The sequence below is a fragment of the Etheostoma spectabile genome, chromosome 12, assembly GCF_008692095.1.
Source record: "Etheostoma spectabile isolate EspeVRDwgs_2016 chromosome 12, UIUC_Espe_1.0, whole genome shotgun sequence".
NCBI lineage: Eukaryota > Metazoa > Chordata > Actinopteri > Perciformes > Percidae > Etheostoma > Etheostoma spectabile.
Window position 1 is genome coordinate 9,180,050 of NC_045744.1, and position 230,412 is coordinate 9,410,461.

Sequence of the window (230,412 nt, forward strand, 5' to 3'; positions counted from 1 at the left end):
TGGAACCTTAGTGAAAATCAAGAAAGGAATGAGAGGGGCAAACACTTTTTCACACCACTGTAAGGCCTTAAAACAAAACAAAGAATCTTAGAATTGATTCTAAAACGCATGGGAACCAATTTAGGGTGTAAAGAGAGGGACAGTGCAAATGAATAAAATGCATGAACACGTGTTTAAAATACTAGAATTAGTCAAATAGCTATTTTTAATCTGTAGTCCCCTGGCTTTGATGGTAAAATACAACTAAACAAAGACAAAACATGGCACACAACAGAACCAAAAAGATTACTAACAAAATATAGTAGGAGTACCAAGATAAAAAAGACTAGAGCAATAAAAGCAGTAGTGAAATAAGAGGAAAATAATAAATAAAATACATATATCTACGATATAGACTATAATAAACTAACAGAATAAACACACAATACATAGTTTGAGTGCTGGCATGTATATTTATTAACCATCCATTGATTAAGCTGCTTACTGAATGTATGTGCTTCATTTTCTGAGATGGTCTGCTTGAGTTCCAGTCTATTGACCCTCTGCAAGGACCAGGCCGACTAACTAAAAGAACTAGTATAAGTATGTAAATATTGTAACATAGCATGAGTTTTGTTCAGATGTTTATGAAGATATTTGATGGGATTTTGACCAATCAACCAACGGCTTCTCGATGCGCTAATATTATGAAACCGGAGACAAGCTAGTTAGGGAGCTATGATGAAAAGCAATGTTATTGTATTGGCTCATTGACATTTAAATTGCACGCAGTTCATAATTGCACAAAAAAAAAACAATTAGATGATCTAGCTAAAGAGAATGGTGATTTAGGCTGTCACAGATTGTTTAAGAGGCTAGCAACATCCTTTGCATAGGAGAAGACATAATAGAAAAGTGGCACAGCGTTATTCATCTATCCTCATCACACACTTAATACAGAGAGAGAACAGATAGCTTGCTTCAAAGAAAGTAAGTACGAAAGGAATTGGCCTTGATTAGGACTAATGTATGGCAGGAAAAAAAGTGGTGACACGCTGAGGCAAAGTTTAGCCAGGCTGGGATGCTGGGGTCTTAAGTGAGGGAGGTGGAGCAGGGTGGGTATAGTGATGCTTTGGGGCTTTGACGTAAACAAGATGAATATCTGGCATGTTTATGCTTAAATTTGGTGCCCAATTGTAAAAAGATTGGTTACAAATTGAAAAATGAGGATCAGGTGCAGTGTCTGGGAGTAATACTCACCTCTCTTGGTTGAAACTGCATACTCAAATGGTTGCAGTGCATACACACATATGCCCACAGGCACAGAAACTCCCTATTTTTGTTAAGTCCCCTTCAACAAGCCCCTTCTGTCCATCAGAGTATCCAGGATCCATCTGCGGTCCACAAAGCTTGGCTATAACTTCACCGTCTCTGCCAGGCTGGTGGAAGTTTGCGTTACACAACTGCTTTTTATTTTCACCAGCCAAACGTGTGTCCATAAACTCTCTGTAAATGTATTTCTGTCACATATTTAAGAAAGTCGTAAGAGTATTTATAGAGCGTCTGCAGTGAGGAGGGGAGATGGAGTTCTAAGTTGAGCTGCACTGCGGCTACTCTCTGTCCTGGGAGAATAAAAACATCTTGGTTTTATTACTGGGGGGGTCAGGGGTTTGGGAGGGCAGAGGAAGAGGGAGGAGGAGGAGTAGAGGTAGCAATTTAATTTGTATGTTTGTCTAAATGTTTCTTTGTACATGTGTGTACAGTAAATGTGTGGCGTATGTAATTGTCAACAGAGCAACTACCATGAGCCCTGTGGGGAGATGTTCAGAGTCTGTGTGGACAAAGACAGAAGAAAGAGCTGATAACAGCCACATTAAAGTCATCCCCCTTTCACGCAGAGCTATCGTGGCCAGCAAATTGTGGTTAGCTGACATTAAGAAGCATTCAATGTAGTGTCTACTTGTGACAACTTTTCTTTCAGACATCTGCGAAGCATGTTGCTCTGCAAATGTGGTAATGTGATCAACAAGTTTGTAACCTGTCTCTTAACCTCAACAGAATGCACAAATACAAAGCAATGAGAAAACGTCTGTATGCTGGTTGCCTGACCTGGCCACCTTCCTGCTGTCAGTCATGAGCGGCTGATCGTTCTCCAGGCCCTGTTTCTGAAGAGCGGGCTTTCTCAGTCTTCTCAGGCCATGTACAGTACATTACATACTGTATGCACACACAAGGACACATTTGAATCATGACCAACATTGGCCAACAATTTGAGCTTAATTTGTGAAATGTTAACGCTCATACTTACTTTGACCTAGAATCCTACTGTACTTCTGGCTTGGTTGGTGGGAAATTGGTAGTGACTCCTCCTGGTGGGTCAAGGGGTTTGTACATTTGAAACAGACGTGAGGTAGCAACAAAAAAAAACAACTCTGCATGCATTATGTTACGTTCGTGAAAGAAACCCAATTTGGTAGAAAAAGAAATAGTGTAGTATTAAAATTGATTGATTTTGAAATGCAAAAAACAAAGTGATAAAGCATAGTTTGAATGGACCCAACAAAGCATATGTAGTTTAATGGGGTTACCCTTTTTATTAAGCTAGCTACGTTTGTTTTCCTTGTTGAATGATGTGACTGAAACCTTTGGGAGTAAAGTCATTAGACTAATTGATGAGTAGCAAAGGTGTTTTTCAGTTTAGAGGAACTTTAAAAGTATCAGATCCTGTAAAAACAAACACAAACACATGCACAGAAACAATCACATCCTACCTGAAACACCCTGCCGTTACCAACAACATGGGAGATACCACTGTTTCCTCTGCTTCCTATGGGCTTGGTTTTATCACTTCACATGTGTGTTTATAAATGATATCATCTAGCCATAGAGCAGGAGCTGTAAGACACAAAATCCTACCTTCTTCCTGAAAATGTTTTCCCTCTGTCCTTATCACACATGGCGTATCCCCTGTCACAACCACAATATTGACCGTCCATCTCCACCACATCAATGTCATCATAATACTGTACTGTATGCAACGTTCAAATGTCTGTTTTTCAAGTGCACGTCTCTTCCATTATCTGGTAGATGTTTGCTGCTGTTTGCTTTTATCAGATGAATGATTGCATTTCCAGACCACACTGTCATTATCAACAAAGTCAACAGCTAAATATCACTGCTGCAGAAATTAGCACCAACTCCAAAGTTGACAGTTAATTAAAAAGCTCATATGAACAGTAGTTCCAAAGGCAGCACGACCGGTGTCTCCTTCCTGTGAAGGCTCTTTGAACACAGCGGCAAACATGTGTAGTGGAAGTGTCGGAAACAGGTGCTTTGTGGCTCAGGCAGCTCTCTCTGTTTGATATTCTTTATAAGAAACAGACGGTAAGTGCCGGGCGTGTCCATAAACACAGCAAGCACAAGCCTGTGGAGACCGCTGCATGTCAGTTCCCCTGTGCTATTAGATGGTGAAGGATAGCGTATTGCAACACATTTAATATGATGGAGTTTTAAGGAAAAAGCATGGATTAAAAAGAGTGAAGGTTGGTGTGATTCGCAGCTGCACGAGCTAATTTAAATAAATCTTACAACATTTCTGTTGCATCCACTAGAATAAAAAATAACAACTGTGAGTTATTGATAAAATGTTTTCTTTTAGTCTTTAGTTTTGTACTGCTTTTTAACGTTCCCCATTCAACAGGTCTGACTCAGTTTTTATTCAAAATGCAAACTGCCGTTAAATTTTGGTATGTGTGTGAAATTTAAAAGTCATGTTCACGAGCGGGAGATATTCCTAAAATGTTCTGCCTGCCCTCAGTAAATTTTCCTATTCTGTGTTGAATGTTGAGCAACTTTTTTTAAACACATCTTGAACACTCAACTGTTCCCAGAAGCAACCATACATCCCAGATCTAGTGTCAAGAGGTTCTTTTTTCGTAGAAAGACATCAAGGCTGAACGTGTCACTCCACTGCTTCCCCAGGGAGAAGCAGAGGCCCAGAACTACTGACATGCTCCACCTCCACCCAAATGATGCTGGCACAATAAAAATAAATCGCTTCTGATGATGTGTTAATCCGCTCTGACAAAGTCTCTCGCCTCAGAATTAAGATGTCATTTTTTATCACCAAAGTGACACCTGTTTATAATAGGAGGCCTGGAATGACTTATGTGCCTGTTATTTTGCCTGTGAGCAGAAAAAGTGAGGGTAACTGGGCTGATACGTGTGGCCTTGTATTTCATTAGAGCACGGTTAAAATGTGCTCAGAAGAAGGTGCTATGAAATTTTACTATGGAAATGAATTCATTTGAACAGCAAGATTGGGATTGCAATTAAATGTACAGAAACCTCGGTTCCCGAACGTTCCCTAAGTTCCTTTCATCCCATCTGTCATAATAAAACCTCATGTAAACTCTAAACCCAAAATCTAAAATATGTGAGAAATCCCTCCAAAGATTGTTTACACCATCCGTCATTTGGCTTGGTTGACTCTAACACAACAGTACAGCACATACACTTTCTGACTTCTTTCTAATTGCACGCCCACACGGCACACAAAGTCTGCTGCCACCAACGTCACTGAATGATCAGAAGCAGCTTCCTTTGTAGCTAAATGCTTCAGCTCTGTTGCTGTCAGACTAAACTTTGGGGAGTCGGAGCATGCAGTCCAGATGTGAGCTGAGTTGTCCGCCCTCTTGGGCTAATCAGATTGATTATGGGCAGTAATCTGGCGGGCTGGCACTGGACTCTGCAGTTCATGAGGCTGAGCAGTGAGAACTCACAAGATGGCTGGATGTTACACAGTCCAGAGCAGCATAGGCCTGCATGCTCCTCCAGTGCACTGACATGTGAACGGTAAGGTAGAGTGTGGTTCTGACTATAGTATTGTTTGCCTGTTTAAAATCAAAACCGTAGACTAAAAAAGACCCAGCCTCATTGGGCATTCTCAGACCAGTCCTAAAGCATATTTTTATCCTGTTTTTTAATGTAATATTGAAATAATTTGCGTCTTTTCAAGTCCACTTCCTTCCATCGGATGAAACTGCCCAAAACTTCAAATCAAAGTAGTCAGCACATAAGAGTGGAGCGGAGCTTATAAACAGGCGCAGCAACAGGAGGTCTTATTCAGCTCCGGCATGAATTTCAGACTTTGAATCCAACCCATTGAAATGATTTCAGAGGGATGTGGGAACTGAGATAGCAGTGCTGACAAGCTCACCCAATGATCAGAAAAGGAAATGCTGCTCTCAATGACCTTACTGTTACCCTCAACAACGGCACATAAGTCTCCTCTTTCTGATACCGGTCTGGGTCTGAAACATCCAATACAGTCCCATCCCAGGAACTTGCCTTCCTCTCATTTCCTGTCTGCACAACAGCCGTCGCCTGTTTAAATTACGCCCCAGTGCCTCCCGAGTTCCCCTGCACATAGCTACACTCTCTCATGCTCTCTCTCTCCCCCTCTCTCTCCATCCCTATTGGCTCCAGCTGTCTCCCAAGCCATGTTTTTCTAGAATAACGACAAGACGCTATAGAACCTGCAATGCAGATTGCAGGTTGATGCCTTGCAAGCTCCAGAGAACAACTGATAAAAACAAATGGATTGTTTCTTACTTAAAAATGGCAAAAAGTTTTAAAGGAGTGATTTGAGTACTTGCAACTCTCATGTGTATACAGTAAATAGAAAGCTATAGCTAGATGCAGGTTAAGTTAGCTTAGTTTAGCACGGAGACTGAAAACAGCTAGCCTGGATCTGTCCGAAGAGAACAAATCAACATACCAGGCCAATTTAAAGGTCTCTTATTAACCAACACCTTTGTTACATCTGGTTGCTATGATAACGCAGTAAGTAAAAAGGCCAGTCTCTGGTCCATGCTATGGATGAAGGGAAGGTTGAAGCAGAATAGATGCTCAGCGCCTCATCACGCTGCTGCCGTTTATAGCATAGTGTAAATATGTGGCACTCCGATAGCAAATTAACAAAAAATTATGCTGGCCTCAGGAAAAAAACGCTATGGTAGACACAAAACTAGGTAGAGTGCACTCAGTGCTTTGTATTGTTTTCAATCTAGTTAATGTTGAGATAAAGTGCAGATTTTCTTTCCCCCATCAACCAATGGATTGGTTGAAGAGTAAGTAGTAAGTAGTTCTTTGGTTGACTGCAGCCCAAGCACAGATGTGAGATTGGCCTCCATTTTCTCATCTAACAATTAGCAAGAATGCAAATAAACATATGTCAAACTATTCCTTAAGCACCACTGGTTTCATAAGATTAATGAAAAATAAATTGTAACTTGATCAATGTAAAGATCCATGATTAATATGCATACTGCCTACTGGCTGTGGCTCACTCACTGGTCAGGCATGGGAGGTGACCAGTTGCCAACAATATCAGCTTTGCACATTTGAAGCTTTGAATGGCAACAAGGCGTAACTGTGTGAACTTGAATTTGAACCCAAGATCCCAGAACATGTGACATACATCCAACATGCCCAAATGAGTGCTTGTTCCTGTGACAAACTACAAGCAGTTAGTTAGTAAGTCACAGTTAATTCATACATCCATAACTGAAATCCTCTCCTCTGTCTGACCTGGTCCAGCCAACCTCCCCTGAGAACCATATTAAAATGTCATTACTGAAAGCTTTTTGTGCAGCCATTGTCTCAGTGAGTTGACCCTCAGCAGAAACACTAGATAAACAAGGTGAACCATATGAAAACTAATCAACAATGTGGCTATAAAAAGGTCAATTTTGTAAAGTGTGAAGAGATACTGGTGAAAACCCAACGCACTCATTACCTCCATTTTTTAACCGCAAAGGTCCCTGAGCACAGATGTTGTCACACAATTTCACTACACACATGCTGCAGCCTCTATGAGATGGACATTGTTACTTTAACAAGGAATGATGTGGCTTTTAATGAAAGTACGAGAGTTCCTTAAGCCCAGACTATGTGGCTAATTCCCAGGAAGGCAGTTAAAAGTGAATTTATTGTACTCGTTTACATTTCAATGCTTGTTCCAGAGAAATCAGGGAATTATAAACCACGGGTCTATTTTTCCCCTCTCTGAGTATGCATAAATGTGGAGAAAAACGCAGCTAGTGTTTTACGTTTCCCCCATTGCTCTGACTGCACTCTGTGGACACTGAGGTAGGGGGGTTCTACATCTCTGCTTCTCTCTACACATCTAGCCTCTGTAGTAATCCCACACACACATACACGTTTGAGACATATTTTGCTGGGTAACAATCATTTTAGACTCAACAATACAGTGCCTCCTCTGCTGCCTTGTTAAACCATTTAAAATTATAATTTGCAGAACAAACTATGTAAAGTTTATGTCTGAATGTCATGATATTTTGTGTAACCAGTATATTCAATGTGGATTTATGTGCACATGTGTATATATATATGCCTCCACAAATTGTTATACGTGCATACACGCTCAAGTAAAACACGGGTGGAGGTGGACTTTTAGATGGATGGTGTTGTGTGGGATATTCCAGTTTAGTCTCCAAATAGAACCAGCACATTAGTCAGACAGCAGATAGGCAGCTTTCCCCACACAACACTTGCCAGAGACCCACCTTGGTCAAGACAAGTTTGTGGGTCCTCTTGGTCAAACCACCCACTGGCTGTGGCTCACTCACTGGTCAGGCAGGGTCAAGTTGCAGTTGCCAACAATATCAGCTTTGCACATTCGAAGCCTCGGATGGCAGCAAGGGGGAATTTGTGCAAACTTTTATTTGAACCCTAGATCTCAGGAATTGAGTAACATTTAAAAGGAGTTCCTTTTTTAATTTTCCAAAGTTAAAAGGAAGGAGATGTGTACAAAACAAGAAGCATGTAAAGACAACTTAGTCGGATCTCAATAACGGTAATCGGGCATCTAATGAAGTTTAATTTCACAATGTAACAAAGTAAGATGGATATTAAAATATTACCTTTCTTACCTTTAACACATCTCAAAATATGTCCATGTACCTTTGCTAAAGTAGTTCTGGAAGAAAATGAATTGCTGCACTTGCATGTAGTACTTTTGTAGTAGTTTGGGGCATGCATTTTTGGCAGTCAAGGACGTGTAATATTTCTATATTGTAAAGTGCTTGTATGGAGGCGTTTAGGGTGAATGGTTAGCTTCGCAAAGCACAGATGTTTGGTCAGAGAGGCTGGGCTTTATGTCCTGCATCCCAAATGTTGTAAGGTTCAGTCTACTAATATGGTTAAGGTTAGGAGAAAAATAAGAGTTTGGTAAAATATTTAATTAATGCACCCGGTCTCATGCCTCAAATTATACATCCAACATCCACCTTGACCAAAAATATAGCACTTCCTTCACTCAAAAATCTTAATAGAAGCAACTATTATGTTTTTCATCACAACAGAAGTGGGAGAACTAATTATTATTAGTATTATTAAACATAATTTCTAAGAGATGCAGGCTTGAATAATAAAAGCTGTTGTGCAAATGTAACCAAGGCAGCATTATGTTTCCTCAACAATATTTCCGAAACTGCAAACTACGTGTTTATGAACGGGATTTTTAGGTGAGGATTGCTTTAAAATCCTTTTACTGCGCCACAATCAGTAGAGTGTAAAACTAAATAGGAATTGTCTGCGGCCCACAACTTAAAAGCAGAGGAAAAACTCTTTCATCATCATAAGTTAGATTTACCCAGGGTATAATATTCTATATAATTGTGGTGAGATGACTGTCATATGGGAATTGCTCTGTATATTGTTGTCCCTACAAAGACAACAATAATTCAATTACCAAAACCCTAACATAGTATTACTGTTGTTCAGCAGTGTCTCTATGAAGACTTATACTAGCAATGCAGGTATTTTTTTTACCACAGAGAACAGACAGCCTGACATGGTGGCCAGTAAAATCAAAAGTACAACCCCTGTTGGGTTTCATGGTCACATTTGACATCAATCACTGATGTCCAGGGTCAGCAGTGCAATTTTGTCCACAGGACTCCTCTGATCACTCCTTCACACTCCTCAGCCAAACAGGCCTGTATATCAATACTTCACTGGGAGGGCACTTACTGGACATGAGGTCGTTATTGCCGGAAGAAAAAATAACATCTTTGTGCAGTAATACCGCTGGAGGTCTCTTTAACAGCAGCCCTCAGTCTGTGAGCAGCAAAAGGGCAAAACCTGCAAATGGGCTTTTCTCTTTTTGGAGAAAGAAAGAAAATTGTGTTGACTTTGGAGTCTCTCTTGTTTCTCTTCATCACAGGAGTGATGGGTCCAGTGATTTTTATTGGGCATACGGCTGACATTTTGATTTCGGCAGTGTACTTTTGACTTTGATGTCAAACACTGCAATTTTGCTTGCATAAAAGGTTGTGACACGTCACGGTGGTATGTGCAATATTTACTGTATTTCCTTCACTTTACCGTACTCTCTGTCCCGAGAGATCACTTAGGTGTGAGAGATTAGAATGGAAATTCTCCATCACTGAAGCTCCTAAATCCACACACACACGTTGTGCAGTACTGTGTTCACACCCCATCTTGTCTTCCACCCTCCTTGACCTCCTTGGTTATGTGGTCCATGAACTTCTCTCTGAATTCTTTCAGTGGTTTAGGACACATTGCCTGCAGTTAAGCTCTGAAATGCCAAAAAACTACATGGGGAATTCCCAGCATGCATTGTGAGAGTGTATGTCCTGTATCTAGATCACCAAACTTGAACTTGAAATTGTAAGTCAGACTGTGAAATGCACACTGTCACACAGGATAGTATCATAAAAATCACTACAGTTACTGATTTATATGCAGGATTAATTCTGATTTGACACATCATCCTCTGGTGCCAAAATTCTGAAGCCAAACCATGCCCATGTGTTTTTGTTTTTCCCTTCTTGCGCGTGTGAAAGACCATTTGGAAGCAATTTTTCTTTGTTAATATGAGTATTATTTTAATTGTAGTAATTATAGGTTAAACTGTTCGACCACTCGCAAGGTGCTCACCAGCTTTAAACAAGAGGACAACTTGACTCCTTCCAGTCCATTTCTCCTCTCCTTTACTACTTATTTTCCCCTGGAAATCAAAGTAATTTTCCATATTTAAGTAACTTTATTATTGTGCTATTTTAAAAAATAAAATCAACTTTTGCACTTGTAATGATCCTGTGAATTTTTTTGTCTTTTACTTGAATGAGCTATCACTGTCATAAATGACACTAAAGTTTTACATTTACTGTCTCACATTTGGACTTGTTTTGTTGAAACATAGCTTTAACACATATTGCGCTGTGATAAATCAGCATTTGATGGGGAGAGGAGACGTTTTTGGAGTTCCACTGCCTAACCTTTTCACTGTTTTCTCTTTCTGTGACCCCTAAATCACAACAAAGCTTTAGTAGTTCAGCATAGCAAGTCTGGTCAAATTTAACATTCAGTCGACCTTAGTGGTGGGTGGTACATGTTTCACTTACATGAATTCATGTTAAAACTCAATTAAGTAAAAGACTTGCCTGTTTAAAGTGAGCTTGAAAAATAAAATCTTTTTGCATGAAAAATAGTCTCCTTTTTTTGTTTGTCCTTGCTACCAGATAGCTGTATGAAATTAGAAGCAAATACTTTCTCTGCTTAAACCAACCCTGGATGCTCATGAAGCCCTTTAAAGTAGAATTTTCAAGAAAATAGTTTATGTAAACTATGTATTAGGTTTTTTGTGAGAAAGTGAAAGTGGTAATTGTCCACATTCCAACTGTTTCAACACATAAACTCTGGGACCATCAAGCCGTGAACAACCCAGCTGCTAGCAATTTGTGTAGCAGATAATAATCAGGCTACATGCAAAGCAGCGTTTCTCTGTCAGGCATTAAGGCTGTGGCCCATGCTATAAGGGATTTGAGACATTTAAAGGAATGGTTGGTTTAGTTTAAATAACCTTGGACAAGAGGAAAAACTAGACCTCCTCTGGCCACATTAACAACCTCACTCCGAGAGCAATCCGATCATTTATTAAGATGAACCAGAGCATGAGTACACTCATACAGCAGTCTACACAAAGAAGACATGTGGCATATCATATATTATACAGTCAATTTTAAGAGTCCAGCAGTAAACATTAATCATACATTCCAGTTTTAGAAATGATCTGCAACCAATAAACAAGCTTGTTAGAGGCTTTTCATAGAACTGCTTGTTTGTCAGCTCTTATTTAATAGACATTGTGGTGGATTACTTTTAAGAAACAGAAGCATTTACACATAGGCAGCACACGATTTATCACTGAGAGACACATTTACAAAAGCCATGTGTAAACAGGACAATAACACAAACACGTCTAATGACAGGTTCTCAAAAGAAGCTATGGTAAAAATCTATCTTTACCACGTCTTCACCACGCGCAGACACAGGCAGCAACTGCAGTGTCCTCCTCTGTGATTTATGTCCATGCGCACAGGGCCCTCCTCAGCACAGGGTCACCTCACGAACAGCTGGGCAAGATATTTGATTGGTTGTCAAGCAGGACCCGTAGACTGTATTGTATGTCTTTTCATTGGTGCTCTATTCTTACACAAATTATCTAGTTTCATTTGGGTCAGTTGGCTTCTCCAGAAATGCCCTCAGCCATCAGACTGGTCAAATGTGTCCACAAATTATTTATATTTCTTCAGTAAGAAAAGCTTCTCAAAATAAAGCTGATGGAGTCACTACCTGTGGAGTAAGGGTAGATAAAGTAAGGTAGCAAATGCTAAAAATGATAGACTACAACTCATTAGAACCTACTTATTATTGTTTGTATTATTATTGTTAAACAATAAAACTTTTTCAAATTACAAGTATGACTACATTAATAGGTCTATATGAAGCTTTCCATCGTTCATCTTGTTTTAGCAAGTTGAGGTTCTTGAGTAGCAGCCAGCACCATCTGATACAGAGGGAGATGTATCGGGTCATCAGAGCTGCCAACGATCTGGATTTTCTCCCCCTCCGCTCTGGCGCTGCCCAAACAGGTGCTGCTTCAGTCGGAGAGATTAGGTGATCAGTGTCCTCAGATTCTGTCCCACTTGGAATGTGGAACATGCCGAGGACAGGCCTTTCTCGGCTTCCTGAGGGGAGGTTAAGGTAAGGTGGGCAGCTGGATAAAAGCTTGAGGGTAATACACCTTAATGCCATATTTTGAGACTAGGAGTGAGACATATAGTTATTTAATTGACCGAGAAGTAAAAATGAAAACCAAATTGGCTACTATTTAGATAATTTATTCATTGTTTCAAACCATTGATTGACCATTGATCAGACAAAAAAGGGTCGCATGCAAACGATAATCAAGCAGATGTGAGTAGGTTACATAATTAAGCAGCACTTACTCTGATTCAACATGACATTGGACAGCTGCTTTCCAACTTGGATGTTAGATGTCCAAGAGGAGATTTTGTCTTTTGTTTTTTTTCCAATTAAGGATTTTGTCTGTTGACAATCCTCCCAAAAAAGACAACAACATTGTAGCAATTTAGCCAGATCTGGCCTGGCAATGCAAGGATATTATGACTGTGACCATGACAATAAAAGTCTCCTAACCTTAACAAAATAGTCATTTTAACCCAAATAATGCCTCATTCATAGTTTATGAATTAGTGTAACCATACCACAGTTGCTATGCACACGTATTGTAGAAAGTAATAATTTAAGAAAAGTTAGCACTGGATGTGCATGAGTATTTGGAGAATTGTTCTAGATTGCCCTCAGTGAAGGCAATTAAGTAAAAAAAAAATAAAGGCAGCAGTGTTGTCCACAACCGCAAGGTCCCAGTTTGAGTCCAGACGGGAGCCCTTGCTGCATGTCCCCGTTCTATCACAACAGTTACCAATGATAACAGCAAAATGGCCATAAGAAGTTGAAGCAACAAGTCCTCCAAATAAAATTACAAAATGTGTTATTATTCTCTGTTAGGACGACCCAGAAAGCATTTTTTTTATCTAATGCCTCATTTGGCAGGATGACGTATAGGTTAAGGAAAGATCATGGTTTGATTTAGAATAATAGCTTTGTCAATGTGCGATAAAGATTGTGGTTATTAAATTGCAGGTTTATATCAGGATACAATATCTGGTGTACTGCATGAAGTTCTGATGTGGTACACACACACACACACCACCCCATCCTCCCAGGTGTACCTGCTGGTCGATTGAGCAGATCAATATGGAAATTTAAAGTATGGGGCATTCTGGTTTTTAGTAAAGAGTTAAAGTTTGACAGCGACCATACAGTGAGGGTACTGACGGGTCCTGTGGAGATGAGGTTGCGTAAAGGAAGGTCACACATGCTTTGTGTCCCCCAGGGAGTCATGCGGGACGAGACAAGAGTGATGCCTGCGTTTGAGGTGCAGCTCCTGGGCGCCACACAGATGAGCTCATGAAACGCTATGCTGTCCGCATAGCTGGGGGTGGGGCGTGGAGGGTGAGAGGAGAGGGCATCCCTGCCATCAATCACCCAGGGTGGAGCTGGGACCCACTGCTCCCAGATCAGCCAGACGGGCAGGAGGAACATGGGGCCAAGGCCACATTAAAGGCATTGAGTGTCCCCCTCTCAACATGAGAGGGTGGGGATGGAGTCAAAGGACAGAGGCTGAGGGGATAACAACCAGGAGGTGTGGTGCCAAGTAACTGGAGAGGTGTAGCTAAGCGTGGAGACAATGTGAGGAGTCAAGACAGGGGCAGGGGAGGGACACTTCTGAGGGAGATTGGCCTGTGAAACTTGAAGACAGAGGCAGAGATAGAAAAAGACAGACATTGTCAGAAGCCCAGCTTATGACTTAAAGCTTAGTCCATGGACTCATCCCCTTTGGTCACATGTTGCGTAGCTTGGACACGAATGCTTTCTATTTCTTAAATATGTCCATGCTTGCTCAGAGCCAGCAGTCAGTCAAGAACTATTTCAGGACCCCGATACATGTTGGCAGGAGTGGGATCCACCCCTACGTGTTGGCAGGAGTTACAGACTCCGGGTGAAATGGTGTTGACAGACAGGCAGCAGACACACCAGGTACCAGTCAAAGTCCATCAAGACGCAGCTCTGGAAATTCATTCAAATACAGACAATCTTTACAATGTGGAGAGTGAACGCTCACATTACTGTGAGCATGAACATTCACTATTGTAGTATTCTCAAAAACTTATTTCACAAAGAATGATTTGATATGCAATTTGTTCCAGGAAATGAATGCGATGATATAGAGTTTGAAAATACAAACAAATAAGACCGTATATTATTATGTTTCTTTCATAAAATGTGTGGAGCTACGTTAAACTTATCACTAATCACCTGTAAACAATCAAACAATTCTATTAAAAAAAATGACATGCATGATTGACTCAACCATGCAGCGCTATTAACTGAGTGGAATACTTAATTTGGTAATGAAATCAGTCCAGCGACTGAAACAACAAGGAATGGTTATAAATAAACAATAAATTAAACAATATATTTTAAATTTTAACACTTTTAATGAACATGAAGGAGCAGGGAAAAACGAAAATCCTTCTATACAATCAATACTGTCTATCACAAAATAATAAAAACATTCACAGGCACCGTCTTTACTTGTCACAAAATACTCATGACCTGGTACTTTTTTAAATTATGACTTCAGAGAAGTTTTGGCTGTGAAAAAATCACAACTCTGTAAAGTTAAGTGCCCATTTCTTACTAATCTTGAGTCAAATTTCAGTATGCATACTTTTATTTACAAGCAAGCATTTTATAAAGTACAGTGTTAGTCACTCCCCTTATTACATGTAGATTTGTTGTCTTGGCAAAAATGGTATGGTAACCCTTGCACGCTTTTTTAGAGGGAGCACCTGTGACGCATAAATCTGTAACAAACTCCCAGACTAGTATGTTACATTTCTAATAAGCGTCACCAAACAGGGAGGGGGGTAAGTGAAAAAGAATGGCTACTGTATGGGTTTGTAATAAGAGCCAGCTGTGGCTGGCCATGTGGGCTCTGTGCCGGGAGCATGTTGTTGAAAGAATTGGGCCAGGGAGAAGCTGGCAGGCACATCATAAATTCTGCTTGTTGTGTATGGTTGCTTTTTTGCGGAGGCTTGAAACAAGCAAATTGTCTTTTCATTAGTGAGAGATCCTTCCTGAGCAGGCAGCACATGATTTGACAAATGGATTTCTTTAAGCACACACGCTGGGTACAGAAGAGAACAAAAGCTCACATTACCTCAAAGCTACATGTATTATGCAGCTTTGTCCACCTGATCTTTTTTCTTTTGACAGTGACAACCATTGACTGGGAACACTTACTGGTATGGTATTGAACAACAAAAAAGTGCATTGGAATTATAACGGAATAATAATACCACAGAATTAAACTGGTTGAAGTATAATAACATCTGAGTCCTGTTGCCTTTGTGTTCTGATCCAACAAGTTGCTATATACACACTCCGGAAAGCAACAGGACGATAATTCTGGGAAATGGGGTGGCATTTTACAGTAATGCCTTAACCTTCCCCAAAAGAATTTGTCTGTGTCCTCTGCTTAAATAATTAAAGCAGCAAGAGTCTGAAATAAACCATGCAGTCCCACATTTTCTTCTTCTCTCTCTCAGCGTCACATGAAAACATGTGAAACTGAGTGTAGGTATGAAAAAGAGAAGCAAAAAAACATTCTTGTCTGAGCAATCACTGTAAGCACTACATCATGTTTATTAACGGTACTAAATCAGAGTCTGTGCCATAGAGGGGAGCTACAGTACTCCTGAGGAGCCTCCAAAATGACTCCGCCTGGGTGAGCACAACATTGTACATTTGGAGTATGTAATAGGAGAGGTGGGAGTTTTAAAGACCGCAATCTTTTCGGTTTCCCTCCTTTCACCTTTTATTCATCCTCTGTGTCTAGCTAAGTCAAAACCACGCTCATTTTAGGTGAAAAGGTGAAAAGATATAAATAGCCATAGCATGTTTGTTGTTCAATCTGTCTTACTTCTGTCCACTTTCCCTCAGGATAGTACATTTTTGTACGCTTTATTATGAAAGATCAGAGCCAGTGAGGAAAATGGGTACATAGGTCCCCACAATAAGCAAAATCCAGAGGTTTAAAACTGTACCTCCTCTAAACCGGCTACATCCACAGCAAGTGTCTTGTTGCCTTCCTCTACTCTCTCATCCACAGCTGTAGCCTTCCAGGACCCCCACTCTCCATGTGGGCCCGGGGCTGCGCCCAGGACCCAGGAAGCCACGAAGGAGCCGGTGAAAACACAAGTGAGGAAGATATTATGATGGTAATATTTGAAATAAAAAATAGCTTTTCTTGCCCAGGCTAAGAAAGTGCCAGTGACATTCACTACTGTGTATCAGTCATTGATTTTAATCCGATCTGAAAGTAAATTCTGTTCAGTAAATCTTTCATAAATGTTCACGAACATTTACGCCATTAATTGTTTTTTACCATTGACTCGTTTGAACTGAATTGAAAACAATCCCCCAAAATCCCTGTTGTTACCATGACATTCCTAAACTGAAGCCTTCAGTTTATAGACATGTTGCCATTTGTGACTCATAAACAGAACTCTTAAAAAGTTACAAAATCTATTTTCGCAAACAGGCCTTTTCAGCACAGGTCTTTCTCTTCACTATCAAAACATCCTGTCATTTCTTTTGGCAGGCAACAGGGTAGATATTTCCTGGTATAACCTTCTGGCATTGAGTCCCTCCATCCAGCAAGAGGTTCCTGGATCCTTTCATCCGCAACCAGGACAAGAAACGACTGCACCACATCAACTAACAACGGCGTGGTTTAGCATGCTGCCATTTATTTAAAATTTCAATCAAGTAAATAAAAAGAAATGTGGTCGCTGCATGGACTTAACTCCGCCTTCTTGTATCGACTCAGCTCGCATGGAACCTTGACCGAGGTGGTACCAAAGAATGTACCAGATACACTCCACAACTTTTCTCAATGGAGAACCAATAAAGAGAGACTTGAACCTTGCAATGCATGTGGAAAAGCAACATAAGGTTGCTCAGTTATTGGATCATGTACTGTTGTTAACAACATTTACAAGATAAAATAGCATTGATTTAATAGCAGAGCTAAATGAATGAACACAATACTTTTTGGGTTAAAAAATATGAATCATAAATTACAGTAAAACCTGTTTTAAATATGTGTATTTAGCAATGAGTAGGCAAAGGCTAATTTAAGGGCAACAGGCTTATTTGGCTTTGGTTGTATTGTAACAGCTAGTGGGGAAATGTGGAGAGGTTTGTATCTCAAATATCTGCCTTCCGGTTATCTTTGTGATATCCAGGTACACCTGCTATTTCCTCTCTGGATGAAGAATTGGCAAAAGGCAGTAATCGTTTTTATTCAAGGTTTAGTGACAATGTTGTTGGAGTTTGTTTTGAATAGCCTCATGGCACTGGATCTTACAATGTACTTTTCCAATTATCAGAATGTCTAAGATTTGGTTGTTTTGTGTCAAATACCCACATTCTGAGATTTGTGTGGTGAACGGTACCTTGGTGTGAAAATGGGCAGTTTTTTAAGTGTCTATAGATCCAGTTCAGTGTCTTCTTTACACTTATAACACTTGTCAACTGCTTACAGAAAACAACTTCAGTGAAAAATTCCTCAGGTCGCTAAAGGTACGAATCACGCACAAACTGTCCAACGTGATCACACAAAACATACAAACTACATCATTTGAAGCAAGCCTCGGCTTTTACAACAGAGGTGCAGGGAGGTGAAAGGTGCAAGGGAGATAGGGCAAGGGCCTTCTAGTAAGGCCTCCAGGCCGAGGGATGCTGAGTACTCTTCACCCGGGCAAAGGTTCACTCCGATCATCTGGGCCAATCTGTTCCAGACGTGGTAAATGACACATTATTGGATCCAGACCTGACAACGGCTTTGTGTATATTACATTACCAGACACCAGGCTCACTTAAGCTTCATTACCTACATCCCTCCTCCCCACCAAGAAAGGGAAAAGGAGGGTGAGAGAAGAAGAGAAAGGGCAACGTAGATCTTGCACCAATCTGTGCACAGAGGGTGTTTTTTTCCTCCGGCCAATGCTCCGCACTCAGTTCGTCATCACACAGCTTTCTTTCTCCTTCTCTTCTCCTCCTCTTTTAGTCTCCCTGCTTTCTGCGCTGGGAACCCGTTAAATATAACAACACCAGAATCCACCCTGGAACACCCAAGACGATTCTGCCTGCAGGGATTTTTGGGGAGATATTAGAAACACACCATAGAGGTCACCCCACCCTCCTCTCTTCCCACACTGATGGAACTAACGTGGGTTGATTTGAGAGTTACAACGTTGTATGGATGCAGAAGATGTTTTTAGTCAGGCTTGCTGGTGATACTGAGTCAACGCATTCACAGTTATGAGAAACTACAAGTAATTACTTATTTGAAGAAGGTATGTTTATGACTAATTGGTGGACAAAACCCTGACATCTGCCCTCTAATAAAAAAGATTGACTTAAAGCACTCCAGACTGTGAAGCTACTGCAGCAGCAACACTCAGAATAACATCTTTACTACAGCATGTTATGGTGGGAGGTTTACTGTGGCTTGGACGCCTCACCTTGGGATATGTGCCATAAGCAGTTGGTGGATTTGGCAAAACCTTTCTTTATTTGGATGACATACACACGAACACCCATACCACAAATTTCTGGCAGGGATCACTTGCTGAAGTTTCCATGCTTTGCTTTTAAAACTGCAGACAGGTGTGTGTCTTCAAAGTGAGCATCTGTAGGAGTGTATGTATATGCTTGTAGGCTATATGTCTGCAGGCTCAGATTACTTATTTAACATGTGGGTATTGAGATGAAATCTAAACATGTGCACATAAAAATTACTTTGTGGTATAGGGCGACACCTATTACCTTAGCACTTCTACCATCAAATAGATTACCCATGATGCTCCACAGCCTACAGAATAGCTCTCTTTAACACAGAGACCACTAGCCCCTCATGTCTTCCACCTACAGAGACTGTAATCACTTAAATGGATCTATTTTCCCAACAGCAAGAATTTAAATGACAATCACCTTCCTCGGTTTCTCTGTCACATCACCTGCCAGGGTCCAAGGACAGGGGACGCTGCAACAGAAGTCAGACTAAAGATATGCCTCCAGGAATGATAACTGAAATGTGCACTCACAAGCGTCAGTAAAGATATATGTGCCTCAAGGATTACTGTTACAGTAAGAGGCCCACAGCTGTAGCTTCCTCAGTAGCCATAGAGAGGTCGAGAAACCACATTATATACGGTTTGCCATATGTAACATGAAATGATAACAGCTGCACCATGTAGGACCTCAAAAAGGATGATGTTTTTATTATTTTTTTGTGCTTATGTCACTTTGGTTCACATAGTTTTTTATGTGATAACTGGGTATTAAGCAGAATACATAAAGCAAAGAATAATCTTACTGTAAATAGTTTAGTATGGAGACATTCACTTCTTATCCACAAACATAAGGGAGTCACATATACATTTTAGTATGGGATGCCTTTCAGCGCTAAAAAATACTTGGAGTATGTTGATGTATCGATATCCACTATGTCATTCGTCACTTTCTATGTGACATCACTTATTTCTGTTTTCGTCCTCCTGTCATTCATCGCTCTGCTTTCTTGTTTGTTTAAACTCTGTCCATTACAACCCACTGGTTACAGGGGTCACTTTGATGCCAACAACTGTGAATACTTAAGTTTGCAACTTTGTTAACATTACCGAAGAAAGAAATTTGGCAGACGTTTTTTTCCCCCTTACTACAAAATAGGCTCTTTTTTTTTTAGTTAAATCCTAATATTACTTACACTACAAGCCTTGTAATTTAATAATGGGATAATGTTGCTTCACATTGAATAACACATAAAAAACTAATATTTTGATAATGTTAATGATGCCAAACCTGCAGTAAAAGATATGTGTTTCTAACAATGACCATATTTAAATGTGTTGGCAGACATGAGAAATATGTTTGTTAGTCTGCCCTTCACACGTATGTCGGTGTCTGACATTATATGGGAGCGTGTGTGTGTGTGTGTGTGTGTGTGTGCGTGTGCATGCGTGCATGCGTGTGTGCCTGCGTGTGTGTGTGTGTGTGTGTTTGTGAGGTTAGATGGTCATGGAAGGCAGCTCAAGCTACACTGTTCCAGCTCATTAGCTGTGATTAATCGGCATGCGAGCTTTCCCATGGTCCCCTTCGCCTGGTGGAGACAGAGCTCACCTTAGAGGGCACGGGGAGTCCAGGCACCTACACCCCCCTTGTTAACACTCTGAGAAGAGTAAAATGTAATGTATACAAGTCATTCTTACATGTGGCAGACATTTTTTTGTATTTGCTTACATTTGCAATGCTTCAGTGGATGTGTAGAGATTTTAAAAGTTGAGTAGTCTACTTAGGAACATAGGAATTATATTATAATTATATTATATTATTATATAATTTGTCTTATAGATTACAGTGTCAATGTATTTTGGTAAAAAGAAAAACTGCAATTAAAGTTTATCATTGTTTTAATCTTTAATTTGAGCATATACTGTAAACATGCAATTCTAATAAACTGTGCATATTTTAATTAGAGTTGATTTAATTTTTTAAGGCACATCGACCTTAAAAGGCATTAATACAAGATATAAAAAAACACAAGGCGATATAAAAAGACACATTACATTTATATTTCATATTCTTTCCCTAAAACCCTGTCATTGCTGTTTCCAACCAAAACTATATTTAAAAAAAAAAATTAAACAAAAACGTTACAGGTAACAACAAATACAATGTAACTTTAGATGTGAAGGGAACCTACCTGAGGAATTTTCTTTCTAAATATCTGACACCGCATAAGCTCCACTGATAAGAAAAAAAGAAAAAGATTCTGGTTCGTTCACACACAAATATACATTGATGTAGGTCTACTCAATTAAGACATAATAAAAGACTTTGTTTTTTCACTTATTGAGGAAATATGCTCACTAATCCACTGATACAAGAACCATCTGTGTAAATTAATGCCCGCAGAGGATGGACACTCGCTAGCTGCTGTGTACTGTATCCGCTGTGCATGGCAGTGAGAAGACTGTGATAAGCGTGCAGTGATTGGTTCAAGACTTTCAAAGGGGATATGTCTCATTTTCATTCTGCCCCTTGCACATCTCCCTAAAATAAATAAGTCTTGTTTCTGTTGGGTCTCTTGCCGCCCACACACACACACTTACTGATGTAACTGGGTTTATTCTCACATGTGTAAGTGGGGGAGTCACATGTTTCCTCCTGATTCTCTAAATATAAAGCTCTTACATTGTTATCTGTCACACATACTCACAGAAGCCAATGACACTTTAAAGCTAAGGCAAAAGTCAATTTATTGGTAATAATGTTAACTTCAGGATCATAAGCTATGTCAGGAAGCAAGGTTTTCTACATAGTTTTTATTTTTCTAAACCTGTTGCTCTGGAGTTATAAAATAAGTTAATCAATAAAATAAACCTATAAATACTATGAAATATTCATTTATCATATTAGGATTTGATCGACATGTTAAAACAGGTTAAGTTCAAACAGACCCATGCATCTAAATACATAACAAAATTAATCAAAAACATAAAATCTTTGGGAACATTTTTCTTTTTCAAATTCATTGATTTGTGAACTTTAAACCTCGGACAACTCTTCTAAATAAGATCTACATTTTAACTGAAAGTTGTTACTGACCACACATGCCCAGAAGGAGGACATGCTGAACCTTGTTTCACTTTTGTTTAAATCCACTGTTCCAAGATAATTCAGACACAAATATGCTTAAAGCTGCAGAGGTTTCTTAATTTCCTGTGTGGGCCACACACAACTACACAGATCTTTTGGCTTCAGACTGCACTCTGAAACTAAGACGCAGAATCCGTTGTCATTATTTCACTGTAAAAATAGTTTTCAGTGAAGGGCTTTGTCTCCCACTTATGAAAAGTTAATAAAATAATTAATGGAACAATTTAATGCTTGTTCCCCCGTGCCCAGCAATTTTCTGATTAACATGATTTTTCCCACAATCACGAAGCAATACAATGCCAAAAGCCTATTTTTTTCATGTATGAATAACACATAAGTATTATAGTATATATTAAAACTATATTAGAATAAAACAATTTCAGCATCCAATAATTAAATACTGTATTTATAGACATTTTAATGTCTAATGTTTCAATGTTGACTTATTAAAAAGTAATTGATGACAAATCCTCTGCAATTTTTCCAAATTATACTAGAAAGACATGGGATGGCAACCTTCTCGCATACACTGCCCATATTTTTTGTGGTTTTATTCTATGGATGAGTGAATGACCAGCATAGTTTATTCTTTCTAAACACCTGGTTGTGTGACGAGGTCCACATTTTCTGATTTGAGAAAATTAGTCAGCAATCAATCAGGGCACAGTCCCGGTCAACGTGCTGAAACCCATCTCACAGGACGGACCCGGTTGCCCAATAAATGCAAAGAACGTGCTGAGAAGAGAAAAGCAGAGCAGCAGGAGAGAGGCCAAGAACCTGGAATTAAACGGGGGCCACCTGATCCACGCCAGCAGAATCACAGCCAGCCAAACAGAGTGCTCATTGTCTGTGGCAGACACCACTGAGCTCTGCTCTTTGTCGCCCCCCTCCCACCTCCATACACACACTGTCCTTCACTACTGCTGGCTGCGCGGAAGAATTATACAGCGTATTGTAGTTAAAGTGTGTTGCAAGTTCTGGGACCTTCTATCTTCCATTACTTTTAGAATTTAAGAACAGCATTTTTAAGGTTTATAATAGCTTGAAAATGTTGTTTCATCAGTTTGGTAGAAAATAAAAATAAGGGACATGATCATTCTACTGAAGTTAAAAATGAAAACCCTAAATTTCAAAGGCTTACCTTTAACTGTGACAGTAGGCTCTTCTGGTTTAAAAAGTATAGGTCATCATTAAATCCCCTCACACAATAACATCAACACACATTCACAAAGACTAGATAAATACATGATGACACACACATACCCCGACGGACTAGCACCCACCCACACACACACACACACCACACACACACGGGGAACGGGAGTCAGCAGGCAGCAGTGACTGCTGAATAATTCAGAAGTGGAAATGCATGATTGATGTGGGGCGTTTCATTTCCACACCTTAAAAAGGTCCCTTTCAGCTCTGGCACCAAACAGGCCAAGTTGTCTTTGCAGTTCAAAGCCTGGCATGGATCTGGCCTTCCTAGTCAGGCTCTCTGGGACAAGACTGTCTTTATTCTGTGGCAGGGGCACCAGTCGTTGTGGTTGGGATTCCACACCTGTGTTTGCTCCTTACCCAATAATTGAGAACTGCATGCTATTTTGAGCCCAGAGCACAAAGTACTTCACTCATGCAGAATTTGGGGTGAAGAATCTTGGCTCCCAGTTTGATGTGGCTGGGAAAAAAAATGTGGATAAGCCCGGAAGAGTGCAGAAATACTCAAGAACATACCAGTTTAAAAGACAAATGATGTACAAGATCTACATATAGCGCAATTGTTACTGACATCTTTCACAATATTATAAAAGTGTTGTCTTTATAATTGTATATATATATTACATATAGTACATAGCACATATATTGAGATCTTTCTTGAAGTAAAATACTTTCATACATGTAAAGCAAAAATAAATACTCCATGTCTGATAGTGTAGGTTAACGTTATGTTCCATAGCAACTGCCTTGTTATGTGCAGGCACGCAGCCAGCCCAGGAGGGCCTATTTCATTGTGAAGATTTTTATTTATAATTAAAAATCTCTTGTGGTGAGCTATTGTTTAAACAACCAATCAAATGTTATGAGCTGAACATTAGTTTTATAAATGCAAACACTAATTAGTATCTATGGCTATAACAAAATTGTAGTGGCATACAAAGTATAATATTTTAAACATAGTGGACTAGAAGATGCAACAAAAGAGAATATAAACTGATTCAGTGCAGAATTACAGAATGTGATTTGCCAATGCAATAAAAATGGGGGAATATGTAAATGCATAGACAGTCTTAGGAAGCTGACTAAGTAAGGAAAAAGGTCTGCGAGTGTGAGCCAACGCACTGTTACTGAGCTAAGACAGTTTAGTAGAGGGTCAGTCCAAGTGCAAAGAGAACTCCAAGTCAAAACAAACACTCACTTTGGCTTCTGGTGGGACGGCACGCTCACTTTTTCCCACAATTCTCCAGAACAGCTTAATTCATAGTCACTGAAACTATAGGTGGTCATGAAACTCATCACAACAAAATGTTCCAGATGTAATTTAATTTTCACAAAAATGTCCACTTTTCTTGCCGTGCATGTTATTTATTCATTTTAAAGAGTGACAAAGATAGATTAAGACTTGTGTTTCGTGCTCTGCACTGCTCGTTCATAATGATATTGATGGGAAGGGTTGAAAATGTCAAAAACATTCCTCAGTTGTCAAGGAACCTTGCCCTAGTTAAACCTGAAGATACATTGTTACCAACCAACAGAATCCAAACGTGACCCATTTTTATTTAAAATGTTAACTGGCTGTCCAAGCTAGCTGGGTAATTTATTACCAAGAGACAGGAATTTTGACAAATCATTCAGCTCAGTAAACTCAACTGTGGCAAAGTTCAGCAATTAGGCTCCTATGTAAAGACAGTGTACTCCTCAGCATAGGGTGTGTTGGATTTATGTGCAATCTCGAGCTAGCGGGCAGGTTCAAAGCCCTGCTTAGGGGAGCTGGAGGTTGACACATGGGGAATTTCACAAATATGGTGGAACACACACATCTCGCAGTAAATCTGACCAGAGAATAGTGGTCTTCTGGGGAAAGGAGGTGGTCAGTGAGGGGAGAGAGGTGGAGTGTTGAGTGAAGGCATAGCTAAATAATCAACCCGGGATGGGGGTCAACTGTTTTCAAGTCATCTGTGATATTAAAGAGACAGAAGAAAGGAGAAGAAAGCAGGATGACAGTGATTTTTCAAAGCCTGATTGCAAAATGATATAATTCCCAATAGCTTCTTAAGCTTTAAAAGCTACTTTAAAATAATATAGCTCATACATGTTACATTTCTACATCCAGTCAGCCAAGCCTAAACCCTCTGTCAATAGTTAGCTTTCTTTTAATGAGGTGATTTCATGCTACTGTCTGACCATGATGGCCAATGAGTAGCCTCTTGGTCAGTGTCATAGTGAGTGTACCTGAGATTAGCTCCGGGTAAATCTTTACACATTGATTCAAGACTGTTTGGCATAATATATATCTGAAAAGAAACACACTCAAATGTTTCTACATGTTACACAAAAGAAAGGTGCTTTTGGTTTCCACTTCAGCAAAGCCATTTATCTCATGATGAACTCAGAATCACATGGTTACATAGCCCATTTTGCTTATGAATAAATATGCCAAATAAATATGCCATAGCCTTAGATCCTCAAAACATTTTTAGTAAATAAACACAATTTAAACCGCTGTCATTCTCATACATATATTCATTCTGGTTTCTAGGCTTTCGATGTTATGGGTTGTCATGGCTGATTACAGTCAAAATAGTTAAACAGCCAGTAATTTCTTTGCAAAGATATTATTAGTCAGTGATTAATACAAAAATTTAAAGTCCAACATAATGTCAAGGCTTAACTGTTTAATAAATTGTGATTTAAAGGTGCAATGAGTGAGGTTTTTACTGTCCCATTGCACTAAATAACGACAACAAAGAGTACCTGCAGATGTTTTATAAGGCTGTAAGATCAGTACAGTGAGCCATCGAGCACTTTGCCAAGTGTTGATATTTTTGGCTTTAAAAGCTCACTTTTTGTTCTGTCTTGTATTAAAAACTCACACTCACACCTGCTCATATTTCAACTGAGGCAATCCTGATGAAGAGCAGAGTTATTTGAATATCTGCAGAGTCTCAATCCAATATTTAGATTTCCCTAATACTACTTAAGTGTACTGTGCAGACGCCAATTGTAGAATGAGTCAAACTGGTCAAATGTAGCTAAGATACCATGTTTGATCATTTTAATTCATTTTTAATACAACTTAATAATATCACAGATAATTATTAAGATATTAATAAGAGACATCCCACAGAATAAAAGCCATTGTCAATCATTTCTTCAGTGCAGACTTTATTTCTGTGACCTGTTGAACTTATTTTTATTTCTGCAAGGGCGTATTTTAAGATGACAGCTGTCAAAAAAGGAGCACACTACACTGTGATCATTGCAAGGGATCAACATTTAATTGGACCTAATTTGGATCATTTGAAACATGCTTTGATCAGCTCTGGTTCTCATCCAGCAAGTCTGCTTAAGGAATCCTAAGTTTTGACAGCACAGAAATGGAAAATGGGACTGTTGACAAGCATCAAGCATTGCAGGACATTTTATTCTCATGCCAACAAGCAAATATAGATACAGTATTGTGCAGTATTTCATAAGGAACTTCCAGTGTTGCAACTTCGTGACAGAATTAGTCGAATTACAGTAATAAGAGTCATGTTAAACCTATTGTTCTTTTGAATGAATCAGAAACGAATGTGAATGTGAAGCAGTTCGTGGGCTCAGGAAGTAGCTCCTTCCCCAAATTCATTCATTCACACCATGTTTGACTATCTGCACCCTAGTGGTTACGAACAGTGGCACAGTCTACAGGTGATGAACTGAACCTGGATCAATCACTCAACAACCCTATGCAACAACATTGCACTGTTAAAGTGAACCCCTTTTGATAACATTTGATTAGTAGATGTATGTGTTTCTGTATGTTGGCATTGCAGTCTCAGTTCAGCCTTGGGTTTTGTCCTAAAAGCTTAACAGCCAGTGAAGTCAGAGCACAAACAGGCAGGTGAAACATGGGTTCACTCTCTGGTTCCTGGCTCTACAACCATGCAGGGTTTTCATGTTATGGACTGGAGTATTTTCAGAGAGTGACCTCTTGTTATCCCTCCTCCACTAATGAAGACCAGACTCTCACTAGTGGGGTGTGTGTGTGTGTGTGTGTGTGTGTGTGTGTGTGTGTGTGTGGTGTGTGTGTGTGTGTGTGTGTGTGTGGGGTGTGTGTGTGTAACATGTCACACACAAAACACACACTGCCAAACACACACACTCTTTAAATTGTCTCACAATACTTACTTTTCTCTTTAATGTGAATTTAAATTTGGTTTGTGGTTTATTATGATTTCCATCTTATGGTATATTATGTTTAAAGATTGTGTCTGGTACATAGAAGCATTTTAAAATGTTTGTATGACTAGCTAAGAAAATGATAGCACTTACAAAAATGTCATCAACAGAAAATCCTGGTGAAGCCACTACATCATGGGGAAATACTACAAATAACTGCTCGGTAACAGATAAAAAACAACATTAATGGATTTCTACTTTTACTACTAAAACTTTAAAGAAAAACGTAATTGCATTCCCAGAAAGTGGGTTTGAGGTATCTTTTTTAAAGGTTTGAAATATTACTAAGGACATTAAAATGTATACCCTTTTTTTTTAATGCCGACCAAGTTTGCCTGTTTCCACATCAGTGTATTTTTGTGTTTGCATTTGTTTGCATATGATAGTAGCAGCCACATGGAAGATTTCATGTATTGACTCTTATCACCTTTTAGTAGCAGGTAGTTGTTAAAGGCAGTTGACAAGCATTAAAGCCTTCACACATTAAATGTTTATTCCAGCTAAGTACCCAGAGGGGTGGTGGGCGCTTGATGGTAATCATGTTCCGGCTGCTGTTGATGAACAGCATCTGTCAGCAGACTTTAAGGCTGGAGATACTGCCAAAAGTCTCTGAAAAAGGAAGGAGGGAAGGTGAATATAGAGGGGAGAAAAATAACGCAGTCCCCTCCGATTTGATTGAAAACAATCCTAGTTTCCCATCAATGTGTTCTACAAGAGTAGACAAATGTTTATATCTGAATGCTAAGTGTATAAAAATGACCTCCCATGTGAAACTGCAACTCGAGCAGTTACAACACAACAATTAACTGCTATTTTCACTATTACAACTACTTACTGTATCTGCGTGATTGGCCTTAGTATTTAATAGATTGGTAATTGATGTAAAAGCTTCTGGTTACACAATCAGTGGAAAACAAGCATCTGTTTTCATACTCTCACCTAGGAACATCTTAAGATGCCTAACATTACGTGTGTGTGGGAACATGCCACACACAAAACACATATTGCCAAAAATAAACACGGTTTAAATTTGTCTCACAATACTTAATTTTGTCTTTAATGTAAATTTAATGCAAATCTTTTTTTGGTGGTGGGGCTGTCCTCCAATTTCAAAGAGATGCAGAAGCGCCGCATCATATCCTCTGAGCTTTATATACTTACTTCTATTCACCGTGTTCTCTTTGATACATAACAACTGTCAGCAGTGTGTCGTTCACAGAAACTGTGGCTTTGTGTCCATAGGGTGCAACAGGGGCTTTGCCTGCACTGCACTGCAACTTCATCATCAGTTAAAGCCAGTGCTGCAGGGCTGCAAGGTTTTGACGTTGATTTGCTAATAGCCACTTGATTGTGCCTGTAATTGCACTTTTCTTTGGAAAATGTGTGGGACTTTGACCCATAACACCAACCATACTGCCAATGCTCCAAGTAGAAAGATAATCTAATTTCAGATAGGATGGCATTCACATGACATGTGGAAAAAAGTTCATGGGAACTTGATAAAAAACAGGAGATATGCCACTGCAAATCTCCTAATCATTTACATCTATAAAAATGTGGACTCAGTCACACACACAAATCACAGTATGGTCAGTGCTGTAGTCCGTGGCTTTAGAATGATGTCACATGTGTTTGTCCTACTTCTTTATCCCCTTCAGGACATGAACAGAGGGGTAAGGACACACACTCATGTCTGCTACAACTTTACAGCCAATGTGCAAATCATGGGAGTCGACGTCAGCCATCATTTAGTTGTCAGGGGTGGAAACAAAATAGATGAGAAATGAAGTGCTGAGACTGGCCTGACCTTCGGATGATTGCCGCCTAAATAGCTGGGACTGAAATTGGGCATTTTACACCTTGGCAGCTGCCCAAGACACAATTTGTCCCAGTGTGGAGGACAAGATGGCCTGGGTAGCACACCATATTTAATACCAGTTTCCTGGGAACTCTCATATCCCCATCTGTATAGAACCGTGAGTAGAATAAAAATACAGTGTTCATCAGAAAATTGCATCAAATCAGCGATGATTAATCATTCTGGCCCATGCCCTCATAGTGCAGTATTTATATTGACAGATGGTGTAGAATATCCATTATTTATTTATTCTTTCTATCAGTGTTAACATGTCTTCCAGTATAGAAACATTATTGACTAAAGACCTATTCCCAAATTTCTAATTTTTATGGTCCTGTTATATATATATATATATATATATATATATATATATATATATATATATATATATATATATAATATATATATATGCATGCAACTTCTCTCCAGTATACTGTTGTAAAAACAGACATGCGATATAGTGTACATTTAGTTGTAATGCATAACCTTTAGGTTGGAATTTTTAGAACCTATCACATTTCAAATTTTAAGACATGTTTTGTTGTTTTCATGAAATTGTGTTCTCCTCCCAAAAGGTTGCAGTATGTTTTTTTTATAGAAAGAGTTAGGGAGTTTCAGAGTATGATTTCTGGTGGCACAATAATAGTAGCAGTCCTAATTGCCCTTACAGTACATGATTCTGGCAAAGACGAGACAAAGTTAAGGGAGTTAGGTGCAGCTTTCCTGTCCGTGGCCAATGTATGGTAACTTGTCTGTGTACCAGCTCATTTGTAATGTGTTTTATGAATACTAACAGCACATGGACAAGGTGCCCAGAAACAGGAAGAAACACCACATTTTACTGGAAAAACTAAAGTTTGTGTGGCAGTGCTGCCAAGCGTACATTAAATAGGAATCTACTGCCAACCGCTGGTTAGCTTAGCACAAAGACTGAAAACAGAGGGAAACAGCTAGCCCGCCTCTGCCGAAAATGAACAAAATCCTCCTATACTACCAGGCCCTCTAAAGCTCACGAATTAACACATTATATACTGTTTGTTTAATTTGCAAAGAAAAAGTAGACAGGGCCAGCCGATTCCCCTCACTATGCTGAAGTAAGGTCACCAGCAACCTCATGATCCCACACATGAGAGTGTTATTGATCTCCTTATTTCAGCATAGAAGTGAATAATCTTATTTCTGAAAGTGTTGAACTATTTCTTTAAACTGAAGCTTGTTAGAAAACAAAATCAGCTGTTCACATGTACCCCAGCAGTAATTTTACTTCTGGTTCCAACAATCTGTACCAGTCCAGAAATTGTCCGCAGGTATTTGGGTCTGCTACTGTAAAGCAAACTGTATCTGGCCCTTCCCTCAGTTATTTTGTTAGTTAAGGAGCTTAATCCAGAGGTACACCTCAGCAGCATCTGCCTGGGTCTGGTGGGCTTAAGACTCTGAGCAGGGATAACTTATAATGGAATCCAATCCCTAGCTGTCTGTTTCAGAGGGCTGGAACTAATCGATCAGAGGGGAGCATCTGTGAAAGAGATGTTCAGAAAGACAGCTTTGACTGCGCTGGAGCCAGCAGGGCTACTGTCTGATGCCCCATTCTGGCATTACGACTTGATACGCCAGTCAAGCTGGCTTTGATGCAAAATATGGTGAGATGTAGAATGGTAAAGCTGGCGCATTTCTGTCCCGACTTCTAATTTTGTCATCTCTGCAGTCTTAGGAGTCATCATTTCATCCCTTCTATCTTTAATCCTCTGTCCATGTCCCTCTCCTTTTCACTCTCTTGCATATTTTATATCAGTTTCTGCGTTAAGTCCTTCCCCTCTGAACTCAATCCCCAGTCTGGCCCTCTGCTTGAGCCCCTCAGCTGCTGGTCTGCTCTCACACTAACCCCCTTGTTTATATCGGGGATGCAATTAAGTTGAAGCCAAGTAGAGGAGTCCCAGAGAGAGAGGCAAGAGTGCAAGCTTGTGAGTCAGATTTCAACTTCTACACTCACACACTCCTCCCTTCCCTATTTCACTCATTTTCTCCTTCCCTCCATCCCTCTCACTCCATGTCCTCTCTTAGGTTTTTTTTTTTTTTCTCATTTTAAACATGCAAAGAGATATGTTCCTCTTAAAAACAAAGGAAATAAAAAAATAAAGCTGATACTTGTTGGATTTATTTAATATAACTTCAAAAAGGTTCACTGGGAGAAAAATATGTAGCTTGAGATAGCCTGATGTACCTCTAAAAATGGCTATCAAGCAAGACATTACCTCATCTCTGTGTGATGTAACTTGAAATGTATTTATTTCTTCTAACAACTTTGCAACAAAATATCAATTTGATGCTGTGACAAATGCATAATTCCATGCGCATTTGTGTTTAAGTTGAAAAAAAAAATAGTTTTAAGTATTTGTTTCATTGTCTACAGTTTTTTCCTCTTTTTTTGTCATGGAGGAACTGGTTCGAGTGCTGAGTTCACGTTCTCCACATGTGTGGTCTGCCGGCCCAGGGGACCTATCCCAGAATCCCAGACACACGTGTGCAGGCAGAAGCAGTAGTGCAATGCAGAGTAGATAAACAGTGCTCTAACTGGTCACTGGGCACACTTCACATCTAAACAATGCCAAGTTAAGTACTTTGCAGGAGTATATAGGGAAAGCAAACACAAATACATGCATGTTCATTTCATCTATGTCATTTTGCTTGTAACTCTTTTTTTACAACTAACCCAACACTGTGTCAAGACATGTATTTTTTTAAGATTGTGCTTGAGTCATAATTTGCAGTTTATACACACGTTTCACATGTATGCATTAAATGTTTTGTTACATAATTTCTACCTCATTGAATTCAGTGTCAAGCATCTTGATTGCCCTAATTCAGCATTCCAGCCCAGCAGTGCAAGTGTGCTTCCCTTTCTCGGGGGAGATGCAGGAAAAACTCCAGGGATGTGTGGCGCGTTGACGGACAGGGGGATAAACAGAGGGATTGTCCCTGACCTCCCAACACCAGTCTGGAGGAAGACGAATAGCCCCCCAATGGGCCCTGAGCAGATAAAATGCACCCTACCGTCTTCAACACCAGGTGTGACAGCCATCAGGGGTGGCCTATCAGCAGGGGGTACAGAGAAGGGGAGGTAAGGGTGAGGGGGCACATTAGGAACATATCAGCAATTACTCCTTGGGTTTATTTTTCTTCCTGCTTTAACGCCTAGATACCAAGTCACATTCATCCTGGGTGTTGATTGTATCTTAAGGTCTAGTGAGAACACTTTGCAGAGTCATTTGTCGATTATCTGATAATAGACTCAAACTTGTTAATGTTATGGTATAGCAACGGTTTTAAAGCCCTGTAGTTTGTTTATTCATCAGAGTTTTTCTTCAGTGAATTCTGCGGCCTTGACTTTTCAAGCTTTAGGGCTTATCTGGGAAGTTCAGTTCCATCTTTGCTGTTAGTGTACCCAGAGTTGCAAATCAACTTCTTTATGTAATGGATTTCACAGGGTCGAGGACATGTTTACCTCTTTTTCCAGGCCCATTAGGCACAAAGCGGCTATATCATATCTGACACGAGAGAATGGCCTCAATCTGTTTAAGCCATGATCTCTGACTGCACGGGCCCCACATCTTCAGACTGGCCTCTGCAAGCAGAGATATGAAGTGGGATGATAGTCATTTATATGTCTTGAACTTTAAACAATAAATGTGTTATGGGTGCAGACATCCCACAGACTAGACAAATAAATGGGCTCCGCTGTGTGTAGTTTAAGCCGTGGAACAGGACAAAGGTTTTGCAGATGCTCATGTGACCCCAAAAAATTGCTGGACAAAGCTCCACAAAGGTGAAATTTTAGTCGATAAATTGACATATTTTTTCTCACGTAACAGCATATGCTAATTCTGTCAAAAAGGTCTTCTGTGCATTGTCAAGTGTCAAACGTATCTGCAAAAATAAAAGAAAGGGGCTGTGTGCAAGAGGAGCTCGTGTGAAAAGGGAAGCCCAGACAACTAATTTCCTGTGTGAACGTTTGCCGTAGAACGGGAAGGCCAGACCGCTCTGCGGCTATCAGAAATCAGCCCAATAGTCCCCCGAGCCACCCCTGCCCTCGCGATACCCTCTCTCGTCCCCCTTTTCCTCTCAGCCCAGGCCTCAGGGCCGCTGTGAGTTAACCTCGCTCAGCCGTGACCAGAAAACAGAGTGATATCTTACTCATCTAATCCCCCTTTCAGTCATCATGCAATAAAGAATGCCTTGCAACCCTTGACCCCACAAGTCAGAACAACCCCTCCACCTCCTGCAACACCACTCTGCCAGCCACCACGAGGGACCTATAAAGAAGCGAAAAGTCAGAAAGGTTGGAACCACAGTTAACAGTTTCAAAAGCATTATCATTGCCATGGTAGAATGAGTTTGAAACTCAGCCTTTAACGTTTTCAGTACATGTATATTTAAGTATATAAGTAAAAACACTTCTTTTTGCTATGATAAAATGATACGAGTCATAAAGAGAAGTTATTTTACAACTATAAATTCACATTTTAGAATTTTCTGAAACCACTTTGGATACTTTTGTGATTATATGAGTATTGATTTTAAAGCTTCACGTCACAGCCAAAAGTATATATATGTATGTGTATATGTAAGTGTTTTTAATTCTATTTTTTTTCAGTTGTTATTTAATTTTTATTAAAGAACCATTTTGAACTGATGATTCAACCAAGAGACTTCCATTTAAGCCTTATGAGCGCTCAAACTGCAGATCACTAAATGTCTCTATGAAAAATGAATGGGATTTTTACTTTCATAAGTCTTCCCACTTCACTTTTTTTTATCTCCAATTAACTAATTCTCCAGCGGCTCCTTTAAAGTGCGTTAAACTACATCAATAATCTCCTCATTCTCCAACATTAAGATGCTTTGGACAGATGCAGACTTAAGTAGGCAACAGCATGCAGCAAATACATCTGCTGTGGCCCCACCTCTATCCCCGCCTCTACTCACTTGATGTAGGACTGTCACAGAGGGAGACTCTCTGACAGTGTGGACATGAGGAGTACTGACGGCATGATGAGCGCAATATGACCACATAACAATTACAAGAAAGACATGGACACATGGGGAGAACTTTGTTGCCCCATGTCTGTGTGTGTAACTTGCAGTGTGTCTTGGGAGGTGCATGCATGCTCCCTTTGGTTACCTTGTACAGTACGTGCACATACACAGAGCATGCATGTGTAGTGTGGATGGGAAGAGAGAGGAGAGAGGAGAGAGTAGAGAGGAGAGAGGAGAGAGAGAGAGAGAGAGGAGAGAGAGGAGAGAGAGAGAGAGAACTACAGCTGCCCAAAGGGGCTCAGGGCTCCCTTGCTCCAGCACATCTGGGCTTTATATCAGGCCTTTAATTAATCCTGAGTGAAGGCCAGGCAGTGACAGGCTGACTGGGCAGGCTCCAGTCCAGGACAGGGCCTGATTTATTACAACTGAGCTCCAACCAGCATTGATTTATTTCAGATGCAGGAAAGGGGAGAGTAGAGGGGTGTGTTTAAGGGGACTGGGGGGGTGGACACAGAAACAGCACTGTTACACTGAGAAGGGGGACACTGAAGTTGAGAGTGACTCAGGAAGGCGAGTAATAGACTGATAGGCCATGACTGAAGACCGGAGAGGTTTTGCCTTTGTGATGTTTTGTTTTAAAAGCAGGCTTTGAATATTGCTGGAGGCTATTTTTACTGTTGGTAAGCAGTCAAGCCATCGAGAAAGAGAGAGCAAGGCATGATGTATGTGGTGGAGGAAAGGGAGAGATTATGAAAGTTGAAAATCTCTCTCCATCAGGTGGGTTATGTTCCCTCCCAGGGCATGTGCTGTCAGTCAGAGTGACTCCTCTCGCCTTATCCTCCTCTGCTCATTTGACTTAATCATGATAGTCACTCAGGACAACACAGGAAAGCATATCGCGTCCCCCTTCTCACCTCCCCCAGGTCTATAGGACAGCAAGAGGAGTATGTAAAAAATGATGTTCTTTTTATTATCCAACACATGCATCAAGTAGTCACAAATGGTCCACAGTGTGGTGGAATGTGATAGCTGTGTGTGTCTGTGTTTTTGTGCATGAGGTTATATTACCGACTCAGTAATTCTTGTTGCATCCTCATGTGTTGAAGAAAAAATGCCAAGTGGGGCTCAGTTTTTATGAGCCTCGGCCACTGTGTGCCCCCAACATGCTTCCCTCTGATGAGGACTTTTGTGTCATTCAACTTTTTCACCAATGCTTCTTGCCTAAAAAATAAACAGTATGAGAAAAATTCACCTGAGCAAACAAATGCTCATTCACTCATTCAATGCAATCCCACTAAAATCTTTCCTCAAGCATTGTTAAGTTTTTTTGGGGGGGAACTTTGTAAAAAATATCATAAATCAGTGGGATGTAAAAACCATTACACTCAAATTTTATTTTATTTTTGTTATTATTAATACAGTCTGCTGTGGAGATTGATTCTATTGCTTAATTTGTCTTTGCTAAGAAATGTCAACAGGTGGCTGGCACCACCTTTCAGAAAAGGATTGGGATATTAAAATGTTCATTGCCGTGCTTGTAAAGCATAATGTTCTTGAATCACTGAATACACTCTTTGCCATATGTGTATCTCTGCCTTTGAATGATGAATAGCTCTGAATCCAGCAGTTGGCTGTGATTAATGGGCCTTTTTAGCACTATCGTCTAGACGTCAAATCCCAAATACCTTGGGGCAAGATGACACATCATTGTTGTTACAGGGCTGCCACCCTCACCCTCCCCTAGCTCATTTCATACGATTGCTCAATATGCAGTCTGGGTCAGTAGAAACATCTTCAATTGATACAGTATAATTTGTTTTATTGTATTCATGTATTGCATACTTCTAATTTACTGAATAAACAGGTCAGAAATGTATTATTTTTTTCTATGTAATTCATTTCAGGGTTTGCCAAGGATTTTTTCAAAAGTATACAAACTTAAAAAAAACAAAAAACTTTAATTTTGTTTTGAAAGGTGCTGTAGATGTGTTTAGTACAAATGTACAAATTCATCTTTAACACAAACTCCTTCAAAATGAACTGCCTGTACTGAAACATCAGATTCATTGTATAAAACAGCAGTAGCTTTTAGCAGTTGAGCTCCCCTCACTGGTGTCCGAGAGCATTGTGTCAGCTCAGCCGTGATACACAGTACCGTACATTACTTCCTCATTAAAAGCCAAAGTAACAATCATGATGTGAGCTGCAGGCTGAACGGAAGACCCAGAAACAGCCAAGCACGACGCATGATGATACATTCACCTGCTTGTGTTCGTACTGAAGTGCATCTGAACAGGCAAGTGAAAAAACATGAACGAACTTTCAAAGTCAGTGACTACAAATCTTTGAACTGAGCTGGACAAAACAATTTTTTATTGCCTTGAAGGCCTCTAAAGGGTTTAAAGAGCAGACCAGAGCCTGGTTGGAGAGTGAGCTGAGGATTCATGGGAAACAGGAAATACCCTCACTAGAGAGCCCAGACATGTTACTGACCAACATCTTTCAGTTTCTTTGTCTCACTTGTTAAAGATAAAGCCTTCAGTGTCAGAATATGAGGAGGTCACAAATGAGAGGAGAAACTACAACCCAGTGGCCACAATGTGACTTGTTGCATTATAAATTTGGTCTAAAAGCCAGCAGGGTTCATGTTGTCCTGAATCTTCCCGCCAGCACTTCACGGTTGCCAGAGGGGAAACAGAATAACAGAGTTTAAGCTCTTGCCAAGAGTGGAATGAGCCTGGGCTGTTTGTGAGGTCGAGGCTGGGACTTTTGAGTACCGCAGACTCAAATCTCCCTCCCTAACCCCTTCCCTCACATCGGCCAGAGACGGCCACTTTCAGTGCACCCATGGGAAATGGGGAATTCAGCCTGCCACCCCCTAAGAACATATTTTTGACCAAGACCTCTTTTCATAGACATATAATAGCTAATATTGCAAGGAATGTGCTTTTATAAATAGAAATCGTCAAAAAAAAGAGGGAGGTTTTTTTAAATATTTTTCTCAAATAGCCTTGTTAAGATTGACAGAGTTTGTGGCATTAAAGACAGGAGCAGCTCTGAGGTCCAGCAGCAAACTGAAAGTTAAAAGACCCCTAAGGGAAATGTTAAGGACAATGAAATGAGTCATGACACCCTAGCAGCGTTGGACCAAACATTGTGAGACTGCTTGGACTCACAAACCTACATTCATTAGTCCATTAATCATGAAATTGACCATTCCCTAAACCCCTCCCCACAAACGGGGATTGTCCAATCATAGCTTAATTTTGGATTTTTCCACAAACTGTATTTAAGCAGTGTGCATGGGGCTGTATTAATATATGAAGAGTTTGGAAGGTGGTTTGTTTTGTAACTTACTCTCTAGCCTAAGAGTAGTCTAGTTACCTCACCCAGCATTACTTTCAAGGCTTAAGATTTCATATTACATTATTTAGTGGTGCAAAGGGGGATTCAAAGAAAAGCCATGTTTATAACCAGCATGTCCACTGTATTGTATTCCCTGAATGTGGCAAAGCCAGTGCTGGAAACTTTCAGAGTTTATGTTACCGGCTCTGTCCTGTTCAGTATATAGTGTTACGTTGGCTAAATACACTGGTTAGCTCTCATCATTTTCTCTTTAAGTAAAAGTGAAAACACACATTTAAAAAAAAAAATTAACATTAAAAGGATAAATCTGGTATCTGCCTTGCTTGTCCAAGTGTGTTTTTTATAGTAAGCATCCAAAACAGTCAAAGATTATATTAGAATGTATGTGATTTCAGTTGCATTTTTATTAACAATAATACTAGAGCTAATTAGCTACCTTGCAACACAGACACAGTGCTCCTTTATTTGCATGTCTAACTAACAGATCCCGTTGTTCTGGACGGAGACCAGTGAAGATTATTAGAAGCACTTTGCTGAGCACCAGACGTTGTTCACGTCACATAAATGTGACGTGAACAACCTGTCTGAAAGTTGTAAGTCTTCTGGTAGCTGTGCCAAGACAAATCTCAATCTTTCCCAATCAGCAGAGAGATATATTATGTTAGAGATAACATAGGCACAGGCAATTATTGCAAATAAAATGCTAGTGAACATTAGTAATTAAACTTTATTAAACTTAATTAAACAGCTAACGTAAGTTCAAACTGTCTACGAGCTTACCCTGTACTATATAGAGATTCCTCTACTGTGTGACAGTAAGTTGTGTGGTTATGATACTATTGTTAGCCTATTTTTGAAAAAAAAAAACTCTGCTATGGAGCCATAATGTGAGCTACAAGATAATGGAACCTTTTATAAATTGTCGTGTTTCATCAGAAATAAACGGACAAATGGAGTCTTTAAATGCTTCAAACTTAAAGTTATTTGCTGTCAAAGTGGCGCCAAAATGAATGGCAGTCAATGGAATGCTAACGGCATGTGATGGCTTGGTAGCGTCAAAATGGCGTCATAGGAGCTACGCGTAGAGAGAAAAGGCCTACCCTCTTGTTTACTACAAATGAGAAGGCTGCCATTTTTTCAAAAAAGAATAGTAGCAAGTAGAGTAGCAAATCTGACATTGTTATTGTAAACTTCATATGAACAGTCAATTGGGGACGATCTTTTTTTTTCACTAGAGGGCTAAGAAAAGTACAATTTTATTAACACACATCATTATCTTTATTATTATTGTCATCACCACTATTTTTATCATCATCTACACTTCAAGTATCATCATAATCCTTACCATCATCACAATTATCCGCGCAGTCATCACTATTGTCATTAGCACACTCACAGTCTCTGGTGCTCATTTGGAACAGGCTACACAAATAGCTGGTCTGTTCCCCTTCAAATTACTGAGATCATGTTTCTGTTTAGGTCATTTTTACATGCTTGAGGAATCGTGTAAATCACATTTAAAAAGCATATACAAGTCATTATACCACTGAAACTCTAATTCAGCAGAGTGCACTGGAGAATATTCAGACCTCATTTGTGGTGTAAACATGTCTTTACTTATCCAGATTAACTCTGCAGATCAGATTACTCTTTCTTCCCCGACGTCCCTCAACAGCGCAGTTAAGGAAACCAACCCCAGTATCCCAAAGCAACTGGTGGCCCCACAATATTTTCTCTTAATTAGATATGTTTTAAGTCATTACGATCTATTTCATTCTGTGCTCATGTTACAGCAGTTAAGCATTTTCTTGTGTATGTTACAGTGAAGTGCACTTGGCCTGCTTGCTCGATGTCTTGTGAAGCCCAAGGCCACAAGCAGAGAGACCCGTCCATCAGTGGCAGTTATTAGGGGAGACCACCGGTGAACCAGGGCCATTTGGTGGACCTAATAACAACGTGAATGGGAGAGCTGAGGGACAGGAAGCGCAGCCAGACAGGCCGGTGCTGAGAAAAGCACTTTTCAGTGAGGGAGGCCTCCTTAGAAAAAAACAATGACAAGGCCTATTTCAGCCTGAAACACTCCAATGGCTTACTTCCAGATGACAACCCAATGCTATCACTTGATACTTTTACTCAGGGACTAAAACAGCCTAAACAATAATGGTGGAAAAGGCGTGGAAAAATATCGCAAATCCCATATAATTTTAAAATGTTGAACAGAAGCAATCATGAAAACAATTACAACAAATGGATTTGATCTGTCCTCCTCTCCTGTAATCCGGGTGCCAGGTTTGAACCAAAGCCAGTTTGACAGTAAAGATTCGGGACCCCACGTGTTTTAACTGCCTATCAACATGGGAGGCTTTCACTTTACAGCCCGGGGTTTATTGCACGACAGCTTAAACATAGCTCAGGTTTCACGCAGGACTGATTCACTGTTCAGTCTCTCCTCTCTTCTGACCGGAGGATAAGAGGCATCTTGGCTCGCAGAGCCAATATGAATTTAGTGCAAAGACAGAAAATAACAATGACACTTCAACTGAAAACTTAAAACTACAATAAACTGTGACAAACCAGATGATTTAACAGTTAAGAAGCCATAAGAGATGTATAACTTGGAGAATCTGATGAAAATACCTCACTTTGTCTTTTTTTAATGCAAGACCTGACCCACTGTAATGCAAGACCTGACCTACTGTATGATACCATACAGAAAAATACACTTTCTAGGGGTCATTCTAAGGGAAGTCTAAATACCATGAAGGGATCCAGGAAAAAGTCATTCTCATATTCAAAGATATATGATTTGAGCGGTTTTGCACCTTGCGCTAAATTGAGGTTCACATGTGTCCAAGCTATATAAATACAATATTATCAGCCTATACCAGACTATAAATATGAGTGCTTTGTGGGCTAATTTAACAGTTTATTTCCTGTGATATGTCTATGTAAAAACACCAAAAGCCAGTATAGTCATTAGTGGCTCTGACATCAGACTTGTGTGATGCCTGGAATAACTCCTTATCTGGTTAAATGGACCAATGGCTGAGACAGATTTATTGTTCAGTATAAAGGCAGCTCTGAAACAGGAGACGTTACACCAGTGTTTTTCAATCACTTCGAGCACTGGAATTGCACAGAAGGGAACAAGCGGCAAAAACGATACTCTAAACTACTGATGGAGTCACAGTTTAAGAATTCCCAAGCTGTCATTCTGAACAAAGGTGCATTCATTCTTTGTATATGTAACACGGCATCATACTGGGCATTTTGATTGTTGTTATCAAACATTGGTGTGGAATATCCATTACAGAAACACAAATCTGCATTGTTTTTATACTTGGTCACTAGGAAACAGGTGTGGTTTGTAGGTATTGCTCCGATGATTTGTTATATCTGGGGAGCTCATTGGGTCGATGCCAAGTCTGCTATGAGACACTGAGGAAAGATGAAATGAAATGATGCTTGGCCAGACAAAGATCCAAACCAGCAGCCATAAGGATGACCACTACGACCATCCACCATAAAAACAGACACAGTTTTTTATTTACCATGAAACCTATGAGACAGAGATGCTAAAACTCACAAAAACAAATGTTTTGATGGGATTTTCAGTAATAACTACAATACTATGGCAATTTTTAATATTAGGTTTCAACATTATTAGTCACTGAAAAAGTTATAAATAACAGTGTTACTAAGGGCGTTACTTTTTTCAGTAACAAGTAATCTAATTGATTACTCTTACCACCCTAATGACACCGTTACCGTTACTGCCAAGAAATGCGGCGCGTTATTATAAATGAAGTTGTTTTTTTCATCAGACCAACTAGATCTCTGAGCCAAGACGCAAAGACTTTTTGTCTTCCTTGGTTAGTGGGCTGTGCACAAGACAAGCGCCTAAATGCTGGAGATTGGCAGAGGTTGAGTAACCTTTCATGGTAAGCCAACCAGAGGTAGAGTTGGGCGGGTGTTCGAAAGCACGCATAGTCGGACACAATGAGTAGAGTGGCTACTCGCTCCAAAGCTAATCGCTGTCACTCTCTCACTTCTCCCTTGCTCTGTCACACACAAACACACACACACACACACACACACACACATCTATACACACACTCCGGCTCGACGCAGCACACAAGTATAAACATCAGGCCACTTATGTTATTTTAACTACAAAGAGTATATGTATTTTCTATGTTTGTATTAAATGCCCATTACATTATAATAGTCAGATTTACCATAAATAATTGAACATGCACATGTATTTTAAGTTACATTAAAGAGGGGTGGAGGTGGGGTCACATTTGAGCATTTAAAAATGTACTTGAATGTAACTTTCTGAAGTAACTAGTCACTCTTATTAGTTGTAACTGAGTATCTAATTTAGTTACTTTTTGGAAGAAGTAACTAGGAACTGTAACTAATTACTTATTAACACTGTTAATTTGCCTGTCTTTGGTTATTTCATGGCATGAATATATACCTAATTTATATATATACATTTACACATATATATATATATACACACACACACACACATTGTGTTTTAGTGGTGCACCTGTGAGCTTTTAGTACAGCATTGGCAGTGTATACATAGGCTCAATATAAAACACATTACATTGGCCATGTTCATCCTAATAAAGAAATATGTCACCCAGTGCAACATTGTGGCTAAATAGTTTCTGGACAACAAAAGAGGTCTAAGGCAGCGGAATAAACTTAACAAATCTGAGTAAATTCTAAGACCAATGAAAACAATAAATGTTGACCTCTTAAAGATAATGGCTTTACTCTCACACTCTGTGATGTAAACCATCTATTTGTTTGACCACTTTTTGTTTCCTGTGCAGCGTTACTATCTGGAACAAAAGTAGGTGTTTTTGGCCCTACTGAATTCTGGGAAGTTTAGAGTTGTTGTCTGAGGGCCTCAGCAGTTCTGCATTCCCTCTTGGCAGAACATCATAAGAGGACTCATGCAGCTCAAATATTTCGGCTTCAAATGATCTAGAAAAACACATTCCCACTGGGTGGTTAAAAGTGGCCGTGTACTATGTGTGCACTTGTGAAAGATGGAATTGTGTGTGTGTGTGTGTGTGTGTGTGTGTCTGTGTCTGTGTGTATATGAGCTGTTCTGTGAAGACTTTATTTGTCTATAACTTGTGACTGTAGTGACTCATCGCTTCATATCCTGTTGATTTCACATTCTCTTCCAAATGACTTATCTGTTACACTGTGATTGTTTTTTTTTGTTAAACGAAGAAAGCCAAACAAGCTCTTTTTTAGCAGACGGAAATTTTAAAATATTTGAAGGAATAAGGTCATAGACAAGATTAAAAAGACCTAACGGCCACACATCAACTATTCCTGGGACCTATCGTGAGAGAAAGTCCAGAAACCTCATAATGAAAAGTCAAAGCTGTGCATTCTCACTTCCATGATCCCCATCCAACCACAAAACACATTTGTATAAGGTCAGTATCAGACGGTGGGCTCGTGGCCAAAGAAAATCTGACGGAATTTGAGTTTATCAACGGAAAATGTACAAAGTAACACAAATGGCTTTGTGAGGCGGGTGCTGGGTGGTGAGTAAATCAGAGGCTATATTGCTAGGCCTGTGAGACCACCCTGGCTTTCCAGCTCCTAAAGCCTGCCCACAGGCCAAAAAACAACCAAGCAGCCTGACCACTGAACTGCCCTATTCCTTACTAGAACAAAAATCAAATGGGCAGCCCGGAACCAGAAAAGCAAGCAGTCAGATCTGTTCACTAAGGCCGCTGAAAACCAACAGAAGCTCTTTTCTACCAACAAATGCGTAGGAAGACTAAAAAGGTGACTGTGTCTGACTTCAGTTTATTCTATGTTATTTATACCATCATATTTTGTAGAGGGAAACGAATAATGAGACAGGTAAGTCAGTTGTCATTTATTGTAATAAAGACCATATAGCGCTTAAATTTGAAATTTTAAAAATGTTACTACCTCCAAAAGCTGTGATGCTGTGAGTAATTGTGTTTATCGTTGATTATTTCCAAGGTTTTTTTATTGCCATGTTCTTCTTATGACAAACTAAATTTAGTTTGCATGTAACAGGCTCTCACTAAATAAAACTAATCAGGGTTTTCTCATTGTTGTATGTTGCAGAAATAAATACATGTTGCAGGGATAACTTATCATAAAACTCCATTATAGAATTAGATGATTATATATTGATGTATACATATAACTGATATTAAATTCATGATTTAGTTTTCTTCCATCTGATAATCTTTATTTTAAATTATTTTGTCAAAATATTTATTGCAAAATCAACACAGAAACATTTGAGAAATTGTTTCATTCTAATTATGTGGATTCCACATCAGTCCAGGACCATGAAATCTATAGCATTTTTTGGGGGGGCATTTCCGCCTTTAATGGATGGACAGCCATATAAATAAGGGGGGGGGGGGACATTAAATTGTCCGAGGTTGGACTCAAACCCTGGACTTTCCACGTTGAGTAGCATAAACCTGTGTTTTATATCTTTTTAATTATCCAGATACAGAAACAGAAGCATGGGTTCTCACTGCTTTATATAATGAGCATTATTCATCTTCATAAAGCAGGGGATATTATATTAAAAGACCATTATTTGCAGTTGACGTGGAGCCCGAAAATAATTAGGCTTCAGTTGAGGAGTTAGCTATTAGTTGCAATGTGTGTACATTTGTCCGAGTGGACCTAAGAGTAATTTACAGTGTATATGACTCCTGCTGGAATAAAATAGAATTACTGACAATATTATGATTGGTGATTTGGAGGTAAGACATTAGAGAAAAGACACAGATCATTTGCTGTTTTCAATCTGCCAAAACCAACACTACTAAACTTCAGGCAGTCACACAGTAAATAACTTTGATTTCAATCTCAGTCACATTTTAATCACCCACAATTCCAATATGAATGTAAATACTGGTAGCAAGATAAGAATGTTAAAAATGAAAAGAGCTTACGTGTTCAAAAGAATGCTATTTTGCATCAACAATTCTATACAACATGAAACTTAAGCAAATAACCTTCATGTGTTTGGATAACGAACATACACTACAGTAGGCCTGTGTGTACTATATAACTGACATAACGCTTTGTCACCAGTGTTTTTTTAAAAGCCTTATTATAGATCTGGGCAATTAGCCTAGGCAAAACCTTTTAGATCTTTTCTCTACTGGCTGGTGGTGCTTCTTTGCTTCTTCTCAGCTAGTGTTCATATTGAAATACGCCTATAATAAAAATAATTTGCATTGATCATTAGAAGTGTTGATTTTGTTTTTTTGAGTACTGTTTTTTTTAAAGGGACAGTGCAGTAGAGTGACACAGTCACTTTATGCAAAATAAAACTGTTTTGTGTATGTACTGTATAAATCCCTGTTTATACAAAGAATTTCCCTAATGTACAGCACATTTGCAGTTCCTATAGCAACCAGTTGTTGTAATAAAAATGCAGGTGTAGAGACCTGGGAGAGCTCACAAAATCCCTAAGAGGTGTCCTTTACTTTATTAAATTAAATTAAATTTATTAAAAGTCTTAAATGTGCCAGCCCCATGCTGACCACCTCCCATGGGTTAACTGGTAAACAAGCATCGTGCGAAAACTGAGAGGATGAAGTAATTTCTTACTCATGTCAAGTCTGGCAACTGTGTGGCACCATGCCTCCCCAGCATTTCTGGAGACAATGATGTCATAGCTTTTACCTCAGCCCTACACTAAGACTAAGTGCTGTAAAGTACCACTGAGGCCACAGGCAGGTGACTCTAGCATCACAAGTGGCCCCAGCTGGGCTGTAATAATATCCTAACTTTTCATAAAATACTCTCCCTCCAGACTTGTATTTCTTAGATTGAGATAATTATGTGCTTAAAGGTAAATTGGTGCTGTATTAAGTCTCTTAATCTTCATCCTGTGACTCATTCTGTTTGTATGCGCTAATTGCAGTTTATAAAACCGCATTTAAAATAAAAAATATAGAAAATTGAATGTGTACATCCAGATTAATAATGTGGATACATTTGAAATCAAAATTTACCCCAGAAAAAATGTTTCCACCCACACTTGCATTTTCAAAACGCTTACAAAAATGATTGATGAAAACACAGAAACATTGAAATAATAGAACAACTTGTTCTTTCTCTTCTTAGCAGATTGCAAATATACTGCCACTTAATATGGGTTATGCTGGATTAATAGACTGACATCAACAAACTGACAGTCATGTGATTGGATGGTCTTAAGGGTAAAGATCCACTGTGTTTCCTCATACATATATATAATATATATATATATATATATATATATATATATATATATATACACACACACACATGTATATATATCTGAACTTTCAGCACATCAGTAGTGTCAGTAGTCAGCCACATGTAATGCGCTCTGACAACAACAGACAGTAGGGCCTCACAGTAAAATGCCCCTTTTGCTTTGAGTAACAGAAAACAATTAAGGAGACCTAAAAGGAAAAACATACTTAAAGAAAAATTCAGCATTGGTTTGTTTTTTCAACTTTGGTTGAACCTTGTTTTTATAGTTTTGGCCAACATTGCACTCACAGAGTTAACCGGTGAGATCGCCACAACAAAGTCCAATAAGGCGAATAACACAAGCATGAGAGAAAATAATGTCACAGTTATTACTGAAACATCCATCATTTTACAGACCTATTTCCTGGTTTAACAATGACTTACATTACTCATTGTGTGTGTTCCCTTGTCCTTTAACCTCCAAATATAATCTGGATAAACCGTTTTTTTGCCCCTTCATTGTTGTTGCAATATTGTAATGTTCTTAACAATTATATTAGTGAGTATGAAGCTAAGAAGCCCAAATTGTAAGAAATGATCCTCAAATTACCAATGTCTTTCCTTTACAGCAACCAAGTTTTAAGAAGAACAAAGTGTTGCCAGAAATGTCATTAACTGGTCATCCGTGGGTTTCATTACTTTGACCAAACTTCATATTTAGGTGTTGAGGTTAGTAATCATCTACTCTGCAATGCATGCACAGGCGTGACTCCTCTCAAAATCCCACAACGAGTTGACTTATCAGGCTTGCCTGATCCAGCCTGGTCAGCTATTGTCATAATTTACAGTGGCTCCACTCTGCTTGAAGGGTGCAAAGTGCTTCTAATAAACGGTTTAGGGTTTCCTCATCTGCTCGCTGCTTGCCAGCTGTTTTACAAAAGACTTTCAGAGTTTACTGAAAGTAAGTGGGGGAGCTGGATCCTTCCCCAAGCAATAGTTGTTCATTGGTTGGAGGTGGAGCTGCAAGTGGGTAACAGATGCATACACATGAAGACAGAGAGACAGTCAGACAGTCAGACAGACAGACACAGAGTATAAATAACAGGCAAGCCATGGCATCCATGAGTGAAACAAGAGAACTATTAGGCCTTGTTGAAAGAGCCCTTGTGTGGAGACAAGCCCGGCGATAATATTTCACAGGTAAAGAGATGTCCACATGACGATAACACCCACTAGCAGAGAGGATGAGTGGGGGATGAGTGAGAGGTCCCAGGTCCTCAGTGGACCGCCCTCCCTCCACCCCCACCACCACTCACGGCTGAGAGGAGATACCACAGGAGCAGGGAGGCTGTTATTCTCATGGCTATCCTGGTTCATCAGCAGATTCTTATCATGCCTACAGACTCAATCTCAACTCCAGGTCAATGATGCACTTGGCCAAAAAAATCCTAAATAAATGCTTTTACTGAGACCAGCAATGTCACTCCAGGTCATCTTTAATTAGTTAGAGGTTGTTATGGATGAGACTGAAGTGAGGGAAGGTGGTGTATGATCTTTACTGCCTGAAGAGTGGAAATGTAATCCCCCGCAGGCTCTTCACTGTACTGTAGTCTGATGCATCTCACATCACCGCCGTCATGCACTGGTGTTAGGGGTGCATTTAGCCAACAAAGAATATGAAACCTAATCACCTCCTTGGTATTATCTCCTTAAAGCATCAGTTGGTTATGGAATTAGAGGTTTACTATTAGATAGCGCTGGCGTCATCTCCTTTCATAAGAACTCTAAACTCTTACCTTTTTATATTTACAGAGACTCTGGCCAGAATTTCCACAATTTGTACCTCCCCATGCCACCACCCTGGTTGACCTCTACCCAGAGTGCTTATGATTTAGTTGTTTAAAATAGCACTCTCGTCTTTAAGGGGGTAGTTTGACATCTTGGGAGAATTAGTGTAATAAATATAAAAGGTACCGTCAGCAGCCATCTAGCTTAACTTAGCAATAACTGGAAGCAGGGAAAAATGGCTACTAGCTTTGTCCATTCTTTAAAAAAAAAAACTGAACATAATAATTAGTCAGCTTTTTGGATTGGTAGAAAAGATGGTTTACCTTTGGACAGAGATAGGCTAGCTGTCTCTCTGTGTTTACAATCTTTATGCTATTCTAAGCTAAGCTAAGCAGCCACTAGCATCATAGCTTCATATTTACCGTAAGAAAAACAGTATCCTCACATCCAACCACAACAAGAAAGCAAACAATAGCAGACATTTCCAAAAGTTTAACTGTTTCTTTAAGATGATAAACTGTCATCTCAAACAGTTGACTCTTGGTATTTTAACTATTTATTTGATTTAAATGTTTCTGTCTTGTCTAACGGTATACTTGCCGGTCATGTACACATTTAAAAACTCTCCTTGCAAGTGATGCCTGAATAGGCCTGCAACTCAACAGAAAAAAACATGTTTTATTTGATCTAAATAAACATGATTGTGCTGTACAGTTTTAGTTTGGTGATTTAGTGCTGTGTTTAGTGTGAGATGGGGAGGTAACGTGTGGGCCGAGGGTTCAGTTTAATTGAGTGAGACAGGATGAGATGTCCAGCCATCCCCCCCTCAGAGAAATGGAGAGGGACAGAGCCGCCTATCTGGCTCTGAATTAATCAGCCGCATCTCACTGGTCAGTGAACTGTAGTTCATTAGACTGGTGGGAGAAGAGATGAGTGAGCAGACATGAAGAGGGAGAGGGGAGCTGGGAATGCAAAATAATCAGGGAATTCATGTAATTATGTTTAGTGCGTCAGTATGATCATTATTGGGTTTCACTGTCACTAGTTGTAACTCCAGGGGGTTGGAAAGGGAAGGCACAATTTGGCTTAAACACCAGAAAATAAAGTCATCCAATTTTACTGAGTTAAAGTTTATTAAACTACATTGATTGGCCCTATATGCCTGCCCTTCATGACCATTCTGGCAAAACTAATCTCATCAACATAGTATTAAAATATTAAATCTGCAACAAAATGAATCCAACTTTGCATAGTCTAGCTACCTAAATCAAATGTTTTTATAATGTTGTTGTAAGGATGTTTCTAACTGGATTGAAAGGAAAGGAAACCTCAAAAAACGTTGCAACTACTGAAACAAAAAGTGAAAATCACTTTTGCTCTCAACTGTGACTACAACGGAAGTATATGAGCCAGCATTTGGTCTACGAAGGTTACTGCCCCAGGCATGTTAGCCTTTTCTCAATTCAGCAAGAAAGTGATGCTAATAAAATAGCTACTGAGCAATGGGAAAATATAGAAAACTGATAATTACTGGAAAGCCTAAGAAGTAACTTAATCACTATATTTAGTAAATAATGCCTCTTTTGCTGTTTTTCACTGGTTTTGTTCAAAATCACTACCTAAATCAATAAAATAAAATTAGTTGACTTTGCTGAAAATTTGCATGTAAACTCGTTGTCTTAAACCGTATTTACTCAAGATGAAACTTCACAAGTCAAGTTGTATTAACACAGAGCGATAAGTTTATTCAGTAGACAAATAAAGTGTACATTTACTCAAAATCATTAGTAAACACATTGTCTGAAGTAAGCATGTTAAGTCAAAGCCTTAGTGCGTAACTTTTTTGTTAATGAACGTGGGGCGGGATAAACGCTTGTCTTTCAAATTCCCTCTGCACGCAAGAGGATAGCGCTAAAACCAATCAGAGCAATGCAAGTGGATAGATTAAACTATTGCCTTCTTTATTTTCAGGTAGCAGGGAAATCACGCGGCACCGTCGCACCTCTACCTGTTGTCGTTATGTTAAGCCCGCCCACCGACTCTATACACGATGTGACTGGCCTGACTAGAGTTTGGTTTTCCTTGCTCGTAAGCTAACATTGAGTTGCTACACGACCCTGGCTGCAAATTACATTCGCTGCCACTAGGGTGGGTCTAGATTTCTAGGCTACCAATTAAGACATCATCTCCAAAAAACCTTCTCTTTATCTCTCAGTATGGCTATATTCAGAAACTAGTGTCCCCTGGCAACTTTTGCACGCAGAAAATTGAGTGAAGATAACTACCTTGTCTGAAGAATCCATGTTTTTTTAATCCTCCGTATCCATCTTGGCTACTTGCCATCATTAATTAGAATTCCTCATGTGAATGAAAACTACGCACTATGCAAAGAAACATAATAAATATTCAACATTAGGATGCTTCAAACTACATTAGAAGTAATTCCCTCATATAACTATTGTTATTTTCTTTATTACAAAATGATTCTAAGAATAAATCACCCAATATGTTCCTTCCCAAACTAATGGATTATATCAGATACACACTTTCTGTCCAATTTATTATACAGCAAGAATTGTTCCACTCAAGAACCTGAATATTAATGTTTTAATCCAGGTACCAGTATGTGCAATTGGAAAACATTTCACTACCTATAATCCATCAGTACCTACCCTGGTCTTGGTCATGGTGCAACAACAAATGCACATTAGCATGAAAACTAAATCAACTAAACAAAACTAAAACCCAGGTAACATCAATGCACAGCACACCCAAAATATTAACAGAACATTTATAAAACACATTTCAACTAGGACAGAAACCCTTCAGAACATCTATTTTCCCATGAGCCACTTCAGTGCAGAACAATTCAAATGACCTTGCCCCTCCAATGCAGAAACTTATCATCTTAAATTATGCTCTGCTCAGTATGATCTGTGCAATGCATACCTAAACTGATTATTACAAAAAACTAATGTGATTTGGGTAATGAATATGGTTTTACATCAAATAAACTTATTATTATTATTATTATTATTATTATTATATTATTATTATTATTATTATTATTATTATCATTGTGTTTATTATTATCAACAAAACATGAAAGAATAAGTAGTGACCATTAACTTTTTTTAAGACAACTACATTTGGATTTACAGTTGATCTTTGATTGGTCTGATAGATATCTGAAGAGCATTATTACATAAAACTTTGAACGTCACCACAAAAGAGGAAAAGATAAGACCAAAACACGTCATTTGAGCTAAAGAAATTTAAATATAAACCACTAAAAAGATATGCATCAATCCACTGTCCTTCATGTTGGTAGCACACTCTCTACTCAACTCTTTTGCCCAGTTCATCCCTCCATCCTGCATCCCTCCATCCTGCACCCCTCCATCCTTGCAGGAATGTGTAGATACGAATGATAAAGGAGGCGGGGAGCTGAGCGAGGGGAGGAGGGAGAACTTAAGCTGCTCCTTGTAATAAGCAGAGGCGTAAAACTGTGTCAGAAAAATGTTGCCCCCTCGTTCTTCTTCTCTCCCCTCCCTTTATTCTTTATGGGTCTGTAACCGCATTTGTTACTCGTTTGATGGGCTGGGGGAGCCGTCCGGGCCCTGGAGTACAAGATATTATTCTTCACTCACCCCCTCGGCCCTCAGCCCTCCCAAAATAACAGCCTCCAGCCTACTGTTTAAAGTCTCTCACCGGAGGGAGTAAGGGGGAGGAGAGCAGAAGGGAGGGGGAGCGAGGAGACAAGCGGAGAAAGGCTGAAAGATGTCTCCATAGCTCTCCTCTGAAGAGATCAAAGTGGACTCTTCCTTCAACCCTGTGGCACCATAATGGTTTGGTGGAGTCAGAGTGAGAGCCCTCGCTGCTCAAGATGTTGTAACATGGATGATTAGTGACAGTGTAATACTTTGAACATTCTCCGTACAAAGGGAGAACCCAGCTGAGCAAGAGGCTTTAAACTTTTGGGGGGGAGAGAAGGGGTGGAAATATGGGGGTGCCTCGGCCACAGGAGAGAATTAAGCACTGAGATGTAAAAAGTTATCATATTATTTTTTTCCCTTTTTATATGCGTCACGGGAATAAAGAACAACAAAACGAGTGTGGGAGGCCGCATGCATGCCTGTCATACTTGTAGTTATTATAACAGATTAGGGAAGTCTTGGACATGTTTTCAGTCTCTCAATAACACATCTGTACAGGGAAGCCATGCACACCATGCATCCATTTTGCATTATGTTCAAGAAGATATTTCTTTTTGCACATTTTAATTTTGATCTGTAAATATAAAGAGGATGAGTCTGATCATCAAAAGTTTGAGAGGCTCTGTAATGTTTGTATGGAGTGATTACTTCCACACATTTTAAGCTTTGTGTTGTCAGCAAAGGTGGGAAAGTATAACACTGGGTTCAAGTGAAAGTAGTTACTTTATAATACCAAGTGAAAGTCAGAGTGGGCATCAAAATATTTATTTTGCTTCTGGGGATGTATGTGTGGTGGCTTGGGAAGTGAGTTATTTCAGCATTATACAGGATTATAAGGGGTACATGTGCCATTATAGCTTACATAATCATTACATACTTTTTAAAATATATGCGGTATAGCATTAGCACAACGGATTAAACGTGTGTCTTATTATTTAGAAGCTTATGGTAATAATAATGACATTATGTCATTGTCATGTTATTATATCATCTTTTTATCATTATTATTACTGTTACTTCATATATTTATTGTTAACATTGATACAATACAACGTAACAAAGAAAAGATATGGATTTATCTCAAAGAAATGGGCTTGAGTAATAAACGGTAAGTACAGAACATTACTTAAGTGCATGTTACCGAGTACATGTACATAAGTCCTCACAACCCACCTCTGATTATCCTTTGAGATTTCTAAATACTGAATTTAAGTGGCTATCCAGGAACAGAGCAAAACAAACCGAGAATAGCATTATAAAGGACAACCATGGTTCTGTCTCTGATTGCTCAGGCCAACCATGTCTCAGTCTGACTGGTGCCTGCCCTGTGACTTTGTACAGAGTCTTGTCAAAATCTCCAAATTCCCAGGTTGTGACTAAAGGCGCATGCTTTTTCAATGATCACTCACTGAGAGCCTTATATAGCAAAAACAACACACACTGGTCTTACTAATTTATGAAGCCAGGGCCACTGCATGGCTGTGTATTGTGCAGACAGCGCTAGACAACAGTCATCAAGTTCACTTTGGCTTTAGAGTTCGAATTCTTTTCTTTCAGTGGAGAAAACTGGAAGTCAGTAGATGGAATGGGAAAATGACTTGAATAAAATATCGGTGTAAATTGAGCTCCATTTGCTCTGTCAGATTTGAAGTGGAAGTGATTGTTTGCCTCTTTTACCTCTGTACTGTAAGTACATTTTTCAATCAACAAACTTCTTCCTTTCCTCACTTTATCATTTTTGCAGCGAGGCATAAGGGGACACTGACAGGATAAATCAAATAGTAGTTAGAAAAGCCAAAGCATTCCTAACAAATATGTAGCTTTTCTAGTGGCAGTGAAAGTAATTATTCTGGAGAGAAATTTTGAATCTATGAATGTCACTTACACTTTCCCAAAACAAACTTCACTACTTTCCCTACATTCTGCTGTCTCCCTTGTTCACTCTGGCACTAAAAAACTCACTTAAATTCTGAGTTTTATAGTAAGCTTGTAATGGTATGTCCATTCATTCTGCTGTAACCAATAATTTTACAACAACAATGGATCAAATGACAAAATGTGAGAAATGGGTCAATTGTATGTTGAACCAACATGAATCCTCATCTGACTCCGCAGTCCCCTTCAGCTGTACGGATCGTTTGACTGTCTCCAGAGGTGTCAAAAGTATTCACATTCATCACTGAGGTAGAAGCATAGATACTAGGGTTTAAAAAGACTTCTGTAGAAGTTGAAGTATCAATTCAAGCTCAAGTAAAAGTGTAAAAGTGCTGGTTTCAAAACTACTTAAAGTATAAAAGTAATGTAATGGGAAAAAAATATCAATAGGTTTTTCAAAAATTAGACGGTGAGTTTAGGAAACAATTAGCTTGTGAGACTTGGGTGCGCAGAGTTTGCAGCACATTTGAAAAGAGTTCTTTTTGCATCCAACCATTTCAAAACATTCTTCCAGGAACGGCCAGGGATGTAGAAGGCTGGTCTTCCTGGCTACCAACCTCCTCACTGGTGCTTGGTTGGGACATTTCGCTCAAGTTCTCCTGACTCTCTGCTCTGATTCATTACATTATTAAATAAGTATTCAACATGGTAACCAAATCAACAGAATGAGGAAAACAACAATAGCAGCCAGACTGAATTAAATCTTAAATTGCACTGTTGATAATTTGTAAAAATGCTCCAATGCTGTTGGACCTTATACAATCACCTCCACTGCCTAAGTATTATAAGTACAAAAAAACGCCCCAGTGTGTCTGTACGGCAGACTGATACGGTCACTGCAAGGCTTAAGATACAGGCTATGTAATCCACTTATCTTAAGTGGGCTTTTCTTGCCTCACCTGCCTGACTTTTAAGAAGAACAGGAAAGCGTGAGGGAAGGAAGCTTTTACCTGGCCTCAGGCAGCCATGACAGAATGAACCACTGCACTCTTCTCCACAGCATATGAAGGGCACGTGTTATCGCATGTTGGATCATTTCACAGGTGGGGGTGTTTTGGTGGTAGCTTTATGGTTCCAAAGTACAAAGCCGGATGTTGTGATATCGTCTTTTTAGTTGTAATGTCTGATGCCGTGTGTGTGTGTGTGTGTGTGTGTGTGTGTGTGTGTGGTGTGTGTGTGTGTGTGTGTGTGTGTGTTATAACATCTGCGCCTAGTAAATTTACCCTTTTCAAGCCCCTGACACTTTGCATTTAGTCTAAAAATATTCTAAATATTCCTTTTAGAAATAAACAGTTTTAAAATTAAACAATAAATGAGCCTTTTATGGCTCAGAATAGACTTTCTGTGTGGCTTTCATGTTAGAGGAAGTGCAAAACAATCATATTGTTACATTGTTACATTTCCTTCTCTTGCTGTGAAAGCCTCACATTGATCTTCATGAGGTCACAGACACTCATTTGGGCTCCCTGTAGATTCTATTTACACCATATTCATAAATAAGCATAACTTGTGTTGTAAGGATATTTTTATAATTTAGTGAGATACACAAGTAAACAGAGTACAGGAACAACCCCACTATTAGGCTTTTAAAAACAACAGGGGAATGAGTTATTGCTACAGTATCCATTTATTTAAAAAATAATTCCAATTAATTCTACATTATTGCAAGATGACGTTTTTTGTAATAAAAATGTTGTATATCTGTCAATAAACTTAAGTATGTGTATGTATGTTATATGCCTTTAATGGAGACTTTTAGTTAGTTTAATATAACTTGCAGTTCCCATTGGAGCATTTTAGGGCCCAAACTGACATGAGAAAGTTAAAAAAAAATAATGACAATAATACAATTCTCCCTTTTAACATTTTAACTAAACATTTCCAGTATTAAAAGTGTGCATGCAAAATTCAAGTTTTAGCATTTGAAGTATGACATTTTATGTGTGAAATATCCACAAACTAGACTCACCTATATGAATCCATTACTGTTGACAATGTTAATTCGCATGTGCCTTTGTTTTGTATGAGATAACATAAAACACATATTAAGGATCACATAGCAAGATATTTTACACTCAAAAAAATCTACTTTTCAGTCTTTCAAAATGACCTCAAACATGCCTGCACATTTGGCATTTATGTAATGTAATGTCTTGTATCTTATCATCACACATACTATTCTTCATTACTAACAGAAGTTAAAATTGGCAGATAGTTTTGGCATGCTAATGTGAAAAGAGCAAATTTATAAAAGCTACACTTTTCAATATTTGAAATTGGTCTATGAAGGTTACTTCAATTTACACATTTCAATTTTGAAAAAAAATAAAATGTAGCTCATATTAACAAACCCACAGCTCTAGTTTTAGCATTTTCCAGCTCATTGTTTTGGTTTCAAAGCCCAGAACTGGAACTTAGGGTACAACTTGTTAACTTGCAATGCCCCAAACGGATCAAAAAATAATGTAGGTTTTAGGTTAGTCATGGTTTAAAGAAACCAACATTGACTGGTTGGTAGTTAGTGAGATGCAAGAGGGAGAGACCGCTTTTCATAAAAACTTCAACATGGCTGATGGCTGGAGTAAAACTGACAAGAGCAAGAGAGACATAAGATGAGAGTGAGACACAGAGAGCGATACATAACTCATCAGAGATGTCACAATGTTGAATCATGTACTTAAACTTGGCAGGGAGATGTAAGTGATGTGCTGTACGCAAATGAAAAAAAAGAATCCTTGATTATCTGTTAACAGTCATTTATCCAGGGGGAGAAAAACCGCATTCTTCTTCTGCAGCTGGGATAAATGAACTGACACACTCTGTTACACAAGATGGGGTACCTGCGAGGGGCAACCACCAGTGACGTGCAGTCAGGGTAGGCAGGGTAGGCAGTGCCTACCTTGCCAAAATTCAAGCATAAAAATGTTTATTAAATAAATGTATTATAAACTTGTATTTGTATTTTTACTGTTTATTCTTGTGATTTATATGTGTGTTGTTCCAATTATTTAGACGGTACGATGACAAATGAAGCAGTTACGCATGATCAAATAGAAAAAATGGCAGAATAAGCAGTGCCTTTACTGCCCATTCAAGCGATTAGCCAATGTTGCGCATGCGCACTTCGATCCTGTATTCTTTAACATGTACGTCAAAAGGCACAACTCTGCCGTGCCTTTGTACGTAAATGTGTTATGCCAGTAATCGTCTCCGTTAGATATCAAACATGAACCAATTAAAATCGAGATATTACTGTCCCTTTGCGTAGCTGACGTCATTCAACCAGCTACGTTGTAAGCGCAATCCCCGCGAAATTCAAAGTCAAAATGACAGCAGCGGTGTCCGCCGACATCACAGCGGTGAGGAATTTCTCTAAACTCGATTTTAATTCAAAAAAAGAACTAATAGCAAGATGGAGGTCTACGCCAGCCTTAAATGGACTACCGCAGCAAACGGGACAAATACTAGTCGCATCGTTTCAAACTGACTGGTTTGGAAGAAGAGATGTGGCTATGTGGCCGTGCTAACAGTGAGCGGCGGGACCTCTACGAGGTCCTGGATCTGAACAGCCTGCCCGCAGCTTTAACCAATCAGGAAAAACCGTCAGCTCATATAATACCGGCAGCTACAGCTTCGCACATTTTCCACCCTGAAACGGATCAAAACATCCTGTCGGAACCGGACCGGGCCAGCACGTCTTCCAGCCCTCGCCATTCTGTCTATTGAGAGTCAGAGACGATGCGAACTAAAGCGCCGTAAAGACGAGTTTTACAGCTGTGATCGACGCCTTCACGAGAAAGCGTCGGATGGATTTTTTGTACAAATCTACCGATTGGTGAGTCAAACTATTTTGGGTTTAGTGTGATTGAACTAATGCTGCCAGCCATTTGCCTTCATATTCAGTTGAGCAGTGTGTGTTTTCATTGTTGCTGACTGTGACTGACAAACATAATTGGCCGCTGTACAATAATTAGAACAAAGATGTTTTCATGACTTGCATTCTGATGCTGGACATTAACGTGTGTGTGTGTGTGTGTGTGTGTGAGAATGAGAGAGAGAGAGAGAGAGAGAGAGAGAATTTGTCACCCAGAGTATTTGTCTGAAATCTTAACTTTGCGGGAACACACTGTCATTGTGGTCTTCAAATCAGCTGGTTTTAGAAGTCCTAAGGTCCAGGTATAAACGGTGGGGGGGGGTCAGGCTTTTGCGGTTGTTCCCCCGAGACTCTGGAACAAGTTACCCCCCCAGATATTCACACTGTTACAGATGTGGCTCTTTTTAGGTCCAAACTCAAGACATATCTGTTGAATCAGGCTTTTAATACGTAGCTGTGGTGGGACAGTTTCGTTCTTTTATTTCTTTGAGACCTTTTCTGATTTTACTGTTCGCTATGTTCACTCTTTCTATTGGATGATGTTATTATACTCATTCTGTTAAGCACCGTAGCCTGCTGGTTGCAGTAAAGTGTTATATAATTAAATTAGATTGATTTTGATTGATAGATTAATTGGAAATGTCTTACTATCGACCGCGCGTGGGTGCCGCGCTTGTGCGTAACGTTTTGATTATTAGCCTAAACAATCAATTAGGTAATCTGCATTTCATAACTCAGTGCCTACCCTCTTACTGACATCGCCGCACGTCACTGGTAACCACAGATAATGGCACAAGAAGAATACAAGGAGGAACCCGAGAGACTCGCCCACGAGCAAAAACAGCACCTCTGGTTCATAGTTTAATCATTTAATAACCACAAAAGACAGAAACTCACCGAAAGTTGTACCTAAAAGCTAACGAGTTAGCAGTGACGGAGGTCTGTTCCGGGTCTTTCAAGCCTCTACAGGTGATTTTCTATCCAGCCTGGAACTTCAAGCCTTTTTCTGGGGCGTTAAGCATTACATCCAAACCGTTACATCCAAGATTTATCCACTTTATGTCCATAATTCATTGAGTTTTTGCTCAATTCTGCCGCTAGCTCACCGCTCCGTCGGTCCTGTCTCTGTTTACGGAAGTACAGGCACCAGCATGCCCATATATGGGAGACAACGTCACCCAAAGAGTATGGAGTCCTAAAGAGGTCAATCTTCCCAATCACACTATGGTCATACTAGTCTAGTATGCAATCAAAGATGCTATAGCGGAAAAAAGATAAATATCTACCATTTTATTGAGGAAAATGGCCCCACTGGTTTGAGATTTGGCATATATTTGGGCCTTTTTTGAAGAAATGTAAATAGTATGTGCTTTAAATGAGTTATAATGTTTATTGTGTTTATTTTTGCATACAGGAGAACTGTTTTAGACAAACAAATGCTTGTGTAGCATTGCTGTGGGTGTAATATCAATAACTATGTCATTATTATGTTGATTATTGGCATAAGTAAATGTCATGAGGGCAAAAGCGTCTGGACTTTCTTTGAAAAAATGTATGTATTTTGTCATCTGTATAAGTTATAATGATTATTTCTTCACACTGTGACTCCCAAGACATATGAGAAGTGTTTTAGAGAGTAAAACGGCTTAGGTTTTACTGCTGTCTGTGATATCAATACATATCTGAAAGATTCATGTTCCGTTTTATTTATTTATTTGTCTTTAAGGTCCTACAACCATTTTTAACATTCAAGTGACCTCACTGCAACCCAAATATTCTAATAACCCAGTTTGTCCTGATGTTCATATTTTGACTGTAGACAACCGGGTTGATGTTTTACAAACTTTTTTATAAAATAAATCCAGACGGACAACGAACTGTAAAAATGACCTTAGGATTCAGAGGGTTGAACAGTCAGCTATTCCCATCACCACAGTTAGCAATCAACCCTTTTTTTTTGTCTTGAACACATAATACGTCATAGAGATGCTGAAGAAACAGACTTAATTTTTCTGGTCAGTCTCAACTAGTAAACTATGAAGCTGTTTCTGAAATATCGTGGAAAGTCCCTACATGTAATTAATCTTTTTGTCCCTTATGCCTCTCCGTGGTGTCTTACCCTCCACCTCCTCCACCTCCACCTCCACCTCCTTCCACCCTCACACTGCTGCAGGCCCCAGCTGTTGCTGCTGCTGCTGCTGCTGGCCCATTTGGTGGTAATCAGGTACAGGCCAGAAGGCCCACATCCTCTCCCTGATTAACACTTCTCAAATTCTAACACAACTCTCGGCACAACTCCTCCTCTTCTTGAATATTCGACCACAGACTCCGGATTTGCTCACCTTCTGAGAGATGAATAGCCCTGTTGTTGACATGGAAAACAGCTCCATCTTTGCTACCCCGTGGTAGACTCTTTCTCTCACTCTTTTTTTGCCTTTGAAGAGAGAAAATAATGTGCCCTCTAAGGTCTAGCCCACAACTCTATTGCTACTGATGGGTTTCAATGCCATATTTGTTTATTTTACCAAGCCAGCGGTGGAAGTGTTCTCCTTTTTTGTAATCAGCTGAGTTTCTGAAAAGTTCCTGGCCTTGGGGTTTTCTACCTGTAGTGGAATCTGGACCATTCATACGCTCCATTACCAGGGCTGTCAGGCTCAACGAAGTCAAGGCACAACACCGCAGATTAATCCATGTTACAGGAAATTTGGCGCAGACAACTTTGTCTGGCCAGAAAAGTCTGAAGAGAAGGGGAAAAAGCTTCATTGAAGCTACATTGTCCAATTAAGTTTTCCTCTCTGATCTCCCAGTAAATGAGGTGTAATGTGATCAACCAATATTTACACTATATGAATTCCCTGCTCACGGTTTGCCGCTATTCCACTGATTGACAGTTGGTGGCAGTAACAAGTCCACAAAACAAAGCAATGTGCCATGCTAATGTATACAGAGAGGTAAACAATGCAGGTTTAGAAATTTTTTCTAAAAATCTGGCTTTGCAAATGTTTTATGAGGAAGGAAATGCATTCAACATGTTCTCAGGTCTACAGGATACACACCAGGATGGTGGTAAGAACAATGAATACAGTGTTTCTTTTCAAGAAAACGTTTGTAGCCACTCAGGTACAGCACTCGTGAAAATTCATGGAAAAATACACGTATATTGTGAATATCTTAGCTAATTTCATTGCAATATTAAACTGTTACCCCATTTTTTTCTGCATTGTTATCCAGTAATAATATTACTGTAATTATTAAATGGGCACTCAATAATTAAAAAGAAAATACTTGCACTGTAATCTGTTTCAAAGTCCCCTTTAAACACAAAGTTGTTACAGCCTTATTCCTTAATCTAGTGTCTTCTTCCTCTCTACACATGTTTCTCTGTACAATTGCACTGTGAAAGCTAACGTATTTTACAGAATTTAGTTTACAACAACCAAATAGATCCAACACCATCATGATCACAGGCAATCTAATTTTGAGCTGCACCTTTGAACTCTCACATTGTTTGAGTCCGATGTGATTCAGTTTTTAGACACAAGGTTGTCTCTGTGTGTATGAGTGTGTGTTTGTGTGATTTTCTTATTAGGATGCAGCCTGTTACAGAAACTGGAGTAGGCTTTGTTGTTAAATAATCAAAGACTGCAGGGGTCTCTTCCCTCTTCGGCACAGGCTGGAAAGTTTACAACCTTTCCGTCCTCCTTGTATTTATCAGTTCTTTTCTTTTGATACATTGAACATGTCTGACCACATTTCCCTCCGGTGACATGTTTCTTTTCATTCAATCCCAAACATGGTCTTTTGTGGCAGGGCACCCCACTGCCAAAACTACTCAGAAGTTTCTTTGAAGCGTTTTTTTTTCTGTCTTTCCTTTATTAACCCTAGAACCAGGGTGACAACATCTTTAACTCCACAGTAGTCACACAAACTCCCAATGCTACTGATATCGTCCTCATAGGTGATACCAAACACAGTGAAAATGTTTCCTTCTTACACATTTGTCCTGACAGGGTGGCACACAAAATATGAATAACCTTTTCTGAAATCCCAGTATTTGATTACAAGGGGATTGTTTGGCCAAAGTTCTATTTCTAGTTTGGCATGGCATTAAAAGGAAGTGGCTGATTGGCAGATGCATCTGCTTCAACACCATTCATTACAGACTGAGTGAGGTCCTCTACTGTAACCCTAAGAACTGTATGCCTCTACACTGCAGAGGGAGGCCATTGTATTGTACAGTAAAAGCAGGTTTTCTCTTACTGTAAATGATTTAATTGTGTTTGGATGAGGAAGTATGCATAGATTACAATTCATTATACACTATGAGGAAAATGGTTCTGTGAAGACATATAATCAAATTAATTTCTCAGGGGAAAGTATTTTAGTTTGTTGCACTGGTCCGGATTTTGCCTGGGTCTCTTTTTCTTAACCCGTTGGACACTAGGGAAGCTTCCCTAATGAAACCGCATCGTAACTTCATATACAGGTGACAGCATGTGGTAAGGGTTACAGTAGGTACCAACTCCCAAAACGTGACCACCTGGCACAAATGAGCTCCCCTGAGTAGATTTACAAACCCCTCATCTGAAACCTCAGTCTCTGTACATAACTCTCTCCCCCCCTCTCTCTCTCTCTCTCTCTCTCTCTCTTTCTCTCTCTCTCTCCCCCACCCCCCTTCACCCATTTTGGCTCTTAAATCTCCACTCTGCTGCAACAAACACATTCAGAAATACACACATGGCCTGTGCATGAACACAAATGCATGCAGACTCCCCCAGCCACCCTTGAAACAAAAATGTAGGAGTGTGAAAGTGACAAAGTGGGTGTGCCAGATGAGCTTTGCCATTATTTGTCTAATGGGGGTAGAGGATGAAATCTGCCAAGATCTTAAAAAGCTGCTTAAGTTTCCTTTTCCTATTTGTTCTCTACATTCTTGCCGAAGCCTGGGATTATAAAGAAAACCAACATCATTTTCTACAAGTTAGCAGAAGGTCTTAGTCTCGCTGCATTTGCATTGTATTACATTTAAAATTCTGATCATGCATTAACACCCGTGCAGAGAATGTTAATTGCATATCATCTTGTTAGAGACGTCAAGGAGGACAGACACTTAGCAGTCTTGATGCACTTTTACACTGAGTAACTCTGAATAATTCAAAATATGACTGATTTGTTGTTTTAGAAGAACAAACATGGCCATAAACAATTTAATGAATAGAACGTGTGCAGGAATTACAGTATATGTTGTTTTTCTCTGTTGTTTATTGCCATAACTTGCCCCCTGAGAGATACATATAAGTAATTAGAAGTAAACTAAAAACAAGGAGTCGTTCTTTGTGTGAAGTGAGCCGCAGAGAGAGGCAGAGAAAGAGGAGAGACTGATTTTTTACACTTTCTGCACAATTTCCTCTCTATTTCCTCCCTGAAGACCCCTGTCTGCAGAATGTGCAGAGTATGCTTTCTGTAGACAAGAGGCTATGGAACCTGCCAGAACAAAAAAATATGAAAAAGGAGAGAGAGAGAGAGAGAGAGAAACGCTCCTCCTCCCTCTTGCACTGCAATACAGAAAGATGGAGTTATTACCCAGAAAACCTCACCGCCTTGTTTTTTTTTCACTTTTTATCCCAGAGTTCCCGGAACACTGAGCTACTATTACGACTAGAATACTTGGACCGCACACCAGTTACCCGCTCTGACGTTGAGAAGAGAAGAAAAAACAAATGCTCCTCGTGGCGGCCTTTATTTCTGTCCTGCATCACGCCTAATTGGTGTTCATGTGAGACAGCCAATGGTAGACTGGGGCTGAGGTTTAACTGTGGGTAGAAATATTAGAACAGTGGGATAAAGTTCCCAGCCTGCCCCTCTCTTAACCGTCTCAAACATTCGTCTTGGTTTTGGCTAATGACAGTGAGGAGGCTGTTATTAGATAAGCTATTTGACTGTACACTGCAAAAATTGCTACATGAATTTAAGCCAGTCCTAATATTCATCAGTCATTTCTGGACCATATACTGCATATATCCTGTATATATCAGGTATAATCACATACATTTTTACATACACGTTTAAAGAGCTGGAATTGTTAAAAATGTAGGATGTAAAAAAAATTTGTAGACCAAATTGTTTTAATGCACAAACTTCATAAATACAGACCATGTGTTAAGGCCACATTTTATTCACTGAAATACTATTAAAAGTTCATCTTTTTCTCCTGCCCATCAAGTACCACAAACGTCCTTACTTTTTGCCACATTTGTTGCTAAACATCTATGTACAGTATTAAATATGTGACATACTCCCACACACAAAGTTGTTTTTGCTAGCATGAGTTTTCCCAATACCTGTAACAACATGTTTGACCTTGTTACAATCATTGAAATAATATTTGCGTTCACAAAAAAACAGTCTTGGTCCTCTATCAGTCAGTCATCATCGTTTTTGGTCCATTTAGAGGAGAGAAAAAAGACTAAACATCAACAAACCATCCCAACGAGGACACAAGTTTTCACTGACTGATGAATGTGAGATTTGTCCTTTAAAGCCACGGTCAATGTCGGCCCTCGGCCTGATGTGTCTCGGGACAAGTGTTGACAACGGCTGCAGTTAGTGGCCATTTGTCCTGTACAAATTAAAGCCCAAGCCAAAAGGCTACTTGAAACACCTTTTAATACGAACTGGGAGAACCTGTGAAGCAAAGCTTTGCACAATGGGTGTTATAGAGCAGAGGAAGTTGGAGTCAAAGAAGGAAGGATGCCCTCTTAAAAACCAGGAAATGAGACTCCAGGATGCCAACTGCTCACCACCAAGGATCAGGTCACACAGCAAGATACTTACTCACTCTGCAGTGTCTATTTAACCTTCTGTGGTGGCACACATCTAATTTCAACACACGTAAGACATAGCAACAAAACACAGGAATGCCACCTTTAGACATCAAGGAAAAAAAGGTGCTAAAGGTAATTAATATTCTTAAAATAGACGACAGCGTTTAATGCGTCTGTTTCCATCATGTTGCACTTCAAGTCATGACAGGTGTGTCTTTATTTGTATCATATTTGTTTCTTGGACAACGTGGCATAGACCATATTTTCCTCCTCTCTTGTAATGAGTCATCAACCACTGCTGACATGGTCTGTCAATAAAAGATCACTTCTTGTGCTCTTAAATCACGCTTGACTGCAAATTGTAAGGTGGCTCAGTAATAGCCTACTCCCATCTAGTACAAAAACACACACACACACATAATGACAAAAATCAGCTCTTGATATTTTAACAGTGGGAGGATGCAGGAACAAGGCCAAGGGCTGGGAAAAGGGAGGAAGGAGAGGTGAGATGGGCCGATAGACACAGTCATTAAGATAGCTTTGGTGTCAATGTGATTCATCAAGCCTGCTAAGGCCATGGCCCGCTGCCAAGGATCAAGGTGTGGCACTTTCCCTCACCAATCACTGTCAATGGTAGCGTCCCTCGCAGCCGGTTTGCTGTTCTTGCTCGTGCCATTAACATCAAGATTGATGAAATAGAAATAAGAGGAAACGATTGGCACATAAGATCATGTTTGATTCAATTTATGTCCCATACATTTAATCTGATTTCCATAGAAAATGTAAGTCTTCATCACACTGTACCACAATAACTCTCTCTCTCTCTCTCTCTCTCTCTCTCTCTCTCTCTCTCTTCACTGGTGCTCTCTCTCCTTATCCCACATGCATGGTTTCCTTTTTATTCCCCATAAACTCATTTGTAAGTCAGACTTATCTTTTTGTCAATTCAACATAACATAAAGCTGTCAGGAACCCAAACAGAAAAATTACACAGGTTCCCTTTAAATATGGACATATCTTTATCATAGTAAAGTACTGTTAGTTCAATTGTTTTTCTTCAATTAGTTCAAGGTTTAAAAAACATATTGTGTCACTATTTGTAAGCCAGATTAGACAGAAAATCTTTAGAAATAAAACTTTAACACAACATATTATTTATAGTAGTATGATTGTAGTTATGTAGTAAATTATTTCATCCCAACTCCTTTCTGTGCATTTTTCAATCAAAGACTGTATACCAAAACATATTAATAATTTATAGTTAAATATTAAAAAATAAAATGCTTATGCTCCCATCAGAACTGGTTCTCTCAGCTTGTCTCTATATAATATATAGATAAAGTTATGTTGCTATGAATATGACTTGCACAGTGTATTCACCAATGAATAGAAAGACTCCAGAAGCTTTTAAATGAAACTCAAACATGCACCAGTAAATGTAGTAATTAAAAATACCATTTAGGGAGTGTTTGGCAATAAGCGCATCAATATTAGGACAGACATTTTTGTCTTTCCACTCCCTCCATCTCTTATGTAATGCTACACAACCAATGCAACGCAGGAACTGTGCCTCTGCACGTTAACTCTTCACCCATGACTGGGATTTCTGGAAAACAACATGGCGTCATTGCACCTGAAGCTAATGTTGCACAATCTGTCAAGCATAACACACACATGCCCACAACGTCAAACCCACCTTAAAACAGTCCAACTCTTACTGCAACTTAAAGGACGTAGCTAAACTGAGAAAAGTGTGTTTTTCCTTTTTAAATTACCCAGAAAATGATGTGTGTTCCATCGCTGTGAGTACTGTCTCTCCAGGCGATGATGGATGGATCCATTGGATGTCTTCCGATTAAGTGACTGTATCTAAACACAAGCTCCAATCTACCAATTTGTCTCAGTAGCATGCCAAAGCTGATTGATTCCTTGTACAGTAGTTTCTCTCTCCCTTCATTCATCCATTTCCCCCTCTTCTCTTTCGTCAGTTTGTTCCACCTATTCCCTGTCAAGCATCACGTGACCAAGGTGCACTGCTCCCCGAGTGGCCTGGCCTTACAACAAGCTCTGTACAGTGAAAAGCTGCACAACTGGCCATTCATATCAATCACTAAACACCATCAAACAGGCCTTCTGTTCCCCAAGGCATTGAGGCAAACACAGCCAGTCCTGTTCTGAAATGAAAAGTTGCGTGTGACCAAAATTCAAGGTGCTAAAATGGTGTTAAAACTCAAAAGCGGCATTCTCTCTGCAGGTTTTTATCAACGTGATGGAAGTGAAACTCAAAATTGTTTAAATTTTCAACACCTTTTTGATAAAGTTTGCAAAAATATTTCATATGGTTTGTGATGTGTTGATGAAAGAGAGCATTATGCTGATCTCCAGGGGTGTGCTGAAGAGGGAAAATTAAGTGGAAGAGAAAGCTATAGCTTAGGAGGTGTGAAGGGCTGTCCAGGTTCCAGTGTTCAGCATCTGTCCCCTGAGCAACAAGACAATCTGTGTGGGGACCAACATACCTCGCTGCACAAAGGATGTCCTGTATTTTTCAAGCACACACACTGAACTACACACTGACCCCCTGAAGCTTTTCTCTTTGTCACAAGGCACACGTTTCTGAGGCCAAGCTTACAAATACTTGTTTGCTGACAGCCTGTTGGTTTTCTGAGCTGCAGAGCAGAAGAGTGAAGAGCTTAAACCCACATCTCTTTTCCTCAGGCTGATAAAGTGCTCTGATAAGCTGCGAGGTGCTGGTGAAAAGTGGCTGGCCCTCAGCCCCCAGGGCTACAATATGAAAGAGTGGCTTGTCTGGAGCAAAGCAGAACAGAAGAGATAATGAGGCTAGAAAAAAAAAGCACGGAAAAAAGTCCAGAAGAAAGGAATTGGATTAATGATGAAGTGGTCTGGGTGCAGTGTGCATGTCTGTATATGCGTTAGCTCAGGTATGCATCTATGTGTGTGTGCATACATTTGTGAGAACTTACTTTTGCCACCAGCTGTGGGCGGCCAGAGGGGGGTAGGGTGTGTAGAAATGGGGGAGCCCTGCCATGTGTTTATGTTGACTAATGAGCTAATTACCCAACCCCTAATCTACCTCAACTTGTGTCATTTCACAGGAATGCTGCAGCAGTCAAACGCTTGCAGATTATGGGTCATTTCCTGACAGTTAAAGGCAAACTACTACAACAGTAATTCCTCCACACACCAGGCGTTAAACCACAAGTTCTGCTGCCTCTCCATTTGCCTCTTTGGTGATTTGGTTCTTGATGTATTTGTTTGAGCACACATTCTCCTTTGTCATCCCTATTATAGTAAGCGTCAGCCCAGACTCCAATCATTTGTACAGTTTAAATATGTCATCAGTTTTTCATTATTTTATCAAAAATGGTTCAAATCTGTGCAAGTCAGATTTGGATTGGTGTTTCAGATGCAAGCACCAGCATTAGGCACGGATTTCACTGTTTACATGTTAAACTCACATCGCACTTGTTTTGAAAAGTATTTTTGAGCCTGATCTTTTTACATTTTGTTGTGTCCATCATGTAATTGTTTATTTTTGGCACCACACATACTTATTTAGAAAGTAAGATGTGTTTAAATGCATGTCATTGTTTCCAGGGAAAATAACATATTTCCAACTGTGCTGATTTCAATTTTTCTTCAGTAAATCTGAAAGGTAAGTGTTCCTTTCTTCTTTCTTCTACTTCTATGTACAAAGCTGAAAATGAGCCTGTTTTCAAAGGATAGCAACAATAGCTTGAAAGGGAATTTTACAGATTTTAAACACCAAAATCTGTTTACAGATCTAAGGGGTAGTAGCCTTCTGAACATGTGAAAGAAGTTGTATAAAGTCTTTTTGTGGTTCCAGAGGGAGTGGCACAAAATTTGATAAAAGTGATGTCACTTGAGTCAGCGTTGGTTCCGGCTGAACATTAAACTTTTGAAATTGAGAAAAAGAACTGGGGGTGTGGAGTAGAGCTCTTAAAATCTGCCTGAACCAGATTGGGCCCAGCCCACAGGGTTCTCAAAATGCCCCCAGCCTTGAATCGGGTTGGGTTCGCACAGACTTTATATTAGGTCTATTGTCAGGAATAACGTATGGTGTGCCTTGTGATCGCCATCTTCTGAATTTATATTAAAAACAAAAAAATCTGTGGAAATTCAGGTTTGTCCCAAAACTGCTGCCATGTTTTGGCTTGGACAGAAACATTGCGGGTCCATGTAGGGTCGAGCCAGATTATTTTGGCTTAATCATGTGGAGTTAGAAAGACGTGATCTCATCAGATCTCTGAAGCCCTCATCCCTGCTTAAGGGTAATGGCTAATGGCTAATGGCTGCTCTGGCCACTACTGGTATAACACACTGAGTTTCACTGTGGGTAGATAAGTCACCAAGTTTTGACAAAGATAAAGATGCGTGCATATCTCTGGTCATGCTGTATTGTTTTAGTCCATGATAAATCCGACAGCTTTGTAGGAGTGCAATGATGATTTTGGCCAGTACTCCTTTAACCCAGGGAGATGTCATCAGAGTAAAGTATAGCCAATAGCTTTATATAGCCACAAAAAGCTCTTCATGACTTGGCTGAAAAACTGCCTCTGTCAGGATGTGTCAAGTCTTTGAGAAATATGAAATAGCCTGACATTCAGCAAAAACACTTCAATGCACCTGAAAAGGCTACATGTTGGGATATAAGTTTGGGAATTGCTTTTAATGGGTCAGGTGAGTGCTGACTAAGCCGCTCAGCATTACATCTCTTGAAGTCTTGCTTGCTTTCATCTATGTATTTAGAAAAAACATAACTGAAATAGCTAGCGCTCTACACTGGAATTGTCAGAAGTAAAGTAACTCTTTTTTACACATTAACTACCTCTTGAAGGTGCATATTTTTCAACTGAAACATTGTAGATGAAAGTAAAAGATGTGAGGAAAAACAAGCAAAAGTTTAAAGTCCTTTGGAGGATTGAATTAATCAAATTTCTAAGTCAGAAAGCATGGGAGGTCTCCATCCCCTTCATCCACAGCAAGAGGTGTGAGTGGGGATTTAGTGAACTCCCCCCCACCCCCCCCCCACCCCGTCCTCTTTGTTCATCATCCACCTTCCCTGGGGTGCGTGCTACTCGGCTCCCCGTCAACAAGCTCTCATCCATCACTCCTAAGATTTCACTTTAATAGGTGGTCCTCTTCCTCCGTTCACACACCCTTCACACACATGGGGAAATTGTGGCTAAGGAGAACAACACAGCAGTGGGGGGAGAGTAGAACTTGGTATTATTTAAAATGTTTTGATATCAATAATTTTTGGTGCCTGTAGTATCCATGACTTTTGGTACTGAAACTGAAACAATGGCTGCTAATAGTACCACTAGCTGCACTGCTGCCATATTTATATCTTCTCTTATATCTCTCTTCATATCTCATTATTTATGTACATATTTATCCATCATACATTCTGTTGTTTTTTATTAAAATGAGACACATTCCTTATACAGTATGTGTTGACGGCACTTATCATTTATTGCAATTTATTCAACAAGGAGTACTTCAGGCTACTGCACTACACTGTCTTTTTACATCTTTGATTGATAGTGGCGTTTGTTGTTTCCGTAGCGTTGAACATAGTGTATACTGAGTAATGTCTTTGGCGAGAATGACAAGAAGTTGTATCTTGAACCTTGAGCAATACTTTTTTGATGCATTACATCAAGAAATATAAAGATTTTTGTCTTCTAAACCCTTTTTTCTATTTGACAAAGGAAGACAAACTCTTTAAATGTCTTGCTGTTAAATTTTGTCTGTACAAAGGTTTTTGATACTTGTATTTAATTTAACATTACAGCTGCAGAAATTAACACCCCAATGATTTGTTTTTGCTCTTGTTCCCCAGCTTGGTTCAAATCCATGGCTCGGAAGGCTAAGCACGTATACACCAGCATGCTGGACGAGCCCGGGCCGAGCTGCGCGGTAGCTCCTCCATTCAAACAGGAGGCAGGTTGGTTGATATTTAAATGGCCTCTGTTTGTTTTTCTTCTGGTCCCATGTGTGCATGTGAGCCCAGTATAAAGGACCATGTCCTTTTGAAGAGGATAGCACCAGGAAAGTGAGGGGGAAGGAAACTTTGCTTTGGTGTTTTATATATCAACGGAATGACTTCCCTCAAATAAAGACGTGCTCCATTCTGCCGGTCGGGCTGGAACAAGCTGCTTGTTTCCTGTCCTGAAAACTCGCAGTGTGTTCGAACAATGCACCCAGCCAGACTAGAGGAGATGTCACCTCTTGAAGATTTGGCGCGGTGCTTTTGTTTGACCGCAGGTTCAGGCTAAATCATATGTTTACAGTATTTGTGACATTTGAATGAACCGACACAATTGTGCCATTTGAATTACTATAAATGCTGAAACAATACATAGCCGCTTTGAAGCTGTCATCTGGAACAAAAGGCAGAGATGAAAGTATTTCCTTTGAGGCTATAAACATCTATTCAAACTCACTTTTTAGCCATGAACAGTAGCCACACAATAAATCTGATGAATAATAATGGAGATAAAAACACTTTTGCTAATGAATGAATCCCAGTTGAGGTAATCTTCCTCAACCTCTAGTCTCACATTGCCAGACCTTCCTCCACAGCGCTGCGGAGGAAGGTCTGCCTAGTCCACACAACATGCTGGGATAGGAGAAAAACCTGCTCTGTTTTATTGGCCTTTCTTTAAACCAAACACATTAAAACAAATTCCTTCCCGAGGCTTTTTCGCAGAGGCACCGTTGCTCAGTCTTGGGGCAGTGCTAAGCCTCTGCAAAACAGCCTTGGGAAGGAACTTGTTTTGGTTGAACATGTGTACGTTCAATTGCTTCAACTTTTTTTAGTATTGCAAGACAAAACTCATACTGGATAGATAGTCTAGCTAGCTGTCTGATTTACTCTGCAAAGATATGAGGTGCAGTAAACCCTAGTCCTCATAAATCCACCGGAGTTTAGAATGCCAACACAAAGAAAGAGGAAGGTGACGGGATGAGGGACATCCGGCGTAATTTTCCGTCAGCAACGGAGCAATCCTGGAAATGAAACCTCATCGATTTTAGCCCAACAGCCATGACCACGCTACGAACAAAGGCTTCTCTTTGCCTTTCTCCGCTGGGAGCTGGCCATGGAGAGTTTCTCACTCGCGCTGCCCCCTCATCAAATTACAGCCCTGCTCCCTCCTGTCATGTTGGCAAACAAAGGTCTTAAAGCGCACTTAATGTGTAATTGTGCACTTATTGCGTGTAATTGCCTCTAATCTCAGACATAATGTGGCCTTTCATATCAACTGGTTGGAGAAAAGGCAGCTTTGAGAAGCACACGGTCCTGGTGCTCTGCTTTGTTTTCCATTTTGGGGAGTAAGGGGACTTTTATTGTTACACAGTGTAAACATTTTGACATAAAAAGGTTTGCTCCGGAAATTAATAAAAATGCCTTACATTACTGAACCTCAACAGATGAGCAAATGCTCGGTAATGTGGTTAAAATAAACAACATGAAATTCAGAGAAATGTCCATGGTAGTGAAGTAGTTCTCGGTGAGCTCCTCCACCTTTGGCCTGGATTCTCTCCGTGGTGAACATCAGGCAGTCTGCAGCTGGAAGTGTTTCTGCGGTTTGGCCAGGTGTCTCTCTGCCCTGCCTGGGACAAGGCCTCAGCAGGACCTGGGACTGGAGTCTGGGAGCAGGCTTGAGGCGCTGAGCGAGCTGGCTGCCCCTCCGTGATCTGAAATGTCCCGCAGACCCACCTGACTGGTGGTCAGCTGTAATTGATACAACACGAAAGAAGCGCTGGAGGGGACAAAGAGAAAATTAAGCTGTGTGAGCATGCGGGGAAGAGAAACATAGAGCTGTGCAGAAAAAAGAGGGAAGGAGAGAGGGGATAATGGAAATTTTGGACAAATTCTTCAACTGAGGAGGCCTTTTGGTTAAATAATGGAATGCAGACGTTAATATGGTTTCCAGGGGCTTTGGCAAGCAAATATGAACATATCAAGTAAAAACACAGTATCTGATATCTTTGCTGTGCTAGATTTTAGTGTGAGTGAGTAGAGACTGCAAGGTAAGAGGAGATGCAGTGTTTCTAAAACCATTCAGCTGGGCTTTTTTAAGGGACCCAGCTGTGCGCCCTGGAGGTCCTGTGAGCTCTGTGGCAAAATCAGCGCATTGAGGCCAGACTGCAGCTTTAGAGCCTGGTTAGCCATGACCTGATGTTCCAGGAGCCTCTGTGAATTGACGGGCCCCAGGAGAGTCGTCACAAGGGCCCTCGAACAATCACCCATTCATTAGTGCAGCTACAGCAACAGCAAATGGGCAAATACTCACAAATGTTAAAAAATGAATTTTCTTTTAAATTTGATATGAAAAATTTAGACCACAGGGTTGTTTTTACCCACAGGATATTTTAATGTTTTAAATTTGAGAATTTAAAAGGAATTAAAGATGCAAGAAGTTGGTGTGTGAAAGATGGAAAATTGTGGCTAATTTGTCCTCCACCACCCACGTTGAGATAGTCAGGCAAGCGCACTCCATTTTCAATAGTGAAATTTTAAAGAGACCATCAAATAAGTGTATATTCCCTCGTGAATATGGCCAGTATATTTTGGGATAATGTGGCTGAACTGGCTCGAGTACATCACGCCTCATCTGCCACGACTCTACACTGCTGTTACATAAGACAGCTGAGCCAGTCCAGACATCAAGACTAGTCCTTATGTGGACAAAAATGGGTGTGTTCACTGTGTCCCCTCGCTCGAACCCATTTACCATGACTGTATCAACCAACTTTTCTCCAGAGTTTTCAAAGTTCCTTTCACTTTTAAAGATTAGAGGCCTGGACTGGAGGTCAGCTGCATCAGTTACATTTTTCTATGCTTCACCGGCTAGTTATTTATAGAGAGAGAACAAATATACAATGGAAGGAGGGTAGTGGTTTGGACAGGAGGCAGGTTAAGCCCAGGAACATCTGTCCTTTCAAAGGCATCTCTTTCCTGGTATGCTCAGAATCCGCTCCATGGGTGTTGGCGTTTCACTGGTAGTCAGAGAGATGGCATGCTAGTCAAAACAGAGCTGAAGAAGGGGGAGCGAAGAACCTCATCCAAGCCCAATCTCCCATATCACCAAGCACAATACAGAGTCACCTGACTCCCGACAATACTTACAGGTATTGTAGGTTGGTCTTCCTGAACAGAAAACTCCCACTTTTGTCGGAGCTTGTAAGAAACAGAGCAAAAACAGCAAGTTTTCTGAGGTTCAATCCAGGCAAGAAACTCAATTATTGACTACACGTCCTTAGCAACAATTATTTGTTATTATACCACAGAAATATGAAAGGTAGTTCAAAAGAAAAAAACTCTTACATATGTAATGACCCTCCAGCAAAATTGTCATTTTATTTTTCCACATTGTTATTTTACTTATGTTTTCTCCAGCGTATTCTGTACATCTGACGTACAGTCTAATGCATGCTCGTCCTGAAAGAGGGATCCCTCCTTAAGTCTTTTTCTCGTTTAAGTTTAAATTTAAGTTTCTCGTTTTTTTTTTTTTTGTGGAAGTTGTTTCCTCATTGTACATGAGGGTCTTGGATATAAGGTGTTTTGCGCAGCAAGAGACTACACACAGCTGAGCTAGTCCAGACGCTGTCTATATAGAAAAGATTTACTTACTGTGACAATTCTTATGTCTGTTTTTGACATTTTAAGATTGGAAGGTAGTAGTATCTATGCATTGGACAACAGGTACACATATCATTCTTTTTGTCAGTTTTTCCTTTGGACCGTCATGACGTCTTCTCAAGGCAGGAACAGGACAGACCTGTGTGTGTGTGTGTGTGTGTGTGTGTTTGTGTGTGTGTGTGTGTGTGTGTGTGTGTGTGTGTGTGTGTGTGTGTGTGTGTGTGTGTGTGTGTGTGTGTGTGTGTGTGTGTGTGCTGACAGAGTCTGTTTAGTCTGTCTGCGTCAGAGATGCTTCATTACACACTCGTAAATTCAACCGCACCAACCTCTCACTCTCTCTTTCACTCCTTCTTACAGACATGCATGGAAGACAAACACACACACGCACACACACACACAAGCATACACAAATAATGTACACACAAGCACTTAGCAGCAAATGTCAACACTTTTATTCACCTTTATTTACAATTAAATGTTGTTACTAAAACAAATATTTGTAAATAATCATATTATGTAATAAGATAAGACAACATCAGTTTTATCAACATGATGGCACAAAATATCGATCATTTTCAGAGTCATTCAAGCCCAGTACAATAATATTGTTTGATACATTACTCTAAATCATAACTGAATACCATGTGTGTGATTTATTGTGTAAAATATTGATTGTTGCTTCCTTAGTGTCTCAATCGGCAGACAATGAGCAAAACTGTACAAAAGAACTAATTGAATGGCAAGATTTTTTTTTCTTTTCCTGTGGACCTGGTGTGTTTTACTTTGTCAGCCATGCGTAAGGAAACTTTGAGGATGAACAGAAGACTAAATAAACACACTGAAAGCAGAAATATCACATACTTGCACTGGCTGAGAGATGAGTTATATCTGAAACTTTTCTAGGTCTCTCAGTATAACATGTCTTCTCTTATTTTTCTCAATAGCCTGCATCTACATCAACTGTTTATTTTTTTGTAAAAGACTGATACATATGAAATAGCCAACATATTCCAAACATCTAAAAAATAATTTTAGTCTTTTGAATTCCATTGTCCCTTCCATTACTTTAGTCATCTTAAACTACATATGCATGCTAAAGCACTCTTCAAACCATTTCACAACATTTAATTCTCAAGAGAAATCCAAATACGTCACGCTCAACTCCTCTAAATCTGTTGGATGTTATATATCAACATATTTCTATTTAATGTGATGACAATTCCAATGTCCTGTTAGAAAATATTTCAGCCAGAGCTTAAACAGAAGACTTCAAGGCAATCTTAAGAACAAACTCAAGGTGTCTCATTTTTTAAGCAAACTTATGAAAGTTTAAACTATATGCTTACATGTGTTTTAATGTGTGACTGATTATTGATTGAGGGCAGTTTCACATTGGTGAGAAGTTAAAAATGGCGTTTTGCTAAGGTGTCCTATTTGTTTCGTTGTTGTTGTTGTTATGCTCAATTAAGGCTATTTTGATTGATGAAATAATAATTTGTTTACTTTTTGCTTATCTTGTGCAGTTATTTTCCAGGTAAAATGTACGAGCACCACGTTGTGTATTTCTGCGCTGAGCTGCAGGCCTGTGTGCTGCAGCGTTGTCCCCGTACAGGGACAGATGGACGGTAATTGACATGTCTCTGGGACCGACGCTTGTTCCCGAGGCCCGTAAACCCCCCCACACCTGGTTCCTCTGTGCAGAAGCGACAGCAGCGAGCTGAGAGACCGAATAAAATCCCAACAGGATCAGGTCCACTTTGAGCGTTCAGGTCTGGCCTTTATAGAGGGGGGGGGGGGGGGGGGGCGGGGTATTCTCGCTAAATGTGTCGAATCCTTAAAATAGGAATGTTTACACTGTAAAAACGAAACAAAAAGGAAAGTGGAAAGATCTTTGAAAACGTTTTTTGTTTTGTTTTTTTTAATCGATTTTTTTCTCCAAAGAATACATTTGCTGGATTATACCTCTAGGGAGTTACATTAAAATATGTTTTTTTTAATCTATTCTAATAAATTACAACTCATGACATAAAACGTCCGTTTCAATTTGTTCACAGTGGGAGATGGTTTTGTTTAGACCTCTGTGCAGTATTATATATTATTGTCTAGAGAGGAGGAAATTAGTTTTAATTGTCCTTGTACAGCAAACAAACCCTCGGTTTCCTCATGGTTATAATAAGTTCCATTATTTCCCATCACAGACTGATTACAAATACAGTACATCCTGTAACCCTTCAGGCAAAAATTATAAAAGGTTTCTTTGGGGGTCACAAACGCAGTGCATGCTGGGAAGTCTATGTTATTCTTTTATTTTTATTTTATTTTTTAATTTAAATTTGTTGGCTTGGATTAGTAATTTGATTTAACAAATCACAATCACATGACTATACCTTTATTGCACTGTATTATTGAGTATTCATTTATAGCGACAACAAAATATATTTGCTTCTCTTTCATAAGAAATACCTGTGTAAAACATGTAAGAAACAATTGGAATAATAGCTAATAATTAAAGCACAAATAATGCAAATTGTTAGGTATACCTTGTTAGATATTCACAATGATTGTACAATGCATCATGAATCAGAATAGCATGAAGGCTCAACAGAGCTGTGCAGGAAAGGAATCCCCATATAATTACATTTTAAGAGCGGAGGAAGCTGAAGGCCTGCACCCCATCATTTAGTCGGCATTAAATAAACACAAGGCCCATCAGCGACAGATATGCCCTCACACAGTTGCACAGTAAATAATGACTTGCATGGCCGTGAGCAAAAAAAAAAAATCCGGGGTCATGATCAGGGTAGGTGATGAACACGTCGTGCTACTGAAAGCTGATATATTGAATGTGGGTTAATCATTAAAGCACAAAAAAAAAAAGAAGATCAACATGTTATCACTTTAGTATGTCATCAATCCAAATGCAACACTTCTAAAACAAAAATGTAAAGTCTGAACATTATTCAGCATGGGGAAAGATCAGGAAGCAGCATGTTGCTACTCGCCCAGTGGCATAACACAATATCAGTAGACTGAGAATGATGGCAACCGCTTCTTTACACTACTACAAACATCCCTACAGCCCCATTGGGTAACACTGTTGTTACTGATTGAAAACAATTTCAATAATTGAAGGAGAGTAATGTGTTTGTAGGAAGAGTCATAGAAGTGACATGTGATATCTAACACATGTGATGGAATTTCTATTCTTCTTCTGCCCCGGCTCGCCTTTGATGTGGAGCCACAACCGTAGTAAACCTCTAAGAACCTACGGAGATATGCATTACCCAGGGATTACACTGGTTCAGTGACAAACAATTATTGGGAGTGAAGTTAAGATCAAAAGCTAAAGTTTGTTCAACACCGAAATACCAGTGTCAGCCTGTGATTCTTGTCTCTATTTCAGTGCACATAATTCATTCATTTTATTTTATTTTGTTTTTAAAAATCAGATGGCATATTTTTGGTTTTGTCGTATCGTTTGACCCTGCTATTAAATCTATTTCACTCAAATTCAAATTAAGGTAGAAATGATGGAAACAGCCGTTTAAAAAACATCAGCATGAGGAGTGATGATCTAACTCAAAATGTAAATGAAGTCATATTTATGACAGTCTAATTAGGCCAGGGAAAATCAGGTTTTGATGTATATATTTTTAAAATCCCAAATTTTGACTCACATCTCAATGGCACAGACATTAGACGCCCTTGTTGAGCTCTGTGTCTCTCCAGTTGTAGCTCAGTGATTTAGGATGGTCTTTATAACCCTGAGGTCAACATCAACATTGTATTAAGATGTCCTTGTGTGGGCAAGCAGAGTCTATGCTCCGCGAGTCAATGATGCATTTTTGAATTGGTAATAAGAAGGTTAAAACTCCTAAAAAAGCAGTTTCTTGTTTTATCATAAATGACTGTATGTCTACAAAAGTCCCACTGCAAAAATCCCCCACCAAATGTAAACAAATGTAAAAAAAAGATACCCAAAAAAAAAAGAAATGATACAAATATTTGTAGTATAGATTCTGTTAAATTGCTAATATGCCTCAACAACAACTACATTGTGACTTGTTTTTAATGTTCCACCCACTAATGTGCCTCCAGAGAGCCCACGCTTATGGTCTCAACTGTGCAACGTACCAAATATTTAGAGTAATAGCTGGTTACTGCGCTATCTCTACCACTACAAGCTGTCAATCTCTGCCCCGGAGCTAATTAAAAAGGCCCCGGCGTTTTATTTGTTTGCACACACTCTGAGGGCAGACTGGAACAGTCAGGCGTGGGGGCATGACAAGCACGCCATGCCCCCTTAAATCACTCCCCTGTGCCAAAACGCTGACACCACACAAGAATCCTGACAAAACATGTCCCTGTGTCCCTAGTGTGGGCGAGACAAGAGTGAGGAAAAATCTTGAAGGTTTTGATTCTTTGGAAATTTAGAAACATTCTGTCTTTTTTTGTTATATTTGTCTCTCCCATCAGCTCCAAAATATGCTGTCCTTTTTGTGTCACACAGATTCCTACCCTTCTTGTATTTCCTATTTACATAAAGCACAGGACTTTTGCACAGTACATATAATATAAAAACAACAATCTCGAATGACTTACCGTATTGTCCCAAGCCTGCATCCCATCACCTCATCCTGTTCTAGGATATACTTCGTTTTCTCTGTGTGTCACCACTGCTGTCGTTGAAGTGGTTTTGCTACTCTCTGAAATCTGGACGTCTTAAGAAGTGACACAAAGTTGGAGCTGGCATGGAACAAAAGACATTTATTTTAATTGTATGGCAGTGGACCCAGGGGCATCAGCTGCTGTGGCCTCATGGCTCTCTGCTGCCACCTGTCTGTCTGTCGAGGAGCACATCACGACCTGCTCTGAATATAGACCTGCAGAATGTGCTGAGTAATGCCCGGGGAACATGTCAAAATATCTCATTTATGTCTTGAAATTGTTATTTTTTGGTTTCCAATGAATTAAATATTTTAATAGACATTGACTAAACATGTCAAATATTCATCTCTCCCATAATATACCAACGTGACAGTTATCATGTTAAGTGACTAGACTTACTTGAGATAAATCATTGGATGGACTCTCTAGAGGGCAGCAGTAAAATTGTCTTGATCCTGATCAAATCTCTGCAAACCTCTGTTTTGCATGACTTTACGGGCCAACAGGAAGCCGTTGAAACTCTAACATAAATAGCAATCAGGCCATGAGTAAACCAATCAGCAGCTTTGTTTCAAAATATGCACCAATCAATTAGCAAATGGATATCCTTCCAAATTAAGAGACCGAATCAAAGCATCTCAGGAAACACGTTACGGACAATCTACAGTTTGTTTTGCTTGATTTGTTTTCATTTGATTTTTACTTGATTTAAATGTGTTTACGTTGCAGAGGGTTTTATCATTTGATCAATCATCCGTGTGTTCTGTTTGACGATATTCATAATGCAAGTTTAAGCAGTTATCCCCTGTTGAGCTAATTTGATTTTACATTCTGTCTCTTGGCAGCATCTTCTTGTACACTGTGAAGATGGATAACAATAGCCAATCATCTCTTGTTCATTACTCTCTTTAGATTTATAAAGAACGTTCCTTGGAGGCTTTTGAAGACAGCCAGTTGGCCTCATATGTACTCCAGTCCCACTCACACAGCTGTCTCCCAGGCTACAAGCAGAGAGCTTCATCACCTGATTCCAGCTGCAAACCACAAACAGATTGAGGGGGGATTTTGTGCAGTCAGGCCATAATCTGCACGGAAGATGAAGAGGCCAAATATTATAGATCTCGCCCCTCTGGCCATCAACAAAGGACAGTTTGCACAGCTCTAAGCTTTTGTGCCAGTGACGGCTGATACAGTAGTAGCTAGGAATGTTGTCTGAGCATATGACAACATTTTCCAGACCACTAAACATTGAAAACAGACCAACGAGACAACATATTGCATTGATTTAGTCATTTGACAAATAGCTTTGGAATGAGTATCCACATCCAGTCGTTTCCAAGCGGTTGCCATATAAGTAGTGGATAAAAGGAAACACGGTTTCTTATTTTAAGAACAGGAAATGAGACAATGAGAGGAGACAAACTTATCACATATTGAGATGATTGTGGTAACTGTGGTGAGAAATGCTCTCTGGTTGGTGTCTTTATTGTCTCTCCATGCTGAAGTCCTGATGTGGTCATCCCATTCACAAGATTTTCATTACATCTGGTGTACTGCTGCAGCTCATGTCCACATGTTTACAGTACAGGACCCTATTAGTCAGTGTATTTCTACCAAGGAATGTTGTAATAACCTACCTGAAATTGAACATGTGTTTATACTGCTTTTTTTTTCTGTGATTTTCTGTCAACTTCTTTTGTTGAATCTGTGTTTCCATTTGACCTTATTCATTTGAATACAGCAGGGTAGCTGAGTGGTTAGAGAGGATCTGTCTTCTGTGGCAGCAACCATTTGAACTCCTAAAGTATCTTTGAGCTCTGAAGCTTTAAACCGGCAGTTGGGACTCCGGTGTGTTACCAAGGTTGAGATGTAATGGGATAAAATGTTACTTTTCAACCACAAACAGCCTATATTGTAATTTGAAATGTGTTCACTGGACAAGATTGTATATTACACCTCACACACCTGCCCTATGTGTGAATACAAGGTTAGTCCTTTCATTATGCATCAAGGTAATCCGCACCAAACAACCATCAAGGATCGCAGAGTTTGGCTTGTCAAAACAAAACACAGTGATTGCCCTCCATTTGATTTTCCTAAATCCTGCAAACTCCAATGTGGAACTTCTCTCAGCGAGAGCAGAGCCGTTGAGAAAACAGGATTACTTGCTATGGCAACACCTGGAAGCAGCACGTGCGAGCAGGAGAGAAAAAGGATCCTGGTTAACTGCCACAGATAATGGCACTGCTATATTTATATTTTGTCTTTGGCAAGGAACAACTTAGCCATTCCACCGTTAAACACAGCCAGCTTTTTTGTCTAAACATTGCCAGTGTGACTCTTGACTCAGTGTTGGAGTGAAGTGTAACAGAAGAGTTTCCAAATCCTAACAGGGTCATTGGTGTCAAGTGACTTAGAGTCCTCAGAGTTTCTAATTACTGGAAGTAGGAGTTGCAGCATGTCAATGAGTGCAATAATGTGGTTGACAAAAAAAGACCTGGAAAGTGAAGACAATAGAGGGTGTTTCATTATGTAAGTGACATGGTGATTAGTCCATGTGTTCTCCTGTGGTAACGCATTAAAGACACATTCGCTGATTGCACTGCAGAACCCACACAACATCTTGTTTCTGTCATAGATCAATGTTAATGTCTTGTAACTGAATGACATCAGTTTGATTTGTTAAGTTTGTCTGATGTACTGACAATTTCATGGCTAAGGACCCAGCTGAAGAAACGCTCAAAGGCCAGGAGGTAGTTAGTAAATGTGTAGTTGCAGAGAGGGGTTGCTACCTGATCCATGCAGAAAGAACAAAATGAGCATATGTACGCAGGAGAGGTTTGGCTCCTATTTTCATCAAACCAAATCTGTAATGTCTGAGACACATTTGAAATAAAGGAGGAATACTTAGGTTTGAAAATAATACACTCTTGCCCTGGCAATATGATCATGTGAAAAGCACCCTTATTCTTGATTTAATATCTGATGTATTTCTCTATGTCATTAAGTTCCAAATGGAGTTAAAGGAGAATAGCTCTGTTGTTTAGCTCTGTTGTAATATGCTTATTTTTTAAAAGTAAGTGCTGTAGTACAACTAGCAGGTGACAAGTTATAATTCCGGTAAGTTTGGAGACGCTACCTTATTTAATCATTAAATTGAAAGCCTACTTATTTTTGTTTTATCTCTTTTCTGTGTTGTAGTTTGTAGACGGTCCCTATGCTCTCCAATTGCCTTCTCAACACAGGAACTAAACACAGCTGAATTAGCACAACTTTTATGCCTTTCTGTCACATCTAAAGCAGTCAGATTCACTTTGTTCGCTTGAAAGGAATCACTGCACATGGGTAGGCACCTTTAATGACATTTTGAACATGTTTAGAGGCTAAAAACATGTTTAAAACTTGCCCTGTTTAAGCCTGTTGGGTGCTAACCCTAGCAGGAGGATAACACGGTGTAGGCAGCACCGGTTGTTTTCATTTTTTCATTTTTCTCTCCACTGACAGCACTCCACAGTTACAAACAACCGACCTACATGTTGAAATTGACCGGAATTCACCTTTAACTCAAAGACGTTTTATGACATTAAAAGTTCTCTAACGTAAATCATAATTTGTGTCTGCTTTGTTTTAGTCCTGCATTGCCAGACCTAGCTCCACAGCGCTGTGGAGTAAGGACTGGCTACACCACACATACATTCTAGAACAGGAAGAAAACCATACGCTCCACATTGTTTGCATTTAATAAAACCAATCACAATCGTCTTCGCTGGTGCTAAGTTCCAGTCGCAAAGACACTAAATAGCTTCGGAAAAGGAACTTGTTTTGGTGGAACATTTGCATCCAGCAAAAGAAAACATGACATCAAATATTTAATTAAGTCAACTGTTCGCACAACACTTAAATGCTTCAACGATTAAAGGTGCATCTGCTCCTTCTCCCTCAATTATAACAATAGAGTAAATAAACATGTTTATATACAATATACATATCTATATCTATATATAGATCTATATATATATCTATATATAGATATAGATATAATATATATGTATATGTATATATATATAGATATATAGATATATAGATATAAAGATATATAGATATATATGTATATGCATATATACTGTGTATTAATATCTAAATAGGTTGAGTTTGATTAGTTGCTGCATGTCATACACTGAAAACACCAAAGCTGTCTTAACCAGGCTAGTTCTGTGGAAAATCATTGAAGCATCACTTGTTTCACAGATTTCTCCAAAGGGTGACCCTCCTGATTTATTCATCACTCCCATTTGGTGCTACTGATAATGGCTGTCTCTGACCTCCCACACCCCGGTTCACATTCAGGTGGAGCTTCTGTTTGACGCCACAGGGCCACGAACCCAACCTGACAGACCTCTTTTTTTTTGTTGAAATTACCTCTGTCATTCAAAGACCCCGGACAGTACGCCAGGCTGTGTACCGGAGCTCGCTGTGCTTTCATAGAGGCTTTTCCTTTCCATCACTGTACGCGTTACGACAAAATAGATGGCAACTTTCAAAAGAGATGTAGAGCCCGAGGTGAGAAAGGGCAAAAAGATGTACAAACAAAGGGAGTGAACGGTAGATAAGGTGTCAGACAAAGAGATAGTGAAAGCAGTGGAGTGAAAAATGTGTTATCGTCGGGGCCTGTTCATCACACACTCAGGTCAGAGGGGTGTGAGACATGAGTTGGCAGAGCTAAGAGCAGGGGCTTGTTGGAAATGTGTGGGGCCATAGGAAGTGCTGTGTGGAGAAGATAACAGTGTGTGTGTGTGTGTGTGTGTGTGTGTGTGTGTGTGTGTGTGTGTGTGTGTGTGTGTGTGGTGTGTGTGTGTGTGTGGTGAGTGTGTGGGTGTGGGTTGTGTGTGTGTGTTGGTGATAGAGGGGACAGAAGGCTGTGGGTGGGGGATTAAGAGAGTAACAGTGTCCTCAGCCCTGCCCTGCTTTCCTCTATTCACTGCCCGCATCCTGTCTGTGTGCTGTTCCCTAATGGCTTTTAATGAGCCACTGGTGAATCCCTCTCCTTCCTGCCTTTACACAACATGCCAGGGGAAAGAGCGAGTGAAGGAAGACAGAGAGAGAGAGTTAAAATATTAGTGGTGAGTGGTCACGTGTTCTCTTCTACAGGTCCTCAAGGAAATACAACCATCCATTTAGGCTGCATGAGACATTGTCTGAACTCATACAGTCTTGAATGGGGGAGTCCCACCCTGTAGGGACACAAAGCAGACTTAAAAAGTCATCTTAGCAATTTAATAAACTGTACTACCGTCTCAGTTTCTTAAAATCAATGTGTTTCAGCTGTTTTTAAAGACATTTTCCTGTCATGCACAGCAGTTTGCAATACCCTGCATTGTTTTAAGACAAATGCTACTCTACTGTCTTCAATTCAGAATCATGCAGATGTCCCTCATTATCGATTCCTGATTTTTGCCTTACTCATTTCTTGGTAACTTCACATGTTATCAACTTTATTGTGTTGTGTGTTGTTTATTGTATAGTGTTACAGATTCACGTTATTTCTATTGTTAGACAAAAGAAACAGCAACACAGATATGAGCCAACAATCTGACACAGCAAACGAACGCTGCACATTTGTACAGTAGAAAGGTATGAAACATGACTTAGCGCTCCTTCAAATGTCACTGTCTCTCATTTGCTGGCAGGACTCCATGGCTCAGAGTTGTGTCTCATTGTTGTGATGGATGACAGGTGAGAGAGTCTCTCTGATCCCTCTGACACTCTGTAATTGAGTTGAGAATGCTGGATTAGAGGCTCCTTTTGAAAAGGGCTGAGGTCAGCTCTCTATTCTGCCTGATGCATAGCTTCAGAGAGCAATAAAAAGGCCTGACATTAATTGCAGGAATGTGTGTGTATGAGAGACGGAGATAGAGGGGGAATAAAAGAGGGTGACAGTGATGTTGCTAATGTGGAGCCTTGAGGTTGCTCTGAGGTCAGGATTTAAAATCAAGGTTGTTAACAAAAAGGGATGGACTCCTTGGTTACTGTTGCTATGCCTTTTAAACTTTCCTTCCTTCTGTGATGAAGATTATTTTATTGGCAGGATAGATTAAAGACAGGAAAGGGGATAGAGAAGGGGAATGGCATGCAGCAAAGGGTCGCAGGTCAGATTTGACCGTGATGTGTCCGTTGCCAAGGACTCAGCCTACATGGGGTGAAGACTCTACTGGGTGAGCTGGAGGTCGCCTCAGATTTGTTTAAAATTATCAGTAATTCCTGACACAATAGGTCTGAGAGTTTACACAGAGGTAAACAAAGGTAGGCTTCTCTTTTTGTGTCGACAACAGTTGATTTTTTACTGTTGCTAGCAGATTTGTTCAGATGCATTGGTAGTGTAAGTTATTGCTAACAGGCAAACTCTGTGTCATGTGTTGACATTTGAATGTTTCCAGTGTATTTGTTTTAAAATGAGAAGCCTGTAGAAGAGTCTTACATATGCACATGATAGCTACATAGGCCTACTGTATTGCTAAAATGCTGGGGCTTAAACTATTTCTAACTTCACAAAACCATTGTTCCAATGGGACATTTTTGGGACTTTTGGGATTCCCGGATACCGGGCGGTCGTGCCATTGGGCTTTTGTTATTATGAACACCATTTTGGCAGAGAAATCCAAAGCTTGATGGGCCTACTGCACCTAATTACATGTGTTCGTTCAAAAGTTGTTTTAGTCGTGCAACAGAAAACTCAGATTCGACAGATAGTCTAGCTAGCTGTCTAGAGTTAACCATAGTCAACATAAATCGAGTTTAGAATGCCAACACAAAGATGAAGGTGAGGGACATCAGGCCGAAAATGAGGGACATCCGGCGGAACCTCTGGAGGCACCGGAACAATCCATAACTGAAATGTGAAGTGAAACCTTTTATTGGTGGTAATGAAATGGTACTACTACATGCAGCTCTTGTCCATTGTGAAATAAAAAAGAATAAAAGTAGAAGAGAAAGATGAATTTTAATGAGTTTATTTTCTTGAATATGACACCATAGCAGTTAGTGAGGCCACAGTTGCAAAATCTGTAGCAGTAATTCCTTCTGACCACAACAGAAAGTACTTACTTGTAATTGTTTAACAATTGGGTAGTGACAGCACAAGTCCTCCCAAAAGTCCAACCCCCCTCCTCACCATGGGAGGTGGGCTGCAAATAAGTAAAGTATGGCATGACCAAACAGGGTGATGTTTACTGCCCTGGTTGGGTCCACTCACCTACCTGACTGGGTGGGTCAAACTCCCGCTGAGTTGATAACAACGATTACAGGCACATCTACAATTCCCACAAAAATTAAAAAGCATTGCACTGTACATGACCTGTGCTTCTCAATAATAGAAAGAGCTTAAGTCCTGTCAGTTCAAGTCAGTGAAAGCAAATATATAGCAAACTGTTATATTATGGTATACTAAAATCCATCCACACAGCTTCTGCTTCCAGTGTTTTCAACCACAGTTGAGTAATAAGAGGAACAATTGTCTTTTCATTCCTTAAAAATACCCCATAATTTCTTTAGAAGAGCTTGAAAAAAAGGGAGCGGACGTCAAGCCAAGTCAGCGCTGTAGTGGCGACAGCAGCCAACAGATGGTTGTTAGGTTAACATTAGTCTTAATAGTCAAGATGGTGATGATGATGACAATAATAGCTCCAGCAGCAGACGACAACGACAGATGCAGGTGGGGGATACAAGGAGGAGGAAATGTGTATATGTGTACTGGATGTGTCCATGCAAACACCTGAGTGTCTTGGCAACCCTGAGAGGAAGGGTCCCGGTCATCGGACATCCCTGTTGCAGGGCCCACTCCCTGCAGCAGACCCCCTAATCAGTGGGAACAAAGAGGGGCGGGCGTGTAACAGCTCCAAAATAGCATGTGGAGTAGGAGGAGTGGAAGGATGTAGCCAATCTGATGCAATGCCTTATAGAGCACGTATTGGTTGTGGTCAAGCAGAGAAAAAGCACCTAAGTCATATCTACCTTATAAAAAAACAATGTCTGACACAAATGAAGCTTAGAGAGTAACAGAGAATATAACATGAGGCAGCAGAAATTAGAGGAAGGATTCACAGTTGTTTACTTTGCTGTGTTGAGCCTGCAGTTAATAATGTGAATCTGGTGGACAGTTGTGTGTGTGTTTGCGTGTGTGCTTGCATGTGGCTGTATGTGACTTCCTCAGCTGTTCATTATGAAGTGACAGCCTGACAAACTGTGGCTCTAGTGGTTGCATCAACTTCCTGACCCCACAAGCCACAGTGTTTTTCCTGATTGACTTTTCCTCTCAGACCCCACACAAGATGGGAAGGGTCGTAGTTTCTGGGGAGAATTACATCACCAATAGTGACACAAATCTGATGTGTTAACTACAGTAAATGTACAGTTCATTTTTGCTAAAGAATTTGTGCACCCAAAATTCATATTTGCATGAGAGAATTATACCCTCGGATGTTCACAGAAATCTACTTTGATGACACGTGCGAGTTCCCTTGTAAGTTTCTCTAGGCAGCCCTGACTGTCTCCTGTGGCTCTTTTTCATGATAAGTCCCTGTCCATATGGAGAAAAGCCCATCAAAAGCAGGAGATGATAAAATGGACAATAAGCGGGGGCCACCAGGTCCCCCTTCTCTGGGGGCCACAGATTAGGCCTCCTGCACTTCCTTTGGAAAACAGGCACCGGACCCAGAGGAAGCTCCTGTTAGCTGTGCTCCCTCACCTCCCTGGCCTCTCTCGCTCTAACTCCCTCTCTCCAACTCTCTCTCTCTCTCTCTCTCTCTCTCTCTCTCTCTCTCTCTCTCTCTCTCTCTCTCTCTCTCTCTCTCGTGCGCTCTCTCTCTATCTCTCTTGCTCGTATTCTCTCTGTCTAGGAGATGAAACACAGGCCTTTCCATCCACAACTTGCCACCGTACTCCACCCGGATACCACAGGCCAAGCCTCATCAGGCTGCTGCTGCCTGTCACACTGACACTCTTGTCTTTTGTGTTGCCACCATGGTGACTGAATTTAAAAACTATTCTTTATTTGTGGATAGCCCTCCTCAGTCCAATGTTAACCATACCATGTGTGTAGAGGGTGTGTGTGTGTGTGTGTGTGTGTGGTGTGTGTGTGTGTGTGTGTGTGTGTGTGTGTGTGTGTGTGTGTGTGTGTGTGTGTGTGTGTGTTGTGTAGTTACAGACACACACAAACACAAATCACACAACACATTCTGCAAATAGGAAAGCAAAGTTCATGCTTAGAATATCCTGTGTTTTGCTGCCAGGGGCGAGAGAGTCAGACAGTGGAACGTGGTCAATAGTGATTGAGTATGGACACTCCCTTGACTGCAGAGCCAAATCACTGATCACTGTTTTAGTCATCAGACAGAAGATTCTTTATTGCCTCCACCCTTCTACTGTCTGGAAGATGAACCAGACAACCACTGTAGGTTGGGATGAGGTGGTTATTTGGCCTTTAATATCACAGGAATATGTTGGGCCAGCCCTGTCTCCTAAAAATGGCATCAATATACAACTAAATTGCATTCTCATTGATGAATGATTAGAAGGAAGTGTATTTTCTTTGTTTTTGTTTTTTTGTTTTTTTACTTTATTTCTTTAAAAGTCTTCTTGACAATTGTACATAGTGCAACAGTGCTGCCATGTAAATAAATACACAAATGTACAGCACAATATACATACACAGAAATCTTCTACCCACTCCCCACTCCCCACTCCCCACTCCCCACCCTCCCCAATCCCCACTCCCCATGCATTCTCACAACCTATCTGTACAAGTGCACATTTGGAGTGAGTGAACCTACATGTTGCCGCCCACAGACATAAAGGCAAGTTAGAATATACCCCACAACAAACAAGATGATACGTAAAAAAGTATTATTAAAAAAAAAATAAAGAAAAAATGAAGAAAAATTATACAAACATAAATTAAGAAGATATTTAAATACAGGTAAGTTATTTAGTTATCCTCAGAGTAGCAATACTCCTCGTCTTTAAGCCATCTGGTGTGTGGTGGAGATTTTGGGCCTTTCCAGTTTAGCAGGATAAGGCGTTGGGCTAGTAAAGTTGTAAATATCACCACTGTGTGAGAACCTCCTGACCACAGGGAGTGGGAGTCAACAGGCCTGGTCCCAAATAGGGCCGTAACTGGATGGATGGATTTGCGACCCTGAGTGAGGCAGGCCCAGTACATGTGTATTAAGCTAGCTGGAGCAGTTTGACATTTTTCGCATAAAGGGTCTAAAGAGGGGAACAGTTTTGCCAGTTTCACCCTGGAGAAATGCAATCTTTTAACAATTTTAAATTGTAGCAAATTGTCCATCTTCATCCTCTGAAAAGCTAAAGTCCGGGTCTTTTTCCCAAAATGCTCTTATATTAGCAACTGTCTGTGGGTTTTTGCAGCTTATGAAGGTGTAAATTAGGGAGATTGCGCCTCTATGCAGCAATGCTATGGCCAGTTATTCGCCCAGAGGTGTTGGGGAGGGCCTAATGGGTAAAGACTAGATAATTATGTTGATCAAAATGTCTTATCTGAAGATAACAGAAATGGTCAGAGGTCTTGAGGTTGAACTTTACTGAGAGCTGATTTCAACCAGGAGGCTGCTGTTTATCCCATGTGCAACCAAAATTCAACATTGACTTTTATCTTACACAAGTGTGGTTGGGTTGGCTCAGTGGTAGAGCAGGCACACATGTACTGAGAGGTTTGTGCCTTGACACAGAGTTCCAGGGTTTGAGTCTGACCTATGGTGATTTCCTCCATGTCTTCTCACCTAGCCTTCTTAGGTGCCTTAGAGGCAGAAAAGCCCAAAAAATATTCTTTAAAACAACTTACGTAACATGATTAACTAAAGTGTGTGACTAACTTAAATTGTGTAACAGACAACTTATTTTAACCCAAACCATGATCTTTTCCTGAACCTAACTAAATAGTTTTCTTTCAATTCACCGTGTTAACCATGTAGTTGAACTGCGACCGTTTGACAACGTACACCAGTCCCTGGTACGATAAAGTGTAGAAACAAACCCATTCAAGATAAAAATGAGTTTCCCTCTGAGTGCAGTTTAGTTGTATGGGGTCGTGATTTTCTAGGAGACATGGCATGTTGGCCTGCATCATAACTGTAGCAATTACAATTTGTTTTTGGTTTATTTAACTTTTTCACTTTTCACAAAAGTAGAACTCATAAGCAGTTATCACACTCAATTCAATATTTCAAGGTTTTTTTGGACGACAACATTTTTCACAATCAACACATTCTTAGTCAGGCTGTCTAATGTTGAAATCTTCAAAACAAATTATTCAAGCCGTGTTAATTTCTTCAACAAAAACAATGAGAAAATAAATTTGTATACATCTTTTCATGACCAAAAACAAGACGAATAGATTGAAAAAACATCATTGCATTCTATCCTCTGTCTTAGTAAAACTTAGTGAATGTTATTCTAACTGATTGAATTTATGGATTGAAACCTGGCTCCACAAAACCTAAATTGTAATAAACTGTAGTTTTTGCAGTGTTCAACCTGCTGTTGATTGTGGTATGTATCCTGTCTGGCACACACAATGCCAAAATATCATGCTGAAGTCACAGAACCTAATGATTGACATGTTTAGTGTCACATGTGTGGTTATTATTCCATCCAGGGGTTGAGTTCTGGTCTGTGTAGCTATGACAGGCATTTCAGAAGTCAGTAGGTTCTATTTCCAGCAGAACCACCACAGTCAATTTGGATCTCCTGCTGTCCAAGTAGTGCGCCTGATGTGGGCGCACATGGAAAGCCTAAGTGGGTAACTCTGTCGGGCTTCCCTGCAGGCCCAGTGGCCACTAAAGACTGGCACACTATGCCCTCTTCACCACAAACACTGCCACAGGTAATGTTTTCCTGAAGTCATGCCAGTGTTTTAAGAATTTCCATGCATTGAGGAAAAAGACCCAGGCCTGCCTCCTGAAAAACAAGCAGTCTTTTCAGCCAAGACCGGCACTAATAGTGGTCCACCTTTACAGACAGCAAGCAGACTAAAGCTCTCCTGTCCTGGAACTAAAGAGGTGAGAGGATTTGGGCTCGCCACAACATTTAACAACACTGAACCTTGTTTGATTCAGTCTAGCGTGTAAGAAGCAGGCTCTGACCTAAACCTCTTGTTTTTGACCTTGGGTGTGCGCGCGTGGTGTGTGTGTGTGTGTGTGTGTGTGTGTGTGTGTGTGTGTGTGTGTGTGTGTGTGTGTGTGGTGTGATGAGTGTGCTGAGTGAGAGACTTCTGGCACCTTGCCACACCATCGGCGAGTAGAGAGGGCAGTCTGATCTTCAGGCAAATGTCATCATGTTTTCCCCTGACAAATTTGACAAATTCACAGGAAAGTCCCATCATTTGTAATCAACGTGCACCTCTGATGAGATTAAAGGTGAGACACTGGTCCTTTGAGAGAAGCACTTACTTAATGTCTGAATGCTGAACAGCCCCAAACCAACATATACAGTACAACTGAAAATCAGAACATTTCAGAGTAAAAGCACAGCTAATGACTGAGATGTGTCTGGCTATCATTCCTTCCATTTCATATGAGCCAAAAACCACCAGACCTCAGCCAGACATCAATACACCCTATCCCTCTGGAGACAGGTTCCGTGATTTGACAGGGTCTGGGCCTCAATCTGGTCGGGCCGGAGCGGTGCGAGCCACAGAGGAATGACATGTGATAAATGGGTCTTATCTGGAGGTTGTGGCATTGGGAAGCTGACTCTGTTTCCCTCCGATTACATTAGCAGGCAGGAAAATGGGACGTGGAGGGAATGGCTGGAATTCCATGCAACGAGGGGCAGACGCTCGTTTTCACTTGTTTGCCGACTGATAAAGGGACCAGGAGGAGGCATGGAGGAGGTGTGCCGGACATGGTCTGGGTACATGTGAGGTCACAGTATTATTTGTAATGACTGTAGTGTTTTTATCAAACACTATATTATGAAGAGGGGGAATTAAATGAAGTCAGTTCAAGTTAAGTGTATCTGAGAGTACACAAGCCCCTTTTTTGTTTTCTGTTTTTTTTAAGTGAAAGGTGAACACTATATGTGCTGCTCTGTGCTGACCTTGAGCCCCTGGAATAACAAACTGTTTAGAGCCAATATCCTGGTGACTGCATGGGTCCATACTAGGTGATTCATTACTATGTACCAAAGTGACACATGCACTTGACTGCACTTGACTGGATTGTTTCCCAGTCACAGATCTCCACAATTTGGTCTCACATAGGTTGTCACCCGAGCATTGTATCGGTAGCATACTGCTCGGAGAAGGGAAAATATTACCTGAGAACTTTCATAGTTGTGGTTGCTTTGAATGTGTAATAGAAAACATGCATTGATTTTGAATCTGACATAAATCATATAGCAATGGTCTGGGTGGGTAATTGTTTATTGTAGGTTTAGTAATGTGTGCACATTTTAAATTAATGTTTATATGAATTTTAAAAGTAGCATAGTAATTCCATTCTTGATAATGTGTTTTAAAAATAGATGTTTACAAAAAATTAGGTACTGCATATAACATCTGGAAAATATATATAACATGATGCACTAATATAGAACAGGATGGACCCATTGATTTTTATGCATGTCAAACTGTGACCAAGATTTAAAAGCTCATTTTTGACCCTGGAAGTTTGATAACGTTTGATGAGAAAATCTTAATTGAACGTGTACTTACTACCTTCTTTTTTGACAACCAATTTTCATTAAATGCTATACAATGCGGTGGAAAAATCCAACAACTGGCTCAATCTGGCCATTACAATTATATTATATTTAAAGAAACATACATCTTAAATCTTGGTGGTTGAACGTCTTTAGACATAATGCTTAATATTTCATGTTCATGTTTTCATTTCGGCAGAAAGAGGGTTTTTTCAGGTGGTATACCATAAAAATGATTTTGTTGTCAAGGTTGCTAACAGTAATAAAAATTGAGAAAAAAAACATTATATCTCCCTCTCTGAGAGGAAATAATATTGTTTCAAGATTTTGGCCAGATAGAAAACAGAGATATAGTATGATATTGAGGGAGAGGGGAGAAAAAAGGAAGAGAGAGCGATTGTGATAAGAAGTAGCCAGCAGCCCAGACAAACATGGCGTGGCCCTTCCTTACTGACATCCTGAGGAGGAAGCTGTGGTGTGCTGGGCCCTCTGCTCCAGTCCCTCAGAGAGGAGCTCTTCCAAGAGGCCATCGAAGTGAGCTAGGATCATCGCATATTAACGTTCCCTTCCTCTTTTCCTTTCTCTCTGACTTATTTTTCTATTGAACTCACCCTCAGATCAAAATGTACGTGCCATCTGCATATTTGTCCATTTAGATATTTCTCATCCAACTTAACCTGTATTCTTGCTTGCTTTTTTTGCTGCCACCATTGTCTCTTTTCTACAATCTCTCTTTTTCCATAATTTCCATTCACATACCCGCTTTCCCTTCTTTTCCACTCACCACATCAGTTATTTCCCACACCTGCTTGTCACTGTGCGGTATGTAAATCATCTACCAAATAACAGCAGATATCCACCAGACATGTAGGAGAGCTAGCAGAGGGAAAATCCTACTCCCGGCTCCATAAATCACAATTCAGACAATCAAGCTAATTGCGCTCAAATAGCTTCTAACGAAGCTCTAATTGAATTAGTTGGCTAGTGCATTTAAGTAGCTGAACTCTGGAAAGGATATTTTTGAGAGTGTGTTTTTAAGCGAGGCAGGCCTGCTAGCACCAGAGACACAGTGGTAAAGGGCTCAGTTTAGCATTACAGTGGTGACTCCCTGTGGGCTTGTCCTCCACATTTAGCAGCAACCTGAGGAATTGCAGGCACTCGAAGAAAAGGCTGGAAAATAAAGAGTGAGACCAGAAGAGAACCAGGTTGTGCCAGTAAAATATGTAAGGCGCAGCAAACACCCGAGAGTAAGCCATTTACACACAAACTCGCAAGTGCATTTGTTTGTTTTTTGCAAAATACCAAATTTTGTGCAGTGTATGTCAAAATGTTTATTGTTACATTGTTGTTTTCAAAAAATGGGAACTCAGCTTTCAAATACTGAAGAGTTGATAGATATGTTTTAAACAACCAGCATCACCATCAAAACACAACTAGACAAAAAAACAAATGAGCAAACCTTTTTTTTCAGCATGTTGAGTAGATATTACTGCCCTGTGTTGTTATTCTCCCTTCAATTTGTTCTCACATCTATTCATCCTCTGGCGTGGTTATCTGCCCTCTGCATGCCTGTCCAGCACAGCAGGGGCCCCCTGGGAGAACAAACCCACACCGGTGGGTATGGAGTAGTCCCACAATCCCCTCTCCCTCCCCCTTCCCTCCCCCTTCCCTCTCCCACTCTGTCTGCCTGCTCCTGTCCCACCGTGTCCCTGCCTATATGCCCCGCCAGTCTGCCTTATGACCTGGTTGCTGATAAGAGCAGAGGCCCTGCGGTGCACAGCGCCTGGTGCCAGCACTTCCCTCTCATACAAAGTCAGTCGTGCTGTGTCACAGATGGGATAGGTGATCAAAAACAGCAGCCCAGCTAAAAAAAAAAAAAAAAAGAGTAAAAACTATTAGACAATAGGGTTCCACGGCATGGTAATGTGACCCGTTTAACCCTGTGGAGCTCCTCTCTCACAATGAGATATTCTTTCTAGCCATGCTAGCAGCATAGCGCTAGGGATGGCAATGCTGGTGTGAGGGTCAGCACACATTAGCATGCTAACATGCTAAATGGTTGTGAATATGGTAAGCATTTATTTCATTTCACAATTTAGGTAATCCTTACCGTTATCCCGTTTATGTTTTGGGCATTGCATCTTTATTGTTTATATTTACCAGGATAGAATAAATAAATAAAATAATTCTTTCTTTCTTCCATTTGGTTTTTAGATGAAATTTGACCTGAGAAGAGGACTCTGATTCATTCCAGTTGGGTAAAATTTATTTTTGCCCCACAGTGACACCTACATAAGGAGAAACACACCCTCACACACATTCCTGTAGATACATGTTTACATACAACCCTTCACTCACTCTCTCACTCAACCTATCTAATCAACCTAATTCACTCAAAAGCACACCTTTTACAACCCAGAGAGAGAGAGAGCGAGAGTGTGTGTGTGTGTGTGTGTGTGTGTGGTGTGTGTTTGTGTGTGTGTGTTTGTGCGTGTGTGTGCGTGTGCGTGTCCATGTGAGTGTATGCTGTCTGGCATGGCTGAGTATGGGTACTATTTGTCTGGACACATATAACAAGGCTCATCAATCTTCTTCAGGGACTGTTCGGAGTTTGGATTAAAAACACCTGGGCCTCCGTGGGCTGACTCATGAGGTGGAAACATGCCCCTGCCCTGTCAGAACTGTGAAGAGCGGTCAGTCTAACACTACCTCAGACAGATAGAGATGGAGACCTGGGCAGGGTACAGAACCCGGCTGGCGCTGCAGTACTCTGGGAGTTGTCTGAAATATTATCCCTTCTTCCACCACTGGAAAAGAAAAAGACAGCTTGGTGTATAAACCTCTTCATTCAAATCCATGATAAATCTGTTGGAAAAGATTAGAGGTAGAAGGAAGCAATAATTGTGCACCAGCAGTCGAGAGACATGCACTTATTGATGATAAGGTTGTGACTCACCATACAGTGCACCTCCTGCTGGTCGATGATTGAAGCAAAAAGTTCCAGCAGTGAGAAGGATGTTGGCTTTCTTTGTGGTCTATTCGCCTTCCTGAGCTGGTCTTTGCTCTCACAAAGATTAAGTCAACTACACAAACAAAAAAGGTGAGAGCTGAGGTAGACTTAATGTAAAAGTGTGCCCATGTTGAAAGGTTGGTATAATCTAAAGAGGAAGGAAGAACAAGCAATCTGAGGGTACTTCATAAACACATTCCTGAGCAAAGCTGAAACAGTGCAAACAATAAACCTTGTCTGAGGAGAAATTGAAGGCAGTCCCTGCAGAGAAAGATGAGAAAGACATGTGTGTATGTGTGTGCATACAGTATGTGATTGCGTGTGTGTGTGTGTGTGTGTGTGTGTGTGTGTGTGTGTGTGTGTGTGTGTGTGTGTGTGTGTGTGTGTGTGTGTGTGTGTGTGTGGTTGAGAAAGGTGCTTTGACCCCGGTCAAGTCACTTGACTTCTCGGCACCTCTGCCTACCCCAGCTGTATCAACATGTCTTCGCTCTACCCAGGCAGGCAGGCAGGCAGGCAGGCAGTGGGCCGGCGGTGTGTCAGGATCCTTACTTCAGCCGATCACACAGTGACTGACTAGGTGTTTGTGTGAGTATGGGTGGTGGGAATAGAGGGTGGTGGAAAAGGGACCTACACCCCTGACCACAACTCCACTCTATGGAATCCAAATGATTCCTCTCCACCCCCAACGTCCCCCCCAACTGGCAACCATGCCCTGAGTAAACAAGCAGCTGGGGTCAAAGGTAAAGCAATCAGCACCAATGGGTGTCTCTTAATGGATTGCTGTGTTTGCTAACAGGTGGTTTGGTAGTGCCGCCAAATCAATATTAAATCAGTAGAAGCCCCTTTTATGTTGTCATGCAATAATAAAGATACATGTTACATTGATGTTCTGGCCATAAAAAAATATATTTATGTGTATAGTTAATTGTAAATCATCCCTGCATCACATAGTACTCACTTTGAAAACTTCAGTTTTTTTAATAAAATATCAAAACATTGTTTTCAGTGTTAGAATTTCTGCATACATTTTGCACTCAGCATTTGATCACTCATAAATGATAAAAAGATACTTATAAAATGTTGGAAAGTAAATCATAGTGAATAAAAGGTGATTTGTGGACAAAGAACCAGAGATTATTACCTCACAATCCTCCTCATACCCACCTGAGATCTCAGCAGTAGCAGTGTTCATACCGTGCTTCAGTCACTACGGACGGCAGCCAGAAGAGGATGTGGATATGGGTGAAGAAGGAGAGAGGAAGGGGGTTGTTTGTCTGGATATGCTGTATAATATGAACACCCGAAATCTGTGGAATAATGGTGTAACTTGCCTTTAGAAAACAGTACGGAAAGACTATCACATTGTTTCAGGGTATAAATGTAAGTGTAGAGGGGCTTGTTTAGTTAACTCAACTTTAAAAACGGCCTCACTTGACCTTAGTACAGGCTAACTCACTTTTCAGAACAGATTTTGTTAAAATGATAAGACTTGCTTTCAAGGGTGACACAAATGTTACACCACACTGCTTGAGCAGCTGTTGTAGATATGAAGCATGTTTCATATCTAGCCACCGGGTCCCTTTTGAAATGGATTTAAGGATGTTGGATGACCTCGGCAGTGACATTAAAAGGAAAAAGGTCTGCTACTTTGCTAATCCTCTCTGAACTTCTAATATCATTACTGTGGTAAATTCAACTTGGGGGAGGAGGAATGAATGGACCTCTTTGTTTTATTATTATTATTTCTGGCACGGAGAACCACACACACGTCTGTGCAGCTCTGACCGAAGGTCTTTACCCAGATGGTAATGGTGCTACAACTTATTGTACAACAAACACATCTTTCAGGGTTTCCAGCCAGCACCGGCCTCATATGGGCTGGGACAAGGGCCAAACAATGCATTACCTCTCACCGCCTAACCTCCACTGCTTCCATCCCACATAGTTAGCCCTCCTCTGAACGGGAGCATCCCAATCCCCAGGCTGATTTACTGTCTGAGGGACGCTATGGGTTTCCTGCTCCAGATTACACAGAAGCAACAGTAGGACACAGCATGCACACACATATCCTTTAACACAATCTATGGAGAAAAAGGAACATTCAGACGCTTAATTGCTTATCAAATATTGCATGGTTACCATTGGATGACAAATGACTATTTGGAGTTGAGAGCGTTGGTGGGGCCTTGAGTGCTTGGGTGTGCGGCTCTGCACAGTCTGTGTTCTGACAGCTGGCAGAGGAAAAAATTAACCTGGCAGAAACCTGCTCTCCACAAAAAAAGCAGTCAATAACAGGAACTCAATCAAACTGCCCTGGTTTCCGGTAAGCTATGCACTCTGGACTGCCTGGTCTGACAGAGGCTGGCTCGCTGAAAGACTGGTTGGCTGCAGGTCGGCCCCCACCGCAGCACGGAGAACTCTCACTTGGCTCTGCTGTACCACACTCATTTGTACCTCATCTGAATGAGGTTTCGCCTTTTATTCAGATGGGTTGAAAAAAATGTGCCTGCACACTGCAATGGTTCGCCAAAGAAAGTACTGAGCCCCGGCCTCAAGTCAGGTTAATGCAACATAAAGATTTGAGTTATCCTGTGCTTACTTTTCAAGACATGTGAAGTTATTAAAAATAGAAAACGTTTGGAAACACACACTCCCTATATATGTCAGAATAGTAAAGGAATTGAGAATGAGCAGTGACTTTTTCAAGTGATATTCCACCAAAATGTATCTTGTGAGAATGATAGGGTCAGCATGCTGTAGAATGTTAGATTCCAATGGTAACATGTTTATGTCAAGAGAAAATTATCAAAATGTCCACAGAATCTTGTCAAACCACTCCTGCTACTTAATCCACATCTCCACTGTCAATGTGTGTGTTCTTTAGTGTATTTTCTCAACTGCATTGTGCTTTAGATTAATCATGTTAGAGACCGTCTCCTGTTCTTCCAGGGTCAAATCGTGGCCCTGAAATTCTTTGACCTGGCTGAACTCTAACTCCTAGAAATTACATAATTATACCACAAATTTGCCAATAACATTTTTTTAGGAAATGTAATTTTTGACTTGACATGTTCACAATCATCATTTCTCCAGCCAAGGAAGGGCTTTTATTTTAAAATGGTCGGAGGAATTTGAGGTGGACGGTGATTGTACAATGAGCAGGACTTTGACAGCAAAAATAAGATCATCGTAACCCTGGCGTGTGGTTAGCCTTGGGCAACAACTAGCTTAGGGAAAGATGATGGATGCCAGTGATACCACTCAGTATCTGCGACAGTGCAGATAGGTTTTTTGATAGCGTTTCTTCATGTTGATAACCCAAATGCATTCTGGGCAACATTACAGTTTGTCAAAACGCATTTGCTGTTGCAAATTAGTTGAATAGAAATGTCTCTCTGGGAGATAGTGTTGCATATAGATCACACACACAACCAAAAGACAAAATTAAGCATGACCAACGTCTAGTTTATCTTCATAAATGTGGTCAAGATGAGAAGAACCGACTGAAAGTTTTGTGAGAAAGAAATAGATAGAAGGCATAAAAAAAAAAAATCTAATTAAATATGGTGGTTGAACGTCTGATGGAAGTGGTGCAAACTGACACAAGCAAGATAGTGGTCAAGAGACGGCTCAAGGTGGATGTCCGTAGTGGTACACGTGGCACCTAATGTCACAGCCAGTAGAACTCCAGAGTGACAAGCAGTGTTGGCAGGAGTGAGTTCTCCACACTTGGATTCCACAGCTTCTGTCATCGCTCCTACCTTGTTTAGTCTAAGTGTCACTGTCTATCAGCTCACCGTAACACAGAAATATTCTTCTTTTTCCCCTGCAGACAAAAGAGGAGGCAGTGCCCTGAAAATCAAATCAAGAAGCAAGAAATAAGAGAAATTTATGCGAACATATAAAGTATTTTTTTCCAAGTATTACTAAATGAGATGCTTTCCTTTACATTTGCACCTTTTGTTGAAATTTGTCAATATTGAACTTGAGATTCCAACGTATGCGCAACATTATTCTTCATGCAACAATAAAAGTTGTTTTATTTTGCAATTCAGGCCTGCAGGCTCTTTTCCTCTCTGCTTATTTGTTTATAGATGATGATCAAACGCCAATTCCACATTCATTCTTCTGGTCAATATTCTTTACACTTGTTTGATGACAAACCATGAATAAGGCCAATGGGTGTTCATTTTCATTTTCAACCGTTTTAACCAGCTGTTTAAAATGTTCTTGGCTTTTGTTTCAGCTGTGATTTGGCTTCATTCCATCAGCCAGGATCCATCGCATCCTTAGTTGGCAAAAAAAGAGTCAAACATTTGTATCAGTCATGACAGTATAGGTAGTAGTGTGAGATACAAGAACAGTTTTTTGTAACTTGGGTCTTCCTGCTGATACATCAACACTAATACTTTGTACAGCATCCTAACTTTTACACAGGAAAGCTTTACAACAGAGTGAGCAATCAGTTGAGGGATAATTGCTTCAAAAGTGAAGTGATTGCCGTTATTTAAAACGCTTATTTTGAAATGAAAATAAAGCTGAACATACCCAAATACTCAATGCCATGATGGATAAGTTGATAAATTCATTCTCTCTGAAATGCAACAGACAATGGAAACACTGATTAAAGTAAGTTTGGTTTCACATTTTATGATTGTCAATTAAATGGAAGCACTCAGCATTTGTAACATTCACCATAAATTCCATTTCCAAAGTAATGGTTCTTAGTATTGTTTTATTGAATGGTCATCCATGTGGAGATGCCTTGTGCAGAAACATAAAATGTTTTTTATCACTATTTGAAATGATGGCCAAATTACAAAAGTATGAGTCATATTGTACATAGAGAGACATGTCTTTTAGTCATCATGACTGCCAGTTACTCACTAAGGCTCTGAACTACATCTGGACAGCTGTCGTAAAATATTTTTCTAACTTTAATATAGTATTTATCACCACATACTGTTGTTAGTCCATTACATGTAATATGGTCGGAATCACTCTACAGGTTGTCACTGCACACAAAGGCTATAGAAACAAGAGTGTGGTGTTACTTTTACATGTTTATGCATATGGATGCTTGATTATCCTACAGAAACTGTTAGAATATAATTCATACATGTAAATTACTTGTTTTGTCATTGGGTTTTTATGTATTATTTGATCCATTCATATTTAAGTAAAACTTGATAGATTCATTCAAAACAATCACAGTCTATCAAAAGCATGACTTCTACCACATATGTGTAATATTTGGCTGCATATGTCCCTGCCACCCATATCAAGTTTCCCTCATGAATGTAATAAATGAAGAAAAAGCTAATGATGCAGCTTTTGTGACAGAAGAGGAAGAACTTGATGACTTTAATGGGAATTGAATTCCAAAGCGGATGACTAGGGCTTCAGGTAACAGTGGCCTCAGTGTGTGCAATTTGGGCTTAGGATTAGTGATGACCCCTCTGGAAACTCATGCCCCTTTTATCAAACTCCCAAAGTTATTAACACCTACTCATGAGATGTCACATAGGCGCCACCCTCTGGTGGGAGACCTCAACTACACTTAGCAACAACTTCATACCACAAAATATCTTTATCTTTCATCAATTTGTCTTATATGGTTCCTGCTTCAACAGCCCTGCAAAATAGTGTCCTAATATTTCATATAAACACCATCACCTCCCACATACACAAACAGACCACCGTTCTCAATCTCCACACTTTCTCACACTCTTGCTTGCCCTACCATGTTTAGAGCCATGGCTTGGGACTAATTGAATAAGCAGCGACCCTGTGGACCGCCTCTCTGAGGGATTAGGATATGATCTCAAAAGAGAGCTCCTCTGAGGGCAAACACAGCCAATTTAGAGCCATTTCATGCTCTGCGCTCCAGCACACGAGAGGCCGGAATGCAGACCACACACACACAAACCACTGACACACACACACACACACACACACACACACACACACACACACACACACACACACACACAACACAAAACACTAGAGAAAAGTAATTCATGGGCTCTCAAATCAAGCATGCTTTAAATTCTGGTCTTTCTCTTATGAAACACAGCTGTTTTTTCCTTCTTTTTCTTGTCTCCCCAAATACTGCAGAGACCGTTAATTATAACAAACTACCTCTACCAAGACACCTGAATTCCACATGTTCATATACTGTAACAGCTGTTAAATATTTAGTAATTATTACAAACAAGATCTTGTATTTTTGAAAAAAGAATGGCCGGTAACAAGTTTTTCATTCTGTCCAAAATGTATGTCTGTTAATAATTTGATTGTATTTCTAATCTCTAATTTTTTGAGTCACCTAGCAATAACCCCTCTAATGCGTTCACCCATGTGGCTCCATACCAAGGCTTTGTTTCATCAAATGAATTGTCTAAATCCTGTTTTTAATGATGCTTCCATTATGTTTATTGAAGTCCTCTAAAGGAACTGCTGAAAAGTGAAAGGCTTTAAGTTACAGATAAGAATCCCTGGAGATCTAATGACCCATATTTTATTTATGGAAAACTACTGCCGTCTATGAGCACTGCAGAATTGACATCTAGTTTTTGCAGCCTTTAATTTCTGTAAGGCATCCTTATTTATATATAGAATATAGTTTAGAAAATCTTTTTTTTCATCTTAATTACTACAAAACATACCTCTATTAAAATATACCTTTATTTAAGTAATGTAAAGGTGCTTTTGATTATTTTTTAACTTTAGCAGCAGGGCAGGTTCTGTAATCCACCAGTCTTTTAGTCTTTTTCTCTCCCTGAAATTCATAAGCATTCACATCACCTTAAACACCATCTCAATGGGCTCTAGGGTTCAGAGGAAGCAACGTCAAACAGTGTGTGTTTTATTACATGCCTCAGTAATCCAGGAAAGGGGAAGCACATGTCTCGGTGAAATACGATCGAATTCAGATTATCTGTGGATATTTTGCCCCGTTTTAACTTCTCACATAAAATGAATCATATAAAAGTCTGTCCTAATTCAGTATACGTTATTTGGAGAGTCTTCTTCTTCTGAGAGCGGCTAGGGTAGTAGTTTATGTCTGCCTCTCTTTTTCCAGCTGCCTATTAGGATTGTGGCTTCCCCTGTGGCGGTGTGTTTCTCCCCCCTGGCAGAAAGAGAAGTATGCCATTATTCACCAGACCTGCCATTGCTGTCAAAATATGAGTGGGGAGTAGATCTATTAGATACCTATATTTCCTGGTAGAAGAGCCTCCATCTCTGCCTTCCCCCTTGGCACATTAAATAGGGAGACAAAACCCAGATGACTGGTTCTGAATCTATGAAAACATGCACTAAGTACACTGCTTTGGATGTGGATTCTAAAAGAAAATAATGAAAAAGCCACTGGTGGAAAAAAGTGTTTCTCAGAGGACATTTCAATTGAGAAGACACAGTTTGCTGTCATAGTTAGCTACAATGCCAAGTGCAGATTTGTATATTCTTTTTTCACGTTTCCTTTTGATTTGATTTGTTTTATACCTTTTGGAGAACGTTTATCAAATGAGAATGTTAGCAAGGAATTAAACTTTAACTTCCATCCTTCCCACAAACAAAGTAAATCATTTTGCAGTGACAGTACCAGTTGCAAATCCTCCATGCGCTCTCACCTCATCTATCTTTATCACAAGAGTCAAAAACAGTTGGAAGCCTTCTATGGTATTTAGTACTGGGTTTCAGTTCCACAATGAAGCGCGCCTGATTCCTTAAGTAGCAGAGGGAATGGTGCAAGAAAGATTTGTAATAAAAGCCTGCTCAGGTAAATCACTTTTCAACCTGTCATCACCCGCAAGGGTAAAATTATTGGAAACAGGCGGTGTGTATAACATGTGGATATTGGCTACTCCTTTCACGGTCCCTTAAGATTTGGGCACCGATGAATTCCATACTTCTTTATAAATTATCTTTAAACTTCGATTTGGCAGACATTTTGATGTCTTTTTTTTCCACTGCCAATTATTTGATAGCTCAACCTTCTATGTACTCACTTTAATTGCAACTTAGAACATCTTTAACTTGTCCCTTGTCTGGGTTCCGAGGAATGATTCAGAGTTATTCAAGTAAAAGTAACACTGTCAAAAAAATATAAGAAAAAGCTGCATTGAAATTAGTAAAAGCACAGAAGTTATTAGCTAAATGCACTAACAGTATTAAAAGTTAAAGTAATCGATGCAGAAAATTGCCCCATGTGAGTGTTATGGTATTAAATATCACATTACGTGATTATTATTATTACAGATGCATTTATGTGTAAGTAGCATTTTACTGTTGTAGTTGGTCAAGGTGGGATATGCTATTAAAAATGACCAATTTGGGTCAATATAGCACCCACTGTTATCCCAAATTAGTGGACTTGATTAGAAATTTGGTTAAACCATCTAAGTTTTAACACAAGGTGAAACTTAACAGGTCTTGTCGTGTTAACACATGGCAGGAAGTTGATGCAGTAGACAAATCAAACATTACAGTAGTACATTAGTAGTCATTGTTAAAAATCATTAATAAACGTGAGTAATTGTTAAAAGGTAAAGCTTTAGTGCATACGTTTTTTTTATATCAATGAATGTCCATTACATTCAAGCCTTTGACAAATGAGTTCCACACAACTCTCTCTGGATGCTCAGAAACTGTCTGAACTGTTTGTGTCATCCGGCAACTTTCAAGGGCATAAAATCAAGTAAATGTAATTACCTCTTCTGAAGAGTCTGTCATGTTTTTTAAATCCTTCGTGTCCCCCTTGGCTACTATCAGCTGTGTGGAGGAGGGGTGAGGGTGGTGCACAATCACGGAAGGCTTGTATCTTGTGGATGTGCCAACAGCTTGGTTGTCATTACTTAGAAACTACACACTAGAGCTTTAAACATGCAAAAAAATATGACAAATATAAAACATTAGGCTGCCAACTGCTACTACAGAAATAATTTGCAGAATGATTATTTTCCTGTGTAACAATATAATTTCACAAATGATCTAAAAGAAACATTTGTTCCAAATATATAAGAAGAACAATTAAACAGATGCAAATAATGCAATGTTCCAATACTTAAGCTGTGTGGAAAGATTCACCAAAATAAAGTTAGTAAATATTCAACCTTGTATGTTATTAAATTGCCCGGAAGCCATCAATAACAATAAATGCAGATTAACATGAACACTAAATCAACCATACAAAACTAAAACCCAGGTAACATTAATGCACACCCAAAATATGAACAGAACATTATTAAAAAAACACTTTTACTAGGACAGAAACCGTTCAGAAAATATATGTATTTGTTCCCATGTGCCTTTGCATATCGTTCAGCACAATTATTCAAACTGACACATCGAGAGCAAAATCTCTTCTCAAGTCTCCAAAAGTGTAAACACAATTTCTGCTTTACACACAATTTCAAATTCAAAATGGTACTTTTTAAATGCACTGAACATAGTTCTCTGCACAAGACAACAATCTGACATGTTTGCCATTTCAAACACTGTCATTCAAATTGACCCTATTTGAGCTGATTGGCCAATACATGTGCCACCTGGCCAGACACCTCAATGGTTAATTGTTACCACTTCAATCAGAAAGTAAGCACTATGAAAAGATGCTGCCTAATTATTTTTCTTGCTTCTTTTTTTCCATATATTTTTCTTCTGCAATTTTCTTTTTCAGTTTACTGTTTTTTGTTAGCATATTTTTGCGCAGTCCAATGTGACATATCTGCTGTGCATGTGTTGCGCTGACTTGTTTGGTAAAAAAAAATATGTTTCAACAGCATGTGTGTGTATCTGCAAATATTTCTGTGCATGTGAACACTGAAGAATTTTCTACAATTTGAACTATTTTAGTATTGTGGCAAAGCATACTAAAGATGAGAGTGCTTTTCATTATGCCCAACAGTGAGTAGTTGGTTGGACAACAATCTGGTAACATGAATGAAGTGTGTGCCATTTGGTGCAAAAGTTTGATTTTGATAATGCTATATGTAGTTTTGCTTGCAGTGCTTCATGTTGTAGGATATATGAGGTATTTAACAGTAGCAGTTTGGGTGTGTGGCTTGAGGTATTTTGCAGTTTCAGTGTGTGGTTTTGTGAATTGCGTTAAGTATTTTTGATAAAACCATCCAAAATTGCAACATTGTGTTTTAGCAATTCGAAAAAACTGTAATACATCCATAGTTTGGCGCAGAACAGTTCAAATGAGGGGGGCACCCCTCTCATACAGAAACTTACTGTAACATCTTTAGTTATCTATGCTTACAGTTTTTTTCAATTAAAAAAAAAGTTATCACACACGTTTACAACATTACAACTTACATAATAATGAAGGTTTCAGGTCCCATGAAGCTCCAGATGACATACAAAACTATAACCTGCACAGTCTCCATAGGTCCACTACAACTGCAAAAGACACCTTAACAACCTGTAACCAATAGTGATAGTAACCAAAGTAATTAACTGTGTAAACAACTAATAACTAACTAACTAAATAATAATAACATTAATACAAAAAATAACACAAACACTGGGCCAGAACATCCATTTTATAGTGTAACTTTCTACCCATTCGTATTTTAGTAAGGTCATTTATGTTTTGTTTGAAAAACCTTTTAAAAAAGAAAACACTGTATTGCGTACAAAAGTACAATATTTTAATACTTTTAGTCAGTCTCAAAGACACTGTTAAGAACAAACGACCTATATCATTGTACGGTTTGGACGGCTTGTTGGAGCAAGTAAAGTACAAGTAGCAAGAAGCAAAATAAAAGATGTACTAATTATGTAGCTGAACACATCACACATATTTAAAAAAATAGTTTGCTTGAAAAAGTTAAGTTTGTGCTCACAGGAAAATGAATTCAGCAGTTATTTGACTACCCCTTCTGTCTGGCCAAAGCCTTATCCACTAAGCTGAGTCGCAGTGCGGCCCACTGTTTGTGTGAGCTCTGAATCTGCAGGCTTTACAGGCTTTCCTCTTCCCCAGGCAGGGTGGAGAGGCTGCTGACTCCACATTCTCATCACTCTTCCTCCATCTCTCCATCCCCCAGTGTCCTGTTTACTCTCTGCAGCCCTGCGGCCGTGCCACCTCGGAGACACTCCAGACCACCAAGGTCCTGGCGGCCGCTTCGGATTGGCCGGGGACGGCTCTCACCATGGGAACAACAGGGTGCTGGAGTGCTGGACGTGCTGGAGTGGGTGGGGGAGTGGTGCTCACGGTGCCTTAGTGGTGGGGAAGGTATGAATAACTGTGGCCAGGCGTTGACATTCAAAATATATAAGGATGCTGTTGCATTGTGTGGCCAGGTGACCTCTTATAGGGCTCCTCCATTAAGAAACCAAACCATGAAACCATTATGAAAAAGAAATCTTACTGTGACAATGGAGGAGACTTGAAATGTTGCACCCTTTCAGTTAATGGCATTGAATAAGAACAGTTTCTTCTTGCAGATTCTACCGTTACATTTTGTCTCAGCTCTGGTTGGCAGGAGGTTTTCATACCATCCTACTTAAATTTCCTCTATAGCCACGAATGTAATGGGAGATGTTATTTTTGACACTCTGAGAAAACTAGAGGAAGGTCATGTTGGCATAATAATGTTCTGGGATTCTTTCCAGATCTTTTGTTGCCCTCTGCTGGTTAGACCTTGCACTGTTCTCCTTTTCCCAGTCAGCAATAATGTGGTGTGTTTTGCGCAAAAGTAATCGCAGCAACCTCCATCATGGCATCTATTTTTGCATGGGTGGTCCCCTTTACATTGTTGAACTCAGCGGTAGAAAGCTCTTGCTAAAGTAAGAAAGCATTAGTCCAATTGTGGGCAGTAAAAGGAGTTCTGCTTAGGTTAGCCTGTCAACGACCCATCAAAGCAAACAGCAATGGCAAAGCAATGCACGCAGCTATTGAAGGGTTTTCTCAAAACCCTCACTGGCAGGACATTGTACTCACTGCAAGAAGGCTGCCATTGTGGAATGATGAGGGAGTAAAGGGGATATTGGTTTCTGTTTTGGAAACGTTGCCTATGAGGTGTTCAGAGGCTACTATTTGGGGGCAGACATCCAGGCTGCTGGAGAAAAAAAGACTGGGACGGAATACAGGTGTTTTTACATTAGCTTCAACATGGAGCCACTCTGCACTCACTTTCTGCTGAGTTTTTGGAAAGTGGGTTCCCGCTCCTGGGCAATCAGTAGTGTTTTCCCCATGCTGATGTGTGCTGATGTGAGCTCTGCGGAACCACAGGTTGCACATGCCTCTCCCTTTCAAATAGAAGGGAGGGGGGTCTGCTGAGACAGCACATGACCTGTGGCCCTTTGCTGTGTGTCATCCCCCCATCTCTCCCCCTGTCATGTATATCCACTGTCACTACAATAAAGGGAAAAGCCCCCAAAAGTGATCTTCAAAAAAAAGGAAGGTGGGAGGCTTGGAAAAGGCCCGTGATCGAGCCAATTACGTTTGTGTACTTTAAATAAGGAGTAACCAACTGAGAGCTTTCTGAAGGGGTCTGCATTAAAGTGGATTGCTAGACTATATTCTCCAACGACTCCTGTGAGTAACGAGCAATCCTCAATTGTGTGCAGAAAAAAGAAGCTTTACAACCGAGGCTTGGAACAACCTTTAAGTTCAGTTATCTATACCAAGACAGGAAAACCCAACAATAAATGTTTCCAAAAAAAAAAAATCCATGCAGCTTTTTGTTGATAAAACAAAGTTTCTACAAAAAGTCAAACTGAAACAAAACCTGGAACACCAAGGGAAAAGGGGGAATTGTGGGCACTGGCTACAAAGTGTTTGTGTAGGGTCTTCAAGATTTTGACAGCCACAGGATATGTGTGGGCCATTGTTAGTCACTCTGAGTGCTACCTCAGTGGTACAACTTCCTCCTCTTCCACCAACCACCATATCCACAAAAACACACACAACTTCATGCATGGATCAATCACGACAATGCATATTTCTGCGTAACTTGTTAAAAACGTAACTAAAACTTGACAATAGTACTTCATTTTCAAACTCAAATGTTACTCATGACTTTTATTTGTGACTTTTTATTTTGAAATGTGAGATAAAATGTGCTCTTTTATGTCATAACAGCATTTGCTAAATTTAGATTGATTGCATGAATCAAAAGAAAACATTAGGTGAAGAGAATGCAGACATTGTAGACTGATCCTAATAATGATCCTGGATCAAAAACGTTGAAAAATTGCTTTAAAGTCAGGGCCTTACTTTTGATTTGACATAACTAATAAATAGCAAATGAAGTTTACAAATTCAATGAATCAATCAATGAATACTGAAATATGATTGATATTGCATTTTTTTTAATCTTAAAATCTATAATTTATATTTGAATTCACTTGAGTCATTAGATGGATTGTATGAAATGTAACCTATTTATACTTACATGAAGCTTTGATCCAAATCTTGTCAACATATTAAACAAGCAGCAAGCAAAATCTTTATGTCAAATGTTTTTCCTTCATCTCATTTAAAGCACTTTTTCTTAAGATACAGTCTTTTCTCAGTCTGTAAAATATGTTGCTACAGTATAATACTGACCAAAATGGTGACTTGCCAAAGTTGTATCTTTCTTTTAACAGTGTGAAATACAACCTTGTTATATCATAGAATTTTAAGGAATTGGACCACTCTTTAGAATTGTAGAGATACTTGTTATTCCTAATATGGTGTGGATTTAACTGTTAAAATAAAACAATGTCTCTACCTGATAATATTTCCCAACTGTAACAAATCCCCGGCCTCTACCAGTAAGAGCATGAACATCATCCAAAACGCCCATGAGTAGACACAGACACAGTAAATCTTGTTCGCCTGCGGTGCCTGCCACACAACACATAAAATGTCTCCCTCAAAATGGGCTCTTTGTGTGGTCAAGTGAATATGACCTGAAGAACGAACCACAGCACTGTGACTCTTTTCCTGTTTCCCCTGTCTAAAAGCAGACTGGACTGAAATAAAGGCAGGCCGCAAGAGAGAAATGTCCAAACCATGAACAAACCAGCAATGCATTTTTAGCTTAAACATGGTCAGATATCAGTGGTTCCCCGCATGGTTTACCAAGCCCCCCAATGATCAAAACCCCCGAGGATGTTAATGTTGCAGAATAATAACATGAATGAGGTTATTTGGCTGCGGTGGTTGTCTCAACTTTCCTCAAATATGCAGGGTTGCAAAAGTACTTATTTTTCTTTAACAAGATACAAACTGTCATGACAGAAACCATTACATCGTCTGCATCACCTCACTCTGACCCTTGTCTCTCAGTTTCAGGGTTGTGTCATCCATCGAGTCCTCCTCTCCTGTCTTGAGCTTCATCGTGGGAACCATTTCACACTACAATAGCAGAAGCCGTAATAGGGTTGCCATTTGGATGCCTTGTGCTGTGTTTTTATTGGCTGTGGGAGATGTTTTTGGGAGTCAGATAGAAAACAGGCTAAGGGGTCTTTTCGACCTCGGTACGGTCCCTGCTGTAGAGAGACCGGGGCTCAGCTCATCGATCACCATGCACTGGGAGGAAGGACAGACGCTGTGGGTGGTATGGGAGAACATAGCAGAGAGATGTACAGTATGGATATGTATAAAGCTGATGAATGTCTAACATTTACTATGCTGTAATGTGTGTGTGGGTGAGTGCGAGTAGATAAACGGGATCCAATAAAACATGCCAGGGGTATGTTTTGGGCAGAATAAGTAAAGGGTCAAGAAGGAGTTCATTGGTCTGGCTGGAAAGGTCTAAAGTGATAAAACATGCACACAAGCAGCATGTTCATACACCCACGCTTGCACACAAGCTTGTATTAACACACTAGCCTCAGACACAGAGAACGTGCTCCTTCATTCTGTTTGAACAAGACGCTTGGCTCCATTTAGCTCCTTCAGCCAAGACTCCTCAGCAAGAGCTAAAGCATAAAAGAGCAAAGCAAGTACACACACGGAGGCCTGATGGATTATGGCTCTCTCGGCCACAGAGCCCTCTCAGCAGGGATGGCAGACTGAACAGAGACCCCATGCAGGCCGAGGGGTGAGCCAGAGGGATGAGTAAATACTAAGTTGATGGAAAAGGCCCCATTGTGGGACCGCCTGACCAGAAGTAGGGCCCAACCTGGAGGTGATATGGAGCCAAGCAGATGACCTGACAGCGGGGGAACTCCAAGATCATTAAAGGATTCAGCGTGGCCATTTGATCAGTGTTGAAACCAATGACTGAAAACACCTGACACAGCAAGCTGCTGTGTTTCCCCCTTCTCTGGAAATCAATCTGCGTGTGGGTGGGACATGGCTGTTTTCATTTCAAAAGTCATGTTGTACTGTTACGAAAAAAATGGGCTCAGAATAAAAGTATGAAGCACATCTACTTCAAGCTCGTAAGACTAATTAGACATTTTACACTTTGTAGAACATCATAAAACACAGAGAATCCACCATAAGAGTGTTTGGGTCCTTGGGGGTAGCAGAAACAAGCTCTAAACACAGCAATGGCATGTTATAACCTTTTAAGTTGATATATGACCATGAGCTTGGTAGCATAGAGTTGCCTATTTAGATATGGAGCAACATTAGGGTTCATTTGGAGTCACGTTTGTCTACCCAACAAATGTAAGTCATTATACGTTTGGCCTCTACCATCTTCAGAGGGAAATATTTGGCTTTTTTTCGGCTAGTTGCTAACTCTATCCGTTTGTGGTTTGGTGCTGAACAGGTAGTGTACAGTCAGTTTTAAAGCTTTTTTACTTAAAACAGCTGCCTATGTGCCTGAACAATAATGCTGTGAGAGTGGTGAAAGTAAACCAAAACGTTAAAGTTGCACGTCGGGAAGTTAAACATTAAACTGAAATGTTTATAGAGCTCCAGATTTGGGTGATAATTCTCTGTTGGTCCATGACTACGAGAGAACCCCTTTCATGTTGTTACATTGTCATTGTATGTAAAACTTGTAACTGTGACATTAACGGGATAATGGTAAATGCTTAGACATAGCATCACAGAGGCAAACATTAGTTAACATTAGCCACCATAAGCTACTTGTCATACCAGACCAACTATTAGTTAAAAAGACGAAGAGTGTACTAAATTGAGCACAGGTGAGTATTATTGCTTATGCAGTAAACTTTCATATGTAACAAAAGAACCTTTTTTCGTTGAAAAGTAACACAGTCTTGCTTTAATTTAACATCATAAAAAATATTTTGGGTAAAAACTGCTAATATCCAATGTCCATATTAAGATGACCACTTAGTTCCTGTTATACCATAAAGGGATAAACGGACATTGTGTTCTTATTGGTGGCAAACGTCAGCGGTGCTAAAAACAGATTGCTCACCCAGCATGTTCCCACCACTGGACGTGACGACACGTGTACTGCCATTAACTGAACATAAACGTGGTCTGTTCCTCGCAAATCAGAACCACCTGCCCACGGGCCCTGAGAACTGGCTGGACCTCTCTCCGGACCTCCTTGGAGAGAGAGAGCGCCTCTTGTTTGGACAACCGTCAGGGCCAGCTCCGGGGCTCTTACATGAAACGAAGAGTGGAGCAGGGAATCTTACCCTTCACATAGCCTCCTACAACCCCAGGCTTCGTCTCCTCCCTTCAGAGCAGGGCCCAATATTTTTTAATTACGTACAGGAAACTCCTGTTACAAAGGGCACTTTCTTAGTCGATCTGCAGGGAGGCTGTGAGGAGTTCTGGGGTCACCCTCCTCTTTTTTCTCTCTCGGCCCTTTCTGACTAAGTGTGTGTGGGTGGTAGATGTATCGACTAACAAACTGGAGAGCATGCCACCCAGAGATTCAGGTCACTGCTGACAGCCTACCTTCCCTAAGCAAAGATGGCACCTGGTCTGTGAATACACCAAAACTTTACTATACAGCCAATATCCCACTTCTTACCGGCCCCTCTCCAGATCCAACTAATCAACTTTAGCACCATACTTTTTGTTACATTCTGCTGTATCATAATACTTGTCAATAGTGATAGTGTTTGATAAAGCAGGACAAAGACATAGACATGTCAGTGAGCTTTTTTTTAACACTCAGCTTCTTAGCTCCGGTGGTCTCTAACTGACAGGAACTCAGGCACTATTTGTTATCTTTAGGCCCAATAAGTCCATCTGGTTTTGGTTTGGCTCCTCTAGATCGCCCCTGGAGATGTGGATGGAGGGGACTTAGGGGTGAGGCTGGGTGGTGGAGGGGCAGTTCTTGCAGGCTTTTTTCTCCTCTCAAATTGAATTTCTCACCATTCCAATCTGGGCCTCGGACCAGGGATGGAGCTAGAGCTTGCGTTCAGCTTCCAACCCTCAGGCTCCTAAAAAGCTCTGCAAAAAAAAAAGGAAGAGAAAGTGGGGGAAATACTTGTAATAAATCAGTATCACTTGTTTTGCCACATGACCTGCATATTCGGAGTAATTTCTATTAACTTACTCAGACTCTCTCTGCCTGTGTTTGTAATAGAAGAATGTATGAACTCTCTCTGAACCACTCCACCACTCCACCTGAAACATTGTGTGTCTTATGAAATGATGTGTGAAAATAAACAAATAGCAGACTAAACAGAGCTGTTAGTCCTTGAAATCAGGATGGAAAGTTTTCAAAATTCACGTTTGGGGTTTTAATGTTGTAATTATGTTTATTTTTAATGTATGTATGCTACCCCAGGAGAAATGTTTTCCAAGAAAAAGCCAAAGGTCCACACGGTGTTGATGGTTATATACGTGTACAGTAGCCAACGCAAAAAAATCTAGCTAGGTAGCTAGCAAGATGTTGACAGCTACATCTGGCTAGCCTTATGTACCTGTGAATGTGGTTTCCCATGTATGCTTCTGTGTTGTATTTTATTTTTCAGTTGGCTCTGATATCTGATGTTCTATAAATATTCCTATGGTGGTTTTCCATATTTAGCTGCACATCTCTGTTCTTGTCCACTTTCAAGGAAAACAAATCCGCAAAAGGAGCTCAAGCTTAAGTTGATTTCAGGTTTTCAAACAGTTGGAAGACAGTTTGTCTCTCTTAACCATCTCTTCTTGTCACCGTCCACTGCACACTCTATAAATCATAAATGATTTGAAACATAAATAACCCAAAACTGTGAATTATTTTGTCGGCCCTTACAATTTTATGGCCGTGACAGTCTCAAACTACTGGATGTAAAAGTGGTCAACTACTGGGTTTCTATGCTTTTTGGTGGTATAGTTTGCTATCCTGGTATTTCTGTACAATTAAATACATGTTTCCCATGGCATTCCCCTATAAAGTCTGCACTTATCCTCAACTGACCTTGTGGGTTCTATAAAATAAGACCTTACTGTCTTTTAAAGAATAGAGCAGGCTGAAAGTTGAGGCAACTTCGCGGAAATGTAGCTTGAAATGTTCACATGCTCCTCACATACTCACATTTCTCTCACTGTCGTTCTTCTTCATTTTCAGTAACTCAGCCTTTTCTGTGACCTCTGTAAAACTGTTGATAACCACATTTTTTCTCCAATATATCTGAGTCAAAGCCCCGTTCCCCCGACATCATCATCATCATCCCACACACTCAGTTTATTTTCTCAGGTGAACAATGCTGCATTGCCCACACTGGCTCCCTCAGATGCTCTTAGGTTGGTTCCTGGAATCAGCTGTACTTTCACCTTAAGTATGAGTGTGTTTGTGTGTTTAAGGTTTTAACAGACCTGGGATGAGATTGTAAAAATAAAAAATAGTTGACTAAGTTTGTTGTTGCAAGTGACACATCACTTCGGTTGTGAATCTGTGAAAATTTGAAAATGCTACCCATTGACTATGATTTATAAGCAGTGTAGTGTTCTTCAAAACATAACATTTAACTTGACTGAACTAAAAAAGGAACTCATTCATGGAAGAGTTTCAAGCAATGATCTTAAGTGTGTTTTTCAGAAAGGACCTCCATTAAGACCTCTGTAAGTTGTTTTAATATTAACAGAGCAAATCTCTATTTTCTTACTTTTCTCTATGCTGACCATAATATCAGAATCCCTATAAATATTGGGTTCAATCATTATACTGTTACCACATTAAAAAACATCTTTATTTAAAAGCAACTTGTATTTACTGAACACTTTAGTATATACACCTTTTCATCTTGCCCACTGTTAATTCATGAATATGTACTTTATGTTTAATCTTTTTAAAACACTCAGCTGTACTGTATGTTATTAAACGGAACAAAAACTGAACAACAGTAATAAACGGAACCATACTCTCATTTAAGACACAATTTCAGTTTAATGGATGTCTACACACTTCACAAATACATGCTGAATTTGATATTGTTAACACTCGGTGAGCAGCTTCTTTCACTAGCACTCTGTGTTCAACAACAATTAATGTAACATTCATAATGGAGTTGAATTAAAACCACATAAATGTAGAGCTAACAACATTATATCAACTTAGGCAACATCACATAGGTAGTGTATTAGTTTCACTGAACCTTCACAGAAGGCATTTCAATTATTTTGTGGAAAAAGCATCTACAGTAACATTAATATGCAACTAGAGTGAAAAAGAGTTTTAAAAAAAAAAGTAAGTAACAAAAGAAATATTTCTCTGTGTGTCTAGTTCAAGCTTCAATGGTTGATAAAACACAGATACATGCAAAATAGAGTAAAAATAACACACTTAACCGATAAGACGTCTACTGTGTTTGTTTGTCATGAAATAAAACTATATTTTCTTTATTAACACCGGGACAAAGCAGCATGAAACAGAAGTAGGAAGGAATTATGGGTAGATCTGACCACACACACCAAGCCATAATTTCCAATGGAACTATGGTAGCTTTATGTTTAATCTATGTTGAAATAAATAACATTATAAAGTGCACATACTACAGCTTATGACACCAACAGCAGAAATTCCTCTCTGTCCATACATACAATACACATCCAGCAATTTAATGGAGACTTATTGATTCAATGTCCCCCAAGATATAAGAAAATCTAAATTTTTAAATCTACACTTCAGATTGGATAATACTTGTAACTGAGAGGAGAGAAATGCAGCACATGTTATCATAGTCACATAATACCAATCATGCTGTAGCCTTGATACAAAAGCAGCAAAACAGCACAATGTGTTTGGTTAGAGATAAATGAGAGTGGCTCACTGAGTGGATATTTCAAAATGAAGTAGATATTACAATGTGTATACTCAACTTGCAACTTTCACGATTAGGCACTAATACACAAATACAGGTCAGACCATGACATAAGCAGCGGTTTGAAATGCCATACAAGATGGGATGAAAAATAACAAACATCTCAAACAAACAACCTTAACATTTGATTTGCCAACAAGCTTATTTTTCACCCTTTGTTTGTCTTGCATTGCAGTCATGAAAAGTACTTTATTTAAGAAAAAGACATTTTCATGAAAGTGCAGTCTAATTAATGCATGACGGGACTATTCATGTTTTAATCCCAATTGAAAAAAATAGTTTGTACATTGTTTCGTATATTGCTAACATAAACACAACAACACTGGATCAGTTTGCGGGGGTAGCCAGAATTTAAGCCCATGCCACAGGTGCACGGACTCAGGTAATTTACATGGACAGAAGGGTTGGTCCAAGTGGCCACAGCTAAAGCTATCACATCATTGTAGCCCTAAAAAAAAAAAAGTGTACTGTAAATGTGATGATTAACTCTCAGAAGGCCACAATTTCTGTGTATATACAGTAACAGGCAGGTACTCAGTCTCATTTCTGCACTAAATTTGAGACATGCTTCCCCCTAGTGGATGTTCTTTTTTCCTGTGATGGCTAAATGTTTGAAGTGATCATCTCTTTTTACAGATGTGAAAAATGTAACTGGTAAAACAGAATAACAAAGTACACATTTTTCAGTGTAAAGGGGGTAAATAAACCAGACCAACCTCAACTATCAGTGGTGGGCACGCACGATGATCGCCGTGATCTGCACATAGTTTTCTGCAAAAAGAAGAAGAAGGAAAAAAACATGACAATTATGTATTAATACTAATAATTATTCATTAGAAAAATGTAAAAAACGGTGACACATAACATGTTACCTAAACATGATTTTATGTCTGTGGTTATTTTTTAAATGACACATTTTACTTACTTAAGCTTATCCACAACATAAAAATTGTCTACATATAAGGAATGTTAATGTGATATGTGTGATGTAATGTTTGCAACTAATATTTTCTTAAAGAACAATGAAAGTTGAATTTTAGTGCTGTCCAAAATTATTGTTTCAATATTATTTTTGAAGAAATTAAGTTTTTTTTTTTTTTCAGTTCAATAAACCCTGTGTAATTTCTCAGTTTGTTTATGATACATGCAGGCAAGGACTTGGTGTTCTACCTTTGTATGAAGATGATGATGCAGGACTGGGTCAGATAGCCAAGGATGTCTCAAGGCCTCAGATGCCCCCATCCGCCAACTGATGACAAACACAATGGCACGTATATATCATGTTAAAAAATCACCACACACTCCCAGTCGCACACACAGAATGACAGTAAAACAGAATAAGAAGATAGATACCTTTTATTCACAATGAGGAGTTTGGAGATGAAGTCTTTGGCTTCCTCGGATGTATCTACAAACTCTTGTTCCTCGAAGTTCCACTTACAGGCCAAGATGTTGTTCAGGGTCTCGTTGTCATCGTCGCCAAGGAAGGGACAGAGACCGCTCAGACTAACGGGATGCAGACACACAGTCATTAGCATTAGACCGTATACGTGTGTGTGTGCATGTGTTTGTGTGTTTACTTACAGCATGTAGGTGATGACGCCGAGGCTCCACATGTCTGTGTTGAATGACACAAAGTCATAGTTGATGACTTCAGGAGCAAGAAACTCCGGAGTGCCAAAATTCACTCGCAGTTTCTCACGTGGTTTATATCTATGTGGGGGAAAAAGACATTTCCATGATATAGCAGTCAACGCAGCTCAATGAAATAGAAGCAGATGCAGGTACTCACATCCTAGCAAGGCCAAAGTCGATGATTTTGATCTTATTCGTGACTCTGCTCACACACAGAATGTTTTCTGGCTGAAATTTGAAGTAATTGATTGATTGGTTGATTGTTGGATTGATTGATGATTACACTTCTGTAAAATAACATTACAATAAATATAAGTGACTTTGTTACCTTCAAGTCTAAGTGTAGGATATACATTTTGTGCATGTGCTGCAGGCCATCACAGATTTGCCTGATGAACAGAACAGCGTCCAGCTCCATTAAAGTGTAGTTCTCATCAATGATCCTGTCAAACAGCTCCCCGCCACCAACACTAAGGTTAAAGACAAAACGCACAAAAACAACAACACTGAACTACCCAAAATGTAAAGCATTTTGCATCTAAAGTATTGTTTTATTTTAGCATAATCATACACACTGTGAATAAAATTTGTCAGACAAACGTAACCAAAAGTCTATTGGACATTATAGTAACTCTAGTTTGAAGACTATGAAGTACAACTACTTGGTATACATTGTTTTGAAAGAAAAAATAAACATTATGTGCTGAAAATATAAAAGAAGGAGCATACTATTCAAGTACAAGGATGATGTCATTCCTTGACTCATAAGCTGCATAGAGCTGGATCAGGTTGGCATGGTCCAGATTATTCATGACCTGGATCTCATTCTTCACCACCTCCTACCAAAAACACAGGCGGAGGCAGATGGACAGACAGATGCCGAAGCAGACAAACAGACACCGATGCAGAAAAACACACAGACAAGCGAGCAAATACACAAACGGACGATGAGAGGTGTCAGCTGTTCTCTGCTATGAGACAATGCATCTTCTCTTCTAGGTCAAATATTTCTCACCTAGGTGAGAAGTATTCCCATTGCTTCTGTTCCAAGTGGCCTTGTAGTGCACTAGTATGTACTGAATATCGGGCCCCTTGCTTTTTATATCATGTGGTGTGGCTCTCACTGTAGTATCAAAATAGCATAATTCATTATGATGACACTGAACATTAGGGGCTGTACCTTTTCTTTCAGACTCCTGGCTTTAATGACCTTTGCTGCCAAAGTGAGACCGGAGGAGTTTTCAACACATTTGTGCACTGGCCAAAACGACCCCTTGAAGAGAGGCAGAGAAAAAAAATGGTTGCTTAGTAACAGTTGCCAACTCTTTCACCTCAAATCATACATCCTAGCAGCCTAGAAACAGCTGTGAAACAGGACAGAGACAGTGTTTTATGTTTCCATGACAAATCAAAAACGGATCTTCCGTCAAACGGAGAGGTTTTAGGACACTGTCGAGCTTAATCTGTTATTTCATTAAGTCTGAGCTGGGCTGCGTCTACTCTTTGAAGCCTTGGATTAACACTTAGTGATTAGCTACCAGCTGGCACCAGGGATACAGTTTCACATACCACTCAGTCCCGGAGTAAAAATAACTGCCGTGACTCTGGAGTTATGAACCAGGGGAGAGGAGAGGAGAGGGAGAGAGTTACGCAATTAAGCTTTATGGGAACCTATTTCTAACCCTCACACTTTGATCTGGGATAGATCAACTGGTCATCAATAGCTTTCATTTTTTACATGACACAGAGATTTGAGAAATATGGCGCTCACCCGCCCAGGACCTCCTGCCAGTTGATGGTGTAGAAGTTGATGATCTGGTTGGGCTTGGCAGAAACAGTGTGGTGATTAAAAGGAGCCGTTGGAGGCGGAGAGGTGTCTAAAGTAGGATGGGGGAAGCAGAGAAAGGACATAATCTCTTGTAATAAGTTATAATAAGTTAAGAATTGTGAGAACATAGGAGCTTCACTGTTAATTAATTACAGTGAGGTGTTTGAAAGGGTGCATGCTGCTATAATCAAGTTAGCACAGTGTGCATGAAGGTGCTATGGCACAGTTGTTGTTGTTGTCATTGTTTTCCCTTACTACTACTACTCTACCGTAGCGACTTAGCATTCACAGATCCTCCATGAAGACAGTAAGAAAGCATTTCTAGTAGGAAATATAGCTCAACAAATACTGGATTTTTTAGCTCAATAATGTAAACAATTGGGAATTTACATTATCAGACCCATGTATATGCTGATAGTGTTTTTTTTATAAAACAAATAATGGAATCCTTTCAAATGTTGTAATTACTGTGGACTTAAACTGGGTTAAAACTTAATTAATTAATTAGCCATGATTAGTGTCAAGGAGTCCTGACTCACCAATAAAGTACCGCTCTGCACTTTCATCATCCTCCTTTTTGGCATCCATTTCTGCGTCCTTTTCTCTTCTTTCTCTCTCCACCCTTTGTTTTAGGTCCAACTGGAGTTCAATTCCATTTGCCTGGAAGACTGCCCAGCCCTCAGACTCAAGCTTCTTCTCCTCCTCTTCCTCCTCCTCCTCCTCCTCCTCATCCTCCTCCTCCTCCTCTTCCTCGTTGTCTTCCTTCTTCTCCTCCTCTTGGCTCTTTGTGTTTTCCTCCACTGCAAAGTGTTCCTCGGTCACACAGAACTTGGTACTTGTTGTGCTGACCTCTGATTTCTGGTCCTGCGCGGCCTCTGGAGATGGGGAGGCATCTTTGTGGTCATCACAGCTGGAAAAAAAAGTTGTGGTGTGTTTGTTGGGGTTTGTTTTGTGTCATTACAGCTTGTGTGGTTTCTGGTAAAGCTGCTGAAGGCATCTTTGGGGGAAAATATATTTGTAATTGACTTATCCAACACCCTTAAGATTTAGGTCATAATGTCAATGAAATTTCTGGTTGAAATACATACAGTATATATAATGGGCCATGGCTAATAACAAATTATAACCTTGCATGCATTAGCTGTGTATAGCTCAAATTATCTTGCTAATGGTTTATATGCAGGTACTCTCAACAGATTAATTAGACTGCTGAATTGATAAGATTAAGGACAATTAATGAGGATAAAAATGTAATAGTTTTGCATTGTAATGTGTAACCTGCCAATTTCTTTCTTGATTAATCTTTTATTGATAATTTATCAGAGAACTGTAAAAGTATCCATCATGATTTCTAAGAGCACAAGGTGACATTATAAACAATTTTTCTTGTTCAGCCAAAATCAAAAAATATTCAATTTACAATAGCATTAGAAAAATCAGCTAATTCTTACTTAAAATGCAATGATTGCATTGTAAATTACATGATTATTATGATTAGGTGATTATCAAAAATAGTATTATTTTACTATTATATCAATTTATGTGTTGCAGATTAATTGATTGCTCTTATTGGGGTTAAACATAAAGTACCTTGAAGGGGCTTGCTCTTTTTCGTCCTCATGGGCAGCAGGCAACTCCGGGGCACAGGCTACTTCTTCATCAGGAGAAGCAACCTCTTCCTTCTTTTCCTCTGAGAGTTTTTCTTCCCCTTTTTCTTTCATTACATCCTCCACATCGAGCTTGGGTTCGTTCTCTTTAACCGAAACCTCTTCCTCGTGTGTCTCAGCCACTTGGCAATCTTCACGCAGGTAGTCTACCAAGTTGCAAGCAGGAGCGTCAGGTTGTTGATCTTTCTCTTCAGGGGACACTCCAGCCTCCAGATCCAGAGATCCAGAGTGAGCTGGTGACAGGATTTTTCTGCATTCTCCCTGTTGAGTTTCTGCACCTCTTCAAGTAGCAACATCTGCTTCTTCAAGGAGATATGTTCTACAACAAATCATCACAGGATTTGGATTTAATCTCTCACAACCTGTTAAATATTGTTAAAGGTTATAGGATACATTATGAGCTTGCCCACTATTTTATTTTGACTTTCTGAGCTTTGTTTCTGTGTCAAGAGTGTAAATGCTAGTAGCCATTGCTGTATATGTAATAGAATATCACTCACAAAATAACATAGCAAGATGCTTTTCTCATGAAAGCTCGGAGTGCAAAGTCCTGTTTATATTGATATGTTGCTGCGGCTGTGTCTTGCTGATTATTTGAATTGGACACCAGAGTTTAAGCGCTGGTATATTCCTGTAGAATTAACAGTATGTTGATCTCATCACCTGCTGTGTCTGGAGGCTTCATCTTATTTTGAGCTTTTGGACCCCTGGGGCTCAAAGGGGGCTTATCTGTCCCATCTTTACCTTTGTGGTCCTTCAACTGTGAAATAGAAATTTAAAAAAACAGTCAAAAGATGGACAATATTTCAATATTAAATCTCAGTTAAAGTGTTGTTAAAGGTAAAAAAAATATTGTGACATTTAGAAGTTTTTTCTTCTTCACAAGAACTTTGCTTTATTATTCCTTATAGTCTAAAATAAACACTTCAGTTAGGTCAGACATTAAAATAAAAATGCAAACGTTTCTCTTTCTAGCAAGTGTATGCAAGTGCAGTGTTACATGTCTCTTGTCAAGAAAATCAGCATTATAATATTCAGAGTATGGAGGCAGCCTTATAAGCTAAAATATGAAGAACAAGTCACCAGTGTGAAGACAAAAAGCACAAGCAAAAAGCACATACTTACATATAACAAATAAAAAGACAGGTTCCTGTACAGATACAGAAGCAATAAACCTACAAAGTTTCCACATTTGCGAGAGGCGAGGAAATGCTTTGGTCCATGGAGCTTTATCTTGGGAGAAGTTTGAGGAGAACTGGGATCACATGCAGGTGTTATCCCGTGTTTCCCTTTACTGGCATTATTAGAGGTAGGTTTCTAGTAAAAAGACAAGATGACAATGCTTAGTAGGGTTATAAGAATGCCCATGGAATGGAAGAAACATCACACATTAAGAATGGATTTCAGTGAGAGAGCCAGGAGGTTGACATGATCAAGTTAGCGTCCCATGTAATACACACTACATGAATCAAAAATCCAATAATCGATTCAAGCGAATGACCATGACAAGTTGATTTGATGGAGACAGGTCACACGTAAAACACACAACACAACAAATGAATCAAACATTAAATTAATAATTCAATGGCAGAGAAAACAATGACAAAAGCATGTCTCCATGCACAGACTAACTTGCATGCTTTTGATTATTCATAGCAGACGGATAGACAGCAGCGGGGCAGTGAATTTATAGCTTATCACTTGTTGCACTCAGCGATGGAATGCAATGCTGACCCTGAGCGGAAAATATTACAAGCGAGTGTAGGCTGTTGTTCAAATTTCTCAGCTGAGGGAACTCACTAAACACTCTCTCATCAGGTTAGCATGGAAAAACCTGTCTGGAACCTGGGGTGTCACACACTCGTTCTCCGAATGCTGTCGTGAGGTAAACTGCAAGGGGGATATTTCCAGTGCAGTGACAGCAGTGTTTTCTGAAGTTCAAACCTCTGATTGGGGGAATGTGTGCGGAGGCCATGCTAACAGCAGTTACGATATATACGGTACGATATGTCACACCTCTGGAGGTGGAGGAAGATGGAGAAATCCCCTGACAGGTGCTCTGACGACCACAGAAATTCCCTGAAATGTGAGTTGCACGGAAGCAATCAGACTGGTATGTGGTCATTAATCATCAGGATGTAATCCAGCCATAACATTATGATCCAAACTTTGAATTGGCTTGAATTAAATTATTGATGTCTTAATTTAAAACCCACTCTTGTACACTGTGCACTATGATGACATGAATATTCCTTCAAGTATATGATTACCAGATGTCACAAGCATGCAGATGAATTTGCTCTTTGCTGGTAGTAGGTCATAGGAAAAGAGATTCAACTCCCACTACGCAAATGACAGGAGTGTGGTGATAAGATGCTTTGGTTGTTGGTGTAAGTGCAACTCATGCTTTTGATGCCAAGCAGCACTCAGTGACCTTTGTATAGGGTCATGGTCTGTTTTATGATTGTATAATGAGGATAAAAACCTCCCATTTTATTTGGAGGTGACTACAGTCATCTTGACACATAAATGCAAAGCAGAGTGGAGCAACACTGACCTCACTGGGATTATATTTACACAAGTACATATTTACTTTTTTAATTTTTTCTTTTTAAGATTGTTTTATAGGGCTTTTCCCTTTATTATGATGTGACAGTAGATAGACATGAAAGGGGGAGCGAGAGATGGGGGATGACAGCAGGTAAGAGCAGCAGGTCAGAGTTGAACCTGCGCCGCTGCAGGACTCAGCCAACGTAGGGCGAACGCTCTTACTGGGTGAGCTAGAGGAAGCTCCTTTTTTTCACTTTTCTGAATCAACACCGGCAATTCCTGAAACACTGCATGCATTAAATAGAGACATTTACTGGAACCTCTAAATCAAAGGTGCTTTGACAGCACTATCAGCAGGATAAATATGTTTAGAATGAAATGTTATGAAGAGCTATTTTTGCATTGCGGGAAGTTAAGCAATCAGCAAGAATCACATGGCATAGCATTTTGCCAATACACACTGTAACACAGGGTAACTACTGGAAACTAGTATTGTAAAACACACCATTTCCTAACTGGCCCTGCATTGTAATGGACACAAGCAAGACCCGTGAACAGTGTCAGATACAAGGCAGTACTGTGACTTGTCAGTGTGAGACGAGAGAAGGGGAGAAAAAAGACTGACTCAACACAATTTGACACCTGACTCCTGGTGAGCTGAAGGGGTCAAAGTGCTTTTATATATTTATTTATTTTTATTTATTGTTTATTTATCAGGGACATCACCTCTTAGACCACAAACACTGCAGCCCCAAAAACAACATTTCTAAACCGGGTCACTCCCATTTCACCCCTGACCTCACCTCTCGTGCCCTGTTGGGGGGGTTCCAGAGTGAGCCTCATGCCAAGGAGGTGGTGTTCTACTCAGCATGGGCAGAGAGCCAACAACTACAAATGTGAGTTAAATTGGGGTTTTATATAAGCTCAAAGTGACATGTTTATTGTGCAGTAGCTCACATAACACTGTAACATTAGCATTCTTAATTACTTTACCTTCAATGAGCAGTTGGCAAGTGTAAACATGCCAAATCCCAGACACCACCTTTTTAACCCAGCCCCAAAATATGGGGTATTTAACACACAAGCCATGTCACATTCATAGGCAAGAGAACTATTGGAGTAACCAGCTTTGCTGCTGTGATTATTTCCACATGTTCTTCCAAGAACAAGAAGATCTACGATCTATATTTGTGAGATCTAAGAAATCAAACTCAAATATTTTTCAAACATCAGAACAAGACTAGATGTCATTAGTGATGGATGGGCTATGATATCTGGCGATACAAAATTAATAACTTACATTTATAATCTAAACTAGCAAAATTTTAAACCCATAGTCAACAATAACACAATTTGGATTATGTCTCTCCAAATTATACTACATTTGGCTATACAGAAGTTACACACCTGAAGAAGAAGTTTTTTTTTGGCTCTTAGTCTCACCTTGTCAAGCTTGTTTATTGTGTCTGTAGATGATTTCCTCTTGGCGGTTTGCTTGCCTTTATTGTCTTTAGGTTTGGAGCCCTTCCGAATAGCAGGGCCTTTGAACATCAGTTCCATAACCCTGGAATTCTTCACCGTCTCCCCAATGAAGCTGATCATCTGCTGCATGCTGAGGACCAGCTTTTCCATCCCTTCGAGCTTTTGAGCCTGCTGCTCGGAACGCTGGTTCACCGCCGACATTATGGTGCTCATCTCCTGGCATATCTCCCTCACCTCTCGCCCCATGACCTTAGTCTGGTTCACCATCTTGGGTGGGAGATGGATCTCCTCCTTGTCAACCCTCAGATTCTCCATATCCTTTTCAATTAAGTCAATGTCCTGAGACATCCCATCCAGTCGGTTAAGGACTTTTTCTTGAATGTTGATGAGCTTGTCCATTTTGCTGCTAAGTGACTCAATCCGATTTTGGATAAGGTCAAAGCTTGTGCTGTTGCCATCTCCTACAGTATTCATTACCAAGGAACTCATGGCTTCTGGTGAATCACGTTAAGACACCAACCTTAGACAAAAATAGGACCAATAACGTCTGTGAAACAGACCAAAAGTTTTTTTTTTAAATTGTAGCCAGCTCTACCCTTCAGTGCTCCCTGTTGGTGTGCAAACTAATAAAGATACAGAAAAATGAAACAGAAGTGCTCCAAGATGTTTTCTTTTGACATCACCAGCAATGCAGATAAAGATTTTTTAATGTCTAAAACTCCAGTCAAATGAGCTCTGACTAGTATTAAGCCACTCTTTATCCCTGGCGACTGCTGCTCTCCACACTAGAAATGGTATTAAGAATGGAGTGAGCCGGTGTCCCTAAATGTAAATGGACTGCCTCTACGTCAGCAGGGGTCAAGTGTTTGGGGTGGGGGCTTGGCACTGCTTGGGCTATGAGACATTTGAGAGCATTTAAGTGTTAAGCCCACTACCGTCACTGCCTTGCCAGGTGTCAAAATGGTCACTGTACACAGAACTTCTTCAGTGTGTAAGACAAGTGTGACAATGCTCATTCATTTTTACAATTTTTCCTATTCAGATGGCAATAACATAAACTCCTTGTGACAGATGGACACGCCTGGTCTACATTATTGAGTGGACCACACAGGTGTCCAAAAAAAGGGAAGGAGCTTTTGAAAGTAAAAGAAGAGATTTTATTTTTTTTCTAAATACTAAATAGTTGTGTTGACAATGAAAAAGTAATGTAAAATTAATATTCATGGCATTGAAAAGTCTGATTGCTGCTGGTTATTTGGAACAGCTGAATGTGGGTTCTGTCTGTGTACAATTGTGAATGAGAACCATGTTGCAATGCAAATTCTCTCCTTATCTCTCACATGCCTGGAACTTGCACTCAGTGTCCGGGGAAATGTGAAGAACCATGTGGCTTCTAGCTAGGGGGACCTACAGTAAGATGTTGAGCCCGTCCACTGAAAGAAGAGATGGGTGACACGGATGATTTATATGATGCCTACTCACTGACAAAAACATCCACCAATAACTTCTCTTACTAGAGTAAGGGATCCATTTTAACTTAGCCCTTGTAATATGACCATAATCCGTGTTCCCTATGAACCAAAATATGCACGACTTATTCTGACAACATGTGTTTATGTCAACAGACAGATTATATACAGATATTAAATTCCTAAGCAAACACTGACCTACTTACTTACTGACCTACCTACAATTTTGCCAAACTTAGCCATTTCATTTTGTCCCCAAAAGTGCATGGATAATAGAGGAATCCAAATTTGCTCAAGCCACCACAAAATACTTTTGACAGGGGCAAAGACTGCAAACTGAGCCACAGTGACCCCAGACAAACTCCCCCCCACTAGGAGGAGCAGTGAACTTGGCAGCTAAAGAGGAGTCGAGTGGGGTAAGGTGAGTGGAAGGAAAAGGAAGGGGGTTACCTGTCAGCGTGTTTATTGACAAGTCACCACACCAGCTTGCATATTTCTCTTTCACTCAAGACGGCTACAGCGGAAAAGAACAAGTGACTCTTATGGGGCAGAAACAGATGGGAGTGAAATTAACCATCAATCACTCGTGGAGAGACAGGGACGCTCACACCTGTCCTTGCATGCCAACAGATGACAGATAACGTAGGTCATTTGTAGCATGTTGTGTCAACTTTCTTATGCAGGGGTGAGCGTGGAAAAGACAGGCAAGCAGCAAGAATAATAAAAATATTACTCTGCAAAAAGAAAAACAATTTGCCAAACAGAAAGCTTACAATTGCTGTTCTGCAGCACATGACAGTATAGCATGTGTGACTACATTTAATTGCTCAGAGGTGGGGGGTACTTCAAGGTTACTAAATACTGTGGGGATATTAAAAGACCCCTTGACTTCTGAGGCTTATTACATAAAGCAAATATCGTTTTTATATCACTTACACTTCACAGTGAAACCAACGCCAAAGAAAGTAACCGCCTCATGAGCTGTGCTCATAGTCCTCGCTCACCTTCTTTGGCAAGCACAAGTATGTGTACACACAGACTGAGCACACAAGGTGTCAGGTGAGAAATCACTGCCCCGTCTACTCGTGCATGATTAAAATGTTGTTTAGTTAACAACAGCAGAATTATTAGGATGGTTGGAGGCAACAATTTCATGTTTGTGTGTGTCCTGGCTGACCTTGCAGTTTGAACGCCTATTGACTTACGGACGTCAAGAGTAGAAAAAATGGTAAAATGATATACAGCATCATGATTAACTTCTTTAAATAGTAAAACTTCAATCTCCAAAGGTCAACATGCATCTTTTAACCCTAATGAAACATTATCTATCTATCTATCTATCTATCTATCTATCTATCTATCTATCTATCTATCTATCTATCTATCTATCTATCTATCTATCTATCTATCTATCTATCAATCTATATCATCAGTATCATAATAAATAGTAGGGCTGGTGCTAATAATTTCCGTTCATTATTCTGTCTATAATTTTCTCCATAACTCGATTAATTTTTTGGTTTACATAATGTCACAAATTAGAGGAAAAAATCATCATCAAAGTTTCCCGAGGACAAGCTGACTTGTTTAAAAATGTTACTTGTCTAACTGAGCCCAACATCCAAAGATATTCCATTTACAATGATACAGGACTGAGAAAAGCATCTTGTCTTCACATCTGAGAAGCTAAGACCAGAGAATATTTGGCATTTTCGCTTTCAAAACAGTTATTGCAATTTTTAAAATAGATAGGCTACTTGTTGCAGCTTTAATAAATTGTTGATTATTGAAGGTCAATAAGGATGATTATAACATGATTATGAGAACATTTGATGTCAAGACACGGTTGTAGCAAAATAAATGAAGGCCACAGGAAAGTGTTATAGACCAAATAAAAGAGTTGAGCCAGATGGCATTACCTATATACAAACTCCTGTAAGTATAAAAAGGCAAAAAAATAGACATCAATGCATCTTTCTTGCATCATCATGCATCATCTTTTTCTGAACAATCATTACTTGTGAGCTATCATACTGTTCGGTTGAATAATGTGGCCTGTATAGCCCTCTGTTTTAGGCTATTTATTTGGCACCGGAACAAGGTGAACTGTTAGAAACTGAGCACCACCTTACTAACAGAGAACACAATGTCCTGGGAGGCACCAGGGCTGTGTGCTGTGGCTACTGTCCAGTCACCTCTCCAGTCTCCACTCACACATTGCACAGCCTGCCAGCTCCGGCTATGCTTTCTCTTGGAAAACTTGTGGGCTTAAATGTGTGTGGCGGCAGTGAAACTTAACTCCTCGTGCTAATGTCTAAGACATCTCTTCTGTTCTTTCCCTCTCATGTTTTCTCTTGGCATGTAAACACATTCTGCTGCTGCACTTTGACAGACATTTGAGATCTGCTCATTAAAGGTTATTACAGTTACATTAGACTACATTATGCTGATTCAATACATTAACTCCCCACATACATGCACACATGTCTGTTTGCCTTGTGAAATCCAAGTTAAAGTATCCAAATGTTGAGACATTATCATAGTATAGGCACTGATGCCTTTTGGGATTGGACACGCCAAGAAGAACTAAATTATGTGAAACTGTATGTGCCTGGTCCAGTTACTCACTAACTCAGCTTTAATTTGAACAGCAGGTGGCATTGTTAATCTGTGTAAAGCACAGACAGTGAGACCCTGGAGCTGAAAAGTTAGATTTAAAGGGATACTCCACTCAACTTCAATGCTACGGCAAGGTAGCTAGTGGGACTTTTAGTTTGCAAAGAGGTTACAAAAAATTACATCTATAGAAACCGGCAGCATAATACATGTTTGCTCACAAGCTAGAAAAGATTTTGTGAGTGTTGTGACAGTGTTTTAGTCATGTAAGCACACACATGTACTGCAGAGAAGATGATTGTTAGGGAGAAGTGGTACAATGTTTGGTGCATAAGGATTTCAACCCCAGATTATTTCCATTATTGATCTAATCGTTTGTTTAATAAAGATGTCCAAAAATAGTAAAGAAAACGCCTATGACAATTTCTCAGAGCCCAAGATAACGTCCAACCAGCAAATATGTGTTTTCACAATATTGACCTAATTGTTTCAGCTCTGTGGTCCATGCCTGATTTTCACAAAAGATTACGTGTAATCAAGTTGTTAAAGAAAGTATGACACACTCATGTAACTGACCAAGTAATTTCATAGAGCTCCTATAGAACTTGTATTTTTATTCAGCACAGTTAATCTTACTTGTTCTTGATAAATAATCTCAGTTAAGTACAGTGCCTGTACTTGAGGAAGATATTCCCAGAAGCACTATTATTATCAGTGTGGAAACATAAGAAGCGCCTTACATTGAGGATGTCTTAAAGGGTATTAAAAGTTAGTGACAGAACGCAAAGAAAGCTTAGTTACATGATCGTGGGTCGACAACAGTAAATGTCAGTGTGGATCTCCAAAATACCAAGTGAGGAATGGAAACAAGAGAGGGTGAGAGGGCTTCGGCTTGTCTCTGAGGTGTACTGTCACAGCATTAAGACACAGTACATATGTGTATTTACTAATTTGTGTAATATATTTATACTGAGGCAGAATTCTCTCAGCAGCATAAAAAAACATTCAAAACTGAAACAGATCAAGTGAGGTTGAGCTTTTGATGGAAACAAAGACCTGAAACAGATATCCTAACATAAATATCATAGTGAGCAACAGATAGGGCAATGAAATGCTAAATATTCCTCAGCAGAAAAGCTTGCTTGCACAGATCTTTTTAGGTTATAGGCCTGTTGCTTTTCCGACCACGTGCAATATCACCGTGAAGCAATGTTACATCACAGAAGCAATGTGAAAATCACTAGATGGCAGGAAAAACCAGTGTTTCCTCACTGTGAAATGCTGCAGTGTGCCTGTTAGTCTCTACCACTAGAGCTCACTGTACTTTAACAGCAGATTCTCTAAAGTCTGCGCTCATGAACATACCTTCCTTGTCTCGAGTTTTATCCTTCCTGCTGCTATCCATAACATTGCAAAACATGCTTGCATCAGAATGACCAGTCTCACCTTTCACTCTTTTACTGAGTATCACGTAACTGCTGAAAGATTACCCACAGTATGTTGAGCTAATTCAATTAGATGTGACATTTAGCTACAGGATAAAGGAAAAGTGAGTGCAAAAGTACAAAAAGATGGCTTATTAGGTAATAAAATGAAGTGCTTACAAGTTTATAGGCAAAACTTCAATATATGAAGTTATTATAAGTAGACAAGAAATAAGAATAAATTACATAAATTCATACATTTATAATTTTTATATAATTTATTATTTAAATATATAATAAATTATATAAACATCTTTAACCAGGGGCACCTGGTAAACTCACCTGGTTGAGCGTGCGCCCCATGTACAGCGGCTCAGTCCTTGTCGCAGCACCCACAGGTTCGGTTCTGACCTGCAGCGCTTTGCTGCATGTCATCCCCCTCTCTCTCTCCCACTATCCTAAACTTAATCTGTCCTGTCAATTTAGGCAATAAAAGCCCCCCAAAATTTAAAAATATTTAACCATAACGTGTTTGAGTAATACAAAATACATATATTGTACCAGTCAAATTGACCTAATTAGGTACAAAAATGTAGGCCTACAAATATTAATGGCTGTTAAAAACAAACATGCAAGCATGCATCTGTTGTGCTTGTTTGTTATCTAAGGGTTAAAGTAATTATAACACTATGGTTAAAGAGGAAAGTCAGTCACCAGCATTGTCCCTGTGGCTGAGAGCCTAAATCTGATGTTTGTGTGTTGTGTTTAATAGAACTTGTGAGCTGGATATTGACCACATAATTCAAAGTGTTGTGCATGAGTTATACTTCATGTATTTAACACCAAGATTGGCAACATATCCTCTTCCAAGGACACTGAAAATAGCATCTATAAGAATTAACAGAGTGAATAAAGTGTAACTAAGGTCCATGAGCTGATGCCATCCCCTCTGAAGATCGTTGACAGGATCTATAGCAAAGCAGCTGGCAAATCACACAATCACACAAGTGATCTTTTGTTGTGTATTCTTTCCGTAGTAACAATAAAAATTAAGTGGGTTTTCAATACAAAAGAATGTAATACAACTTATGTCCTCAAAGATTAAAAATTGTCTTTGACTCATCTGGATGTTCAGCATACACCTGTGATTGTTTCAGGAATTCTTGGTCTAAGAAAGGGTACGGTAAAGTGACAATGTAAAATATTGATAGCCCTACTAGACCAAAAACTGCCATTGCTACGAGGTCAGTATTCTTGTTATATTCGTTTTTAGACAACAACAAAGTGTCAGCGTTATTTAACAATTTAAACAGCCTTATATACCTTAATGGCAGGTGGAGCGGATGTTCTGTGTCTCCTCCTGTAGCAGAGTAAATCGCGCAGCCTGCTCCAGAGATGGGAGGCCACCAGACACATGCTGTTGACTAGCCAAATGCCCCAGCCTGTGACAAAGTTCTCCATGGCTTTAACTTTATTCTTCATCCTTCTACAAAGGACCTCTGGGAGCTTAGGGAGAAGAGTCTCAAGTGGAGAGTCAGAAGAGATGACAGCTCCTTCTCTTAGTACGGACCGCCCAAATATTAATGCTACACTGTCCTCCACAGCCTCTGTTAATTCATTTAACCCCCCACTCTCATCCACACTTAGAGCCAGAGGACATGGAGTTTGTCCTCATGACACAAGAGTGACAGGTGCCCAGAGACAAGCTCCCTCTTTGACACATCCACCCTTTCCCTTTATCTAATCCTACCATCGTCACCACAAAGCAGTACCTTTATTCTTAATTGTTCCACACAGTACTGATCCTGAAAAGTGAGAGAATTGCGATAGGGGGGTCTAGTCTCCCTGTTGACACAGACACATGGATGTGATGTAAACAAATAGCCTATGCTGTTGGATTACTGTTCCAAATGTCACACAGACTATCATGGGGTCTCAACTGAAGCAATTTTTGAATTTCTTTTTTTCAACCCTAAATTACAGTGTAAATAACATGATATCAACATTATTACATGCCAATCCAAATGAACTTTTAAAGCATAGATCATTTAATAGATGAGGAATGTTTGAGGACTTTTAAACTCAACCGCATAATCTATATGGTGCAACAACGACACTTTGGCTGTGAAAGCCACATGGCCACGACCCCCCGGAATTCATACTCTGGCTGGAAGTGGCCAATTGCAACTACGGCATGTGTGGAAATCTCCCTGGCCTCCTCTGGCTTCACCGCCAGCTCTGCCAAATAAAATAATAACCTCCCTTTTAAATGGTAGCTTTGATCTCGCTGCTCAAATTAATCTCTTGGCTGCCATGAAGAAAATAAAACTTGTATTTGATTACTCACAATGTCTCAATTTGCTTTGTATTAGACTGCTTATGTTACAACTGCAGTATGGGTTTAAATGAATCCCAGACTACATGTTTTACATTATTTTTGGCACACGTTGGATGTCACAATTGACAATATACCATTGATAAAATGCATTTATTCAAAGTTATCAATTGCCCTTAATCGGCACTTATTGGCTGTTGACACGCAGATGAACTGACTTTAGCTTAGCCATTCTCCCTGAGGGGGACACTTGGCTGCAAGCCCTCTCCTTCTGAGATCTCTCCCTGTCTTCCCGGTCTGGTTGACCTCTCTGGTGTGTTTCTGTTGGCTGGGTATTTTATCTGAGCCGAGGAACAGATAAAGAAAAAGGCGTCAATAAAGTACCACAAAGTTTGTAAGACAAAAGCAGCACAAAATCTGTTTCAGTTTTTCTATTTCAATGTTTATGTTTTTTTTTTCTTTCCTAAATACCGAAACACTTAAAGTACCACAATATTGTACAGTACATTGTAGACTTTTTTTGGATATAATCTTGAGGGTCTTGCATGGTTAAATAGCCTAGTTCATTAGTTGAAGCCAAATAGATTGGGGCTGATAAAAAGCCTTCAGATGGTTCATGCAAATGATAGAGTTGGTAAATAGCAAAGTTAATGGGAAATCAAACGGAAATGGAAATGAAACTTCCTACTTTCAAACTGTTTCGTATTTTATTAATGTATTTGGCCTCTCTCTATTGGTGGTTTAATATCATTACTATAGCCTACATCTTTTTAAAGTCTTATCAATTATGTTTTATTATTCAATTACCAAGGGCCAATTTTATACTAGCCTATTATGTTCCATAAATAGGCTACCCAATGTAATGTGAACAGTTTTTCTATGCTGTAATGCTACCTTAGCTCATGGTTTTCTGTGTAGTAGTTCTAGGCCTACACATAATGTAGTAATATGAAACATATTGGCACAAAACCGACGCAATTTATGTCTTGAAACTACATTTTTGACACAGGGCCATATTCAATAGCCTACAGGGTTTTAAGATTAGTTGATAAAGGAGCTTCTATTAAAAAAAAAAAATCGCATTTCAATCAATATTCCGAAACACATTTTGAAATAAATAAACGTTTTTAGAAACCAGCTGACACACAGCATGGAGCTTTGGGGCTCTGGGGACACCTAAAAATTGTAATCCAGTTTTGCCAATCACACATCAATACATTAATTGCTTAAATGTATTATAGTTGGTTCATTTTTTTAATGTATAAGATGTTTTATTAATTACCTTTTTATTTTTTTAATAAATATCAATTAACAAACTTCGACTAGCTATAGCCTTGTCATTTGGAAGCACCCCTAGGTGCTCCAGTCCACACTCCACAGTAACCGAGATTTGCTGCGTCCACGTACAATAACCTGTAGGACAAAACTTCCTTCCATTGACTTCCAATAAAGAAAAATATTACAGTCGCATTTAATTTGCAACGTTAGCCGAACTTACCATCCTAACGGTTAAAACGGTCTATGGGTTAAACACAAACAACCCAACTCCAATTTGACAAAGTCCGTCTTTATGTAGACTAGCGTTTGTCTCGAAAGCACAAACTAGACAGAAAATTCCCTGATGTCGGACCGTCCCATCAGCACTTGAATGCACACTACACAGGCAGCGAAGAAATGAAAGTCGGTTAAAAAGTTAAACTACCATATTCTTCGAATAAACGTCATGATCAGCTTTTTAAAAGTGAAAGTCGCATTCGAACGTTTGGTTTAACGTTTAGGCAAAACAACTGTTCAACGGTTAAAATAAAAACAGTGTTTCGTCACGTGACGAAAGGTTAAACATTTTGCGGGAATCAACATGGCGAACGAGATGACATCCACAACACCGGACGCGGTGCAATGTCCCGTTTGTTTTAAAGACTTCGAGCCTGCCACAATTAACGGGCACCTCGACGTTTGTCTGCTAGACAGCGTTACCGACAGCAGTCCGCCAGCAGCAGACGAAAGCGAACCTCCTTTAAAGAAAGCTCGCGTCCGTGTGGAGACTGGGCCACCCAGCCCCAGTGGCAACAACACTGGCCAGCTCCCCCTCCACGGCTGGTGCACCGTCAGCTGCGGCGGTGTTTTCTCTGTTTCAGACCAACAAGAGCAAAGTTTCAGTTCATGGTGAACGGAACGGGCTACTTTCAAGTACACAGTCTCCTGTCAACAAGGGAGTTAAACGTAATTTGCTGGGTGAGGCAGAACCAGAACCAGGACCAAGTACAGATAACGTGAAGAGCCAGACCTCTGGATTAAATGGACAGAATTCGAAGACATCCACTGGTTTATCACCACGGACACTGCTAACGATAAACAAGCCTCTGGCGGAGACCCTGAGACCAAACACACTGGAGGAATACTTTGGTCAAAACAAAGTTGTGGGCCAGCAAACTCTCCTCCGGACACTTCTGGACTCCCAGGAAGTACCATCTCTGCTCCTCTGGGGACCCCCGGGATGCGGAAAGGTGGGGTGGAGACGACTAAAGATGAAGCATCCATGATGCATCATCACCTAATGTTACCCTTATCTAATGTCCCCCATTGGTTTTATATGTAATGCTTGATTGTAGTTTTCTCTCAAGCTTTAAAAAAGTGACCTTGTTTCTACTTATTTTTACAAAAATCAATAATCTATGAATATGCGATTTTCATTTCAACTTCTACACACAATGTATTTTAAACTTAGTGCACTTTCTACATCACACTTGTATGTTAGACAACGATTGGTCCTCAAACTGTGATGATGCAAATCATACTTGTATGTACAGGTCTTAAAGGTCCTATGGTGCTCTTTGGATGCTTTATATGGAATTACAGCCATTAGAGCCAGTCCCACAATGAGCTTTCCTTAGTATGTGCCACTTCTGAGTTTGTAGCTTTTGAGGAGGAGAAAGGGGGGCAAGGTGGAGGCTGGGGGTGTGGCTTTGACCAACTGCCACTTTGCTGGTTTGAAAGCCATGATGTCTCTCTCTCTCTCTCTCTCTCATGGTTGGGCAAAGCACGCAAAGGGGAGGTAACCTTGCTTATTATGACCTCACAAGGGGCAATATTCCAGATCATCCCATCTGAGCTTTCATTTTCTCAAAGACAGAGCAGGATACCCAGGCCTCGGTTTACACCTATCGCCATTTCTAGCCACTGGGGGACAATAGGCAGGCTGGGGGCACGCATAGTAATGTTAAAAAACCTCATAAAGTGAAATTTTCATGCCATGGGACCTTTTAAAGGTAATTACATTGGTCAATAATTCAAATTGCTGTCAGTTTTTTTTCAGTCAACTAATCACTTCAGCAACTAGCAGTTCCTATTAGCAGTACTCAGGTTACAGGCTCCAGTTTGTGCCAATGCTAGTAGCATAGAGTTGTATTCCTCTTCCCTCTCTTGCACTTGATAAAGAGGGAGTTGAAACTTTTACAGCACGTTGAAAGAGTAAGTAATTTATTTTCTGGCTGCCAGGTTGTTATATGCAACTGTTCTTTGTCTGAGCTGAATACAGCATGTTAATGAGTTCTTAGGCATGCCAAGCTACTGGCGTGGATTGTCGTACACCAGTTTGCCATACTTAGACTTTGTCGACATGATTTAGGAACACTTTATCTCCCTCTGTCAGTAGTCTCACTGAGCTGATATTTCATAATTAAGACCTTTTAAAAGGTTATTTTTGGAGCTTGTTTTTATGAGGCCCTCAAAGGTGCAAATATAAGACCTGGAAAATTAAATGGATGGCTCAAAAACTGGAGATTGAAGATGCCAAATAGGTGCTAATAATTTATCCCATTTAGATTCCAAAAGGCATTGCTCTGTGTTTTAATTACATTTTGTTTTTGTATGTGTTGTTGTCTTTCAGACCACTCTGGCTCACATAATTGCCAGCGCCAGTAAAAAGAAGGGAACGGCTCGTTTTGTCACTCTGTCTGCCACCAGCGCGTCCACCAATGACGTCCGAGAGGTGATCAAGCAGGCGCAGAATGAGCTCCGACTGTGCAAGAGGAAGACCATCATGTTCATTGATGAAATTCACCGCTTCAACAAATCCCAACAGGTGGAATATTAAGCCAAATGAATGAATTAAGAAAGATGTGCTCTGATCAGTGTTTGTATTGTAGGCTGCAACTCCAAAATCCCACCACTGATAGTATTTTTCATGGACCTTTGGATCAGATAGTTGTATTCCCTTTTTTTTTAAAGATGATTGACACCACTCTCATGTCTGGCAGTTAAATATGAAGCTACAACCGGGAGATGGTTAGCTTAGCTTAGCATAAACACTGGAAGCAAGGTGAAAGGCTAGACTGGCTCTGTCCAAAAATAAAAATATTGTCCACAGCACTTTTGTTTCTAAAACTGAATGTGTGTACAGATAATTCATTGTTTTTATTTAATTTTAGGACTTAAATCACGAGTCGCACAAATACATTTTCTGTTGTAACATTCTAACACATTCACAACATTTTAAATAGGTAAGGTTTAAGCTTTAGCCACTTTTTTCAGTAAAATTACCAGCAGGTAGTATCTTATTTAGAGTTGTACTGCTTTCTATTCCTTAAAAACGGTTGACTGTAGAAAACACTATTTAGACTTTGTGTAGCCTTGTGCTATGTGACGGTAAATCAGTTAGCCAGGAGGCTTGGTCAATAGTAGTGAAATATATACCGGTACTTACTCTTGATATCTTGTCATTTCAGAGGTGGTCATTGTTGTTTTTTCCTCCCATGTTTGATTTGCTCTCTTATTTTTCCCCACTCTGTTTGTGTAACTGTAGGACACTTTTCTTCCTCACGTGGAGTGTGGGACGGTGACTCTGATCGGGGCAACCACAGAAAATCCGTCCTTCCAGGTGAATGCTGCCCTGCTGAGCAGATGCAGGGTGCTGGTTCTGGAGAAGCTCTCTGTAGAGGCGATGGGCTTGATCCTGGACAGGGCCGTGGCCACACTGGGGATCAAAGTCCTGGGACGAGATCCAGCCAGTCCCAAAGATCAAGACCAATCGGATGGTCTTGAGTAAGTGAACCCCTGGCGAGAAAGCTCTTAGTGTCACACATCAGGGACAGGTGTCATCACCAGACAACTCAAAATCCTTTGATGGAGTGAAAGGCCTGTTGTAAGATAATATATGGGAGGAGTGTGCTAGTAGTTGTTGGAGCAACAGCAATCCCCTCAGCTCTGGTCTGATATGTTGACAGAAAAGAATTGGCTGTTGTAGTTGTAGACAGTAAGACAGCTCTTAACTGCTGGCTGCAGTTGGTACGTGATGATTTGAAAATCCAGAGATATGATCAAATATTTTTGTCAGATTTTTGTTTGTTTTGGATGCACTGAAATCTAGGCATGTAACATGTTGCGAGATGAAACGGTTAGCCAGCTAATTTAGGGTTTAAACCAGAATGAAGCTGGCTCACTTTTATCCGGTATTAATCACCATAGTAACCTGTACTACACAGCTTAGAACACAATTACAAAATACACTCAGTCCCCAGTTTATTACTGTAGTACACCTACCTAAACTGAAGTTAATACAACATACAATAAAACTGTCCTGCAATACAACCTACCTTCATGAAAGTTATAATGTTCAGTTTCTGTTGCGTGTGTTTTAGAGAGGTGCTTATTCAACTTCATGATCATTTTGACAGCTGTAGCTTGTGTCGGTACTGTTGAATTGTATTGTGTTATACTAACTGTTATCATTTTGTCCACCCTGTTTATCAATCCGGGTCAGGTAAATAACAGAAACACCTCATTTTATAACCCAACAGAGACAATGGCAACTGAGTGTATATTGTTTTTAATCTAGTTTTCAATTTTATAACTCTGTTATACTCAGAATTTCTGGGTAGACACCAATACTGTATGTTTCAAGTCTAATGTACCTTTTTCCTACACACTAATAGTGGGTTTTTTTTGTTTCTGTGATTGGAGAAATGCTTTTGTTAGGCAGTCATCAGAGCAGACTGAAAATTGTTGAAGTGCTAGTATTTAGGAATGCACCAGGGATATGGATGACGTCTCTTGTGCATACCTGACGAGAGCTGCCCATGGGTCAAATTTTGTCACCATTTGAGGCACTTGGATTTCTGAGGAGCTAAAAACCGTGGCGCCCTCTAGAGGACTCATCTGTAAACGACAGTTTGAAATAAGGATGATAAGATGTCCCCTGCAAGCATATCTAGTGTAAATGTTTTTTCTTGGTGGATTCCTTGTAAAAAAAAAAACGTTGTCTGAGTAAGCATCCTTGAATTAATATGACAATTCTGCAGTGACCTTATTGTCAGACTAGTTAAATAGTAGAAATTCTCTTAACATTAATGTTTGGGATAAAGTATATGTTATCATTTGTATGTGCTTCCTTACAAAAAAACTGAGTATATTTTAAAGTATTGACACCACCAGTACAGTACATCTGATATACATTATGTTCTCCTAGGCCAAAGATTTTCATTGAACAAAAAGCTCTGGACACCATCGCCTACCTTTGTGATGGCGACGCGAGAGCAGGACTCAATAGTTTGCAGCTGGCTGTTCAGGCGCAGGTGAGCTCGGCCCGGCCCAACGCATCAGGAAAAGGTTCTCAGGAAATACTGGTGAAGGAAGACCACGTCAAGGAAGGTCTTCAGAGGTCCCATATTCTCTATGACAAAGCTGGTAAGCCAAGATGTACTTGTTTTGTCAATTTTACAGTTGTTACCAACCAAAGGTAACCTCTGGAAACCCAAATGATTTGAGAAGTGGTTTGTGCAACTTTAGGGCACCATAGATTTACCATAGTAAGTTGTAAAATGTGTGCTTCCATGCAGTTATTCTGTAAGTATAACCAACAATGGCTAAAACTGTGAAACACTATCAGAAAAAGATATTGCTTTTTTTTTTTCAAATTTGGTATTGTTAAAAAAAAATTATTAGCAGATAGTAAGTTCAAATGTTTTTAGTTTTTTTTCCCTTTTCATATTGAAATCTATCGCTAAATACCTAATTTACTCTAATGAAAAATTGAAATTTAGGAAAGCCTGTTTCAAAATCCACTTTTCAGTTTTTTTATGTAAAAAATGTATAATGACAGACTGGAGCTATCCTTGTTCACAGTACTCCTGAATGTATTAAATGAATCTGTAATTTGGAAAACGTGTTTGAGATTAGAGAACATCTGTCTAATTTTGAAACACTAACTCAGCCCATTTTAAAAGGATTCATGCAATAGTAGGCCTGGGACAACGATGGCTTTAACAGAATCAAGAAGTCTGTTTAAGGATTATGAAAGAGGTTGTGTCACACAGTTCATAAAAGTATTTCTGCACATTAACACACTGCTACATACTTTTACAAATCCAAATATGTCAATCTTCTCAGCAACACCTGCCATTAATACCTTCACTTTAAATTACATTGAAATACCTTGATGTTTTGAACTTTACTGCCCTATCATATTACTTTCACTATCCTGTCACAGGGTTTCAGATGAAATGTGTTTAATGATAAGAGATAAAAAGAAACCTCCACAATGCCTGCAAACCTGGGGGTGTTTATAGCAGTGCTCCCGGTTGCTTAGGAGTGCCATGTATTACACAGTACACACATTTAAATAGAGCCCCAGTGTCCTTACAAAATGATACATAAAACTATGACTGCATAAAATTGGTACGCTGTACATTCATAAAACTAGAATGTACTATGATTTGTCTTTTTCTTAACTGTGATAGCTAACTAATGTATGAAAACAATGTGTATTTAAGGTTTTTTATCCTAGTTAGAATAGTTATACTGTAGTTTCAGCCACCGCAATCATTTACACTTCCCCACGCTGCTCCCACTCACTGTTTCATCCTCTGTCCATTAACACTGTCCTGTTGCATAACAGATCAGCTGTCCCAAAAGACTGAGATGTTCTGTTCCCTGCTGTACAGGGTGATGAAACTGTTCCTCAGCTTAACAAATGACCTTAATGGAGACAGTATTCTTCCTCTCATTATGGCTTTATATGGTCTGATGAGTCTTAGTGTTGCATGTTTCTTCAGACCATTGAGAATGTTTGGAAAATGGTTGATGAAATGCCACATGAAGAATGATGGGTCTTCTTTTCATGTGTTTGCGTGTGCTACTCTAAGGTGAAGAGCATTATAACTGTATCTCAGCGCTGCATAAGTCTATGAGAGGCTCTGATGAGAATGCGTCTCTCTACTGGCTGGGCCGCATGCTAGAGGGCGGTGAGGATCCTCTCTATTGGCTCGCAGGTTGGTCCGCTTTGCCAGCGAGGATGTCGGTAGGTGAAGTGATTCATTATATCATCTCTGCATTTATTCATCTACTGTGTTATGATCATTTAGTAAGCAGCTGCCAACTTCTAAAAATGAGACCACAGCACTTTGGGTTTTATATAAGGTTTAGATGATATTTTACTGATCATGTTGTAACTTGGCATGGTTGTGCAACATCATTAAAATGGTTGCTCTATATGAGATACAATAAAGACTGTCTGTCTCTTTCTGATGTCCCAGCTCATAACCAGCTAAATTCTTTACTACTTTTAAATCTTATTAGGTTATAGTTACTATTTTAACTTTCATTTTTTCTGTTTTTATCAATTGATTTCTCATTCATTCACTTGTTCTGTCAGACAGCAGTTACGTGTATATTTATGTAGTTTTATTCTGCGTAATGTAATGTTTTTTTTATTATGCTTTTATTGTACTAGTTGCTACAGTTTCTTATTAACAGTGAAAGCACTTTTTAACATTGTTTGGAAAAGTAAAACATAAATAGAAAGTTACTCGTAGGAGTTGTAGTATAGTGATTACTTGTACAGCACTTTCTCACACACAACAGTACCAAATGTTGTGTGAGAAGCTAAACACTTTTTTAAATAGCCTGACTGGCAAAGTGCCTATTAAAATGTCCCTTACCATTATATGGGAACACTGGATCGAAATAGCTTGTACTATTTTATTGCAAGAGAGAAAATACTTACTCCACTGAATGCTCAAAGAGAAATGAGAGAGAAGATTTTTAGCCAGAAAATGTATCATGTATCTTTTGTCTCATGTCTCAGGTATGGCAGACCCCGCCGCTCTTCCTCAAGCTGTGTCAGCCTTCCAAGCCTGCCACTTCATCGGGATGCCTGAATGTGAGGTAGGCTTACCTGACCAATCAATGATGGTTTGGAGTCATATAAACCTGGTTTTCAGTCAGTCTTACAATAGCTGCTACATACAGCTTACATCCCACTGTCTTTACCTCTGTTGCTGGTCAACAGGTGATCCTGGCTCAGTGTGTTGTGTATCTGGCACGAGCACCCAAATCTGTGGATATCTACAAGGCTTATGCTAATGTGAAGGCATGTTTGAGAAATCACAAAGGCCCTCTGCCCTCTGTCCCCCTGCACCTTCGCAACGCCCCCACCAGGCTGATGAAAACACTGGGCTACGCTAAAGGCTACAAATACAACCCAGCCTTCAGCGGCACCGTAGAGCAGGAGTACTTACCTGATGAGCTGCAGGGAATCAACTTCTTTACCTGGACACCTTCCGACCCATGAGGATCTGTTGCAATACTGTAACAGGTTAGAAACCAAGGCTGCTGAATGGTTGAATCAGTTGTTAGGATATGATCTAAGTTTTATGTTGCTACTGATCCAAATTGAAAGTTACCGTTAGGACTTTTACATGTCTTTTCATTAATTGATTGTTCGCTGTAAACCGTCAGTACTATCATTTTACATTCAAATGTATCTCCAATTTAACTTTAGTCAGCTGTTTTCAAACACATAAAGGATACACTAACCATTTACAGTACTTCAAGATACAGTATGTTAAAAAATAAAAGTCCTAATCTGTTGAAATGAATAACAAAGTACAGTCTTTGTATTTCTTTAAATGATAATCCAATGTTTAAAATGGTTAGTTGGTTTACCTTTATCCTGCCCTTTTAGCGTTGTCCAGTATTGTTTTGCTTCTTTATGTCATAAATGTTATATTTTTATAATCTGTAAATATTTTGATAAAAACAAGTCAAATATAATAATAAAATGTCATTTTAGAGTTTATTGTCTAGTCGCTGCTTTGGTTATGAAAACCAGTTTTGGGCCATGGTCCAAAGATTAGGTTTGTACATTTCACAAAAAGCATATATTTGTTACATGGTTGCTTAATTCAATTTACTGTATTTGGCTTCCCTCACCTCACAGATCCAGGGGAGGAAAGTGGCCACACAGGAAGTACTGTGGGCTTCCAAGGGATATTACAGCTTAGGGTGTAACAATTACCACTGTAACGGTAAACCAAGATAAAAATGTTGACAATTACCGTTTTTCATTTTAAATGTCATTATCACGGTGGATTACCAAGGTGTCAAAAACCATGTGTTTAATCCTTCCCATCCCAGCTTCATCCGAGTCTCCTGAAGATGCCGCGCAGGCGCACTGCGTAGCCCACAACCTGCCTTTCTTGAAGTTGGAATCATGGCGGAAGGAGGAGATAACAGCGCGCAGGACATTTATCAGCCCTCTAAGAGGACTAAGTCTGAAGAAGTATGGACATATTTTGGTTATTTTAAGAATGCCGAAGGACAGTTGATTTAAGATGGTTGTCCTGTCTGCAGAACGTGCAAGGAATAAGTTGCTGCTAAAGGCATTGAACACACTTAAAAAAAAATAGCGCAATATTACCGAAAACCATGATAATTTGGTCACTATAAACGTGAGGTTCAATTTTCATACCATCAAATCCCTATCCCTGTCCATTCACAAAACTAGTCACACTAGTCAAACCTTGCACATACCACTTCCCGCCTCTGCCCTCACAGTTCAGAAGGCCTCCAGATTCACCCTGGAAGATAACGGCAGACTAACAACTAAGCATGGAGTTGCATGGTTGTTCTTGACGTGGAATGCTGACGTGCTCTCCACCTGCACAGACCCAAGTCGCCTTTGCTGAGCCGCCTCACAGTCACTTTGACTACAGATATTGTGATCCGCCACAGGAAGTGGGGCCTGCTGTAGTGTCGTGATAATATATTTGTTTTACATAATAGTGGACAACTTCACCCCACATGAGCTGGGTGTTGGCAGACTTGGCGGCAGGTCTTACAGTAGAAACGACCCTAGGCTGTGACATAGCACGACTGGTTGTGGGCGAGAGTGGAACCATGCCGTGGCAGGCAAGTTGGCTGAACCTTGTCATTGACAACAGCACTTTTCTCCAGCTTAAGCAGGGCAATGTCATTCCTACATTATAGAAGAAATAACGAAGAAATACACATCAGTAATTTAATGTTGTTTGATGTATTTTTATTTAAACCATTTATTTAGTCAGCTGTTCTGAGTTTTTCAAGGGCATGTTTACTGTTTCTTAATAATCACCACAGATCTGGAGTGCTGGAGTGGTTATGTTGAGAAGGGAAAATAAATAACCTACCCACAAGACGAGACAACCAAGAATCACCTTGCATCCATGGAATCTGGATTGAAAATTAAAAGCTTGTTCATATGTTTAAAAATTGAAATCTAGTGCACTCATGCTCTAACCTCAAAATGTAACAAAATGTGATTATTAAGGGATTTGACAAATATTCACTATGTATGTCATGTAACCCTTAAAATCTGCTTTACTTGATTATTTATGGCTTTTCATCAAGGTATTGTGAAACATTTAAAATTAATGTGTAAATTAAAGGGAAAGTCGTGCACCACTTTTGATTTACTAAAATTGTTAATGAATATAGCTTTAAAAAGCATATGTGGGTATTTAAGGAACAGATAATCAATTTTACTATGTAAATTAGGATTAATTCATTAATATCGTTTTCAAATTAAAGAAGACTGAATATTATAAATTTACAGTAAGAGGATAGATTTATAATAATAATTTACATTTCTGCCAGAGGGTGTCGCTGGAGTCTAGTTCAGCGCGGTGCCCAGAAGAAGAAATTGTAGTTTAAAGATGGCGCTGCCCGGTGTTTTACTCGTGCGGCTCAGAGCGTTGTGTAATGTTGGCAAATGTGTTTATACGGGAGGCAAAACAGCGTCCAACTGGAGCAGCGAAGTGCGGTGGTATAGGGCAAAAGCACGAAGCTTTCAGGAACAAGGGACATCATATGAACAGACTCAACGAGGTGAGTGAAGAGTTAGCAGTTAGCCAGTTTAGCTAACAGGTGACAGCTCGCAGCAGCGCAAAACCTCAAGGACATCCATCGTGTAAAAACACAACATTCGTGCTGTTAATTTGAGGTCTTTTTCTTTCCAGTTTACCTGAGTTTAAGGTGCAAATAAAATATCGTTAACCTTGCAGTGCGTGTGACCTTTGTTTTTACCTTTTTAGATAACGTGAGCCCAAACCTCCTGAAGGAGTTTCCAGATCCTAAAGGTCTGTTAAATAACACCCTGTGCCGTTCACTGGGAGTCAACGACCTTTCCCAGCTCATCCAGTACACCTGCACGGAACATGCGGGTGTCAAGGTAAGAACAAAAGTCATAGAGATTGGGGGGGGGGGGATCATGTCAGGAGTGTGTCTAATGTATTGTAGTGGGTACACTGTAGGGCTGGGCGATTGGGAGAACATCAGATATCACTAATGTGCTTGACCAAATACCTCGATCTCGATATTGCGCCGATGTTCTGGGGTCGACAAATAGTGCTTTAACAAAATATCTTCACACTTAGATTTTAGATGAATAATCATCAGTAATGTGGACATAATATCTAAGTGGGGAAAAGGCAAATAATAGAGCAGCTGGAACAGTCTGGTAAGTTCAGAAAAGTGCATAATTTTACTGTAATGCAGCCTTTAAAACCAGGAAAAACCACCACTTATGTCATATCACAATATTACAATATCCAGAATCTAAGATGCTATCTAGTCTCATATCATAATAATATAATGATATATTGCCCAGCCCTAATATACTGTACAGTGTGTGTGTATGTATGTATGTATGTATGTATGTATATATATATATATATATATATATATATATATATATATATAAGACCAGAATCTGCCTTTGGGGAGATATCATAGTGGGGGGTCTGGGTGTCCTCCCCCAGGGAAGCTTTGAGCATCAACGACTTAATAGGACTTAATAGGCACCAATTTATGTAAAGAAAGTAAAACACAGATAACAATTCAAAATATATCAAACCAAAATGTAAAGTATGTTGTTGCATGTCATTGGGCATTTCCCGGAGCTTTCTTAGTGTTTCTTAGCTTATGTCTCACATAATAATGCTTATGTATTTTTAACTTGGTTATGTAGAAAGCCACTGTCACACTGCTGTGGCCTTGCAAGATTGAAGAGGAGGGGTTTGCCTCCAAGAAGATCGATGCAGAACGGTTTGCTGCTGCAGCTGCTTGTTTCAAGCTCAGAGTAAGCTACAATGACCTCAGACTGTGTAAAGTATAGACACACCTTTGCATTTAGTCCTACCAATCTGTAGTAACATTTGATTATCTGCCTGTCTGTCTGTCTGCCTGTTTCTGTGTAGGAAATGGGTGTCATTGGTCCAAATAATCAGCTCCCTGGGAAGAGAACTGGCAGGGTGACAGGAGGGTTACAATCCCACCTTCATGATAACGAAGAAGACCCATTGACAGAGAATGTCCTTGTGTCTAGAGCGAAACCAGATGAACAAAACCAATTGCTGCCTTCCAAAGAAGACCAGTCCAACATCTCTGAAGCTCTTTCCCTCTTTCCACAACCTAAATCTCTCCTCACTAGGGTCATCCAGGTGGCCACGTCGTCCAACCGAATCAGGGTTGGTAGCTCTTTACTCTTTTCACAATAAAAGCTAAGCTTGTGAGTCTTTAGTACTGTATTCTAAACTGTAGGGTTGGGACGATATGCTTTTTTTCCGATACGATTTTTTTCACGATAGATTGGTGCCGATTTGATTAGTATTGTGGTTTTCATTCATTGCGATTTGATAGTATTAAGTAGTGCGATTTTCTTTTCCTTCTTGAATAAAAACAAAAGTCAAAAACACTTCTAGAGAAAATGTATCATGAGACATTTCTAAAAACTAATTGTTTTCTAAGAAGAATGCACATCACATGTCAGTCAATCTAACAATTAATTTCATTTACAAATAATTACATAACATGGATTTGTTTTTGCATTTTCTTCCCTCCGTCAGAGAACCGATTTGATGTAGTCGCCGTCAGCGGTACTGTATAAACAGAAAATATTTAGGTGACTCATTGGTTAAAAAATAAGGATAAAGAAGGGAAAAGAATCAATTTTAAAAATTAAAAATTTTAAAAACAACCCCAATACCTACGATTTTTAAAAAAAGAAATTCACTATTCCTACTAAACTGTATGTCATCCATATATTTACAGGAGCTAACGCAGTTCAGAACAACAGGAGGAAAGCTAAAGAAGTGTGACCTGACTCTGCACTGGCCGAAAGAGATGACGTTCTCTGCCACAGCGAGCAATCGAGTGACCGCCGAGAAGAGAGCTGCAGCTCTTGCCTGCATGAAACTTAAGGTGAGGATAACTTTGTGAAAAGACTATTATATCGTTTTACCTATATGTTTGGAGCTGTGTTAAAACATGCATCACGTCACCTGGTCCAGGAGCTGGAGCTGCTGGATAAAGACAACAACCCGCTCAGCCATGCTAAATACCACCAAGAGAAGGTGAGGGAGGCTGGAGAGCGAGAGAGACGCCCTCTCCCCCTGGAAGTTCCGGAATACCTGAAGGAACACATGAGAGACTACCGCACAGGTAAGTCTAGTCTCATATATGGACGATAGAAGACATTTTCTCATCATGTGTTTAAGTGCACTACATGGCCAAAGGTTTGTGGACACATATAATCTGTTGACGTCTCAGGAAAGTTAATACAGCAACAATTTTTTGGGGATGTCCAGTCTGTTGCTAGTCAAACCTGTTACATTCAGTTCAGTTCAATGTTATGTCAAAACAAACACCTCATCTTTATAACAGTACCCGGTGGCAACAGAAGTACAGAAGCTTTGGGAGGAGGAAGAAGCGAGAGGACAGCAGACAGTGAACCAGGAGGATGAAGAGGAGAACTTGACAGATGCCATCACAGGCAGGCCGTACAGACCTTTGTCTGAACATGACGCCCAGCAGCTCAGCACCCACCTGCAGGAGAAATGGGAGATGGCGAATCCTGGGCTGAGTGTGGAGCTCCCAGTCGATGCCCATCGTCAGCGCGTGATCTCGGCAGTGCAGTCTTCCAGGGTGGTTGTGATCGCTGGTGAAACGGGATGTGGGAAAACGACACGGATCCCCCGCTTCCTGCTGGAGGAGTCCGTGAGAGGTGGTGAGGGGGCTGAGTGCAACATCGTGGTCACCCAGCCTCGTCGGATCAGCGCTGTGTCCGTGGCCCATCGTGTTGCTCTTGAAATGGGTCCAGCTCTAAAAAACTGTGTGGGATATCAGGTAGATACAAGTTTAGGTTATACATATGTTTGTTATTTAGTGCATGTTTGTATTTTGTCTATAACGAGCAACAATGAGCTATACCCCTTAGAGGGAGCACCTCATGGTAGAGAGAGAGTGAGTGTGTTTGTGTGTGTGGTAGGGCTGCACTATATGAGGAAAATATGCAATTGTGATTATTTTGAGTCATATTGCACTTGCAATATGATTTACGATATTTTGTAGGAAACGATCATGTTTGTATCATTATTCCCATTTTCATTGACTAATATTCAATCTTAAAATATTAAAATGATTATAGTGTAATTTTTGCGAGGATCTGTACCAAACAAAGATGTTCTCTGCAGCACCTAAATACTCAGAATACATTCAGAATGGTTTGACACAAATTTTGCCTTCTAAAAAAATATTGTACCCCTCTGTGATTGGGCTATTGCACTACTCCATATTGTTATTTGGATAAAATTGCGATTAATTGTGCAGCCTTAGTGTGTGTATATAGGATTATGTGTTAATAAATATTCATCAATCTTGAGCATGAACTTCTGTATCCTAACAATTGTGCAAAGACTGGACCCACAGAATATCCACAGCTAATAGGTCGCAACCGATCAGAACGCAAATTTTGATTTCTCGTTTTGGTTCCACTTAATGTGTCAACTGAAATATTTTACCTCTCTCACTCTGAAGTGGATGTAAAAATATCACACTTTCTCTGTACTCTATCGATAGCTAGCTGCTGGAAATGTGGGCTAATTTTAGGAATTGGAATTGTTTTAAAAGTACCGGTTCGGAATCATAAAAATCCAAACAATACCTAAGCCTAGTCCTTATTGCGTATACTTTCAAAAACTGTTTCCAACAATTCCATCTATTCTATGCTGATTTGTGTAGTAGTGGCGTAAAAGGAGAAATTGCAGAAATAGAAAAACCCTTAACCCAGATGAATGGTACCTTGTCCACCATTTGGATTCCAGGCTGGTGGCACCATCAAATAATTCAAGATGCATAACAAAAATGTGACTAGTAGAGCTTGTTCCTTCCTGTGTTGTGCTATTGTTATTATGTTTATTCACATTAGTGGATAAATCTGAATATTTGTTATGTTTTTTGTACAGGAAGTATGTAATTCTTTTCTGTGCTTAGGTGAGACTTGAGAGCCGACCACCAGAGCAGAGCGGAGGAGCCTTACTCTTCCTCACAGTGGGTGTTCTGCTGAGGAAGCTGCAGTCGAACCCGTCCCTGAAGGGAATCAGCCATGTGGTGGTGGATGAGGTTCACGAGAGGGACATCAACACAGACCTGCTGCTGGCTCTGCTGCGCTCCAGCTTAAAGGAGAACCCTGACCTACGAGTGGTGCTTATGAGCGCTACTGGGGACAAGCAGAGGCTGTCCCACTACTTTGGGGGCTGCCCAATTGTTAAAGTGCCTGGATTCATGCACCCTGTGAAGGACAGATACCTGGAGGATGTGCTGAGAGAGATGGGACGACCACTGCCAGCCCAAAAGAGAGTGGAGACAGACAAGCAGGTGAGACTGGAGTCTGTAATGTGTTCTCACTTTATTGTGTCTTGTACATATGTTTGTTTTCTCTTATCCTGTGTCTAATGACTTTACATTTTATCTTGTTTAAGGGAGGAAGAGACGATGTTGCACCAGATATAGATTTAATAGCTGATGTAATCGAGCACATTGACCAATGCAGAGAGCCAGGTAACTAACTAACTGACTAACTCTCCATACTCTCACCCATGTTTTTATAGTGGTGTTTGGGATGATGTCTTTGTAAAATATTCTTTGCCCTCATGCTTTAGGTGCAGTGTTGTGTTTCCTCCCTGGATGGCAGGACATCAGGGCTGTTCAAGAGAAACTGGAAGGGAGGCGCCACTTTTCCTCAGGCTCACAGATGATCGTACCATGTAAGGGAGTACAGACAGATTAAGAAAAGACTGGTCATTTGTCTTCCAAATGTAGAGATTGGATTTTACTATTCATTGTCCTATTATTTTTTTTTTCTTTTTTTTTTTTTAGTGCACTCTAGTTTATCAGTAGCAGACCAGCAGGCTGTGTTCCAGCGCCCCCAAGTGGGCCAGAGGAAGATTGTCCTCACAACCAACATTGCTGAGACCTCCATCACCATAGATGACATCGTCCATGTGGTGGATGCAGGAACTCACAAAGAACAAAATTATGACCCACGGACTAAGGTCTGTTTCATCATAAGCCATTTTAGATCTTCAAATTCTAAGCTTGTGATTTGTTGTTGGAGAATAATCCAATCAGTTCCATTTTGGTTTTCTAGGTCTCCTGTTTGGACACAGTTTGGATATCTCATTCCAATGTCACTCAGAGAAAAGGGAGAGCAGGGCGGTGTCAGCCAGGACATTCCTACCACCTGTTCCCACGGAAGCAGCTGGAATCCATGACTCCCTTCCCCATCCCTGAGATCCTGCGCACCCCGTTGGAAAGTTTAGTAGTGCAAGCCAAAATCCACAGTCCTAACTGCAAGGTATTATGGAAGGGGGGGACAGTGACTTTGGTGTTTGTTTTTTAACCTGCTATTTAATGTATTTCTGATATAAAGTATGTGATGTCAATTTTCCAATCATCATTTTGTGTGTGTGTGTGTCTGTGTGTAGGCTGTAGATTTCTTATCACAAGTGTTGGACAGTCCAGAGCAAAAATCTGTAAGAGATGCTGTCCAAAATCTACAAGACATTGGTGAGTGATGCTCAGGCCTTTGAGTCATCTTGTGTGTCTTAAAGCGTAACTCTCGCCAAAATGCAACTGTTAGAATAATTTTCATTTACACTTTTGTGTCTTATTCTCATTAATAAACTGTTTGCATTAGTGTTTTTAAAAATAACGATTTTGATGCTATCATAGAAGTGCCCCTACACTCCCATTCAAAAGGCCATCTGACCAAAAAACAAGATACGATAAATCTTGAAAGTGGTGCTTCCGTCCGAAATATGCTTTTAAACAAAAGTTTGACTTGGGTACATTCACAAAAAGACCCTAGGTTGCATTTTGGGCTTTAACTTTTCAATAATTGAGTATTGAGATTCTGTATATTTATGTATGAATTTTATGTTTGCATGTGCTGTTTAATTTATCTATCTCCTTTGACCTCGGAGGGTTTTAATTTACAACTGTGCAACTCTTGATTATCAAAAAAATGTTTTGTAATGCTCTTACTAAGGGTTACAAATGTGAAAAATACATCTAGTCTATGTCTTTGTTTATATGTCTTTGTTTCCTTATTAATATCTTGGTTTCTTCATTTGATTTTCCTTTGATGTGGGTAGATATAATTGATAAGAACATAGGACAGACTTTTTCAGTCACTATTCAAGAGTTTACACTGTGATATTTACAATTGTTTTATGATAACTGAATAAACAACTTCTACTTTCTTAAAAAAAACGAGTGTCAATTTTTTACTTTTGTAGGAGTTCTGGACAAGACAGAAACCCTGACACCTTTAGGAGAGCGTGTTGCCTGCATGTCGTGTGACCCTCGTCTGGGCAAAGTGCTGGTCCTCAGTGCCATGTTCAGATGTGTTCTGCCCATGCTGTCTGTAGCTGCCTGTCTGACCAGAGACCCTTTTTACAACAGCCTGCAGAACAGAGCTCTTGTTCACAAGGTGAGATGTTTAAACACCCACCTGTTGATCCACCTGGTTGTAAAATAACATACCTTACTTTGTACAGCAGCACAGAGTGTAATCACGTAGTAATTGGTTATCATTCGGTCGTCTGGGTTCTGATTGTCCAGGCTAAAAATGCTCTGAGCAGCTCCAGCTGCAGTGACTATTTGGCGTTCGTCAGAGCTGTGTCGGGCTGGAGGAGAGTTCAGCAGGAGGGGGACAGAGAAGACAGGGATGAATATCTGTACAAACACACATTGTCAAAGTTCAGCCTTCGATTCATCAATGGTTAGTTTGAAGTGTACAAACATGAATTTATACATTGCCTCAGTACATTGTTGTAATTTAAAAATCACTGCTTCTTTTATTCATTATGCTTCACATAACAATTTCTGTTGTGCCGTCGCACTGCAGGTCTCATTTCTCAGTTCAGCGAGAACCTGCATGAAGCAGAGCTGGTGTCTCGTGCCAATGAGTGCCAGCATCACACTTCTCTCTACAACGAGCACAGCAACCAAGATGAGCTGCTTAAAGCTGTGCTCCTGGCTGGACTCTATCCCAACCTCATTCAGGTACATAGCAAGAAAGGAGTCTGATTATAATCCTACTCTATACATTCTATTTCCTGCTTTGCTGCATCAAAGGGTGATGCTAGAATTGTGAGATCTAAATATTGGCCCTAACTGTTGTAGTGGAGTAACCTGGATGGCAGCCAAACTTAGCCCCGCCTACAACATTTGAGATTGGGAAGTTTGTTCGTATTCTGACTAGAATCTGAGTATGATGACGTCAGGCTAGATTGTCTCCAATTTTCTTGTGGTGACGTTTCTAAGTTGTAAATACAATTCTATTATATTCAAGTTAGATCCAGCTTTTGTCATGGTCGTCTTTCTAAAGGCTACTTGCTCCTGTTTGGGTCAAAGCCAACTTTAAATGTTCCAGCATCACATGGATGAAAACATTTATACAACACTAACTTTTCTCTTAGGTGAAGAAAGGTGTTGTGACCAAAGGAGGGCGCTTTCGCCCCAACAAAACGTGTTTCCGCACAGTCAGTGGGCCCGTACTGCTTCACCGCGCCTCAGTGAACAGGTTTGAACACACTCCAGAATTCAACTGCAGCAGGTTTTTACTTTCATGGTGTGGATTTAAAATAAGTGTGCAACTTTGTGTTGTAGGGGAAAAGAAGATCTCCCTAGTCGCTGGTTGACCTTCTTTAGCGCAATCCAGTCCAACGGGAACGTTTTCATCCGAGACTCTTCTACAGTTCATCCACTCGCACTGTTGCTGCTCACAGACTGTGATCTCACAGAGACAGGTAGGACAGTTTCTAGAACACAGGCACTATATGTTTGTAGGTGCTGGGATTGGAGGGCAAAACAACCTCATAATTGGGACTGAAATGCAATTTCATCTATCCACCCATCCATCTTCATCCGGTATCGGGTCGCAAGGGTAGCAGCTCCAGCAGGGGACCCCAAACTTCTCTTTCCCGAGCCACATCAACCAGCTCCGACTGGGGGATCCTGAGGTGTTCCCAGGCCAGTTTGGAGATATAATCACTCCACCTAGTCCTGGGTCTTACCCAAGACCTCCTTCCAGCTGGACGTGCCTGGAACACCTCCCTAGGGAGGCGCCCAGGAGGCATCCTTACCAGATGCCCGAACCACCTCAACTGGCTCCTTTTGATGCGAAGGAGCAGCAGCTCTACTCCGAGTTCCTCTCTGATGACTGAGCTTCTCACCCTATCTCTAAGGGAGACGCCAGCCACCCTCCTGAGGAAACCCATTTCGGACCCTTGTACCCTGGATCTCGTTCTTTCGGTCATGACCCAGCCTTCATGGCCATAGGTGAGGGTAGGAATGAAAACTGACTGGTAAATAGAGAGCTTTGCCTTCTGGCTTAGCTCTCTTTTCCATCACAATGGTGCGATAAATTAAATGTAATACCGCACCCGCTGCTCCGATTCTCCCACCAATCTCACGCTCCATGGTCCCCTCATTTGCCCCAGACCCTAAGGTATTTAAACTCCTTCACTTGGGGTAAGGACTCATTCCATACCTGAAGAAAGCACTCCATCGATTTCCTGCTGAGAACCATGGCCTCAGATTTAGAGGTGCTGATCCTCATCCCAGCAGCTTCACACTCGGCTGCAAACCGATCCAGTGAGTGCTGAATGTCACAGACCGATGATGCCATCAGGACCACATCATCTGCAAAAAACAGCGATGAGATCCTGAGCACTGTCCCAGACTTCCACGCAATGTTGAAGAGGTGTGTCATCCAAGACAGCCCCTCCACACCCAGAGCTTTCAGCATTTCTGGACGGATCTCATCAATCCCTGGGGCTTTGCCACTGTGGAGTTGTTTGACTACATCAGCGACTTCCACCAAGGAAATTGACAACAATCCCCCATCGTCCTCCAGCTCTGTCTCTACCGCAGAGGACGTGTCAGCTGGATTTAGGAGTTCCTCAAAGTGCTCTTTTTACCGCTCTATTACCGCCTCAGTTGAGGTCAACAACTTCCCATCCTTACTGTACACAGCTTGGATGATTCCTCGGTTTTCCAGAAGCACCTTGGTGCCGACCGAAAGTCCTTCTACATGTCTTCTCCGAACTTCTCCCACACCCGCTGCTTTGCCTCTGTCATGGTAGAGGCCGCAGCCCTTTGGGCCCATTGGTATCTTGCAGCTGCCTCTGGAGTCCTCTGGGATAACATATCCCGAAAAGACTCCTTCTTCAATCGGACGGCTTCCCTGACGACCGGTGTCCACTAGGGTGCTCGTGGGTTACCGCCCCTTGAGTCACCTAAGACCACAGCTCCCCGCCACAGCTTCAGCAATGGAAACTTTGAACATTGTCCGCTCATGTTCAATGCCCCCAGCCTCCAAAGGGATGCACGAAAAGCTCCGCCGGATGTGTGAGTTTAAAGTCCGTTGGACAGGGGCCTCCTCCAGACGTTCCCAATTTACCCGCACTACCCGTTTGGGCTTACCGGGTCTGCCCGGAGTCTTCCCCCACCCCCTGACCTAACTCAATATAAATATAAAATCGATCAATGACCTTGGCCTAGGGTGCTCTGGTACCACGTACACTTATGAGCATCCCTATGTTGCAACATGGTGTGTGTTATGGACAATCCATGACTAGCACAGAAGTCCAACAACAGACAACCACTCTGGTTTAGATCAGGGAGGCTGTTCCTCCCAATCACGCCTCTCCAAATATCTCCATCATCACCCACGTGTGTGTTGAAGTCCCCAGCAGAACTATGGAGTCCCCTTTTGGAGCCCCGTGGGTTTGGTGTGTGTGTTGTATTTAAATAATACAAAAATACTACTCCAATTTACATCCTACTTTATCTAGCTAATAGGATAAAGAAAAACAAACAAATAAATCAAGTGTTAACATCAGTGTTATTTTCACTCTTTTTCCTCACTTCTGTACATAGAGGTGCAGCTCCTTTTTATAGCAAATATGATAACCCTCTTACTGTAGATTCCCAGACTTGCTGTAAATCTCTTGTCACAAATAACTCTCTGTCCTTTCTCCCATGTCCCAGTGAAAGGAGACCGAGTGGAAGTATCATTTTCTGGACGCTCTCTGGTGCGCTGTGAGTTGTCAGTTGGGACCTGGGAGCTGCTGTGGGAGCTGCGCACTTCCATTCAGACCATGCTGTACCGCAACCTCAACAATCCCAGAAACGCAATCACCAACTCCTCTCAAGACGGGAAGCTCATCTCCTTACTAGTAGAGCTGCTCAACAATACAGACTTAAACCCTTTTGCGGAGAATCACAACAGTGACAGTGAGGTAGATTGATGAAATCGAGCACTTTCTACACATGTATGTTGGATCTGCTGGCTGGTACAAAGGAACCAAAGAGAATGATGGTATGTCATTTGTATAATTTTTTGTTTTGTTTTTCAAGTTTGAGAACTTATGTTGGTAGGTGTTGATCTAATCAGGACTCTTGAAGAGCAGAAGTCCTCAGTGGACTGTTGTATGCTAGTTATTGAGGTAAATCAAGAAGTCCTTTGTGGTAATCCATTGGTTTGACTTTTGGACTGTGGTTTATTATAAAGGCTTTCTGAAAAGCAGAAGTTGAATTTAACTCAAAAGAATGATTAGCCCAAGGTAACTAAAACAGACTGCATGCAATAAATGATGTCATATTTATTGCAATAAATATTCACATGCCAACATGAAGAAAATGGGTCATATTTTTTAAATATATCTTTGAACTGCAGATGAATGAAAAATGAGAAGAGAAAATAACTCATTTTAAAAAAGTGCTTAGGAGAAATCCTTCATAAATTGTGTGTGAAAGCAAGACAGGCGTCCCAGTACTTCTTCCATCATGTCCTCAGAGGTCATAATGTAAAATCTGCAGAAAGAAAGAATGGATAAAGTTAAAAATTGCAAATTATCCTTATTACTTATATATATCTCTCTTATATATTTGCATCTATATATCTTACTACTGTTTTGTTTGTTTTTTTACTAGAAAGCATGCCTTTTGCGTAGTGATGCGTACTGTATTCAGTATAATAATGCTCCATCTATGATGTATTATACCTGATGTGGTGGCTACCCTCTTTTTGTCCATAGTCACAACCAGGATTGACGAGCACACCTGCCTCCTCCAGTAGTCTAATACAGTAGAATACATCTGGTTGCATTCCCATTTCCTGAAAGCAAAAACATTTAACAGGTGTAATATCTTGTATGACTGATGCACCAGATATTTAATGATGCCATTGCTCTGGTTTTGCAGTTTATCCTAGGTTCTATGAGATAGTATTGTAACCTTGGCCTTCTGAATGGCTTTAGGTGGAAGATGCAGTCTGGGAAATGCAAATGCTCCTTTCAGTGGCTGACAGCAGAAACCCGGCAGATTGTTTACTACCTCAAGGACTCTCTTTACATTATGAACCATTGTGGTCCTGATGTGTTGTGTCTCCTGTAGAAGTTATGGACCAGAACAAAAAAGAAATTAAACTGGGTCAGAGTAATGCCAATTGCTTAAGAAAAGCAGGCTATCGGACATCTTGAGAATTGTGTTCTCACCACACTATAAAGTGGGTATGAGGTTTCTCCTGGTTGTGGAGGTTTCATCATCAGATCCAGGGCAAACTGGCCCAACACAGGTGCACCGGCATCTGTCGAGAACAGTTTGTAGATGTATGGCATAACAGCGGGGTCCAGATTTACCAGCTCCACGTATCCACCACGCAGACCACACCTTGTAGGAAAGAGAAGGGTCCAGTTAGTAGCTGTTCTGAAGCTTTGGTCAAATCACACAATCTTCCACAGCCGTTTGCCTAGTTGTCATGGAAATTGTAGATGTTACAATTTCTTTTTTAATTCAGAGCACTTAAAGGACTTCTTGTCTCATTGATCTTGTCGTGAGAAGACTTTTGCTAAGTACTGTTTCCAATGTCAAGAATTAACTTTCTATGTTAAGATTGTTTTATTTAAATTACAACTGAGCCTTTTTTGCATTTCTGCAACTTTTGTATGAACCACCTAGCAGAACTTTAGATACTCGGGACGGAAAACTTACTCTCCCATGAAGCCTTTTGATGCTGAGTGAAAGGACGCCAGCTCCACTGTGTCTGAAAGAGGAGGACCCATCTCCGCCAGAACCCTTTTGTAAGAGACAAACTCATTGTTTTCCCCATGAACACAGTCCTGATAGACCTGTGAAGGAGAACACATAGATATGCAAGTGTTTATTTACACATATTTTTTATCTCTGGATAAAGGACAATGTTTTAAGACATTCACCTCATCAGCCAGAAGAAAGAGCCTCTTCTCTGAAACAAACTGGAGCACCTCTTGAATTGTTTTCCTGCTTTGAACATAACCTACAGGCAACATGGCATGGAAACAATGTATTACCATGTAATACTATATTTTTTTTGAAACACAAAAATATACTTTTGATGTCCATTCTGGTGAGGTTTTACCACCTGCAGGGTTTCCAGGGTTGACGACATAGAGAGCTACAGGGTTGCAGACTCCCTTTGCAGATTCCAGTGCTCGATGCAGCTCCTCTGCCTGCAGCGCCCAGCCCTGCTCCTCACTGAGGTTGTAGGGAACAATAACTGCTCCTCGGCCCGTTATGGACGCAAGGGAAGTGGGGTGGCAGGGCATGGGAGTCAGCACACCGGCTCTGTGTGAAGCCTCACTGTTCACCAAGACGTTGAGAATGTTCTAATAAGCACAGGAAAAGATTGGGTTTACTTTTAAGAAGATGATTTACAGAAGGAAGAGACACAGTATATAATATTGTCTATTACCCCGAGGGCCCACATTGAGCCGGGGCTGATGAATATGTTTTCAGGGTAAGATGGAGTCCCGCCATCTCGTCTCGTTATGAATTCAGAGACTCTGTGGACTATTTCTGATATACCCCTTGTTGAAGTATAAGAACCTGAAGGAAGAACACACGAAAGGTGAGATAACACTGTAGAGCAGTGTGATGATTTTGTTTGTTTTTTTCATCTTTACGCTGTTTTATTTTCTGTTGCATATATTTAATAAGGTATTATCATTACTGTGTGGAAATTACAAATTCTTTATGCATACAGTATTACTCTACAGCAATGTTTCCCAAACTTAGGGTCGGGACCCAAAATGGGTCGCAGACCCGTTTTTATTGGGTCGCCAATTGGCAGAGAATAGACTAAATGCTCAGCATGACCTCAGAAGGGCACTTTCAAAAACCGAACCTGGACCAGATCAGCTGGTTGATATCTTGAACCAGCCACATACATCTCATTAAATTCAAGTCAGCATTATTTTAAAAAATGTTGGTTTTGGTACTGAGGGATGATGGGAGGGGATAAGAAAATGAGTTGAGAAATGGGTTAGAGACACAGAAAGGAGAATAGAGACCTTTTCTGTTTTTGTTTACATTTATAATGGAATAAATATACTTCATATAAATTTAAATTCATGGTTTTGTTCCGTAAATTTGGGTCCCGGGGAGACACCAAATTTCTCTTTTGGGTCTTGAGCTGAAAAAGTTTGGGAACCACTGCTCTACAGTAATATATGCCAATACATTTGTATGTATATTGTATTTATTGTCTTGTACTTATATGCATACACTGTAAGAGATGCACAAAGTTGCAATTCAATTGTTCAACAAACAATCCAAAACCCCAACATTTAATTTACAATGAATGACAAAGCGACAAATTATCACATTTAATCAACTGGAACAATGAAATGTTTGGCCTTGTAATTTATTAACTCCGTGAATATGCAATCCAAAAAGCAACACACTCTCTCTCTCTCTCTCTCTCTCTCTCTCTCTCTCTCATTCTCTCACTCACTCACTCACTCACTCACTCACTCACTCAGACCTTCACCTAAAATGATCCAGAAATCTTGCGGACAAATATCTTAACACTTGGCCAAAGAATACAAATAAAATACAATCTGCTGAGGAAAAAAATAAGAAATTCATTATGTAATTTGAGTGGGCTGAATCTTTAACATTTTCATTGTAATAATACCACATAGACTGCCCTTACCTACACTACCACCAGCACATTCCTTAAGTAGACTCTGAGCCCTCTGTCTGACATCCACTGGCAGTCTGTTGCTGTTCAAAAGCTGAGGGTAAAGACATGCTGCAAGAACCTGCAAAATATGAAAACAAAAAATAATAAATATATTTTTTTGTCAAAAGGTGATTCATTACAGTAACTGGTGTTTCAATAGGATACAACTTGAAGATGAGTAGACTTCATAGGTCAGGTTACCTGTCGGACATATGACAGAGGCTTCACACCTGCCTTGTGTGGGTCGCCCCAGGAGACATCTAACACTTCTTTGTAAGGCTTTCTCACTCTCTGTGGACGGGTGAATTTCAAAGCACAAACAGGTTGGAAAATTTACTTTAGAATCAATATTGCAAATCAATAATTTATTTTTTTAGTTTTTTTACTTACCTGTCTGAGCTCTTCCTTGATCTGGCTTGCTCGTCTGGCCAGGACTAAATACTCTAACTTCTTCATTTCTTTATATTTGGAATCATCTCCTGCAGGACATTTGTTTCTATAATTCCTCTTCACTTCTATCAGACCAGTGGCTCTGCTGAGTAGATCTGTGTTGAGCTTGCCAACATGCTGCAAGTTTAATTATTGCGTGTAGATTTCTAGTTAAAGATAAACATGGGAGATATGTGGTAATTTGTTTCTTATTAACAAACCGTGCAGTTTTCTTTACTCTCACAAAAAGTCTAGAAATCAGTTACAGCCATTACTTGCACAAAGCAAACAACGCGCATCACTCCTGTTCTAAAGTCCCTGCACTGTTAGTCTTATGCCATTTCAACCTTTCCTTAAGAGATTTACTTTACAAAATGTCTTTTATTGAAAAAGAGACTTTTGGCCGTACAGCTGTAGAACATTTCATTTATTTCTTTAATCCTTCTTTTTAGATCTTGTTTGTCTTTTTTGTGCTTCAGTGTGTGGGACAGCAGAAAAACTGCTTTTAACTGAGTCAGGCGGGTACTGTTTTTCATAACGTATTCCAACTTACTATGTCTAACTTATTTTCGAAACTTTATTTTTCTTGCTGATAATATTAAACAAACATACGTAAAACAAATTTCCAGTTAGTACTATTTGTAGATGACAGTACGAAGTCATAGTAATAGATTGTTAGGGCATTAATGTATTATTTTATTATTATTAATAATAATAGTCAGTTTTCTAATAATGCTTCTATATTTTACTAAATGTAATGTTGCCCCTACATCTGCAGAATTGTATTTGTTAGTTTTATATTTTTTGAGCTCACTGTAAGAGACAGCAGTAAACATTTTAATCAGATCTTTTTTTCTGTTGCTCTACTGTTAAAAACAAAACATACATATAAGTTTATATATTATTTTTATTTAATTTTTTTCAGCGTGTAGGTACCATAGAGTAGACCATATGAAGCATGTTGTGTTGTATTATATTGTGGCCGAAATTTTCACGGCCAAGTTTCTCTACGGACATAAATAAAAGACGTCCCCCTCTACTTCCTGTTTTGTTTTTTCTTTCACTCGTCTGCTGGGGTTGGGTAGATATGGAAGAGTTTGCGGGTCGAAGAGCCAACCGCAGCCTGCCCGTGAAGAAACACGCACTCTTCAGACACCGGTGGACTTTATAAACTCAACAGAAGCAGCGGACATTAACACCTGCCGCGGGGCTTCGGACACCCCCCCCCCTTCGCGACATGGCACTGAGCTCGGGCGGCTGGGCTCCTCCAGCCCCGGTCCCTGCCTCGTCCCAGCAGGCTGCATGCGGCGGGCCTGCGCTGACGGCTTGCTGCACTACTGTTTTAATGTCAGTCCGGGTTTCGGTGTGCCATTCAGGGATCCGGCCCCTGTGCCTCCCTGGAGCTGGCAGCGAGGCTCTGCGCCTCCAGCTCAGCATGGACCCGAGCCGGGCCGGAGAGTTCCGACTGGCGCTGCGAGACACAAGCGGAAACCGCAGTGTGGTGAGATTTCATACGCCTGTGTTTAGAGTGTGTGCTGCCGTTACCCGCTTAGATGTGATTGTGATAAACAACCTTACAGAATCGCATTTATTTTTCATACCTGTATAGGCCCGTACACGCCATTTTATGGAGCACTACAGTACAGCTCCTTACAGTTCAGATTTAGGGATACACACACACACACCCCCAGATTTCATTAAATACATGTGGATATAAAGTCATACAGCTGCAACACCACCCAAGACCGTCTTCGAAGTGTTCTACTGTACGATGTAGAAGTTGTTTCTTAGTTACAGTACTCTAGTTAAAAGGGTATTTTAGTTTCACTTTCATTTTCAGTTTTCCCAAAGTCACTACACATGTATTAGAATCATAACATCATCAGGGAAAATGTTCAACTATGCCCAGTGGTAAACAGCTGCAGTAAGAGACTCCTGGTTTTAAGACAAGGCAAGACAGGTGGGAATTTCTACTAGTTTCAGACTTTCATTTGTCATGTAGCATGATGAGCTCATAATACATGTACTATGTACAATATACAATAGGTGTCACTCTGTCTTGTTGAATGTCTCTATTCATCCCTTCAAATGTCTTGATAATTCAAGCATAGGACTGAGGAAGGTTGAGCAAAGTCTGTCTATGTAGATCTGAGCCTGATGAGCGGAGTTTGAAGAGGACCATATTAGGTATGGTCTTCGGTTCAAAGGATACATCTTTTTGATGTAGCTGATATTTTTAGCCATTGGTAGAGATCAGAGACTAGCAATGTTTTCTCTCCATGTCGCATTCATCCAACGGTTTTGTTTTCTGGTATGTTATGAGCATTACAGTCTCGGAGAGACTGGTTAAAGCTTCTTAAATGTGATGTTTTGCTGCTTTTCCTTGTCATATCTGATTGTAACTTTAATATTGTCGCTGGGGTTTTGGACTTTTGGTTGAATAAAACAAAGCGCATCATCTTGGATTTAGGGAATTTATAGTGGGCGTCTTTAATTATTTTCTGACATTTTATTGATAAAACGTTTTAATTGAGCATGGTCTGGCGTACCGGATCTACTGTACAATGCTAAAATAAAGCCTCAGGCATCTTCCTCCCATTCTGCTATCTATTGTACAAGAGCATCATCGCTCCATCTGGAGCTTAGCACCCCCAAAACGGGATTACTGTCCGTGGCAGTCCCAACTCCAGACACACCTGCTTGATCCTGTATGAAGTGAAGTTGACCATTCTTTGGACTCTGCCTGTCTCACCAATCATTCAAACTTTTCTCTCAAATCTGTCCTTTGTTTGGTCAAGTTCACTATGTTCACTATGGCTCGGTTTGGGCTTTTCATCTTGGTGGACTCTCAACTCAGATGGATTCCCCCCTGGCAATTCAGATGCTTTTTGATTTGCATACTTTTACTTTGTAAATGTAAATGGACTGTTCTTATGTAGCGCTTTTCTAGTCTCAACGACTACTCAAAGCATAGTACATCATAGTACAGGAACCATTCACACGCATTCATACACTGTGGCCGAGGCTGGCGTACAAGGTGCCACCTGGTCATCAAATAAACACACACACACACACATTTACACTCCAATGGTGCAGCAATGGGAGCAACTCGGGGTTCAGAGTCTTGCCCAAGGACTCTTCGACGTGGGAAAGCAGGCAACCGCTCTACCACTGAGCCACAGCCGCCCCTTTGATCCCAGCATCTTTTAGCTTGTCTGACTGAACTGGCAGACTGTTCGTATACAGTCATATCAGAGTATAAAACACTCCCTGGCAGGTGGGAAATCCTCATTGCTGCTTTTGTCTACCCATGACAGACTTCAATGCCCTAATGATGCCCCAGTGAATGTTAGAGGGCAACTTATGTGTAATCTCATCTGCTTTCCTTATCTCATACTGATACTGTTGCAATGTGTATTGCAATTTGCACCAACATTTTGTATTTTTGTTTTTCAATGTTCATGACAAATGTAATGGTGGGTACAAATAGTTAAGCAATGTGGATTAGCAAATGCCCCAGACTGCCTTAATGCTGAAAGGCTAAAAACAATAATTTTATTAATCGATTTGTCCATGAACAGTAAAGAAATCTGCACCTATTATAACAAATACAAAGTTTGTACCACTTTTAAATGTAAAAATACCAAATATTTGCTAGTTCCAAGATCTGCACCAAAATTATTGAATAACTTTTGGATTTTGGACTGTTGGTCTCAGAAATCAATTTAAAATGAAAATGTCACAATTACATTGTAATGGGAATTCTTCATAGACAAATTATAATCAATTAATTCTGAAAATAATTGGAAGGTGAATCAATAATGAACATAATTGTTGAATTAATTGTTGATTTAATTAATACATTAATTGTTGTAGCCTACCTACTGCAGAATGACTAGCCATTTGATGTTGGGCTGCTGATATGAGGAAAATATGCGCTAACGTTATAAATTAATAAGTGTACTCAGTTCTGCCTTTCTGTTGCTTTCAGTATTGGACTAAAATACAACAAATGTCTTGTTGAATTAAAGACAAATAAAAGGAAATCATTTTGAACCTTGTTTTATTGAACAAATTTAACATTGAATTGAACATAAAAGGCACAACTAAAAAAAAAAAAGAATGACGGCTACGTTTTAATTTTCTTTTAACTAACAAAAAACGGGTAGTGTCTTTTCGCAATGTGCATATTGCGCCAGTTGATATTGCAAAGACGATATATATTGGGCAGCCCTATTTGAGATGAACTTGTTATTTGCCCCCCCCCCCCCCCAGTTTATTGCAGAGTTTGACCTGCGCTCGGTGCAGTACGAGGTGAAGTCCCCTCGCTGCCATGAGATGCGTCTCGCCGCTCCGCCTCACGACTGCATCCGCTTCAACTTCCGCTGCGACCGCGAGGCCGAGGAGTGGGCCACCGTGGTGATGTCATCGCTCAGAGAGGCGCATCGAGGTCCGTTGGACTACTTTTTCTTTATTCCCCAACCTGTTCTTTCTATGACCTACTGTGTTTTCTTTTGGACGGATGTTGAATATTGAATTTTTAATTTGAATCATTAATATCACAATCAAACATAAACATGACCATTATTCCAAAAGAAAACCACATAGGATTTGGATTATATCTTGTTGTGATGGGGGCGGAAGGAGGACCCAAACGCAGTGTAGCAGGTAGGAAGGCAAAAAGGGTTTATTGGGGGAAAACACAGCAGCAACAGATACCAAAAAACGTCAAAACACAGGGAGCCAAAAAAAAAACCAAAAACCGAAGCACAAGGGCTGGAAACTCACAGGGGAAGGTAAACAGGCAAAAATATCACGGGGAAGTCTTACTGGAGCTGGAACAGAGGAGAGGTGACGACACGCTGGAGAACAAAAGGATCTAACAAGAGGCAAAGGAAACACTGGGGTTAAATACATGAGGTAATGAGGTAATAGGGAACAGATGAGACAACAGGTGAATCACATTAGGGCGGGGCTGGACAATCAGACAAACAAAGTAAAGCTAGACTAGACAAGACAGGACAAGACAGGAAGTTGACTACCAAAATAAAGCAGAAAGCATAACAAACACACACAGGGAAACATAAGACAGAATCTATGACATCAGACTAGGGAGAAAACCGGGACAAAAACACCGGGAAGGCCAAATGGGAAAATAACCCCAAACAAAAACCCCAACCCACAACAATATCTGCTACTAAACAGCATAAGACTGAGAATGATGCCGACTCAATCGCTGTAGAGAAAAACACCAACTTATCTCATAAGTGTTTTAACTCATTTTAAATGACTATGAAATATGGGAAGGAATGGAGGAAAAGCTAAAAAGCATAATATGAGCACTTTAAAGGGTTTTGCTGACAACATATACGTTGGACCATTATCAGCCAAGTGCAGTTCAAATAAACATTGATTTCATATAGGTGTGTGTTGGAAACCGTATCATCGAAGCACTTTTGTAACCGTTCCTTTTTTCTCTCTCTGACAGTTGCAAACGTTAACACATGTGAATCAGATGGCAGACACGAGGACACGGTAGCAGCGATGGAGCAGTGGAGCGCCGCATCGCTGCCGCTCACTGGTGGGTGTCTTCCGTTTTTTTCTTTGTGTGTTTTTTCTTTGTGTGTTTTTTCTTTCTCCGTTTCAGAGCGGGCTCTTAAAAACGTCCCTTTTTTTTATATTTAGAGGAGCTGTGCTTGGAACTCGCCAGGGCGATTGAAGCAGGCGATACCCATGCGGCTTCACAGCACGCGTCCGCTCTGGCTCGGCAAAAAGCAGTGCTGACGATTCAGCTGTCTGAGAAGAACTACGCAGAGGGAGAGATCAGGTGGGGATTGAACAGTTCCCGGCTGAGAAGTTGATGCTTCGGGGTTCTGTGTTTTTGCAACTTATGGTGTCGTATATATCTGTTTCAGTTTATCTGTGGTAGTGGAGGATGTCTCGTCATCCTGTTGTGTCACAGTGAAAGTCTTTCCTTACATGACCGTGGCTGCACTCAAGCAACAGGTTTGAAAATCGTCAGTTAACCCCAAAAAATGCAATCGTTGCAGTAGGTTTTCATTCACTAACTGCCACCGCTCTCGTTCTTCAGGTGTTTCTCGAGTATGGTTTCCATCCTCGCGTGCAGCGCTGGGTGATTGGCCAGTGCTTGTGCACCGAGCCGAGGTCGCTGGCCTCCTACGGGGTGCAGAAGAACGGTGATACGGCGTACCTCTACCTGATCTCCGCCCGACAAGCCCGCATCACCCGTCAGCTGTTCCAGCAGGACCTGGAGAGCGCCCTCCTTGCGCCACCGCTCCCACCGGGCAACGGCCCAACCTCCCAAGACTGGAGGGGTTACAGCACCCTGCCCTCAAGGCTGCCCCACAGCAGCCAGGGTGAGTTTAACAAACGTACCTTTTCTGTCACAGTTTAGGTAGTCTCGCATAGCCAGACCTGTCTGTGCCAGCGCTGGCGTATGGTCTGACTCCACCTCTTATCTATTCTGGAGGAGGGGAAGTGATTCTCTGGGCTGTTTGTATTTCTATAAACCAATCACAACTGTTCTGGGTGGTGCTTAACAGGGACAGACCGATTATTGGCTCTGGATGATTATCCGGCCGTTTTTTGGCACTTTGCAGATAATCTGTGTCACTGTTTTATTTGCCTGGTAACCAATAAAATTCATTGTTAAAAAGTGCACTACTTTGGTGGGGGGTGGGGGGAAAGAGTGTCACAGAATGCATAAAAAATGCAGTTTACAATGTCCTGTAGCACAGTGGACAACTGCTAGGTCCTAGCTGGTAAAACTAAACAGCCTGACTAGGGTCTCAACTAATGATGATGATTATTATTATTATTATTATTATTATTATTATTATTATTATGACAAATGTATTGTCAGAAAAAGCTCACAGACAGTTTTGACTTACGTTAGCTGTTTATGTTTAATTACTAATGGTAACTAGCATTTTAGTAAGCAGTAATTAGCCTGTGCCTGTAATCTCCTTACATATACCTACGCTCTCCATCTCTGCAAGATTCAGAATGATTGAGATTTGTCTTGGTACAGCTACCAGAAGACTTACAACTTTCAGACAGGTTCCTCACGTCCTCTACGTCGTCAAGCTCAGTTGGAGATTACGCAGTAACGCTAGGCACTCACTGGAAAAGTGTTTCTAGTAGACATCACTGGTCTCCGTCCAGAGCATTCTGTTGTTACCACAGAGATTTTTGTAGTGTTTGAAACTATAAAACTAAATTTCCTTCAGTCCTACCTTCCTACATTGTTCGTCAGATGCTAATGTAAACAGTCCCTTTAATCTTGTAGTCATTGTTGATTTCAAATGTGCTCAAGTGCAGATGAAACACCAAAAACAAATGTCACTATCCAAATATTTTCTGACTCAGTGTAAATACTACATTCAAACTAGAGAAAGTACAGCTCTGTAAAGTGTGTGTCCGTGTGTGTGTCCGTGTGTGTGTCCGTGTGTGTGTCCGTGTGTGTGTCCGTGTCTACGCCAGGGAGCACAGGTGGAGGAGGCGGTAGACCAGCTGATATCAAAGATGTTCTGGAGATCGAGAATCTGCAGCTGAACGATCATACCAGCAAAGCCAGTAAAACACAGGTATGTTAGCAGTTGATATATTGTTGGAAAAGCAGTAGACACAATAGGAGTGTATATATAAAAAATAGTTTGGTTATAGTGGAAGTTTAACTTTTTACTCCGATAAAATCATGGGTTCCTTTTGTATGACATCTTGTACATTTCTATTGAGAACCAAAGTCACACCTTTCTACTTCCGGTCCATGGGACCTATCTTTAGCAGAAATATGAACGGTAATGAACTGGGAGAGGCACTTTTTTTTATTTTATTTTTTATCTCATTTTGAATTGAGCCATGGATTACAAATATGATGTTCGACAATTTAAAAGATACTTTTTCAACTAAAAGTCTCAGTTAGCCTCATGTGACCACAGCTCCAGCGAGACGTCATCCATGCCACATTTAAGTGTGTAGTTTTTCTAGTTACGTATTTTCACAGTCTCCTACTTCAGCATTTCTTGACTTTGAAATTATCTTTTAAGCTGATGAACATCATATGTGTAATTCATAGCTCAATTCAAACTGGATCAAAAAATAATTTCTCATATTTTTTTAAGATTAGTTTTTTGGGGGGTTTCCCTTTTATTAAAGTGACAGTGGATAGACATGAAAGGGGGAGAGAGATAGGGGTCGACATGCAGCAAAGGGCCACAGGTCGGACTTGATCCCGGGCTGCTGCAGCCTACGTGGGACGAAGCTAGAGGCTGCCCTTAGGGGCTGCCCCTATTGTTCCCATTTTTCCCAGTTAAGGTCCCATGGCGGTCCACTGGAAGGGCAGGGACCTCTCGATGGTATGCTATAACAAATGAAGCAAAACTAGGCTAATTCATGAAGAATAGACATAGATGAAGAAAATGCTTCTGTGAGCTTGTCTGACTTTGTGTCAATGTTTAAATTGGTATGAATAGCCAAATTAGTCCTTGTTAACTCTGTTTCAACTCACCGGCTCTCAGCAGACAGAGTGGGCTTGTCCCTCATGCACTTTCATCAACAAGCCTTCCCGTCCAGGCTGTGAAATCTGCGCTACAGCCCGACCTGACGCACACATCCAGCAGGTACTGCATCATATCTAGCGTTCAATACCTTCTTTTTTTGTTGTACTAGTCTTTGTAACATTTTCCCTCAGTGGCAGTCACCTCTTTTTATGTCTTATATTCTCTCCCAAAGGAGAAAGGAAGGAGAGAGGATCGAGGAGAGTTTGGTTTAAGCAGCAGCTGACTGCCCATCGTTGCTGTCAGGTCGCCATGTCTCACTCACACACACACACACACAGACACGAAGGGATGATAAACGAAAAAATACTCATATCAAGACTGTCAAATGCGCTGAGAGTCGTCTGACAGGTGGAGCGATTGAAGCACTGTAGCATGACAGAGCTGCGCCGGCCTAGGCTCAGACGATGAACTGCAGACAGCGCCAGATTTGGCCGGTTATGTGGACATGACCGTGACATATTTTCTGAATTTGGCCAGCTCTCTTTATTTATTTTACAGGGTGTGTGTGTGTGATGCAAACACAGACGGCTTAATATTTATTTTAGGTGAGAGTTGATGGAAATTCTTTGCATTTGTCGCAGCTGTAATTGAAAGAATGTCATACTTTCAGTTTCTGCCAACTGTGAAGTGAGAGAAAAGGTGACTCCTTGTGCAATACCCTGTTCTGTTTGTTCATTTGCCAAAATAGAAAGAAAAAAAGCCATGGGTGAGAAGGTGTTTCACGTTTACAGGGTTGTCAAGTGCTTTTATTTTTTTATAACATTGTATTCAGTGTATTATTTTTTAACAAAATTCATTGAGTTATTGATGTACATTTTAGCAGTTGATCAAATTTTACTCAATTCCCTGTGAGCTGTGCCAGCAATGGAACGATGTTTTCAGTACATAATGTAAAATCTTGCATTAGCGGAATAAACATAACGGAATTAAACAAATCCTGTCTATCGATAATACTTTTGAGATAACTGATGTATGTAGTAGTTGATGGATAAATTGTGTGTAGTGCACAGTTGAAAGGATTTAACTAATGAAATTAATTTTCCTCATCAGGAGTACTATTCAATCTGGGATACACTTAATAGTGTCTGTGGCTCTGAAGGGAACTTTAGAAGTCTAACAAAAAAATAACCATGTCATCAACAGGGTTATGTTTTAGATCATTTCAAATTTTTTTGTGAAAATTCTTTGTGTCAAACTTGGTACATGGTGTTTGAAAGAACGCCATTTTGGCCGCGTTCAAGTCCTATTGATGTTATTGTAAGTCCGTGACTACCAGTTTCTGGCTTGTAAATAGCGTTCCTGTCGACATCCCAGTCCTAATTACGTTAAGGAAACAGATTTTTCCAAAGGTTGTAGTTCATTGTAATGAAACCCAAATTAAATGGCGTTATATTGTCAGTGTTTAAATCCTAACACGACCAACTCTAATCCATCAGTCTTGATCTCGTGAACGCTTGCAAGTCAAACATTGAAGGCTTTCCCAGGCTTTATGACTTCTCATGTCATTAAGTACAGTAATAGGCTTGAAACATGAAACTTTTAGAGTATTTTAATTTGCCATTAATAAATATGAAAAATGTTTCAAAGAAAGTCATCAAAACAAATATAAAAATGAGACGCAGTGATGGCTTGTTCAACAGATGCAGATGTACAGATATCTTAAAGGAGGCAGACGACCACCCAAACAGGTATGTTTCATTCCAACAGCTGTTTCCTGTTTTGTCGGTTAGCCGTTACCATCCTGCCTGACAAAGAAATGCTAAAACAATGCAGTTTGTTTTTATGTACCCCAAATAAATTTACAAAAAATCCATAACATTATTTTACCATAAGCAACCCAACCATGACCAATTACAGCTACTTGTGAAACGATCGTGAAATGTTCAGTAAAAAACAGTCCATTTGGCTTAGTACAAGAAAAGCCTGTTTTTTTTTCTTTTCTCCTCTGTTTTAAGAATGAAATATTAACAAATTTCCACAAAAAAGTGGGGCGGAGGGTTACTGCAATTGGTCCAAGTCAATTACAGATATTCCTCTTCTGTTCAAACTCTGCAGTGGATTTTACTGTCCTTCATATTTGCCCTAGTGAAGACAAGCCTGAGAACACCTCAGGTTGTTTTCCTCCCAATAAAATCCTTCAGTAGTCCTGTATGACTTGGCATTTATTTCCAGAAGAGGATGTTCCAGAAAAGCAGCCAGCAAGGATAGACCAGCAGGGCTATGAGCGGGTAAACCAGAGAGCCGTACAGGGAGTGGTCCAGGATGCCCTGCGAGATGACCGAGAGGAAGAGCATCCAACCGTCGATGAAGCTGACCGGCATTTCCTGCAGCTCTTGGAAGAAGAAGACAGAAAAGAGGAGCGTGCAGGCTGGGCTGAGGATGACCAGGACAAAGGCTGATAGAATCCTAAGGAGAGAAGAAGAGAAAAGTAAGGTTTAACTTCTATTTGACTAACGCATGGCAGTACAGAGCTAAGACCAAAGACACTGTGCTGGTGTTTTACTTTGGTACGTGGGGTGTGACAAAGGCAGCCACGGGCACCAGGGTGAGAGCCAGGATGAAGCCCAGCGAGAAGTTGATGAGGGCGGTGCAACCCAGCAGCACAGCCAGGTACAGCACAGCCACCAGCTTCAGCACTTTCCAGCCCTGCTCGTCCCCTCACCTGACAGGAGCCTTCGAGAAACGGCATGAAAACAGCTTTAGCATCATTCTCAACTGGCTCCGTTCTTTTTTTGTTCTCGGCTCGTGCATTCGTATTTCATTCAAGAGTTTGGGTGATATAATCTTGGTAATTGAGAACTTTTGTACATTACACTCTGCTACTGTAGCTACCTGTGTGTGTTATGAGGCAAAGCCAGGCCTGCTGTGTAAATAGCAATAGCTGTCAGGACCACAGCCTCGGTCTCAGACACCGGGAAGTGTTCCACAGCAATCTCCTGAAAACCGATCGGCAGCGTGTACAGAGCTACTCCAGTCAGATGGCTGATCACCAGAGGAGTCAGCACTGACAGCACTCCTGGACTGGATATCTGAGAGGAAGCAGATTTGAAAAAAGTGCTGATTTAATAGACTCAAAATAAGTAATTTACATTTCTGACCAGTTTGTCGTATTGTGTGTCTAACCGGCTCCGTGTCAGCGACTCCATCTTCTGTTCTTGGTGGTGGAGTCGCAAGTTGAACCCACAGGTCTAAGGCCTGTATCACAGTCAAGGACAAATCTGACAATCAAGTCCATATCAATAACAATATATATTCAATAACCTGTTCTACCCTGCAATCAGGGTAGGTAGGTCTACATGCATGCTGTGTGTGATTAATTTGCTTATTCTCTGGCATATTTTAAATTTCAATTCAATTTCAATTTTATTTATAGTATCAATTCATAACAAGAGTTATCTCAAGACACTTTACAGATAAAGTAGGTCTAGACCACACTCCAAAATTTACAAGGACCCAACAGTTCTAGTAGTTTCCTCCAGAGCAAGCAACAGTGCGACAGTGACGAGGAAAAACTTCCTTTTAGGCAGAAACCTCGGACAGACCCTGGCTCTTGGTAGGCGGCGTCTGACGGGCCGGTTGGGGTTAGTGGAAATAACAAAAATAGAAAAAATAGTAGTTTGTAGCAGTACTTTGTAGTAGTTCATGGCATAGCAGGGCACTGTAAATGATTGTGAAAGGATACACGAAGCAGCAGGATGACGGCGAGGAGGCCGAAGGCTGGCATGTAGTAACCAATGGAGACAAAGTGAGAGAGGGACGGCATGAGGTAGAAGAAGTATGACTGGTGTAGGCGCTCTAGGAGGTTATTCAGCTTACGATACATTCCTTCCAGAAGCCTAGAGGATGTTCAGTAAGACACAATAAAAAACAGCAGTTAGGGGCATGCTTAAAAGATCTACAAAAAAGGGCACAAACAAACTAAAATACAAACACTTGTTCTGACCTGCCAATGGTGGTGGTGTCAGTCTTGTACTGACGGAAACTGTTGATGCCCTTGATGGTGGCAGCTTCAATGTGGTATCGCAGGAAAAGGCCATGATCCCCCCAGGGCCGCCCACTGGCCTGCTTCATCACCATCAGCATCATGGTCTGGACTGAGTGGCTGTAGCCAGACACACTGTCCCAGTCATTCCTCTGCAGCTATAAAAAAAAAAAAAAAAAGTATATATATTGTTACCTTGTGTTATCTAACCTTTCTGTTCACCAAACACAGAAAATGTGTTGGGTTTGTACCGCATCTCATCACACGCCTTACCTTGCCCTGGATGGTGCAAAGGACTCCGATCTTCTGACAGAAGGCATAGAAGAGGTTGGCTAAATCCAGGTTGGGGAGCTGGCCATTGAGGCCTTCCAGTACCAGGTCCAAACTGGTGATGACATCGCTGCTGAGCTCCAGGGACAGAGCTGCCTGTATCGAACCACCGCGACCTTGAAGTGGAGACCAGTGCATACCTAGATGCACCATTACAGAAGACATGTCAACTGAAAACTGCAGTCATGTATGGAGATGATTCAATACTTCCACAGTAGCGCAGAGATCGAAAAGTGGCGGATGGTCAGCCACTGGAACACAGGCATATGCCGATCCCCTGGCGGCACACGCCGTTCACTACAGCGGCATTTGCCTGATGTCATTTGCCAATGTGACAGTGGCATAAACCAATCCCCTGGCGGCACTGGCCGGTCGTGTTCCACCGGCGGCTGGTGGCCATTGGGCAACGGTCAGTAACAAACAAATAATTTCATACATCCTTGCAAATGTACCCAAAGAAACGGAGCTAACATGAGCTAACAATTACCCAATTTGCTATACTTGCATGACATGACCTCTACTAAAAGTCGTGAAAGTTTGTCTTTGCCAGCTTTTGCAATCCTGAGTTGGGGGGGCACAGTGCTTTTTTTTGGCATGGGTTCATATGGAGCCTGCTGAAATGTGACGGCACCCCCCCCGAGTCTGACAGACACAGACGTCCCCGTTTGGGTCTCTGATCTCTGATTGAGAGAAATTAACTGAAGCCACTACTGACCAGCCGGGCTTCCCATCTTTATTTTTACAGACAGAGCGGACACATAGTGATGCACGGATCTGCTCCAGAGCTCCGTGTGTTTGAGCCTGAACCACACAGATTGTTAATGTCACATCACGGGAAAAACGGGAACTTAAACTTTGTGTTGCCTAACAACTAGGTTGATGACATTCAGGGCTACAATAAAAACATTCGAGGCTGAAGCCCTCCACAAATAACCTGGCTACTCCGATGGTAATATTGGTACTACACTATACTATAGCTACTTAGACAGGCGTCCGCACAACACCAACAGTAATGTTAAAGGCATAAAATAATCCCTTGGCGGCACATGCTGCTCACTACACCGACCGGCCATGGTGGCTGATGACCTATGCCACTGGTTCGTTAAACATCCATGGAATAAACTATTACGGTACCGAATTAAGCCAACAATAGCCATGTTAGCTCTGATACTTTGGGTACATCTGCAAGAATATATGAAATGGCACATGCCACCAGGGGATCGGCATATGCCTACGTACCACAGTGGCTGACCATCAGACACTTTTTTATCTCACTGTCACTCTACTTCCAAGGGTATTTGTTGATGTGTTTTATAACTGTGTAATTACCTGTGGTGTTGGTGTGGTGGTAGCCCTCCAGCCAGGCCTGCATACCAATCAGATCATGCTCATTCACAAGGAAAATGATGTCCTTGGCCCAGTACACCTGATCTATTGAAAAACACAGCAGTCATTAACACAAGAAATGAATGGCATGCAAAAGGTGGAGAGAGATGTGGGTTCTGTACTCACTCCTGAAGTACTGTGCCAAGCCAAGTAGCAGCCCCACTGCCTGGTTGTTGTTATCGCCTGGGGTGCAGGGGGCACTCAGGACCAGGGCTTCGGTCCGTGGAGCTCTCGGGGCCCGGAGGATCCCATACACATTTGTGCCTTTTACCAGCTGAAGGTAAGAGTAACATAAACAGGAGCAATGGAGTATGGATAGAAATATTAGTATTTCAGTTCCCAATGTGAGCAAAAAATGTGTGCTTAATTCTTCAATGACAAACTTACATATCTCTCTTTGTTTTCATCAGGGAAGGGCAGCGTGCGAGAGAACGTCTGGGCAAACACCTCCAGCCCTCGAGCCTGCATGGTCTTCACCAGCCAGTCCACTGGCATCCCACTACAGAGAAACAACTGGTATCATTAGACTGGTGGAATAAGGGTAAATATTAATGCGTTTCTATAGAGGCTTATGTCAACAAACATGCTACGAATCATATCAAACTATGACGACTCACACGTGAAGATTAATTGTGTGTAAATAGTGTGACAGCTCAGAGTTGTCTAAAGCAACAACATAATCAATGCTGGCTGTTTTTAATAACTCACCATTTGGCACAAATCAGTGCAGACCCTTCATGCTTTTGAAAAACAGTCTTAATGTCCAAATCTGTTTCACTCCATGTCGGATCATCTTACCCTGCTTTCTTCTTATGAGCTGAAAACTCTCTGCCCGTGGCCAGCGCCCTCTCCCCTGCTGGGAAGCGCTCCTCCACCATGGTAGACCCCATGGCATTCTCTGACATGTATGTCCGCAGAGTGAAAGGCTCAAATGCTAACCCCATGAACCAGGCCACACCCGCCATGTAGCAGACCACACTAAGATGGATGGAATTAAAAGACAGAAATCATTAAAGTTATAAGCACATGTGCACATTGGCATTTGCGATATAATTTAGGCACATTAATGTTTCAGTGACTAAAAACTAACCAGATTGGGGCATTGAGGCGGGTTAGCAGGCTGATCAAAGCCCGTCTCCTGTTTGGGTCAGACAGCAGTCCCATGTTGTCCGTTGTGACGTAAAGCCTGGATACACTGGAACCTGAAGGCAACACACGCACGGTAATACTGACGTTTCGTGATGAAAGTTTAATTATTAAGTAGGCAGACAATTACAAAACTAGCTATGTTTTTTGTTCCTGTATCTGACGGTCCAATATGTAAATGCAAGTAATTATGTGTTCGACCAGAGAAATCGTTTTTCTGCCTCCCACTGTCGTTGGATATATTGACAGCTATGGTTAGCTTATTGCTAGCTAGCTGGTCGGCTTCGCGCGATGATAAACATTTATACGTTTCCTCTGCAAATGTGATTATTAACAGTTACGTCGTTATTGTTTTAAATATTTCCCATAATATGAATAAAGACATACCCGTTTCCAGTGTCACATCCACCTGCAGAGGTGGGGCTTGATCAACGGCTGCTAAATGCTTTCAATTTCCTTGTTCCTGCGGTAACATTACGCGACGGACTGACTTCCGGTCCCATATATACAAATAATTTTTAGTAAGATTATATATTTCCTTTCCACAGCCATTAAAAATATCCATAAACCATTTGGTTTTTAAGTGTATTAAATGCTAAATTCATACAGTATATATATTTTATATAAACATTTAGTTTACATTTCCAAATTTAATTCTAAAAGTTATGGATATACCCACTTTATTAGTTTCCAAACAATGCTGATGTACACAAACATTTAACAGCCTCTAGAAACAATAACTCTATATTTTTTGTTGACAAAAAACATATTTTGGAGGGTTTTTTTTACCATTATGTTTGCATTAAGGTTAAGGACTGTACCTTTTAATACGTCAAATGCAATCTCACAAATGAACAACCAACACACAAATGATGCAGAGTTGACATATTTATATCTTCACCACACATATACTGAACAAAAGTGTAATTGCCATGAATACTTGAAAAAACATTCACTCCAAGATTCTCCCATCCTTTCTCTCCATTCCAGTCTGCAACCTAAACCAGTCTAGAGGTTCGCCCCTCCTCCCTGCATCATTCTCCAGAGAGCACAGAAACTTCTTGGAGATGTTGTCGCACCACTTCATCCAGCACCTTGCTCACCCCTTTACAAGCTGTCATGGCGGCTTCGATCAGAGTCTCTAAGTGATCCTGATGTAGCCTGGCGTCCATCTGCAGCAGAGCGATCTGTCCGCCCCGGGGCAGCAGTGCTAAGGCCAGAGAGCTCACTCCTCCACTTTCCTCCGCATAGCAAAGGTCAGCGAGGGGCGTCTCATCCACAAACCCGACCGTGCAGGCACACACGTAGTCTCGCATGGGGATGCCGGCGTCAATCACCGCCAGAGTGGCAGCATTTACGCACACGCTGTAGTTACCTCCATCTGACTGCAGAATCTGTTTGAAAATAATAATAATTATAATTATTCTAACTATTTGTATTGTTCCCAAGATGGGGATCCCAACACTCTAAATCCCCAGCACCTTCATTGTTAACAAATACCTTGACATAGATGTCTATTTGAGAGCGTGGGTAGAGCTGGGTCATCACAGCAGCTTCAAACGTCTGCTTGAGGTGGAGGCTCATCTCAGTTGACTTGCGGTCTCCGTGTGGCCTCCTCTTCCTCTCAGCTGTGCTGAACGTGGCCATGCTGTACTGACAGTTGATAACAGCTCGATCATGACGAATTCGGCTGCGTGCACCTCGGATCTAGGGGTGACAAACAAATCTCTGTTTTAATTTAGTTTGCAGCAGTGTTGAACGAAAATCCTTTATATTGAGGGGTTTCTATTGTGTTGCCCATCCTATTTACAACATGGGGGGGGGGGGGGGTATTAGAATCACATTTCACTATATTGCAGTCTATGTATCAAAAATATTTTTATCAATTTTCTGATACTGATTTGAACCAACCATGTAATAGTAATGTACATTACTATCGGGGATGTAGTGGAGGCTAAACGCACGTAAACGCCGTTTATGCACCTCTCAAAATTCGAAAATGGCGTTTACCCATCTCCAAAGTGCGTTTATCTACCCCTGAATAGACTATCTTCCCAAAGCCATTCTAAAATAAACATATGTCGTTTTAGTCTATCATATTGCGTTGCATTACTGTCAGTGTTGACCAATCTGTTGCGGTGTTTGGTGTATAGAGCCCCCAAAGTATTAGGATTGGGCAATGGTTGGGTGCCTTGAAGTCGACGTTGGGGGCTAAAAACATCAAGCAGGAAGCAGCAGACTAAGTCAAAGAATCGTCAGTCACGCTATCCAACATTAGGCCACATGTCTCATGTAGTTAATGATGAATGGGTTTTAAAAACGGATATCCGTCATTTTTTTAAGCGCCGCCAAGACATCAGCCCTCCGGCAGATTCATGCCACTGACTCAAAAAGCCACGGCATTGATTAGGTTAGCCTAGCTACCTCTTTCAGACATGAAGTTGCAGGTCACCTAGCTACCTTTTCCCATTAGTGAAATTCGGGATATATTGTCTGATATATAACTGGATGTTATTTCATACGTTCTCTGGCCACTGAAAGTTAGAGACAAGAAGCTCCCTTTGCTAGTCAGCTAGCTAGCTAGTTATTGTTGTGGCTCTAGCGGTTTGCGGTTTCGCGGGTACGGTAAACGTTTCTATGGTAACAGCGAGTTGGACCAATCAGAAACGTTGAAGTTACGCTTAGGATTGTGGGTAATGTAGGTTTTCTAAGTGAAATAGTGGATAATTGTTTTTCTTATAATTGTTACAAGGTTGATGTCACGGACTTCTAGCTTCATTAGGAGCAGAAAGTGGGTCAGTCTACCTTAGATGGTTTATACATTATGGCTGATAATCTAAATTCTTATGGAGAAAATCAATGGTGTTTTTACTATATTACAGAATTTAGAGTTTATATACCCACCTCTTTTTTACCACTACACCTCTGATTACTATATTAGGCTGTTAGACAAATAAGCAGACTAATTTGGGCTATGACAAGTAATGATCAGCATTTTGGGAAGTATTGTTCATGTTCAAAACATACAAGACGGTGCAAGACATGACCAATGACGATAACCTGCCGTTGCTTTGAATGGCATTTCATTTGGACACATGCAAATAAAAAATGCTTACACATTTACCGCATATTTGCCATAGACTGTTTATATATTGTCTATGCTATTTACCCACTTCGGGCTAATGAATACTTTACGATACGATACCGTTAACCGGCCCACCCATCCACCCCTCTGCTAAGTTACCTACTTCATGCGGACCGTAAACCACAGCCAGAGCTTTCGTGTTTCCCTGCTCTAAATACGCAGAGCCGTCCGCCTGAGCGAACACACCCATTCGGGCCTGAACCTTCCGCAGCTCGGTGGCTTTTCTTCCATCCAAACGGTATCCCTGGTCAGACAGCAGCTCCAGGCCCGCCATGTTTCCGCAAACTTCGAATGAACCGAACGAACGGCAACGTACCGACCCACGTGTCTACCGCTCTACTACATTACCCATACACCCACTCACTTGTAGTACTACGGCAAACCAAATAGTCAAAAAATACCAACTTTGGATTATGAATTACAAATAAGGAGTCAGTTTGGCCAAGTATAGTCATATATTCATTCAGTTCAAAGCATGTTTATAAGACGTAGCTTATTCCTCTACATTTAACTCTCTTTTTATTGCCTCTTTTACTTTTCTTAATGCTAATTATTCCCCTTTTATTTATTAACCGTTTTACTTTTAACTGTCACACCTTTGACACTTTAATTTTATAATTCTGAGTTTACCTGTATGAATGTGCATGTATTCTGTTTCTGCAAAAAAAATAAAGGGGTGAATTCACATAAAATTGGAAACTAAATCCCACGATTAACTTTTTATGGCATACATATACTATGACATGTACAAGTACCCCAAATTTAAGTAATGTCCTTGAATAAATGTATTTAGTTACATTCCACCACTAGGATCCACTACCCTGAGAGAAAGAAATCAAACACTACTCTGGACTGTTCTTTCATTAAATTTGGACCTGGCGCTAAAACCTTTATCAAGTGTTGCTAGTGTACAGAATGGCACAATAGTCAGTCTCACAATGTATAAAAAGTTACACATCATCACTTTTAAAAATAAAATTTATTAGCATCTCTAATGTGTATAAATAAAAACATATGAAACAATGTATATACGTATGATGTAATGAGTTTAGCAATAACAGGGTTAGATGTGATATTAAGGAGCAGCTTTTACTTAGCCAGTGTATTGTGAGGAAAACTTTAGTTTGAAATAAAGCCTTCAAATATGCATACCTATAAGTTGCAAATCTATATTCTTTAATAAGAATGAAACAAAAATCTGTTTGGGGGTGTTAACAGGGAGAATATGGTAAATATGTTTACCATAGCTTTGCGTTCCTGTTTCCTAAAATTTTAAAGCATAATTGATTTAATACATTACACATGTTTATTTTAGGTTTCACTGACAATGTTGGGGCACAAAGCCACAACACTATTCACACTGACCTTCTCAACTTATCATTACACTCGATAAAAATCCTAAAAAGGATTTCACCTCACTCTTTTAGCATTTACTGAAGTCACATTGTTCCACTGACTCATAACAAAAGGGTCTTAATAGGCAGATTATGACTATAATGTTTGACACAGCGACAAAAGAATAGATACCAAATGACAAATTTTACATGTAACAAACGGATCCATAAGGATCAAACAAACAACTTGATTTGCATTTGACCAATGTAACAAGGTTTGTCATTTTCTGCAATGGCTTGCGGAGCCTGGTTCAGAATACCAAGAAGACAGTGCATGGATGCTTCTGTGGGGGTATGAGGACTTGGCTCTCTAAGCAAAAAGCAAAGAAAGGACAGGACTTCTCTTCTTGAGTCACCCAACGTTTTCTATTTTGGTCATGCTTTCAACACTCAACGTGTTCAAACGTCTTACAAAATTGACAGATATGCACATAGGACGAATGCTACCTCTGAAAGCTGGCCAGAATTTTACAATAGCCAATGTGATGTGGACTTGTAACGGACCATTAAATATACACCACTGACGACCGGAGGGAATAGCCATAGACAAGTCAGTTACAATGTGTGGACTATTATTGGTAATTGTCTTAGTTTTTCCTCATAAAAATATCACATTTTAAAAGGGGATAACAACATCCAAGACAATATGCTTCAAAGTAAAAAAAAAAAAAGAAAAAACAGTGGGTAGGTACAAAAAAAAGAAATATGTGGTGTGTCTGCTTTAATATGCAGGTGTACGTGACAGTGAAAGGTTATCGGCACCTGAGGATCATGGCGACCTCATTCAGCCTTATGGAATGAAGAGACTATGAAGTAGATCTGAAAAACGATGGTCTCTGCTCCATCCCAAGTCTTTAGAAGAGTGCAAAGATCCTCTTATTTCCCTGATATATCCATGTTCTCGCATCCTAAAACTCTGCAAACTCCTTTGCGCATTTTTCTGTTAAAGAAACGCGGATTTCCTCCTCCTCGTAGTCGTCGAAGTTGCTGGTGTCCCCTGGGCCTCTGCACTTTGGTATGAACGGGGCCTCCACCTGCAGGAACAAAACCAATACATATTTTACTAGGCAGGAACACCCATGGCAGAGAAAGGAGAGCAATTATTTCTTTACTGAAGGAAAGACTGTCAGAAACTTGCCTAACAACAATGTACCTCACAGTGTCAAACTGGAATGAATGTTGATAAAATACACCAAATTAAAGCTTAAAGGGGTCAGTATTCTTTAAAATAAATTCTTTAATTCTCTTGTGAAATGATCAGTGTTTGAAAATTTCTCCCTCCACACTTTTCCAACTTCAGGAGTGGGCACGTTCGCTTATTCTTGGTCCTTTCCAAAACCCACAGACAGACACACTTCATGCAGCAATTTGCCAGGTAATGCAATATGCAAGATTTGAACTTCTCTCTCAAGCCTTCTTTTCATTCACACAACTACCTTCCTCCATGTGTACAAACAAGTGCTTTCTATCACACCTTCAAGTGTTGCCATAAAAAACTGCAATAAAAAAACACTTCTAAACCAATAAACTAGTTCATCTCAAGCATACCCCTTGAAGAAAAAGTTGAAGAAAAAGGTACATGATGTCATGGAGTTTGCTATGTTTATGCCAGTCATCCTTGACATGAAGGACCACCTTTGCTGGCTATGGTTTTTACCAGCTGTTTAGCCACACATTAAAAGTTGCACTTTTTGCAGATAATTCCTGATAAAAATTTTCTACATTCACATATACATACTCCTTGTTAACATGTTGTGATTGCTTGACATTTAATTCAAGTTAAGTTAAAAACCTGGTGAGTAAATGAAACATATGGCATGCATATAACATATGGCATGCCACAAACATACGGTCAGTGGGGGTTTGTCTAGGAGGCCAAAGGAAGCCTGGCCTCCCCAGAAAGTATTCGTCACACCCATGGTTGTGTCTTTTACCAAGCTTTGCCCTTATTAAAATGTTACTTCTCCTTTTCTTCTTTTAGGTGGTGGAGTGAAACAATGCCCCCCCCATGGTCTTTCTATGGAACCCACTGTAACACAAGACCTAACGTCCAGTGGAGAGCAATATGACAGGGATACGGAACGTTTCACCACAGTGCAGGATAAGAGAATGTCCTTCCTCTAGAAGTAGGTGAGTTAAAAAAAAAAAGAAAGAAAAAAAAAAATGTATTTCTTGATGCACAAAGTGACACATTAAGCCAGGGATCTTCAACAGGGGGTCCGGGTCCCCTAGGTGGTTCTCAGAGTCACTGCAGGGGGGCCTCCAAATTACTGTTAATTTTGGAAAGTTTATAAAACCATGCCAACAATTATTAGGCTATTTTAATAGCAAATTATGCAAAAAAATATATGTAAAAAGGCTTTAGGCCGCCCTACACTGTATTGTAGACCCAGTTTATTATGAAACTTCATTTTATAAAACATACTGTATGTTGTAGGGGGGTTCCTGCTCCATCTCTCTTTTAGTTAAGGGTTCCTTGGCGTAAAAAATGTTGAAGGCCCCCGCATTAGGCTACTCTGTCCCAGTCTCCCACTCACGTCAGCACCGTGTACAGCGACATGGCCCGGCGGGGCCTTTGCTGATAATGTATGTTGTTGTCTGTAAGATCATTTTTTCTTGGTTTTATGATCCATCGAATGTTAATTGTTATTTTGCAAACAGTTATTTACATACATACATACATACATACATACATACATACATACATACATACATACATACATACATACTGTAGATATATTCTCTACAGCTTAGGCTAGTTGTTATAATTAACACACAGAAATGACATTCTCTCTTATGATGCAGCTTGTAGTTTGTGCACTAGTGCCACCTATTGGGCTATTTGAAGTCTGCTGTAATGCTTTAGCAACATAATATCAAAATAATTGTGATATTTATACCCAATATGCTGTGTCTGATGATCAGCTATTTGTTTATTCTTTAGACAACAAGAAGAAATTTAGAGGCAGTGTTGTTTTTTGCTGATTGCAGTTATATGATTGATGTTGTCCCCTCACATGTTTCTATGTGTTGTGCAGTATTTGGAGAGCCAAAATAAATCCCACGTTGTGTTGTTTTGTAGTCTACAGAAGCCTTAAATGCTATTGTTCCCCGACAAATGGGATATAAGGGTGAATAAGGAGCATTAACGCAGCAACGAGACTCATTCATTCTGGTTTATGAAAGTAAGTAACTATGATATATCCACTAGATCTTATATCCAATCTCATCATATGGAAATATGATCTCAATACCAAGCACATTGTCTTTCTCTGTAATATTTGCCACGCAGCAATACTGCATACAGTAAGTCTTCAGTGTACCGTTTCTGCAAACGTCGGTCCACCTTCCTCATTTCTATAATCATATAAAAATGTATTGTGTTTGGCTGTCAGAGGAATAACTATAAAAGGTGGAAAAATACAGAAAGATATGACTTTGGCTGGGATAAAAAAAAAAAAAAGCAATGTTCAGGACAATGAAATGTTTTAAAGCCAGGACTAACTAACTAATTTAATCTAGAGATGATTATAGAGATGGCCATTATAATTATTATTTTCTTTGCATTGACTAATTACAATCTGATCACTTAATCAGTGCAGATGTTTAAGTGTCATATTTTATTATCTTTCATTAGGAAAATAAAATTATATGGAAAATTTGTGTATTCTATAATTGTAATTTTATGAAAATTGTAAAGACAAAAATATTGAGATGACTATTGCAAAAACGGCATTGTCATATGGCAGTGTTCAAGGAAGAAAACAACAACTTTTCCCTGAATAATAGGTGGAAATAGAGAAGAAAAACCAAAACGGGCTTTCTGATTTCTGTGTCATAGCTAGCAACTGTTCTACGTCACAGTATCCCACAACCTTTAGTCTTGTCGAAGCAGTTATTTTGCAACTAGTAACTATCATATCGTAAGCATGGGGGCCACACTAAATCAGGGGAGGAACATAAATAGTAAAGACAAATGGTGAATAGCATAACATATCTCAGCAGGAAGGGTCAGATTTATGGATGCATTTGACAAGAAAAAGCCAATCTAAAGTTTATAAAACCGTGGTATAATGGTATAATGACAAGGTTAAACAGAATCAACAGATCAATAGGATTTGAGGCCTGAGCTAAATATCTACTTTGATTAATCAAAGAATAACATTATCATTGTCATCCTGCAAAATGGCATGTGGCACAGATAGCTCACAGCTCGCATTGGAGCTGAAATAGCAGTGACTGGCCAGTTTTGAAATCACTGTTGCAAAAACTACTCCATAGTCCATAAAGCTGCAAATAATGACCGTCACACAGAATTGATGAATAGTCCTCAGATAACTTTCTAGAAACAAAATAGCATAAAATAATCATACAGTTGGAGCATCATAGCTGTGGAATTTACAACAAACACAACAACAACAAAAATCAATATCAGCAAATCAATATTTAATTATCTTGTTTTTTTTATAAGGGTAACAGTGTTTGATGTCACTACAATAATGTGTATAGAGTCTTGCCTTTCTCTCGTAGATTGCAATCCAGTCTGTTGTGGCAAACCATTTGTGGCCCTTGATGTCATTGACGCCGTTCTTCAGGTTGCCGTAACGTTTGGTCAGATCCACCTGCAACAGGTTTCTCAACAGGTCCTTCAAGTCTGAGCTAAAGTGGGACGGGAATCGTACCTAGAAAGAAGTAATACATGGGAATATAAAAAAATAACAATAATGTTACATGTGCACACCTATACCTAACTTATTCTCAAACTACAGGTAGGAAGCACATTCCAGATTAAAAGGACTTCATGTATAAATATCTTGCTTACCTTCCCAGACACGATCTTCTCATAGATCTGAATGGGTTGATCTGCAAAGAATGGAGGATAGCCAGCTGCCATTTCATAGATGAGGACGCCAAGGGCCCACCAGTCTACAGCTTTGTTATAGCCCTAAAAAGATTCAAGACAGATACCGCTGTAACTAATGTATAACTTCATTGTCAAGACATCTTTTCAGATTTGAGAAGGGACTTCCAAATGCGTCCTACCTTCCCAACTGGCTAACACTGAGCAAGGGAGCAATTCTAATACGATGTACAATATGGAGAAAAAAAACAAACTGCAAGCCTAAATGTCTTCTTACGACACATGGCAATACATTACAATAATGATACATTGTCTGTTCTAATTTACTTTTTCCTCAACCTTTTATACTCATCTACTATGACTAGTGATTTCCTGTTTTTGCAAGATCCAGATAAAGGTTTTACAGTGCCCCCTTGAACTTTTCAACCTTTTGACACATTTCAGGCTTCAAACAAAGATATAAAAATTTTATTTTTTGTGAAGAATTACCAACAAGTGGGACACAATTGTGAAGTGGAACGAAATCTATTGGATATTTTAAACTTTTTTAGCAAATAAAAAACTGAAAAGTGGTGCGTGCAAAATTATTGGGCCCCCTTGCGTTAATACTTTGTAGAGCCACCTTTTGCTGCGATTACAGCTGCAAGTTGCTTGGGGTATGTCTCTATCAGTTTTGCACATCGAGAGACTGAAATTCTTGCCCATTCTTCCTTGCAAAACAGCTCGAGCTCAGTGAGGTTGGATGGAGAGCGTTTGTGAACAGCAGTTTTCAGTTCTTTCCACAGATTCTCGATTGGATTCAGGTCTGGACTTTGACTTGGCCATTCTAACACCTGGATACGTTTATTTGTGAATACAATTATTGGAAGATAAATCTCCGTCCCAGTTTCAGGTCTTTTGCAGACTCCAACAGGTTTTCATCCAGAATGGTCCTGTATTTGGCTGCATCCATCTTCCCCTCAATTTTAACCATCTTCCCTGTCCCTGCTGATGAAAAGCAGGCCCAAACCATGATGCTGCCACCACCATGTTTGACAGTGGGGATTGTGTGTTGAGGGTGATGAACTGTGTGGCTTTTACGCCAAACATATCGTTTTGCATTGTGGCCAAAAAGTTCGATTTTGGTTTTATCTGACCAGAGCACCTTCTTCCACATGTTTGGTGTGTCTCCCAGGTGGCTTGTGGCAAACTTTAGACGAGACCTTTTATGGATATCTTTGAGAAATGGCTTTCTTCTTGCCACTCTTCCATGAAGGCCAGATTTGTGCAGTGTACGACTGATTGTTGTCCTATGGACAGACTCTCCCACCTCAGCTGTAGTTCTCTGCAGTTCATCCAGAGTGATCATGGGCCTCTTGGCTGCATCTCTGATCAGTCTTCTCCTGGTCTGAGCTGAAAGTTTACAGGGACGGCCAGGTCTTGGTAGATTTTCAGTGGTCTGATACTCCTTCCATTTCAAAATGATCGCTTGCACAGTGCTCCTTGGGATGTTTAAAGCTTGGGAAATCTTTTTGTATCCAAATCCGGCTTTAAACTTCTCCACAACAGTATTACAGACCTGCCTGGTGTGTTCCTTGGTCTTCATGATGCTCTCTGCGCTTTCAACAGAACCCTGAGACTATCACAGAGCAGGTGCATTTATACAGAGACTTGATCACACACAGGTGGATTCTATTTATCACCATCAGTCATTTAGGACAACATTGGATCATTCAGAGATCCTCGCTGAACTTCTGGAGTGAGTTTGCTGCACTGAAAGTAAAGGGGCCGAATAATTTTGCACGCACCACTTTTCAGTTTTTTATTTGCTAAAAAAGTTTAAAATATCCAATAGATTTCGTTCCACTTCACAATTGTGTCCCACTTGTTGGTGATTCTTCACAAAAGTTAAAATTTTTATATCTTTATGTTTGAAGTCTGAAATGTGTCAAAAGGTTGAAAAGTTCAAGGGGGCCGAATACTTTCGCAAGGCACTGTACTTGCCAGTTGCGAGAGTAACCCGAGTGTACAGGAGGTTTTAGTTTTTTCCAGTTGATGAACAGTGAGATTTGTACCCCTTGCAGCATTACATTGACGGTCTACTGAGGCAACTGACAGTGCAAAAATAATTGGTGTCTCTTCTTCTTGTAGAGTAGATTTTGTCTTGTTGAGCATGCATGGAAGAGAGTTTTTTTTTTTATTTATTTTTTTTTTTTTAAGCCTGACTTTTAATAAGGACACTTGAAGCGTGACGTCTTTTCTGCTTTGCAGTGGAAAACCGAAACATTATGAAAATATGGTCCATGTTTAACTACTCATCTAGAGGAAAAATATAAGACAACAAAACAATACACGATTGCATTAAAAAATGCAATCGTTTAAAAGGTGGAGTTTTCGCTTGAGTACAGAGAAAAGAAAGTGAACATTGTGACATTCGTGTATTAAAAAATATCCATCAATCTAACTGTTCAGTCATCCAAAAAAAAAAAAAAACATACTTTGCTGAGAATGATTTCTGGTGCCAGGTACTCCGGTGTCCCACACAACGTCCAGGTCCTGCCTTTTACCCGCTTCGCAAATCCAAAATCTGTCACCTTTAAGGAGCATAGATGCAATACATGGGCAAAGTGTGGACTTGCAAGACAATATAAGCCTTACATATCAGTTTGTTGTAGCTCACCTGAATGTAGCCGTGGTGGTCAATGAGAAGGTTCTCAGGTTTCAGATCTCTGTATATGAGATCTAGTGAATGGAGGTACTCAAATGTCAGCACTATCTGAGCGGCATAAAAACGTGCATGTGGTTCACTGTAGAGGAGGAGGAAAGCAGTGTGGTCACTTAGTAGCAATCTCAAGATCTAATCAATGTATGTTATGACCCACAGCAGAAAATGATAAAAAATGAAAAGGTGAATTCAATAGTGAAACACTGTGTGTGTGTGTTGTGTGTATATATATATATATATATATATATATATTATATATATATATGACAGTAACAGCATAAAACTGACCTGAACCTTCCAATTCGTCTTAGGTGTGAGAACATCTCTCCTCCTGGAACATACTCCATCACCATGTACAAATTGGAGTTGTCCTATGAAAAGTGAATAGACACTTATACTATGCTCCAAAACTGAATGAAGGAATTTTAGTTACTTAGTATAAACAATTTTAAAAAAGCACCTTACCTTAAACGCATACTCAAGTTTGACAAGGAAAGGAAAGCTCACAGCCTGTAATATCCTCTTTTCGTTTAGTGTGTGTTCTATTTGCTTGAGTTTCACCACCTGACAGATAAAAAGAGATAAGATGACCTTGTTGGGCAAATCTTACTTATACTAGCAACAGAGATAGCAGGCACTAGAAGGAAGGCAGCTTTTTATTTTACTTGTGTCCTCTAGTAACCAACAAGAACAAGTTTTAACATCTTTTTTTTAGGTTGATAGGAAGGTTTTTGTATTAAGTGTTACTGCTCATGTCAACACTTTTATTTATTGGAAAATGTTCCTTGAGGCTTGACACATGCTTTCACTGACCTTCTGCTTGTCCAGTATTTTCATAGCAAAGTATTGCTCTGTTCCTTTGTGTTTCACCAGCATGACTCTTCCAAATGAGCCGGTACCCAGGGTCTTTAATCTTTCAAAGTCATCTAGGCACGTTGTACTCTGTGAAAAAGCAACGTGTTAGCCTGTTCTCTGGAAGCAGCTATCAAAAATATCGAGTGAAAGTATTCATCATTCTCACCTGTGGTGGGCATTCCCATTTCCGTAAGAAATCTTCTTTGGCTTTGGCTAGAAACTCTTTCACTAAAAGAAATAGCACAGGTAGATACAGTTAGCATATAGCTCTTGTCAGGTGAAACAAACTGGATTGTTGGCAGGAACAAACATTTGGGTTTTAGATTAAATTGGCAAAAAGACCAAAAGCTTTTGTACTAGAAGGGGAAAGGAAGAAATGTGGGAAATTGAAATTAAACTGTACATCGATGGAGAAGAAGATGGGGAAAGCCAACTCTCATCTGGACATACATTAACTGCAATACTAAAAACATACTTTGCTCTAAAGAAAAGTCAAAACACAAGACAACAACATCCAAGACAGGCAGACTAGTGATGCATGCCAAGATACTCAGTATACTTGTTTCTGTTATTTAGTAGCCTTTTTTTCAAAAAAGGAGGACGAAAACACAACACTCAGGATTACAGGGGTAGTTTGTCTGAGCATCTTGTGCATCACTTGATAGAGTTTGGGAGAAGGCTATTAAACACAGCATAAAAATGGTAAGCAAAGACAAACCAATGTATGGGAAATCCAGATTGAGAGAATGTGGATAACAAAAACACGGACTTATTATCAAGGCACACAAAAGAAAGCACATCTAGCAAGTATTCACAATGAGGCCAATGCCATTCTGGTCATCTTTTGGAGGAATGAGCATACCAAATGTCTCTATTGATCACCAAGGTTTTGCAGGTACAATCACCCACATGGATGGGATACGGAAGAGAAGACAGGAGAGAAATATAGAGTTCATGTACATAACAACAAGTATAAGACATCAACAAACATGAAGCATGTGTAGTGAATAAAAGTGACAGAAATGAAAACAGTTGACATTCCCCTGAAGAATTTATAAGGAAACTGACTGTCCACTGTGGTATCTGAAGAACAGGTTTACCAACATGCCATGTAGCAGAAATTCAGTGGTGCATATTAGGTCAGACTGACAAGATAACAGTGCATGCTAGAGAACAAAACATTCACAACCTGCTTTATACTAAGCTTTGGATGTTTCTGAAGCCTATGATGAGGGGGTTTATTATGCACCTTGATCTGACAACTTCCCGCCTTAAAAAAGCACTGAGATTATGATGAATGATTTTAGAAAAATAGAGCTAAAACAATTAGTAATCATCAGAAAAATAACTATTTTGATCAATTATTAGTCATTTTTCAAGCAAAAACGCAAACATTTTCCTTGTTTCAGCTTGGATTGGGAGGATTAGCTGCTTTTTTTTGGCTTGTGTAGGACTGCAACTAACAATTATTATTGTTTCCGTTATTGATTAATATTATATTGATTATTCGTTCTGTCTAAGAAACGTCAGAATGCCTATCATTATTTCCCCAACCAAGAATATGATGTCAGAACAACCACCGCCAAAAAAAAAATCATTTTCTGACGATCAATTAAGTGAAAACACTACTAAACATGGTATCTCACGTGTAAACCAAAGATTAATCAAGAGAATAACCTGCAGATTTATGAAAAAAAAGTTTGTTGCAACAACAAAACCACAATGACTTAACATCCCACATCCAATCACTGATAGTCTAAAACAGTTAAAAAACATGAGGTCTTTTTATACGCACAAACGTCTCCAACATTTTGTACTTAGAGGGACAAACCAAATGTTCCAAAGCCCGAACAGTTGGCCAACCCTTGCTGACAGCAATGCCAAAATCCAGACAAGCATAACATAGTTTACTCATGTAGGCCTGTTCTGTTACACTGCAAAGTGAAACACAATACACAGTGAAATAAAATAGGTGTAATGATGGCAGCTGTTTATTCTCCCTGTGCATGTGTGCCTGCCTAGGTGCTCCTCCAACTATTTCAGCTAATGGCTGCCATATACAGTAAACACAGGTACTCTAGTCTAGTGTATTTAAACTGCCCTGTAGGTTACCAGGTCAAAGCAGCTACACGTGAGACAAATATTTAGCTCAGGTCACAGTGTCAGCTTAAACAGGTTTAACAGTTTGCCAAAGTGCAGGATCTAGGAATCACAGTTACACTCAAAAGAAATGCTTGGCAGTATGGGAACTAATGCTGATCTGATCATCTCCGTCTGCCTCTGGTTGGCACTGTTCTCTGTGTCTGCCCGTCTCAACAGGTCAATAAATCTCAGAGGAAGGTATTCAGCGCATCATAAAGTGACACTATTTTCAACAAACTATGCATGTAAATGAACAGACAGTTCTCTCTGCATGTTTTTAAGTTTATAAAAAATGGATTTAAGTAGTTGACTTTTTTTAGTGCACAATTGTGACTAATACCAGGCCGTCAAATGTAATGAATTTTGCAACAGCTAAATAAAACACCTAGGCCTACAGCTTTTATGTTTACAGACCGGTATAGGGAAACATTTGTGATTTATCACACAGGATGCTCAATGATGACCAGCTGCACATATCAAAGTGGAACGCAAACTAACCATGGCGTAGGCCTAGTTACGTCAAACCTTTCAAAGCTTGTAATACCCCTTATCCTCTGACGAAGGTCTGATAAGCTGCTCCAGTCAATGACGAGCTAAATTTGAGAAGTGAGCCTTGATGGACCTGTACCATGGCTCTAAATAAACTCAAGTGCCACACTTTACGCGTGTTTGTCTGAGTGCGTGTGCATACGCTGGGAAGACAGTAGTAGGTCCCGGTTTTATGAATGGAAAGAGGGCATTTGTCATTTCTTCACCATATTTGGCCAGGGTGCTGTACAGAGGGAAAGCTTTGTTTACGTAGCTAAGAATAAAAAAATGGGGCAGAGAATAAGCCCGAGGCAGAACCGGTCCCACACCGCAATCAAGTAAAATGTATTGCTTATTTAAAACAATTAATTACTCATGGGTTTTGGGTTTATTGCTGCAGATTTGACATGATCAGTACAACGTTCTGTCTGATTACGCCTTCTTTGCTGACCGAGACTACGAGTACAACATACAGTGAGACCCACATCCCGATTGTTATTCACATAAGTTAAGGATGACACCACAGGGGAGATGAAGAGATGCTAGCTTGGAAACGTTAGGTCCTAAGGCTTTAGATAGTAAGGAAGCCACACGTTACGGCTAACTATGTTTTAGTGTATGTGTAAGGCCTGAACAGCTAGCACTATCAAAAGGCAATGAGATGACAGGGGCCTTCCGAGGGCTAATTCCCCACTACCACCTAGATTGATCCTTCTTGTGCTCCAGTTGGCATGCAAACAGCCTTTTAACGCGTAAAATTATCAATACGAGGAGGTTATCGATAAGCATTGCTTTCCCGGCTCGGTAGCAGGGTTTAATAGGCTGTTACCGCTGTCAGTGCTCCCCTTCCCCACCCCCTTGCAGGCGAGAAAAACAACAACATCCATGGGGTCTTCTTGCTACTTGCTGACTTAGCAGGGTCTTTTAACTAATTTTACAAGCAAAAACACACGAACAATTTCCTGCATGGTCATTTATCGTCAACTAAAGGGCGAGTGTTAAGTGGCGCTGGTGGGATAACAGTGCGGGAGATGACGAACGCACGGCCCTCCCCTGCTTTAACGTTAGCTACCGTAGGGCAGTTCAAAGTGTTAGAACAGGTTAGCTACCTACTTTGAGGAGGTTTGATAAGCGTCAAACGCCTAATTGCAACATAAAACACCGCTGAGGCTTAACTACAGCTTGGACTCACCGCTCTCTAGCTCGTTGCCCTTCTTGGCGGTGGCAGCGTTCCCCATGGTGTGGAAGACACGGTCGCTCCGACTGAGAGGAGATGGCGGTGGCTAGCTCACGTTAACCTTCCCACAGTTGATATTCCGGAGCTTCTTATAAATAGGTAAAACCCAAACCGATATTAATATTTAGTCGGTTCAAACTTAGGGAAATGCAGTCCAGTATCCCTTCCAGCGACCCCCCTCACTCTCCCTCTGTCTCTCCCTCTCCTTCTTCCCTGGGAAAGATTTCCGCTCTCGCTAGTTCAGTAACGCCTGTATGGTTGACATGAAGCTAGCGGTCACTTCTTTTACGGACTCAGCTGCTTGCGCCCCCCCCCCCCCTAACCCTCCAACACTCAGCTACATTCATGGTATAGTGAGGAGACGGATTGTCTGTGTCTTGCTTCCACGGCTTTGCAGCATCACGATTGCATTTACAGATATGGGATGCCATATGAGTACATGTTTGTGTGACTTTACTAGAGGCATCTTTGTTTGTTTTGTATGGTGTTATTATCCAGCTGTTAGTGACTTCAGCTGCATCTTCAGGAGGGTTTATATAACGCAAAAACTGTTGCCAGAATGATCTAACATTTTAGTATAGCAGTTATGTTTTTGAGTGGTAACTTTCATCAGAAAGAAGACAAATAGATGTTTAATAGCTGCACACATGCTATGATTCTGTGCATCAGCATACCGTTTGTGCATTTATATCAGACATGAATTGACTTGGCAGAGAAATAGATAATATTTAAATAGAATTTATTAAAAGGAATAATACATCCCAAGACAAAATAAAATATTGCGCAAGAAACAGTGATGGAAGAAGTCAAAAACATTGTATTTAAATTGCCCAAAACTACAAATCACAAGGCTTCAGATCATTTAGGAAGAAGTATTAATACATATATGAATTATAAGTATAAGTAAGATCAAATGTAAATACATTAGTCACTTTCCACCGCTGTTCATTCAGCTATTAATGGGATCATTGTGGGAAAGATTTTGTTTAAAGCTTTCCAAAAAAACGTGTGATCTTTGACTATTACAAGGCAAGGCAGCTTTATTTGTATAGCACATTTCAGCAACAGGGCAATTCAAAGTGCTTTACACAAAATCAGTTAAACAGATAAAACAAAAGTAAAAACAGTTAAAAATCATAAGCATTAAAAACCGGTAAAACCCATGAATAGACAGTGCAATAGATAGTGCATCATAAGAAATTTAAAGAAATGAGCAGTCATTTAAAGAAAGGCAGCATCAAAAAGAAAGGTCTTCAGCCTTGATTTAAAAGAACTGAGAGTAACTTACAGTAACTATTTATTAGCTGCATTTACACTATGGGTCAAAAGCACTCCGTTATAGACAGAATACCACCTGAAATCAGTTGCATTGTTTTTTTTTAACCAGGGCAGCAGTTTTCAGATTACATTATGTGCTTACATAACTGGAAAACGGTTCTCCAATGTTTTCTCAGTTAGTTTTTTTTTTTTTTAAAGATATCAGATTAGTAAACAGAATGTGCCTTTGGAACATTGGATGAATGGTTGCTGATAGTGGGCAATGTAGATTCTGCGTTAAAGATCAGCCACCCACTCAGATCAGCTGGTATTCTGTCTATAATGGAGTTGTATGGAAATGTGCAAGTGACCCCAAACTTTTGACCGGTAGTGTATTGATTAATTTGAGTCATTATGCATCACACCATTTCAAGTTTATGTAGGCGATATGACAAGCATCAGGGACTTGCTATAACTCAGATAGAATACATTTAAATTAATCCAAAGACAACATTAGTAGAGAATGAAGACAATGAATTCTATTATAACAAATCACGTTTGTACTTTTGCTTCAAAAGACAAACAAATTACTCATATTCTTTACTGAGGCCTAAGTAAAAGTAATAAAAGTCTACCATAATCTAAAACACTCATGTATAAAAGTCCATAATAATTGTTACTCAGCAAAACTTTAATATTGTAACTGTTAAAAAAAACTATTCTAGACATTTTCAGACAGCTCTTCCATCCATCCATCTACGTCCGCTTATCCGGTGTTGGGCCACGGGGGCAGCAGCTCCAGCTGGGGACCCCAAACTTCCCTTTCCCGAGCCACATTAACCAGCTCCGACTGGGGGATCCAAGGCGTTCCCAGGCCAGGTTGGAGATATAATCCCTCCACCTAGTCCTGGGTCTTCCCCGAGGCCTCCTCCCAGCTGGACGTGCCCTATGGGAGGCGCCCAGGAGGCATCCTTACCAGATGCTCAAACCACCTCAACTGGCTCCTTTCGACACAAAGCAGCAGCGGCTCTACTCCGAGCTCCTCACGGATGACTGAGCTTGACCCAACCTTAATGACCATAGGTGAGGGTAGAAACGAAAACTGAGCAGTAGCTCGAGAGCTTTGCCGTCCGGCTCAGCTCTCTTTTTGTCACAACAGTGCGATAAATTGACCAGTCTCCCACTCCATTGTCCCTTCACTCGCAAACAAGACCCCAAGTTATATGAAATCCTTCAATTGGGGTAAGGACTCCTACCTGCATGGAGCTCTTCACATTTTAAAATAAAATACATATAGTTTTATTATAGTTGTTATATGCAAAATATTTCATAATATCTAACATCAAATATGTAATATTTAAATAGTTCAAATGTACTATGTTCCCATTTAATTTTTAAGGTAAAATGCAACAATCTTAGCACACATGAATTGTGCCTTAACATTTGGTGGACTCCGTTTATAGGCACAATAGTCTCAATATCCTACTGCTACCATTCACTTCCTAGAAATGTCACCACATTTAACTTCATGCAGTCAAAATTGTATGATTGCATATGTTTGCAAACTCTCTGGGAACTATCACCTTATTGTGGTGGAGAGGTTTGTGTGTCCCTATAAACCTGAGGGCTGTGTTGTCTGGAGCTTTGTGCTCCTGGTAGGGTCTCACATGGCAAAGTGGTCTCAGGTGAGTGACCAGACAAAGAATGGTTCAACCCTATGAGAAAATGAGGTAGAGATGGAGTGACCCTGCCCGGAGGAAGCCCCCTCCATCTGGAGCTAGGCCCAGATGGAGGGATCATCAGCGAGCGCCTGGTTGCTGGTTTTGCCACGGAGCCCGGCCGGGCACAGCCTGAAAAAGCTACATGGCACCTCTTTCTCGGGAAACGGAAGTTTAAGGTCCCGTGCTGCAGCTGCTCCCCCTGCAACCTGATAACGGATAACCGGATGAAAATAGATCCAACATGCAACATGATGTAATAATTTGGCCCAGCACCATTCTAAATTGCAGCCTTATAAATCCCAATAGCAACCACAATGAGCCCTAAAGGTAGGCCTACAGCTGTACAACTGTAACAACTGTTAATTTGGTTCAACAGTTTTATGTAGCGGAGTGTAAAAAGTCAATTTACCCAAGTTATGAAGGACAGTTTTAAAGTGCTCGTACTTTACTTGATTAATTCTATTTTATGCTTCTTCTTCTGCACATCTTATGCATAAAGGACCACTGTCAGAGCTTAACATTCTTCCAATAAAGGTTGGAGGCAGCAGTTGGCCTATGAAGCCTTTTCTGAAAGAAGTGGCCTGAGGGTAGAAGCTCGTCCTGAGCCTCTAAGTGCTGGCCTGGTACGTCCAGTACCTTCTTCCTGACTTCAACAGGGAGAGAAGGTATTTAAGATTGTTAATAACTCTCCTAGCCCTTTTCTTGCAGCTCCTGGTGTAAAAATCCTTTTAGGCAGGGTAGGGCACCAGAACAAACCACTCTCTGCTTCTGCTACTCTGTAGTCCTGTTTGGTGCTGTTTCTGTACCAGGCAGTGATGTTACCTGTCATGATGATCTCAATGATGCAAGAGTAAAAATGTCTCTGTTTTTGAGGGGATACCCGTAATTTCCTCAGGCATCTGAGGTAAAACAGTCTCTGCTTTGCCTTGTGTGTGTTTACAGAGAGTACAGCCGTGGGGTGCTCTGTTGGTAAGAGGATAGAAGAGCCCACCTTCACCACCTGGGGTCTGTCAGAAAGTCAAGGATCCACATGCACAGTGAGGTGTTTAATTTCAGATCCTTGAGCTTTGTGACGAGCCTGGAGGGAAACTATGGTGGTAAACGCTGAACTGTAGATAGTCAATAAACAGCAATCACAGATAGGTTCCCTAATCTTAGGAGGACACCAAGCAGCTTATCATGTTAACATATACAGAGTCCACAAGTAAAACGAGTAAAATAGCTACATCATGCCCAACAGAAACAGTTACTTAGAATGTTGTCACTATTAGCAACACATAGTTCAAATCAGGATTCTCTTTATTCTCTTCACAAATTAACACACATGTTATCACATAAATAATAATGTATATCCAGTCATAAATGATAACATACCACTCTGAAAGGAGTCATTATGCCTGGTGAGTATTTATACTGTTGATATAATAAGTAGGCCTACATTTTGATGACTGTTTATAATAATACTGTTACTTAGGCCAAAGTACATTTTAGAATTCAGGACCTTTAATTGAGTAGTTTGACATTGCAGTACTATATTGTTGCTATAACTTAGGAAAGAATCTGAATAGTCTACTTTTATTGACCACTGCAGTTTTGCTTACTGACTGTTTCAGGTCGGATGGTCAGATGTCCCATCAGCCCAGTGGCGTTAGGATCTACAGCAAGTTTAAAAATGATTGGATAACCAGGGATAAGCTTAAGTGTGGTGGTTAGGATGGCAAAGCTCATTGCTTAGCCCTATGCAGATATCATGCGTCTAATTATCTTCAGCGTGTGGGATGGGAGGTTCCCTCCCTCACTGACACACAGCCAGCTGTCATATTTTGATAAGGTGTCTGATGATTTGTGTTTTCTGTATCATTGCAGACTTACTGCTTACTTGATCTCCTCTGTGGGTAAGTAATTACACTGTTCCTCAGGCTCATTTATACATACTCCCATTGAAATATGTGACAATGTAGTGTTAAACACTTTATAGTTTTGAGGGCTCTAAAACAGAGATCTTCTACAGGGGGCCCTCAAATCATTGTTCATATTTTAAAGTTTTTTTAAAATGTCTTGACATGAACGTTTTAATTGCAAATATAAACCCCACTGATGATAGGCTTACTGGCCTATGGGTAAGGTAGTCACTAAGGTAGCCATCCAAAGATACAGTTAATCCTAAAGATTCACTGTGCATGCATATGTATATTCTCATAATTGGCCCAAACTCCAACAAAATCATCAACGGAGATAGATTCTAACCGACCTAAAAAGAACTGTCATGTTTCTAACAGTTGCGTGACCAGAGACGTAACAAACCCCGGGTAAAAACTGGAGATGTACACTACCGTTCAAAAGTTTGGGGTCACATTGAAATGTCCTTATTTTTGAAGGAAAAGCACTGTACTTTTCAATGAAGATAACTTTAAACTAGTCTTAACTTTGAAGAAATACACTCTATACATTGCTAATGTGGTAAATGACTATTCTAGCTGCAAATGTCTGGTTTTCGGTTTAATATCTACATAGGTGTATAGAGGCCCATTTCCAGCAACTATCACTCCAGTGTTCTAATTCAATGTGTTGTGTGTTGTTCTGTTCAATGTGTTTGCTCATTGGCTCAGAAGGCTAATTGATGATTAGAAAACCCTTGTGCAATCATGTTCACACATCTGAAAACAGTTTAGGTCGTTACAGAAGCTACAAAACTGACCTTCCTTTGAGCAGATTGAGTTTCTGGAGCATCACATTTGTGGGGTCAATTAAACGCTCAAAATGGCCAGAAAAAGAGAACTTTCATCTGAAACTCGACAGTCTATTCTTGTCCTTAGAAATGAAGGCTATTCCATGCGAGACATTGCTAAGAAATTGAAGATTTCCTACAACGGTGTGTACTACTCCCTTCAGAGGACAGCACAAACAGGCTCTAACCAGAGTAGAAAAAGAAGTGGGAGGCCGCGTTGCACAACTGAGCAAGAAGATAAGTACATTAGAGTCTCTAGTTTGAGAAACAGACGCCTCACAGGTCCCCAACTGGCATCTTCATTAAATAGTACCCGCAAAACACCAGTGTCAACATCTACAGTGAAGAGGCGGCTGCGGGATTCTGGGCTTCAGGGCAGAGTGGCAAAGAAAAAGCCATATCTGAGACTGGCCAATAAAAGAAAAAGATTAAGATGGACAAAAGAACACAGACATTGGACAGAGGAAGACTGGAAAAAAGTGTTGTGGACGGATTAATCCAAGTTTGAGGTGTTTGGATCACAAAGAATAACGTTTGTGAGACGCAGAACAAATGAAAAGATGCTGGAAGAATGCCTGACGCCATCTGTTAAGCATGGTGGAGGTAATATGATGGTCTGGGGTTGCTTTGGTGCTGGTAAGGTGGGAGATTTGTACAGGGTAAAAGGGATTCTGAATAAGGAAAGCTATCACTCCATTTTGCAACGCCATGCCATACCCAGTGGACAGCGCTTGATTGGAGCCAATTTCATCCTACAACAGGACAATGACCCTAAACACACCTCCAAATTGTGCAAGAACTATTTAGAGCAGAAGCAGGCAGCTGGTATTCTATCGGTAATGGAGTGGCCAACGCAATCACGAGATCTGAACCCCATTGAGCTGTTGTGGGAGCAGCTTGACCGTATGGTACGCAAGAAGTGCCCATCCAACCAATCCAACTTGTGGGAGCTGCTTCTGGAAGCGTGGGATGCAATTTCTCCAGATTACCTCAACAAATTAACAGCTAGAATGCCAAAGGTCTGCAATGCTGTAAATGCTGCAAATGAAGGATTCTTTGACGAAAGCAAAGTTTGATGTAAAAAAATCTTATTTCAAATACAAATCATTATTTCTAACCTTGTCAATGTCTTGACTCTATTTTCTATTCATTTCACAACGTATGGTGGTGAATAAGTGTGACTTTTCAGGAAAACACAAAATTGTTTGGGTGACCCCAAACTTTTGAACGGTAGTGTATATGAAAGATTGAGACAGTTTAGAGCCCAAAAGGATGCCGAGTTGGCTAATTTCCTCCTGAACAGGTAAGCATTAGCTTCAGGTTAATTTATCACGGCTACTAGGGACGGGCATTTTATGTCATTTCAACATTCGCATACTCACATGGAATTATATAGCTATAGCACCTGAGTTGTTTGCTTACTCGCAAAAACAACTGAGACTCAGCCAGTAAAGTAATCCAGACTGATCCTGGTTAATGCTGCCATGTTATCCCTGCTAACTGCCATTAATATTAACGATCTATGCTAACTGCTAACGTTATCGGAGGACCAGGCAGGTGGGCCACTGCTATTTACGTGTTGCCTTTTCAGCGGCCAAAGCTGACAATGGTGAGTTATTTTAAGCCAAGAGAGGGGCTGTATATCTTGAAGAGAGGACTGTGAGTTAGCAGTGTTTTTAGCGACTGTTGCCATAATTGTAAGTCAATAAAGTGTGTATTTCAGTCAAATGGAAAAGGACGTAGAGGTTGTGGAATTTTTAGTGGTTCCTATTGTAATTCTAAGCCGAGGAAATGTGTCTGTTAGTTGGGTACAGAGCTCTGCGTGAGCATGGGCTTTTATGACTGTCAATATAGCCAGCATCTAACGTTAGCTACTCCGCTGTGCTGTGAAGTAATATATCTGAGTGTCTAGCCACATTGTTGTTGATGCTGCAGTCTCAGCCTGGTAACCTCTGTGAACTTCTTATCGAGTCTGAGGAGGAGGGGGCGGGGGAGACGACTCTCTCCCGTATTTTGAATTAGTACTGCAGTAACTATTTTAAACACTAGCTGTCAGTATTATATATTGCACTTTTAAGTTAAGAATCTGCATACTTTCTCCACTACTGGATATAAAATGTTGTCTAATGTTACTGGATGCTCTCTTGTGTTGAATGTATTATTTCCTACACAAGAGGGCAGCAGATCTCTGTTCCATAACTTGTAACGAAAACTGGTTCCACTTCTGTGTGCAGTGATGTTGTTGCTTTTTTTTGCTTTGACTGCAGTCCCGAGGACTTGATTTCATTCTCTGTTCAGTATCCCTAATTATATTACATCTTGCGGATGCAAGTCTGCTGGTCGTCTGCTGTTTAAATTAGAGATTTAGATTTACAAAGAGGGCCTTCTCTTGTAAAAAAAAAAAGATTTTTGTGACAAACATGTGATAGCATGTGCATGTCCTGTTAGAGCTGTGGTACGTCTGATGGTTAAAAAAAAGAAGTATTTTGTGTGTCCATTGTTTTTCAGAGTTTTTCACTCATCAATAAACATGGTGTTTCATGTTGATTCTCACAGAAAATGTGTGCTATCTTGTAAAGTTGGTTATTGAATGTGATGCTCATCTGTTTGCACTCTTTTATCCCCTCATTTCTCCATTCTTTCCAGTTTCTTCCCAAACAAACATCATGTCATGTTCATCCTGACTGACCAGCTGTTCTCCATATTGGCTTTCTTATGTTCCTTGCAAACAGGCTCGGCCACGCTTCAAAAGGAATGATTTATGCTCTTAAATTAATGAATGAAAAGCCATATCTTTCCTGTTTCCAGATTTGGTCTGTTTAGAGCTGTAAGTAGACTGTGATGTGTTATTTCAGCCTGACACAATCTAGTTTTAACTACAAAAACGATAACTATTATGATGATTTTGTTTTGCTGTAACCAAACATCTAAGCCCACTTGTTTACAAAGATGGTTAGTGTAAAACATATTATAACTTAAACTCTATTTTATGCCTTTATTTGTCCAGGCAATTGAAATGTAGATTTGCTTTATTTCAGACACACCCTGCTACACATTTAAACAGGAGCAGATTGGTACAACCACAGATGTCCTCTGTTGGCCACCGACCAACTTCACTCCAGTGGTTGGGGCTTGAGTGCCTTCCTCCACTGCACATCAACGGAATTCATAGGGAGAAGGTGTGTGAAATTTGCAGCTCTCCCGTTTGTGGTTGTCACTGGATCCCTAAATATCCTTCCTTTTGCTGGGGTTCAAACCAACGACATTGCAATGGCAAGCTTCCATCTATCATTTAAGGATTACCTGGAGAGTAGAATTATTTGACTCATTCTGTTAAATCTGAAATGTTCAGGGTTTTTTTCATGCATGATTTGGTTTGCAGATGTTCACTAAAGAAAGTGAGCAATAAATAAGCACAGTTTCAAGTTTGTGAGCTAAATAAAGAAAGGTTACGGTTTGCAGAAAGGCAGATATGAGCTGGTTGTCTCCTTATCAGTCACCAGCTCCTATTAGGATGTTGTATGTGGTTCCAGGACATTGCCCATTTCCTCCTGCGAATATCAAAGCTGCTAGGTCCCCCTCCCTCTGACAGCCTAATTCACTCCAGATGAGCACAATGGGACATTTGATTTAGTGTGCAAAGACACATGTATACAGCTGTTCATCAGCCTGCCTCAAACAGCTGGCATAGAGCTTCAGTGTAACTTTTAATCATGCATTTGTTTATGTAATTATGTACCAAGGACTGTGTTGTATTGTCCTCAGTTGCAGACCGATCAGATATTTCAGAGTCATGTAGGTCCTGTCTTTGTTATGGATCATACCGCAAGCAAATGCACATGGTTTAATGACCTGCAGGTGATACAAATCATGTGCAAATTGCAGAAGGTATTCAAAGTGTGTGTCAACACACATGACAGCTCTCCCAGTGAATATATTTATTTTGAATATGTACATTGGAACCCCGACAAAAGGCTCAAATGACCTGTTGCAAAGGCCTACAGTTTGATTTTGTAACTTTTATCGGCTTTAATCAGATGTTAACAACTGGAAACAGAAAGAAAAAATGCGGAAACATGAGCCACACGTATGAAGAATACGCTTTATCCTAACTTCCTATTTTTCTTTTGTAGCCATCAAGTTTTGATGCTTGTATTTGTAGCTTGGTGACCCCTTCCTGTGGCAGCTCCAAGCAGGGAGAGCTCAGGGCATCTAGAGGTATCCCTCATATATATATATATATATACACACACACACACACACACACACACACACACACACACACACACACCACCACACATGAAGTCTGTCTGGGAATGTTGATCTGAAAACCATAAGTTCTTGTCTCTATTCTCTGTACCAGGTCCACTTTGTGGCTTCATGCGGGCAATATCCAAGTCTTTTGTCCTTTTGGCAGGCTCAGTGGTGCACTACAACATAAATGCCTGCAATTTTACAACCACAAAATAATGTATTCTTACCAACAGAGGATGGTCTCAAAGTGTTCAGACAGTTGCACAGGCAGCTAATTTGGGATAGATGCACAACATCTCTTTGAAGTTGTGCTTTAGTGCCAGTGCTCAGAAAACCCCCCACTAGAACAGCTTCTCTGTAGTGCACTGTTTTAGTTGCTGAAGGGAAGGTAATGTTGCATTTGATTAAGTGGAAGACTGATTCATTAACTAAAACAGGACATGCATGAAGGTCTCTGAGCGCAAAGTGTGGCACGAAAGTGCTCCACGCACCTTGTATATTCCATTTCAAAAAATTGTTTTTTTCCTCCTCAACAGGCTGCAGTTTTTTTTGTATGTATCCAGAGCTCCCTCAGAAGATATTTATACATTGATAAGGTGATTCATGTTTTCTGTGAGAAGTTAAAATATTGTCTAAGGCATTGCATAGACAGAGAAACCCACTCTGTGTCTTTTCCACTGCAGCGTTTCAGAGATGGCAGAGATTATGGGAGGATAACACTGCACAACATGGCCGCCCCAAACCAGATCAAAGCAAAGACAATCAAAGCCAGAGTGAAAGCTACAGCAGTAAGCTCTTTTAAATGCCTGCCTCCCCCGCCCCAACTGAGCAAGAGTGTTACCCTCAACTCAACTGTTTCCATCCCCAATCTTTCCACTTCTGGGATCGACATAAGCCCTTTTTGCATGAGTACTGGACAGTGAATAGGCTGGACATAAATCCTTCAAAGCAATGTAAACAGAACAGTAAATGACCTATGATAATATTAAACCTGAGCCACCGAGCTGTAAAGCCTGTGTAATGCCAGCGCTGATAAGACATGACACTGGTCGTAATCATTTATGGCACTGGGTTAAGGCTATATAAGATCGTCATGACAAACGATCGTCATGATTCAAGTATAGTTTTACATGAAAGGGTGTAACCACAGGGCTCCTGCACTGCACGGTCAAGGCGGAGTCGAAGTTCTGACCCACTTTCTCACAGATTATAATGCAGGCTGTAAAAATCCACGGACACCTCCCCATACATCTCAGAAGTCAAACCTCCTTGACTTTTTAACCTTTGACCCCCTTGACTTGTGCACACATGTTTTTAGATTGATGGATGCATTTTTTCTACCTCCCAGACAGCTACTGGTTTCAGTCCATTTCTGTATGGTATGAAAATCAACATCAGAGACTTGCTTGAAAAAGGTAATTCATCATAATTGACATTTAGTCATCTTTATACTTAGTCAAGGTTATGTTATGTTAATGGTTGCATGGTAATGCACTTGAAAGGCTTGGCTTTTTTTGAAAATGTCAAGTGCTGACAGAAAGCCAAGACTTTCTCGTATGTAAGATAAGATAATACTTTATTCATCCCACAATGGGGAAATTCCCTTGTAACAGCAGCATTTTTCTACAGTAAAGAACAACAACTAACCAACAGACAATAAAGCAAACAAACAACAGGCAAAACAGACAATGTGCAAAAAGTACTGAATGAATGTAAAGTGGCCTTATATAAAAGATATTGTTAAGTAAAGTTAGGTTGCCATAGTACAAAAATATTGCAATGTAAAATAAGTGACATGAAATTAAATAGAATAATATGTAATTAAAAAATAAAGCACAAGTAAGTCCCCATAGTATAGATGAAATTGAGTTTAACCATAGTATACATAATTACTCAATGGAAAAATATAATACAGATAATGAAAATATACATAGAGCGGTGGTGAGTGGTGAGTAGTTGAACGGGGACAGAAACATTTAGGTGGTGCAGGTGTTGTAGAGTCTGACAGCGGTCGGGATGAACGACCTGCGGTTCCTCTCCTTCTTACACCGTGGGTGTATCAGCCTGCTGCTGAAGGAGCTGCTCAGGGACTCCACAGCATGTGAGCTGCAAGAGGGGAACTACGTCCATTTTCAAAATTCCAAAACTCAAATTTGCGAGGTCGTCAAGTATAAAGTCTTGAAGCGCTCCATTGACAATAAATTGGGAAAGATGTTCTCGATGACAGTGAGAACATCCAAGGGAATGTTCTGAGTATATGGGTACATTTTCTGTGTCAGAACTGAGAACACTACAGTATAGTAAATCACATTTGGGTATATACATTTTTAAACGCAGTCTTTCATGCATTGTCAATGGAGAAGCTCCAGACTTTATACTTAATGACATTACAAGTTTGAGACTTACTTCTCTTTTTTCTGTTTTGAGAGTGAGTAAATCATGGTCACAGATATTGATTGAACTTAGCCCATGGAAATAATGTAGGTCCCCTTTATCAAGTGAAGTGAATTAAAATTAACTTAAACCTGCAACTTTTTATATGGATTTTATAGAAATAAGATCCAACTCTGCAGCTCTAGTTCATTGTTTTAGTTTTTCAGTCTGTAGCAGTACTGCATGGTTAAGACTCACTCATCAACCTCTGTATAAACTCATAAGCAGCTGTTCACAGCAAAAACTTTTGACAAAAAGATTGTGTACCTTGATTACAGAATTAAATAACAGAGATCTAATGTGACGTAGTAGCCTATTGGAGAAGAAATTCAAGCAGCCTAGTAGCCTAAGCAAAAAATACAAATGGACGTTATGGACAAAAGCAGAGCTAAAAGGTGATTGAATACTGAACTCCCATTCATCAGGTCTCTCGAACTCCAGTTGGATGCCATTGTTGCTCTGAGTTGACTTGATAAGTAGTTAATGGTTGCTAACATGTTAGCATAACAAAATAATAAACAGGCATTTCTGATGTTTGATTTCTCCTTAGGGACAAAGGTGAAAGGTAGCAGCGCAGCCCATGGCAGTTTGTGAAATGGTGACATTATATAATCTATTGATCCGTGTACAAGGACACAATTTTCTTGTTTTTTTTGTAGTGGTTAGCACGAATTTTAAACTAATGTATTTCAATGGGAAGCATCCTTCGTGATAACAGCACAATTGCAATAGCGAGTAGTTTTGAAAATCTGCGTAAGGAAGTTGATCGGATGGGTGGATGGGTCAAACTACACCTCGGGGATGGCAGTTCCTTTCTGTCCCCTTGTTGTCGCTGTCTCCTACGTGTGACGGTTCCTTTCCATGATGTTCATTTCCTAACCACAACCGTCCCATTGTTGAAGAGCGTCTCGCGTGTGGCGGTCCATCCCGTTGTTGTTGCCGGCATGTGGCATTTCATTTCATTTCAGAGACTACAGATCGTGTCCCGGCGGCAGTTGTTGTCCCCGTCTACCGCGTTTTGCATTGAATTCTCCTGTTGTTGCGTTCCCCAGAGCAGCAGGGTATCATGGCAGTTGTCGCCAGCGTGTGGCGTTTCAATTTCCCGTTATCGTGTCCCCCCGGAGACCGCAGATCGTGTCCCGACTGCCGTTGTCGTCCCCCAGCAACCCAGTCTCATGGCAATTCGTGAAATGTTCACCTTCCCATTTTGTGGTGACCACCACGAAATAAATGAGAAAATCGTGTCCCTGTTGACGAATCACTAGATCAAAATAAGGTGGCCATTTCACAAACTGCTGTGAGACCGGGTTGAAGGTAGACAGAAGCAGCTGCCAGGGACGGGTTTACCACAGGGAGCATTGATCAAATGTTCCAGCTGAACCTGCAGCGGTAGGGGACAAACCTGTATCAATTAAAAGCATTGAGATGATTACGACTGAGATCAAACACCCGACCTGTCACTGCTTGTCAATTCCACAGACAGCTGCTTTTGGAGTCCCTATAATGTCTGTGAGAACAGGGATGAGCACCCTGAGGGGGAACTCTCATTTTGATAATGTTTCATCAATCTGTTTGAAGTTTTGTTTTGTCCCTTTTTTTCTTTTTAGCTGCGGTATTGCTTTGTTTGCAAAAGCTTTTATTCTTCGTGACTCATAGCAACATTTTGCAGTCCTAGTGTCCTTGAATATCTCCACCAACTTGGGTAAAAGCTAGCTGACAAGTCTTTGTGGTTTTAACAGAAATTCTATGATATATAGTAAATGTACACTTATAATAAACCGAGCCACTAGGTTAAGTAGTTGTGTGTAGTTTTCAGAGACTTAACTCTGTTTTTTTATTCTCAGTAGTGCCAGTTGCTGCTTTATTCTCTCTGGCATGGCCTTGTAATATTTTGACTATTAGTTTTATCGATATCATGTCTACATTCGTGACAGCTCAGTTTATAATTTTTTGTATTTTGTTCTGTTTTCCCACTCCTTAGTTTTTCGAGACTTTTTGGCATCAGCACAGCACACTGCGGTTGTGTGTTAGCAAATAAAACGACTGCTGCCTCTGCTCTAAATATTTAGCCATTGCAGACCTGCAGTTCATGCACTGTATCTACTTTAATAAGATGTGACCGTGTCTGGAATTTAACATCCACATTATTACAGTTTTCAAATAACTTGCCTTTGCAAAAGAGACAGTTTTGGCGCTCTGTACCAGTGTTCAGCAGGGAATGAGGTTGTTAACTTAAAATCAGAGCAGAGGAGTCTGCGCAGGCTCTTGACACACACTGCTCAAGACATTACCGATTCCAGGAGTACTTTCTGATATTTTAGTATTCAGTTTGACTCTAACTTTCCCTTTATACATCTATAGAATGTGTGAGTGGTATTCTCTGCTCATTTTAACTCTCCTGATAGCTTGGCTTCCAATGTTCCTCATCTTTTTGTAGCACAGGTCTGTCTGCTACCACTGTAATTAAGACTAAGAATTAGCAAAATGGAATCAGATGAAAGGCTCATAAAGCATCGCTGAATTCAGTGTTCGCTGTGCCAGGGGCCATCTCAGTTACAGACTTAATTCATATTCTCTTTGTTCCTCTCCAATCTCACAGAGGGCTTGAGGCAGCTGAAGGACTACTGACAATATAACAGGTATTAAATAGATCATTTCCAGTGTCACCATGTGGTAAGTGAAGGCTTCAAAGAGCCAACAATTTGCTATGAAATCAAACTAGGGATCAATCTGGCCTGCATGATAAAAGAAACATCTTCAGCACTCCAATGTGAAATGTTTTGATGCAGACGTTTAGAATGCTCACAACAGAGACCCTTAAATAACATTATTTTCTTTAAGATATTAGTCCACTGTGGCACATGTGAAAGAGTTATGAAAAGTCATATTGTATATAATCACGATGTGTTTTCCTGAGTATGTGGCACGGACTGGAGTGTGCTACATCATCCATTTTGCTTTCTTTTTTTTGGCTCAAACCCTCTAATAGTCTGTTTCAAGTTTATTTCTGTAAACATGGCAGAAATGATGCTGGCTAACCTTGTAAGTAAAACGATTCTGTTTGTAAAGCCTGTTTGGTATTCCAGTCATTCCCAACTGAACCATCTGGTGGCGGTCTTTGCACTCTCCCAGTGGAACATTACTCTTAGTGAGCTTGTTGTCCTATCAGCTTGCTACCTCATTAAAATGAGTGATGATAATAAATCCCATTGACCAAGTGCAATGAAATCATATTGATCCACAAACACATATCTGCATATCAATCCCTATCAAATGCACACATCAAATCACGGAAAAGACCTTTTTCAAAAGCAGCATGAACCACTTTTATATGAAAAATACTTCATTTCAAAAATCCCTTTTCTCAGCCCAGCATATAGCTGCTCAGTACGTTCACACTATAGACGCAGACTGAAGGCTGGGTTTTCAGAATACAGAGCAGAGAGGAATGTTGAATCAGTCAAGGTCACTGTATGTTGCCATGCCTGACCATCTCTCATCTGTATTCTCTTCAGATGGCTTGCGTGAGTAGGATCATGCAGCTATGGGATTTTTCTCCGAGAATTAAAACCCAGATGTCATGCTAACAGACACACACATCCTCACCACATTAAAATATTATTTATGGCTCGGCAGTTAGCATAACTAATGCCTCACACTCAGTAATCACTCACTGCGAACAAAGCATAGATAGTCTTGAATTTGAGCTTGCTGGCAATGACCCATTTTGACCCATGTACCAGAAGAAAGCGAAAAGATGTGCTGTTTCTTCAAATTTAATCTCACTATGGTCTCTGTCATTTCTGGATGTTAGTGTGAATGTCAAAAACACAGAACAAAGGGACTTTTAATGTAAACTGCATGATTACAGTAGGTTGAAAAAGTCACTTTAAAAGATCATATAACCCTGAATTCAAATGCACATTGCATTTGAATGTTTAATGTAATGCTATACGTTAAAATGTCTGAAAGGCAAATGTAATCAATTAAAAATTACATTCCCAGGTGGAAAATGAAATCCTGCATTCATATCACTATGCAATATCAAATTACCTCACTACAGAAACACGCACACACACACATAGGATGGCAAGTCACATATCACAAGCTTGTCTCACAAAGACATTTTTAATGCATTTCTTTTCATTTAATGTACTTATGATGAATTCATGTGTAAGGTGCATCACTGTATCTGCAGATAAATTTGACAATATGACATGTTTGTACATTTTGTTGTGTATTAGAAATCCCAGATCCATCCTGAAGTGGTAATTGACTGAGCTACAGATACAAAGCTGCCGAGAGCCTTTTACATAAAAAACCGAGGCTTTGATGTCCCCTGATGAATTGTGCTGCAATAACTGTGTCACAACAGAAGACATAACATCGACTCACTGCAGGTACAGGCAATGTAACAATATGACAAGTGCTTCATGCAATATTTCATTATGCTAATGCACCAAACAAATAAGGCTGAGACTTGAATATAGACACCGAAGAGCAGCTTAAAATGTCTGCTTTTTGCTTTGTGACCATCTACAAGATACAATAATTATTCTTGTGACATCTACCTTAAAAATGAGAACAAATACTGCAACTTTTTCCTGATCATATCCCAACTGATTTTAAAACCCCTGATGGGATAAGTTGTTGTACAATTATTTACATAGGCAAAGCAGTGCCTGCAAAAGCAGTGAAGTTGCGGCCGACGGCAGTTTTTCCCTTGCACAAGGCACCAAACTCCTAACTGCCCTGGACTCCTGGTCATGGGCAGCTCCTCCCACTTTTAGTCTTCTTAGGCTTTACTTAAAACTGATTGCCACAACCAACATAATAATTAAAAAAATTCAGATTTGGTTACAATCAAAATGTGTTTCCGTAGCTTTCTTGTCCCTTTTAACCTAGCTTGTTTAAAACATTTCCTTTATTTTTATAAGCCTTTATGAATTAAATGGCCTATCCCATAGGTGAAGGTTTGTCCAACTACTTTTAATATTTATAATGAATTCAGATAATGTAATACATAAGTGGCCTATGTGATTCAACGGTCTAACCAAACCAAATGAATTCAGCTAGATTTACTGAGTGTCACTGAGATTTGCAAAAATAGTTGAGAGATTATTAGATTAGAGGTTGTTTTTTTTGGATCTAAAGTCATTTTAATTTACTTGTTTAGTTATGTGGAATAACTAACTACGCAAGTTCATAAAAATGGATATTTCTCAAGTAGGTCTACAGATAAGAGCTAGGAAAAATCAATGCGTTAATTTAGGTGGTGGTTAGTTAGTGGCTATCGCGCCAGCTAGCTTTTGCTTATAGCACTTTTTGCTTTAAGAGTTTTTACTGGGGTTTGGCCTGGTATTTTGTGTGTATGAAGGGCAGTATTGATGTACCAGTATGTTGGATGGATACTATTGCAAAAATGAGAAAAGGGTCTATCAATGAATGTTTGTCTTAACATTTTGGGGAACCTGTGAGGGAAACCTTTTTGAGCCTTTGCCCATATTATTGCATTCTCTGTCCTGTCATTATAACGGAAAACTACTCTGAGCCGGTGCCAGCCACCTATACTTAGAACGGAAGACATTAAATGGAGACATACCTGAAGTGACATAAACTTGGCTGGGCCAAAATAGTTTCCAGATAGTTAATTAACCTTAGTGACTGGTACAGCAGTTATGCGTGGCTGCTCAGTCGCAACCTGTGCTGAGATAAATACAACCAGTCATGTTGACATGTCACAGTACATACATGTCATGTGTATACTGCCAGTCCTAACACTTTGTTTAGAGCTGAGTTCACGGGGTATTTTCGTCAAGCAGGGGAAAATGTTGCATTGCAGTAATGTTATGCAAACATACCAGAAAGTCTTTGTTTTTTTGCTAATTTTTGATCAAATAATGTATAGTTTCTATACGTAAAGGGACAGTTACAAAAAAATATTTTGTCACCAACCTATAGTGGTAATTAGCCCTGGAGTAAGTTTTTTTTTTTTTTAAACTTTCCCAGGTTTTGAGGTTTCTGCCACCACATCAATATAATGGAGTTGAAGTAGATTTGTTTGTGGTGCTAACAGCATTAAAAAATATTGCATTTGAAATATTAAAAAGCAACGTCTTCCATCTTTCCAGAAACAGTTTCCAGACACTCTAGATCAGTGATTCTCAACCTGGGGGTTGGGACAACCAAGGTGGTCGCGAGCTAATTTCTGGGTATTGCCAGACATTATAACATATTCTAGACTGGGGGATGGTTTTTACTTTACTGGGTGAGATTGGTACGTTTCATGTGTTCTATTCAGAGCTGTAAATCAGGAGGTCCTGGAACACAGAAAGGGTTTTGAAGGTGGGGCAGGGGGAGTGGAAAAAAATCACAAACACATTAAAATATAAAGTCGATTTACATGAATATTTACAGAAATTGGATAATGGATGGATTTATGAACAAATCAGCCTTGCAGCTTTCATAAGTCATTCAAAGTTGTGCACTACTTGTATCTTGAGTGTACCATAGATCTACAAATTCCCAAGACTCCTTAGAGCACGACATGCCATGGTTTAAAGTTTGTTAATTAAATTTCTTGTACACTTGCTTAGAGCAGTGTGGGGGATTTTCTCTTTCAAGAATCAACGCACAGTTAACAATTAATACTTTTCACAGTTTGTCCACTTTGGACCTTTTTGGCTGATGAAACATGATATTTAAATTTGTCAACTTGGGTTCTGGGTTTTTATTACTTTCTGACATTTTATAGACCAAATACTAACCCTAACCCTAGTAAATGAATTGCTAATGTAAATAATTGTTAATTGCTAATAATAGTCTTATTTCAGATTACTTTATGTACTAGAATGGCAAGTGACATTACTACCTTACTCTGCTGGAGAGCAGTTTTAGTGCAGATAGGTAGTAAAAACCACCCTGAAGTTTGAAGTATGACATTGGTTGCATAAAGTCCAAATGCCATTTTGCTGTGATTTTATGGAGAGAAAATGTCAAGCTAAAAGGTCTGTTCTTATATAGCGCTTTTCTAGTCTCAACGACTACTCAAAGCGCTTTTGCATAGTACAGGAACCATTCACATACAGTGGCCAACACTGCCATACAAGATGCAACCAGCTCATCAGATAAACTCTCACACACTTTTATGGTGCAGCATCAGGGGCAACTTGAGGGTTCAGCGCCTTGCTCAAGGACACTTCAACATGGGATTGCAGGGCTACGGATCAAACCACCAACCTTCCAATTGGCAGACAACTGCTCTGCCACTAAGCCGCAGCCGTCCAAGGGGGCCGCCCAAAGTAACTATTAAGTCCACAGTGTGACGCAGACATTTTAATGGATCACTCTCCCAGTTTGCAAAATGTCCATTTTTCTCACAACCATCACACACATTTCAACAAGATAAAAGCTGAATCTAAACATCTCCATGAGTGGACTGAGAATGAAACATCTGGTGGGTAACACCTCCCAGCTCCTGGGGAAAGAAAAAAAGTCATCACATTTGTTGAAAGAGATTGCATGTGTCAGAAAAATGGATATAAAGTTGGTGGAATGAACCTTAAAACTGCAATGACACTTGCATGGCTGCGATTACACAAATAAATAGAAAACACGTGGAATCGGCATGCACCCACTAGAGACACTCTATTTAGCTAGTATTGATTTTTTTCAGGCTGTTTCTTAACCAACTTCCTTTGAGAAGAATCCCTCTTTTTTACTTGGTTGTGCACAAGAAAATCACATATGCTTTCTTAGGCTGCAGAGCCTTTATGTAGCTTTCCCACTAATTGCATGGCAGTGTCTCTTACCAGGCTCATCCTCTTAATTCAAACGCTGAGGATTGAGACCTAGACCTGAAACAAGGTTAGTTATAGCAGTGGAAAGTTTAGCACATTACGCTATTCAATCCCTCAAATAGATGCCAAAAGACTTTTGTCCAGGCAAACAAAACAACGGCAATATTTTGCAGCAATTTGTTGAGCAAACCTAGTCACTTTGAAAAGGTATATTAGCGCGATATTGATGCCAAAAACAATCATGGCTGACATGTTGGATATCCCAAGTTCTTTCCTATGTAAGCTCAATGAATGCCATGCCCCCCCCCCCCCCCCCCCCCCTTCTGTTGCCTGACGTATCCCTGTCAAATTGCACCCTGATATTTTGTTTTAGCAGAGCTGAGGTGATTTAAGAAACCCTTATAGAAGAAGACATGCGGTTTGTATTCTCATGGCTGTCTCAGCTTAAATGTCTCCAGATTCTTTATGGAAGGGATTGGAAGGGGTGATTTGCTGACGTTATTTACATGGAGAAGGTTTTGCAGCCTCCCTGTTGGCCAGAACATCAGGATTTTGGAATTTTTGGCAGTGACCTACATCTGGATTTCTGCACTAGAGAGTGCCCCACCCCCTGTCAGCCTCTCACAGAGCCACAGGCCTGATTTTTCTCTCTTTTTCCGAGTACACTTCAAGCCACACCATTGTGAATGTAACCCTTCAATGTTCCCTGTCACACCTATATGAGCAGAGTCCAGTAAAGTACTAAAGCAACACTTCCTCACTGGATCTCTGTTACAAATGTGAAGATAAAATCAAAAGGAGACAGAAAGCGTCCTTTGGGCCTTATTTTTCATGCTGTACGAAAAACAGTATGTGGAGCAGCCAATCTGGTTTTCATCCTCTGTGCCCCACCCTGGCTGAAATACAATGGATTGGGAGCAGGCCTGTGACTTTTAACTTGCTCTGCAGATTCTGCGCTCTGCCGCCAGTCTGGCCAATCTGCAGCCCAAAAAATTCCCTTGATGTGTCGGCCAAAGCAGCTTTGAATCCAATCATAAGGCCATAGGTTTCCTTGTAATAGTACATCCATGTTCATTTACTTAGACACAGGGGAATTGCGTTTATGGTCAGCAATGTGGAAAAAGACAGATTGATTTTAGCCATGAATCTCAGCTCTAAAAGTTATTTATTGCAAGATATAGATAGTTTAGTAAACCTTCTAAAAAGTTAATCAGTAATGTCACCGGCGTCCTGTGGCTCAAAAAACATTAAAATAAAGAAAATTGGTTGAATTTATACCATAATTTCAATATACAGTCAAATATACTCATTGGCATTCCCGGCCAGGGTGTGTAATCAAAGCTAAATTTGTCTTTGTTACTTCTAGTCTGTTATTGAAGCACGGTTTTCCATAAAAGAACAAGAATGGACACTTTAATTAAAGAAAGCTGGGAAGAATGAGCGAGTGACTGTTAGTCTTTGAAAGCCCAGTTGTTCATCCGTCAAACTTTGAACTGCTGTTCTGCAGACATTTGCGTCTCCGCAGTGGGTTTTGAATGATTTTTTTGTTGTAGCCACCGTACAAACAAAGGCACCCCTGTAGATTTATGTCTCATCCCTCTCTCTCATATTGGACTCTGAGGGCTTTAAGGCTGTAATTAAATTCCAATCCCCACTCTCACTTCTCCGCTGACTGTCCCTGTCTCTGTGGGAGGTTGAGAAGCTGGGTTTACCGCCTGTTGTGGTTTGTTTGAAAGATCCAGACTTCTCTGGAAACCCCAGCCATTACGATAGAATTCACACATGTGGTGCAGAGAGAGAAAGAAAAGGCCTGAGCACATGCATAGACGCAGGACTGGTGTGACATCCGGTCTGCTTGAGCAGTTGAGACATGTGCGTGTTTTACCCACATTGCCAACTCTCCCTGTGAACTGCAGGATTTGAGCATTCTCACATCAAAGTCAGGGATTGCCATTCCAACATGCTGGTATTTCGTACATATGATGGTGCTTTTGGCGTGTTACTTAGATGCCCATATGAATAACTTCATCATTGTACCTATCAAAGCTTTTCCTTTACCAGACGGCCACCCACTGCCAAAGCACAGATTGTTGGCATTGGCCCGTAGCAGGGCCAACAAACTGGAATCAGCTGCAGCAGCAGGCTGTCAGTTGGGACTCCTGACAGCGATATAAGGCTCTAGACTGAGCAAGTCCAGTCCAGCGGGGACCAGTGGGAGAAGAAGGATGAGTTCTGCACCACTGATCCAGAGTGACAGTGATGGACAGGTTCAGAGAGGAGAGCTGATGGCCAAGGCTTTTTCTCCTGTCTGGACAGTGTTTGAAAAGATGGACATGACGGTCGCAAGGCTTCGAAGTCCAACAGGGCATGTGTGCCTGTGTGTGTATGTGTATGTGATGTGTGTGGTGTGGTGGTGTGGTGTGGTGTGTGTGTGTGTGTGTTGTGTGTGTGTGTGGTGTGTGTGTGTGTGTGTGTGTGTGTGTGTGTGTTGTGTGTGTGTGTGTGTGGTGGGTGCATGTGTATGAGTGCATGTTCCACAGTGTTGGTGTATGTCAAACGGTCAAGCAGAGCAATACATGTGAAAAGTGACACTGAAATCTGAAATCTAAAACTTGTTTATGTTCAATTTTAGGTCGGTTTCAGACAAAAGTATGAATGATGCAATGTAAAAACACAGGAGGGCTGCAACCTAAGTTCATTATGTATCTACATCTATCTTTTTTATTTTTTTATTAGTCGATTATTGGATTGGCCTATAAAATGTCAAAAAATAGCAAAAAAAATGCATCACAATTTGTTAGACTTGAAAAGTGAGATCTTCTGCTATCTTGTTTTGTCTGACCAACAGACTCTCATAAAAGTGAAAGATGTTCCATCTCATAAAAGAAAGAAAATCCTCACAAATGAGAAGCAGCAACCAGAGTTTTTGATTTAAATCAACTACTCATTGCAGCTCTAAGAGGCAGAAATGTATGAAATAACATTCATATTAATAAAAAAATAGTATAATTTTTATGGTGTAGCCTGTACTGGAGCTGCAATTATTGTATAAGCACCAGTAACAGAGGGACACATTTGTTCTTTATAGTGTTGGGAATCAGCTTTGTCTTGTTAAAAACCTGAATTATTTGTCACAGAACGTGATCCTCCGCAGCTCCAGGGTTTCCTCTGACAAGTAATTACGTCAAGAACAAACTTTCCCAAAGGCAGCAATTAATGCTGAACTCATAACACACAATGACGCCCGAGGGCCTGGATCTAATATGAATGTTGGCTTGTTGTGCAGATTACCCCGTTGTCTTCTTTTATGACTTACATACTTACACAGTTTTTTTTACTAAGTTGTGTGCATGTGTGTATGTGCATGTTTTATTCACTTGCTCAATCCTTAATTCTACAGACTGATGGCCTACACACAGATTATATGTGCATACCATACTGAAGGACAAGTAATAGAACAATTTTTTTCAGACACATACATTATCAAATGTACTCCAGGACACAGCCTGGCTGTATATCCTCTTTATGATGAAACTAATCTTTTTTGACAATGACTTCTCCTCCATATTTTCTGCTTCTCCAGGAAATACATGTCCAGTACATCCAGGACAGATTCTTCTTTCCCCCGTCTGGAAACAAGCCCTGTCATCCCCATTTCTCCTGGATGCCTTCAAGGTCTCAACGATATCTCACACGCCCCAGTCCAAAATCTGAATTATGTTTATTACAATTCAACGTGGTTAGTGATGCTTCTAAAATCAATACTTAAAAGGCTTGGTCAGAGAAATGAAACTGAAATAACCATTGCATCTGCCCGACATGAAAGATTGACATGCAGCAGTTGGAGTCTGCGGTTTGAGGGACTGCTTCCTCTTTTGCGTGAGGTGATCACAGACAGCTCTGGGTTTGGGCTTTAGGGGCTTTGTGAGGTTGTTAAAAATGTTCCTGTTCACTTTTCCAGCTGCAGCATTTCAACGGTGCATTAAACTACAGATACCCCCAGAAAAGTCACCAGGGAAAACAAGAAATGCTGTTTGAAAATCATGGGAGGGTCAGGAACAATCCTTTGGATTATTCAGTCTTTTCTTTTTTTTATATGTGCAAAGAGAAAAACAGATATACAGTACTTCTAAGAGCCATTTTAGTTAGGAAAAAGTTTATTTTAAACCCCTAAGTCATCAAGAAAGCAGGCGTGCACTTTGACACTTTGAGCTATGAGGAAATTGTTACATGTTTATTAATGTACAGTATTTGTCAGCGATTGAAATCTCTTATAAAGCCATCTTGTATACTATTACAACTGTTTCTTACTATTATAGTCAATAATGAACACTAGCATCAAGTATAGTGTGTTTTAAACCATTAATTACTCATCAAGTACAGCTAAAAGTGTTAGCATGCTAACATTTGCTAATAAACTTGTTTTGCAATGGACTAATAAGCGCTAAACACAAAGTATAATGCTAGCAGCAAAGACTTATTGAAGATGATTGTTGTGAATAATGCTACATTCCATTCTGTGAGAAGTTTGAAGAAAGTTGTTCTCATCCATTTTATGTATTCTAGAGTGCAACACTGTTTATATGTATGTGTAAACAGACCTTGAGACAATCCTTCCTCCCATCCTGACTCTCTTATCTCACTACACTTCAACTAAATGAATGAAGCGATTGTTAGAGAATATTTATATTCTTGTGTGTCTCAATAAACCTTTAGAACATTGTGAACTGAACCCTGCTTCTTGTCGCGTTGTTCTCTGAGATCTTGCCTCTGCTTTCAGAATCAACCCCCTGGGGGGTCTAGCCAGTAGATGATAGGATTTGAACCACAAAACAATCTTGATCAGATTGTTTCACAACAAAAATGATGAATAGCAAATGCAATTCCTGCAGAAAAAGCTTGTAAATGTGGAAAAGTGGGACTGGTTTCATTGAGTATGAATTTCCTTGAAATGTTGAATAATACCAATAATGTATATTATGTAGCCTATAGCCTGTTGAAATAAGTCAGAAAAGTCATAGATAGTGTGTTGAAAAAGTCATAGAATAGTATGTGGAAAAAAGTCGAGTATGTAAAAAAACAATGTTGCAAAAAAGTCATAATATAGTATGTCAAAAAAGTCTTAATGAAGTCAGTATAGGCTACAGTATGTAGTATAGTGTGACTTTCTTCTGGATGTCTGACTTAAAAAAAGCACTTTATGGGAATCAAACTCTCAACCTAAGACCTCCCAACCAGTCTTCTAACAGACTGAGCTAAAGAGCAAGTCAAAGTATAACATTCCATAAAATTCATATAAAAAGTCATAGTATAGTATGTCGAAAAAAGGTCCTAGTATAGTAAGTTGAAAACCTCCTAGTATAGTATGTCAAAAAAGTCTAAATGAAGACATAGTATATCCTAAAAAGTCATAGAATAGTAAGTAGAAAAAAGTCAAAGTAGCATGTTGAATATAGTCATAAAAAGTCATAGTATGATATGTCAAAAACAAGTCATAAACACTTCAATGTATAGTATATTGAAAAAATTCTGGAAAAAGTTATAGTATAGTATGCTGAAAATAGTCATAGTATAGTATGTTGAAAAAAGTCATAGTATAGTGTGACTTTCCTCTGGACATCTGACTGAAAAAAAAAGCACTTTATGGGAGCCAAACTCCCAACTTAAGACATCCCAGCCAGTTTTCTAAAAGACTGAACTAAAGAACAAATCAAAGCCCAATGCTCCGAAAAAATTATAAAAGAGTCATAGTATAGTATGTCGAAAAAAGGTCCTAGTAAAGTATGTTGAAAAACGTCCTGGTATGGTATGTCAAAAAAGTCTAAATGAAGACATGGCATGTCCTGAAAAGTCATGGTAAACAGTCATAGTATGGTATGTCAAAAAAAAGTCAGTCGTATAGTATGTTGAAAATAGTCCCAAAAAAGTCAAAGTATAGTATGTCAAAAAAAGTCATAGAATAGTACAGGTACACTACCATTCAAAAGTTTGGGGTCACCCAAACAACTTTGTTTTCCTGAAAAGTCACACTTTTTCACCACCATACGTTGTGAAATGAATAGAAAATAGAGTCAGACATTGACAAGGTTAGAAATAATGATTTGTATTTGAAATAAGATTTTTTTACATCAAACTTTGCTTTCGTTTAAAGAATCCTTCATTTGCAGCAATACGCTTGCAGACTTCATTCGCCCGTTACATAGTTCGGTATAGAATTAGTTCCAAGCAGCAATTGGAGGCGGCTTCTTTGTACATCGCTCAAGTGATACAAAGTCAATTCAATGGGGGTGGCCACATTGAAAATAGTGCATTTGCTTGTTTCTTGGGGTGGTTTAGGGTCATTGTTTTGTAGGATGAAATTGGCTCCAATCAAGCGCTGTCCACTGGGTATGCATGGCGTTGCAAAATGGAGTGATAGCCTTCCTTATTCAGAATCCCTTTTACCATGTACAGATCTCCCACCTTACCAGCACCAAAGTAACCCCAGACCATCATATTACTCCACCATGCCTTAACAGATGGCTTCAGGCATTCTCCAGCATCTTTTCATTTGTTTGCGTCTCACAAACGTTCTTCTTTGTGATCCAAACACCTCAAACTTGGATTCATCCGTCCACAACACTTTTTCCAGTCTTCTCTGTCCAATGTCTGGGTTCTTTTGCCCATCTTAGTCGTTTTCTTTTATTGGCCAGTCTCAGATATGGCTTTTTCTTTGCCACTCTGGGCCCTGAAGCCCAGAATCCCGCGGCCGCCTCTTCACGGTAGATGTTGACACTGGTGTTTTGCGGGTACTATTTAATGAAGATGCCAGTTGGGACCTGTGAGGGTCTGTTTCTCAAACTAGAGACTCTAATGTACTTATCTTCTTGCTCAGTTGTGTAACGCGGCCTCCCAAATTCTTTTTCTACTCTGGTTAGAGCCTGTTTGTGCTGTCCTCTGAAGGGAGTAGTACCACACCGTTGTAGGAAATCTTCAATTCTTAGCAATGTCTCGCATGGAATAGCCTTCATTTCTAAGGACAAGAATAGACTGTTGAGTTCAGATGAAAGTTCTCTTTAATGGCCATTTTGAGCGTTAATGGACCCCACAAAATGTGTTGCTCCAGAAACTCAATCTGCTCAAAGGAAGGTAGTTTTTTAGCTTCTGTAACGACCTAACTGTTTTCAGATGTTGGAACATGATTGCACAAGGGTTTTCTAATCATCAATTAGCCTTCTGAGCCAATGAGCAAACACATTGTACCATTAGAACACTGGAGTGATAGTTGCTGGAAATGGGCCTCTATACACCTATGTAGATATTGCACCAAAAACCAGACATTTGCAGCTAGAATAGTCATTTACCACATTAGCAATGTATAGAGTGTATTTCTTCAAAGTTAAGACTAGTTTAAAGTTATCTTCATTGAAAAGTACAGTGCTTTTCCTTCAAAAATAAGGACATTTCAATGTGACCCCAAACTTTTGAACGGTAGTGTATGTTGACAAAATTCTGAAAAAAAAGTCATAGTATAGTATGTCGCAAAAGTGTCATAGTATAGTATGTCAAAAACATCTTAATGAAGTAAGTATAGTATAGTATGTCAAAAAGAGTCATGGAAAAGTCATAGTAAAGTCATGTAAGTTTGTTTAAAAACCTCCTAGTACAGTATGTCAAAAACGTCTAAATGAAGACATAGTATGTCCTTAAAAGTCATAGAATAGTAAGTAGAAAAAAGTCAAAGTAGCATGTTGAATATAGTCATAAAAAATCATAGTATGGTATGTCAAAAACAAGTCATAAAAACTTTAGTGTATAGTATGATTGTATGAAAAATTCTGGAAAAAGTCACAGTATAGTATGCTGAAAATAGTCATAGTATAGTATGTTGAAAAAAGTCATAGTCTAGTGTGACTTTCCTCTGGACATCTGACTTAATAAAAGAAAAGCACTTTATGGGAGTGAAACTCCCAACCTAACACATCCCAACCAGTCTTCTAACAGACTGAGCTAAAGAGCAAGTCAAAGCACAATGCTTCGAAAAAATTATAAAAATAGTATATGTATGTCAAAAAAAGGTCATAGTAAAGTATGTTGAAAAAAACGTCCTGGTACAGTATGTCAAAAAAGTCTAAATGAAGACATAGCATGTCCTGAAAAGTCATAGAATAATAAGTAGAAAAAAGTCATGGTAAAAAGTCATAGTATGGTATGTCAAAAATAAGTCATAAAAAACTCATTGTATGTTGAAAATAGTCCCAAAAAAGGCAAAGTATAGAATGTTGAAAAAAGTCATAGAATAGTATGTTGAAAAAAAAGTTATAGTATATAGTACAGGTGTGTTGACAAAATTCTGAAAAAAAAGTCATAGTATAGTATGTCGCAAAAGTGTCATAGTATAGTATGTCAAAAATGTCTTAATGAAGTCTGAGTATAGTATGCTGAAAAGAGTAATGGAAAAGTCATAGTATAGTATGTTTAAAAAAATCAGGAAAACGTTAATAGGAATCAAACTCCCAACCTATGACACCCTGACCAGTCAGCAAACAAACTGAGCTGAAGAATAACTTATGACATACTGAAAAAAAGTCATAAAGAGTAATATAATACTTTGATGCAAAAAAGTCATAGTATAGCATGTTCAAAAAAGTCTTAATGAAGTCAGAGTACAGTGTTTCGAAAAGAGTCATAGAAAAGTCATAGTATAGTATGTTGGAAAAAAAAGACTAGCACTTTTGGAGAATCAAACTCCCAGCACACGTCACCGCAACAGACTGAGCCAAAGAACAAATTATAGTATGAAAAAAAGTGATTGTATAGTGAGTCAAAAAACCTCATTAAAGTCATAATTTATTGTATGTTGAAAAAGTCAGTATGAAGAAAAAAGTCATGGTATTGTTGTCAAAAAGTCATAAAAAGTCAGTATAATAAGTTGAAAATGTAATAGTATAGTATGTTGGAAAAAAATCTGAAAATAGTCATAAATCCTAATAAAGTCAGAGTAGGCTATGATATGTTGTTTTGACATACTATATGTCATATATGTACTATATGTCAAAAATAGTCATTGTTGCGTGTGTCAAAAAAGTCATCAGAGGTTGTAATATATTGTATGTCGAAAAAAAGTCATAATGTAGCATGTTGAAAAAGTCGTACAAAAGCCATAGTATAGTACGTAAAAAAGTTATAAAAAGCCATAGTATAGTACGTAAAAAAAAGTTATAAAAGTCATTGTATAGTAAAGAATTCATAGTTTAGTATAGCAAGATAGTCATAAAAAATGTCACAGTATAGTGTGTCGAAAAAGTCATAGAATAGTATGTTGAAAACGTCAGTAAAAAAGTCATAGTATAGTGAAGCAAAAAAAGTGGAAAAAAAATCAAAGTATAGTATGTTGAACAAAGTGATAAAATCATCATAGTATGTATGTTGTAAAAAGCTGTGATGAAAAGACTTGTATAATATGTCCAAAAACATCACAGTATAGCATTTGAAAATAGTCATACTATAGTGTGATCTTCTATGGACATCTGACTTAAAAAAAGAAAGCACATTACGGGAATCAAACTCCCAACCTAAGATATCCCAGCCAGTCTTCCAACAGCTGAGCTAAAGAGCAAGTCAAAGCGTAGTGCTCTGAAAAAATTATAAAAGAATCAGAGTTATGTTGTTGAAAAGTCTAATGAAGAATTTATGTCCTAAAAAGTCATAGAATAGTAAGTAAAAAAAGTCATAAAAAAAATCATAGTATGGTATGTCAAAAAGAAGTCATAAAAACACATGTATAGTAGTTGTAAATAGTTGGAAAAAAAGTCATAGTATAGTAAAGGTATGTCAACAAAATTCTGAAAAAAGTCATAGTATAGTATGTTAAAAAAAATGTCATAGTATGGTATGTCAAAAAATGTTTAATGAAGTTAGAGTATAGTATGTTGAAAAAATCTGGAAAACGAGTAGGCTATAATATGTGTTGTTTTGATATACTATATGTTGTCAAAATAGTCATTGTTTAGTGTGTCAAAAAAAGCCATAAGAAGTCGTAATATATTGTATGTCGAAAAAAAGTCATAATGTAGCATGTTGAAAAAGTCATAAAAAAGCCATAGTATAGTACGTAAAAAAAGTTATAAAAAGCCATAGTATAGTACGTAAAAAAAAGTTATAAAAAGTCATTGTATAGTAAAAGAATTCATAGTTTAGTATAGCAAGAATAGTCATAAAAAATGTCACAGTATAGTGTGTCGAAAAAGTCCTAGAATAGTATGTTGAAAACGTCATAAAAAAGTCATAGTATAGTGAAGCAAAAAAAGTGAAAAAAAAATCAAAGTATAGTATGTTGAACAAAGTGATAAAATCATCATAGTATAGTATGTTGTAAAAAGTGATGAAAAGACTTGTATAATATGTCCAAAAACATCACAGTATAGCATGTTGAAAATAGTCATACTATAGTGTGATCTTCTTCTGGACATCTGACTTAAAAAAAGAAAAGCACATTACGGGAATCAAACTCCCAACCTAAGACATCCCAGCCAGTCTTCCAACAGACTGAGCTAAAGAGCAAGTCAAAGCATAGTGCTCTGAAAAAATTATAAAAGAATCAGAGTATAGTATGTTGAAAAAGTCTAAATGAAGACATATTATGTCCTAAAAAGTCATAGAATAGTAAGTAGAAAAAAGTCATAATAAAAAGTCATAGTATGGTATGTCAAAAAGAAGTCATAAAAAACACACTGTATAGTATGTTGTAAATAGTTGGAAAAAAAGTCATAGTATAGTAAAGGTATGTCAACAAAATTCTGAAAAAAGTCATAGTATAGTATGTTAAAAAAAATGTCATAGTATGGTATGTCAAAAAATGTCTTAATGAAGTTAGAGTATAGTATGTTGAAAAAATCTGGAAAACGAGTAGGCTATAATATGTTGTTTTTGACATACTATATGTATGTCAAAAATAGTCTTTGTTTAGTGTGTCAAAAAAAGCCATAAGAAGTCGTAATATATTGTATGTCGAAAAAAAGTCATAATGTAGCATGTTGAAAAAGTCATAAAAAAGCCATAGTATAGTACGTAAAAAAAAAGCTATAAAAAGCTTCAGTACAGTATGTAAAAAAAGTTATAAAAAGTCACTGTATAGTAAGAGAATTCATAGTATAGTATAGCAAGAATAGTCATAAAAAATGTCATAGTATAGTGTGTCGAAAAAGTCCTAGAAAAGTATGTTGAAAACGTTATAAAAAAGTGGTAGTGTAGTATATTTTTGAAACAGTCATAGTATAGTATGTTGAAAAACGTCATTAAAAAGTCATGGTATAGTGAAGCGAAAAAAGTGAAAAAAGTGAAAAAAATCAAAGTATAGTATGTTGAACAAAGTGATAAAATCATCATAGTATAGTAAGTTGTAAAAAGTGATGAAAAGACTTGTATAATATGTCCAAAAACATCACAGTATAGAATGTCAATCATAGTATATGTAGTGTCGAAAAAAGGGATAAAAAGTCATATTATAGTTTGTCAAAAACAGTCCTAGCAAATAGTGTGTCAAAGAAAATTACAAAAGCATGTCATGAAAATGTTGTAAAAAGTCATAGTATAGCATAGCAAAAATAATCATAAAAAGTCATGGTATAAAACTCAGTATATTATGTCAAAAATTATCACAGTATGTCAAAAAAGTGATAAAAAGTCATAGTAAAGTATGTCAAGAAAGTGATAAAAAAAAGACATAGTATAGTGTGTCGAAAACAGTCATACCATAGTATGTCAAAAAAGGTGATAAAAAGTGATAATAAAGTATGTAAAAAAAAGTGATAAAAAAGTCATATGTTGACAATAGTCATTAAAGTTATAGTATAGTATGTCAAAGAACGTACGAAAGAACATGAAAACTTCACACAAAGTCTAGGTTATGCAATACACACGCATTATAAATGCAGATAAAGCCTGAATAAAGCGCTTATCTTAAACAGTGATGATCAAAAACTGTACAAAAAAAATTAAACCAATGATTAATGTTCCAATAGCTGAAGGCTTTGTGAATAGTTTAAAGTTTTGAATGCTGTCTCAATGTAAATTAGAAAAAAGCTTAACATTTTAAAAAGTATAAGATGGTGGTAATGGTAGAAAAAAGTTGAATACAAGCACAAATGTCTTTAAATAGATCAACATTTAGATATTTCAATGGTTTTTGAAGCTGAAAGTATGCAAAAGTAGTAGGCAACCATAAGTCATCAAAACAATCCGATAACAAAACTGTGAATGCTGCTGAATCAGCATTCACACAATGATTAAAAAGCTTCTAAAGCTGATTTTCTCTTCTCAATAGTTATTGGTTGAACCACTCCAAAACCATGGCTGATCAGTGACCTCCTCCTGCTTCATGTTACACAGAAACATACACAACAGCCATGCACAGTTAATCACTCACAGCATCACAAATGCACATGTCAAATATAAGCCAGCGTGTTAGGCTACTTGTAAAACACATCTGTGTGCGTGTTTGTCAGGGTGATCTCAATTTCTCTCAGTCACTTGGTTTTTGAAAACTAGGCCTGTAGTTGATTAGTCACTAAACTGGTTGGTCTCCTCAAATGTCTGTCCAGAGATTTCGACCTTGGATGTGACCAAAGCAGGAAGTGTTGCACTGTGCTCTCTATAAACTAAAACGTGAAAGACGTGTGGAGGTGTAGGGTGAAAACTTGATGACTGCTCATGTTGCCTCAAGCTTTTTTAGTCTGAGTTCTTAAAGAAGAGAGAACACAAAGCTGCAGAGTGACTCACAAAATGTTTTTTTCTAGCATCAACTTCTGAACGCTTTCCTTTCAAACATTATGAAATGGAAAGAGAAGAACTGTCTGAACAACAGAGAGGCATATATTTGTACTTATCTGTATTTATTTATTTATTTCATGTCATTACAGTTCTTAGATTCTCACATCTTTTCTTTTCAGGAAATCTAGCAAGTCTGTTTGAGTGTGCTGGCTTTTTTTTTTCACCAGCACTTATATTAATGTTCATACAGTCATTCACAACGAAGAAAAAACTATGGAGCAGTTGGTCCAGCTGTGAACCTTGCAGCCATGGACCCCAGGTCTGCTGGTCGGGCCCCCACAAAATGAGGCTCGTTACACAGCAGTTTTTTTTGTTGTTAAATAAAACTCTTCCTTGGGGTGTGTTAGGGGTGTTAGGATTATACCACGCTAAATAACCTAAACAAAAAATACAACCAAGGTTGCAACATAACATGCAGGGGATATTAGCTTGTTGGAGAAGCTAATATATGTGTTAGCCCCATAAAACCATGGGAAGAGATTATTATTAATACTATACCTCTGAAATAAAAAAAGAACATTTTGGGTTGTTAGTGACTTTAGTAAAAGTATGTGTATACTGTCTTCCAAACATATACACAAAATATAGAAACAAAGTAAAGTATTTTTGGTTATACTTTATTTGAAGGTATCTACATAAGAGTGACATGACACTGTCATGAACATTATAAACAAGTCGTAAATTACATAATGCTTCTTTTAGTAAGTGTCATTCGGTTTTGACATGACAAGTTAGGGTTAGGGTTCACGTGTCAGGACAGTGTAATCACTGTGTAATCACTGTGTCACTCTTATGTAGATGTAGTCTTGCTGTATCTTTTTATGCCATCCTGCTCAAAATACAAAGGCAACGTACAATTACAAAATTATCAAATGAAACAAGATAATCTTTAACAGTACTTTACCTAACTAAGAGCATTTAATATCGGCATTATGTTAGATCTATTTTTTTCTTGCTCATTTTAAAATGGGAGAAAATTAAAATTAAAATTGTATTTCACCTAAAGCAGAGGTTTAATACAAAATATACTGTAAGCCTCTTGTTTTGAGCTAAAATGATTTAAATTAACCATAAAATTAGTAGCCTACTTGTACTTAAGTGTGAGAAAGGGAAGTGACATATTTTACTTCTGGGGAAACGTCTCTCTTCCCATTGGCTCACAGACGTGCGGTTCGGTCCCCAGGTGGACCTTTCTTGGGAAGATGCCTTCAGGACACGCTGACAGTAGGAAGCTGAAACAGCTAAAGAGCTTCTTTCTGAAATTTGATCTCCCCCTCTGTAAAAGTGTCAAGAATTTTTCCAGAACGTAAAAGTAAAGCATATTATTAGTTATGAGTCAGAACCAGACTGTTTATGATTTTTTCTTTTTTTGACTTGCTATCCAAACATTGTTTGGATAGCAAAATCCTTCCCATAACAAATGTCACAATGAAACATTTTAGTTATTGTATTGCAGTTTTTCTTTTGTTTTTGTATATGTGTGGATGGTTGGGAGCATGTGTCCATCTAAACGCCTAAGCCAAATATTTGGATGAAATATGAACCTCTGTTGATGTAATCTGTAGTAGAAGTCATTTAGCAGCTACAAGAAAGCAATAATAAAACATGTCATCATTTGTAGTAGCTCAGTTCATCATGGTTTTAAAAGCTAAAGTGAAACCTTTACTCAACTTTATTTATTTTTTATTTTATTTTATTTTTTACTTCCCATCACTTTGATTTTCTTGCAACCAGCCCAAGAAAACATTGCTTTGGGCTTCTTTTGAATGCAACTTTAGGCATGACATTGATTATGTTAGCTTCATAATTATCTCCACATGCTACTGTACCGCTGTACTTCACATTCAAGCACTGTATGTCCTGGGGATTACGATAACTGTAAGTAAATTAGCCGTGAATAAAAAACTTTTAAATTAGGCATGTAGTCGATGACTACCTGCAGTTTAATGCTATACATTTTCACAGTGATCCAACAGTGAAGTTGGTCGCAACACAACAAAAGTACAAAGAGCAACACTGCCAGACAGAAAATTACTTATGTGCTACTGCTGCAACAAAACTGATATAACATTTAGCTTTTGGTTTTGGTTTTTAAATTTGAAGCAACATATTACAAAAAAATCAAATCAGCAGTCAATGCCTCATTTCGAGGTTTTGTCTCTTTTCCATCCTTTTTTGTGATGAATTGAAAGTTCTCAAAATAGGTACCGATGTGTTTGTATATAGGTGGATTTTCCTTGAAAATAATGGGTATGCTGTCTTGGAGATATATGAAAAACATCTGTGAGAATAATCTGTAATTATCACTCTAAAACACCACTGAATAAAACATGCATATTCTATAATATACAAGTTTCAGCTGGGAAAAGATGCATCTCTTCTTTATTGATCAAAGATCTTACTGTCCAAGATGTTTTTTGACAATACTGTCTCTCTGAATTGGAATATCAAAAGGTGCTTTGAAGTGGGACATACAGTAAAAATGACCACATTGGATGTTCAAATGTGTTTTTGAAGTCATGTTGGATATGCCTGAGAGGAATTTATTCTCACATTCCCTTTTTCTTTCTCCCAATCCTGCATCTTTAAAATTACAATCATTACGTTTTGTCTGATATGGCCAAAAACTGTGGGACCAATTGCTTAAATAAGGGAAAATTCCTCTCCTAAGCTTCAGACTAATGGCACTGGTATGTTATGTTTGTGTCTCAGGGGAATGCATTGCGATTATTTTAACAGAGACAACCCAACAAAAACACGGACCTCTGGTGAGTGTTTACTGTATAATGGGTGTGACAGGCTACCTTAGCTCAATTCTGAGGTCACTGCTGGTGTTTCCTACGAGGTATGACAGTTTTACAACTACAGGGGCTCAGACTTGGATCGTTTCTGACATCTAGGACTGCTGCTGCTCTCAGTCTGTCGCACAATCTCTCAACGTCTCTTTCTCACACTTTCTCCACTTCTGCCTCTCTATCTAAAACCCTTGCCTTTTTTTCCTTCATTTCCTCGCACGCTCACACACACGTATGCACATGCACGGATGTACGCACACGCAGACACACACACACAGGCAATAAATGATATCAAGTCTTTCTCAGCCGGACTCAAAGAGGACTCTTGAGCATATTCTAAGCCTGAAGTCTTAATCTCTCATAATAGGCTTCTTTGTGGAAGTTGAGAAGGAAGTCCATATTTCTTTTTAAACAGCCCTCTGTTGATGTTGGAGGAGGCTAGTTGTGGTGATAGCCTAACAGGCATTCTATTAAAACAAACTACAAATGCCATAAGGCAAAAAAAATTAATTTTTGCTGCACAGTTAAATTGTAGTAATTGCACGGCGAGATTACGCAACAAAAACACAAAGCTAATTCTAACAGCGCAGCAGGATTTTCAGGACAACCTAATGTGGTTACTTTGTGCAGCATTTCCTCAACACACGTGCTCACACGTTTACATTCATACTACAACACAGTCCAAAAGTGCTACCCATAATGCGCCACAGCTGTAAAAATGTGAGGGAGAATGATTTTGGCTTTTTTTGCTTGAACTTTAAACACACACTGAGAAACCGCGGCGGTGCAGACCAAGGTGGTGCAGTGTTTGCTGGGACGGTGGCAGCAGAGCAGGAGGGATTCAGATGTTCTTTATCTTCCTGCTACAGAGTAAAAAGCAGAGGAATGTGAGCTGTACATTTACAGAGGCCCTGAGGAAACATAATACTCCCGCATTGTGGCTAAGCTAATGTAATTATGCACAGATCCTGCACTAGCTAAAGAAAAGATTGCCATCTAAGAACATAAACATTGTCTGCAAGAACGCCTTTTCATTTTAATAATAATATTATAATTATGTATTTTTTTTAAACAAGAACTAGGTGGAGAAAGTCAAAAAGCTGATTCTGTAAACATTTTTTAATCCAGTTTTGAGCAAAATTTAGGATTAATCATGTGGAAAAAAATATATATGTATAGCGTAGGTGCACCACACACACACACACACACACACACACACACACACACACACACACACACACACACACACACACACACACACACACACACACACACACACACACACAACCACATTTGGCCGAGGCTCTGTGATCTGATTTTGGATGCAGCATCTTGTTTGATGTCTTTTGATGATGGACATGAAATAATGTCCAAATCACCAGAGGCTGGAACATCAAACAGATTCAAATGAAAACACGGTAATGTCTTCTCGGACTGCGCCTTATTGCGCCTTCATTCGCCACTGCCCCATGGAAGCTGGGCTTTGACTGAGCACAGATAAAAGATGAGCTGATAAATGAGGCACTTTCATCTCCAACAAACTTTGACAACTTTTTCATTCGCAGTGCAAACACTGCATGGCTAATATGCTGCATCATAATATAATCACATAATCACAGATGGTAAATCAGCAACCCAATGAAAAGTCAAAGGTGGAGGAGGGAGTATCTTTCGAAGAGGATGAACAGCCGGATCACAGCTGAATAAGGAGAGCACAAGATATGCTGATCTTTGTATCAAGAACCCCTTCAGTTTCATTGGGGGAAAGAAGTTGATCATCTATATATTGTTTTAATTTCAGAGTCCTTCAAGATAATATGGTGAAAGAGCTAATACAGAGCACAGGTGACTTAGCGATAATGAACCAATATATATGCATCATGCAAAACCGATCCTTATGCTTGACAAAAGGAGCTAAGCACATTCATTTATCACGATTTTGTCTGTTGTAAAAAAAACAGATAGAGAAACTCCCCCTCTACGCAGTGACATCACACGTGCCCCCAAAGGGATAGTCTCATGTGAAGCCGTGTCGATTGTTTATAATAAAGAAGCTTTCACAGACAATGCCTGGCCCATTCCCACTGAAGCGTGAGCGGGTCATCGACTTTGCATTATGGTTGATTTAGATCTGAACAGAAGCCAAGTTTCCGTATAATTTACAGTCCGGTTTGGTGTCTCTCCTGGCTTTTTGGATGGCTCTGTGTAAACCGAGAGGCTGATGCTCAAACAACAAGGCAGACAGCCATAGTGGACTCAGGGTTTTTCCTTGGCCTCTGCATCAAGTCTCTTGACAGCAAACTGGCACCCAGCTACAACTAATAAAGCGCACCACCCAGATCCTACAGCGCCTGCATGTACTGTACTGTCTGCTGAATGTGTGTGTGGTCAGTTGGAGCGGGACACTCCTGGAAAGCCACAGATGAAAGACATATCAAGCGCTAAATCTTCTAAATCTCTGATGTCAGTCTCATCCACTCTGATAATGTGCTTACAGTTGAGACATGGAATGATTTAGACACCGATCAGAAACGATTAGGGTACATCTTGTTAAACTTGCATAATTACTGTCATAGTGTGTTCGTACAATGGCAGTGAAAAGATGAGGCCGGTGATATTGTATATTTTAGTTACTGTCGATATACCCTCATATGCAAATTATCTGAGCAAACAGTCACAACATGTGGAACATAAATCTGACATAGGTTTAATTAAGTTAGTACTGTCATAAAACTAATTAACAACAGATGAATCATTCAATCTATCACTGGTTTACAGGTGTAACTCCTCATTTCTTAAACCAAATTAACACCACAGGGAGCAAAACTGAGTTCCTTATGTATAGTACATGAGTTTATTGTATTGGGACATTTGCTTTTTCTGTTAATTTATCATCATTCATCAGCTGTAGAGAATATTTCATGTTATTATTTTGTTAAAATCTCAATGAGAATTGGCACAAAGATACTTTGTACTTACAGTTCCTTTGACATTTGACCGCCTTGGCTTAAGCAATGATTAAGGGGTATTTTGTTTTTGTTGCAGTGATGGAAGTTATCAGAAATTAAGTGTTGT

The 230,412-nt window shown here is 39.8% G+C and overlaps 8 protein-coding genes and 3 long non-coding RNA genes across 20 annotated transcripts; 4 read left to right on the forward strand and 7 right to left on the reverse strand.

The window, feature by feature from the left end:
* Positions 1–98,400: 98,400 nt before the first annotated feature.
* LOC116699210 (uncharacterized) lies at positions 98,401–104,661 on the reverse strand. Its single transcript, XR_004334394.1, has 3 exons — positions 104,492–104,661; positions 100,666–100,670; positions 98,401–98,410 (listed from the first exon to the last, which is right to left on the reverse strand). It is a non-coding gene; the product is annotated as an uncharacterized LOC116699210 (long non-coding RNA).
* Positions 104,662–114,194: 9,533 nt separating this feature from the next.
* On the reverse strand, positions 114,195–131,108 carry mylk4a (myosin light chain kinase family, member 4a). Its single transcript, XM_032531698.1, is given in 19 exon segments — positions 114,195–115,596; positions 115,865–115,919; positions 116,319–116,397; positions 116,502–116,654; positions 116,733–116,861; positions 116,941–117,011; positions 117,112–117,253; positions 117,513–117,622; positions 117,964–118,040; positions 118,043–118,056; positions 118,555–118,660; positions 119,151–119,316; positions 119,362–119,521; positions 120,202–120,505; positions 120,508–120,597; positions 120,942–121,038; positions 121,458–121,595; positions 124,272–125,063; positions 131,098–131,108. Coding segments are annotated over 17 exon segments (2,418 nt in total). The 5' UTR covers positions 124,800–125,063; positions 131,098–131,108; the 3' UTR covers positions 114,195–115,596; position 115,865.
* Positions 131,109–133,799: 2,691 nt separating this feature from the next.
* On the forward strand, positions 133,800–142,041 carry wrnip1 (WRN helicase interacting protein 1). Its single transcript, XM_032531548.1, is given in 9 exon segments — positions 133,800–134,230; positions 134,232–134,661; positions 136,044–136,238; positions 136,959–137,197; positions 138,621–138,838; positions 140,296–140,409; positions 140,412–140,450; positions 141,237–141,316; positions 141,441–142,041. Coding segments are annotated over 9 exon segments (1,815 nt in total). The 5' UTR covers positions 133,800–134,012; the 3' UTR covers positions 141,723–142,041.
* A 1,986-nt stretch (positions 142,042–144,027) lies between these two features.
* Positions 144,028–155,459, forward strand: dhx30 (DEAH (Asp-Glu-Ala-His) box helicase 30). Its single transcript, XM_032531551.1, is given in 19 exon segments — positions 144,028–144,295; positions 144,502–144,638; positions 145,437–145,547; positions 145,666–145,935; positions 146,519–146,668; positions 146,758–146,900; positions 147,121–147,592; positions 148,739–149,122; positions 149,227–149,305; positions 149,407–149,511; positions 149,624–149,799; positions 149,895–150,101; positions 150,232–150,313; positions 151,045–151,238; positions 151,370–151,529; positions 151,656–151,813; positions 152,230–152,333; positions 152,420–152,559; positions 154,805–155,459. Coding segments are annotated over 19 exon segments (3,504 nt in total). The 5' UTR covers positions 144,028–144,123; the 3' UTR covers positions 155,065–155,459.
* A 65-nt stretch (positions 155,460–155,524) lies between these two features.
* LOC116699137 (alanine aminotransferase 2) lies at positions 155,525–159,559 on the reverse strand. The gene is made up of 11 exons (XM_032531550.1): positions 159,210–159,559; positions 159,021–159,110; positions 158,790–158,898; positions 157,548–157,681; positions 157,218–157,461; positions 157,033–157,112; positions 156,809–156,945; positions 156,313–156,487; positions 156,053–156,205; positions 155,821–155,933; positions 155,525–155,629 (listed from the first exon to the last, which is right to left on the reverse strand). Exons 1-11 carry the CDS (start codon positions 159,273–159,275, stop codon positions 155,539–155,541), a joined length of 1,392 nt encoding a protein of 463 aa, XP_032387441.1. The 5' UTR covers positions 159,276–159,559; the 3' UTR covers positions 155,525–155,538.
* Positions 159,560–160,265: 706 nt separating this feature from the next.
* Positions 160,266–169,700, forward strand: sharpin (SHANK-associated RH domain interacting protein). 4 transcript variants are annotated; one of them, XM_032530711.1, is made up of 9 exons: positions 160,266–160,749; positions 163,524–163,698; positions 164,737–164,829; positions 164,934–165,075; positions 165,164–165,254; positions 165,340–165,625; positions 166,752–166,855; positions 167,789–167,890; positions 169,471–169,700. In XM_032530711.1, exons 1-9 carry the CDS (start codon positions 160,486–160,488, stop codon positions 169,558–169,560), a joined length of 1,347 nt encoding a protein of 448 aa, XP_032386602.1. In that variant the 5' UTR covers positions 160,266–160,485; the 3' UTR covers positions 169,561–169,700. The 4 variants fall into 4 exon arrangements, with proteins under 4 accessions (XP_032386602.1, XP_032386603.1, XP_032386605.1 ...); XM_032530712.1 differs by having other exon boundaries at positions 167,792–167,890; XM_032530714.1 differs by lacking the exon at positions 169,471–169,700 and adding an exon at positions 168,003–168,765 and having other exon boundaries at positions 160,267–160,749; positions 167,792–167,890.
* Positions 169,701–169,871: 171 nt separating this feature from the next.
* On the reverse strand, positions 169,872–175,167 carry gpaa1 (glycosylphosphatidylinositol anchor attachment 1). Its single transcript, XM_032530710.1, is given in 14 exon segments — positions 169,872–170,236; positions 170,334–170,484; positions 170,487–170,503; positions 170,663–170,859; positions 170,954–171,025; positions 171,513–171,666; positions 171,774–171,970; positions 172,086–172,282; positions 173,472–173,573; positions 173,655–173,802; positions 173,916–174,027; positions 174,327–174,506; positions 174,619–174,730; positions 175,062–175,167. Coding segments are annotated over 13 exon segments (1,845 nt in total). The 5' UTR covers positions 174,693–174,730; positions 175,062–175,167; the 3' UTR covers positions 169,872–169,992.
* Positions 175,168–175,547: 380 nt separating this feature from the next.
* Positions 175,548–178,188, reverse strand: exosc4 (exosome component 4). The gene is made up of 3 exons (XM_032530721.1): positions 177,923–178,188; positions 176,175–176,381; positions 175,548–176,068 (listed from the first exon to the last, which is right to left on the reverse strand). The coding sequence occupies exons 1-3, from the start codon at positions 178,091–178,093 to the stop codon at positions 175,709–175,711; spliced, it is 738 nt and encodes a 245-aa protein (XP_032386612.1). The 5' UTR covers positions 178,094–178,188; the 3' UTR covers positions 175,548–175,708.
* A 694-nt stretch (positions 178,189–178,882) lies between these two features.
* prkacbb (protein kinase, cAMP-dependent, catalytic, beta b) lies at positions 178,883–191,871 on the reverse strand. Of its 6 annotated transcripts, XM_032530716.1 has the most exons (12): positions 191,496–191,871; positions 188,496–188,504; positions 188,259–188,312; positions 187,800–187,861; positions 187,592–187,720; positions 187,244–187,342; positions 187,067–187,149; positions 186,734–186,860; positions 186,552–186,647; positions 184,036–184,158; positions 183,731–183,895; positions 178,883–180,247 (listed from the first exon to the last, which is right to left on the reverse strand). In XM_032530716.1, the coding sequence occupies exons 1-12, from the start codon at positions 191,539–191,541 to the stop codon at positions 180,122–180,124; spliced, it is 1,119 nt and encodes a 372-aa protein (XP_032386607.1). In that variant the 5' UTR covers positions 191,542–191,871; the 3' UTR covers positions 178,883–180,121. The 6 variants fall into 6 exon arrangements, with proteins under 6 accessions (XP_032386607.1, XP_032386609.1, XP_032386608.1 ...); XM_032530718.1 differs by lacking the exon at positions 188,259–188,312 and having other exon boundaries at positions 187,800–187,855; positions 191,496–191,870; XM_032530717.1 differs by lacking the exon at positions 188,259–188,312 and having other exon boundaries at positions 191,496–191,870.
* Positions 191,872–195,482: 3,611 nt separating this feature from the next.
* On the forward strand, positions 195,483–216,464 carry LOC116698672 (uncharacterized). 2 transcript variants are annotated; one of them, XR_004334278.1, is made up of 9 exons: positions 195,483–196,413; positions 200,285–200,425; positions 201,380–201,464; positions 202,037–202,096; positions 202,184–202,288; positions 202,849–202,915; positions 206,533–206,572; positions 208,178–208,333; positions 215,316–216,464. It is a non-coding gene; the product is annotated as an uncharacterized LOC116698672 (long non-coding RNA). The 2 variants fall into 2 exon arrangements; XR_004334277.1 differs by lacking the exon at positions 195,483–196,413 and having other exon boundaries at positions 199,324–200,425.
* LOC116698673 (uncharacterized) lies at positions 196,597–210,323 on the reverse strand. The gene is made up of 3 exons (XR_004334280.1): positions 210,312–210,323; positions 209,476–209,477; positions 196,597–196,713 (listed from the first exon to the last, which is right to left on the reverse strand). It is a non-coding gene; the product is annotated as an uncharacterized LOC116698673 (long non-coding RNA).
* Positions 216,465–230,412: the final 13,948 nt, after the last annotated feature.

Excerpts from the sequence above, each read along its gene's own strand:
- LOC116699137 (XM_032531550.1), bottom strand. The coding sequence starts at position 159,275 with ATGAAGAAGTTAGAGTATTTAGTCCTGGCCAGACGAGCAAGCCAGATC. Across the intron at positions 157,113-157,217 it reads CAACCCTGGAAACCCTGCAG|GTTATGTTCAAAGCAGGAAA; the intron begins GTGGTAAAACCT and ends TGTTGCCTGTAG. Across the intron at positions 156,946-157,032 it reads TCTTTCTTCTGGCTGATGAG|GTCTATCAGGACTGTGTTCA; the intron begins GTGAATGTCTTA and ends TCTCCTTCACAG.
- sharpin (XM_032530711.1), top strand. The coding sequence starts at position 160,486 with ATGGCACTGAGCTCGGGCGGCTGGGCTCCTCCAGCCCCGGTCCCTGCC. Across the intron at positions 160,750-163,523 it reads CAAGCGGAAACCGCAGTGTG|TTTATTGCAGAGTTTGACCT; the intron begins GTGAGATTTCAT and ends CCCCCCCCCCAG. Across the intron at positions 165,626-166,751 it reads GCTGCCCCACAGCAGCCAGG|GGAGCACAGGTGGAGGAGGC; the intron begins GTGAGTTTAACA and ends TGTCTACGCCAG.
- exosc4 (XM_032530721.1), bottom strand. The coding sequence starts at position 178,093 with ATGGCGGGCCTGGAGCTGCTGTCTGACCAGGGATACCGTTTGGATGGA. Across the intron at positions 176,382-177,922 it reads TGGTTTACGGTCCGCATGAA|ATCCGAGGTGCACGCAGCCG; the intron begins GTAGGTAACTTA and ends TGTCACCCCTAG. Across the intron at positions 176,069-176,174 it reads AAATAGACATCTATGTCAAG|ATTCTGCAGTCAGATGGAGG; the intron begins GTATTTGTTAAC and ends ATTTTCAAACAG.
- prkacbb (XM_032530715.1), bottom strand. The coding sequence starts at position 188,433 with ATGTGCTTTCTTTTGTGTGCCTTGATAATAAGTCCGTGTTTTTGTTAT. Across the intron at positions 186,861-187,066 it reads AGACGAATTGGAAGGTTCAG|TGAACCACATGCACGTTTTT; the intron begins GTCAGTTTTATG and ends CCTCCTCTACAG. Across the intron at positions 180,248-183,730 it reads TTGCAATCTACGAGAGAAAG|GTGGAGGCCCCGTTCATACC; the intron begins GCAAGACTCTAT and ends TTGTTCCTGCAG.